This window comes from Phyllostomus discolor, chromosome 13, assembly GCF_004126475.2.
Source record: "Phyllostomus discolor isolate MPI-MPIP mPhyDis1 chromosome 13, mPhyDis1.pri.v3, whole genome shotgun sequence".
Taxonomy (NCBI): domain Eukaryota; kingdom Metazoa; phylum Chordata; class Mammalia; order Chiroptera; family Phyllostomidae; genus Phyllostomus; species Phyllostomus discolor.
In genome coordinates this window covers 60,537,942-60,805,630 of record NC_040915.2, presented here as the reverse complement: position 1 = coordinate 60,805,630, position 267,689 = coordinate 60,537,942, and the positions used below count along the sequence as shown (strand labels likewise).

At 51.0% G+C, this 267,689-nt stretch overlaps 8 protein-coding genes across 16 annotated transcripts in view; 3 read left to right on the top strand and 5 right to left on the bottom strand.

Annotated features, from left to right (window-relative positions):
• GGT1 (gamma-glutamyltransferase 1) overlaps window positions 1–3,716 on the bottom strand; it is a 17,567-nt gene extending 13,851 nt beyond the window's left edge. The window contains exons 1-2 of the mRNA XM_036014962.1: window positions 3,117–3,716; window positions 2,234–2,339 (exon numbers count right to left, since the gene is read on the bottom strand). The gene's annotated coding sequence lies outside the window, so the exon portion shown is untranslated. The remainder of the gene's footprint in view (window positions 1–2,233; window positions 2,340–3,116) is intronic.
• Window positions 3,717–11,779: 8,063 nt separating this feature from the next.
• Window positions 11,780–18,202, top strand: LRRC75B (leucine rich repeat containing 75B). Its single transcript, XM_028528189.2, has 4 exons — window positions 11,780–12,011; window positions 14,356–14,484; window positions 15,870–15,985; window positions 17,419–18,202. Exons 1-4 carry the CDS (start codon window positions 11,835–11,837, stop codon window positions 17,942–17,944), a joined length of 948 nt encoding a protein of 315 aa, XP_028383990.1. The 5' UTR covers window positions 11,780–11,834; the 3' UTR covers window positions 17,945–18,202.
• A 12,111-nt stretch (window positions 18,203–30,313) lies between these two features.
• SNRPD3 (small nuclear ribonucleoprotein D3 polypeptide) lies at window positions 30,314–41,748 on the bottom strand. The gene is made up of 4 exons (XM_028528018.2): window positions 41,617–41,748; window positions 40,242–40,385; window positions 32,626–32,818; window positions 30,314–30,789 (listed from the first exon to the last, which is right to left on the bottom strand). The coding sequence occupies exons 2-4, from the start codon at window positions 40,365–40,367 to the stop codon at window positions 30,728–30,730; spliced, it is 381 nt and encodes a 126-aa protein (XP_028383819.1). The 5' UTR covers window positions 40,368–40,385; window positions 41,617–41,748; the 3' UTR covers window positions 30,314–30,727.
• Window positions 41,749–41,784: 36 nt separating this feature from the next.
• GUCD1 (guanylyl cyclase domain containing 1) lies at window positions 41,785–53,674 on the top strand. Of its 5 annotated transcripts, XM_036014681.1 has the most exons (8): window positions 42,448–42,788; window positions 43,666–43,784; window positions 47,312–47,396; window positions 48,241–48,406; window positions 49,524–49,615; window positions 51,426–51,667; window positions 51,774–51,869; window positions 52,334–53,674. In XM_036014681.1, the coding sequence occupies exons 3-8, from the start codon at window positions 47,386–47,388 to the stop codon at window positions 52,423–52,425; spliced, it is 699 nt and encodes a 232-aa protein (XP_035870574.1). In that variant the 5' UTR covers window positions 42,448–42,788; window positions 43,666–43,784; window positions 47,312–47,385; the 3' UTR covers window positions 52,426–53,674. The 5 variants fall into 5 exon arrangements, with proteins under 5 accessions (XP_035870573.1, XP_035870572.1, XP_035870571.1 ...); XM_036014680.1 differs by lacking the exons at window positions 42,448–42,788; window positions 43,666–43,784 and adding an exon at window positions 41,785–42,066; XM_036014678.1 differs by lacking the exon at window positions 43,666–43,784 and having other exon boundaries at window positions 42,446–42,788.
• LOC118498022 lies at window positions 53,493–54,676 on the top strand. Its single transcript, XM_036014677.1, has 2 exons — window positions 53,493–53,708; window positions 53,755–54,676. Exons 1-2 carry the CDS (start codon window positions 53,518–53,520, stop codon window positions 54,470–54,472), a joined length of 909 nt encoding a protein of 302 aa, XP_035870570.1. The 5' UTR covers window positions 53,493–53,517; the 3' UTR covers window positions 54,473–54,676.
• A 10,215-nt stretch (window positions 54,677–64,891) lies between these two features.
• UPB1 (beta-ureidopropionase 1) lies at window positions 64,892–91,434 on the bottom strand. 2 transcript variants are annotated; one of them, XM_028528391.2, is made up of 10 exons: window positions 91,274–91,433; window positions 87,817–87,988; window positions 85,957–86,044; window positions 78,557–78,651; window positions 76,230–76,391; window positions 74,320–74,489; window positions 69,926–70,007; window positions 68,739–68,781; window positions 67,347–67,501; window positions 64,892–65,824 (listed from the first exon to the last, which is right to left on the bottom strand). In XM_028528391.2, the coding sequence occupies exons 1-10, from the start codon at window positions 91,375–91,377 to the stop codon at window positions 65,741–65,743; spliced, it is 1,155 nt and encodes a 384-aa protein (XP_028384192.1). In that variant the 5' UTR covers window positions 91,378–91,433; the 3' UTR covers window positions 64,892–65,740. The 2 variants fall into 2 exon arrangements, with proteins under 2 accessions (XP_028384192.1, XP_035869650.1); XM_036013757.1 differs by lacking the exon at window positions 68,739–68,781 and having other exon boundaries at window positions 91,274–91,434.
• Window positions 91,435–129,954: 38,520 nt separating this feature from the next.
• Window positions 129,955–146,897, bottom strand: ADORA2A (adenosine A2a receptor). Its single transcript, XM_036013889.1, is given in 4 exon segments — window positions 129,955–131,693; window positions 137,590–137,915; window positions 137,917–138,163; window positions 146,839–146,897. Coding segments are annotated over 3 exon segments (1,293 nt in total). The 5' UTR covers window positions 137,977–138,163; window positions 146,839–146,897; the 3' UTR covers window positions 129,955–130,786.
• A 5,726-nt stretch (window positions 146,898–152,623) lies between these two features.
• On the bottom strand, window positions 152,624–259,760 carry SPECC1L (sperm antigen with calponin homology and coiled-coil domains 1 like). 4 transcript variants are annotated; one of them, XM_028527838.1, is made up of 16 exons: window positions 259,604–259,760; window positions 237,583–237,772; window positions 229,701–229,854; window positions 223,010–224,643; window positions 221,549–221,756; window positions 211,771–211,844; window positions 210,480–210,655; window positions 206,457–206,620; window positions 202,916–203,007; window positions 198,165–198,255; window positions 190,281–190,364; window positions 188,199–188,355; window positions 184,697–184,799; window positions 157,904–158,020; window positions 156,916–156,975; window positions 152,624–155,312 (listed from the first exon to the last, which is right to left on the bottom strand). In XM_028527838.1, exons 2-16 carry the CDS (start codon window positions 237,733–237,735, stop codon window positions 155,223–155,225), a joined length of 3,357 nt encoding a protein of 1,118 aa, XP_028383639.1. In that variant the 5' UTR covers window positions 237,736–237,772; window positions 259,604–259,760; the 3' UTR covers window positions 152,624–155,222. The 4 variants fall into 4 exon arrangements, with proteins under 4 accessions (XP_028383639.1, XP_035870127.1, XP_035870130.1 ...); XM_036014234.1 differs by lacking the exon at window positions 259,604–259,760 and adding an exon at window positions 235,623–236,092 and having other exon boundaries at window positions 237,583–237,682; XM_036014237.1 differs by lacking the exons at window positions 237,583–237,772; window positions 259,604–259,760 and having other exon boundaries at window positions 224,608–224,643; window positions 229,701–229,800.
• Between the last annotated feature and the right edge of the window lie 7,929 nt (window positions 259,761–267,689).

Here is a 267,689-nt window from a genome sequence, read left to right as displayed (position 1 = left end):
GCCACGCCCCCAGCCCCTGCAGAGCGGTTCAGGGGGGCCTTGGAGCTGGGACTGAGGTCCGGGGATGGGCTTCTCCAAGGAGGAGCAGAGGCGGGGTGGGGGAGGGTGGGGACTGGAGGAATTCACACACTCACCTAGTTCCCTAAGGGGTCTAGAGGCCAGCCAGGGGGTGCCCTGCACCCCCATGGGCAGCTGAAGCATTTGAGTAGGGTGGGGCAGGCGGTCCTCTCAGGGATGTCCGGCCTGGCAGGGAGGAAGGTCAAAGGCTGACATACAGCCAGCAAGGAGGCACGGTGACTTGGCCCGTCACCAGGTGACTAAAGTTCACGACGACCTGGAAGGTGCTGGGACGTGAGAGCAGTGCCTCTCGGAGTCCCCATGGCGGTGGCAGCAGGTAAGGGTGTATAACCCGGCGGGGAAGGACAGGTGTGGTGACAGAGGCAGGGGCTCCCTCTCCAGGACTCAGACCCTTCGACCAAGAGCCTCTCTGCAGGGAGCCCTGTCCCTGTGCAGGGTGTGAGGGCCAGGCACAGCGTCCCGAGACGGTTCCCCAGGCAGCACAGCAGGAGCGCCACCCGCGCCAGACCGGGGAGGCCTCGCCACAACCCACAACCCTCAGCTGGATGCCGAGGGTTCCTCTTGAAAACACAGCCTGGGGCCTCGGGTCAGAACCAGTTCCACCGCCTACCCAGCAATACTGCTGCCTCGGGCTCAAGGAACCACCCGAACAGCCCAGAAAGGCAGCTCCCCGTGGAGGGCCAGAGCTGGTCCAAAGTCACACAGCCCAGCAGTGCAGGCCTGGCCACCTCACGCCTGCCCCCAAGCTTCTGCGCATCCCTGACCAGCCCGCCAAGGAGGTCCTCAGTCAGCGTCGGCTCTGGCCCGGCCCGGAGAACCTTGGACACTACTCCGTACTCCCTCAGGCAGTTATCTGTTAAGGGCAAGGACAAGCATCCGCCACTTCCTGAGTCATGGCCCCCACCCAGCTCCCTGGCCACTTGTGTCTGAGCTGCTTGGCAGCCCCCAGAGCCCCGTCTCTCACATTGAATCCGCAGCCACCCTGCAAGGCTGTACCACTGGATAGGCAGGAGATACAGCGGCTGAGCAGATAGTGCCGCTTGCCTTGGACTGTGCAGCCCAAACAGACCTTGTTCTGTCACCTGACGCCCTTAAGCAGGCCAGAGATGCTAGAGCTGAATGGTTTGCCTGGCCACCACCCCGACGCAGACCAGAGGGACTGGGAAAAGGCCCGGGACCTATCCCCAAAGGCTGAACACCAGCCAGGAATGCAGGGGATTTGGCCCTGCCCGAGTGGCTGCATTGCAGGGCAGCCAGCTGAGCCGGGTCTGCAGCGGAGACCACAGGGTTCTGCCCCTACCCTGAGCCGGCTCAGCAGTTTTCTCCCTGCCTGGGGTGGCACGGCACAGCAGCAGCAGCAGCAGCAGCAGGAGGAAAACAAGAACGTCTGAGTGGGCAGAGGATGGCCCAGCCCCCACAGGTAACCCCAACAGGGAAGCCCTGGGCACAGAGAGCTGCCCGCCAGGAGACACAGTCCTCTGTGCCCGGCAGCAGCTGCAGGTGCGAGGGGGGAGGGATGAGAGGGAAGGCGGCTCATCACAGGCCCTGCTAACAGAAGCGTAACGGAACACAGAAGGCCCTTTCTCACACGTCCAGTATGTCACATGCTGTCCTGGTCCGCCTCCCCCACATACAGAGTGGGGCCTGGGGGCAGTGGGTCTGGGGAAACCATGTTATCCCAGGTGAGGCCTCAGGGGCCGGGCGGCAGGTCTCCCCCAGACCTTTTGCCTCCCGTCCTAGGCACAAAAAGTGGTGAGCTCCCCATCCCCGGGGATGTGCAAGTCTCACTCACCCAAAGAAACTAAGTCTGCCACGAGCAGCCCCCCTACAGCCACCACCCCAAGCTGAATCTAGGCTGAGCCAAGCACGTTCCCGGGACACAGCAGACAGGAGCATGAGGAAGAGGAAGACGGAGCAACCAGCTTGGAGTTTCTCTGTTAATCCTCCAGCCCTGACGAATGGTGGTTATGTCTTCCAAACCCCAGAGCCACAGGGTTGAAATTAGGCCACAGCACCAAACCCATTAGCAAACAGGAAACAGAGGCTTAGGTGGATGTAACCTGGCCACGGTCAGATGGCCCCCACAGCCCAGACCCAGACCCGGGACCCACCCTGTTGCCCCACCATAGCCAGCTGGCAGCCGGGAGCCACCTACCTCGGGAACGAGAGAGGACCCGGCTCTCAGCGGCTTCCTGACCCCTGTCCACAGCCCAGGACAGGAAGCTTATCAGAGTTGGGGTCGCTTTCGCCTGCTGCCCACCCTGGTGGGATAAGGCTGAGAATCCGATGAGGGAACCTTCCCCAAGAATCGACAATCACTACCTGCCAGAAACTGGCTGAAATATGCCTGAGGTGGCTGAGGAGTGGTGACCCTGGCACAACCCACCTTGCATCACCCCTGCCGTGGCCACAAACCACAGCCCAGAGGGGCAAGCACAGCTCGAGGACACGTCACCTAACCCCTCCTCCCAGGGACTTCCTCACCCCCGGCCGCCAGATCCTTCCGGGCCTCAGTTTCTCCATGATGCACTCCTCCCTCTGAGTGCCGAGAAGTCTACTTCCTGGGTGCTGTGGCTTCTTCAAAGCCTCTTCAAAGGCTTTGGGGAAGTCAGATGGCTCCACCCAGCCCTCCTCCACCCACACCTGTGGCAGAGTGGGCCGGAAAGCCTGGACAGGCAGTCTCAGCCCCGCTCACCAGACAAGCAATAGACTCCCAGCCCAACCCTGTCAGATAAACAGCCGACCCGTGGACCCCTCTGCCGATCCGTCTGCAGGAGCCCTGCCCCTCCCCCCTGAAGGGCAGCCCACTCCTATCGCGCACAAGCGTGAACTGCAGCCGGGAACAGAAGAGGAGCTGCTCCAGGGCACGGCCAGCACGTGGCAGAGAGGGCTGCAACCCAGACCTCCAGATACTCCCGGGAGGCCCCAAGCCCAAGCTCCCCCCGACCTTCAATGTCCAGCAGCTCAGAGAGGGTGAGCTATGCTTTGGGGCAGCACAGCACTAGGGGACAGCCAGAGCCCATTCCACTGCAGCTCACCTGGCTCCAGGGCTGGTCCTCCCGCTACACTCCAGCACCGGACTGAGTCCCAGGGCCCTGCTGTGGCCCAGCTCCTCCCCTCCTCCCTGTCCTGGCCTGGGGTGGGGGAAGGCTTTAAAGGCACAGGAACCTGTCCAGGTGGGAAGAGGGCTGGCTCCTGGTCCTGTCCCTGTGGCTGTGTGACCCGGGACAGCTGCTGGCCTCTCTGAGCCCAGCGGAGTCCCAAACCCTGAATAACAGGCCTGAGCTTTGGGGCTGAGTGAGTTTGGGTTTCAAGCAGAGGCAGGTCAGACCAAGGGTTTCCTGGGAGGAGGCGAGCTCCTCCCCAGCGCAGGACATCCAGAGAGGGGTCACACGGCATCGGGCACAGCCAGACGCCCGCACCAGTGGGGCTGGGAGTAAAAGGCTGAGCCGCCTGAGCGTCTCACTATAGCTTCGGGGGAGGGCCTGCGCCTCTAAGCGTGCCCTCTCCCTGACCCTCGGGGCTGCAGGTGGAGTGTCTAGAGGCTATCACTCCAAGGACCCTGGCCACTTGGACTGAAGAGAGTCACGTGACCCAGGGGAAGCTTCCCTTATCTTCCAGCTTTTTGGGGTCCACAGCAGGCAGACTGATGGCAACCACGAGGCAGTGGGGGGGGGGTGGGACAGATGGGCCACCATTCATCCCCCCACCTGCTGCTGCCTACTCACCAACAGGGGGCGGGGCCCCCACAGGGCTGGCTGGCCCAAGGCTGACTGTGCCTCTGAGGTCCACGCGTGGCCTGCTGCTGGCCAGAATGGCCACCACGAGTGCAGCCCTGTCTTAAATTCATTCATTCTTCATCCATTTCTCCATCCATCTAATCCTGGCCCATCTAGACTCTTCCCTTGAGGAGCCCCCAGCCAGACTGCGGATGGACTAGTATGGTCAGCCAAGAAGGAGGGAGACCCCAAGGCCCCGAGGGGGAGGCAGAGCTTGCGGGGTGGGGGACCCGGCCACGCTGGGGTCAGCCTGGGGACCACAGGTGGTGAGAGCCAGTGGAGCCCGGAGGCCAGGCGTGGGCACGCCTCCGGGAGCAGTGAGAGCAAGAGGGCGGCTCCCAACCTCCGTGGGCCCTTCCGGAGCCCGGAGGTGTCTGGGCTGGAAAGGGAGGTGGCTGAGCGCAGACCTCGAAGGCGTCTGGAGCCCAAGGAGGCTGGTGAATGTGTCACGGGGCTGGATAACCCATTAACCCCAGCTCACTCATTAAGACACTGGTGGGTGACCATTAGCCCCTCAGCGGCCCTGCGGCGGGCAGGGGCTGTGGAAAAGAGGGAGTGCTGATGGGGGTGTTGGCTGAGGACTAGCCACTGGCAGAGCTGGGCTCTCTGCGTCCTTGTTCTTTGAAGATCTTTCCTGGGCCGAGCTGGCCTCCAGCCAGGGGCAGCTGTCCAGGCCGCATGGGGGACGCCACCCCACTATCCGGGTGCCTTTCACCTTCTAATCATCCTTGCTTGGCTGGCACCAGCAACCAACCTAGAGCGCCTCAGGGGCCTTGGCCACACAGGAGGCTCAGTGGGCACCTGGCCCATCCCCTGCTCCGAGAAATGGGCCCACAGTGGCCTCCAAGGCTGTCCCTGTTCTGCGGGCTTGGATCTGCCTCCCCTCTGTGCCCGGGGAAACCAGGAACTAGGGGAGGAAGAAGGGTGCTCCCAGCACAAGGAAACTGCGGCCCGAGAGGGCAAGGCACTTGCTTAAAGCAGGGCAGCAACCCATGACAGGGGGAAGGCCCCGAGTCCACTTCCTCCTGCGGCCTCTGTCCTGCCGCACCCTGCTGCCAGCCAGGCCCTGGGAGTGGCTGTGCCCGAGTTCCAGGAAGCGCCAGGTGGACCTCCTGCCCCTGGTGGACCCCAGCTGGTAGAGGCATGATCTTCTAAAATGCAATCATGAGCTCAACAGGGAGTGGGCTAGACAGGCAGGTCTGATCAAGACGCAAGCAGGGCCTGCGTCAGCCCCCAGAGCGCTGGGACAGGGTTCAGAGCTTGCCGGGAGCCAGGAGACCGGTATCGCCCAGTACATTCTGTGTCTCCTGGCGTCTGCACCAAGGAGGTGTTTGGAAGACTGGCTGAACAAAGTGGCTGCGAGTCCAAGCATCACAGCATCTTAACTGCAGGACCACAGAATCCCGAGGGCTTAGTCTCGGACCTCCCATCTCCCGCACTTCCTTCCCCCTCTCACTCCTGCCCTGGCGGGGAGTGCGCTGTCCCGAGAAACAGTGAGGCTGGGAGGTTGCTGGGCACGTTCTCCCCGGCGCCAGGCCCCAGTTTGCCTCCTTCCGACGCTTTCTGCAGCTGTTGCGGGTCGGCCTGCTTCAGGCGTGGCCCGCCTCAGGCCACAGGACAGAGAAGTAGGGGCCGCCCTATGGCAGCTCGGCCACCGCCTGCCGGAGTCCTGCAGGCCACGGAAAGGGATGAAGAAAGACTCCAGCCCGGGGAAGGGTGGGGTTGTCCGGTTGTGGCAGGGAGGTGAGCTCGGGCCAGCCGTTGGCACGGTCAGATCCCCGTGCCCTCAGAGCCTGGCCACCACCCACTGGTGCCATTTCCAGCGTTCACCCATCCGGCACCCACCTTTGATGTGAGGATGGAGGCTGGAGCTTGGCCAGATACGTGTGCCTCCAGAGATACCAGCTTGTTAGCACCTGGGAACGGCCAGCGGCGGGGCCAGTCTGGCACTTGGTGGGCCCAGTCCAAGTCCCACACTCAGAGGCCTCAGAGGCGGGACCGCAGCATGACCAAGGGCGTGGGCTCCGCGGTGCCTGGGCTCAGACTCGCCCCTGGCCGCGGATGGCCCTGCGTCTCTTCTTCCTGCCTCGGTTTCCTGGCTGGAGAGCAGGGGTCACTGAAACGGTCGTTGGGGGCATGGGTGGTAGGCAGTTACACAGACAGGCGTGAGCAGGACAGGGATGACGGGCCAGACACAGAAGGTCAGCAGGGTGGCAAACCCTGGGTGCCTGGCAGTGAAACAGGGAACCTTCCTCCCCTGGCATATTGCTGGTCACTCGGGTCAGATCCCCTGACCTTTCCTATCACTGGTCATCCAGTTTGGACCTTCCCCTGACCTCCCCTGCCCTGGCATGTCACTGGTCACACAGCAGGCCCACTCAAGGAGGGACAAGGAGCTGAAGAGTGGCCACTGCGGCGACTCCCAGGCAGGCCCTCGCACGACCACTCCCTTCAGCATTGAGCCCTAGAGATAACATCGAGGCCTCGGCTGTGCTTTTGCTGCAGGCCCAGAAAAGCAGCAAAACCAGACAAGTGAGGCCGTGGCTGACATCAGGATGAGCTGCACTGACAATCAGCCGCCTACCTCCCCCTGCCCTGCCCTGGTGCCCGTGAGCAGGGACCACGGCCCTGAAAGGACACAGCTGAGAAGGTGATGAGCGTTCTGCTGGGATCCTCCCCGGAGGCCTCCAGATAGATGCCCTGGAGAGGAGAACCTGGCGCCAGGCCCTCGCCTTCCCCCACCTTCTCCCCCAGGCATGTTTCCCCTCTCCCCCCCCAAACTTGAGGGCCCTTCCTTCCCCTCTGTAACTTGCTTCCTGAGCCCACTTCTTCTATGGCTCACTTCTTCTAGCTCGGTGACTTTCTAAAAATAAACTTCCTCTTACAGAGTCCCGGCTCTGAATTCTGTCCTAGCCAGAACTCAAGTCCCCGGGTTGCTGAACCAAGGTCCCGTGTGACTTCAGCGGTGTGACCCCTGGCGCTGCTTCGCTACCTGCAGATTCGCTGAGACAGCGCACAGTAAGTACACGCTACCTCCAAGGCTCCGACACCCTCGCCTGCAGCCACCTGCGTCCCTGCCTGACGAACAGCTCAGAGCTTAGAGGTCAAAAGTGCCCCACTCCTGGCCGCCTGGCTCTTGCTGCCCACAGACCCTGCACAGGTAGTGTTTATCACATAACCTTGTCATTATCCGCGGTGTCTGGGACCTGCAGGGGTTGGGGGAGAACGTCTGGGTCCCTTCCACACCCAGGACCCCACCCCTGCTCACAGCCTGGACTCCCTGACAGCCGAGCAATCTCGTCTTCACGGCCACAGCCTCGAGGGTCACACGCCCAAGCCCACTTGTCACCTTGCCCCAGCTCCTACCTCCCCCAACCCCGAGTTTTCCACGCACGCCTGCTCAGCCTGCCTGGACTTCCAGGAGCCCCGTCCCCCCGGGAGACGAAAAAGCAGCCCCATACTAACCCTGACAAGCTCAGGGCAGGTCTGCGTGGGGGACTTACAAACTCGGAGACCTAGAGTGACCACACAGAGCGGTCTGAAATTAACTTTCTAACTGGACTCAAATCGTGGCGGATGGTCATGTCCCAGGCCAGCATCTTTCTCGACAGAGGCCAGTCTTCACCTTAACTGAGTCTGTCCCTGTCTTTTTGCAGCTAGGCTAACACACCTTTGGACCGTCTGAGTGATTTCCTCTTCCCAGACCCTCAGGGCACAATGTCCCAGGAGGGCTGGAGACCACGGAGCCCTCGCAGCCGCTGTGCACTGTTAGCTGCCCCATGCCCACCTGTGTCAAAGAAATACGTGTCTGTTTGTTTTACTTTTTACTCAGCCCCAGAGATTTCCCCCACCCCAGACACCCCCACCCCTGCTTGGCTTTCTCCTGCCTCCTTAATCTACCACCAGCGAACTTCACGTAACCCCTGGTGTCTTCCCCCTTGACTCTGGCGCACAGAAGAAGTGGGCAAACTGCCAAAGTCCCCCCAGATCTTGCTTCCTGGCAATTGTCATCAATTTAGTGAAAATAAAGTCATAAAAATTCTCATAGGTTTGGATATTTCTTATGTTGTTGGCCCCCTTTTTGCCGCACTCTTAGGCTTCTCTCACCTCTGCAAGCTGGACTCGGTTACTCACCAGCTGAGGCCTGATCAAACGCCCTGTCGTCAGGGATTCCAGACGCCTCAGATGGATATGCCTAAGCCTGAGCTAAGCCATTACCCTCCACAAGCCCTCCCACCCCAGCCACTTTAGCCAGAGTCTAGCCTAGAGCGCCCCTACTTCCTCACTCCTCCCATCCAGTGGCCCCTGCCTCTCCATCCACTCAGGGCCATATCTGAGCTTCCCCCCATCTCCCCTCGGACCACTCCCTCCCACCTGGCAGCCCCCCCTCATTTTCCTACTGCAGCTCCAGAGCTCAGCCTGCTTAGCTGAACATGCCCCTCCCCCCGCCCCGAAATCCCTTCAAAGTCCCGCTTTGGTCCAGAATGTATCTGCACCTGGGACTCCACCCCTTCCTCTGTGCGCTGTCCTGCTGGGACTTCACGCCAGCCCTCTTCTCTCACACCCCGGCCTCAGTGTCCGCTCCCACAGGAGCCCTCCTCCATCTCCAGGTCAGGTGCCTTTCTGGGCCGCTGCTGCGTGGAGAAGCTCCCCGCCTCTGTGGGTAGCTGTCGGTGCGACCTGGTGTGTCTGCCTCAGCCTGCGCAGCACCCACGGTCCCCAGTGATTGTCACTGAACGGAGGAGTGAGGGCTTTGGGTGGCCGGGCGGATCCGGGATAGAGCCACGGGAGAGTCATTCGCAAAAAGAGCAGGCGCAGCGACCCAACACCACTGTGTGCCCGACCCGTTTCTCGTTCTGTCTGACCCCGCAACGCCTTTGCCGGGTGGACCTCTTATTTCCCCCATTTTACAGATGAGGAAACTGAGGCTGGCAAAGGTTGAATACTGTCTGCCCTAATCAGTGTCCACCCAGGAGCTTGGAACGTGACTTTATTTAGAAATAGGGCCTCTGTGGATGCCATCACTTAAGGTGACGTCATACTGGATTCCGGTGCAGCTCCAAATGCAATGGTTGGTGAAAAGAGACAGATGCCGAGGGCAGGATGGTGGAGGCAGAGGGGTGCAGGGGCAAGTCGAGGAAAGTCCAGAGCTGCCAGCAAAACAAGAGCAGAGGGATCCTTTCCTGGTGCCTTCAGAGAGAGCTCGGCCCTGCCAATGCCTCGCTTCCAGCCTTCTGGCCTCCAGAACTCTGACAGAACCAGTTTCTGCTGTCGTCAGCCGCCCAGCGTGTGGTCATTTATTTCTGTGGCCACAGAAAACTGACATCGCTACCTACTTGCCCGAGTTTGCAGGCCCCCCAGGTGACAGATCCGGGGCATTGGGACCCGGGTCCGGTGGAAGCCTGACATCCTGGCTAGCCCTGCAGAGCTGGCTCCTGGAGGCACCGCATCCGCCTCTGCAGAGCATCCTTCCTCCTCGAGAGCCCCAACACCCCCCCGCCCCCCGCCGCACTCTTGGCAGGGCCGCCAAGAGACCCAGTGTCATCTGGCTACTTGCTGAAGTACCCTCAACCCCGGGCTTGGGCTATCCCCCATGTGGACAGAGAAGAAGCTCAAAGGTCTAGTTCCAGTCACAGCCACAGCCCGTCGCCCAACCTGCTGAGTCATCTGGACCTTGGTTTCCTGTCATTCCCTCTGGGCTACCACATGGGCGGCCAAGGGCTTGGGAAGCCAAAGGTGTGGCGGCCCCCCACTTACCCTGTGGTTGCCCCAAGAAGGGTTGGGGACTGGCTATTTCCCCTCAACTCTCTGGTTTTCCAGCCTCTGCCTCACCGGCTGTCCAGCGCCCAGGGCGGCCCCTCGAGGCCTGTTCTAAGCCCCTGAACCTCCACATCAGCCCTGGGAGCCAAGAGGGCAAATTCACGACCTCGACCCTGTGGGGTCGCCACAAGCACAGCTCTGCTACCCAGGCTGACTCCAGGGAGTGGGGCCAGCAGCCTTTAGTCAAGGACACATGAGGACTGGCGGGGGAGACGGACACCACTCCTATGTCACAGCTCCGGCTCTGGGGGCTCCTGCCCGAGTCAGGTTAGGTCAGAAAGAGTCCCCAGGAGCCAGGCCAACTTAAGCACCCCCAGTAGAGGGCTGAGCCCCCTCTAGACCAGCCTCCCTCCTTTCCTGGAAAAATGTCCTCTAGGAAGCTCCCAGCCGGGGACGCAGATGGTGGGGTCAGGAGTGAGGGGTAGGCTTCACTGGACTCGAAGCCCGGGGCACTCCCCCCGTGCCACTGCCTGGTTAGCCCCTTCAGGGCACGAGGCGAGGCTTGCCCCTCCTTCCCCTCACCCCGCACCCCACAGCTCCACCTCAGTCTCCTCACTTTTGAGGTGACAATATCCTGGCCTGGCTCAACCTCTGGAAGGATAAGATCAGGATCTGGGAGTCATCCCAGCTCTGGCTCGGCCCTGAGTGTGTGGGGGAGGGAGGGGAGTGTCTTACCAGGCTGCCAGCTCTGGACAGGGCGTCCAAGAGGTCCCTGGGGCTCTGGGGCCGCTGCTTGAGTCTCTGGCCCTGTCACCACCACGTCAGTTTAGAGACGGCGCTGAGGGAAGGCAGTCCGGGAAGTCGTGCAGGTTTGCCAGAGAGGAAACCTGTGGTGCCAAGGTGGCCCCAGGACAGCGCTGGCCATGGAAGCGGGAGCGGAGGCCCCTGGGTCCAGCCAGCAGTTGCCAGGACAGGGGAGAGCCCAGGATAGAGAGGCCCCGGGAACAGGTCCAAGGGGGGGTGTCCAAGGGGCATCCCCTAGTGGGGGTGCCACACTAGGGGAGGAGGTTCAGTGAGTGCTCAGGGGGTAAGGACACTGCCTGTCTCAGGGGCCCAGCCCCGGGGGACCGCACAGCCCAACGCCCAGTCCCTAGACACAGCCTGGGGCAGGCAGTGCTCCATCTAATGCAAGGAGCCTGGCTCTGCCCGCATCTCACCACGTGCCCTTGGATGCTCTCCCCTCACCTCCCCACCACCCTTCCTGCATCTGTGTCCAGACGCACTAACCTCACAGGCTGGACACGGCCTTCTTGCTGTGGCAGTTGGGGGCTGGAGCCTAGTGCCCCAAATGCCTTCTACCCAAGGAATGTGAGAGACCCAGAGCTGGGAACACTGCTTGAGATGGGCAGGTCCCTAGTTCAAGCCTGGTCCTGGAGGAGCCAGGGCTCCCTCTTCTCACACTGCCCACCCACCTCTTATCAGGCAGGAAAACCCGAAGGCAAGAGCAGGTGCGATTGCCTGCCGCCAGCCTGCCCAGAGCAGAGCTGGGCTTAACCATTAACCAGCATTCCTCATCCCGTTTTATCTCCCAGGTCTGAGGTCAGAGGCCTGGGCCAGAGGGGGCCAGCTCCACCCGGCCTGCCCAGCCCGTCCCCAACCAAAACCAAGCAGGGAGGGGCGGTAAATAGTTGTCATTGTAGGGGCGTGCGGGTCAGATACTACAGTTGCCCTCTGCTGGGGTGATTCCCGAAAGCGTGTCCTGGCACTGCCTAAAGCTGGCAAACATTCAGTGGAACCCTTACCCACCCCGCCCCGACTCGAAGTCCAGTGCTCTTTACACCGCCAAAGCCACTGTTCCACAGTCGTCGCTGGGGCCAGAAGGGTTTAGAGGCGCCAAGCGCCACCTCGTCCTGGCTGCGCTCAGCGACTGCCCCGGGCAGAACAGAGCTCCAGAGCCCAGTCTAGCACGGGCGAGGGACTGTCTTCCAGCAAGATCTCCCAAACCAAGTGCTTGGGAGCTCTGGGCTCCGGCAGGACCCCTCATGCCCTCCGTTCCAAGGCTGTGGTCCGGCAGGGATGCGTAGCCTCGGACCCAGCGTTCCCCACCCCGCGCATCTCGGGCCGGGGGCGGGGCCGGAGAGGGCCGAGGGCGGGGGCCGGGGGCGTGGCTCAGGCCGTCTGGCCTTCCGCCCACTGAGCGCCAGCCGCGCCACGGCCATGGGGGCGCGGCTGGGCCGGCGGTGCGGACCCACGGCTGGCTCCGAGACCGGGGCGGCGGCGGGGTGCGGGCCCGCGCCCTATGAGCGCCGGGTGCGCTGGCTCCGCGAGATCCAGTCCACGCTCCGCGAGCAGCGGCCGGAGCGCGCCCGGCAGCTGCTGCGCCTCCTGCGCCAGGCGAGAGAAGGAGAGGGCCCGCTGGAGCTGGAGGCCGGGGAGGGGCCCGGGGCTGCGGGCAGCGGGCCTTGAAGGGACCGGGAGGCAGGCCTGGCCCGGGATGGAAGGGCGCGCTGGCCCGGCGGGATCCGAGGGGAGGGTACCGCTGGCTGCCCGGGTGGGAGTCTGGTCTGTGCGAGAGAGAAGGCGAGGGAGGGAGGGCAGCAGGCTAGAGAGAAGGCCACTGAAGCCTGGAGAACTGTGAGTGTGGAGGGGAGGGCAGCTGCGAGGTTGTGCCTCCAGGGTTTGAGGTCAGTTGTGTGTGGAGGGTACTCCAAGCTGGGAGGTAAGAGCCCGGGTTCAGGCCTTGGCAGGAAAGGTGTGGTTGCTGGGAAGAGTGGCAAGTGTGGGCATCTTGTACTGATGGGCAGTGGGAAGCCCTCTGCTCTCCCTTCCTCCAGGGTGAGGGGAAGCACTGGACCCTGGGGGGCAGCTCACACCCGTTGAGTGCTCACTCCCACTGAGTACACACCCCTGGCATCTGCACATCACACCACATCTGGACAGGCCAGGGCTCCGGTCCCACACACAGCAGGTGTCTGAGTCCCAGATCCCAAGCCCTGGGTTGCAGTACCCCTGGGTCCTGGTTCCAGCATCACCACTAGGCAGGCCACTTGCCTCTCTGCACACACCCCTACCCCCTACCTCATCCTGTGAGATGAAATCAGCCGAGCATGTCTTTGGCCTGCAGGTGGATGATTAGAGATGGGAAGTGAGGCTTGCAGAAAAGTGGTGAGCCGAGGACCACAGAGCAATTTGGGGACCAGCCAAGGCCACAGCCCAACCTCCATTCTCCCAGCCTTGCTTCTGCTGCTGCACTCCTCTCTGGGCTCAGTAGGCTGTAAAGGTGGGGCTGGCCCTTTAAGAGGAGCTGTCCAGACCAGCAGAAAGCAGGCTGTGGTCTGGGGCCCTGTCTAGGTCAGCCTGGGCTCACCAGCCACCCCTCCCTTTTGGATCCTCCCTAGCTGGCATCTGTGACATGAACCCGAATGGGGTTTAAAATGCAAACAGCAGAGCAGCAGTGAATCAGCCGACTACCCAGAGGCACAGATCTCTATCTGGGATGGCATCTGGAGCCCAAGGCACTGGCTGGGCATTGTAGCTGGGAAACCAGCTAAGTTGTACCATTGTGTCCCAGAGGTTGGGGTTCCAGGCCCATTGAGAGGCTGGTCCTGCCCCATGACCCCAGGGACTCTGCAGTCATGGCCTTTGGGCCTTCCTTCCTGGCCTGTCTTCCTGTGCGAAGTGGGGCTTATGCCTCGAACGTGTCACCCTCTGGCTTGGGTTGGGGGAGCCCACGTGGGTTCTGAAGGTCCCTTCTGGCAGTGCTTGCCCCATCAGCTTGCCAGTATATCCTCTAACTGGACCCTCTAAAAGGTGGTTTAATGACACACAGGAACTGTGTGAGCAACGGGAAGTCAAGGACTAAAAGCAGGAAGGCCAGGGGCCCGGCAGTGGGGTCTCTGCAAGGGATGAGAGCTTTGGAGGCTGGACAAGGAGGCTCGTGGGCCAGGGAGGGCAGATGCCAGGCTTCAGAGAGTCCTAAGACTGCAGGCTGTGCAGGTGTGTCATAGAGCCCCTCAGGCAGCCTGAGGGTGGAACTGGGAGGGGGCCGGTCGGCCCGCACCCCAGGAGCAGGCTGTTGGATGAGGTGTGACCCTCCCTGAGCAGAGGGGAGGAAGAGCTGGGCGGAGACGGGTGAGGGAGAGCACAGACTGATTCCTGGCCCCTGGGAGGATGGGGATGGTGACACCTCTGACCGAGGGGGGACACAGGTGGGGCCAGCCTCAGGGCAGGAGAGGAACACACCCAGTCTGAGCTGAGGGAGAGGCCCACCCCCACAGGAGGGGCCTGGACCTGTGGGTAAACCCATCATGGCAGGAGCTGGGGTGGGGGTGGGGGGGCGCTTGGAAATAGGCGGAAGATGCAAAGGGCCCAAATGGAATACAGGAGGACAGTGGCCTTTGAGGGTCCTCAGGGGAGCCCCCAAAGAATCCCCCAAACAAGCCCATCTCCAGAAAGGGCAAGATGGCACCGCATGGTGTTTCAGCTCCAGGGAAGCCGTCTAAGGCTCTGGGACCTGCTTACCACCTCCCTGAGGCCCCTGCTGCACGGACTCTCTCCCCACCTAAAAGATCCACCTGCCCTTGGACAATCGGCCCACTGTTACCTGGGGGGAGACTCTGGCAAATGTAGGCAGAGAGAGGGAGAGGGGGAATGGACGTGAGGGGCTCTGGCTGGCTGGGAGGAGGCCTGGAGAAGGCAGACCTGGCTCTTGGTTCACTCAACTCTTCACCACCCACAGGACCTGGGCCTTGAGGGGACCCTCCTCACTGACATCCTCTACAGGAATGTGGCCTTCCTCAACCTGGTGGACCCCATCTCCCATGACCTGCTTGTGAACTTGGCCCGGGACCTGCAGTGCCCCAAGACGGTGAGGCTAGTAGGCAAGGACCTCGGGCTGGGCAGTTTTGTGGACAGGGGTCATGAGAGCCCAGGGCTGGGGGTGAAGAGCTCGGGTCCCCACTTGGCTTGCTTTGAGGCCTTAGGTGGGTCACTGCCCCTCTCTGGGACCTGCTACCAGTTTCGGTGTATTAGGCTGGCCAGCAACTGGGGCAAGTGTGAGCTGTGCTGGGCGGACCGTTTCCTGAGTGACAGCACTGTGCACCAGGCCCTGAGACCCAGGCAGGAAGTTGTATGGGGACACAGAATGTTCTGACAAATGCACTGGTGGACCCAGACTCCCAGCCTCAGTCCCTGGGCCAGGAGGGAGCTGCCCTCCCCCATCCACACGTCCCCATTTTGTAGGGATACCCTCAGGGACAAGTACTCACTGCTTCCCACAAACAAGTCCCTCCTCGTATGGAGCGGCATCTGCCTCCAGCAGCCTCCACCCTCTTCCCCCCTGTACCCCATCTGCCCGGGACCCCGCTCTGGTGGCACCTGCAGACACTCTCCTGTGAGCACAGCAGGTGCCATGCTCCTGACACAGCCTGCGGCCAGCTCCCAGCCCCCACCCCTTCGTCACAGTGAGCCCGTGTGAAACCAGGGTGCCTGCTACAGGCCCTGCCGGTTCTGGAACCCCCACACCTATGAGCAGTTGTCACCAAGGATCTGACGTGGCCTAGAGCCTTCACAGTGACCGCTGGGGCCTGCTGCCACAGTGTGCGAGCTGTGAACGGGGGCTGGATACAGGACATATGGGTAGCGGAGTATGCTCAGTGCCAGCCTGTGGGAAGCAGGGAGCCCCTGCTTTCTGCCCACACGAGGCCTGTGCACGGGCCCACTGAGGACCAGGAGGGAGCCAGGTGCCGGTGCTGCAACACGCTCACCCCCCAACCCTGGCGGCGCAGACCCAGGCCCCACGGGCGAAGTCCGGATTGGGGAGTGAGAGGAAGAAGAGCGTGCTGACCTGACTGGCTCCTATGCTCTGGGGTGGCGTCAGTGGGGCCGAGGCTCCCTGGGGGACTCGGTCCTGCCTCCCCTGTGGCAAGTCCCGGGGGAGCGCCGAGGGTGGGCAGAGAGCCGGCCGATAGCCTGAGACGCTGGCCCTGGGCCTGAGGACGGGGAACAAGGGCCCATTGTCTGGGCTTCCTCCCGCTGGGCACTGTGGGCCTCAGACCCGCCTGTCCAGCTCCCAGCGGGCAGCCTCTCCTGGCTCTGAGCCAGGCCGTGGCCAGGTGGGGGGTGGGCAGGGGAGACCGGTGGGCAGCTCAGTGGTCCATGATGAATGACTGCTCTACTGCACACTTGGGCCCCCAGGGCCCAGAGGGTGGGCGGGGGGCTCGGCCTCCGCCTGACAGCGCTGTCCCCCAACAGGACCATGAGCTCTGGAAGTCCTCGGACAAAATTTGCCGGCAGCTCATCTACCACCTCACCCCTCACTCCAAGCGGCAGAGAGAGTCCAGCCTGCCCCAGAAGAAGACCCAGAGCCGGTAAGGGGAGCCCAGCCACAGCCCTGTGTCACACCGCGTAGGGTCCCTTCCCGGGCTGATGGGGATGGGCGGGACCAGCCCTAGGGGGGTACCCAGGCTTCTTCCAGAAAGAGGCTGGTGCCTGAAACCCCACCCTGTGGGCCCCTCACCCTCACCCTCGTCTGCATCACGGCCTCAGCCCTGGAGGCCAGCCGGGCCGACGGCAGCAGACCCCCCACCCCAAGCTACAGTGTCTGCCTCCTGCCATCCACTCACGGAGGCCTCAGTCTCTGGCCTGTCATGGGGCCTGGCCCCCTGGACCAAGGTGACCTTTGTAGGTGTCAGGTTGTGAGGGAGACAGATTCGGGGTTATGAGTCCCATGTTACTGGGAAGGGAAATGAGGCTGAGAGGCCAAGTGACAGGCCCAAGGCTGCCCTGTCCTGATTTTCCTGCATCCCTTTGGGAATTCTGTGCCGGGCTGCCTGAAGCTCAGGAGTCCATAGCTGGCCCGACAGTCCACTCTGCCATGGGACCCTCCTGTCCCCGACTCCAGCACAGCCCACAGCCACACACAGCTCAGGAACTGACCACGGGCACTGAGACCCGGAGGCCCAGGGCTCCCCACCTCCCGTCGGGCCTGGTGGCTCATGCTGAGCCTGCAGCTCACAGTGTCGGCCGGTGGCTCGGGGCATGGTCCTACTGTCCTCAGCCCCCAGTCAGGCCAGCCTGCATAGTGGGTCACACTCAGTGACAGGAGAGGCTGCAAGGGGGTCCCAGGTCAGCAGGAACCCTCCCCAGTTTCTAAACTGTCTCTCCAGCTTAGAATACAGAAAGCCCTCCCTCCTCGCTACCCTGGGCCTGTCCCCTCTCTAGCCCCAGGTCTGGGGGACCAGCTCGATACCCTGTCACCCTCATCACTCCCTAAGGAATGTCTGTCCTGACCCTCAAAGCATCGACCTTAGCGGAGGCATGTGAAAAAACCGTGTGGGCTCAGGAGTGGGAGCACCGTGGTCTGGAGACCCAGCTCCCCGCTTGGTGGTGTGTGAGCACAGACGAGACTCATCACCTCTCTGAGCGTCCGTGTGCTCCTGTGTGGAACGCGGTAATCACTTGCCCCGCTGGGTCGGCATAAAAATAAGTGAGCCAAGGTGGCAGTTGGGGCACTGCAGGGACACAGGTTTTTGTAGCAGTGCACGGAGCCTTACCAGGTATGGGTCCGATCCTCACAACAGCCAGGTGCCCTCTCCCCAAAGGGGAACAGGTGTAGAGAGGGTCTGAGCTTCGCCCACAGCCACTCACTCTGAGTGGCAACGTGGTCCCAGCTTGGCTGGGCTGCAGGGCCTGGGCCTCCCCACCCTGCTGGGCTGCCCCAGTGGGTCACTGTCTGTGGCCAGTGGGCCTGCCTGGGCCACGGGCCCTTGCGCAACCCACTTCCTTTGCAACTTCCCCACAGCCTCAAGAGCAGCCTCCAGAAGACTCTGCCGGCAGGGGAGACCGTGAACCTTTCAGGGGTCCCGCTGTCCATGCGAGACGTGGAGCACATAAAGCGCTACCTGGGCGGCCAGGGTGCCGGGCTCACCGTGCTGGACCTGAGCTTCACGGGACTGAGCGACCAGCTGCTGCACCTGCTGCTGCCCAGCCTCTGGGCGCTGCCCCGCCTCTCCCAGCTCCTGCTCAACGGCAACCGGCTGACACGGGCCTCGGCCCGCGAGCTCACCGAGGCCGTCAAGGACAGCACCAAGTTCCCTGCGCTGGCCTGGGTGGACCTGGGCAACAACGAGGACGTGGCCTCCCTGCCCCAGCCCCTGCTGGTCGGCCTGCGCCGGCGGCTGAGCCAGCGCACCTCGCTCCCCACCATCCACGAGGGCCTGGACCTGGAGTCTGAGGGCAGTGCGGCCGGGGCCACCACTGCCGCCTCCACCTGGGGCTCCGCAGCTGCTGGGCCAGGGTCTGAGCTTCAGGCCTGCTGCACCAGGTGACCCGCCCCCTGCCCTGGCTCCTGCTACCTGACTGACAGTGCTCCCAAACACATGGGGAGGGGGCGACAGGGGCTCTGGAGGCCCCCCGGGCCCCCCGAGATCCAATGCTTAGCCAGGGATTAAGGGGATGGACGGAGAATGGGCTCATCAGGGGCTGGAGGGTCTGCTCAGTCAGGGGTCTCAGCCTTTCCTCGGCAGGCAGGGTCCAGCGCCGGCTGAGCAGACCTCACAATAAAGGGCAATGCTCCCGCTGCCTCAGCCTTTCTGCATCGTGGACACTGAGCGCCAGGCCGGCCCTGCTGCTGGGGGCGGGGAGGGAGAAGGGGGAGCCGAGTGCTCACGGACCCTGCCCGCCCTGCCTGTCCGAAAGGGAGGGACCAAGCTCACACTGACCTGCCTTCAGGCGCTCCCTGGGCAGAGACCAAGGTGTAGGGGGCAGGTCCATCTCTGTGCTGGGGAGTTAGAGGAGCCCTCCAGGGACCTGGCCCTCACATCTGGGCAGGGCCTGGTCAGGCTGGGGAGGGGCACGCTGGAAGCCCAGTGAAGGTCAGCACTCGGAATGGGGCCCACAGCAAGCTCATGCCTTGGCCCGGGCTGCTGACCTCCCAACCAGGGCCCCTTGGGCTGGACACGGCATTGCCGACCGGAGGCCAGGCTCATCTCCCCAGAGCACGACAACTGCCCAGCACCCCGTTCCCGCCCCCAGACTGCCTGTACTTGGCGAGTGGGCAACTCCTCGGGGCTAGGGGACTCATCGGACCAGAGATGGAGAGCTTGTATGTCCCTTCCAGGCCCTGGGGGGCCTTGCACACAGTCTTCCCCTGTGGGGACCCCAAGAGAGTGTGCATGGAGTAGAGTGGGCACAGCCAGCAGCAGGGGACTCTGGGCCCAGCCGTCCTCGGGCTGCCCCAAAGAGGTGGCTCGCTCCCAGCAGAGGGCCGTCTCCCTCCCTGCCAGGCTCCAGACCAAAAGCCCAGTGCGTGGCCTCCCCCCGCCCAGCCCTGCGTGGAGCGCTGGAGCTCAGCCCAGCTGGATACCGGGCAGGGCAGAGACAGAAAAGGAATTTAGAGAGATATTGGGGGAAACTGAGCCCCGGAGTGAGGACGCTCCTGTGCAGAACCCAGAGGTCAGGTCTGGACGAGGAGGGATCCAGCGGCAGAGGGAGGCCCCACGGGCCAAGGAGAAGGCGGCGGTCCTGGGCTGTGTACCTCGGCCCAGCAGCTCTGACCGGGGGACTGTGCGTTGGCATGGACCATAGCGTGTCCTCCGGGCCAGCGGGGTGGATAGCAGCCTCTTGGGACAGAGGGAGACAGCCACGGAGGGTGAGGGTGGGACGGTGTTGGTCCCAGGACAAGGCAGCAGGCGGTGAGGAGGAGGAGGAGCTCCCCTTGCAGGCCACCTGCCCCGTCTCAAGCCAGGCCCCACCAGCTGGCACGTTCCCAGGACCCCTGACCCGGAGGTGATGGAAAGGGTGCGAGGGGCACCCTGTAGGCCCAGCTCTGCTCCTGACTTGCTGTGAGACCTGGCCGGGCCTTCCCGTCCCAGGGCCTTGGGTCTCTCCTTCCTCTCTGGGGTCTGACCCCTCCCAGGCTGCCTTGCCTAGTGGCTCAGGAGCCACAGAAGCATCTCCCTGTGCCTCCACCCGGGAACACGGGATTGGGGCTCCCCTGAGAGGCAAAGCAGGGCAGGAGGTGCAAGGGGCCAGTGGAGAGGGGATAATGGGGAAGCTGGCCTTGGGCCCGGCAGGCTGATAAGCCTGTTGTCACTCGCAGGCAACCCTGATCGCCTGTGACTCCTTGCTGGAGAAGTGCCACGCTGCCTCCTGCCCTCAGGCCCTGCAGCTCCCCTCGCTCCCTGCCCACCACTGGTTCCCGTTCAACCCACCAACCTTGAATGTCACCTCTCGGAGAGACTCCCACCAGGACGGTGTGAGGACCTGAGCCGGGTGTTGCCAGGCGAGCTCTGGGAGAATCCAGGCGGCGGCAGCTGGTCTCAATCTCCCCGCCTCTTGGACGGAGACGCTCGAAGCAGCAGCAGAGCCAGAGCGTGAACAGCTCAGGAGAAGAGGGCCGGCCTTGTTGCCAGGCAGGTATCCACGGCCCCTCCGAGGGGCGCTCACACTGGGGCCTCCCACCACCCACGAGGCTGCGGCTCTCCAGGAATCGGGGGGTTTCTGTGACTCACGCAGCCTGGTGGGCAGAGCACCCGCTGGGCTGGCTCCAGCCCAAGCTCCAAGGAAGGAGGCGGCAGGTGGGCTTCACTCGGGCCAGCCCCGATCCAGTCTGTCTCGGAGGCAGACAGGCCATGCCACCCGCTGGCGGCCTGGTCCTCTCCAGGCCTGTCCCCGCGTCTTGGAACCTGGTAAACCAAGCCTTTCATCCTGCTGGATGGAGCGCGGGTGACATAAGGTTTGGAAAGTGCCTGCCGCGTGGGGGGCACAGGGCTCGTCAGTGTCGGGAGGGCCTCCCCGCCGGGATCTCTGGGTGGGAGTGGCGGGAGCCAAGCCTCTGAGAGCAGGCAGGACTGAAGTCATTACTGAACAAGTACTTCCATTGTCCTTCTCTGGGACAGGTACTGCTCAGATGCCTTTGTATTCCTTTAAGTCTCTTTGCACTTGAAGGAGGTGGGTGCTATTATCAATGCCATCTTGTAGATGAGTAAACTGAGACAGGGAGAGGTTAAGTGACCTGCCCAAGGTCAGAGTCTAGGAGCTGGAGGAGCCTGGCTGCGAGCTGGGCTGCCTGGCTTTGGTCTGCGATGCTGACTGCCTGATGTGCCCTCTCCCATGGCTGTCCCGGGAGCCCAGGACTCGCCGGAACTTCTGCGCAAGCCTCTTCCCAGCAGGTGACCGACCACAGGGGTGTCCTGTGGCAGGGCGCAGACCTCCAGCTGTGCTGCCCCTTGGTAAGACCAGTCGGAACCTCCGTGGGCCTCAGTTTCCTTGAGTGCAAAATAAAAATAGGTGGGGGGGTGGGGGGCGAGCAGTGAGGATGCAGGCTCTGCCCTCTTCCGGGACTGAAAGGGACCCACGGGGAGTGCGTTTGGAAGTACTTGGCGGACTGAACAAAGCCCAGCCTTGCGCCCAGGGGTGCGGGATCCACGCTCACTTCCAGTGGTCTGCCTGGGCCAGCTACAGGTGCCTTCACCTCTCCGGACCTTGGCCTCCTCGAGCCTAACCCTGCCCTGCCAAGATATCAAGAGGACCTAAAAGAAACTTGTAGAAAAGTGACCCGTTCCACGTTAAAGCGGACCTACCAATGCTATGAGTTTAGTGTGCAATGTAACACATTTTGCCTCACGTAGACATCTGTGAAACTATCACCACCACAATCAAGACGGTGAACATTTCCTCTCACACCCAGAAGTTCCTCTTTGCTCGGCCTGGTAAGGCCTTGCTCCTCCCCCACCGCCTCATCTGCAAGCAACCCCTGACCTGCTTGCTTTCTGTCCCTACGGATTAGTTTTGCATTTTCTAGAGTTCAGATACAAGGGATCATACAGGCACACTCTCTTCTTTCACTCAGCATCATTTTGAGATTCCCACCAACGCTGCATGTACCAACAGTCCCTTTGTCGTGGCTGGGCAGTATTCGGTTGGATGGGTGTGCTGTGATTTACCCATTCACCTGTTGACGGGCATTTGAGTTTTGTTCTTAGCTGTTGCAAATAAAGTTGCTATGAACATTCACATGCAAGTTTTTGCATGAATATGATTCCTTTTCTCTTGGGTAGTAGTATTTCAATATATATTTTTTTCTTATAATGTCTTTGCCTGCTTTTGGTATCAGGGTAATGCCGGTCTCATAGAATGAGTGGAAATGTATTGTCCTGTCTTCAGTTTTTGGGTGGAGTTTGTGTAGAATTGATATTATTTCTTAAATATTTGGTAGAATTCCTCAGAGAAGGTACACGGGCCTAAAGTTTTCTTTGTGTGAAGATTTTCAACTACAATTCCAATTTTTTTAATAGATATAGGGCTAGTCAGGTTAGGTATTGCTTCTTAAGTGAGAGTTGGTATTTGGGGTCTTTTAAAGAATTTGTCCATTTCGTCTAAGCTTTTGAATTTACTGGCATAAAGTCGTTCAAATATTTCCTTTCCATACCTGTGGAGTCAGTAGTAACCACCTCTTTCCTGATGCTGGTAATTGTGTCTTTTTTTTTTTTTTTCTTTCCTGATCAGTCTGGCTAGATGTTTATCAATATTATTGATTTGTTAAAGAATTATCTTTGGTTTCACTACTTCTCTGTTGCTTTCTATTTTCTATTTCATTGATTTCCACTTTGATCCTTGTTTCCTTTCTTCTGCTTACTTCTGACTTCCCTGGCTCTTCTCTCTAGCTTCTTAAATGAATCATCTTGTACACTATTACTGTAGTTGAGATATGGATCTATTCCCTAATACATATGTATGTTTAATGTTATAAATCACCTCCTCCAAGTTTTGTGTTAGTGGCACCCCCGAATTTTGATATGTTGCCTTTCCATTTTCGAGCTGGTTCAAAACACTAATTTCTCTTTTGGTTTCTTCTTTGATCCATGGGTTACTTAAAGTGTTATTTTGTTTCCAAGTACTTAGAGAGTTTCCAAGAATCCTTCTGTTAATGATTTCTAATTTAATGTTACTGTGGTCAGGCAACATAGTTAACATGGCCTTTGAATCTTGGCAAATGTTCTGTGTGCACTTGAGAAGAATGTGCATTCTGTTGTTTTGAGGTTGGTGTTAATGGAAGTCAGATGGACTTACTGCGGTTCAGGTTTACCATGCCCTTGCTGCTTTACTGCCTACTCGCTCTTTCAGTTATTGAGAGGGGAACTGAAATGTCTGATTGTATTTGCAATTATCTATTGCTTGTTGTTGTTCCATCCATTTTTGCCTTCATGTGTTTTGCTGTTTTATTATTAGGTGCATGAATGTTTAAGATTCTCATGGCTCCTTGATTAACTAATGCTATCACTCTGAAATGACCTTCACCATCCCTGACGTCCTTGCTCTGAAACCCACTTGTCAGATACGAATAGAGCTCCTCCAACTTTCTTCTGATTAGTGTAGGCAGCGGTATTATCTTGTTTCATCCTTTTACTTTTAACCTATTCATATCTTTATATTTAAAGTGTGTTTCTTACAGGTAGCATGTAGTGGGGTCTTGCTTTTTTTAATCCAACCTGACAACCTCGGCTTTTTAATTGGAGTGTTTCTACCACTTACGTTTAACACGATCATCGATGTGATTGGGCTGAAGCCCAGCACCTTGCTCTTTACGTTCTGTTGACCCAGTCTGCCCTTCGTTACCCTCTTCCTCTTTTTCTGCCTTCATTGTGAATATTTATGATTCGGTCATCAATCTCCTTTGTTGGTTTAACTTTCACTGAGGTAAATCCAAATAATATAAAACATAAAGTTCACCATTTTAAAGCGCACAGTTCAGTGGCTTTCAGTACCTTTTCCGTGCCACGAGCCATCGCCGCTATCTGGTTGCAAGAATGTTCTCTTTGCCACGGACGGACAGAAACCCCACCACCGCCACACAGGCCCTGCCTACTCTCCCCTCCCCCCACCTCTGGCAACCTTGAGCCCGCTTTGTCTCTATGAAATCTGCCTGTTCCGGACATTTCGTATAAATGGAATCCTTCAATATGTGGCCCTTTGTTCTGGCTTCTTTCACTTGGCATGTTTTCAAAATTCATCCATGTTGTAGCATGTATCAGCCATTCATTCCTTTTTGTAGCTAAATGATGTTCTGTTACATGGATCACTTCTGTTTCTCTGTTCATCACAAAACAGACATTTGAGCGTCGGCTTAACTCTTTTGTTGTTTTCGTGTTATTTGGGGATTTAATGATATATTTTTGAATTATCACAGTCAACTTCCAAGTAATATACCATTTCTGGTGTAAGAACTTTAAAATAGCATACTTTGCTTCCTCCCCTCTTGACCTTTATGTTAATATTGTCATGCACTTCACTTTTACATGTGTTACAAACCCCATAGTAAGATCTTCACTCTATTGTGTAGACTTATTTGGATTTACTTCTGGTGTAATTTTCCTTTTGCTAGAAAAAATGTCTTTTAACATTTTTAAAGTTTTGTGTAACAGGTCTTCTGGTGATGAATTTTTCCAGCCTGTGGATGTCTGAAAACATCTTTATTTTGCCTTCAAAAATATCTTTGAAATATATTTTCCCAGGTATAAAATTCTAGATTGACGGATTTTTAAATAATTGAAATATGTTGCTTCACTACCTTTGTGCTTGCACTGTTCTCAATGACGTATCTCCCTTACCTGTTCCTTTAACAGGTTTTTTCACTAGCTGCTGCTTTTTTTTTTTTTCCTCCACCAGTGGTTTTGAGTTACATCTGTTTGAAAAAAGGTTTTATTTATTTTATTTTTAGAGAGAGGAAGGGAAGGAGAAAGAGAGGGAACATCAATGTGTGGTTGCCTCTCATGTGCCCCCCACTGGAGATGTGGCCCGCAACCCAGGCATGTGCCCTGATTGGGAATCGAACCAGTGACCCTTTGGTTCACAGGCTAGCGCTCAATCCACCGACACACAACAGCCAGGGCAAGTTTCACATTATGTCTTGGTGTCATTTTATTCATGCTTCTTCTCCTTGGAGTCCATGTAGCTTCTTGTAGCTCCTTGGAGTTCATGTAGGATCTGTGGGGTTTATAGTTTTTATGAAGTTTGTAAAGTTTTGGCCATTATTTCTTCAAATAATTTTTCTGTCTGCTTCATTGTTTCTTTTTTGGGACCCATATTAGGCCACTTGAAATTGTCCCGTAGCTTTTTTTTTTTTTTTTTTTTTTTCAGATTCTCTTCTCTGTTTCATTTTAGTTTCTATAACCATACCTTAAAATTCAATAACCTTTTCTTTTGCAATGTCTGATCTGCTGTTAACCCCACCCAGCTATAAAAGTTGAAGTTCTTCCTTCTCTGCTTTTCTTTTTCCTCCTCCCCTTCCTTTTCAAACGTTCCATCTCAGTACTTAACTTTCTGCATATACAACCTAGTTAAAACGTCTTATCCTTCTCTATGCTCATTTTAAAACTGTTTTCATTTTTCTCATCCTGGGCTGTGCTTTCTTACCTTCTTGCATACTTGGTAGTCTTTGACTGGATGCCAGACATTGTGTAGGACACTGGATACTTTCATATTCTTACAAATCTTTCTGAGCTTTGTTCTAGGACACAGCTAATTGGCTTGGAAAGTTTGTTCAAGTCTTGTTTTTTGTGAGTTGCTAGGCAAGTCCAGAGCATTGCTCAGTCTAGGGCTAGTTATTCCTCATTTATGAAGTCAGAGTTCCCCGAACACTTGATTCACTTTTGTTTGTTTTTCATTTTTATGATGCTTTGCCATCTTGTGCCCTTATTAAAACTGGAGAGACTGCCTCTCCCAGAGTTAGTTAATTCCCAGGTGACGGTAAACCACTCGCACATGAGCGTGACTTCCACGTGCAAATTAACCCGCCCAAAGTCTGCCCCTACCCCCTTCTCTGACTCTCACACACCCAGCCAGCATGTTCCCTGCCCTAAATGCACCTGGGCAATGCACTGGAAAACTAGAGACTACCCCTACAGCCCAGGCCCCTCTGAATTTACTCAAATATCCAATTCTGAACTTGCTCAAAACTGCCTGCCTTGCCGCACCCATTCCTTCTCTGTGGAAACCACAATAAAAGCTCTGGCCATACTATCCCCTCCCCGCTGCTTCACCGGGAGGCCCTAACGGTCTACCCAGTGCCCTGTGGGTTTAGTTCTTGTCTGGCTGGGAAGAAGGGGAGCCACTCCCAGCTCAGTTTGATGCCGGGCACCGTTACACTGGTCTTTGGTGGTTCTCCCCATCTTTGGTTAGTTTCTGTGGACAAAAAAGAGGAGGGCGTGGGGATTCTATGATAAGTAACCCCATGATGTGATCTGATCATAAATTCCTAAAGGGGCAGGTCATGGTGGGTAGCCACACCCCAGGGTTACAATTTCTTCAGTAAAAGGCTTATCTTTGCCTTAAGCAAGCCTGGTCCATTGTTTCTGTGACCTAGGTTAACACACCTCTGTAATGCTTTTTCAAATCGCTTGCAGTACGTGAATGCCCTTTTGGACACCTCCTCCCAAAGCATGAGTCCACAGAACCCTAACTGACCTGTAATCCGATTCCTGCCTCACTTTCTCCCACCTCCACATCAAAGGCAGAGAAGAAACTGCAAGTGTTTTCCAGAGCAGTGGAGATTGTGTTCCCACACACGGCGTCAGCTTGGCTCAGATAAACTCTTACAATAAAAATCCGCTACAGGCTTGAACATTTCTGATGTGGACGCTTCCGTGCACTCGTGCCGGTCAGTATTCTGACCATTTGAGAGGGGCCCTCTGCAGATCTCCTGGTGGTCTGTGCAGCTTTCTTGTCGCTGGTGTTCTGCCCAAGGAACTCCGGCTGCCTTGGCCCCGCTGAACGCTCAGCTCCGGTCAGCCCCGGCATGTGGGCAGGGTCCTCCTGAGTCCCCCCTCCCGGTGCCACAGCCTGCAAACCATCTCAAAGGAGTGAGCCCGCCTTCTCTCCCCCATCCTTGGGGATTACCCTTTCAGTGTCTGAGTCTTGTGGATTTGTTATGAGGGCAAATCTAGGTAAGTACCTCCATGTTGACCAGAAGCAGAAACATCCTATATGCTTTATTTAAAAAAAACAAAAAAGGTTATGGAATACCCAGTAGGTGAGTGTGGAGGCTGACGTATCAGTGAATCAACCAGGTCTAACCCTCCGGCGCAGAGCCCGAAGGCCAGTGGCGTGGAGAGAAGCGGCAGCGCGGGAAGCCGCACCAGCCTGTCTCTCTCCAGTGGTGGTCTGGTCATCTTTTCAGAAGCTCATCCTTTGTTCGAGATCTTCCTTATCTTGTCAAGTTGTCTTCCAATTCAGAGTAAAATATTTTCAAAGAAAACATTTTTTCTAAAAAAAGAGACCTTGCTTAAATATTCAGACCGCCATATGACCTTGAGATTGTCCCTCCACAATCTTGAAAAAGTTGGAACCTTATCCTTTAGTGGGGGCTGGAAGGCTTGTGGAGTAAGAGGCCTTCCCAGAGACCTGGGAGACGGTGAGAATCCGGACACACCAGAACGTGAAGCTCCCCGGCCCTCTCCCCGCACTGAGGTCCCATTCGAGGTAAAGCCTCCTGACAGAAAACATTTTGGAAGTTTTCTCCATGGAACCTGACCAGCCCAAGAGGGAGTCCTAAAGGTGTGGACATTGGGGTTTTACCCCCCAAAGTTCAATCAGATCACCTTACAAACACATATTCTTTTTAATTCCCTAATCTTAAATAGTTATACTACCAATGATAGCAGGCTGCTAAGAAAAGTAGAACACGAAAAAGTGTAAAAAAAAAGGGGGGGGAACATGTCAGGCAGGAAGATGAAAGGCTCAGCACGCATGTGAGGCTCGTCCCCCTCTCAGATACATGCCCATACCCTTTTCCCCGCACAGGCGCGCATGCCCTGAACTCTAAAGGTTCCCACGAGACCCGCACCCCGAGGAACAAGGAGCAGCGGCAGCTCTTCCCAGGCCTATCCCTGGACCCACCCCCAAGGCCGCTTCTCTGACTTCCCAGCGAGCCAAAGCAGCCCCGCCCAGGTGGTCTTGCTTCTGTCCTGAGCCCCTTACCATCCCCAGCTTTAAAAAACATACCCTTAAAAAATAAAAGAAATAAAAACCAAAGCATGTTAATGTCCTCAGAGATAAGATATTGCAACCCTGGTCTAGGGTACTACTAAAAAAGAAGAAAAACAAAAAGGGGCATTCAGAGAATTAGCTTGGGGAAATAAATCTTCTATAAAAAGAGATCAAAAGACAGGAAGATGAGGAGTGCAGGTACAGAAAGGTTAAGAAAAACAGGTAAGTCCAGGAGATCCAACATCTGAGTTAACAGGGAATCCAGGATGAAAAATCAGGAAACTGAAGGAAGAAAATCATTAAAAAAAAATTCAAGATGCCCTGATTGGTGCAGCCTGGGCAATGTCCCCAACAAAGCGAAAAGTCACAGGTGAGACGGCCGGTCAGGGCGTGTGCCTGGGTTGTGGGTTTGATCCCTGGCCAGGGCACAAATGAGGCAACCAACCAATGTTTCCCTCTCACCTCGCTGTTTCTCTCTCTCTTTCTCCATCCCTCCCCCTTTCTCTAAAAATTAAATAAAATTTTAAAAAAATTCAAGAAAGCTTCCCAAAAATAAGAGGTGAGAGCCCATTCTGAAAGGGTTCAAGGGCCTGGCATAATGCACGAAGACAGAACGAAATGCACGAAATGTCAGAACACTGGCAGCAGAAGTGAAAAAGTCACATACAAAGAGTCAGGACTTGGAAGGCCTTCAGGCTTAAAGCAGAGTAAAATGCCAGATGAAAAAGTAACAATGCCTTCAAAATTCTAAAGGAAAATCCCAGCCTAGCATTTCACCACCTCCAATGCACCTCACACAGCAAGACGCGACCAGAATGAGGTAATAAGTCGAGAGGGAGGAGGGGGTTACAAAGAAAACAGGAGATCCACAGAGAAGTGTGGGGCGGGCCCTCAATGACGGCAACGCATCAGGCCCAAGGGACAACCAGTCCAGATTGGTACAGGTCAAGAAGAAATTGATGAGCCCCAAGTAGTGTGGCTCAGTGGATTGGGTCCTGGCCTGCGAACCAAAGGGTTGCTGGTTTGATTCCCAGTCAGGGCACATGCCTGGGTTGCAGGCCAGGTCCCCAGTAGGGAGTGCAGTGAGGCAGTCACACATTGGTGTTTCTCTCCCTCTGTTTCTCCCTCCCTTCCCCATCCTCTAAAAATAAAACAACTTTTAAATAAATAAATAAAACCTTAAAAAAAGTGATCAAATAGGTGATATGTTAATGTCTTAGGTAAGTTTGGGATTGAATTAGTGGCAAGGGGACAGAACTAAGCAAAAATGATTAATTCTAGGGAAAAGGAAGTTTTGTCAGAAAGTCCACTACATGACTCAGTTGTGACTTAAATACGGGCCCTAATAATGCAAACACTGAATACGACCTACACAGAGTCCCAGTAGCAGGGAGACAGGCAGTGGGGCGGGTGTGCCTGGTGGGCAGGAAGACAGGTGAACAGGTAATGCCTAGAAGGAAACATCAAAGAGCCCTGCAAATTTGCTCACAGTAAGTGTGGCAAATACAAACGACGACATCAGTCAGGGAATCGACAGGGGGCTGCCCTGAGGCAGAGAAAGGGGCCCCCCCACCCCAGGCAGGCAGGGTGGGATGGTGCCGTTTTTCACGACAAACCTTGCAGAACTATCTGCTCTTTCAGTGTGGACAACTGATTTTTCTTCTAAAATGCAGGATATAAAACTTTTTATAAAGCTGTGTGTCTCAGGTTAATTTTTATTGTTTCATAAAACTTTTTGGGTTTTTCACTGTGAACATGTCATCAGGAAGAGAACTGTAAGAACCCCCTTCACTTCTCAGGGTCTGGGTGGGGTCGCGCCCAAGCTTCACCGTGTGCAGACGCGCAGCGAGGTGCTCCTGCGTGGCACTGACGTGCCTGTGGTTTCTGACCGACACCGCCAATGCTGGCTCCCGAGTTCTTTATTACAGAAATAGTAAAGGGTTTGTTGCCTCTTGGTAGTGCCATGATTACAAAGCAGCTTGTTTAGAAAACCCCTACTTAATGCCCACTAAGCAGACGTGCTGGATTTTCTTCTTCCATTACTTGAACAATCCGTTCAATGAGCCATGTTCGAAGGGCCGGGAATGGATCCCCTTTCCATGCTTTCTGCTGCAGCTTATGCTATACCGAAGGCCTTGCAAGACCCGTTGTTTGACTTACTCAGAATGCTTTGCCGATTTCTGTTCTTTCCTCAGTATTTCACTTTGCATATCCTGCCCTCTCTGCCTTTGCTACATTAAAAGCTGTAGCTGTGCCAACCAATGCTGAGATGCTCTGACAAATGCACAGGAATCAGTCCCCACATGACTGCTTACAAAGCCAGTACAGGAGCCAGATGCTGGCCACTAGGATCCTCTGAATTACCTTTTAGTATCAGATTACTTGTGCTGAAGGGGGAACCACCAGGCTCAGAGGCAGAGCATTGGACTGCGTCAAGGGCCAGGGGCGCCCATGTTGCATTTTTAAGCTGAACTGATGACATTCCTGTGAAGGTTACCTGAACAAAGCACCGTGCAGTGCCCGCGGCTGGAGATAAATGAGACAGCCTGTGCGTTTGCAGAGTTTTCTAAGGGTTTACCCAGCTGATTGGCCTGGAACAGCCATTTAAATCTTTCTTATAACTGCACGGCTTCAAAGTGCTGGCCCTTTTCCAGGACATCTGCCAGGGCATCAAAGTTTAACCTGCTGCCAAAGCAAACAAAACACCCAACTCCAAAATGAACACACAATCTGTACTTTTTCAAAAACAAAAAATAACCACCATATTTATTGAGTTGGACATAGCCCTCGAGCTAAAGAGAAAGATGTGAGACAAAAACCCATGAGAGCCTGGCCCGCACACTCCGACTGAGCGCCGCCTGGAGAACCGTGGGGCGCGGGTTCGACCATGGCAGGCCCGACGGGCAACTGACCAATGCTTCTCTCTCACATCAAATTCCTATCCCCCTCTCTCTGCCTCCCTTCTCCTTTCTCTAAAGGCAATGGGAAAAGAAAAATCCTTGGGTGAGGATTAGAAAAAAAGAAAGAATACCCAGGACACACTCATAAGCACATACTCCTCCATTTTGATAACTTGAAAGAAAAAAAAAAAACAAAACGGAAAAAGTTCTGCTCAGCAGATAAATTTATCTTCGTTTCTGGAAGATGTTTCCACGTCCCATTCCACGTCCTCTTCCTCTCGCAGCCACTGGAAGGTGGGGAAGAGAGAGGACAAGTCCAGGTCAATACGGTCAGTGAGTGCTCATGCCACAGATCATTTGGAGCTCTGGACCGCGGTGTAGGAAGGAGCCTGAAAGGCCACCTGGCTGCCACCACACCTGTCCCCATCACCAGGGAACATGGAAAGCCAGAGCGAAGCATGGCCTGGTGCCTGGCAGCAGGGCCGGGGCAGGCGCCAGGCTCCTGCCTCCAGCCCAGCACCAGTCTCCACAGAAGCTGGCGGGCAGGGCACTGAGAACCAAGGGTCTGGGGGACAAATCTGGGAGCCACAGCGAAGATGAGTTCCCAGAGCTGGCCCAGCGTGATAAAACGTAATAGGTGCATTCAATTCACACTGAAAATTCTGAAACAGATACAGTTAAATGTCAACCTCTGTTAAATCTAGGTGAGGGGTTTTGTTATTCTTTGACCAATTTTGCATGTATGAAATGTTTTATAATAGCAAAACAAACAAACTCACACAAAAAACCAAAACCCCTCTCTGTACAAAGGGTACAACAAGGGGTCTAGGAGAGGACCAGTGGCTTTCAAGGACAGGTGCAAATATCCCAATGGCTACCTCACCCTTCTCTCCTCTTACAGAGCCTGGAGTTGCCCCAAAGAGGGAGGGAAGTGACCTGAGAACCCAGCACCTGCTGAGAGGACCAGAGCAAGGGGCTGGGAAAGGCACAGATGGCGCAGGCAGAAGCCAGTGGACCTCGGGCAAATTCACTGCCAAATGCCTTCTAGTGCACAGCTACTGGGTTTCACCTTATGCTGGAGAAGATGGTACAGGCACACAGTGACAACGGGGAGAGCCCCTCCCTGAGAAAGCAGAGAGGACAGCAGTTCTGGCAAGAAAGCTGGCATTCCCAAAACCGTTCCTTCTCCAGGACAGAAGGTCCAGAGCTTCTGGTTCTACTCCCCACAACTGCCTCTTGTCTACAAAGGGCAAGAAGACTAACTGATCCGTTTTTTAGCAAGGCATTTTAAAGGATAGCTTTACTGAATCTTTAAACCCAAAAGCTACCTCATATACAAAATACATACAGCAGCTAGGGAGACTGATAGAGAATCCAGAGACCTTCCTACACTGTAAATCTTTTTACCAACATTGAGGCGAGGCAGATTCTAACGAATACACTGGCTTTCTTGGCTAGTCAACATGGCAGAACTTTCTGCAGACCCAAACACAATGCCACCAACTGGGCTAACCCAGAAGAAAGGCCAGACTAAGTCCCTGGGAAACGGCTCGTCTCACTTTCAGAACATGCTGAAGAAAGAATTTACTCTCAAATAGAAGCAGCTTTGAAAGCGAAGCCTGGGCCTGTCATGGACAACGGTGGCTTAAACTTCGCGCTTCTGGTCCGAAAATGGGTCTCTGCCACCAGCCTTTCCCCTGGCTCATGCCGAGGGGCGACTGTGTCCCTGGGCTCTCTGGGAACTGTTACCCCACTGCGTCAGAGGTCAAGCTAACCCACGTAAGAGCAAGCTTCCCCCAGGTCCCTTGGCCATAACTTTAGAAACAAGGGGCTTTTCCTAGAGAAAAGACTAATCTGCTCTTTGCTTAAGGCAGGAGTCTCCATCTTTCTTCTAAAGAGCCCCTCTGGATTTTGTATAAGCCTTAGGAATGCCATCGGGCGAGGCAAGACAGAGAGGGTGGGACAAGGCCAAAGGCCCCAAGAGTTTAGGTCAAAGGGGTGGCAGTGAGTGTGGAGATGGCTAAGTCAGGTCCACCTCCACACCCAGGCAACAGCGGGGCCCCTTCCCGGAAGACACACAGCACACTGCACGCTCCCACCAGTGCACGCACAAGGACACCTACCTTGGGCCTTCAAAATGGCAGCTTTCCCCCGACCAGCCCCGGAGCCTTGGTTTTTATTCTTCATGCTCTTTAACATGGGTGCGTTTTTCAGCATGTCGGGCAAAATCAGGAAGCGGATCTTGCTCCCACGGATGTACACCTGCTCCAGCTGTGCTACTCGGCCATCTCTGTACGTGACTGTGATGTTGGACATCTGGAAGAAAGCCAGCTCATCAGCACGGGACAGCAGGACCAGCGGAGAACAGGGCCCACAGGCGGGGGAGCCTTGGCTGGTGGGAGGAGTCCAGGAATGCACAAACTAACACCATGAAGTAGAGGAACCAGGCAAAGCTGGGGGAAGGCAAGCACCTACTATATGCACCAGGGACTGTGCTAAGTAAGTTACATATAAAAGGGGACCCCAAACTTGGAATTTATAAAAACTGTGTATTTATTCTTCTCTGTTTAAACCTCAGTCCCCTCAAAGTACTCTCCATCTGATCAGCACACCCGCTGAAGCGCCTTCCACCGCTAGGAGCAGCTTTCCAGCTTGTCAGTTTTCATCCCTTTTAGTGCTCCTGCTGGGTTTTTTTTGTTCGTTTCACCTCTTCCACATCAGCAAAACATTTCCATTTGAGGACTTTTTCATCCAGGGCAACAAAACAAATCATTCAGAGCCAGATCCGGTGAACAGGGAAGGTGTGGCCCAGGGGCCAGGCCACTTCCGGTCAAACACCTCTGCACACCCAGCGTGGTGTGGGAGGCGCACTCATAAACCACCCGTCATGAAGCGGGCCAACGTGTTGAAAGAGTCTTCACTGAAGCTGAATGCAGCCTCTCACAACAACACCAGCTGGCACACTGATACAGATGGGTTCCTAGAACAGTCACCCAACAGAAGAGGCCTGTATACAAAGAGCCCACCCTTGTATATAGTCCTCACAGCACCTCCAGAGTGGGTATGAGCTTTCCATTTTTAGAGATTTAAAAAACAAAGACACCTGTCCAAACTCAAACAGCCAGAATGCAGGGGCTCCAGACGCAAGTCCAGGTGGCCTGGCTCCAGAGCTGTAATGTTGCCATACTGCCTGCCTGTCAGCATGTGAAGTGCGCTCAGTGGGGATAAACTCTGAACCTGTGATCCGCCTGTCCAAACAGCACCCTCTCCTAGAGCTGCTGTACACAGCACACAGACTGCAAGGGCACCGTGAAGGTCACAAGCACGCAGGAGGTGTGGTTGCTGTCCCCTCAGAGTGCATACTCGAGAAGTGCCCCTCTGGCTTGGGTGAGCAGGGGCTGAGAGGTGGAGGTGGCAGTGCCCGCACGAAGGGCCGGCTTATTGAAGAGGGTCGAGGCAAGGGCTGGCACAGAGAGAGACAGGACACTCATGCAGGAACCTACAGGATGCAAGGACTAGAGCAGGGAAGTGCGATGAAGGGCAGGGCCATCACCTCAGACGCTGCGGGAGTCACTGAAGCTCATGGGCAGGAGAAGGCCGTACAGGACGAGGGCAGCACTTCGGAAGGACGATTGTGCCAACGGGTAAACTGTGGGATGGAGGAATGGAGGGACGGGGAGCTGAGAGGTGAGATCAGCCAGGAGATTGGCCTGATGTGGGAAGGTGACACAAAACTGCCAGTGCCAATCTCAAAGGGTAGCACACGTACCAGAGAAAGGAGCTTGTTTTATGAATCTTCCGGAGGAAGGAGGACCGAAGTTTACTCAGAGTGGGCCAGGCCCACACCGCAGGGAGCTGTGCTGTCTCCCCGGCTGTCTGCCCTCTTACACCCACTCATGCTTTTCTCTAAGTGCTCACTGACCGACCACCCAGCCTAGGCATGCACACCCAGCGCACTCAGCAGAATTTCAGTTTCTAAGTCCTTGCCACCCTGTTCTTGCCCCGAAGAACATCACAACCACCGGTGCCACACCAGGTGTGGTCACAGACTCCCTGAGAGAGGAACACGGACCTGAACCAGGCTCATAGCCCAGGTGCCCCCATGGCTCCAGAGAAGACAGAACAGACCCAGGACCCCACACATGAGGCCTAGGCCTGCCATTCTCGGGATGGAGCCCTGGCTAAGTCTCCCGGCCCCTGAGTCTCTGTTGCCTCACCTGCACAGTGAGGAAAAACACGCCTAACAAAGCAACACGTAGTGAACCCTTACTAGTGTCCCAGAAGATGTCACGCAGCAAGTTACTTTCCATCATACACTCCTGCAAGAGACGGACTCTCACCACTGCCACCAGAGATGAAGCGGCCTAGCGCGGCAGGGGCAGACCCCCGTCCCCAGAGGGCCAAGCCCGGACCGCTCTCTGTTGCCCTGCCCGAGCTCGCACTGCCCGCGTGGCCTGGAGGCCCAGGCCCACCTGACCACACCCATTCTCACCACCGCTTACTTCCAGAACTGTTAGGGAGGAAACTGAATGGGATGTGTATGTCTAAATGTTGTTCCTATCATCGGGCTTGTGATGGGACCTCAGTAAATGGTGACTCGAAGTGACAGTTAAAAATGTCTATTTTGAGGAAAGCATTTGAGATTTAAAAAAAAAAAGTTTATTTTTGGGGGCTGTGCTGCCGCCAGGCCACTTCTCCAGCACACACCAGCCTCCTCATTCCTTCCTGTCACAGTGTCCCTGGTCTGGTTGGGAAATCTCGGAGAGAGGCTGTTATATAAGAGGGACAGGATGTAAACCAAGTGTCTTCACAAACAGTGCGTGTTCTGGCTGAAGCAGGACGGAGCCAGCAGCACCCTGACTCCCACCCGAGCCCTCAGAACCCGGCCTGCTGTTGCTTTCACGTCCCCCCGCCCCCGCTGCAGGGAAACAACCGCCCTGCGCAGGAAGCCCCCCAGCCCACTGCCCGCCCACGCACACAGCTTGTTTGTAATGAGCCTGAGCTATGTTCCCGTTGCAAGTCAAAGGCAATAACTTGAGTAAGCCAGGTTTTAATGAAGGCAAGAATACCCAGTTTACTCAACTTTCCCAAACACCACAATGAAACACAGATGGCATAAGCAAGCCAAGTGCCCAACCTAAATGCCATCCTGCGGAAGAAACGATTTAGTGCAGCAGTCCCCATGGTTCTCCAAGGCCCAAAAATCTTTGTTAAAGATTTTACTTACTTTTAGAGAGAGGGGAAAGGAGGGAGAAAGAAAGGGAAACATTGATGTGTGAGACACATCAATCAGTTGCCTCTAGTGCGCCCCCCAACTGGAGACCTGGCCCAGAACCCAGGCATGTGCCCTAACGGGGTATTGAGCAAGTGACCCTTTAGTTTGCAGGCTGGCATTCAAGTCACTGAGCCACACCAGTCAGGGCCCATAGTCCCAAAAACATTAAAAGGAAAATTATTCAAAAATAATTCTTAAGTTTTAAACTGCATGGTATTCTGAGTAGCACGATGACGTCCTATGCCATCTGTTTTGTCCCGCTGAGGGCATGAACCACCCCTTTGCTCACTCCGTCCACAGCGCACACGTGCTCACCTCTGAGCCACTTACGGGCCGTCACGGTGATCAGGCCAACTAACTGCCTCAGTGTTCAAGTAATCCTTACTTTCACTCAGTGATGGCCCCACAGCCGTTCACCCAACTTTTACTGCAGCACATTGCTACAGCTGAGGCCAAGACAGATGGCCCCAGCTCCAGGGTGTGGTAAGGCCATGCTGGGTACCGCAGAACCCCCAACCGCAGCGTTCCTGGGCGGGCACATGGCAAGAGCCTTGCCCTACCGTCAGCAGGAGAGCCCCCTTCTGTCCTTCTGACCCCTTCTCCGCATCTTCCTGCCCGAGACCTGACAGAGCGGAGGCTCTGACACAGCCGGAGGCCAGAGGAGCTAACAGGTTTACCCCACGCCTCGTCTTTAGAGACTGGTTAAAACCAGACTTTGGGGCTGCAGACTTGGTTTAGATCCGCTTCTTCCACGCTTGGTCCCTCTGAGCATCCAGCAGTTATGTCCTGAGTCTGGTCTCTACAATCAAAACGGTGTGCATATTTCTATTCATTATTCCTCACCTTAAAGCTCCTTTTATGGTTTTTAATATTTCACCAAATATGTGACTAGAAGAATTCTTTCTTTAAAAAATTTATTTTCTGACTTTGAAGGAAAACCCTGTAGTTCCCCCCTTGACATTTAGCAGAGCCGGGGTGCTTCAAGCCCCTGGTGCCTCTGCATAACCGAGAACAGAAGCTTCCCCACGTGGAGGCCGCTGGTCCTGTCCGCCACACCCAAGCTGGACACGAGACGGGCTTACTCCTTCACCAGACCCCATCTCTGCTACAAACAAAAGTCAGCTGAAGCAGACCCTCGCTTATTACCCCTGGCACACGGGACCCTCAGCAGATACTCAGCGCAGCCACATGTAGACACCCGGACTGTCATCCGGAGCTGACGCCACAGACCGCGGCACTGGCCGCCAGGTTACACTCGCCTTGCAGCTGCGGGGTGCAGGAACGGGAGAGCGAGACTCCCTGCCTTCCCAGCCAGACAAGCCTCAGATGCACAGAAGAGTCTGTACCCTCTGGCCCCACAGGCACCACCCCAGGGACCTCATCTTGGGTTTAACACATGGATACATTACAATTTCAAACGTAAAAAGGGCTATTATAGACGACATTACAAATACCCAAGGAACCCCAAAGGAAGGCCCATTTTGTAGGGGAACATTGTTGGGCACACTAGCTAACATCACCTCCACCAGGTCCCCGGAAAAAAAGTCTGCCATATCCGAGTGCCCCGGGAAAACCACAGTAGTGGTATTTATCTCAAGGACACGGTGCATTTCAGAACTGATCATTTCCCTTTGCCTGCAAGTCCTGCTCTCACACCTGAACGTCCCTTTATTAAACGTGCGGGGATTCCAGTTTATGTTTCTGGATACTGACTACTCCTGGCTTCATTTGTTCAGTTGAGCTTAGTTGTACCTTGACCTACCTGTTACTTTTATCCTACCAATGAGTTTTTGTAAGCCACCTTTAACTCTTTTTGAAAAGGGACAGAGAGTAAGGATTACTTCCTCTGTAATCCTTAAGTTAAGTAATAACAAGTAAAAGTTAAGTAATAAAAACCCAAAACACACCCCGAGGGAGAAAAGTCCATGCCAATTGTGGCTGTTGTAGGAGTCTCTCATTTGTTTTCCCAATCTCTGTGGTGTGTGACCCACCCCGTTTTTACAGTAGAAAATATTATTAAAACCCAACATCAAATGGGAAACGCTAAACTCCAGCTGCCCTTAGCACAGAACCAGCAGAAAAAGTTCTGAGAAGGATGCTCTTATCCCCAAAGCTGCCAACCGGGGCCCACAGGCACTGTCGGAGCCATCAGCCCCCTGGTTCCCAGGACCGTGAGTGAACTGTGCTCAGTGGTCATCACTGCCAGCGTCAGCTCTGCCACAGCCTGCTGGGTTTTATTCGATGTGGCAGATTTAGGTAGGCTCAGTGAAGCCTAGCACCTTGGCATCAGCAGTGTTATGGGCTGAACTATGCCCCCCGCCCGAATTCTTATGTAGAAGTCTTAACCCTTAGTATCTCAGAACATACCTGTATTTAGAAATTGGATCTTTAACAGAGGCAATTTGGCCCTAAAACAATGGCTTGTGTTACTACAAGAACAGATTAAGATAAGGCACACACAGAAAGAAGACCATTTGAAGATACAGGAATAAGCTGACCATCTACAAGTCTTCCTTCACGGCCCTCAGAACAAACCCCGTATGCCTCGATCTCGCCTTCTAGCCTCCAGAACCCCGAGAGAATGCATGTGTGGTTTAGGCCACCCACGGTGGAAATTTGTATGGCAGCCCTAGAAGATTAATGCAGGCTGGAGGCAGGTGGCTGACCCCCATTGATTGACACACATCTGCTTATTTATTCTGCAACTATGTTCTTTAGGCTGAGGTCCTATTTTCACTATTGACTTAGAAAGGAAAGAACAGAGGGCGAGGGAGGTCAAAAGCTCCCTCCAAGCCACACCAGGAGGCAGGCTGCAACCCGATTTCAGGTATGCCTGCCATGGAGTCTGTGCGCTTTACCACACACTGGCTGCCTCTGAGAGGCCACCCGGGGCCCCTGGTCAGACACCCTCAAGTTACAGATGGGCAGTCCGAGGCCCTGAAGCTCAGTAAGCTGTCCAAATAGCTAAATAAACACAGCAAGATTCTCTACACACTGCACCCCCAGCCTTGCATTCTACTCACCAAACTAAAGTACCTGAAAATGAGCAAGGATGCCTTAACCCAGAGGGCTGGATCTTTGTGGCACCTCACAAAGGCCAAGGCGGCCAAGGCCTCCAAGGCCACAGGACCTGCAGAGAGCCCACACCTGCAGTCACTAGATGCCTATCTCCCGATGCCTATCTCCCTGGACACCAGGAAACTGCGCCGGCTGGTCAACTCATTCGGCGGAACAATGCTGCTCAAAGCTACAAAGAAACCACAAAAAAAGGAATGATCCTGGGAAGCAATGAATAGATACCTGACCCACAGTGTGACTTTAGGTAAGTCACTTTATTTTTTTGACCTTCCGTTTTCTCACCTGGGAGACAGTAACAGGTACTCTATGTTGAGTTTATAATGCACAAGGTGCTGAGCTGGCTGCGGCACACACATAACTCATCTGACCTTGGGAATGACCCTGCGGCGTGGGTGTTACCCCTGTGCTGAGACCGTCCTTCACAGGGACCACAGGTTGGATGGAATGTAGGGAGCCAACAACCTCCAGATGCCACCTTTGGGACCCACCACAGCAGTCACCCTGAGGCCACTCTCCCCAGGCCAATCAGCCAGTGGCCGACTACAGCGGAGGTACTAGGGCCAGGCCATTTCTGCCCCACACTAGGCTCTTCAGTCTCGGCATCTATACCACACAGGATCAGAAACAGCACCATCCCATTTCACAGATGAAGAGACTGAGATGATGAACATACCTGAGGTCATTTAAGAATCAAACCAACGTCTGATCACAAAATCTCAGCTTTTAACTGATGGTTAAAGGCCAAGGAAAAAGTATGCCAATACTTTTTAATGCCGTACAAATCCATGTGATTTTAGCAAAAGGCGAAATAGTGCCAAGGGAAGGACACCATCATCAGGAAGCTGCTCCAACATTTATTAGCAGGTGACATTCAGTAGATGAGTCCTTTAATCTTATTCTTCCTATTTTACGGATAATAAAACTTGCACTGAACCCACTCACCTAAAAAGGCAGTTCCTATAATCAAATGAGACTCAGCCCCTGCCCCCAAGAAAAATGGCAAATAAACACAGTAAGTGAACAGAAGATTCTACTAACTACAAAGTATTATGCAAACTCATGGAGACAAATGGATAATGGCCCAAACTTGAAGGATTCTAACGAAGGAAGTAGTACCACTTCTCTTAAACAGGTCCTCCAAATATGGGTGGAAATGGTTATGGAATTAAGAAAACTAAGGACAAGTTAAATATTCCAACATTCCGAATGGCTCTTACTCATGCTCACATCCCTGTACCTGTAACAGTCCCCAGCACGCATCAGGCGCTCCCTAAATAACTGTTCAGTGAGAACAACCTCGGAAAGACCTCTAATCACCACTTTCTGTTCTCCAAGGCAGGGGCACAAGGTTCCCTCACAACATTAGGTGCAGAGCAGGGTACCTACCTGGCAGTTCATGTTGTCTTCCGCCTCGATGAGCTTCCCGCGGTACACCTCGCCGGTGTTCATCTCACACGTCACGATGTGACCTTCGGCTTCGTGCAGGACTTTAATCGGCACACCAATAGACATCTTGGCAGGAAGACAGTTCTACAGTAAGAAAGACAATGGTCAGTTCATCTTTCAGAGCCTGAGGAGGCATGTGGCGGACACCATGCCTCCCTCAAGGCCTGACATGCCATCTCCCTCTCTGGTACCATATGTCCTTTTATCTTCATCAAATAACCCATTTTGTGTGTCAGGGGGAGTGAGAATCGTAATACATGTACCTCTGTCTCTCTCTTCTGGAGAGACAACTGTGGGTTGACAATACCATGTAGACCTGGCTGTCCAACACAGCAGCCACTGTCCATACATAACTATTAAAAGTGAAACAAAATTAAAAAATTCAGTCCCTCAGTGACACTAAACACGGAATTTCAAGTGCTCAACTGCCACATGTGGCTATATTGGACATACATAGAGTATTGACTATTGCTGATATAAACAATGGATCCAGGCAAATCCAGAAGAGGTTGTGCATTTATTTCAACTTCTTCAATGCCCTTTGACCCTCCACTTCACCATCAAGGCTAAAAAGAAAATATCCGAGTGTTCACAAAGTGACAATGTGCCCTAAGTGGGAAATGCTTATCTTGGGAGGAAAAACAAAATCACAGGGCAAGTGCCCTACGATGAATAAAAAAATAGGTGGATTTTTTTTTGTATTCCGAAATGAGCAGAGACTGAAGGTTGGAACCCATCGTGTGTGTTCAAGGGAGGAAAGGAAACATGAGGTTGAGAAAGACAGGCTTCCTTGATGAGAAGTCTTAGACATCCGAGTTTTCTGCTGAAGACTATGGAGAACCACTGCAAGACTATAAGTAAGGAATGATCCAATGAAACGCAACAGCACTTAGAAAACGGATGTAACAGTTTAGAAGCAGGAGAACTTGATAAAACTTCTGGAATAGTGTGGAAAGCACGAGGACGCTAATCCCTGAAAGGGGGATAGAGGCAAAGATGCAAGGAAGTTTTACAGGGATTCCCCAGGTAGCATTCAGGGGATGGAGGCAGCCAGCCAGAAAGGACTTCAGTGGCCTGCGTACTGCCAAAAGCACTGGCCCGGAGACGCATAGAAAGGGAAGAGCGTGTACTTCGGGGTAAAGCTAATGAACTCACTTCCAGGCGCTAGTCAGGCGACTCTGAGGTTTGGGTGGCCCGGGTTTCCCGCTCTTCTCCCTCCCCGAGCCCTGCAGAGCTACACAGCAGTGCGTCCTTCTTCAGCCCCAGGTCCTTTACGAATGCCTCGGCCTACCCTTCCCTGCCCTGGGCCTCTCACCGGCTCCGGCCTCCTCTTCCTTCCCGGTGCGGCGGCAGTGGCAGCAACTCAAGTTACTGCGAGGGCGTGAGACAAGCGAATGGCGGTACCCTTCTCCCAGAGTACCACGCGTTCCCAAAATGCCGCGCGCAGAGCCCGTCCCCTTCCTTTTCTTGGTGGTGAGCGCGGTCTCACCTCCGCTTACTCATCACCCCGCCGGGTGGGAAACGTGGGCTTTGGTGCGATCGTTCCGGCCCCGGAAGAGAGGACTGATAACGGGACCCGGGTGCCGCCGGAAATACGGACCCTCAGGCCGGCAAGCGGAGAGGGGGGGATCGTGTTTCCAAGCACCCCACAGCAGGGACGGGCTGGACCATAAGGCAGGGATCTGAGGCCTGAGCTCTCGGATCGGGGGTAGCAGGCTGCGAGGCCGAAGGCTAGGACCCCACCTTTGGAACCCGGCACCGCCAGGTAAGGGGCGCTCTGAGCAAGGTGAGGCATTTCACTGTACGGATAGGGAAAGTAAGGTATAGAGTTGGGGAAGGGGGTCGTCCCTGAAGGGATTCGGAGTAGGTTTAAATCTTCCGGAGTCCTGGGGTGCCTGAGACCGGGGAAGAGCTTGGACTTCAGGCTGACAAGGAGGCGGGGCCGAACCATAGCTGAGTAGCGAAGGGATAGAGCCTCTGGGAAAGCCAATGGTCGCGAAATCCCAGAGCTTCGGGGCGGGACTCAGAGAGAGGGGCGGGGCTTCCGGGGAAAGGAGGCAAAGAACCCACGAGTCAGCGCGAGGATTGGGACAGGGGTGGGGTCACCAGAAGCCGAGACTGCGAGTTGCCCGGGAGGACCTAGACCTGGAGCCTGGGCCCTATAGGAATAGGAGTCTGGAGAAGGCAAAAAGAGGGGGCTATTTGGAGGCCCAGGGAAGGGGCGGGGCCTAGGGAAGGGGCGGGGTCCCGGGATAGGAGGCCTGGAAGGGCCGGGGCGGGGCTTGGGGCGGTCCAGCAGCGGTCTCCCGTACTCCCCACCGAGGTGGCGGTAGAGGTGGCGGCGGAGGAGCTCGACACTTACCGGCCCCGTTCCCGCCCCTGTCGAAGCCGAAGCTGCAGCCGGTGCCAGGCTGGGGCCATGGGCGCCCCGCGCCGCCCGGGTCATGAGGACGGAGGCGGAGGCAGCGGGGCCGCCGCTCGAGCCCGGTTAGTGCCACCCTGAGGGCCCAGCCCTCATCCTGGGGAACGTGGGGGATCCCGCCCTAGCGCGGGGCAGGGTCTGGCCGCGCGACCTTGGGCCGACCGCCGCCTCCGGAGGAGCTATAGAGTTTCCAGCGAAACCTGGCCAGGTGAAACACAAGCGCCTTGGCCTCCCAACTCCCAGCCTTGGTGTGTTGGGTGTTCCTGACACTCCCAGGGCTGGGATCTCAGTCAGCTCTAATAGAGGTCATGGTAGGAGGGTCCTGGGTTGTGAGGCAGGGGCGCCACCTCCTCTAAAAGCGAAAAGTCCTGCTTGGGAAATGCTGACCCCTGGGGGAACTGAGGCCTAGAAGCACAAGGAACTGCCGAGAGCACAGAGTAGTGGCAGGGCACTTCCTCTGGCCTCCCAGACTGTTTCATCTTGTACAGTTCTTCACCCTCTGGTTCCTTCTGCCGCTTCTGCGTTCCTTTGGTGCAGAAACCAAGACCAACATTCAGTGTCATGATTCTAAGAAGGGAAGGGGAGAAGTAGTGACTTCTCTCTTTAAGGCACAGGGTTGATGAGAAAGTGCTAGTACTAGAAAATTCTGAAGTGGAGAGGTCAAGAGCATGTGGGACCCAGCCACTAAGGCATCAGTGTGACCTTAGTGTCTGCAGCAAGGAGTTGGGCCTGATGCTATCCTGGAGGTTGCATCCGACTCCCCCAACTCTGTGATCTTGGACCAGGAACGTGCTTTTCCTGAACTTCAGTGGGGTAATGGCTCACCTTCACAGGGAGCCCTCTCTGAGCAGGCAGTGTGCTACGTTGTGTACATGCAGTGACTCATGAATCCTCCTAACAACCTGGTGATGAAGGTTACCATTGTTATTTTCACTTTTGCAGACGAGCTGACTGAGGCTGAGAGACATTAAGTATTCAGGGCCAGGGAGCTGCCTTCCTTCCTTGGTGACAGCTGCCACCTGAAGCCAGCCAAGGCCTCCTAGACAGACCCTAGCTCTCAGGTGGGACAGCCCCTCTGCTGCAGGCATCAACAACTAGCAGTGGCTTTGGGCTCGGAAGGCCTCGCCTACCCTTATCATCCCCTGCAGGAGTATCTTGGTCCCTAGGGGCTGACCTGCTGGTGCCAAGACTGGGGATGTGTGTCACTCTGGGGCCTTGGGATTAAGGGACTCCAAGGATCAGGGCAAGAAGAGAAAGGACAGCAGAGTTCAAAGCAGTTGTCCTGTGCCACATTTACAGCTGGGCATAGGGGAAAGCACAGACAGACTCAAAGCCCAGCCGAAGATGGCCCGGCCAGTTGATACCAGAGTCCAGCCCACAGAGTGAGGGGGGTCCATGCACAGAGGGCTGTGTCTGGAAGCCTGAGGGTGGGGGTGCTGGGCATTGCAGTGACAGGTAGGCCCAGGGCATCTCAAGGGATAAGGCCTTTGGAGAAAACCACCTTTCACTCATCAAGCATGTCTGAGGGCCTGCTCTGGGCTGAGGGCTAGGAGGGGGTAAATGCCACCTTGTCCCCAACTGCCAGTGAGGGATTCTCCCCCGTCTAGTGGGGAAGGCAGACCACCTCAAATACTGCATATTGAAGGGCTCAGAGAGGGAGGGGGGCCAGAGCATTTGGATATTCAGAGAAGGGAGACGGCATTCCAGACTAAGGGATATCCAAGAGCAAAGTCTGGGGAGTAAGCAGCCCGTGTAAAGAAAAACAAAAGACAGTTTATGGCCCCAGTGAGTTTTTGGCAAGGGAGGCATGCCACCGTGAGGGGACAACACCCTGTACAGAGCCCTCCTTCCACTCAGTCCACCTGGGGGGAATGATTTCAGAATATGAATAATGGGAGGGCAGGGCCTGGGTCTTAGTCACTGTGAGCCTAGCACACAGTAGGTGCTTAATGTGCTCCTTTTTTCCAACAAATGTTTATTGAGTTGCTGCTAAGCACCAGACACTAGGCACTGGGAGTAACAATGAACAGGTCAGCAAATTCTCTGCCTTCAGGAAGCTTACAGTCTAGTGGGGAGACAGAATAGCTTTATTATTATTATTATTATTATTATTACTATTATTATATTACTTTTGCTAAGTACTGTGAAGAGAAACAAACAGGAAGCGGCAAAGGAGTGCTGTCTTCCCCCAAAGGCATAGTCTGAGGAAGGGACATTGAGCTGGGATCTGAATGACAGTAAGGGGCAGCCTTAAGAACAGCAAGGGGAAGCGTTTCAGGCAGAGGGAGCTACATGTGCAAAGGTCCTGGGGCGGCATGAAGCTTGCTGGGTTTCCAGGGTAACAAGAACAGGGTGAGTGAGGGGTAAGGGCCAAGTGAAGCTGGTGGGGCTCAGGCTGGGCAGGGCCCTACAGACCATGGTAAGGGGTGAGAACTTTATTCAAGAGTAATGGGAAGCTATGGATGAGATCCCCCTGGCTTCTGTGTACAGAGACGGGAGAGGATCTGGGAGTGGAATTTAGGGCAGAGGACAGGTGGGAGTCAGACAGGACGAGGCCCTCAGGACTGAATCCATCGTGGTAGGAAGAAGAGAATGTGCAAAGGCCTTGAATGAAGGGCCAAAGGTACCTGGGGTTGGGGGAAGGAGAGAACAAAGCCTCAGCCCGCCCTGGGCTCAGTGTGCCAGGTCCCACCAAGCTGGATGAAGGGCAGGGTTCGCACCAGCACCCAAAAGTGGCTGTACATACATTCCTGCCTTGAGTGCTCATGACACTTTGCAAGCTGGCCTCTGTGATGGTGCATTTCACAGAGAAGGAAGCAGGCACAGATAGGTCCAGCACCTTGAGGTCACTCAGCCTGAAGGTGGCCTGCACTTGCCCATGCCACCCTGCCTTCCATGCTGCTGCATGCCCTTGGAGAAGGGGAGTTGGGCGAGAAAGGCCAGTGCAATGCAGCAAAGGAGCAGTCACATGACCCTGCCACCTGGGAATGTGCAACAGCACAGAAAGACGCAGACAAACTCCGTGCAATAGTCTCCCCTGTGTGAGGCAGAGCGTGAATTCAGGTCTGGTGGGATTCCAGAGAAAGGAGAGAATGCGGCCTGTCTACGCTCAGGGAAGGCCCCGGAAGGGGTGGCGCCTGTGCTGGGGAGGATTGAGACGCAGAGTAGGAGCTTCAAACCCACTCCAGGCAAGGAACTGCCCAGACGAGGCCGGCAGGTCAGACGGCAGGACAGACCCCGGGGCTAGTGAGTGGCCTTCCTGATTGGTGCTTGCCACAGGAGCCAGGGCTGGCACGGCAGGCAGGTCACTGGGGCAGCTCTGCACAGGCTGCTCTTAGGCCCCAGAGAGACCCTTGAGATGAGGATATAAGGCGGGTTGGGTTTTCGTGTGTGGAATGGGTGTCACCAATGAGCCGAGAGCGGTGGTGACGGCTGGAGGGAGGTCCCTCCTGGCTTGTTAGACTCTGAACTTGGCCCAGACTGATAGAACGCCAGAATGCGAGAGTTCTGTGGGCTGGTGCCAGCTCACCCCCGCCTCAGAGCTTCCACACAGGCTGTCCCCGAGATGCCCTGTGCTTGTTGACGCTGTGCTCTCAGGGTCGTGCCCCCACCACTCCCCTGGCCTCACCCTGTGCTCTTCTCTTTCACGTGCTCTCCTGTACTGTCCACCAGCACGGGGCCTGGCACCAGCCGCCGTATCTGCAGTACACATGCCGGGCACTTGCTAGGTGCTTGGGAAATATTTGTTGACTGAATGACTGGATCAGACCAAAGTCTCCCACTTTAGAGATGGCCAGACCCAGCCCAGCAAGAGGAAGTCAGTTTCTCAGTCCACAGCCAGCCAGTGGCTGAGCCCGGGCGGGGACACCTAGGTCAGGCCCTCTCTGCCCCACCGCACCGCTTGGCAAGGACATGCTGAGAGGCCGCCCAGGGTAGCATCCACATACACAGCGTACATCGCCGTCCCCTGCTCTTAACCATGGTCTTCATACCTTGGTGTCCTTGGGGGCTTCGAAGTCAGACAAACCTCCGGGACCTCGTGAATCCAGCCACGAATACCTGCTCTGCGCCTTTCATGTGCTGGCCTTGTCGCTTCCTCCTCCGAGCTCCCACCGAAAAAGAGGGCCCTGAGCGAGAGAGGCCTGTGGGGCGATGAGCGCACATGGGGCAGGGGCGGGGCTGGGTGGACAGATGTAGCATCATGAAGAAGCAAGAGGAGGTAGCTCGGGCACCGGGGAGGCCAGGAGAGTCCAGGCGGAGGGAGCCGCATGACAGGGAAGCCCTGCCTGCAGGGTAGTCTGGCGAGGACAGGTGGAGGTGAGGCGGCAGAGGCTGCTGGGGGGCAGCCATGGCGGCACTGTCCTAAGAAGCGTGCGGACCAACCACTGGAGGAGGGCTCTGTGTGCAGCTGACCTGCTCTGACTGGGGCCTGGGGAGGTCACCGCTGTTGGAAGGAGAATGGAGCCTTTCCTGGCAATAGGAAAGGCCCCTGCAGATCTGGGCGGGGGCCAATGCCAGGGGTTCCGGTGGGGGCCGCAGTGGCAGGCACTGCACCAAGGATCTGTGACCGCCCCGTGTTTCCACGCAGGGGACTTCGTGCAGCTGCCCGTGCCCGTCATCCAGCAGCTCTACCACTGGGACTGCGGCCTGGCCTGCTCCAGGATGGTGCTGCGGTGAGTGGGTGGGTCGAGGTCCTCGCCATCCACACCATGTGCTCTGGCTGTGGGGAGACACAGGGAGAGACCTGGGTGGGATTCATCACCCACGTGGTCGTCCCTGGTCGGGGCCTGTGGGAGGCCCAGCTTCCATCGAGGCTCACTGCCATCTGCAAAAGCAAAGGGGGTAGGACCAGGCCTTCCAGGGGCCCCCTCTGGGAATGCCTGGGACCCTGGGGATGGCCAGGGAAGTCCTTGGTACCCAGGCCTGGCCCACAGAGTGACCCCATGGCTGGGCCTCAGGCTCCTGGGAGACCGGGTCACTGGGGAACCAGCCACTTAGTTGAGGCTGCACGAACATCACCAGAACTTTGACCCTCAGGGCCTGGAGGACCGTGGCCATCACCTTATGGGAGGAGTTTTCAGGTGGCTGCCTGCCTGGAACCTGGGAGCAGCTTCCCCCTTACCCACTGTACATCCTGGAATTCCGGGCAAGACAGGGTTCAACAAAAGAATTCTCTACCTAAAACTTAGAAAACCACTGATGTGGTACAAGTACCTCATCTTAGAGATGAAGCTGGTGAGGCCAGAGAGGGTGGTGACTTGCCCAAAGTCACACGCCCACAAGAGATGTGAGAGGCGGAATCTGGGCCCTTGACTGCAGGGACGACAGCACGGCACCCAGGCAGCTTCAGGTTGTGCCCGGGCAGTGTGTGGGCAGGACGGAAGGTTTCATGACAAAGGACAGAACCTTCTGTGGAATGGGGGCTCTGCCAGTGGCTCATGGGCCTGCAGGTGGAGTGTGACCCAAACCAGCTTCCCTGCGGGGGCGAGCAGCCCTCAGTGGCCTGTCCGCCCCCAGGTACCTGGGCCAGCTGGACGACGGGGAGTTTGAAAGTGCCCTGCAGGAGCTGCGGCTAACCAGGAGCATCTGGACCATCGACCTGGCCTACCTGATGCGCCACTTTGGTGTGAGGCACCGCTTCTGCACCCAGACCTTGGGTGTGGACAAGGGCTACAAAAACCAGGTGGGTGGCTGGCCACCGGGCCTTCGCCGGGTTCAGTAGCTGGAAGAGGGTGTGGTCAAGGCCTGCACACTTGAGTGGGCACACAGGTGGGCAGAGACCGGGGGCAGCAGCAGACGGGCTGTGGGCAGGAGCCAGTCAGTCCGGGTGACCTTCCCATCACACCCACCCAAAGGACCTGAGCAGCGAGCTGGTTCCTCCCAGCACCCCCGCCCCAGAGCCCCCGCCAGGTGCCCGCGGCGGCACATGCAGGCGTGCAGAGGAGCATCTCAGGCCGCCTCCCACGCCCTTCCCTGCATCCCTCCGCACCCGGCGGGGGCAGGGCCGTGGAGCACAGCACTCGACCTCATCCAGCCACCCTTTGCCCGTTTTCTCCCTCCTTGCGGGAATAGCCAGCTGCAGGCTGGGTCGTTGGTATTCTGGAATAAAACCCCAATACCTCTTTTTTTTCCTTTTAAAAAAGAATGCCGACATCGGCTGGTGGATAACCAGTGCGTTTCCCTCCCCTCCCTGCACAGCTGGAGCCGCTGTGGCCTGCCCCTGAGGCAGCCCTCAGCCCAAGCTCTAAACTTCACAGAGCAGAGTCGCTCCTGGCCATTTGGGCAAGAGGGTTGTTGTGTGGTGGCCAGTCAGCCTGACGGTCCCCTGAACCTCCCCAGCCAGAAAGAAGGCCCTTGCATCTGGTTTCTCGCCGTGGCTGCAAGGCCACGCCCAAGGGCAGGGTCACTTGTGACGGCCCCATGGGGGCTCTGGCCCCCTTGATACCTCTGTACCAAACACAGTGTGCTCCTCGGACCTCACATGGCTATGCCGAGTGGTGGCTGAGCGGTCGTTTTTGCTCACACCCACGAGGAGCACAAGCCCGGGGCTGACCAGCCTTCCCTGGGGAACCAGTCCGAGCCCGGCTGCCCACACATCTCCTGAGCATCCTCTTCCTGCCTGCACAGGGCCCTGCGCACTGCGGCCAGCCACCCTGTTGGCTTGGGACAGAAAGCTTTTTGCCCATGTGCTGCCTGTGCCGTCTCCCCCAGCGGGCCGGGCTCCTCCACGTCCTGCCACCTCTGCCCCCACACGGGGTTTCTTCCAAACAGGGGATGGCAGCCTGCCCTTTTCTCTTCAGTCCTTCTACAGGAAGCACTTTGACACAGAGGAGACTCGGGTGAACCAGCTGTTTGCACAAGCCAAGGCCTGCAAGGTGCTGGTGGAAAAATGGTGAGCCCCCTGCCACCCTTCCTTGGGCACTTGCTCACCCATCGACTTTCAGTGGGGGCAGCCTCAGGATGGAGGGTGAGAAAGGCCAGGGCCTTGGGAGTCAGGCAGAGGTGGGGTTCCCTGCCCAGGCAGCAGTGGGCAATGCCATCCCCCTGAGCCTTGGGTTTTTCGTCCATAACAAGGGGACCTATGGGGCTACAGGTGGATCCTGAGCAGGGGCTGGAGGTACAGGTGAGCAGGACCGACTCCAGCCAGTTCTGGGTGGCATGGGACAGAACACAGTATCCCAGATGAAGGGGGGACGGCCTGGGAACGTGACGGCATGATCACGGAGGGTGACGGGGACCGCCTGGCTGTCTAGGGGGGCCTGGCTCCCAGATCGCCCCACGGTCTCTGTGACCTGACATGGCTCTTCCCTTCTCATCAGTCCGGAGGGGCCGGAGTTAGGCAGACCCTGGGGGTGACTTGCCCAGCTGTGAGCGACTCTTCCCTAGGCTCGCTGTGGGCACCGTGCTCAGGCCTGATGGCTCCCGTCCCCGCCGGACTCTCCTCGACCACGCTTCTCAGCTCTCCCTGCTCTTTCCGGATTTCTGTTTTCATTGTTAACCTAATGTAGCCACACTGTGGGCGATTTGGAAACGGGGAAGTCTCCATGCATCCTTAGACCGCAGGAGCCCATGTTGGAAGGAAAGGCAGCAAACGCTTACTTAGCAGCACTTGGCAGCTACTGTCTTGTTGAGTGGGAAGTCAGTGCTGTCTGCACTCAGGGAGGAAACCGAGGGTGGGAAAAACAGTGTGAACCGCCCACAGGACCCCCCTCCACCCCACCCCCAGCAACTCGGCCAGGACTTGATCCAAACCCGCCACGTCCACGCTGTTGTCTCACGCAGCCCGCTGCCTCTCCTTCCAGCCCAGCCCCTGCTTTTTCTCGTAGCTAAGATCCCACTCCTGTTCCTACCGCTGGGAATTCAGCCAGGTATTTTGTTTCAAAGACCAAATGGGAAAATGACAAGCTCTCGGGACTGAGACAACAAACCCAACTGCCACGTGACTTGGCCATGGGCTGGAGCTGGGCCAGGCCGCTGCTCCCCCGGAGAGTGCAAAGGAAGGAGGGCCAGTGCGGAAGGTGGAGCCCCCAGCCTAGGGGACCCACCCCGGCCTCTTCTCCCCTTCTGGGTTCTGCCTTGTGGGGGGCACCCCACGAGGCAGCTGGCTCTGCTGGCCTGGGGGTCCCCTGGCAGTGCTGCTGACCAGCCCTTCCTGGGCACCCACTTCTGCCACCGAGGAGCCTTAAGGAAAAAGAGAAAAATGGCCCTTGCAGGGAAGCCCTTGACTTTGACACTGGCAAAGCCATGCCTGGCCAGATTTGGGGAATTAAATAGGACCAACCATTTCTAGTGTAAACCACACATGATTCAGGGTAAAGGACCAATGGAGGCACTTGACTAAAATCATTCACTTACCGTCTAGGAGGTGGGGTCCCACGTGCTGCTTCACCAGCCCCGGTGGGGGCTTGTCTGGGCCTGACCTCCTGCCACCCTGGCCTGATGGGGCCAGCTTGTTCCTGATCGCACTCAGAGCCCCCGCCCCCCCCCCCCCCAACACACACACACATTGGTTCTGTGCTTGGCCTTGGACTGAGCCTGGGCCGCAGCAACAAAGCAGGACATTCCCACTTGCAAGGAGCCCGGGGCAGAGGGAAGAGCAGCCATGTCCCCAAGCTGTATGGCACAGGGCGGAACGGGCCCGGCAGGGATGGGAGATGGGGGCTGGGCCTGGGGGGCCTGGCTGACCCCCCTCCCACCCACAGCACAGTGAGCGTGCAGGACATCCAGGCGCACCTGGCACAGGGCCACGTGGCCATCGTGTTGGTGAACTCGGGGGTGCTGCACTGTGACCTCTGCTCCAGCCCCACCAAGTACTGCTGCTTTGCCCCCCGAGGCCACCGCTGCTTCTGCCGCACCCCCGACTACCAGGGCCACTTCATCGTGCTGCGTGGCTACAACCGGGCCACTGGCTCCATCTTCTACAACAACCCAGCGTATGCCGACCGTGAGTGTGGGGGGTGGAAGCGGAGTGCAGGGACCCCCGGACCCCCCAGCTCCTTCCCACTCACCCTGGTAGGGCCAGGGCCTCCCTCACTGCCTTCTCCCCAAAGACCCTGCTCCCCCTGGACCCCTGTCACCTGTGCCATCCCTCTGGCCAGGCAGCAAGCCAGCCACCACTCTCAGGCCGTGCTGGCGTCCACACCCAGGTCATTAGCAGGCCTGGCCATCTGTCCCACACTGCCAGCCACTCACCACCATCTAGGACCCCACCCACTGTCTCATGCTGTTAGACTACAGCTTCCTTCCCTTCCCCGACTGTGTGGCACCCATAGACCTGCTCACAGGATGGTCAGCATGCCCATCAGAAAGCCTGCCCAGCCCCAACCCCTTCTGGGGCCCACACAGGGCTCCCCACTGCCCTGGGCACAGGGAAGGGCTGCCCTGACTCACGCAGACCTGCCCCACATGGCCTCGAGCATGTTTTCTCCCTTCCCTGGGCCCCACTTGCTTCATCCGCTGACTGGGGCGGGCCAGGACCAAGCTGACGGAGGCCACAGCAGGCGAGCAGGGCTTCTGGGGGCAGAAGGCTTGTGTGGCGAGGGGTGGCAAGGCGGGCAGGACGTGTCTTCCCTGGGTACTGGTGAGGCAGCGCTCTCCCACTGCCCTGCAGGGATGTGCAGCACCAGCATCAGTAACTTCGAGGAGGCCAGGACCAGCTATGGCACGGACGAGGACATCCTCTTCGTCTACCTGGACAGCTGACAGCGGGAGCCTGGCGTGCCTAGGCTCTCAGACCCCGCCGTGCCCTGCCCTGGCCTGGCCCACTCAGGCAGCCCTGCCCCGGGCCCAGGGCAGCTGGGGCTTGGATGCACAGCTTCAGCCTCAGCCCGTGCCACAAAAGCCCAGGGAGCTCTGGGGGGCCGCAGCACACCGGACTCGCCCGCCAGCAGTGAGTGCCGTCAGGCCGCCAACCCTCGCACCGCTGGTTGCTGGAAACGTCCCCAGAGCTCCTGGGCAGAGCTACCCCAGGACCCTCGGCCTGACCCCAGCTGAGTCCAGGGGGCCACCCAGCCTCAAGAGTTCCCTTGATGCCTGGGCCCATCACCCCACAGACCTGGGGACCGAGCCTTGACAAGAGATGTTACTTGTCAGGGCAGCATCTGTGTGTTTGGAGACTAGCCGACCCCGGCTGCACGGTGAGCTGTCCTCACCCTTCTCCCTAGGAGTGCTGCAGGGCCCCCAAATCCCCGCGGCTGGTTGCAAGGCCTGTGGCCCCTGCGGAGGGCTGGACCTCAGGCAGAAAGGACTGTGGGGCGCCGCAGCCCTCCTGGGACTCCAGCTCCACAGGTTGTGTGTGGGCAGGAGCCTGCTTTTGCTGGCCCACAGTGCTAGCCGTGCTCAGGGAAGCCTGACCCAGAGGGCCAGAGACAGCTGCTGGGCCCCAAAGATCCCCCTGCCCGCCCCCGACCAGGAGGCTGCCGACACTCACTTAAGTCCCACAGTGGGGCCCATCTGAGCACGGGGAGCCCAAATCTTGCAGGGCTGGGGCGCAGGGCCTGTGCTCCTCAAGCAATGGTCAGGGGCGGCCTGTGGTCTTCCCCCACCCCAGTGTTCATGCCAGGACCTTTTGCACAGGGTGTTGGGTCTCTTCTGTCTGGATGGAGAAGGGTGGCACCTGCCTGGGCCACACAGCACGGCGTGGAGCATGCACTGGGAGTGTTGCCTTCTCTTCTTTCTCTTTTTTTGGGCGAGGGTTGGTTTTTTGAGATTTAAGTTTTCACTTTTGGGGAGAATCACCCTCAAGATAATAATAGTGAGATTGCAGGTACTCTGGAACTGCTGACACCTCTCTTCATGGGGCAGACAGGCGAGTTAAAGTTACCTTACAAAGAGCAGAGGACTCCCAGCTGGCAGGCTCAGTGCCAGGGCCCTCACCTCACAGAGTCCCGCCCAGTCTGGGGGAGTTTGCCCAGGAGTCTGGTGGAGTTGGGTCTCGAACCCAGGTCTGCACGTAAAAAAATAAGGGAAGTGGATCATTCCCAGAGGGACTGGGGACACACACCCACCCATCAGGGGCTGCCCCTGGCAGAGGGGTCCCAATAACCTATCTGCTCCTGTGCCTCTGTGTCTTGGTCTTCCAGTGCCCGTGGCATGGTGTGGTGGCAGCTGCTGCCCCTGCCCCCCCCACCCCCGCAGCTGTCCCCTCTCCATAGCAGCCCTGGGGCAGAGGTGGCCTCTGCCTGCAAAGGCCATCAGACCACCCAGCTGCATTGCTCCTCAACACCAGACGCAGCCACGGCCAGGAGGGAGGCGCTGCAGCTGGGCAGCCACCCTGGTTGCCAGGCTAACGCTGCCTTCACACTGGTCTCCCATCTCTTGCCTTAATGCGGTGTGGCCCCACACCCCAGGGAGCTCTGGCTCCACACCCAGCAGTACTACGTGTGATTGCCATGGGGTTGGGGTGGACTCCAGAGGGGTCTGGGTGAAACTGTGGGGAGGACAGAGGTATCATGGGAAACGGGAAGTGGAGCTCTCAGGGTGGCTGAAAGTGAGGCCCGGTGTGCAAGCTGTCAGGGAGCTCGAACTCCGTAGACAGTGGTCACAGCACCGCTGTCTGTCATGCAACGTGTGGAGACACTCTGTCCTTGGGCTTGGAGGATGGCTTCTCAGGGTGAGCCACAAGTTAGGGGGCAACTGTCTGGAAGAGCGACAGGAAAGCTGCCTGCCCCTGAGATGGTGCCGTCTTCCTGGAGAGGGTTGGGGGGGCGGGATGCAACCCACACTGTCCTGTGCAATGAAGAAATCATGAAAACGGGCCCGAGGAATGGCCCCGTTAGGAACTGCTGCCTACAGAACGTGGTGCCCGTGACCCCTGTCCACAGCCGCAGTGGACAGTTGGCTTGGTTCTCTCCAGCCACATGGGGACAAAAAGAATCATTTGCATTGCAGAGATTTTATACATATATTTTGTTTGTAATGAGCCTTTCTCAATAAATGTTATTCTTCTGCAAAATGGTGGTGGCCTCTGGCTCACCTTCATGGATTCTTGTCTCCTCAGTACGATCATGTGGGAACCATGTCCTTAGCTTGCCACACCGCTTTTAGCTGGGCTGGGGTCCAGTTCTTTGCTTTTGGGGGCCTGCATTGGCCCCTGATGCTTGTGTGAGGCCTAAGTGGGGAATGCTGGGGTGGAAGGGCCTCAGATCTCAGCTGGACAAATTCTTGAAGAGGGCATGGGGGGTGTAAACCCGTGGATAGGAGGAGGGCCAGGGATGGGGAATGTCAAGTGAGGGGGACAGTGGGGTCCACAGGATGGACAAGAGGGGACTCCAGCCCTCCCTGCACCCTCCACTTCAACCAGCAGCTTATCTGCTAGCTATTGGGTCCTTCTAGTATTTTGTTTGATAAGAATTCTCCTTCTGAAACAGGAAGTGTTTGGAAATCTTGCATTATCTGGCACCTTCGGACCTGCTCAGCTCCTACAGGGAGCTGATGGAGTCAGAGCCGGCTCTTTGGGTAGGGTTTCAGGTTTCAGTGTCTGGCCTGTGCTCTCATCCTGACTGATGGCTGCCCTGCCTGTCCCAAGCCTATGCTGTGGAGACACAGAAGCAGTTCTGGCCGAGGTCTTGGACTCTGCTCCAAACTGGAGAGCAGCCCAGCCGCTGTGGTTGCCAGCCAGAGTGCGCTGGGCAGCGTGGCACATGTAGCCGACAGCACGTGGACACTAGTGAGCCTGCCCATCTGTGCTTCCGCGTTAGCCTTCTGCCCACTCAGGGGAAGGGGCCCCACTCCGAACAGGCATATCAGGGGCTGGGACAGGAGTAGGAGTGATTGGTTTGGGGCCTCTGAGTGGCCAGTGAATGCAATTATGGGAGAAAAATGACCGAACGAGGCAGGTGTTGAAGCTGGGGGGAAGGAAGGAGGTAAGCTGGTGAGTCCTGGGTGGACTTGGAGGGTGGGGACAGTGTGGGGAACAGGGTGAGGGCTCCTGGAGGGGTTCCACTGGGGCCAGGCCAAAGCAGACATCTGGGTGCAGCTGAGCTGGTGCCTTTTGCCCAGGGTCTTGGGTAACCACTGGTCTAGTCCAAGGGCAAGACTGTGCCTGAGGTCCTTACTCACTGTGCTCTAGACAGAGCTGGAAGCTCAGAGCAATGACAAGCAATCATTGCTGCTTTTTCACCCGCAGCCCAAGCCAGGTCAGAAGCAACCCTGGCGACCCTGTGAGGGGTGAGCCAGTGCCGGAGAAGCCAGGAAGCGAACTCAGTCCTGGAGCCAGACATGGGGAGGTGCTGGCCTCTGGGGGCCTGCCACCAGGTAGGAGGCCTGGCACATGTCCCCAGTTTCACCGCATACATGTCCGTCTCAAGCACATTTGCCAGAGGAGTGTTCACTGTAAACATTTTCACCCCAGAACTAACCGGCCCTATGGCAGCTTTGCTGTAAAATAAAACAGTGGTTGACAGTTCAGCTTACACTCGGCAGACTTCACGTATTTTGTCAGTTTGGTTTCGTCTCCCCACTGACTCCGTTCTCACGGCACTCCCATGTTCAGATCACATAGCTCTCAGTCCTCACAATGGTCTGGACAGTGACGAGCAGCTGTGGTGGCCTTACAACACTGGATGACAGTGACCACGCAGAAAGCCAGGCTGCGACGTTACACATAAAGCCAGATTGCACACGATACTAGAACATGATCACGTATCAAATGTTTGCAAATCCTTCGGTGACCACGGTCCCTCTCCCACCCATCAAACCCCCAAATCGTACCGAGCTGTGGCGACTATGAAAGGGCTGCGGCTAATTCACAACTGTCTCCAGAGCATTCAATATTGGTTCCTCAGCTGCAAACTGATACCTCTCTTAACAAAGAAAGATATTTTAGCGGAAAAGAAAAAAAGCGCAATGCTGAACAAGAATACGAATCAACAAGCAAAAAAGAATATATCGCTATGAACAAAGGACTTCAAAGTCTTTTTGCAAAATCTCTTTAAAATTTTTGTTACTAATTTTTCACATTCTGTTATGTGCTTTCTAATGTCCCTTATCTTTTTTATTATTTTATTGTTCATGGTGAAATTGCCTTATGGCCAATTAGTTACGTGCCAAAAATGCCCTCAGCAAAGATGCTTGCGGTAGAACCGCCTAGAGCCCCCAGAAAGGCACAGACCCTCCTCTCCTTGCCAACTTGCCCCCACTGACCCGCCCCAGGAACAGGATCCAGGAACACATGTCAGGGCTTGCCCCCTCCCTCCAGCTTCAGAGCAGAATGAGGATTTCAGAAAGATACAGAAACGTCACCCCGCTTAGTTGTTGACCCCAGGGGCTGAGTGATGGGAGTAGTGTGGACTTGACTGTTCGTGGAAAAACTTCAGTGCTAAGAAGTGGAGACTGAGACTCCCACAGCCCAGCACAGTGGCCTCACCCGAGGTTTCTCCATCTTCTCCCCACCCCCACCCCTGCCTCCCTCCTCTTGGCCTCTCCCTGGCTGCAGGTCTGGACGCGCATGCTCAATGCAGGCATACCTTGAAGACACTGTGTGTTCAGTTCCAGACCACCGCAATAAAGTGAGTACCGCATAAAGCAAGTCAGAATCCTTTGGCTGGGGGAGGGTCTCACCTTCAATTTGCTAAAAAAAATCTGTGAAACACAATAAAGCGAAGTGCAATAATTTGAGGTATGTCTGTATTGTTTCCTGAGGCTCTGCCGTAGCTGCTGGTGGAATCCTGGGCTTTGCCCAGCCCTGGAGATCTAGTGAGCCAGTCTTCCCAAGCGTTCAGAGCCCCATAGTTTGCAAAGGCTGATGTCCACATCTCATTCCACCCTCAGAGCGAACAGACCCATGAGGCCATCAAGCTGGCCTCCTCTTGGTACCTCCCACCTGTCTAAGTCCTTCCCTCCCTCAGGGCCTGTTTCCTCCCCCATTGCCCCCTTCAGGGCTCTGCTCAATGGTATCACTTTTAAAGGAGCACCTCCATCCTTTCCCCACACACCCCAGTCACATCATCCTGTCTCCCCTGCTGTAACCCCAATACCTGACACCTAGTAGGCACTTGATAAAGTACAGGAATGAATGGTTGGCACCTATTTTAGTGGCAGGGTGACTGATAAACCCTGACCAAATTCAGGGACTTGGGACCATGTGGTCAGATTCACAATGCTCAGTCTCTCCAACAGTCTAGGAAAATCTGCTACTTCCCCTTTATCCATCCACCACTCCCCAAAAAGGAGGCCTGGCACCTTCTTGGAATCGTTGGGTGTCAGAGTCAGTATTGCCTCCCTTGGGCACCCTACTTGGTCCCTTTGCATCAGCGAACCCACACACCAGCACCCTCTGAGCAGGCCCCAAGGCAACAGACTGTGCTGGAAGCTGCTTGGCAAGCTGTGACCCGCTCTTGGGGGCCCTACAGTCTCAGGACCCCTTTAAGCCACATGAGTCTCTGTGGCTGATGAGTGTGTAAGTTGGAGCCTCCAGCAAAGGCAAGCCGATCGTCCCCAGGAGCACCCTTGGGGTTTTGGACATGACCCTGAAACAGTCACCAGGTTCACCCTTTTGAAAAGCTTAATACTGGGCTCTGGTTGAAACCAGACACCTAACCCACGGAAGTTTCGCTTGAGCACTAAAAATGGCACATTTAAAACCAGCCAGCCTGACCCAAGTGACACCTCATCTTTACATGAAAAAATGGCAGCTAATCCTTTGGGGGAAACTCACATTCCAACTCCACCAAAGCAAAGCCACTGGCTCCGCAGTGAGCTCAAGTTCCTGAAATACCTGGGCCTGGTTCACCAGTGGGTCACCTACGTGGAGAGCTGATGGTGCCTCCCTGGCTGCTGTGCTGCTCACCCTCAGCAGCGCTACCCGGAACTGAAAATGGATGTGACCACTCAGCGGGTCGACCTCAGGGCCAGCCTTGGAGCCCTGGGCCAATCAATACTCCGGCTGGCAAACCTTGGCATGTTTTTACTGACTCTTGGGCTGTTGCCAAAGACACGTTGTTAGGTCTGCCACTTAGAAAACCTCAAACCGGCAGATTAGAGACGCCCCTCTAGGGGGCCATGGGCTGTGGCAATCAGTCCTGGCTGGTCGACTCATGCCGGATGCCCATGGTGGAAGCCTGTGCTCCGGTGAGACCAACGAGGCTAAGACTGCTGATTGCCCCATCTGCCCCATGGCGATTGTTGTGCTGGGCACGGGGACACACGTCCCTGCCCATTGTGGACCGAGCACAAATGAAAAACTGTCCCTGGTGCGGAAGCTCCCACCGCATACCAGGCTTGTGACTGTCTGCCAAGGGCTGGCCGCCGGCACAGAGGGAGGTCGCCTCGCATGCACAGGGCACGCCCAGCCTGCTCACGGCAGATTAACTCCGTCCTGTCTCTGGCACTCCCTTGGGGCTGCTGGTGGCACCTCACCCCTGTGGACACTTTTTCAGGTTATGGAGCTGCTGGTCCAGCCCAATCAGCCAACTCGAGGCACGTCACTGTGGCCCTTGAAATGAATCTGTGTGTTGTCTTCGGCTCCCTGGGCCATTTCCAGCCCGACCAGGGTGCACCTTCTATCACAGAAGCTCCCCAACATGGACAGTGGGCAGTCAAGGTGTTCAGCGGACCCCCCACATTCCCAGCCACCCACCAGCATCTGAAATCATTCAGCCCTGGAGTGTCTCCTCAACAATCAACTCAGAAAGGGTTCTGACTCTGCCTCCCGCGCTCCCCCTCCTGGGCCACACACTTTTGTCAAGCAGTTTGCTCACGGAAGGCAGCTGTCTCTAAAAAGGCCGTTTTTGGGGTGCATTTGGAGGATGTGGTAAGAAGGTCAGAAGGACCTATGTTGAACTTGGAGGATTCAGACTTGACCATTCCTGGGCATGTTGCTCTTTCCCCTTCCCTAAGAGCAGCTCCAGGCCGGCCAGGACAGTATGTCTGTCTTGTGGTGCGGACAGCCCAGCTGAGAGAGCACCTGGAAACTCAAACTGCATTCCGGCGCAGTCCCTTGAATTCTCCTGTTGGGAGGACAGGCCCAGGTCCTGAAGACAATGACCGCTTGAGAGAGTGCGTGGCTTGCTGAGGGCCATGAGGGCAGCAAAGGTGGGGCAAGGTGGGGAACGTGAGGGGTCCCTGAGCATTCTACAAAAACGCCCTTGTTCCCCTTGCAACTGAGCCTTCCAAACGGGAGGTTTGGGTTTGAGAAAGAGATAACTGGGAAAGTTATCTCTAAGGAAGGCAGTGTTGGGCTACTGGGATTCAGTGACACTGCTACCGTGGAGACGGAGCGGCAATGCTGGCACCTAGAAAGGAAACACCTTTGACCCCAGGAGACACGGGGTGGGGGAGCACTTATCGTTAATGATCTTGTTTCCCAATCGCCCCCGGAGCCTTTCTCGTGAACACGCGAGCCCCGGTGCAGCTCCCAAACTCCTGCAACACCTTAGATGTAACGGACTCAGGGTTTGCCTGCATTCTGACCGGATGGCTTTGACCCCAAAGGGATCACCGTCCCCGTGAGCCTTACCTGAAGTCTGCTGGAAAGGTGGGGGACGTCCCGGCTCCTGTATCTTCTAGGGAAAACAGCTGCAACACCACCAGATGTGTCCCCAACCCCCCTTCTGACAGACCCCAGCAGTCCTCTGCGGGGGAGACGAACGCCAGCCAGCTGGCGGCGTGGGCAAACGGGACAGGCTGGACCGACTGCCCTTGGCCGTCCTTCCAAATACAAGGCTCAGATTCAAGTACTCACACTAAACTGGACACCCAAAGGCCTACACCCTGGCCAGGAGGCCACACGGAAGGTGCTGTCAGCCTGGGCCCCAAATGATGGAGGTCCCACTGGGGGGACCCTAGCACTTGTAAGCACTTTCTTTTTAGGGGGACATTTGTCCTGATGACTCTACTTGTGTGAAAGCCAGGCACTAACCTGCCACCCTCCCTGAAACAGTGTCCTGCAACTACGCTGTGACCCTATGAGACCTTCCTATGTTTAAATAAACACCACCCCCCCCCCCCACCCAGACTAGGAGGCCCACAGACAGTGGTGGGGCGTTCACTAAAACGAGGCTAGGCTCACGCAGAGGAGCTGCCAGGACCCATGACGTGCCATCCTGTGCATGCTGTGGCCGGTTATCCCCGAGACGGTCGCCATCTGATCAGAGAAGGCGGGGCGCCCTCTGTCCCTGACTTCAGCCCAGTGACCAGTGGCACCACCTTGGCCCTGGAGGCTTTCAGGGCAGTGTCAGCTCCCTGCCCGGGGTTGGCACAGGTGAGAAATTAGTCTAGACTTCCTCCTCGTGGGCCAAGGCAGAGGCCGGACAGTGTCTAATATTCGCTTTTGTTCCCTATGAACGACCCAGGCCGAGTGGAAAGGTCAGAGTTTGAGAAAGACAGACCTCGACGGTTTCTGGGCTGTGCCCAGCCTGTGGGGCTGGAAAGCCTGAGGGGCAGGACTGAGGGTAACACTGCAGGTGGGGCTCGTCCTGCCCTTGGGAGAGCTGTGGGGGAGACTGCGTGGGTGCTGCCAGGCAAAGTGAGCTCAGCTGGGGCAGCCTCTGCGGGTCGGCTTCATCAGAGTGGCACACGCATGGGGAAGTGGCCACAGGACTCACACGGACCGCTCTGCTTTGGCCTACAGGGACTGCAGCTGGGGACCGGCCACGGGAAGATGCTGGCACTCCGGCCGCCACGACTGCAGCGAACTGTCCTGGTCTCTGCCCCAGCACCGCCTGCCTCTGGTGGCCGCCAAGGAACCGAGGTTGGCTGACTTGTCAGCCTGCAAATAGGGCAGGAATTCAGACCCCCCCCTCCTGTTCTTAATGAAATCTCCATGCTTTTTAACACAGCAAATTCCATTTCTTGAAATCCTAGCCTAAAGAAAACAAGAATAAGACAGTTTAGCCATTAAAATGTTTATCCCAGCGTCATTTGTAATAGCAAGGAATGGATGAATGAACAAATGGACAACTTAATGTCTAATGGAGTGGGATAATTAAATAAATAAGAGCCCATCGACATGTCAAACATTCTGCAACTGGTAAAAAGAGTTTAAAAACATTTTTGTACGGTGAAAGACAATGCTCTCATTATACGATGAGACAAAGGGAAAAGCCACAGAATTATACAGACACCACAGTCCCCATTATTTTAAAACAGGCATATAAAAGACTGAAAAGCAATATGCCAAGTGTTAGCTATTGTTTACACCTGGGATGGAGGACTAGAGATGACTCTTTTCCTCCTCCATATTTTTTTCTTATTTTCTATAAAATACTTGCTCATTCCAACCAGGGGAAAGAGGCTGATCTCTCTTTTGACGGCCATACTCCCTGGAGTTTCCTTCGCCCAGTCCCAGCTGAGCGGACCTGCCTCCTTGTGCTCAGTAGACCTTCCTGGAGGGCCTGATGTGCACCCAGAGCAGGGGGTTCGGGGCTGGTGGGGAGGAACGGGGAGGAGCCTGAGCAGAGGCCCAGCTCTCAGCCTGCACCTCCCAGACACCGCACTCCGGGGGCCCTGGTTGGGCTCTCCAAGGCGGCAGCCCCCAGCACTAGCTGGTGTGGGTGGGGTGGGGGAGGGGAAGCATGGGGCGGAGCTCCAGGGTTGCTGCTCCTGAAGGGAGGGGGCACGGGGAAGACACTAACTTTCTCACCTTGGAGGGTGGGGGACAGGGAGTGGGGGGCAGGGGTGGATGCAAAACCAGTTCTTCAAAGGCCGACTTCCTCAGGTGACTTCCGGGCTGGGTCTCATTCTGGCGAGAAAAGAGCCACCCGGTGCCTTTGCCCTCACACCTTTTAAAACAATTTGGTCAAATCTGCATAACATACAATTTATCATTTTAACCATTGTTAACTGTGCAGTTCAGTGGCATTAAGTACATTCATATTGTTGTTCAACCATCACACCGTCCGTCTCCAGAACTTTGTCATCTCCCCAAACTGCAACTCCGTCCCCAGGAAACAGCAGCTCCCAGTCCCCTCACGGCCCGGCCCCACCCCCAACCACTCTTCTGATTTCTGTCTCTATGCACTTGACCGCTCTAGGGACCTCACGTTAGTGGAATCACACAGTCCTTGCCCTTTTGGGGCTGGCTTCTTTCACTCAGCGCAATATCCTCGAGGTTCATCCACGTCGTAGCACGGGTCAGAATTTCCTTCCTTGTCAAGCCTGAATGATGCTGCATCATTGACTGTATAGACCACTTCTTGTCTATGCCTGTACTTGTGGTGCCCCTGCTTTCAGTGCAGGCGGGCACGCACTAGAAGTAGAACCGCCACACCACGTGGTGATCCTTCGTCTGCTTTGTGGGGAACCGCCAGACTGGCTCCCCAGCACCGGCACCATTTCCCGTTCCCACCAGCAGGGCACAAGGTTCCAATGTTCCTCATCATCACCCACACTTGTCAGTTTCTGGGAGTTTTTCTGTTAAATAACAGCCATCCTAATGAGTGAGAGATGGTATCTCACTGTCATTTTTGATTTGTGTTTCTCTAATGATTGCTGATGTTAAGCATCTTTTCATGTGCTATCGGACATTTATACAGGGGTGGGCAGAAGTGGGTTTGCCATTGTGAGCACACAAAACACGGCTTATTCTTGCATTATTATGTATTAGTTATTGTACTGTTTATTTGCATTACAACTGTAAACCTACTCTGACCGCCCCTGGGTATGTTTGGAGAAATATCTATTCAAGTCTTTTATCCATTTTTCATAGACTGTTTTTTAGTTTTTGAATTTAACCCTTTATCAGATATACGACTTGCAAATACTTTCTTCCATCCTGCTGGCTGTCTTTTTACCTGTTGATAGTAAGCTCTGACATACAAAATTTTTAAGTTTGACAAAGGTTCCAGGGCATCTGTTTTTCCTTTCACTGCTGGTGTTTTGGTGTCACGGCCAAGAAACCGCTGCCAAATCCAATGCCATGGAGGCTTCCCCCTGTACTTCCCTCTAAGAGTGTTGGCTCTTATGTTAGGCCCTTGACCCATTTTAAGCTAACATTTGCATACAGTCAGGCGAGGGCCAAGTTCATTCTTTTGCACACCAGTGTCCGGCTGTCCCCGCACCACTGCTGAAAAGACTGTCCTTTCCCCCACTAGGTGGTCTCGGCACCCTTGTGGGAAATCATTTCACAATGCATGTGCAGGTTTATTTCTAGGTTCTCTGTCCTTTTTATTGGTGTTTGTGTCTATCTTTATGCCAGTACCACACTGTGTTTGTTATCAGAGCTCCGTGTTAAGTTTTGAAATCAGGAAGTATGGGTCCTCCAACTTTGTTGTTGTTCGACTGTTTTGGCTATTGAGGGTCTCTTGAGATGCCATATGGATTTTAGGATGGATTTTTCCATTTCTGGAAGAAATGTCCTTGGCCTGGCTAGTGTAGCTCAGTGGATTGAGCTCGGGCTGCGAACCAAAGCATCACAGGTTCGATTCCCAGTCAGGGCACATGCCTGGGTTGCAGGCCACAGCCCCCAGGAACCGCACATTGATGTTTCTCTCTCTCTCTCTCTATCTCCCTCCCTTCCCTCTCTAAAAATAAATAAATAAAATCTTAAAAAATATATATATAATGCCAACCACATTGTTAAAAAAAAGTCATTGGGACTCTGGTGGGGATCGAACTGAATTGTAAACTACTCAGGGCAGTACTGACATCTTAACAATGTTAAGTCTCCTGATCCATGAACAATTTGGCTGTCTTCCCAGTTATTAACATTTATATCTTACTTGAACTTCTTTCACCAGTGTTTTATAGTTTTCATTGTACAAGTCGTTTGCTTCTCTGGTTAATTCCTAAGTCTTTTATTCTTTTTGAGGCTGTGGTAAAACAAATTGTTTTCTTGCCCTGGCTGGCATAGCTCAGTGGATTGAGCATGGGCTGTGAACCAAGGGGTCGCTGGTTCGATTCCCAGTCAGGGCACATGCCTGGGTTGCAGGCCAGGTCCCCAGTGGGGATCACATGAGAGGCAACCACACATTGATGTTTGCCTCCCTCTCTTTCTCCCTCCTTTCCCTTCTCTCTAGAAATAAATAAATAAAATCTTTGAAAAAAAATAAATAAAAATTGTTTTCTTAATTTCCTTTTCAGATTGTTGATTATTAGTGTATAAGATGCAACAGGTTTTTGTGTGTTGACTTTGCATCCTGCTGCTTTGCAGAATTCACATATTAGTTCTCGTACCACTTGCAGCCCCAGAATCTGTGTCAGTCAGGGTCCAACCAGAGAAGCAGAAACAGTAGAATGTGCATTAAGAGATTTATTGCAAGGAATGGATGGAAATGATTACAGGAGCCGGAGAGACAAGTCTGAGGTCTGTGGAGCAGGCTGCCAGGAAGGGCGCAGTAACTCCCAGGCAGGGCTGAAGCTGCTGTGTCAACCGCAGGCAGAATTTTCTCATCGGTAGGGCCTTCCGGCTGATTAAATCAGGCCTACCAGGATCATCCGGGATAATCTCACTGGCTTAGTTAACTGATTATGGACTTGAATCACATCTACAGAACACCTTCAGAGCCATGCCCAGATTATGGCTGATTAAATACGTGGAGACTGCGGACTAATCGGGGTGACGCATCCAGTGACTTCCCCTCCACCCACGGCTGTCCAGGACTCTGGACCAGCCTCGCCCTCGCCCACTGGCGCCCACACGCCCACGCTTCCCCTTGGGTTGCTCACAGTCCAAACAAGGACGTGAGGGACCTCGGGCTGGGGCATCCCATCTGTCTGACTTCAAATCAACCTGCACAACCACTGCCTGGGTTTTTTTTTTAAAAAATAGAGGTACACCTCACATAACATAAAATGAACTATTTTAAAGAAGACAATTTAGTGGCATTGAGGACATTCACAGTTTTTGTAACCATCACCCCTATCTCGTCCAAACACATTGCATCACCACAGAAGGAAACCTCATACCCACGAAGCAGCCCGTCCTCCTTCCGGCCTCACCGTCTGGGCATTTAAAACTCAGTCTGAACAGCCGCATTTTCAGGGCGTCATCAGGGAGAACTTGGAAGGGCAAAGCCTGTCACACCTGCCGATCTGCTGTGGGCGGGGGTGCCCTCCATGGTGGGCGGGGGCTGAAGGGCAGCTACTCCGTCACGATATTGGGGCGGTAGTTGGGTTTGACAGCTTCTGCGAGCTCCCGGGCATACATCTCATATCTGCCTGTCATCTGAAAGCAAAGCGGGTGCACGTTAGAGGCTCCTGGTTTACAAATGCCCCTCACTTACTCGCCACCACCTCTTGCCACTAGAGGGCAGCCACGGGACAGAAATGCATCAGGAAGGCTGGTCTGCAAGACAATTTCTGACTGTAACACAGAGAAACAACGCCCCCACCCCACCCCCCGCCGCCCTACATGACCTCCCAGCACTGACCCCGGCACCGTGGTGAAGATCACGGATGCCAACATGACTCACACAACCCGGCCCCTCCTGCTGGGAGAACGCTGCGATCTGTCTACCCAGGAGGTGTGGTCTGCACCAAGGCAGGGAGGAGGACCGTCCTGTGGTCCCGCAGCTCCCGGCAAGCAGCCTCCAGCCCAGACAGGGGAGTAAACTGCTCCAGGTCACCGGCCAGGAGTGGGGTCGCCTGGGGTTTGCACCACCGTCTCCTGGCTCTGGGCCTGGAGAGGCTCGGAGAGGCTGGGGGCAGGATTGGAAAGCCCACCCAAAGTGCTCACACCCCAGCATGCCCCCGCCTTCCTTCCCTCCTTCCCAAAGCCTTGACAGGAGCTCATGCCCATCACCACAGCGTAGGAAGTCTTTTGCTTTCAAAAAGTTACTAATGAGAAAACATTCTCTTTATTGGTTCCAACTGTTAATTTGCACTGGGCCTGGAGTCTTAGCCTGGCTGGACCACAGCCCCGGTCCCTCCCGGGCATGCTGGGCAAAGCCAGTGAGTCATGACAATGTGCCCCTATTTGCATGTGTGATCTGCTTATACGTAGGTGCTGCGCTGCTGAAAACATTGCCTGACACCAATGCAGCCATCTCTGTGTGCGCCCATGATGAGATGCCACATTCCGTGGGGTCCCTTGGCTGCTACTCCCCCATTCCAGGAGGGTGGGCACCTACATCCTCTCAGGATTCCTGCTGTCACAGGTCTTAGGTCTCAAAAGCTGCTTGGAATATTCGAGTCAAGCTTCTCACGTTACAAGTGAAAGCACTAAGGCCCAGGAGCAGAAGGGCTTGCTTAAGTTGGCCGAGCGAGGAAGTGGCAGAGCCAGGCCTAGATTCCATTTCTCTGCGTGACCCATTTCCCGCTGTTGTGCAGGCCTAGACGGCGGGGCCTGGCCACAGGCAGAGCCAGACACCCACATCTGTCTTGTGATAAGTGCAAGTGCCTGGAAGGGAAAGAAAGGATCAGAGAAGCTAATTTACTTTATTCTCTGGACAAATGAAATTGAGATTAATTTGTTTGAAGGCGCCCAGAATCTAAATCAGATGAGAGGAGAATTTATTGAGGCCTGCTGCCTGGGCAGCATTTCACCCAGTGGCTCCTCCCCTGCGCAGCAGCCCTGGCTGGGCAGGCCGGGACCTGCAAGGGGGCAGAGACCCAGCCCTCTGCCCAACTCGGAGCCTCACGTGGGCTGTCCCCTAGGGCAAACCCCGTAGCGGTGGTTCCCAGCACTGAGAGCAGGATGGAAGCCCAAGCAGAGGAGCAGAGCAACAGCAGGGGACTCAGGAACCCACCTTGAAGGTCCAGACATCATTCACCTGCCGGCAGAGGTTGAGGTCGAGCTCAGCAACCAGCAGCCCGTCCCGGTTGCGGGAGAGCCCGGGAGTGCGGCTGCTGTCAGGGGCTGCCACGTAGCTGGAGCCGTAAAAGTAGCCGAAGTCCTGGTGAGCTTTGAAGGAGCGAAGGAAAACACCATGAGTTTGCAGGCACACAGTGGGCTCTGCAGGGGGGCAGGAACATTGAGGGACACATAGGACAAAGGGTCCATACCACCCTCCCCAGTGGCTGCCAGATGCTGAGGCCAGAGGACCTGCTTCCCTCCTTAGCCCTGCGGGCCCAGCCAGTTTGCTGCAAAAGTCACCCTCACCGCTCTCACCTCTGCCTCTGGGGACATTTCTAAAGGTCCCTTGTAGAGGTGTTGGTGTTTTTGCTCCACAGACCAAGGGAGTCATGTGTCTCCGTAGGGCTTCCTGTGTGGCCCACCCACGGCCTGGAGCCCCAGGCTGTGAGCTGGAGGCTCTGCCTTCACCTGCCTTGCTAGCCAAGTCGCCTGCACCCTCACTCCCCACCCAGGCCCCCAGCAAAGCAGGGCTAACAGCCACCCCGCAGGCCCGTAAGGAGCAGGTGGGTGTAGCGCAGGGCCCAGCATGGGCCAGGACCTAGCAGGTACCCAGTGGACCTCATTCCCCTGCCTCATCTGCACCTCTGTCTGCAGGGAGGTGACTGGGATTGGAGACGCTGTCGATCTGGGGCCTCAAGTGGGGTTCTCTGGGACCCTCTCAGGAAGTGCTTTTCTCGGACACAAACCTACTCAGCCCCCTCTGGCTTCCCAGGGGACAACCCGAGCTAGTCTAGACTCCTCCTCCGGGAAGGGAGCGGCCCCTCTCTCCCACACTCCTGGCCAGAGAGATGGGACCAGGAGGAGCGGGGTTCCTAGCAGAGGCAAGGTGGCCCTTGCTCTCAGATCAAAGCCAGCTATGGATTCGGGGACCCCAAGGTCACCCATGCTGGTGACCTGCGGCATCCATCCAGCTGAGGCTGGGGAAGGACAGGAGAGGGGGAGTGAGGTCTGCAGGGTGGACGAAGCATCCCTCCTTCAAGGAGCTCACCAGGGACTCCACCATGTCTTCTCAGGCCATCTTCGCACCAGTGCCCGGGGGGGAAGGGGTCCAAGCCAATCCCAGCTGACCCCCACCCAGGGATGAGGAGGTCACGAGCCCAGCGCTGCCTACCCATACCCGGGGCACAGACAGGCCCCCACTCCAGGGGAGACAGCCGAGAGGAGTCGGCCCCTCCGGCGTGCCAGGCTATAGACTCGGGCTGTGGGGAGGACCCTGCCCGGAGGGGGCAGACCAGAGGGAGACCCGCTCCTCAACTGCAGCCACCCCGGAAACTCAGGGACATACCTTTCTTCCCGTCTCCAGAGGTAAACTCGTTCGGGAAGTACTCCTGTGAAATGAGACCAAGGTGAAACGCGCCTATAGGTGGCACTGCCACTACGCTCCTCACAGTCGGGCTGAGGCGGAGTCTGGGAGAAACAGTCAGGGAAGGCGGAATGGCCTGTCCTCACGGGGCAATCAGCAAGTGCTCGTTCAGTGTCCCTGCCGAGTGAGTCCCCAGCACTGGGCAAAAACGCAGGCCAGGCAGCCAGTGGGCAATCTGACAAGCAAGGCGAAGACCCGGATTTTGCCTTTAAGGAGATTATAATCTGCGGGGAGACGTGGCCGGGTTTGCCTGCTGGAGTATCCTGGAGTCTGTGAAGGCAGCAAGGCGGGGGGTCCACACACCATTTGGGGGTCCCCCAAAGCCTAATGGAAACCACACAGCACACTGTAATGGGGGTCACACAGGCTAATTAAAACACCACATTTCTTTATGTTGCCAGAAATTAGACCAACTGAGTGCAGGAACCTTGGTTGTCTCAGGCTGACCAGGCATTCTGATTGGAGTTTGACATCTGATCGGTAAGAATGAAGCGCAGTGTTATGCAGTAAATGCACTGTGTGTGGCAGTCAGGATCGCTCAGCGCAGGGGACCAACGGGAGAAATACAAAACCAGCCCCGGCTGGGGGGCTCTGCTGGTCGGAGCGTTGTCCTGATGCACCGAGATTGCGGGTTCTATCCCCGGTCCAGGTGCGAGAGGTTGCAAGAAGCAACCGATGGATGCATAAGTAACAGAACAGCAAATCGATGCACCTCTCTCTCTCTCTCAACTCAATTTTAAAAAGAAAGGAAGAAAAATATGAAACCAGATACAAAACCAGATACTTAGTAGCGATAGGGTGAGAGCCTTTCACAATGGCTTCAGCTAAAACAACCAGACAAAGGAGAGACGTAGGGATATCTTGAAAAGCAACAGACCGAGACAGTTTCGAGACAGAAGGGGGAACCCTTCTGGGGCCCTCGGGTTTGTGGCAGGCACACAGAGAGGGGACAGCGAGGAGAGGTGTGACATGTCCTCCCCGGGCCAGCCACTGCCTTCCCCGTGGCCTTCGCTGGTCTGAAGAGGGCCCCCTCAGCAGGCCGGTTTCACAGCGGCTCTGTCCCCTCCTCAGGGTACCCGGCTGACCAAGTGGAGGCCTCGGGGACTTACCTTGCCCACGCGGTTGATGGCGCAGGTGAAGCAGTGATTGGCGATGGCGGCGTTCCTGGCCTCGATGGGCCACATGGACTCACTGTGAGGAAAGGAGGAGAGAAACCAGGGTGCTGCCTCCCCAGCCACACTTAGGGATGCTTGCCCCCAGCTGCAGCCTAGCTCCCGGCCTTCGGGCCTTCGGTGGGGACAGCCCGGGAAACATGTGCCTGTGGGAGCCCACAATCCACAAGCAGGCCAGCTTGTCCTCATCTTGTCCCGTACTCAAGCCCAAGGAGCCTCTGGGGAAGGGCCTGCTGCGGGGAGAAGCAGCCCAGGATCAAATCCCCTCCCTGAGCCTCAGTCCCGTCTTTGAAACCCCCTCAAAGGGAGACAGGTAGTCACGGCCGAATGACCACGCAGGTGAGGTTTCTAGAGCCGGCCGCGTGGCAGGAGCTCCACAACCGCTCCTGCTCCTTCCTCCCCTCCTCCCGGCTTGGTGAAGAACCCCCCTTCCAGGCTGGGCAGAACCCCACCTGGGCAGAACCCCACCTGGAGAACGTCAGAAGAGAGCTGGGGCACGTGTACATGGCCCTGCGAAGCCTCCACCCGCCTGCCCCAACTGCACCCTGCTGTGTGGCCTTGGGAGCAGTCTGCACCGGGAGAGGTTGCAGGCCGAAGACAAGAGAGTAGACCTGAACGGAATTTAGGTAATGGGGAAGGGGTAAATTCCACAGCAGGTATCACCTCCCCAAGCTCACCCCCATTTCCCAGCGCCTTTCTGGTTTCCTCTGCTAAACCCTGAGTCTCTAAGCAGGGGCTCCCCGGTTCTCTTAGTGGCCCAGGAAGGAGGCGACCTCCAGGCACAGCTGAGCTGTGGCCTCGCCTCAGCCTGGCACCTGCACAGGGGAAGATGTGACAAGAGACATGGCCCCAACTAGAGACCCCGACCTTCTCCAGCCCACCAACTCAACTAACTGAGCTGTGGAATTCGAGGCATTCTGGTTGGCCACTAATTATCCCTTGTCTGAGGAACAACATCATTAAGATTCTGGACTGAGCCTCAGCTGGTTGAGTGTCATCCCACAAAGTGAAAAGTCGCTGGTTCGATTCCCCATCAGGGCACATGCCTGGGTTACGGGTTCTGTCTCCGGTCAGAGTGCATACAAAAGGCAACCAGTCGATGTTTCTCTCACATTAATGTTTCCCTCCCTCTCTTTCTCCTTCCCTTTCCCTCTCTCTAAAAATAAATGAAGACATTTAAAAAAGAAAAGATTCTGAATCAACAGGCATAAAGCCCACTTGGAACTACGGAGTGACTGGGTGCAAAATGCCCTGGAATCTTCCTTCCTGTCAGCATGCACCTGGTTTAAACAAGAGAGGAGGTGGAGGGGGTGGGTGCTTGTCACAAGCCTAATGCTCAGGAGAATTCATGAGTCTGGAAAAAAAAATCACAGGCTTGATGGAGGGGACTCATTTGCTGCTTTTCCCCCTCAGCTGCTAAGCCAAACTGACAAAACTTTTAAGAAAGGATTTTTACAGAAACACACCCATAAATGACATTTTCAGGAACGAAATAGACAGTTGCAAGGCAAGTGCCATAAAACATCTTTCTCGCCGTTCTCCAGGGAGGATGTGCTGCGTAGGACTCAAACCCACAGCTGGCAATAAACTTAGACTCTCCAAACAAGCGAGGGAAAGGAAGCTGGGGGTTCGTGAGAGCCCAGCACGTGCAGGAATCATGGAGAGCCCACAGGGAGCTGGGGACATCTGCTGTGTTCCCAGCGCGGCTGCACAAGCCCCTAAAAATAGTCAGAGGGGAAGGCAAGACGCAGCGAGGGGATGGGGCAGCAGCTTTCCGATGAACGCACACATGGGGAGAGACCTTCGACCACACAGGCTGCGTGTGGCTGTCAGGGTGCCTCGCTCTGTCGCACAGCGCTTCGACTCCCCTGCGAGCTCACAACTGTGAGACCCCACCGTGGGCGAGGACGCCCTGCCAGCCACCCCGGGCACCCGGGGTGGGGAGAGGTGTCAGAGGTGCGGGTGGACGGCTCTGGAAGCCGGGAGACGATGCGCATGTGCAGCTGGTGGGAATTCGACCAGCACCGTGCTTAAAAACACTCTCCTTCCGTTTCACAAACATCCTTTATCATTTGAAGAAAATCACTCAGAATTCCACCATCCTAATAAAGCATCTGTGGTGATTTTCCCACGTTCCAGGACCACCCCTGGCAGAACAGTGTCCCAGAGCTCTGAGCACAGCCCGCACACATCCATTCGGCTCTCAGGCTCTGTCGTGAGGCTGCGTTGCCTCCACGAGGACCCTTCTCCGTGGCTCTACTACAGCCCCTGGGAGAGACGGGCTGAGACCCGCCTGCTCTTGACCCTTCGCTCCCTCCCAGCTTTTCTCTTCTTACAGAGCTTCTGGCCACATTTCGGGTGTACAACCTTTTCCTACTCTTTTAGATACTTCCTTAGGTAATGTTCTGGGAGTATAATGACCTGATCCAAAGGTGTAAACAGGGCTGCGAGCCAAAGTATCGCAGGTTCAATTCCCAGTCAGGGCACATGCCTGGGTTGCAGGCCACGGCCCCCAGCAACCACACATTGATGTTTCTCTCTCTCTTTCTCTCTCCCTTCCCTCTCTAAAAATAAATAAATAAAATCTTTTTAAAAAATCTTAAAAAAGGTGTAAATATTTTAGTCGTTCATGAAACACACTGCTTTCTAAAAGACCTGCTTGTGTTTTAACTCCCGGCCTCGCCACTCCCTTCACAGGCACGAGTTAGCCGAGGAAGGAAAATCTATCAATTTTAATACGCCTACTAGGTTGCTGAGGATATAAGCAGTTACGGGCATGTTATCTTGGGGTGTTTCTGTTTGCGTCATTTGGGCTAGTAAAGGAAGCAGGGTCAAGGGGCTGGCCGTGTGAGTCTGAGGCCGCAGCTGTGCCTCCCCAGCCGGAGAGCCAGCCCCGGCGCCTGGGGTGCTGGCTTCGGGTTCCCCCAGGGCCCTGCATGGAGATGGAATGTGTGGATGCCTCACGCGTGGCCGGCAGGAGGGGCTGCTCCAGGGGGTGGCCTGGAGGTTCTTCTCAGGCCCCGTGGCTAGAGGGCCAGCAACCACACTCTGTCACAATTTGCCTCAGATGCTGTGTTAGTAACCGAGTTGCCACGAGGCCCCGGGGAGATTCTCTGAGGGGAGATGGAGATGTGGTTTCTCCGCTACCCCTCGGCGCCCCTCCCTGGACATGGACAAAGCCTTCGGGGCACAGCCCTGGCAGCAGCCAACCTGGGGCAGCAGACAGGGTCTGGGGTCTGTCCCTGGAAGGGGCCTGCGGTGCAAATCAGAATGCTGAAGGGATGTCACTCTTGAGAAGGGGACACTGTGCTTAAAAAAAAAAAAGGTAAAGTATTGGTACCTGCTGACATTTAAAAGAAATTCGACTGAAATTTAGTGAAGTGAGGACAAGAGTAACCGTGTGGGCTGCCAGGACCGCCCCTCCCCCGACTGCCCCCCACAGAGGGAGCGGCGGCACCCCCTGCAGCCCTCGCCCTGTGGGGACACTGGCACCCAGGACAACGGAGAGTGCACGCTGGCACCTCCTGGACAGGCGCCCCGCTGTAGAGGAAGTGAGTTGGGGAGAAAGACATTTGCACACAAGTTGTTAGAGCTCTGGTGCTTGTTAATGATGCCACCTGGCAACCACCCAAGTGCTCAGCCACGGGGGAGAGATACTGTGGTGGCGGCCGCAGGGCTGCAGTGAAGCATGGCTCACCTGTCCTTGTTAAATGAGGGACCCGGGGTCCTGCCCAGGGGAGGGGCGTATGGGGGCCGCCCTGATCAGGACACGTCTTAGGTGTTTGAAGAAGACAATTAGCTGCTTAAAAACAAGTTTCAGAGCCACTTGGCTGGTCTGTTCAGGGCCCTCTCAGCTCTGACTCCCTCGTTTGCGCTTTTGTTTGGGTGTCTGCCTTCCACGCACTGGGTGCCACAGGCAGGAGGCTCAGGAACAGGCAGTCCCCGCTCCCCCATGCACCCCCGCCCCGCCCCCAGGAGCACAGCGGCTGTGACGGGCAATAGGGGGCGGGGTGCCAGTGCTGGCCAGACACCTACTGCTCTGGCACTTCAGGAGCTTTTTTGAATCCTGACAACTCTGGGGGTGACGGGGCGGCGGGGGGATGATCATCATCTCATGGTTCAGCATCATAGCCGAGGGCAGCATTTCACAGCAGAGCAGCAATGCAGGGGGATTGTGATTCACTTTTTTTTTCTTTTTTTTACAGAAAAGTTGGCTAAATATACAACACAAACCCCCAAGGCTCGGATTTGTCCGACGTCCTGGTGGCTGTGCTTGCCTGACACCAAAGCCACCCCCTGAGAACCCCCCCAGACCCCGAACGCGCAGGAACCTGAGCGCCCCGATGGTGGCCGAGGGGTTGAAGATGATCTCGGCCCCGTTGATGCTGTACAGCAGCCAGTTGAGGGGGTGGTGCCGCCCGTAGCAGATGTTCACGGCGATCCTCCCGAACGGCGTCTGGAACACGGGGTGGCCCAGGTTGCCCTCCATGTAGTAGGTGGACTGGAAAACAAAGGGCCGTGTCATGAGCGAGGCCCCTGAACTCTTGAAGATTTCCCTTCCCGCAGACTTGGCGGGAAAAAGTGAAGCATCCGTTGCCAGTGCTCCAAACATGACACACTCCCGGGTGTGACTGTACTCGAAGTTCACAATTCCAACACGTTCCAGAACAAACCCAAAATAAAGAAACACAGGGAAACCCCAGACTACAAGCCAACCCAAGGGGAAATTACCGTGGCTTAGGCATTTAGTCACGATTTCTTTTGTGATATAACCAAAAAAAAACACCTTTAAAGCAACTTCCCCACAGTATTTCAAGGGTAAACTTTAGCTTGGTTTCAGTCACGCGGGGGCTGCCAAAGGCTGAGGTTTGGTCAGTGTTAACACGGGTGGTCAATGACCTCACTGGTCCTGTGTTCCTATAAAGACTGTCAGAGCTGAAGGGATCAGAAGCGCATCAGGGGCCGCCCTCGCCTGCCAGTGGAGACCACCAGAGCCCGAGGGGGGCATGTGACCTGCTGGTTCATGAAAGCCAGCCTGACACTAGGACTCACACCCAGAGCGAGGTCTTCTCCACGACGCCCCTGGGTATCCACCCAGGCTAGGGAGGTCCCTGCAGGACAGACAGGTGGGAAACAGTAGTCCCTCCATCACCCCCTTCCCCGCTGCCCCCTCAGGGCGCTGGCCCTGGGACAGTGTCATGGACGGCCCCAGGGGTGGGGTAGAGGGCCGGTTGGGGACCTAAACTGATCCACTCCCAGAGCATTTTGCTTCCTCCCATTAATTTCAAAATGCGCCAGGGTCAGGCAGCAATCAGGATGTGTGCGTGTGGTGGACACCGGAGCGGATCCTGGTGCGCTGAGACAAGCCCTTCACTATCTTCAGGGAGCTAAAGATTAATCCCAGGGTAAACAGGTGAGGGGCATGTCTTCCTGTCCCCACATCCAGCTGTTACTGAGAAACACCGTGTTCTTCTTTCTCCACAGGGAGCCCGGGCCAGCTCTCCGGGCCTTTCTCGTCTGTCTGAACAGCTGAGCATGGCTGGACCCCCACGGTCGGGAGCATAATGATGGGCTGGGGATAGCACGTCCTGAACCGCTGTTCAGACTTCACATCGTAGGTACTAGGTGAGGTTCATCTGCCTCCTTCAGACGTCCACCCCTCCATCCTACCAACTCCAGGAGTGGCCCTAACCAATCAGAACTGCTCCCCTGGCTTAGACCCAGATCACGGGCACAAAAACACGTGTACACAGGTGCCCATGATTGCCCAGTGTCACCCAGCACGTGGAAACGGCTGACTCAGATCCCACGTGGGCCACAGACACGGACCTCCGCCCCCTGCAAGCAGGGGCGAGACCAGGGAGGGCACTGGGCCCGACAGGGGCTGCGGGGATGATTTCACGCTTGTGTATGATTTATTTTGGTTTGATTTCTATACCACGGACTTCGCAGAAGAATTTCAGGAAGCTAAATCAGGTAATTTTACAAAAACAAAACAAAGAAACAAAAAGCCTCTGTGCTAAAGTGTTTTGTTCTCTTCCAGGAGCCCCTCGCCCCCAAATTCTGTCTATTCCTGTGATGCAGGACAATGTGGGAGGTCCCTGAGCCCTGCGGCCACACTGTGCGCCAGCGTCATGTGGTGTCACATGATCCAACACGGAACGTCCCTGATGGAAAGGCCCGCTGGGATCCACGCGTGGGAAGGCGAGACGGCCGGCGGGCCAGCTAAGGGGCGGCTCACCTCGTTGAAGTCGCCCACTCTGGGGATGTGGTTTTTCCTGGTCTTGCCCAGGACCGCCCCAGAATTGGAGATCACCACGGCCGTGTTCCACAGAACGTCCCCGTGCGCTCCGTCCCGCTCCAGGATGGGGGACACTATCACCATGTTGTGCTTCTTTGCCAGCTGGGAAAATAATAAACGGAGCAGAGTCTTACTTTCAAGTCGACCGCCGTAGATTTTTACTGAAGAATTCAGCGGTTCTCCTAATGACTAGCCTCGGTTCAGAGCCACCACTCGCTGTTTGAAAGACTGACAGCCCTCGAGGTCCTGACGCCCACGCCCAGAGAAACAAGAAGCGTCGCTGTCCCTGCACAGCGCTGGTGGAAAAGTACGTAGGCGCAGCCCCGGTGGAAACCACATGGCAGTTCCGCAGACATTAGACACGGAACCACCACGGGGTCCGGCACTTCCACTCCTGGGCACGTGCCCAGAAGAATCGGTCTTGAAGAGACATCTGCACACCACTGCTCGTAGCAGCACCACTCACAAGTGCCAGAAGGTGGAAGCGACCCACGTGTCCACCTGTGGGCGCACAGAGAAACACGTGTAGCGTGTTCACACAGCAGAACACATTCAGTGTCAAAGCGGAAAGACACCCTGTCCCACGAATGTCCTCCTCAATGTGGGTGAACCTCGAGGACACTATTATGCTAAGTGAAAGAAGCCAGTCACAGGAGGACAAACAGGTACCACGTGAGTCCACTCACGTGAAGCATCGAATGGAGCCAGGCTCCGAAACAGAAAGTAAACCGCCGCTCACCAGCGGCTGGGGTGGGGGGAGCTGTTCCTGGTGCAGAGTTTCAGATTCATAAGACAAAAAAGCCCTGGGGACTTGTTTCCCAGCACAGCGAGTGTAAGGGTTGAACTGTGAACTTCAACATGACTAAGATGGTGAATGTTACGTCATCTGGTTTTTGGCACGTTAAAAAAAGAAGTAAAAGAACAATCATCATACTTCATGTACATATAAAAACCTCTCCAACACTGAATTCCTTTGTCACGAATAAGAGCATCAGGACCTGGTGACCGGCAGGATGCACACTCCCAGCCAGTCACTGTCCCCGAGTCTAACCAGCCCGTCGTTACCTCTGGCCTTAGCGACAGGGCAGAAGGACAGGCACTCGGGCGGCAGGCACGCAGCAGTGGCCATCAGCCCTAGGCCCCTCGTGGCGCACACGGGTGTCCCCTGGGACCATTTCTCATTCCCACGCTTCCTTGTCTCTTCCTAGGCTCTGGCTCAGGCGCGACATCCGCCCCCAACCCCGCCCCCCCCACCAGCCCCCTTCCTCTTTTCTTCCACAGCAGGGGGTCCACAGCCTGGGGGTGGGAGATGTCTCCCCCGTGGCCGGAGAGCACCGATGCTCAGAATCACAGCTGAGAATGAACAGAAGAACCACCACGATTACAGTTCCGCTCAGAAACCCCCTACACATGCCGATGAAATCTAAAATGGGATGTGGAGAAACGAGAGGAGTGCTTCTGTCGGAGATGAGACTCAGGGTAAGTCCACTCTTCGTAAGCTCTTGGAATGTTAAGGGTTTTTTTGCGGGGGGGGGGGTGGGTAGCAGTTTTATTAAGATAGAATTCACATGGCATAAAATTCATTCTTTTAAAACACGCCGCGCGGTGGTCTTTAGTTCGTCCACAGCGCTGCGCCGTCATCGCCACGATCCAGTTTTGGAACATCATCATCACCCCCGATGGAACCCCGCTCGGCAGCAGCCACTCTCCGCCCCGCCCTGTCCAGCCTGTGGCAACCGCTAATCTGCTTTCTGCCTCCGTGAGTTTGTTCAGTCTGGACATTTCATATAAATGAGGCCGTACAATACGTATTATGAGGTTTTAATAAAGAAAAATGAAAACCAATTTCTCCATGGATGAAGACAGGCCTGCAGAGCAGCTTACGTAACCTGGGCAAACAGCAGGCAGAGGGGCCGAACCCTGGACAAGGAGCTGACTTTGTCCCTGGTCCCCCAGTGCCAGCTCTGCCACTTACTGCTACAGAACCTACTATGGGGTCACCCAGGCCACCCCCCTCCCTGGCTGTAGTTCCCTCACCCGAAAAAGCCATTAAGGGCCCCCCGCTGGCTCTGAAACTATTATTTTAAGTGAAAGTACACTGAAAAGGGGCAGTAAATAGCCTTATCTAATCTCATCTGGAAAAACAAGCACGGGGCAGGTGCAGGTGCATTTTCCCTGGTGAGAGCCTACACCCCGCAGCTGTGGCCCTGCTCTGTGACATGCACGTGTCCGGCAGGCGCTGCCCGAGGAGCGGCTGAGTGTCCTACCTTCTGACAGAACCTGGTGGTGGGCCCGTCCTCCGCTGACTCGGCGAATTCCGTCCAAGGAAGCTTCTCTCTCGTGCAGAAAGCAAAGGGCATGGCTGTGAAGAGGAGAAAGGCCAGGCTCAAACCCCACGCTCCTGGCCTCTGAGGGGCGCTCTCGGCCTGGCGACAGAGGGTCCACACTAGAGCTTGAGGCCCTGAGTGCCTTGGGCTGCCTTCCAAGTCCCATCCCTGGCTGTGCACGAAGGACAGACCCTGAGCTTTCAGGCTTCAGAGCAAAATAAGGAGCTGGGCCAAATGCCTTACCTATCGTCTTTTAAAACAAATTGTTGCTATTATTTTTTTAATCCTCACCTGAGGATGTGTTTATTGTTTTTAGAGAGAGGAAGGGAGAAAGAGAGAGAGAAACATCGGTGTGAGAGAGAACATCAATCAGTTCCTCCCGCATGCGCCCCCGCCCGGGGACCAAACCTGCAATATTCTGGTGTGCAGGCCAGTGCTCCTACCGACACAGCCACCAGTCCACCAGGCACGGCCACACAGACACGGCCACCAGGCCAGGGCCCCCACTTGCAGTCTGACAAACAACTGCAGCACAGACTTGAACAGACGTTTGCACACTTGTGTTCACAGCAACAGTATTCACAAGAGCAGAAAGATGGAAGTCACCCAAGTGCCCACTGAGGGAGGAACAGATAAACAAAGGGTGGTGTATACACACAACAGAGCATTATTCAGCCTTAAAAAGGCAGGGAATTTTATCACTTGTTACAACACGGATGAACCTTGAGGACATTACATTCCGTGAACTAAGATGGTCACAGGAGGACAGATGCCGTGTGACTCCACTCACATGAGGTGCCCAGAGTAGGCAAACCCACACAGACACAGCGCTGTGAATGCTGGCTGCGGGGGGCTGGGGGAGGGGAGAATGGGAGCTGCTGTTCAGTGGGGACAGAGTTTCAGCTGGGACGACGGGAACTTTCTGAGGACAGATGCTGGTGACGGTTAGATACCGGTGAAAATTTACCTAATGCCACAGAACTGTACACTTAAAAATAGCTCAAGTTGTAAATGTTATGTCTATTTTACCAGTCCATATGTATGTATACTTATACAATTTTGTAAAAGGCATGGCCTTAAACTGCTCCCAACCAGCAGATCCCAAGCTGCTAGCTGACCTGCAGGTTGGTAAGAGAACAGTGAAGACTCCCAGGCGGAAGTATCAGCGGGCCACCGAGGACGGTGCTGCGACCTGCGGAGCATCACCATAGGAATGCTTTTCTCCAGGGGCAGGGAGGTTTCTTCAGGAACAAGAAGAAAATGCACTCACTAAATGACCCCATAGGAAGTTTGGAACCCACCGAATGGGTTGAGCAGCCCCCCAAGTATAAATGCATTATTGTCATGTGCTACTTAATGACGGGGACACACTCTGAGAAATACATCCTTAGGTGACTTTGCTGTGTGAGCATAACGGACAGCATAGTCTGCAACACCCCTAGGCTGTAGGGTGTAGCCTATCCCTCTGAGGCTACAGACCTGCGCAGCACGTTACTGTGCAAAGCGACATGACATCAAATCAGGCATGTGAGAAGACGGTGCAAAGGACGCGGTAAACACGGAATGTGTGAGGCCATTGCCGCCGCAAGGTGGTATGGCGTTTTACAGCCAACTTTGCTCAATAAACAGAAAGAGTACACGCTAAAATACCGATACAAGCACAGAATAGAATATACATGAATCAGGACGATAGCCATCTGTTAGCATTACCAAGCATTATACACTGTGCATACGATATATGCGTGATGCTTTTGTAGGACAGGCAGCTCAGGTTTGTTCCCACCAGCGTCACTCATCACAAGGATGGGACTCAAGTGTCGCACTGTGATGTCATGAGGGCTGTAATGTCATTAGGCAACAGGGACTCTTCAGCTCCATGATGATCTTATGGGACCACTGTCTGTCTACACGCCGTCTGGCATTGGCAGGCATGCCGTTATGAGGCTGCACGCCTGTGATCTCTGGTTAGATACCACTAGGGGGCTAATGCATCAGCAAATTTCATTGAATTCATTGACTTTTGTTTGCTTTTTTTTTTCCAGATAGTGGGTACATGTACATATGTAGTAACAGCTCAAAGAACACTATGCATACCAGGCTCAAAATGGGAGTGTCCTGTGCAGGAGCGGGCAGGGACCGCGATGGGCTGGACACCAGGGACCTTTGGCCATGTGGGTCCCATCCCCTCCCAGCCTCGGCCACACTCTTCAATACCTTCCAGTCTAATGGCACTAAACTTGCCGTGTGGTCCCCGGCCTTCTGGATTCATCCTCTGGGCCAACTGGTTCGTACTCTTTGCCCCCTTCCTACTGAGCTGTTTGTCTTTTTCTCCTTGGAGAATTAAATCCTTTGTTTGGACCAAGTCCATATACTCTTTAGATCTTCCCCCTCCTAATCACCCAAGTTCATTTATTTCAGGGAGACTAGCCTAACAGAAGTTTCCAGATGCTTGCGGTTGTTCCGGCCACCCTCAGGGGAGGGCTCACAGGAAGCTATGTGATGTGAGGGCTTCGTCAGGTCACAGCCTGTTTGCGGGTGTTAACTGCAGCCCACCTTTCCCAAACACGGGCCGTGTGCCCGCCTTATAATAGGCAGCTTGTCCCAGGTGCCCCTGTGAAGTAGGTGCAGCTCTCCTCAGTCCACAGGGGAGAAAGAGAGTCGTTCCCTGCCCCAGGAAGCTTGGGGCTCAGGTGATGTCGGTGTAAAGGGGCCGGGGTGGTGGCCCGTGGAAGTACTTCAGTGGGCACCAGCCTCTGCCAGCAACAGCCCCAGGGGGCCCCGGCACCAGGCTCACGACTCCCCAGGCTCCTCTTCAGAGAAGAGAGATGAACTGTTTTAAGAAAGCCAACGAAAAAGCTGTTGACAACAAAAATGATCCTTAATGACCATTCGTTCTCAGCTTTCAGAGCATTAGGAGAGACCAACTGCCTCAAGAGAATAAAACCTCCCTTTCTGTTTCATTTCAGATTGATAAACTCTCCAAATTTCTCCATTTTCATTTTAATGGCTTCTTTTCCTGTTTACACAACAACTGTAACGTAAACAAACTTTCAAAAGAAGGATGCGGAATGGAGGTTGGGGGAAGCTGGCTGCCAAGTCCCAACGAGGGTTCCAGGCCAGAGGGGAGGGGGTTCCCCACTCACTGAACCCACACTCCCAGAGTCAGGCTGGAAACCTAGACCTGGCCGTGGCCTCAGGGGCTGCCGGCCCGGACAGAGGAACTCAGTTACAGTCCCGCATGGCTGCATGACACCACAGAACGCTCGGTTCTATATAGAGGGAGCCCCGGGGCCCCTGAAAGGAGGCGGTGCCCGTGCTGGGCCCTGATGGAGGAGCGGGAGCTGTCCGGATCCAAAGAAGGAGGCAGTTGGTTGAACCATCCAGTATCTTTCAGTGTCTGTCCTATACCAAGGATTGTTCAAGCCACTAAAGATAAAACAGGGTGGGGGGGATGACTAACTAAAATGCGGTATATCGTACAATAAAATAGTATGCAGCCACAAAAAGGAATGGAATTCCCAAACACGCAACAACATGGATAGGCCTTGAAAACATTAGATTAAGTGAAATAAGCCAGACGCAAAAGAACAAAGACTATGTGATTCCACTTAAGCGAGGTACCCAGAGTGGTCAAGTTCATAGGCAGAGAAAATGGGATAGAGGTTATCAGAGGTAAGGGAAGGGGTAGAGTTTCAGAGTTCTTGTTGGAGATGATGAAAAGTTTTGGGAGTAATAGTGGTGATGTTATACAACTTTGTGAAGGTATTAAATGTCACTGAATCATACACTTATCAGTGGTTAAAGCAATCAATTTTATGTTGTGTATGTTATATTACAATGAAAATTTTTAATGTTAAACAACAGGGGTGGAGATTAAGATGGGGACAATAAATGAATAACACCCAGACTGGCCTCATGGAGCTTACAGTCTCCTGGAAGAGGCGGATACACCCAAAGTGACATGGAACAAGAAATGTGAAACATGAGAGGAGCTTCTGGGTACAGGTGGCAGCCTGGACTCGCACCTTTGCTCTTTCCTGAACCCCCCTCCCCCCGGGCAGCAGCTCAGTAAAGGGATTTTCATGTAAAGGAAAAACCCATTGAGGATGGGGCACCGAGAGAGGGGCAAGGGCAACAACACACAGGAGGCCGGAGAGCTGAGGGACATGGGTAGGTACCCTAGAGGACCGAGGGAACAGAATCCCCCCCAGCAATACAGGAGGCCAGGAGGCCCCCCACTCTTCATCACAGACCCCTCAAAAGCTCAGGAGCCAGGAGCGCTACGCAGCTCTGAAGGTGGGGAAGCAGAGAGGGGTGCCGAACAAGAAGGGGGGGTTGAGAGTCTGTTCGGGGAGCAGTTAGAAGCCCAGATTCTAGCTCTACTGTAAGAGGTCGGGATGTGCCCCCCCATCACCCTGTCCCCCCACCGCAGAAGGTTGCAGGCCCATTCATCAGAGACAGTCAAACAGAACGTCTCCGGCCTTGGGAAAACCAGGACAAATAAAGGCAAGTAGTGTCCAAAACAGAGGGATTAAGTAAACACCAGCATTTTGGATCCTTGCTCTTTGTCTGTCTTCTTGGCAGCAGATTAGAATAATCTTCTCTGGAGAAGCTAACCAGTCTGAAGAAAATGACCCAAAGACAGTACCGTGGGGGATTACACAGCAGATAGCTAAACTGGGTCACCCTATCACGAAGCCCAGAGGGAGAGTCCTTCCCACAAATTTAGAGATTGCAATCAGCTTTTGAACCCCTCAATTCTTAAAATACAATCCATCAGGGGAAAAAAGACCAATTGGAATGAGTAGGGCCTATGCAGGGAGAAAAAAAAAATATTACTTAATATTTTCAGAGATGAGAAGATACTGCAACTGTTAAATAAAAACAGGATGTGATAAAAACAGGAACTTTCAGACCGAAAGCACTTCAAAAAGTTCAAAATAGGAGAGCAGAAACCAAAGACTGAGTGACGAATTAGATAAAAATCTACCAGGAAATTGAGAAAAGACAAAGCAATGAAAATAGAAGGAAATACATTTTAAAAACTAGGGATTTGGCCCAGGTTTCAACATCCTAATAGTTGGATATCAAGAAGAAAGGAGAGAGAGAAAGAGGGGAGAAAATCACTAATGAAACAATATAAGAAAATGTCCTAGATTTGAAGGACCCAAATTTCTAGCCTGAAAGAACCCACGGAGTGCTGAGCATAACAGATTAAGGTAGAGACACCTGACGGCACATCATATGAAATTTCAAAGTATTGGAGAAAAAGAGAATCTCCCACAACCTTCCAGAGAAAAACGCCCGAAGCCAGAAGACAATGGAGCAAGGTGTTTAAACGTCTGAAAGAAAAGTCTTTCTAACCTAGAATTCTATACCCAGCCAAACTAGCAACTAAGTTGTAGGCAGGACGTATTTTCAGACATGCAAGGTCCCCAAAAGGTCATCTCCTCTGTGTTCTTTCTCGGGGAACCATTAGCTGACCTGGAAAACACAGGGGTTAGGGGCACCGAGACCTCAGCAGCTGGAAATCTGTGTATAACGTTGGACTTCCCCCAAACTTAACTACTAGTAGCCTATTGCTGACCAGAAGCCTTACTGATAACATAAGCAGTCAGTTAACACATATTTTGTATGTTATATGTACTACCTACTATATGCTTACGATAAAGTAAGCTGGAGAAAAGAAAATATTACTAACACAAGAGAAGAAAGAGAAAATATATTCACAGTACTGTACTGTGCTGGTTGGACAGGAGTGATACTGTAAGTTTGGGTGGTCTGTTTGCAAGATGAAACACCTCCATGCATAAGCGAACCCACACTGTTCTAACGCATGTTATTCACGGGTTAACTGCATTCAACCCAAATGAGGGAGGGAACCCAGAAAGAGGAAGACGTGGGACGGGAGAACTCAAGGGCACGGCAGAGAGGCTCGCCGGGAAGTCCCAGGAAGGCCTCCCTCTGTGCGGCCCCCACAGGGTACGGCTGGTCCAGGCCTGCGCGGTGAGAAGGCTGTGAGATGCATTCCTCCGGGGAGGTGACCCCCACGGGCTGCTCCATGTGCCTGAACCTCTTGAGGGGCTCTGGAGCACTGGCAGAAAGCTGGGGTAGAGTTTGTGATAAGTATACGGAAACCAAGCAAACTCCAGGGAAAAGAGAAAGCTGTTCAGGGAAAGCAATCAAGCTTTCTAAAAGGGCTTGGTGGAGAATAGGAGGGGGACAGGCCAGGAAGGTCCCCATGCATCAAGGGGGCAGAAGGAGGGAACAGACTCACACTGTCTCCCCTACAGTGAGAGGTCAGCAGATAACGCAGAGCTGGACGATTAGGAAGCAGCAACGCAAACGAAGGTAAATTCCAAAGGGACCAGCAGAGAGTTGGAAGGAGATGCCTCTGGGGGAAAGGATAGCGATTTTTTTTTTTTTTGGAATAGACCCTGTAGGACCCATTTGACTCTAAACCATGAGCACACACCACCTTGATAAAAATAAAAATGAAATAAAGAAAAGGTCCCTGGTGCCATGAATATATAACAGGGGCACAATTTGAGGTAGGGAGGCGGGCTCTGAGCTGAGAGTTGAAAAGCTGAGCAGGGGCAATGAGGGGAGAGGAGGGGACTGCCCACGCAACGGCCTGGAAGGGAGGAGGGGTGCCTCAGGAGAGCGAACGGTCAGCAAGGTCAGGGCAGAGCCCTGCAGAGGGGAGGGAAGAAGCCTACTATGCAGTGCAGTCACGTTTTGAAAAGATCTTTTCTAGAAGGTATGGAGAGCCAGTTAGAAGGGGCCAGAGTGGAGGGCACAAGGAGACCAGCTGGATTCCAGAAGTCATCGTGAGAGCTCTTGGTGCCCTGGGCCCGGGCAGTGGTAAGAAGGTGGGGAGGAAGAGGTACAGAGGGATTCAGGACGATCTGGGAGGAGGAACTGATAGGACCAGCTGACAGACTGGGGTGTATGAGACAGAGGGAGGCTGCGGTTCCTGGGTTTCTGGTGTTGTTAACGAAGAATCTTTCTATGAATGAGAAGAGAAAGGAGATTTTTAAAAAATCGGGTAGCATGCCCTGGATGGTGTGGCTCAGTGGACTGAGTGCTGGCCTACAAACCGCAGGGTCGCCAGTTTGATTCCTGGCAGGGCACACATCTGGGTTGTGGGCCAGGTGCCCAGTAGGGGGTGTGCAAGAGGCAAACACATATTGATGTTTCTCTCCCTCTCTTTCTCCCTCACTCCCTCTCTCTCTAAAAGTAAAAATTAAAAAAAAATTGGGTGGCAGACACTCTTATCAACACGGAGATAACGCAGCATTGTTTGGGACAGCAGAGAAAGCACCCCAAGGGAGACTTACTCCATGCTTCCTGGAAACAGACGATATTGACTCCGCACATTGCAGCCACCTCCACAATGGCCTCTATGCGTCTGTGAAGGGCAGAGACCTGGCGATTAAAAACCAAGGATTAGAACGCGTTAGTTCTATTGGTTGAGACCATTTTACAACTCATCCCAACGCCCATGGAAAAACAACCCCCACCGGCCAGCTGCCAGAGGATGAGCAGGGTGGGGAGGGTCTAGTATCTCATCCCATCATCATCATTCATCTGCATGAAAAGGGGGAGCTGCAGAAGCTCTGGGGTCCCCCACACCCTCAGTACTGCCTTTCCCAGCCTCAGTTTCCTTGACTGGAGAATGGGGAGAACACCACCAGCCCCGCGGGGGTGCTAAGGGGGTGCATTGCTGCAAGGATGCTGCTTACTGAGGGAGGGCCCACACCCAGCCGGCCTACCACACACCAGGGCCATCCCCTGGGTCCCCTGCTTCCTCGCTTCAGGACACAGACCGCTTTCCATCGTCCCGCCTTCAAGGCTTCAGGGGTGCCCTGTCCTGCCACTTCTGTTTCCCCGAGTGCGTCTTATCATTGAGTGGCTTGCCTTTCTCAGCCGTGCCCTCGGCCAGGAACGTGCTTCCTTCCTCCACCCAACCCTTCCTTGGTGTGTTATCCATGCCACATATCACCCACAGAGGGGAGCCTTTCCTGGGAGCATTGAGGTGCCTCTGTGCTCCCAGACTAATGTGCCCCTGCTGTGGGGCTGTTCCCATTGTGCTGTCACATTCCCCTGCTCCCTGTCACTCTCCTGACCCCAGGAGCACCTTGGGGGCAAGGGGAAAGTGTCCTCATCTTCTCTGTGTTCTTAGCAGCATGCATAGCTGGCTCCCAGGAGACCCTCAGAAGTGCTTATTCCAAAAAAAAAAACAGGGGAACCAGGCTAAACACCCAGAGAGCATAAACTCTTTACAACATTCCATCTCTCCCCTGCAGGACTGTGCACACCAGGCTCCACGGGCGTTTGCAGGGGGCTGGCGGTGTGCAAAGCGTGCTTCTGGTTGCTGTGGGGATGAGAACAGCGTCCCTGCCCTGGCTGACCTGACTATCTGAGACGGTCAAGAGCACACCGTCACAATCAACTAATCTGAAAACCAGAAGTCCTTTAGTTCAACAAAAGCAGAGAAAAGACTGAAGTGAAAGACAATGCAGAACTCGACCTGGAATCCAACTGGCCTTAGGTTTCTCAAGAATCCCTGAGAATTCTCGAGCCTGCCGTGTCTGGAGGACGCCTCTGCAGAGGCTGAGCAGCTGGAGGAAAGATGTGGAGAAGTGTACACAACAAACCACCTGTGTCAGTGATAACACGCTTCTTTAAGGATATCCAAAATGCCGTCACACTGATATTACTTGTAAGGTCATAAGCAAATGCCTATCATATTCCTGCAACTCTGCAGGCACCATCAGCTGACAGACATCTGGGTAAAGTGAGTCCCGCCCGTAGGAGCAGGGCAGAGGAACGCAGGGGCGAGCAGGCGGGTCCTGTGTGCTGGCAGAGCTCCGTGGGGAGAGTGTGAGCCAGCCAAAAGGGCACCGTCCCAGTGGGCTAATGGAACAATGGATCAATCGCAGAAGAGGAAGCAGAGGGGTAGGTGGAAAGAACAGGGAGGAGTGAGAAGGCAGAGAAAGGGTAGGAGCCAGAAGGAAAAGAAGAGGCAGAGACACAGGAAGGAGGGAAAGGGGGCCAGGGCAGAAGTGTCTCAGGGACCATTTAACCACTAGAGTATCTGCCAGCCCAGATCGAGAAGCCAGCAGGGGACCGTGGATGCGCCCTAAACTTCAAGTGGGCCACGGCCCATTTCTGTACTTAGGGTCAAACAGTCGCACCTGTTCGGCCACAGGGGCATCCGCTGGTAGGGGGATTCTGTTCTGAACCAGCCCCACACGCACTGTCCGAGGTCTCCTCAGCTGCTCTGCTGCAGCCTCGAAGGCGTATCCCTGTAGCTCAAAGTCTGCTGCAGAGGCGACTTCAAAAGCCCTGCTGGGCAGGTCAAGCTTCCTAAGAGGGCAGAAAAGAAGAAGGGAGATGATTTGCACGAGGTGTGCCGAATTTAAAATTCCCCCAACCCCAGCCCTGGCTGGCGTAGCTCAGTGGATTGAGCGCGGGCTGGGAACCAAAGTGTCCCAGGTTCGATTCCCAGCCAGGGTACATTCCTGGGTTGCAGGCCATAACCCCCAGCAACCGCACATTGATGTCTCTCTCTCTCTCCCTTCCCTCTCTAAAAATAAATAAATAAAATATTTTTTAAAAATTAAAAAATAAAAAAAAATAAAATTCCCCCAACCCCACCGTCATTCCTCAAGTGGAGAAGAGGTCCTGCACGCTGGCGAGAAGGCAGGGAGAGCAGTCTGATGCCAGCACACACGCATGGGGAGTCGGAGAGGGCCCTGGAGGAGGGAGGGGGCCTGGATGGCTGGGAACGGATACCACACTGAGTGTGGACTTAACCTGATGGTCGCTGGGGAAATTTCTGCAGGTAGGCCACAGTGGTCAGGCCTGGCCAAAGGAGGCAGCCGGGTGGGGGATGGGGGCAGCAGGGTGACCAGTCAGGGGTTGATGTTTTAAGAGTTTCTGATATCAGGGTGGGGATTAAAGTCTCAGCAATCAGCATAGAAGTGAGGGAATGGATTCCCAAAGATATCTGTGGACTAGAACCAGAGGGCTCTGCGGAGCCCGGGGGATAAGACAGAGGCAGTGTGGAGAGCCAGGCTCAGGAGATGGCTGGGTGGAGGGGCCAGGACTGATAGCATGACAGAAGGCCCTGTGGCTCTTCACCACCAGGGGTAACAAGTCTCCAGTGACCCCCCCATTCTGCCTGCTGCTGCTCCCACTGGGGGAGGGGCGACGGTTCCACACTCGGTGCTGCGGAGGCTTGGTGAGGGCCCAAGTGTCCAGATCAAAGGCCCAAGTGCTCTCCTGACATGTGGTTCATTAGCGAAGGCAAGTGGATTATTCATTCATAAAGCCTGCCCCTGAAGTGACCGCTGGCCAAAAGGCAAACGCCTGCTGATGCCTGTGGCATGCTCCATGCGCAGGGGAGACCCGCGGGGGCAGGAGGCTTGGCCTCTGGCCCGGAAGGCCTTACCATCTAGGGACAAGGTGGTTATGAAACACCCAGAGAACACATCAAAAACCAACCTGACAGGCACTATCTAATAATAATATTTCCCTCCTACTTTAAGTCACTTTCTTAAAGATGTTTCTTTCAAAATCATAGCCCTGTCAGCCCAAGCCCCTGTCGCCACCCCCTGCCAGGCAGTTTCGATATGACAGCCTTGACAGCTCATGAGATGGGTTCCGCCCCTGACAATCAGCCTGCTTTTCAATTATAGTCAGGGTTCCGTTCGCTTCAGCAGGTTAGAAAGAACAGCGGTGCCCACACCTCTCCTCCCTGCGCCGTGATTGCCTCAGACACAGTCCTCCTGCCCTCAGGTGGACGGCCCCCTCCCCGGCAGGCCCCAGCCCCAGGACAAGGCACATGGCAGACAGGAGAAGAAGGAGAAGGGTGTTCCTTTTTCCCTTAGGCCCATGGCCAGGGAGTTGGACCACCCTTTGGGAGAGGTCCTGGCAGCCCCGTCCTCGGCCTGTGGTCTCGCATCAGGAAAATATCAGGCGGATGACGTCTTGTCTCAGGTTTGCAAGCCTGGCTATAACCATCACCCGGATGATGCCCCTCAGCCTCTGGCCATCTCGCCCCATCCACTGACCACAGCTGTCTGCTCTCGCCATCTTTCCACCACCACTAGCCCCGTTATTCCCCCACAACCTTCCCGCCTCCTCGCCATCTATGCTGGGTGCTGCTTCCATCCCTCCACCTCTCAAATCCCTGCAGACACTCTTTCTCCTGGGCCTGGGGCAATGCAGGCCAGGCCCCTCCACTCTGGGGGCTCTGCCTCTCCTCCACACCCCTTAGAGCCAATCACCTGTGTGGAAGACTTATTTCTTTTTTTCTAAGACTCATGTTTTTCCTCTCCCTGATGCTCCCAAGCTCTCTCCATCTTTTTCCCAGGAGGACTTGCCCACTTCACGCTTACAACAAACCTATTCTCACCTCTAGAACAGCAGCCTGAGCCATCCCTTGCTTTAAGACACCATGACACCTTTTTTGGGAGTCCTCAACTCAAAGAGGCCTCTCCCGTGATGAGCCTGGACAGGTTTGGTGGAAGGTGGCATTCTGACGCGAGCACACTAGTGGGGCCTTGAAGGTCATTCGGTCCTGGTACTCCTTTGGGTGTGGAGAGCCCTTTTTGACAAAGTTCTGTACCGATCCTGGCCCCAAAAGCAGGTGTTCTACCTTTATCATCCACTAGCTGTGAAAACACCTTTGGGTTTGAGGTCTGACCTTGCTGCAGTTACTCCACAGTCTGGTTAGCTGGGAACCACAATCAATACCCTCGAGTTTCTGGTGAGTTGATCAGGTTCTTGCCTTAAGATCACTGCCAAGGTCGGAGGGCCCACCAATTGGCAAGGAAGTGGAAGGACATTTAGTCAGAAGCTCCATGGGGTCAAAGTCTGGATTTCACTCTAAGGGTCATGGAAATGAATCCCTTACCGACTTTTAAGCAAAGGACCAACAGAAAATGATTTACATTTTCTGGTTGCTTTGAGAAAAGTGTACTGAAGAGAAATCAGATTGGAAGGGGAAGTCTCTTCCAGCTTCGTATACCCAGAGTCCAGCAGTACACTGCCCTCAGAAAGCCCTGACAGTGCACGGGACTGGCTGACAGTGGGAAAACATTTGCACCCAGTGCAGGAACTAACTTCTTCCGCTTGCCAAGTGGGAAACCAGTTTCGGTAGGCCAAAACCACCACGGGATGGCCTGAGGCCGAATCACTTACAAGAAGGAAGGGTTGGGGCTGGACAATCAGTTAACAGGCAAGGGAGCTCTGGCTGGAGGCACTGACCAGAACAGACACCAAGGGTACAGGAATCAGGGGAGGGTCTTGATCACTGGAAGCCAGGGAGGAGAGTTAGGTGGCCACAGAGAAAGCCTCGGGGAGTAAAAACACCCATCCGTCCTTTCCTTTCCGGCTCCAGGCAACTGGGGGAGAAGTGCCTTGTAAAGGTTGGGCCAGCGTTGTTGGACCCCTGAGTGCCTCAGAGCCGTCACATCTAGATTTCTCATGGTCTCCGCTAGCCCTCTCAGGACTTCATCACCGCGACCCCCACCCCACCCCCGCCCCAGAGCCCTTAAGATCCTGAAGCATTCTCCCTGGTCCTCCGGACCCACACTCGCTGGTTCCAAGGTAGAGCCCCCCATCCCAAGCCTCTGAGCCCCAGACCTGGTCTCCTTGCCATAGAGAATGCGTTTCACCTCCCGCAAGTCTGCGGGTGGCAGGTGCTTCTCTAAGCACTGTTCCAGCGACTGCCATTCAGGCCCCGCCATAGCTGAAGACCGCAAGCACCGACGTCCACACCAAAACTGCCTGCCCTTTACCCCCACAGGGAGGAAAGGGAAGATGGCCAAGCCTGCAGACGCGCCTTCCCCTCTACGCTCTGCCCCGCTGCCCCGGGAGGGCTCGCTGAGGACACGCCCCTCCCCAAGCCAACCAGCGCTCCCGGGCTTTGCGGGTGGCCCCGCCCCTTGCCCTCCGCACCTCCTCCGGCACGGACACGCCCCCTCCACTGTAGGACCTTTCGGAGCCCTCGCTCCTTGGCAGGGGGCCTTCAGTCGCCCTCCAACTCTTGCTGGCCTTCAGGTTTCACCTCTCACCTGCCCCAAGGTGTCGGGTGGGACCGAGAAGCTGGAGAGGTGGTGAGGGAGGCTACGGCGCGGGTCAGAGGTGATGGGCGAGCCCACCACAGCGCCCGCTTCTGCCCTCTCAGCTGGCGGGGCCGGCGGGGCGGGTTTCCGCGCCAGCCCGCGGGCAGGGCTAAGGGCAGGAGGCTGCCCCTCCGTTTCCCAGTGCCCCTTATTTCCAAGAATTTATAATCTCCGAGGGTCCAGGCTCTCAGTCCTGGCCGCTGCCTGGCCGCGCGCCCCTCCCCCCACCAGGCTTCAGCTTGGAACCCCAGGAGGTGCCTACATAGCTTGAGTGTGAAGGTCAAATGCTTAATACTGCAAAATGCTGGGTCCCTGCACAGTGGCTCACTTTCTGGACCCTTGGGTCCCTTTCAGTTCTCCTGTCTGCAGTGGGTGTGCCCACATGGGCACCTTCCTGGGAGGGGGAGCTTGAGACAGTCACCGAGATAGGCCTGAGGCCCCCTTGCAGTTGTCTCTGAGCCAGAGGGTGCTGCCCCCTGGGGAGCCGCAGAAGGCCCTCTTTCCAGCCCCGCTGAGAACTGGAACAGGAAAACCAGCCTAACTGGCAGGCAGCGTGGTGAGGGAACAAGTTGGCCCAAATCCTGGTTTAGCCACTTGCCAACTTTGTGGCCCTGGGAAAGTTATTCAGACACTGGGGGCTTGTGTTGCTCTCTCTGTAAAACTGGAATACAGCTGTCTTGCAGGGCTGTTTGAAAGTGGGATGCAAAGTTGTAGGTAGGGCTAGATACTTCAGATATTTTATATGGGCCACTGACTCAACTTTTGGTCACTGCTTTGATCCATGTGAACTGACAGGTTCCAACACCCGATAGAACGCAAACTTCGATGGAAGGCTTTTGCCTATAAGGCGCTGAGATAAGGACAAGACACAGATGATCAAGACCTGGTACATTTTCTCCATGATTTAAGGTAGGAGCATACTTGTAAATATGGCAGATTTAAATAATTTTATATGAAAAAGGTATACAGTATGCTATGGAGCTCAGAGGAAGGGGTGATTTCTGGTGTAGACTGTTTAAAGCCTCATGGAAGAGGCCTCACAGTTGATTCAAAGTGTTCTTATCTCCCGTATGGTATTTTCTATTTTAGTTAGTGGCCTCACTGCCCACTCACCTGCCACGCCTTTGGAAGTCATTCCAACTCCTTATGTTCTTTTCCCCCTCCATACAGGTGAGCATCGGGTTCTGCTAAATTTATCTCCTGAATTTTGTTAGAATCCTGCCCCCTCCCACCTCATGCCTGCAATGATGTCATCATTTGCTTGAATTATTACCAGCCTTTTCACTTACCCCTTGATGTATGCCCTTGGTTGTCTTTCCAAAGCTACTATCTTACCACCCTATGTACCCTCTCATTCCGTGTGTCTCTACTTGGGACGACCTTCCATCTTCTGTTCTGTGAATTCCTATTCGTCCTCAAGATGCAGGTCAAATATCACCTCCTCTGGAAAGTCTGCACCAATTGCTCCAGGAGAGGCTGGACTCCACTAACCCTTTATGGATATCTCCGAGCATTTATCTAACTCTACTGTGTATTGTATTCTATCTGAGCCCCGGGCAGGAACTGGATCTGATCTGCTTTTGTACCTATAGGGCTTTGGCACTCAATATAGGATTGTTGAAGGAATTAATTCTGATGGGATCAAAGACAGATTCATTAAGGTGGTGACATTTCAGCGGTACCTTGAAGCAGAAGTAGAAACCATTATTACTAGTCAAATTGCTTAATTCATCTTTCCCTGTCGTTAGGTGACAGGCCATTCACACGAGGCCATTATAAACCAGGGTTTCACAAGTAGGAAACACTAACTTGAGAAGGATTTCAAAGGATTTAAGTTGTATTAAAATTTGTTGTATTTGCCCAATTTATTGTTCACTTTAAATAATAAGACACTTCACGAAATTCTTCTGTGGCAATCATTTTAAAAACCCTAGTTTCTTTTTGAAATAGCCAGCCAAGCCCCGAAGGTTTGAACTGAAGGTAAGCATACTAGAGTGAGAGACTCTTCCTTTTCATGAAGACCATGCTTTCTGTGGCCACATGGTGTGGTTCGGGAGATGTAATTATTTGGTAAGCGTACACAAACATGAACAGAAGGGTGGGGTACACCACAACTGTAATATGGGGGTTGTCTGGGGAAGGTGGAAGGGAAATGGATAGAGGAATGGGAATCACGTGCTGATATATAACATTTTAATTTGGTTTTTCAAAAAGATTCTAAGCATATGATATTAACATCTATGCCCTGGCTGGTGTGGCTCAGTGGATTGAGCGCTGGCTTGCAAAGCAAAAGGTTGTTGGTTCGGTTCCCAGTCAGGGCACATGCCTGGGTTATGGGCCAGGTCCCCAGTTGGAGGCATGTGCAAGGCAACAAATTGATGTTTCTCTCCCTTTCTCCCTCCCTGCCCCTCTCTCCAAAAATAAATAAGTAAGTAAATAAATAAATAAATAAATAAACAAACACAAATCTGGGTGTTTGTTATTTTACCTTTTTATGTTTGAAATATTTTATTTATTTTTTTAAAAAAGAGCCTTAAACCATGATTCAAGAAATCTGCAGTTTAGCCTGGGTCCTACCCTTCCTGTTTTCCTCTTGTAAGAAAGGCGGGGGAGAGGAGGAAGTTGGGAGGACAGTCTTTAGAGATGACCTGAGTCTTTCCTAATTCTAATAAAATGTGATTCTAATAATCTAGTCATATATAAATTCCTCCGCTTACATGCTTATTTGTAACAAGAATTTCATGATAGAGGCTGGTTTTATAGAAAGAGCTCATTTGTTAAAAACTGTGTCACTGTATTTTTAGGTGTTACTTTTGAATTCACAATGTGCATTCATTTTCATCCTTGGGGACACATTTAAGGTGCTGTGGGCTCTGCTCATCAACATTTGAAGGTCTGAAATGTTATGGTCGCCGGTGAGCAATGCTTGCAGGGGCCATAACTCAGAGATCTCATCTGTCTTCTGTTGTCCTAGGAGCCAGAGGGGCTGCTAATGCCCTCGTTTAGCATTTTATAATGCACCAAAGCTTTTGTCTCTTTTTGTCCCATTTAATCCTCCCAGTAATACTGTGAACTATGGGGTAGAGGTTCTTAGTGTTTGTCATGTTTCCAAGTTAAACATGACACTTACTGGAAATGAAAATACAGGAGCCAATACAGTCAAGGGGGAAAAGATCTGAGGTGACCCGACTTCTAAGTCACTTCCTAAAGGCCCATCCCCTGGATTAACCAGAAGTCACCGTTCTTGCTTTGCTAGGGTTTATTATTATTATTATTATTATTATTACTATTATATAAACTTAGATGCCTCACACGGAAGAGTCTGGGAATAATGAACCCAAGCTGACTGAAAATGGATACCGTGGCAGAGCAGGGCCAGCCCAGCCAAAGTGGTAGCACATGAAGTTTCTTTGTCGCCCTTTCAACAGCGTGAACTTTTTGTCCTTTGTCTTTGCTTTGGGTCCCTTGCTTTCCCCTCATGACTAGCCCTGCTCATCCTTGCAAGGTCTTTACACCCAGTAAATTTTCGTAACTCTTTTCCCCCAACAATCCATCTCATTGTTGGCTGACCAGCAGTACAATGCACTGATCAACTCAGTTTTAGGAGGGAACTCTCAAAGTCCCTACAGAAGGAACTTCTGTTGGTAGGTATCATTTGTTCAATAGCCTAATTTTTGTTCTGGAATATGACCTGTCTGATGCATCTCGTACATTCCTTGGAAAGGCTCTCATTACATCTTAGATTGCTTCCACCAACTCACAGTCTTCTTGCCTCCCAGCTTCAGATCCCCCTTGGCCTTGGTTCCCAGGGTGATCTGTTCTTCGGTGGCACTCCAAGGTAGTCAGGGCACAAGGCTCTCTCGGCCTCATCTCCTGCGGGAATTCTCCCCTGACATTCTTTGGGCTCCCGCGTTGGCACACCGCTTCGAGCTGCACACACGCTCCGCACCACGCAGCGCCTCTGCCTCTGCCCCGCCCCTCCTTCACCTGCACAACTCTCACCCAGACCTTCAGTTCAGCCCAAGTGTCTCCTCTTCAGTAAAAACTTTCCTGGCTCCTTCAGGTTTGCTTAAGGTCCCACTTCTGTGCTGACCTTAATATTGAATCCGTTAAGTTTTTTGAGGATAGAGATATGCTGTATCTTTGAATCGACAGCATTGGCCTATAACTGGTGCTCAGTAAATGATGAACCAAATGAGCACCATATTAACATGTACGGGTGTTTATATAGTCATTTACCAAGCCTTTTTTTACCTGTGTTATCTCGGTAGTTGCTATTTAGCCTGCTTTTTTTAAAAGGCCAACCTAGGCTTCATCACCCTCTCCTTTCAGCAAGACTGTCAGCTGTCTTTGTGTCCTGGTCACCTCGGACACAGGTAGTCCCATTCCTTGAGTAACTCCGAAAATGGTATCCATTGGTGGAGGGAGTCTACCCTCAGGGCCTACTTCACAGAGCACAGTGCTGTTTACAGGGAAGCTGCCGGGTCCGAAAGTCACAGTGCACCCCTCTCTCCTGACCGGAGCCTCCAGGCCCGTGCTCCCGTGGATTAGGAGTTCGGTGAGATCCTTGGCCACGACATTCTCGAGTTATAGATAATACATATCAGACCCCGTTTTCAGAAATGTCCTAGCTGTGACATGCTGCCTACTTGTACTTTGAGAAATAATAGTACAGTCTAACAGAAAAAAAAAAAACATTGAATCGGGTATATAAATAGGTCTTAATCCTGGTTTTGCTATTAGGTAATGGCAGCTTTAGCTATACCTGATACAGCTTCCTAATCTCTAAAGTTAAAGGTATGGGACTAATTCTCATAAATTCTATGATTTCACGATTGCTAGAGTTTGATATCCCTTAAGTGTTATAATAACTATTTTTATTGAGATCCCTTTTTAAACATCCGAATGGCAAGGACAGTGGAACATGTTGCCTAATGCTGAGAGGACTCCCTGAATATTGGTGCCTTAAGGCCCGGCTGGGCCACCCGTGTGCCGGAGTGCCGCAGGTTCAGCGAGAGCTACACTGGGCTGGAAACCAAGGACTCGGGGTTCAGCCCTGTCTCTCCCCCTTTTTACCCATGTGACCACAGACAAATCATGAACTTCCTGAGTTTCAGTTTCTTTATCTGTAAATGAGGATAATAAAATCCATTCCACTTTCTTTGATTTGAAAGAAGCAAATAAGCCAAGGCAAAATATCTTAGAAAAATCTATAGTGTTATCTCTATAAGATGTTATTTTTAATTGAGAAAAGGTGTTTCAATATAATGTTCCCACAGGAAGTCATAAATATACCATTCTTAACAGACTAGATACTTCATCGTCGAGGCATTCCTCCAGTGGTAACGATGCTCTGCACTGAATCATTTGTACTCTTTCCACCAGTTCTTCTGGTGATTCACAGTGTACCTTTGAGAGATGAGTAAATTTGAAGAAGGCTACAGTCTGAAGCCATTGAAAGGAGCAAAGCTGGCTAGTATGAACCCTGAGAAGAAAAAAAATGTTTAAAGGACACCTACTAACAAGGGCTCATAGCAGCTAACAGCTAACGGGGCTCAAATTTAAAAACAAAAAACAAAAACAAAACAGTGCCTAACAGCCATTTAGGCATGGGGGCCTCTCGCCCAAACTGCCCTTCCTGGAGGAGCGTCTGTGCTGCTAACCTGCCTGCTAAACTGCCGGCCCCTGTAAAGGTTTCCTAGAGTCCTATTCCAGTGAGCTTCCCTATCAATCAGAGTGGTTCTATTCTGATCAAGTGGCACCTTTGGACCAATCAAACTGTGAGGATTCGGCATCCTTATTTACATAAGGACAGACCAACCAGAGACCAAGGGTGGGGACTTCTGGGTATATAAGCCAGCTTTCCTCTGGCTCGTGGAGTGCATTTTCTCCTGAAGACTTTGTTTGCTGAGCTGGACTAGAGCAAGAGAGCTGGCTAGCCCCAGGGCTACCTGGCCGTTGGCCCTGCTGTTTTCACCACTGCACTGTAGCACTATGGAGCTTTTCCACAACAGTGCTGTTTGCACAGCCACGCTGTATTGTGGTTGAGCTGTTTACACCAAATAAAGTTTCCTTTCTCGCCACACCCTGAGTTGGAGATCCTTGTTGGTGTTGAATTGGCGCGAAGGACCATTGGTTGGCAATAGCCTAAGCTGAAATCTAGTTCATGACCCGTGACTAGTTTGTCTAATAATTTGGCTAGCAAACTAAAAAACCAAAATACTATGAGATTAAGAGACTGAGCAAGTACATGGCTGTACACAGCCTAAAGGTGAAACAAGTATACAGAAATAGATTATTTGTTAAGTTTCATTCAGAATGCAACATCCCAGGCTGAATTTTTGGGACCCACATTTCATGAAGCATCAACGTGGTAAATAAACCTTTTCTCTCCGTAAAACAATTGCATATACGTTAGCAGCAATGCATGTGGCATTCAGAGGTGTTTAGCTGTCTACAACCTCAGTGTGAGTCAACGGTGAGCTGACTGCCAAAAAAGCTGGTACAGTCTTTGGTGGCATTAGAAGGAGCATGGTGTCCAGGACGCATGCGAAGTGACTGCCTCGCTGTTCTCTGCTGACCAGAGAACAGCTAACATTTATCTAGCTCTGGGCTGTATAGGAGGCATACAGATCATCTTTAATATGTCCAAAAAAGAGGTTATGTTGGTGAGAGCATTTATTAACAGCAACAAATAGTTGAGAGCATTGAGAATATGTATCCAGCAAAACAAAGCACGCAAACTCAGGAAGAATGCTGCCAGTTCATTAAGATCGCTGACGGGGCCGTGTATAAGAGGTTTGTATTTGCTCCATAGGGCCCTAGGGAGAGGGGCTGGATGGAGTCAATGGATTGAAACTCAGGCACATTTTAGCCCCAAACGCTTGTTTCCAACAGGCGATCCGAAGACGAAATAGGCTGCCTCTGCCGGCGGCGAGTTCTCAGTCAACCTGGGTGTTCAAGCGCTGTCCAAATGACCACTTGGTGGGAGTGTTGGAGAAGGAAGTCAGCCATTGGATGGACAGTTGAACCAGTATAGCTGCTTTAACGTGAACCAAAAAAACAGGGATAGTAAGTCCAAAGAATCATAAATAGGCCATAGAATGATATAAAACAGAGTTTGGCATATAAAGAAATGAAAATCAAGAAGTGTGATCTTACTGAAAAACCAGGCAATAGGAAGACTTCCTATTATTAATAGTAGCAGTGGTGGTGGTGGTGGTGTATTTGTTTGGCTTTAAAAGAAATGGACCACTTTTATTGCTAGTGTGTGTGGGCTCAGATTCTGACAGGAGTCCTGAGCCCAGCATCAGAGGATGAAACAACTATCTTATTCTTGTAAAGAGCGATTTCAACTTGGAAATGGTCATGTCTGGGGCTCAGTGAGGGGAAGAGGAAGGACTGTATGGGGATTGAGGGATCAAGCAGGTACACAGCTGTAACAGGGCGAAACAAGTGTGTAGAAAGAATTAGATATTTCAGCCAGGCCAAACAGCCTTGTGTTCTGGACCTTCCCCTCTCTAGATACTGGCATCTTGAAATCCCTAACACTAAAGCAAAGGAGATTTTGTGTTCTGAGAGGCTGCATAGTATGCTAATTATCCCTTGTGGAGGGCTTGCAGCATCGTCATAACATACCAGGTTTCCTGCCCCACCAACCACCTTACCGCTGGCAAACCCTGCCCTCGGTCCCGGATCCCAGTCGGTCCTTGCTGAGCCAGAACGGGACCTTGCTGCTGGCCCTGCCCCAGCTGATGCCCCCATCGAACAACCAGTCTGCCGTGTTCGAGGCATTGAGCCCCCTTGCGCTCCAGGTCAGTGACCGACACTGTGTTTTGCTCCCTTAAACCCAAGTCTCTCTCTGGCATCCTGGTGCACGGCTTCCTTTTTTAATTAATTAATTATTTTTTAAATACTCACGCAAGAATATGTTTATTGATTTTAGGGAGAGGAAAGGGGCGAGAGAGAAACATTGATGGGAGAGAGAAACATCAGCTGGTTGCCTCCTGTGTGAGCCCCAACCAGGGGTGGAACCCGCAACCCCTTGGTGTTTGGGATCATGCTCCAACCGACTGCCAGGGCCACTGCCCCCTTTTAAGCTTAGCACTGCTGAAGACTTGAGTCTGGATTTTGAGTCTCACTCTCTTTGCTGGGCCCTGCTGGCTATTCCCAGGTCTAACACAGACCAGTTTCTGGGCTGCTGCTGCTAAGGCTCAGGGCCCAGAGCCCCATGTTTGGGACTCTGTGGGCACTGCAGGTATAGGCTTCAGTTCTCCAGAAAGCACATCCCCTTTAGCATCTGGAGCCTTTCCTACCATTCCAAGTTTCCCCCTGATCAAGAGAGTTAGTCTGACCATGCCAGTAGCACCTAGGGAGCCAGACTAATATTGGCCTTTGCTCAGAGCAATCCACAGAAGGCCAGCTCCCACTCTGCCTCTGTAGCTACTAGCCAACAAAACCTTCCAGAACCTGTCCTGGCTGGTGTGGCTCAGTGGATTGAGTGCTGGCTTGTGAACCAAAGGGTCGCCAGTTCTATTCCCAGGGAGGGCACATGCCTGGTTTGTGGGCCAGGTCCCCAGTGGGGGGCGTGCAAAAGGCAACAAATTGATGTTTGTCTCCCTCTCTTTCTCCCTCCCTTCTCCTCTCCCAAATAAATAAATAAATAAATAAATAAAATCTTAAAAAAAAAAACAAAAACCCCTTCCTAAACCTGGTAGCACATGCTCTGCTGGACTTCCAAGCCACGCTTCTGGGCTCCCAGCCCCATCTCTGTTAACTGGGCTCTGTTTCCTGCGCAGACTCTGAAGAGTTAGGTTCAGTAGTCCGTGGCAGGCCGTACAGCTTTCTTCGTGCAGCCATTTAATATTTGTTCTCTTCATTGGTTAGCTTTACGAAGACGTGTTGTGCCAGACACTGTGCCAGGCACTTGGGGTCAACCATGAATAAGTCATACCGTGCTTGTTCTCACAATCACAGCAATAATGGCTCCTATCTCCTGAGCACCTGCTGTGTGTCGGGCACTGTGCCAGGCTTGTCGGTGACAGATTTTATAGGGGGCAGAGGAGGTGTGCTGTGAAGGGGTGGGGGGGAGCTGGGAGGTTTGTATTACATATATAAGGCTGCAGACACGGCACACGGTTCATGCTGAATAAGCAGTAGCTGTATTTACAAAGTCAGGCGATAACATTACCAAAAGTGCCCCCCGGGGCCAGAGGTTGTAGAACAAGCTTCTGAACGAGCAGGATGCTCGAAGCACGCAGGAAGGTCAGTCCAAGAAGGAGGAGAAGCGAGACAGCACGTGGGAAAAGGTGGCCGTTGCAGGGTAACCAGTCTATCTGGAACACCCGTGCAGGCAGAGGGTTGCGCGGCACCAATGCACGAAGGTACCTGGAGAGTTGTAGAGACTCGTGTGCTGACCGATGCTCCAGCTGTGAAGCCCTTTGCCGTAGTCACAGGAGAAAAATGATCGTGTGAAGTGGTAAAGACAGGGAGGATTAGACAAGCCTGAAAACTATCCAATTAAAGGGAGCAAGCCTGCAGACTGCTTAGTCACCTGAAGACAGAGAGTGGGCCTTACGAAATGAGGCGAGAAGATGACATCACCTAAGTGAGCATCGATCAACGTGTTTGGCAGGATGAGTGGAAATGTTTTTCCCTTAAATAATTCAAGGCTGCAGGCTTCCAACTGAGTTTAAGATAGTATAAATGTCTGCTATATATAAATGTGTATGGTGTTCCGGTGGTGAATGAGTAGCATTTAAAGGAAGAATAAGTAAAACTGTCTGTATTTAACCACGAGTGATTAATAAAGCTCCTGATGGCAGCTATACACAATAGCCTTCAGTTGAGCCCCTTGCATAAGGAGAAGGAAATACTATTTGCTTGGTGACCTGGTGTATAACATACTTACAGCATATTATAACATTATAATCAGAGGGAGTCAGGCCTGATGACTTAGAGACATTTTTGCTTCTAACATTCTATATTTCTATAAGGTAGGCTTAATTCAAAATCTATGACAAATTTTCATGGCTGGTTGTTCATCTTTTCCTCAATATTTTCCTGAATTAATACAGAAAGTGGTGAAGAAACAAGTGAAATTTAAAGAGCATGAAAGTTATGACCATATGCAACAGGATGAGATAGTCATGACCCTGTTTAATAACTTTCTCAGCCAGTGGGAAGCAGTGTGCTTATTTTATCAGAAGCAGCACAGTAGTTAAATCGTCAGTTTTTAAAAAGCTCAGCTTGCTGTGTGTTAGTTTTATAACCCTGAGCAAGTTACTTTAACTTTTGTGGATGTCCTTCTACTCTTCTTTAGCATAAATGATAGTACAGGACTTGCTTGCAAAGCTGCTTCAGGGTTAAATGAAAAGCAGGGCCGTGGAACAGTTAGCAGTGGTGTGACGCCCGCTCTAGGTAGGAGCGCCCCTCCCCCGCACAGATGTTGCCACTCCTGAGCATTTGGAAAGTTTCCCTCGAAGACGCTTGCAAGCCTGTGGCACGACCTCTGCAACGATCTTAGTGATGGTGCTCAAGAAACCTAACGGGTTTGTTTTTAGGGTAGGTTTTAGGTTTGAAAAGAACAGGAAGAGTTCACTGAGCGCTGAGTTAATGGGTGATCAGACTGGCATTGCTAACAACGCGTGACGATGCGGTTAGGATCACAGATCCACTCTGCGGGCGACTCCAGCAGAGAAGTTCCTGGAAAGTGCTGAGCAAAAGCAGCATTTTTGGAGTCAGCTTTGGTACGATAAGTCCTTGTATGTTTAAACTACGGCTTTGTTGCCTTGTACTCACACCTCATTCCCGTGGAAACGGTGATGCAGAACACAGTTGTCAGCGGAGACGAGCTGGCCGTGAGGAGCAAACGAGGCAACAGTGAGTGCGGGGAGACCACATTGCTGCCACAGTAGCGTTAAATAAATATTTAATTAGAGTGAACTCAATAGAGTTAATTAAAATATTTAAAAATTCTTTATAAACAACGCAAGCTTGGCTACTAACAAGTTAGAAAGTCTCATTTCTAAATCTTGCTATATTAGGGCCTGTGACATTCTCCCAGAACAGAGCAGTCCTACTTTGTCCTTAACTCAGTATATATCTTCAGATGGATGTACCTTCCTCCTGTTAACATCCTTTATGAAGTTTCCCAGACTTAAAAGCCTGTCTGATTCTTTGTCTTACATTAAATCGCTGCTTTAGAAACACCTTACATTCTGACCCCTTTCTGGTCTTAACTGCATCCACCATCACCACCTTCCCCACTGGATCTTGCCCAGATCACTGTGTTATCCAGGCAGCTAATTGTTCTGATTTCAGTGTTTTTGTCTTCCATAGAGCCCTTTTAGATTAGTACTATTATACTGATTTTCACGAAGTAACATTTTCACCTGTGCGTATTTTCGTTACAATACTTAACACATTGATTTATTGTTTATGATCGTGTGCATACCTGTCTTTTTGAGATCTCTGGAAGCAGGAACTCTCCTGTTTATCTGTACCAGTAGTGCTTAGCACGGGGAGATTTAGATGCCCATGGGACCTCCAGAGAGATCCCCGTGAACAGGTGGGGCCTAAAGGTTGGAATTTGGACAGGGGAGAGCCAGAGTGTAAAATCTTAGCAAACAGTGACGGCTGAGCCCCTGAAACTGAAAGGTCACCAGAGACAGGATGCAGAGGCTGAGAGGTAGAGAGCCACCGAGACAGAAATGTTCGGAGAAATTAGAGGACGTGCGAAAGTGAGCAGGCCGCGCAGGGTCGGGGTGCCGGGCAGCAGTCAATGCTGCATCGGGCTCAATTCACTAGCAAGTACTGAACTCAGAGTTCAGGAGAGCACTGAAATGCACTAAGCTGGTCCTTGGTGGGAGCCGATATATAGAGGCCAAATGAATTAAACTGTGAAAAGGAGAGCTAATAACGAAGATAACTTTGAATAAGCTCGGAATGACAGGAAGGAGAAAGAATAGTTCACTGTTTGAGAATAGGATAGGGCTTTTTTAAAAAATGAAGCTTTTGGTTAGGACTGGTTAGCTCAGTTGATTAGAGCGTTGTCACAATACACCAAGGTTGTGGGTTCGATCCCCAGTCAGGCACATACAAGAAACAACCAATGAATGCATAAATAAATGGAACAACAGAGCAATGTGTCTCTCTCAAGTCAAACAATTTTAAAAAAATGAAGCTCTTTGAACACTTTTGTGAAAAGAGGGAAGAAGCCGGAAGAGAGAAGGCAGTGTCTGCTTTGTGCCAGGCGATGTCCTGATGCTCTGCACAACCTTCCCTTCCATTCTCATCACCAGCTGGCAGGGGGGTCCCCCATGCACTTGACTCGGCATGGTGAACAGACTTGACCAGAGGAGCGAAGAGCTCTTTAACTACGAAGGTCAGTCTCTCTCTGCCACATGTTACTGATCCCATGCTTTTCCCAACTTCTCTACATCTGTTGGTTTGGATGTAGAGGAGGGTGGGAAGGAATGGGGCCAAGGCCACTCACCGTGTAGACTCCTTGGGGAGAAATAAGGACACTCTCTTCACGACAGAAGGCAGGGTGTGAGGAGCGGCCTGTAGAGAGTAAGGCCTGAAGATGGACACGCAGGAGCTGATGGACGCACTGAGCCTTGGTTGGTCCTCTCCTAAGAGGGAGAGGCAGAGGAGGGTAGCGTGAGATTAAAAACACCAATTCAATGATTGACAATTAGAAATCATAGCTAAATAGCAGTGTTAGTAAAAAGACAGGAAACGTTGGTTAAAAGACTTTTAATATTTTTTTGATCTTATCTGGAACTGCTTTCACTTTCTTGGTATTTAAAAAAAAGGGAGAAGTCATAAAAAAGCCAAGTTAAAACAAAAAACAACCTTACAATGGAGTAGGAGGAATGGGGAGATCAGTATATTGCAGAAAAACTACATGAAACTTTTATGTTTATATAAATTTAAGTTCCATGCCTAAGGAACAAAGGATAAAGCATCAGAGGGCTCCAGACTCCCAAGGCGATGTGGAGAACCCGAGACCGCCCCAAATTCTGGCTCAGTCACTAGGCAGTTCCCACCAGCTCACTGGGTCTGTTTTCTCAGCTGCAAGACCTGGGGGCTGAACTGTGATAGCTGAAGTGCCTTTGAGCTCAGAATATCTGCGCTGGTGTTTGAATCGGGGTAACGCGGTAGTTAGCAGCACAGACTCTGGAATCGGGATGCTCACGTTAATTCTCAGCACGTCACGTCCAAGCCGTGTGCCTGTGGGCAAGCTGTTAGCCTCTCTGGGCTCCGTTTTCTCATCCATAAACTGGGGACACTAATAGTGAAACTCCACTGGCTGGTTATGGAGATTCACGGAAGAAAACCCTTTCATAAAAAAGCGCCTGATGGCAGTAAGTACTAGACGAATATAAGCGATGGCAATTACAGACGTGGGTGCTGTTACTCCGATACCCTCTGCCACTGCCGAAGGTGCACAACGCTGCACCTACCTGTAACTGCCACAGAGGTAAATGGAATTAAACAATTGGAGTTTGCCAGGTTCCCCTTTTGGGAAAGGAATGCAAGGAATCTTCAAAGATCTGAGTGGTCAGGACCTCTGGGTTATGATTCAGCTGCAGTCAACTGTCAAATTTTCCCACAGCTCAGTGGAAAGTCACTGGAGGCTCCGCCGCAACAGTACCGCCCCCTTCGGTGTTTCTCTGCTAGGACACGCCGCTGACTCGGGAGGTCTGACCGTATCTGTCTGTGTGCCAGCAGGGACAGGATCTAAGCAGGCTTCATAAATTCACCAAACCAGGCCCTGGCTGGGCAGCTCAGTTGGCTGGAGCGTTGTCCTGTTTATGTCAAGGTGGTAGGTTCGATCCCCAGTCAAGCACATACAAGAATCAGCCAATGAAGGCATCAGTAAATGGAACGACAAATTGATGTCTCACTCTCTCTCAAATCATTCAATAAAAAAATTAAAAAAGAAAAAAATTACCAGCCCAGTTACTAAGTGTCTGCATGTGCTTCTGTGCCAGCGGTGCCGTGGGGCTGAAGCCTGAGAGTGTGTTGTCCACCCAGCGGTGGGACGGCGAAGAAGAAGGGTCTGGATTGTTTTTCCAGGCAGGAACGATGGTACAGCGACTATCAGAGGTTATTTCAGAACCCAGATAGCAAGCCCCCACCCCCATGCCTTTCTCTGTGGGCAAAGTTAGGGTTACGGACGCCTCCTCGAGAGCAGCACGCATCGGTGACTTTCAGCACAGTTTTTCAGTTTTCTCAAACTACCCCAGCAGAAGCTCCGTCTGTTAATGTGCCTGGCCACAGTTTGAACAAAAGTGGAAACACCCACACAAACTATTTGCTTATAGTTCTAATAGAGTTTGAAATCTTCATGCGTCACTTTTCCAAACTCGAACTCAAGGTCCCTTCTATTGACCTCACTTGTCCTGCTTCCAGCCTGGCAGGGAGACTCGCGGCCGGCCCAACGCCGTGATGCTCAGCTGACCGTGGGTGATCTGGGCCAGGCTCCCTTCGCTCCTTGTTCCCTTTCAGGAGCAGGAGCAGACGCGAGATGGTCCAAAGCTGGTCTGGATCCGCCCGCCCCCCCCCACCCCCCTCCCCCCGGCATGGGAGTCTTTCATGTGATGCAACTCACGTGACCTGCATTACAGGAACAGACTTCACAACCCAGCCCTCTTGTTCAGCTGCAAACTCCCTTAGAGCCAAACCCAGAACGAGATCCAGCACAACACACCTTCTAATAGCAGTGTAGTGGTTCCGGCATCTCCACTCTGCACATTTCTGCCCCCGGCCTCACTCCTCCGCTGTGTGCTCTTCTGTCTTTAGGTGGATCGATGAGGTCCCTGCCCTCTGCAGAGTAATCTGCTCCTCGACACTTGAAATACAAGATGATATACTGCATTTTTGTGGGTAAAGAAGTGGAGGCCCAGAAAGGGTTGCCCAAGTCCTTACGAGCACTCGCTAGCAGAGGTCGAGCCCAGAATGCCAAGGTCTCTGACTCCTGCCCCTGCTCTGTTACACTAGTGAGCATCTTCTTCTAAAGGAAGGGTTAGAATGAGTGGGTGGAATGAGACTGTCTCATGAGTGGGTGGAATGAGGCTAGGGCTGCAGGGAGGTTAAAACCCAGGCAGGGAGGGGACGCTGTGGAGGCAGAAGGTGCAGGGAAGCAGTGCGTGCCTGGTGGTGGACAGAGAGGGAAGGTGCCACAGGGTGAGGAGAGGACACAGGGAGAGAGAGTTGAGGGACCACCGCCACCACAAACTCGGCTTACTTGAGAATCTCGCTGAGCCAAACAGATATCAGAGCCCCTCTAGAGCTGATTATTTCTACAGCTGTGATTTAACTTCTGCTTATCTTTTCTCCGGGAGATTCCTTGGAAGGAAACTGATGGGAGATCAGGGTTTGGGAGAGTCTCATCGGAGCAGATGGGCCCGCAGCCGCCAGAAAGCTTGTTGCCTTTGGCCGAGAGCAGCATCCTGGATCTGAACGTCTTGTGAGCAGGCCCCAGCAGGCTCAACCTCGGGCTGCAGAGAGGCTGGCCTGCTTCCCCCGAAGAACCTCGTGTACTCCCCATCTCCCCTCCCCTCTTGCTCATGCTGAAGATCACACTCTCGGGGAGGGCTCTTCAATGTAAAACCATGCTGCCCCTTAACAACCCTGGGAGGATGGCTTCTTAGTGGTTCTGGTCCCTCGGCATATCTGGAAGAACTCTGCCCGGAGGGTCAGGAGGCCTGGGTTCTGGTTCTTCCCAACCACCAATTTTCCTCGGGACCTGAGGAAACCTGTTCCTCCCTGGGCCACAGTTTGCTCAGCTGCAAGGTAGTATCTAGTAATAATAACGGTCATTTACAAAGTGCTCACTAGTATGTACCAGACATAATTTCATTGCATTCTTCCAATAGTCCTATGAGGTAGGTACTGCTATTATCCTATTTTATCTGTAAGGACAAGGAAGCTGAGAATTCTCATATCCTAAACACCCTATTTAAATCACCAGCCCCCACCCCAATCACCATTCCTTTCTCTGCTTTCTTTTAGTCATAGCTAAATAAATACTACATATTTGCTTTTTTGTTTGTCCTCTCCCCTTACCAGACTGTAAGTTCCATTAGTGAATGGATTTTGTCTTTTTGTTGTTACTTTTTGCTGTTTATTTGCTGAGTTCTTGGGGCCTAGAATACTGCCTGGCACATGGTAGGCATTCAAATACTGGTTAAATGAAAAAAAAATGAATTCTTGGTAGGAGTATAAATTGGTATAGACTGTAGAGAAGTCAATTTAGCTATGTTAATATTTAATACACATTGACCTCTTGATCCTGCAATACCAGAACCAGTTTACCCTACAGATCGTATGTTCATGTGTATGCCTAAAGCCGTAATGTGAGGGTGTTTCCTGCCACCCTGTTTGCTAAAAGACTAGAAACAGCGGAGATGCGCACCGGTTAGGGAGCCCACTACATGAGCTGTGATGGGTTCCCACGGTGGAGTTCTACGCAGGCGCAGAGACCAATGGCGGCGTGGATCTGCACGTGCGGACGTGCAGCTGCGTGTGATGTGTTGCTACGTGAGATGAAGCAGCCCCGCGCAGAACAGCACCTCCTGCATTCGTATTCAAAGAAAAACACATGGCACATTTTAAAGTATACTAGTTTGTGCCTGGGCCGTTTCTAGAAGGAGAAATGAGAAACAAATTGTTGCCTCCGGGAAAAGGGATTGGGGTAGAGAGTATACTCTTTATGGCATACTCTTTTTTTTTTAAGGTTTTTCCCCAGCAATTTATTGAGATGCAATTCACATAACATATGATTTTCTCATTTAAAGTATACCATTCAGGTTTGTCCTTTACTATGCTGTTTTTTTTAAATTGTGATAAAATGTATATAACATAAGATTTACTATTTTAACCATTAAAATTTTTAAAAATATGTTTATTGATTTTAGAGAGAGAGAGAGTGTGTGTGTGGGAGAGAGAGACATTCATATGAGAAAAAAACATTGATTGGTTGTCTCCCATATGTACCCCAACCAGGGATCAAACTTGCAACCTTGGTATGTGCCCTAACCAGGAATTGAACACCCAGCCTTTTGGTCTACAAGAGTCAACACTCCAACCAACAGAGCCGCACTGGCCAGGGCCATTTTAACCATTTTTAAGCATATAATTCAGTGGCATTAATTACATTCTCAATGTTACACAACCATCACCATTATCTATTTCCAAACTTCTTTATCTCCCAAACAGAAATTCCACAACCATTATAGTAGTCTTTTGTAACACTTGACTGTTAAAATCATGTACATGTATTACTTTTTTATTCTGAAACCAGAAAAGAAAGTAAATCAGGTTGAGAAAACTAAGCAACTTGCCTGAGATCCCACAGCTTACACTCCATGGCAGTAACCGTGAGTTTTATTATAGCAGGATACAAACTCCTTAAAAGTTTCAGATTTCAGTCATCTTTCTGGGTGCCATAAGGGATGTTGGGTATCATCCAAGCCCTTCGTTTTACAAATGAAGCGACAGACTCACAGAGGGGACATGGCCAGCCGGTCAGGAAGTCCAGCAGAAGCAAGCCTCCCAATCCAAAGGGCAGGGTCAGAGTCAGCCACAGAAGAGGTCTCAGACGCCTCTTGGTAAAAGTGGGGCTTGACTCCCTCCAGCCCCAAAGGGGATTTGGGAGCCTCCCACCTTAGATCTCTCTGGAATGTCCTGTGGACCTGTACTGTCTAGTACTAAAGAAGGGGGCCATTGCATCCCGGCACCGTAATTTCTGTTTATCTGAAACTACGCAGCAAACCTCCAGCTCCTGTCCCAATTCCCACTTCTAAGACAATGTCTCTGATCGCTGTAGCACATCCCACCCCCCACTTGATTCTTAACGCTTATAAACACTATTTAAAGTACATAATCGGCCATCCGAGAATGGTGTGAGACACTCTGTAGCGCTGTCCATTTATGAGTCCGTTCTGCCCGCTAGTGTAAGCTCCAGGGAGACAGGAAGTGGGTGGTTGATTTCTTGCAGTAGGTGCCCAGTAGATGGCTGTTGGCTGATTGGGTCAGTTGAGCTGACAAAAGACTGTGGTGTGAGATGTGCGTGCTTCCAGGGGGGTCTCTGTGACCCCCAGAGAGGGGTGCCTACTGGACCACAGGACACTGAAACTGATGGGAGTTGCGACTACTCCTCTGTCACCAAGAACCAACTGTGATCCTTTCTCTGTCGTGCTTTTCTTGGCATGAGTGACCCTCATCTGTGTGACTGATGACAGTTCGCCTTCTCCTCCTTCCCCCCACCCCTGGCAGACTGGAAGCTCCTTGAGAACACAGGCCACGTCTATGGCCTCATCATCCTATCTCCAGCATCAAGATGGGCACATAGTAGGTACTCAAGAAATATCTCTCTGAAGCCATGGATGGATGGATATATCACTTTGTCCTACACATGAGGAAGCAGAGGCCCGAAGAGGTTTGGCTTCTTAGTGAAGACGCTGAGACCAGAAGTCAGTGCTCCTGGTCCCCAGGCCAGTCGGCGCTCTTTCTGTTCTCCTCTGTGCTCGCTCAGCATCAGAGTGGGACCGTCTTGGAGTCGAGTCCCACCCTCTCGTTTCACAGCCAGACAACACAGGTCTAGAGAAGGGAGGGACTCGCTTAGGTCACAAAACAAGACACTGGCAGAGCCAGGCCTAGAACCCCGATCTCTGACTCCCAAGCCGGTGCTCTGGGTAAGAAACAAGCAAATGCCAGGCGGGCTGGGCTTGCCTCCAGGGCCCTGTGGGAGGTCACAGAGCCGAGCGGCTCTCAGAGTTCCTTGTCTATTCTTAGCCTGAACTTTTAGTGACTCTGGTCTTCAGCAGCCCTCTCCCCCACTCTTTCCTTTGCGTTTGGTTTTTTGTGTATATGTGGTGTGTGTTTTCAATAAATGGTGCTACGTGTAGGAAGTGGCTTCGGCACAGTCCTGCTGCAGAGGCCCTGAAAGGAATAAATGTGAGGGGGCCCTGAGAAAACAATTGGCTTCCCTCCTCCCAAGTGACCCCGGTGCCCTGAGCCGCCCTTTCTCTGTCACCTCTCACAGCTATCAACAAAAGGCTAAGCTCCTCACAATAAGAAGGAAATCGCCAGGAGTTTAGAAGGAGAACTGGCCCTTAGTCTTGACTGCTCACACCTCATTTTGATGAAGACCAGAAGTTAGCTCGTCCTGAGCTGTGGTCCCGTTCCAGCTTCCACTTCCCTCAGCCACCGAGCATGGACTGAAAGCCCTTCTGACATAAAATCTACCTCCTCAAAACCTCTTTCTCTGCTTTGCCAAATACTTGCCTGAACAGGGGCACAGGCCGTGGAAGCAGCTGCTGGTCTGGGCTTACTTGGAAAGGACCAGAAACACAGAGGGTAGAAGGTAACTGATGTTGTCAAAGTGTAAGTGACCAATGAGAAGGATAGGTCTACGTCAAGGTCAAAGGAGGCAGAAGTTGCTCCGGGCCAGGCCAGGTAAGAGAAAACTCAAGGGAGCAATCTGAACCAGGTCTTTTGCGTTGGTTATCTGCTGCTATAACAAATTATCCCACCTGGTGTATTAGTTGTCCATTGCTATGTCATAAATTCCCTCAAACGTTAGTGATTTAGCCGTGGCCAGCGTGGCTCAGTCAGTTGGAGCATCAGCCTGTGCACTGAAAGTTCATGGGTTTGATTCCCTCCCAATCAGGGCACATACCTAAGTTGTGGGTTTGGTCCCAGGTCACTCCCCAATTGGGGCATGTGCAGGAGACAACAGATTGATGTTTCTCTCTTACATGCTTCTCTCACTCTCTCTCCCCCACCCCTCTCTCTCTAAAATCAACAAACATATCCTTGAGTGAGGATTCAAAAAAATAAATTTAAAAAATTAGTGGTTTAAATCAATAAACATTTATCACCTCACATTTTCCGTGTGTTAAGAAGCCAGGTGCAGCTTAGCTGAGCCCCTCGGGCTCAAGGTCTCTCACGAGGCTGCAGTCAAGATCCCCGCCTGCAGGCTCACTGGGGAGGGAAGGGGAATCCGATCCCAGGCCCACCGGAGCGGCTGCAGTCCAGCGTGACACAGGCCTGTCCACGAGCTGCGTCAGCACCGGTGTTGGCTGCCCACAGCATGAAAGATGTGCGAGAGAGCGAGAGTGACCGAGATGGAAGTCACAGTGCTTCTGTGACCTAGTCCCAGAAGTGATAACCTGTCACCCTTGCCATTCCTTTTCTTCAGACACAAGCCACTGGGTTCAACCCACAAGTGAGGGTGCGGGCACCAAGAGGCAGAGATCACCGGGGGCCATCTTGGAGGCTGCCCGCCACGCCTTGCTGGGTGGCTAGGATTTAAGTGCGGTGCAGAAAACGTTCTGGGGAGAGAATGAAGTGTGAAAACACAGACGTTGGAACGCTTCGACTGCGATGGCTTGGTTGGAACGAGGCATTCGAGTACGAGTCTGGAGGGTAACCGCAGAGGCTGGCTGGGTCCAGATCGAACTGGGTTTTCAACTCCAGGCTGAAGGGCTTTATTTTTATCCTCAGGCTCTTGCCTATATCCCCCACTGTACCGTAAGCTCTATAAATATGGGAACTATGTCTATTTCATTCTTATTATAGCTCTATGGTTTATAATAATAGTTGGCATGTAGTAGGTACTCAAGAAAGTTTGACTAAAGCTATGATGTTACTGTGTAAGGGGTAATGTAGAGTTGTCAGATTTTTTTAAAGATTTTATTTATTTATTTTTAGAGAGGGAAGGGAGGGAGAAAGAGAGAGAGAGAGAGAGAGAGAGAGAGAGAGAGAGAGAGAGAAACATCAATGTGCAGTTGCTGGGGGCTGTGGCCTGCAACCCAGACATGTGCCCTGACTGGGAATCAAACCTGCGATGCTTTGGTTCGCAGCCCAAGTTTAATCCACTGAGCTATGCCAGCCAGGGCTACATTTGTCTTTTTAATTCTGACTGAATTCAACCCCAAAAGAAGCCCACGGAATTACTTCTGGAACTCCCAATGAAGAGTTAAGCAATGTCCCCTATGTCTAAGGAACCATTATTCAAACTACTCAGCACATAACAGAGGAAATATGAACTTGAGTCACAGGCCAACATTCATCCCTTAGACTAAAAACTCTGTAAACACTTATTATTATTATTGTTATTCTGCTGAGCCTCAGAATCTTGGTACGTATATAGGCAAAAGAAGGCAAACTTGGTCTCTAAGCACAGCCAGCTGGTGTCCACTCACTTGCTAAGTCAGGGAACTGTCCACCCACTCACAATTAGACCGGCGAGCGCCTCACACCCGGTCCTGACTGCACCGCCTCCCCCACCGAGCTGGCCAGCCAGGATGCCTTGAGGGACCGTGTCTGTGCACAAGCCTTCAGTACGAAGGGAGCACCTGCTCCGGGGAGAGAGCAGAGGAAGCAGAACTGTCAGGCAGGCGTATCTGTTTGCGAGGGCTGCCACAACAAAATTCCACAGGCTGGGAGTTGAATAAGAGAAACTTGTTTCTGCCAGTCTCGGAGGCTGGGCAGCTAAGATCAAAGTGTCGGCAGGTTTGGTTTCTCCCGAGGCCTCTCCCCTCGGCTTGCCGGTGGCTGCCTTCCCACTGTGCCCTCCCGGGGCCTGCTCTCGAGTCAGACATCCCTGGTGTCTCTCCCTCGTTTCATAAGGACACCGTCCTACTGGGTCATGCTGACCTCGTTTAACCTTTAATGACCTCTTTAAAGGCCGTTATCTCTAAATATGATCACATTGGGGGTTGGGGCTTTATCACAGAATTGAGGGTAGGGGTGAATGGGTGGACACAATTCTATCCAAAACAGTGGGCAAGGGTTATTATACGCGTGCCTCCTATCACCCATGCTCTTCTGAAGGAATGATGATCCCCCACTTGCAGAGATGGTGACCGATAGTTCTTCAAAAGTCTTCCTGTCCACCAGTTCTCATGACATTACAGCCGCCAAGTGAGCAGGGGTGGTGTTCTCTCTCCTTGGCAGATGAGACCAACCAGGGGGCTCACAGGTCCCCCTAGTCACAGAGCCCAGCACCCGGTTTCTGGTTCCCGGACTGGCCTTCTCTGGGGTGTTGTCTGTCTTCGTGTTGTCCGCTCTTGAGCACTCAGGACCCACCCCTGTCGTAGCCTCACCTCCACTGTAGCTGCCCACCTCTCCGTTACGCCATACTCCATCCAAACTCACCCACCCTTCACGGTCCCCTCCATTGGTATTTCAGAGTGACACTCGGCTGGCTGGGAAAGAAGCCATCATTAACAATCCATGTTGATCTGCTGGTGAAGGAGAAATTACTCAGGAGGGATCCTGGCCAAACAGATTAACAATCTATATGATATTCTACAGCTTGCAAAATATTTTCTCCACATTCCACAGCTAACTTATTTTATTTTTAAAAAAGATTTTGTTTACTTACTTAGGGGGGAAATGAGGGAGAAAGAGAGGGAGAGAAACATCAATCCGTTGCCTCTTGCACAACCCCAACCAGGAACCAGGCCTGCAACCCAGGCATGTGCCCTGACCAGGAATCGAACCGGGGACCTTTCGTTCTGCAGCACAACACCCAACAAACTGAGCCACACCAGTCAGGGCTAACTTATTTTAAGTTTGGTAAATATTCTCTAAAATAGGTGCTATTATTGTCCCCGCTTTTTAGACAAGGAAACGGACTCAGAGATGAGGTGGCTTAGCCCCAAGTCACACAGTTAAGTGGCACCACTGGGACTTCATCCCCACACTGCGCACTCCTGTTGTTCCAGCCTGCTCTGCTGCCAGACTTTACGAGTTAGTCAGAACATTTTCTACACTGATGTTTTCCTCTCAGTATTCAGAGACGCGGCTCCTTCCCTTCCGGCTAGCCTGTCCTCTCGTGAGCTCCCACGGGGCTGGGGCTTGAGTCCCAGCTCCACTCCTACTTAGCTGGGGCGACCACAAACTCATTTTCCCTCCTCGCTAGGCTTTCGTTTCTTCCTCCTTGATGAATATCATTGACTGGGCTCATTTTTTCATTTTAAGAGTCTAATACACTGATTGGCTTTTACCTTTATCTTCCATTTTATTCATTCAACAAATGGTTATTGAATACCTGCTACGTGCCAAGCACTGTGGTACCCCTCCCCCCCCTTTTTAAAAAATACAGTCATTGGGTGCATCCTGCCAAGAGAAAACAACAACAGAAAAGAAAACACAAAAGAATGAAAAATAAGAAAGGGAAAGAAAGCTCCCACAAAAGGTTCTTACACTTTCTCCCCCCACCATGCAAACGTGCATGCAGAGGGACCGCAGCGGGCCTGCAGAGTGCAGTGTGCCACCCACGTGACCAGGACAGACATCGTCCTCGCCCTCGGGGGGTTTACTTCCGTACCTGCCAGGAACGGACCCTGGAAAGCATCCAGTCTAGTCCTCCTATAGAAGGCGGGTCATCAGGGTGAATGACTTACCCAGGGTCACGAACAAGAATTAAGAGAGAGGGGATCTGGAAGCTGAGTCTTTTCGCTCCTCATTTCAGGTGCTTTCCTTCCACACTGCACCTTGTCTTGTGGTTCCCCCGAAACAGGGTTTGCCCCAGCTTGCCACTGAGAGTGCAGTGCCTCCACGTGGGTGTTTGCGCCCGAGATCCAGCCCTGCACAGTGCTGACTGCAGGTAGCGGGCTACAGGACTCAGTCTCAGAAACCACCCTCCTGCAATGGCCATCTCAATGTCCTGGGGCAGAAACTCCCAGTGTCCACTGAAATTTAAGGCATGAGTATCCACGAATCAGTCTGGCACACAGGGCACGGGCCAACCCACAAGCTGGGCATGCTCGTTTTTTCAGGCTGCTGGGGCTGCAGTCTGTTTGCCGCTAGCAGACCCCATGCCCTACCCCAGGTCTTCTACCCTAGCTCTTCTCCAGATTCGTGGAAGCAGCTGGCTATAGATCTAGGCTCTGCCCACTTAGTATTCTATAGACATTTGCTCACAAAATTTTCAACACTCCTTAGATCTGGCTTCTCAAGGTGAGACCCTGAGATTTAGGCTAAGTCACTGACAGAGGAGGCAGCAAGCACGGGTGTGGGGTCAGCCCCACGTGACTCACCAAACGGAGGCACTCTCGCACGTGGGTGTGTTTTATAAGACACCTGGCGCCAGCAGGTGGGTCCCTGTACATGGAACACCTGTTCACATGTCGGTTAATTTCACCGCCCTTTCATCATACTCATTTTTAAATCATTATTTTACATTCTCTCCAAGTCGTACAGGCACCTAATTTGAAAAGTCAACTCGTACAGCTCTGCAAGATTTATTAAGACTAAGTATAGTCCTCAGCCTCCCTCCACCTACCCACCCCCACTCCATTTCCCCTTCCCTCAGGAGACTATTTTCAACTTGTTTAACTAATTCTTTTACCTATCTAAAAATAACATGTTTGTATTGCTGCTTCCTGGTTTTTCAGTTCAGGCATTATCTGTTAACTTCCCATCGTGGGAGATGAGAGTTCGGCGCCCTTGCCCTTTCCTCGCTCGCCCCTCCACGCAAACGCACCCTCCCAAACCCCCTTCTGCCCAGCGCAGCCGTTGCGTGATCTCGGGCGGATCAATATGGGTGCGCTTGTTATTCTAACGATGTCAGGGCCACTTACACCTAAGCCATAGAGTCCACTCCGACTGCTTTTTCCGTTCCAACATCTTTGTTTTGATTATCTTGTTTTTTCAAACACTTAGGTTTCTAAGATCTTATCACTAATTCACCCTAGACTCTGCCAGCTGTCCAGATCTCCGCCCAGCGTGTTCCTGGGAAAGTCTCTGGGAGCCGTCTCTCCCGCTGTGTGGGGGCCCGGCTGCGGTCCGGACCCCCTTCTACCAGCTCCCAGGAGTTCAGTCCTGTGTCGGCTCGGCCCGTTCCCGGGGCCCGAGTCTTCTCATGTCTCCGTTTCTTCCTTCTTTCTGATGACACGTATTTTAGAATTTTCTGAGAGTGAGGGAAATTTTTTGAAACCTTGTGTGTCTGAAAATGTAACTCTTGATTGACTGTGTGGAATTCTTGATAAGAAGTCATTTTGCTTCAGAACTTTGATAGTGTGGCTTTATCGTTTTCTAGCTTCTAGGGCTGCTTTTGAGGCCAAAGCCTTCTTTATGTGTGACCTTGTAGGCTTTCTTTGTCCCCACTGTCGGGAAACTTTACAGTGACATGCATGCTGTGCCGGCCCCTCAGTGGTCTTTTCCACCTCCAGTCTTTCTGCTTTGATTCTCGAGTGTTTTTTTGAATTATTTTGTATTCTTTTTTATGTTTCTAAAACTCCTGCTATTCAGTTATTGGGATGAATTTCTCCTCTGTTCTCTCCTACTTTTCTGTCTCTGTTTACTCTGCTTTCTGGGAAATTTCCTCATCTGTCTTCTAATCCTTCCATCAAGTTTTTTATTTCTGGGGTCATGTTTTTTTCTCTCTAACAGCCTGCATTGGGGACTTTACCGGTGGGGGCGGGGGAAGCCTTTTTAGTGGAGTTTTACATGTAGTGAAATTAGATACATGTGTTTAATCCACTATTTTCATCCAGCATCTCGATTTACATTGGTTTCATAATAATTCCTGCTTTATAGGTGCATCAGACCCTTTGCGATTTCATAATGGTTTCCTGCCAGTGAACATAGTTGCCCCCAGCAGCCTAGACTGAGATATCTGGGTAGCAGCTTAGGACGGCCTGTGCATCTCCATCACCGTAAGGAGAAAAGCCCTGATTCCCAGGGAAATGATGCAGCCCTACCGGAAACACCGTACCTGCCGGAACTCACCAGGGCATGTGAGAGGGGTCATCCAGCAGGCACATGCAGCTTTTTTTTTTTTTTTACTCTTTTCCAAAAAGTGTTTATTGAGATACAGCTGACACATAATAAATAAACTGCATGTCTTTAAAATGTACAATTTGATAAGTTTCGACCCATATACACTTTCTGAAACTCTCATCAGAATCAAGATGCCCATCCCCGCCCCAAAGCTGCCCCACGCACCTCTGTCATTCCTCCCTCCCGCCTCCCCCGGCCCTGCCCAGGCAACCGCTGCTCTGCCTTCTGTCACCACAGATTCATCTGCATTTGCTAGATTTATACGGAATCATAAAGTGCGATTTTTTTTGGTCTGCCTTGTTTTACATATAGTTTCTGTGGGCACTTCGGAGTCCATACCCAGCTGTGCAGGTGGAAAGGCTTCATTAGCTCCACCCCCCACCCCCGTATCCTTCCTCTTCTACCTGCTTCGCAGCCTCCAGCCTCCGAGGCTGCCGCTGGCAGCGTTCTAGTCTCCTCTCCGCCTGAGCCGCCTCTGAGGAAATGACCAATTTATTCTGTTCATACCGAGGTGAATGGTCCGATTTCACATGTGACTTGTACTCTCGCACGGAAGACAAAAACCCACACCTGGCTTGTGCCAAAGAAACAGTAAAGCTCTGGTGATGGATGGGTTTCCAAGCAGCAGGAAGTACATTTGGAAGAGGTTTCTGCACAGGGGCCTCCCCTGAGCTCCCCAGAGCACACCCCGCGTGAGAGAGTCCTCCTGTAAGGCTGCGCTTGCCTGCAGACAGGTGGGAGGCGTCGAAACCCCCCTTGGTCCCATTCAGGATTTGGTTTCCTGAAGTGTCAGCCATGTGGGAGCTAAGAAAAGAACTAATATCTAATTGGCTTTCCTTCCTTTTGGTCTATTTGGCAGAGGAACAATCCTGTGTAGATAAAAGGTCACTCAGGAGGGCAGGGCTTCCCGTACTCCAGGCTCGAGGAGGCCGCCTCTGTGGCCCCAGGCAGCCGGACCGAAGTCCACGCCGGCAGCGGCCCAGGGGTCACAGGCGGGAGAGCCTGGCACACCGGCCTGGCTCCGGAGATGCCTTGCCTGGCTCACTCCTCTCCCTGCTCATTTTCACATTTACTCTGTAATTCCTCGCTAATTAATTCACACTGAATTCTTACAGCACGGTGAAGCAGGAAAGTGGGACATATTCCTCCATTCTGACGACGAGAAAAGAAAGGCAGCGTGCATAGCCCACCCACATCTAAAGCCTTTCCCGGTGCCAGGGCTCCTGGCTGCTGTCCTTCATCTCACTTGTAGCCCAACGGGTCTTAATGATTGATGTCCTTTAAAGTCGGCCTTTTAAAAGGACATCCGTGGGTCTTTTTGATCCTGACGTTACAGTTAGAAAACTAAGACCTGAAAATGTCGAGTTGTGCCGAGGCCACACTGCAGTAGACAGAAGTAGAATGGGAACCTGGTTTTCCGACTCCATGCACCTGGTAAGGCGACAGGCAGTCTCAGAGAATGAGAGACCCGGAATTTGTCCCACCTCCCAGTCTGGGCGCTCTGTCCCTCATCCCTGGTCAGCGCTAGTCTCGGCTGCCGTAGCCCTTTGGCTGGTAGAGTGCTTAGGTCTGGCTTTGTCACGAAGTCTCTGCGTGACTCAACTCAGTAAGTCAAAAGCTCTGTGCCTCGGTTTCCTCATCCGCTCGATGCCAATCATCTCTGCCTAGCTGTGGCATGAGCTCATTGATAGAATCAAGTGAGGTAAAGGGCAAGAAACTACAAATGTATAAAATAAGTGAGATGTTTATTAACTTTTTATTGTTCTCAGAATGCAGAAATGCCTACTCGCTACAAGGATCACCGGAAGCCCAGTTAGTAAAGAAATAGCCACAGAAATTTAACTTGGAGTGCAGAGCGCTCACTTTCTGAGTTCATTCATTTTGTCTTCTGTTCGATAGTTCCTTGGAGAAACCCGCCACGATTTATATGAACCCCAACCTTCTAACCACAGACTCGGGCCCTACCTGCACTTTGCAAATTGTTGCCAGTTGGCTGACTATGAATAGCTGCAAAATGTATTTTAATTTGCCTTTTTATAATTACTAATGAGACTGAACTTCTTTTTGTTTGTTTGTTTTTAAGATTTTTATCGACTACATTTGGTGCGTAACATTGTGTGAGTGTGAGGCACAGAGCGTGTTGCTCTGCTCCCAGCCTTGCTCTCCCATCCCGTCTGCTGGTAACTGCCATTTTACTCTTTCTTTTTTTTTTCTTTTTATAGGCTTGGCTTTTTTAGATTCCACACATAAGTGATGTCATACAGCACTTAATCTGACTTATCTCACTTTGCATAATGTGTTCAAAGTCCATCCAGGTTGCAAATGGCAGGATGTCCTCCTTTCTCGTAGCTGAATGCTATCCCATTTGTGAAGACGCACCGCAGCTTTCTGGTCCACCCATCTGCCGATGGGCATTCGGGGTGTTCCCAGGCCTGGGCTGTGGTGGAGAATGCTGTGATAAACACGGGTACCTACCTCTTGTTGGAATCCTGCTTTCTTTTCCTCTGGGTATATCCACTGAAGTGGAATTGCTGGGTTGTATGGTAGCTCGATTTTTAATTTTTGAGAGACTTCCATATTGTTTCCCATAGTGGTTGGACTAATTTGCATTCCTACCAGCAATGTATGAGGGGACTGAGCTTCTTTTCACAGGTTTATTGACCATTTAGATTTCATCTTTTAAATTGTCTGGTCATCGTTTCACCCATTTATCTGCTAGGTTGTCAACTTTCATCAGAGGTGTACATTATGAACACTAATCTCTATTGATTGTACGCAATGCAGATGGCTTCTCCTGGTCTGTGGTTTTCCTTTGCGCTTCACGTTGTTCGGCTGAAAAGAAAGTTTTCAATTTTTTTAGTCCATTTGGCAGTGTTTTCCTTTATAGCTTTAGCTTTTGTGTTTTGAGAAATCCGTCTTTGCTCCGAGATCATGTATTTTTTAATATTTGCTTTTAAAAGACTTAAAACATTTTCCGCCTTTGTTTTCAGTTTTACTTCTCTACATAGAAACTCCACTCTGTTGAAACCAGTTAGTGAGCGCTCCATTCTCTCTCTGAGATCTGTCGTCTGCCCTCCCCCGCATCGCACCTTCCCGCAGCGGGCAGAGGGCGCCTCTGACCTCCACATCCCCTTCCCTTTGCCCGTTGCCTGTCCGGCCCCTCACTGGTGCACGATTTGGGCTTTAGGCTTTAGACACCTGCTAGGGCAAATCCTCACCTTCTTCAAAAGGAAGAAAAGTGTTGCTCTTCTTGACCCTTCTTCTTTTTACATGATTTTGGATCAAAATTGTCAGATTTCATGGAAAACCCTATTGGGATTTTCAAGGGAGTCGTGCGGGGTCTCCAGATCGGAGATGGTTGTTGATTTCACAGTCTGACTCTTTCCCATCCACGAACGTGACGCAGCTCTTCTGCGTCTGACGCAAACGTCCGTTTGCGTCTTCTTTCCTGTGCGTATGTATGAGACTTATTCCCAGGTACCTTCTAGTTTTTGTTGGCATAGTAAATGATGTTTAAAAAATTACTTCTTATAGTATTTTTCGCTACTCTATAGAAATGCTATTGATTTCTTATGTTGGTTTTATGTCCAACAGTCTTGATGAAATCTCATTACTTCCAACTTCAAAAAAAGTTTTTAAATTTTTTCTACACAGGCAGTCACTTCAACTGCAAATAATACCACTTTGTTTCTTTCCCCGTCTTGTGTCTCCTCTGTGCCGTGTTGCATTGTGACGTCTCGGACCATCAGCGCAACACTGGGTAGAAGAGCGGGTTTGGTCTTTGATAGCGACAGAAGGCTCCTGCTGTTGTACCGTGGAGTACATTCACTTCAGGTTTTTGAAAAATACCCTTTATGGAGTTAAGAAAACACCTTTATATTTCTAGTTTACTAGGAGTTTTTACTATGAATGGATATTGTTTTTTTTTTTTTTAAATCTTCACCTGAGGACATTTTTTCACTGCTTTTAGAGAAAGAGGAAGGGAGAGAGAAACATCGCTCAATGGCCTCCCAGACATTCCTGGACCAGGGGTTGAACCTGCAACCTAGGTGTGTGCCCTGACCGAAATCAAACCCGCAACCTATTGGTTATGAGCCAACACTCCAACCAACTAAGACACCTTCGCCGGGGCTGGATATTGTTTTTTTAATCAAAAACATTTTCTACGTCTATTGAGATGTTTCTATAATATTTTCTAATGTATTAATATGAATAACATTGATTGATTATCTAATGTTAAGCCATCCTTGCATTCCTGGGATGAGTCCTAATGGGTCATGATTTATGTTATTTTTATACATTGCTGAATGTGGTTTCTAACATTGAGTGTTTTATATCTGTATTCATAAATAATATTAGCCTTAATTTTTTCTTTCTCATACTTTCCTTATACTATATACAAATGTAAATATACTATTTTTATTAAGAATTAGAATCATTGAAATCAGAAGGGGAAATAAGGAGCATGCAGTTTGGTCTCATCACCGGCTGTCCTGGGGAAAACGAATTCAGGGAAAGCAAACAGCCTCTCTAAATCACGCAGAGCTAGAAACAGAGTTGGGAGTAAGTGCTTGGCAGAGCACTCATTTCAAATCACTTTCCCATCCATGAGGTCATTTTTTCTCTACAGCAGCCCTGCGGGAGGGTATTGCATATCACCCCTCCACTTACTGATGGTGAACTGAGGTCCGGAGAGATAGCATCGTAAATGATGTGACCCAGCAGGGCTGGGACTAGAAGCCAGGCTTTTCTGACTCCTAGACCAGAGCCCCCTCCCCAATTTCTTTTGTCCTATTCCCAACCCCAGCAACAAACCATTTGTTAGCCTGAACTGAAGGGAACCCTGAGACCTGCATCAGAAATCATTATTTGACAATGGTCCAGCAATAGTTTCACAGGCATGTCATACAGAGGCCCATCTGCAGGTAACCCCAATGGGAGGGGATGAGGCCTTGATGGTCCCTAAGGGTCATCTTGGCAGAGGGATGCACTCAAGGCCAGGGTTTCCCAGAACGTCCCCTGATGCAGAAATGGGTCCAAGGCCCTTAAAAATGGAATCTTAGTTACGGGGGCCCTAGGGACCTGTCTTCAACACCCACACAGAGTGGGGGTGGGGGCTCCAGTTTCTCTTCCTTTCTCTTCCTCACCCTCTGGCCACCACCGCCCCTCCCCCACATTTCTCAGCAAGCTGCTTCCTGCACCAGCGCCCTTGTTTTGCTTGAGCTATTTGTGTCTGCTTCCAACAGCTGGCCCCTGCCTGGCAGCCCCTAGCTCTGAGGATTATCCAATTATCCCATTAGCCCAGCATGTCCTTCCTTCCTCCAGATCTATTAGTTCCCCATCTCCCTTTTCCTCTCTCCCTCCAACGGCTGCTCCATAGCCTTCCTCGCTCCTTCCTTAGCCAGGCCCGGGGCTGGGTCAGTCCCCAGTCATATAGACTCAGTGAATACCAGAGCTGGAAGGGATGTTTCCATCCACCCATCTGCTTCGTCATTTTGCAGGAAAAGAAATTTACCCACAGTACCAAAGGCACATGACCCATTCATACCGGCAAAGAACTAAAACCCAGGTCCACAAACGTCACGCCATGATCTTTCCTACCACATCTGGTCAGTACGCCTCATCTCGTGCTCACTGCGCTTACCCTGGAATGAAGGAGGCGCTATGCCCACTCCACTCTCTGGGACCCTGTGGCTGAGATTAGAATCTACAGTCTAAGTAGGGAGCTGGCCTGCACACTCGTGAGAACCAGCACATGCTCCAGGAGTAAGTCATACCTTAGCAGAGAAAGAGATGTTACCAGAAGTAGGCGACAGAGGACAGGCACTGAGTGCTAAAGGAACTCAGAAGAGGAGAAGAGGCCTTCCGGAAGGTTCAGGAAGGCCTCCTGGAGAAGGTTCTTCAGGGGTCTCTGAGCAGTGGAGACTCAGAGGAACAGCATTCAGGCAGAGACCGGAAGGGAAAGGTGGGGGTGGGGACGGTAAGAGGACTGTAGTGTTCAGTTTGACTCAATGAGGGGATCAAGGAGGGAAGTGGGTGGGCAGGGTCAAGGCTGGAGAGCAAAACTGTAGCCCTGAATGCCACACCAATGAGTGAGGCTTAATCTGACACATGTTCGGGGCCACTGAATGGCTAGAGCGGGGAGGGACAAGACTGGAGGTGTGTTTGTGAAGATGAATCTGATTGTGTGGTCTAAATGGATCACGACAAAAAGAGATCGATGTAGAGAGGCCAGTTTGGGGATTATCCAGGTGGGTGAGAGGTGATGAGGCCTCAGCTAACACCATGACTTTTGGGGGGCTCCTGGGGCTGGCATGGGAGAAACAGAGTCAGAAGACCTTTGAAAAGAAGAATTAGCAGAATGCAACAGATTGAATTTTGGAATAAGGAAAGGAACCCCCATTAGGGGGGAAGTAAGGGAAGTTAGGGAAGTAAGGGGTGGCCATGGAAAGCATGGGGTAGAAAGGAGGAGGGGGGTGAGGACCCTCTCATCCTTTGCCCTCACTGGGCAGAGCACTCCATAGAGGTGGCAGAGTTTGCTTAATATGTCACATGAGGCTTTCTCTACCCATCCCCCGGCCTCTCCTGCTTCTCCACCAGATGTCCCGGTGCCAACCTGCTGTATCACATGCTACACCCCTGTCCCGCCCCAGACGGCAGTGCCCTCCTGCCTGGCGTCGCTGCTGTCTCCTCGGATGGCCCTGGCGGGGTTGGGGGGGAATCTCAGACCTCGGGGGTGTTGTGCTGATACTGGGCACCGGGCCTGTTCAATTCCTTACAGATAGCACCGGGGAATTGCCTCCCACCTTGATCCAGGTGATGACTATTTTTTTTTATACTTTCTTATCCCCTCCTCCCAATCACCTGTCTTACCCTTCATACCTCCTTTGGGTTCCCGGGATCCTAAAAGTGACAATTCTGGCCAAGGAAGGTGAGCCATCCTTATCCGGCCTCGAGCCCTTGTGACTGAAGGGAGGCTCCGTTAGGGCCCACAAGGGGGCCAGGCCCCTTCTGGCCGGTGAGTGCCCATGCACCTACGGAGTGCATTGAAGAGCAGACTTTAAATCAGCGTAGCCTGAGGGCCTCAAACACGGACTAGTTATTCCACCAGAACTTCTGCGAACACTGCAGCTCTCGTGGGTTGTCCCACTGAGCCTCGCCGTGCCCTTCAGAGCAGCTCAGGGCAAGGCAGTCCCCCCTCTGGTCTGCTCGCCTGCGGCCTTAACGGGGGTCCCTGAGCATCTCTGGCTGCACTTCTTCCAACCTCTTTCAGTGTCCAGTTTCCGGTTCCCAGACCCTCCCAGTCTCGATCGCCTTCCTCCAGCCACTTGCTAATTCGGCCAGGTGTGACTGAGGGACCACCGTCTTGGGGCGGGCACCTCCGCACAGGGGACTTCGGTTTGCCACCGAGCGGCTGTGGCGTGGAGAACTGAGCTCCTCCAGCCTGGGGCTGCTGTGAACTCTGACGCGCTTCTTTCTCGGCAGCTCCCCCAGAGTCAGCCAGAGCCGAACTCGGCCGCCCAAGTGTCCGCGCCGCTGGAACCGCACGGCACGAACTGCTGCCTTCTGCCTGTGCGTTTACTCTGTGAGCCTCCGTGCGGACCCCCCGCTGCTCCGTGCTCCGTGTTGTCTGTCTAGCCCCCTGAGGTCGTTTCGAGTCCTGGTCCTGTCAGTGGCGCAGACAGTCACTAAATCCTTCTCTGTTCGAATCCTTGATAAACCTCAGCTCCTCTGGATCTGAGACTTGAATAAACACGTGGGACAGGATGGGGCCGAAGTCAGCAAGGGACCCATAGCCAGTGTCCCTGCCTGAGCCACCTGCCGGCCCCCACACCCACCACCTGGGCCCCCCAGACATTGCGGGCCTCCAAGCGCCTGCTTCACACTCACAGCGTTTCTCCTGTTGGCGAAGGCTGGGCAGCGTCAGCGAGGAGCACCCGGTGGCAACGGGGATGTGCCTGCTTCCCCTTCCCCTTCCGCCTCTCTCCCCCGCCGACCTCCTTCCACTCTCTGACAGTGAGGACACCAAGGCCATGACCGCTAGCCATCCTGCATTTTCTGAATTGAGACCGGATTCGTTATGGTCCTGACGGTCATCCGGGGCTCTTATGTTACAGAACCTTCCGAGACGCTCTCACCTTGGCCCTGTTTTTTCTAAAAGCAGGTCGGAGAATGACTTGCCCACATTGGGAGGAGTCAGGGCAGAGGCCGGGGTTTGAGCCTGGTGCTGCCTCCCACCCGGAGCCCAGGGAAACGGTGGTGGGTGGTTGGGGGCAGTGAGAGGAGGGATTACTGTGTCTCCCTGGCTGGGGCACATCGAGGAGTCGAGCTGAAACCCCGAGACACTCCGGGGTAACTGCGGAGTGCCTGGCCCGGCCTTGAAAAGTCCTACAGCATACGGAGTGGTTGTGGCACTGGGCTGTGGGCCTGGATTTTCTGACGGGAAAACCAGGTAATTTTTTTAAAATCCTGTCTAACTTTAACAATTCTGAAAGTCTCTGACTCTAAACCAGGCTGTATCCCCCAGTTCCCCTTTCCACCCTAACTAGAAAATGTGGGAGGATGTGCAGAAAAGAGAGATCAAAACGGTGACAGCCCTCTGACAACATTTTAACTTGGAAATTGCCTGTAAATGGAGGCATAATTCCGTGTAGGCAGGTGTAGATCAAGCGCAGAGCATTCACCGAACTCCTCCTCCATCTCCCAACAAACCCCTTGAAAACACGGCCCGGAAAGGTTAACTCAGCTTCAGCCTGCCTGATTCCCGAGTTGGATGTGACCCGTTTGTCCCCTGAGCTCCCAAAGCCTGGGAGCTCATGGCCATCGCCTCCTGCTGCCGGGGCCAGCTGCAGCTGGCTCGTTTTCCTCAGTGGGTTGGTGGCTCCCGGGGCACGACCACCACTCCGGGCCTCCCAGGCTCGGCATTCAAATCAGGGGCTCCTTAAGCAGCTGAGCGAGGAGCAGAGAGAGGGTCAGGAGACCGGCTCCAGTTCCAGCCCCCGCTGTCCTCACCGAGCCTTCCCTGGGGCTTGCTGGTCTGCAGGTGCCAGTGCAGACGGCCGAATCTGCAAAGCCACACAGCCGCGCCCGAACACTTCCCTGGGCAGGGCAAAGAGATGTGGATGGTTCCACGCAGAGGGCTTTCCCTTCGCAGGGGTGTCCAACCTGAGGCCCGTGGGCCCAGAATGGCTATGAACGTGGCCCGACACAAAATCATACATTTACTTAAAATATTATGAGATTTTTTTGTTTTTGTTAGTGTTTGTGTATTTAATGTGTGTCCCAAGACAACTCTTCTCCTTCCAGTGTGGCCCAGAGATGCCAACAGTTTGGACGCCCCTGCGTGGTCCCCCTCAGAGGGCCCCCAGCCCCAGCCCAGCCTCCAGTTTGCGGCGCCCGGCCCGGTCTTTCCCGGCGCTCGGTCCTCCAGAGCCGCTCTCTCTCCTCCAGCAGAAGAAAGGGCCCAGCTGGAGCTTCTGGAAAGGGGCCCCCCACACTGAGCCCTGTGCTCTGCGTCCATCCCTCTTCTCTGAGGCGAAGTCTGACGTTCTCCCACCCCTTCCCCGGCTGGGAGCCTGACAGGGGTGTTCCAGCAGTGACACTGCAGAGGACGAGTGAGTGACAGCTGTAGGGAGGGATGCCTAAGGACAGAGGAGGGGGAGGTGCAGCGAGGAGGGAGAGGGGGCAGCCTGACACTTCCCACTTCTCAGAGATGAGGGCTGGCAGGGAGTGACCCACCTCACAGCAGACCTTGGGTCTTCTCCCCGCCCTGGAGCTCAACTGCCTCGCCAGCAGAGGCCTGTCGCCCAGGGTGCCAGGCAGCTCTTGGGCCCAGCACCGGGACTCAGGGCAGGGGCTCAGGGTGCAAGTGGCTGCCGTGGGGAGAACTGCAGGAGGTGCCATGCCAGGGGGCTGCACGGCCTGACAGGGAGGGAGCAGGGTCTCGGCGCCAGTGCCACAGAGGCCCGCAGGCCTCTCTGTGGGCCCCAGACATGGGTGAAGCTGCCCAGAACCCCAGAACCGGTCCCAGTCCCTGGGCCTGCGGGTGCCTGTTTCCCCGGCAGCATCGAAGAGAAGGCCGGGGTCCCAGCTCAGGGAGGCTCAGCCCAATGGGCCCAGGGGCATCAACAGCATCTCACCTCCTCTTGCTCTCAGGCTGCCCCTCACCCCTCCCTGCGTGCCCCTGGGCAGCGTGCCTAGGACTGAGGCCTCACACCGCTCCCCGAGCAGGTTCCCAGGAGCCTAGAGTATTTCCCGTGAGGCCCCCAGAGGGAGAGACAGTAACACAAGGGGGAGAGCCGCAAAGGTAGGGGTGCAAGATGGGCGGTGAGTGGGGGAGGGGAAAGGGGAGCCTTCCAGGTGTCTGTCCCTCATGGGCGTCAATGATGGGCCGGACCGAGCTTGAGCCTGGCCTCCATTCACAGGCCTCCCTGCGAGCCCCGGCCACATTTGCCACAGAGTGAGGCTGGGGCCACCTCTAGGACAGGGTTCTATGATGGAGCCCTTGTCCTCAGGACAGGCCTGAATGAAGCATGTCTGCCCTTGGCCCTTCGGAAAGAGTCGGGAGAGGCAGAGGGGCCCTTGGACAGAGACACAGGGCTTGGGGCGGCCCAGTAGTGCCCCAGGCGGCCGGGCCCACAGCGGACATATGTCTGCACCCCACAGGGCTGGGCCAGGGTTCTCATCTCCCCGATACTATCGCTGTGGGCACCTACCCGTGTTGAGCTGAGCTTTGCCCTGCTCAGATACCTTCAAGTGTACACACCTGTGTGTTCTTAAGGTCAGGGAGTGGCACATGCGTCCGCTCGTGTCTGGGCTTGCACCGGAGACCTGGCTCACAGTGGGAGCCCTCGGCGGCGGGGGCGTGGGGGGTGGTGTGTGGAGATAGGACCCTGGGCGACCTGGGGACCCAAAGAGGCACGGTCACACTGGCTTGGGCTCCAGAGCCAAGCTATGGGCTGGCCCCGAGAAGGCTCGAGGCTCCAGGGTACTTGGAGGCCTTTCCTGAGCCCCTCGCTGGGTCCTTGCCCCATCCCAAAGACGGCACCTGTGCAAGGAGCCTCAGAAAAGGCTGGAAAGACCATGCCTCTTCCTTCTCTACCTTTGTGGTGCTCTTTCTGGCCTCGCTCCACCAACAGGCCGTGAGGACCAGCAGTGTCCACGCTCACGGCCTCCACAGGCACGGCCCAGGCCTCTGCCCAGCCCGTAGCCCCCAGCCCGCACAGACCAGGGTGTGGCGGAGGGAGGATGCCAGCAGGGCCAGGGCCAAGCTGTGCAATGTCAGTGGTTCAGTGGTCGGGGGCCTGGCCCTGCACTCACAGCAGCGGGGGGATAACTGCTGCCTGGGCCCGCCCGGTGCCTCTGGCTTTGGTGCTTTTCAAAGCCCACACAGGGTCTCTTCTGCAAAGCCAGCCTAGAGGACCTCTTCCCAATGCAATAGTGAGAGAAAGCCAAGACCGGTCTGCGTCGGCTTGGGGGCACTCACATCAGCCCCTGTCTAGTGAAAGCATCGAGATGTGCAACGGAGGGAATGAACCCAGGGCAGCGGTTGTGTCCCGGTTGTTTCTGGGGGCAGGGAGCAGGGTAAGGACACGGGGAGGGGTCGGACGCTCCGCTGCAGCTACAGTGTTTCGTTTTTTAAGCAGAGTGGCGGGGACATGTTATTATTTTATACTTTATGATTTGGTTAAAATAAGTTAATGAGGAAGAAGGAAGCATGATTTTTGCAGTCAGACAGACCGAGGTTTAAGTTCACTTCTGCCTCTTCCTAGATGTTCTTCTCCACCGTTCTGTTCAGGAGGGGCAGCGGCATCTCCGAGGCTCAGCCATCTGCGAGGCGAAGCCGCAGGGACCGCCCGGGAGCGCTGACACTCCTCCCCGGGCTACAGGTTTCTTCACTGGGAGCGGGAGGGGCGACTCCAGGGGAAGGCAGCTGAGCTCCAGCCCAGGTCTCTCTGCGGGTCCCTCTGCAGCCTCTCGGTTGAGGGGTGGAGGTGGGCATGCAAGGCCACAGGACAGAAGTAATAGAGATCTTAAACAACTTTGGGAAGGTAATGAGGGAGGGAGGAGCCTACCCCACCCCGAGGCTGTGCCTGCGGCTGTCTGCGGGGTCAGCAGTGTCTGGAAGGACAGGTGTGAGTGTAAAAGCCCCTGCGGGATCCCACAGCCCCTCTGCCTCAGGGACTCTGGTCCTGGGGCTGCGCGTGGGTGTTTGGATCCTGGTGTACCGGGCAGTCTGTCCACTCTGGGGATGAGAGCCGGGCAGGCCCCGGGCAGGCAGGGTGTCCGTCTGCACATGCGCACTGTCTCACCCACGCACCATGCACGAATGGACCGTGCCAGGCCTGGCTGCGGGACCGGGGCCGGAACTCGGACACCATTCTCATTGGACAAGCTTAAAACACAACATGGCTCGATTTTTATTTTATCTCAGAAAAAAGAAACATTCCCTTCAGAAAGAAAGGCAGTTAGGTAGGGCCCCTGTCTGGGCAGCTCTGAGCCACCCAGGCTCACCTTCTGGCGGGCTGGCCCGGACCCCCTCCCGGGAACCCACCTTCCCATGCCGCTCGCTCACCACTCTGCCCCCGCAAGCCCAGCCCTGCTGCCCTAGGAGACGCCCAGAACTGGAGGGGTAAGAAGTACACAGAGTGGGACGGCTGCCTGGGTTCCCTGGGCCGACTCCTGGGGCTGGCAGGGGACCCACATCAGCCCCTGTGGCCAGGGAGGGACAGCAGTAGAAAGGACATCCTCAAGCTTACAATTTCTCCTGGAAAATACATCAAATGCTACCTCCAGGCGAAGCAGCTCCTGAACCCTGGGAGAGTCGGGGGAGGGCGGTGTGAGTGTGGCGGGGGCCTGCTGGAGCCTCCCCACAGCCTCGGGGCCGGCCAGCCTGCTCCGCCTCAGCTGCTCTGCAGAAGACAAGGTGGCACTTCTGGATGTTTCTCCAGTGGGGACCGGGCCTTGCCCAGCCAAGATGCTCTGGTGCCGTGGCCCTGGCCAGACACAGGTCTCCCAGCCCGGAACGTCTGCTTCCTCGGACTCCAACGCCTCCCGGCTGGGCCTCATGCTATGCCAGCCGGGGCTCCCTCCTCAGTCCAAAGTGGGAACCAGCCACGAGCAGGGTCTCCCGGCACTTTCACTCTTGCTCCCACCGAGGCTGGTTCCTCCAACCAGAGACAGAAAGACTTCTTCCCTTTGGAAGGGGCAAGCTCATGGCTCATCAGGATACTCCCGCTCCATCCCGGGCCAGCGGGCCCTCGAGGCCGGGGGACTCTGGGCATGCTCCCCTGAGCTCGTGGCTGAGGAGCTGCATGTCTGGGCGGCCCGTGTCCCCCTGGAACTCGCAGGAGCCCCCTCCACTCACCAGCCCCAGGGCGCAGCCATTGGGCTGCCGCTCGGGGCGTGGGGCGCTCCCGTTGGCCAGCGCCCCGGGAGGGTGGCCGTTGAGGCGGAGGCTGATCTGCTCCCCGTCGCTGCCGTGAGCCGCCAAGGCCCGGGCACTGGTGCCGCCCGCCTTGAAGGGCTCCCGCTGCCTCAGGATGTGGCTGCGAATGATCTTCCGGAAGGTCTGGCGGAACTCACGGATGCGGTAGGCGTAAATGAAGGGGTTCACGACGGAGTTGGAGTGGGAGAGGATGATGGCCAGGTACATGAGCCAGGGCGGCGCGTGGCTGCACTGCAGGCAGAAGAAGGTGAAGCAGTTGATGATGTGCAGGGGCAGCCAGCAGAGGGCGAAGAGCCCCACGATGATGGCCAGCGACTTGGCCGCATGGACCTCCTTCTGCAGCGTGGACCGGGTCCGCTCCCCCGGCAGGGGCTGGCTCTCCATCTGCTTCAGCTGCCGCCGGGCCGCCAGGAAGATGCGCAGGTAGATGCCCAGCATGAGCAGCAGGGGCACCAGCACGCACGCGAAGAAGTTGTAGTACACCATGTAGTTCATGGGCACCACGTCCTCGAAGAGGCAGGCCACCTGGCCCTCCCGGCAGCCCTCCGAGTGGTTTCTGTCCTCCTTCGGCTGGCTGCAGTTGTTCCAGCCCAGCATGGGTGTCAGGCCGATGGCAAAGGACAGCACCCAGCAGACGGCAATGATGCCCTTGGCCCGTGCACCGGTCACCAAGCCGTTGTACCTGGGGAGAGGACACCAGCGTCAGAGGCCTGAGACACCAGGGCTAGGCAGAGCCGAGTGTTGGAACCGAGTGCTGCTCCCTCCCTCCCAGGCCCAGTGTCCCCTTCCATCCAGGGGCGGGCCGCACCTTGCCCCAGACCTCACAGGAGGTGCGGAGAGCAGGCACCCTGGATGGGAAATCATCACACGGACGCTCAGGTGGTCACTGAACAGTATTACAGGTAGCCCTGTTTTGAGGGCATTACTGTGATGATTGGGGTGGGGGGGAGACGTTATCACTCCCTTGTTGAAGCTAGCACAGGTTTCCCTGCAGCGTGGCTACAGGTCAGGAGGGTGGGCCCGCCAGCCAGGGGCAGAACCAGCCAGACCAGACCTGGCGGTGATTCCCACCTCTTGTACTCCATGCTCTTCCTTCCTGCTTGACTTAGGGTCTCTAGAAGCCCCCAGGGAGAGGTGGCACAAGAGATAAAGGAGGGGTGGGGGTCCCAGGCCAAATGAGATACCCTCTTTCCCCTCCAAATTCAGATACTGCCTGTTTCAGAAACTCTTGCAGCACACCGGCTGAAAAGCACTGCCCTAGAGAGCCGGGCTCCGCCCCACACTCGGGGTGTGGCCTGCGGGCCGGGAAGCTGACCCCAGGTCCACAGGAGAAGTGGCACAGCTTTTACTAAAAGCACCAAAAAATCCTACTTGAGGAAGGCGACCTCAGTGGTCTCTGCGGTTTGACCTTCTGTCGCCAAGGCTCTGGTCCCAGCAACACCAGATTGCCCTCCCCTGCACCCGGTAAACCCCACTGGTTCTTCAAGGGTCAGGCTAGTTATGTTCTCCGAGAAGTTTCCTGCTGGACCACGACTAGTCCTGACCCCACGGGGCCCCCACAGCTGGGGCCAGGGGCTGGGCTTTCCTGCACCCATCTCCACGTCTCCATCGTCTCCATCGTGGAGACAGGGGCACAGCAGGTGCTGAGGAGAATGGGCTGCACTGAACTCCGGAACCGGAAGCACCCACAGAAGCAGTCTAGTCCTCAGGAGGCAAACACCGGGGCCCACGGGTAACACGCGTGCGAGGCGGGCTGCAGCGCGTCCACTCTGTGTGCAGGAGGCAGTGGCACCCTCGGCCCCTCGCTGCCTTGCAAACTGCATCTCAGGAGGGGCTGCGGGGCTGGTTTTCTGGATACAGACTCCCCAGGTTTAAATTCTGTCAACTAATCCACATTAAGAAAACAACAACAAAAGCCTGGTGGCCTCGGACCTCTTATCTGGCCCTCACTTCATGGGTGGGGAAACTGAGGCCCAAGCAGAGGAGTGGACTTGCTGTGGCTCTTCCAGGATCCCAGAGGCAGCTCAGGCCAAGGTGAGTCTGTCGATCCCGGGACTTTCTGAATGCAAACAGTAACCGGGCTGGGGGTCCCTGCAGCTCCAGGGCCCCGCCCAGTGGGGGCGTGGTGCCCACAGCCAGGCTGTGCGGGAGGAGGGCCGTGACCCTGCTCGTTTCCACCAAGGGCTCTCGTCCTCTGGAGCCTCAAATGCAGAGTCACAGGCTTTCTGCTCTTTCTTTTTTCTGTTCTTTTTCATTTTACATAGCACTTGCTCTGTGCCAGGCAGTCCTTTCTGATACTCTTTTCTGAATCTGAATTTATATACTCTCATTCAACAGAGGCGAGAATCCCTCCCTGGCGTTTCTGTCATTCTGCCTCTCAGAGCCTCAGTTTCCTCATTTGTTAAAAAGGACTGAGAATTCAGGGCCTGTGGGCACTGGCCCACAGGGCAGAGCGCAGAATTAGTGGGTGGGAATTACAGGCAGGCCGGTTACAGCGAGGCTCGGGTAAGCTCCTCAGCTGAGCTGTTCCCAGGAGAAACAAGCTGCCTCAGGCAGTAGTGAACTGCCCGTCATGTGAGGCAATCAAGCAGAAAGAACGGTTATGGGGACAGTGCAGAGGACCCTGGAGGCCACCTGCTGTGGGGATTTTCAAACTGTCCTCAGCAGCAGCGCTTCCAGCCCGTGTCCCAAAGCAATTGCAGAGGCAGAGCTGCTGGGGGAGTGGAGGTTCCCCCAGCAGTAACAGGTAGTAACAGGTAGCTGACTGAGGACCAGCGGGGGCGCCAGGGCCTGGCCGGAGGCTTCTGGGGACATGGTCTGAAATCTGTCGTCTGTCCGGTTGTCGAGGGACAGCCTGCCACTGAGTTCTCAGAAAACACCCCCTGTGGGGACAGAAACAAACAGGCATCAGCAGCACCTGCACAGGCGTGTGAAGAATGGCTCTGGAACGGCTCCGAGACTGCCCTGCGGAGAGGGGCCCCGAGGGGCGGCAGTGGCGAGGGGGCAATCTTTCACCATGTACCCTCTGGTTATCTTTTGATGGTTTAGTACTCACAGATATTATTTATGTTTAAAAACACCAAACAGATTTGCTTTGTGCAAAAGAAAGTGCTCAGGCCTAAGGCCCTGGACCCGGGCCACTGAGGGGCGGGGACAGCCTGAGCGCCAAGACGGAATGCTGGCAGAGCCACGGCCTGACCCAGCAGCCGCCCCTGGGCTGCGTCTGCGACTAAAGCGGTCACATCTTGGCCTCCTGGGCCCAGCCGTGGACTGTCCGGGGGAAGGGGTGACGTGGCCATCTGGCATATTTCAGGGAGCCCAGAGGCGACATAGGGGGCCCTGTCCACATAGGGAGGTACCACGGCCTCCCTGGGTCTCCCAGCTCACAGGCTGCCCCATCCTGGGGGCTCCCGTCACCCAGGGCAGGCTCACTCCGAGACCCGAGCACCCCCTACAACTGTGGGGGGCTTCACGTGCACCTGCCCTGCACTGAGAAGGGAGCGTCCCGAGGTCGTTCAAATGAGCCAGGGATCCAAGGTCGAAGAGTCGCTGACCAAACACCATCCTGGGCCCCGGCAGGCCTGAGCCAGCCTCACACGTCCCTGCCCGACTGTGCTTCTGTCTCCACCTCCTCTGCCTGGCCCCAGGCCACAGGCTCACTCCTTCCTGGGGGCTCTGCCCAGGCCTGGACCCCTCCTGTTGCACCCACCCCCCATCTCCACCCCCATCCCTCAAGACCTATCAGCATCACCTCCTCCGGGGAGCCCTCTCTCCTGATCCTGCCCTCCTTGCCCAAAAGCCAGGGCACACAGACTTTGTCCCCATGGGCTGATTCCCCACATAAAACTTCAGGCCTACTGCCCGTACTCGCCCACACCCTGAGGAGAGAGACCGAGCACGGGGGGCTGACGGGAGAGACAGGAGCCGATGGTCACAAGAGTTCCCTGGGCACCGAGAGCCCTTGCCTCCTGCCCTGGCCTCTCGTCCTCTGGCTCCCATCTCGGCTTCTGACTGGGCTTCTTTCTCACCCATTGCCTGACTAGACCCTGCCCTAGCCCACCAGGGTCCCTGGAAGGAGCACATAGAGTTTTCTGCAACTGAATTCTAGAAGGAAAGAAAGGAAGAAAAGGAAAGAAAGGAAGAGGAAGGAGGGGAGGAGGGAGGGAGGCAAAGAGCGGTGCAGGCCCGGGGCCAGGCACCCAGGGCAGGGGTCCGCGGCTGGACCTCAGAGGAGCCATGCGGGTGAGTGGAGGAGAATGCCCCTGGGGAGGACTGGGTTCCCAGCTGGAAGCGGACAGAGGAGGGAGGGCAGGAAGGGCAGCCCAGCCGGGCAGTGGCTCCAGGGCTGCACGGAGCCCAGGTTCCAATGCGCCTCCCTCTAGGACCCCCCAGGCCCAGCTCGCCCGCAGGAGCCCCCGCAAAGACATCTTCATGGGCCTTGCCCTCCCCGGGCAGCCGCACGGGCCCAGGACCCTTGAGGAACGGGAAGGTGGAGGGAGGGACCCGGGAGAGCCTGGACAGCGTGCAGGACCCTGCAGGGGCCTGTGTCAGGAGACCCTCTCCTCCTCCTGCTCTGGTCTCTTCTTGAGGAACAGGAGGGTCACAGTGCCAGCCCCCTGCCACAATGCCCGAGTGAGATCAAAGGAGTCGCTGCTGCACTAACATCCTCCAGCAACTGTGGAGGGGAAGGCTGAGCAGCATCCTCTTCCTCGTCTCTGTCAGCCTCCAGATCCAAGAGGCCCGGGCCGGGCCTTCCAGAGTGCAGCTCTGACGCCGAGGTCGGGGTGGAACCGGGTCCTGTTCCAGGAGACCCGGGAGTTGGGGATGGGGGTGGGGCAGGTTCACGGCTCCACCCAGGGGCTCGGCTCCGGACCTCCAGCAGCTCGGGAAAGAGCTACCCTGCACCCACCCGCCCGCCGACCCTCCTTCGGGCCTCATCGGTCTCACCCACTCACTGGACCCTCGAGACACCTCAGTGAGCTCAGAGAGGCCCGTCCCTCCCACGAGGAGGAAACGGACCCGGAGGGGCACAGCAGACTTTCCACAGTCACACCCCATCCTCCCACATCGGGGAGTCATTCTTTTGATTCTCGGAAAACAGAAATAAGAAAAAGAAGCCAAGGCCCTTTCCTCCGAGACGAGCAGCCTCACTCTCTCCCTAGAACAGTGCTGCCCTTTAGGGCGGGGAGAAAGTGAAAGTGAGGCCTCTGCCTTCCCGTCGGCTGGCACAGCCCCAGCCCACGCTCAGCCTGCCCTGCGCTGGACGCCAGTCCTGGCTCTCCAGTCCCCCTGGGGGCCTGCGGACGCGCCTCCATGCTCGGAGCCCGGACTCCAGATTCTGCTCTGCCCCCGAGGCTGGCCCTTGGTTCTGACACGGGTCCCCGGCTCTCCCGAGACAGGGGGCGTCCTGGGCCGCCTGGGGCCAGCTCCTGCCCTCATCTGAGCAGAGCCAGGGGGCAGGACGGGCCCTCTGGCGCAGGTTCTGGGAGACCAGGGGCAGCCTGTGGCTGGCTCCCCGAAGACTGAAGGCACAGTGGGTGGCGGCCACGGTTCTTCCCAGGCCCAGCCGTGCTACCAACTCATTGTGTGGCCCCGAGGGCTGGCCCCCTTCTCTGGGCCTCCTTTTTCCGTCCAGAAAGGGAGAGGAAATGACCTCTGAGGGCCCCTTTGGGTTCGACGCTAAATTTCCATTTGCTCACTGCGCCTGCCTTCCCCTCCCACCGAGGCTCCCTCTGCGGCTGCTCTGTAGGTAGACGCCCCGCCTCTTGGGGAGACTTCCCCACGGGGAAGGGGTGACCTCCTGGGGGACCTCCCTGAGAGCTTGCAGCCACCCAGGCTGTCTCGAGGATGGAGGGGCAAGGAGGTGGGGCAGGAGGCCCCGGGGTGCCCCCCGGGAGGGACACTTCCTAGCCTGGTCCTTGGCCGGGTAGGTGGAGGCCACACGAAGTAAACTTGGCCCCAGGGAAAGACTTCACTTACACAATCTGTGGCTGAAGTCACTTCAGAAAAGATTCATCGTGAAAAACCCCTCAACCGCTGCACAGGCTGGTGACCTCAGGAGCACAGAATTTGCATATAGGTTCAAATGACTCACTGTGGCACTGGGCCAGCTCACTTCCCCTCTCTGGGCTGTCCTCCTAACGTGCAAACTCTGAGGCTGCCCAGAGAAGTCGGAGGAGGGCAGGCGGGCTTCTGGATCGGAGATCCCGTGGTTTCCCGTGGTGCACGGCCCGCCCCAGCATCACGCCGCGTGGAGAGCAGCCCAGACACGCTGCCCAGGCCTGGGCCACACACCTCTGCCCACCGCCGGAGCAGGGCAGCCTCCGTTTTGGCCGGGGAGGGCCAGGGTGCCCTTCGCCCACGGCAATCAGCTAGATCCGCACGACTGCCGGCAGCGTGCCGGCCAAGGCCCCGGCAGCCCCAGGCTGTACTCCGCGGCCCTGTCACCTCAGCACACTGCCACCACAGACCCGACCCTGACCCGGGGCTCACCGTGGCCACAGCACAGACCAGACCCTGAACCTGGCAGCGGGCATGCCCGGGAACAGAGCGGGGCAGCCCACCCGGCCCTCACTCACCGGAGCGGGATGCGGATGGCGATGTAGCGGTCAATGGCGATGGCCAGGAGGCTGAAGATGGAGCTCTGCGTGAGGACCAGGACGAAGCAGGCAAAGAAGAGGCAGCTGTGGCAGGCGGCGCAGAACCCTATGCTGATGGTGATAGCGAAGGGGATGGCGAGGACCCCCACGGCGATGTCGGCGGCTGCCAGGGACACCACAAAGAAGTTGGTGACGTTCTGCAGGTTGCTGTTCAGCCACACGGCCCAGCACACGAGCACGTTGCCCAGGACGGCCAGCACGGCGATGGCCAGCTCCACCACGATGTACACCGAGGAGCCCATGGTGGGCATGGCCATGGATGAGCGGAGTCAGTGAGGGCGCGGGCCGGGCCAGCTCACGGTCCATAGCTGCAGTGCAGCCGGCCCGTCCAGGCCCCTGCGCCCCTGCCCCCAGGAGCCAAGAGCGTGCCTGCTGGTGAGGGGGGCTCCCTAAGGGCTTTCGCACGGCTGACTCGGAGTCTCCAGAAACCAGGCCCCCTCCGGAGGTTCTGGTGGCATCTTGGCTCGGCTCAGCTTCCGAGTTCCCGGGGCACCTGCAGAAGGAGAAACCGAGTAAGGAGCAGGACCCCGCAGCGCGGGCACAGCCGACAATTCCCTTCCCAGCAGCGGCCCTCAGCCCGGGCTCTGTCTTTGTCTAGAGCAGCTGGGAGTCTTTCAAAGGCACTCACTCACGTTAGTGCCCCACACTCGGCTTCTCAAGCCTCCTGGTCCCTGAGCTCGCTGCCACCGTGACCCTCTTGGAAAGGGCCCCTTGCCTCCTGGGCTCCCCCAGGCCCACCCTCCTTCCCCTTCAGCCAGCCTCAGTCAGTGCCATTCCCTGAGAGCTCTGCCTGGGAACTACCAGCTCCTCCCTACACTGTCCCAGTCCGGGGCAGCCTTGGGGACTCCTGGAGCTCCCATCTGAAAGGACCTGGGAGGCCGTTGGTCCTGTCTCCCACCGCCAGCAGATAAGCCCTCTAGCCTCACCAAGGGGTGCTGCGCAGGGTGGTGGAGCAGGCACAGAAGGAGCCCGCCCCTCGGCAGCCCCCGCACTGACTGTGCGTCTGGGCGGGGCAGCAGCCTCCCCGCTCCCCCCCCCCCCGCCCACCGACGCCTGCTCCCCAGCCCTCCCCGCCTGCCTGCACCAGAACGGGCTGAGTTCAGTCCGGGGGCCGGGCAGAGAGCGGGGCCCTCAGCCGGGACTTGCTGGGGGACTGTGTCTAGGAATGTTTTTCCTTTCTGGGCCTCAGTTTCCCCATTGATCTCTGAGGAGGCTGGACCCCACACAGCCTCTGAGAGCCACTGCAGCTCTCTCCCATGAGTCTGCGAGAAGGAAATAAACAGTTTTGAGTGAAAAGGCTTCCGCAGAATCAAAGTGCCATGGAAATGTATGGAATCATTGGCACCCCGAGCAGAAGAAGAAACAGAGGTCTCGGTCTCCTCAGCCCAAACCCAGTACTGCCTTGAGCTTGTGAGAGGGTCTCCATCCCTCCGCCAGCCCCCGGGTCTCTTTCCACTGCCCCTGTCCCAGCCTGTCACACTCACACGTGCTCATGCCAAAGCCACCCCTCCCCACACCCCGCCAGGGCTCTCGTGGGGCCCTGGGTGTGCATGGGCAGCAGCCGCTGTCTGCCCGGGGACAAGAACCCCACAGCCTTTACCTGCACAGGGGCTCTGGGGGCTGCACTCTCCCGCCCTCCTCCAGGAACCCAGGGACCAAGTGTAACTGTGACCTTGGAAGAAGGTCCCTTGCCGTGTTCCAAGGGCCAGGCCACCCCCACCCTGTCTGGCAGGTGACAGAGGACTTGCATAGATGAGCCCCAAGTTTCCTGCTGACTTCGCTGTGCCTCAGGTGGCCGGAGCCCGAGGGGGCATCCCCCATGCCCACCAGGAAGCTGGAGGGGGAACACCCAACCCTGGGGAGCAGCGGGAGAGGAGGCAAGGGGCCTGAGGATCCCAGGGGTTCCCACAGCCTGTGGCTTCTCCCAGACGTGGCCCCAAGGGTCATAAACCAGTGCCACTGAGCTCCTGCTCTGCACAGGGCACCCGTCAGCCAGCTGCTCACAAGGTGAGTCCTGTGCAGAGGTCGGCCAGACCAAGTCTCCCGGCGCCATCCCTGGCCACACCGAGTCCCTCAGTGTTCCCAGCCCACGGCCAGAGCAGCATTCATCAGGGCTCCAGCTGCAGGGGCTGTGTGTCCAGGGCGCCATCCCTGTTCTGCAGAAGGGAGGCGACAGGCCAGGCCTCCGCCCGGCTGCAGCCTCCCCAACATGGCAGCAGGCCACTGTCTCACCAGCCCGGCCAGGCCCAGGGAGCCCCCACCACCAGGGAGATGCCTGCCTCCCCCCTGGGCTCCTCATTTGCCGCCTGCCGTCCTTCTGACCGCAGCGGGGCCCGTCTGGGAGAATCTGCACCAAGAGGTGTCACGCCCTCTGCCAACGCAACCGGCCCAGGCTAGAGACCTCCCTTGGGCCTGGAACATCGTGTGGAGTCAGAGGGCCCTGCCAAAAGGCCGATGAGGCGGGGCCATCGACGACCCACCTGACCAGAATATATACCGCATTTTTCTGGAGCTGAGTCACACCCTCGACACCTGCCCCGGACGCCGGGCTGACCCCGTGGGAGCCAGGGAGCCCCACGCGGAAGGCCTTCCACGGGCCCAACCTGGCCCTCTGCTCTGCGGAGCTCCCCAGTAGCCCCCTCACCTGCCCGAGTGCCCCCAGCCCCCAGGACCACCTTCTGCACTCTGGGCTCCTGCGTTGAGCAGTGCCTGGTAGCAACACGCCTCCTGACTAACGGAAACTACCTTCCTGCTGCCCACCAGGCCTGGGACGCCCCCCACCCGACCCCCAAGTCTTCCTGGTGGCAACAGATCTTCCTGCCGCCCCAGGTCAGCCTCGCAAGGAACTAAAAACACACCTAACGCCCCTGCTGGCCAGGTCCTAAAAGGCTCCCCGGCTGCCCTGCCTCCAGCAGATCTGCAGGCTGTTCCAGATGCTGCCAGGACATCCCAGGGGAGGCTGACCCAGCCCCACGGGCAACCTGGGCATCTGCTGGACCAGAATCCCCCGGCCCCGCGCAGCACACCCCGGTGGAGGCTGAGGCACCGTGGGGCAGGCCGGGCGGGGAAGAGACCAGGGCTCTGTGGGAGGTCAGAAACGTCCCAGCCTTAGGCCGGCAAACCGGCCAGGGGGTAGGGGCGCCATGGCCTGTGGCCTTTGCCAGACTCTTGTGGTATAAGCTTCCCCTCGTGGCCAGTTTCAAGATGGTAACATCTCGCTGACAGGAGTTAGGAATCACTGCACACAACCAGCCAGTCTGAGCCCAGTGCCCAGCCTCTGCGGAGCCCCCACAGCCTGTGTCTCCCCCGGGCTGGGGCTGGGGCTGGGGCTGGGACACACGGGCTGCACTCCTGACGCTCCGAACTTGCTTGTGCGGCCTGACAGGGCGTGGGGGCCCCTGTGCCCACGCACCTCCTGTTACAGCTGAGGGAGCTAAGCCCCCAAGGAAGTCAATGACCTTGACCAGCCCTTCTGGGAACATAAAGGGTGGACTTGAGCTGGGGAAATGCCCACGGAAAACACAGCAGCAGGCGGGTTTCTTGGGGCCTCCCGGGCCCTCCCTGCCTCCCTCCCCTCGGAGGCCTCTGAGAGCTACGGGAAGGTCGGGGCCCACGTGGAGGGGTTGGGGGTGGGTCCAGGACCTGGCAATTTCCTAATCTTCTCTGTTGGTTCTGTCCAGCTAATTAATCCTCGAGTCTTCTGTTGCTAGCCAGGAGGGGAAATTAAATATTAATCACGTACTATTTCCCTGTCATTGTCCCTTGCTGGGGACAGGGCAGAGGTCAGAAGCTGTCCGGACAAACTGGAGACGCGTGCCGGGGACCGTGCGTGAGCAGCCCCGAAAGGACGACCCCGCACGGCTCCGAGCACCGCCGCTTCCCGCCCTCCTCCTCCTCCTCGCCCTCACTGGCCTGGCCGCTTTGGTTGCAACCCCATTTCACCAGAACCCACATATTTCCTGGCCCAGTTCTGGCTCCCTGTATTCCAGACCAGCGAGCTCTCTGTGCGCGTGCACAGACGGCGGCTGTGCCCCGCCCCCCCACCCGGAGGGACGGAGGTGCCCGCCAGCTTCCAGGCAGGACCCCACACATCTGCTCTTGGGTGCGGCCAAAGGCAGCACGCCAAACCCAACGCGTGAATCAGGCTGTTGCTGCCACCCTGGGCCCATTCCGGGCCCCAGGACCCCGGCCTCAGGATCCCCACTACTCTCTCATGACAGACGTGCCCCGAATACCTGCGTCGTGCCAGGCAGCCGCTGGACCGCAGGGAGCTCCGCCTGCCGCCTGTTGCGGAGCCTGGTCCCCGCAGGGCCCTGAGCCGACAGCAGGGGGCCTTACAGAAGGGTGTGTCCTCTGAGACCGTCCTGAGAGCCAGCCGCTCCCCAGGTGGTTTTCAAGACTTTAGGATCTTCAAAGAGATAAAGAAAGGAATAGCACGCATAAACGAGAATGAGAACTTATGGATCGACTGGCAGAAACGAAACAAGGACCAATATCTAGTCAATAAATCATATCAGAAAGGAAAACAGAGGGACTGAGACAGAATACAATCGCCCTGACGCGCTTCGGGGCTGCAGCTGTGGACCTGAGACCACGCGGAGATTCTCACAAAACGCCACAGAGTGACACCCTGTGAGCAGCGAGCTGAGCGACGCGGAAGGCAGATGGGGATCACCGGCATCTGCTCCTGGGAGCTCAGTCTCTGCGTGGAGAGCACCACGAGTGGGGAACACAGTGGGACCGGCGGCTCGGCTCCTGCTCCCAACGCAAGCCTGCAGCGGGCTCTGCCATGGCCGGCCTTCGGTGGGCCCAGGCCTGGGCACCAGCCTCCCGGAAGTCCAGGGCCCAGGGACCCCAAGTCCCTCTTGTCTTGGCAGGTGTTTTCCTGTGCTGCCTGGAGGGGACCAGCCACCAAGTACCAGCAGCCTCTTTCCTCCCGCCCTCCCTGCAGGGCTGCTGGCAGCTCCAACTTCAGGAACTTGGTGCAGCCTGTGCCCCCTCCCCCACAGCCCCTTGGGTGTGTGGCTGCCACTTTCAGCCCCTGGGAGCAGGATGTGGGCAGGAACAGGGTAGAGAGCCGGCTGCCTGCTCTAAGCCAGGCCCCCCAGCAGACTCCACGACACCAGCCCCCGGGGCTGCAGGGCCTGCCCCGGCTCGCTTCTCCCCACTGGATGCCCACAAGTCCATCCCCACAAGTCCAGGCCAGATGCCAGAGAGGCTGTGGGCCCCCCTTGTCCCAGCCTGAGGTGGCCACCTCACCTAACACCCTCCACCCAGGGGTCACACCTCAACACAAAGTGCTGGGTGCCCGCGCTCAGGCGGAGGAGCCCAGATGGCCGCAGCCCCGCCCCATCCAACACTCCCTGAGACCCCGAGTAAGAGGCCTCCACCTCCGTGTGGAGGCTCCTCGCGTGTGTACAGCCACCACGGGGAGTGAGGTGCACCCCGACCTCCGTCAGGAGAACCCTCCAGTATCAAGGGGACAGGTACTGTGATGTCTGAAGAGGGGACGTGGTGGGGGCAGGGGCTTCCAGATGGCCCTGAGAGCAGCCTCTGTGGCTTGGGGCAGGGTCCTGTTAAAGGGCAGGGCCGCAGCGGCTGCTGGGAGGGGGCTACACTGAGGACAGGAGGGAGGCAGAGCACTCCGGGGACCCTGGGGGCGTGGTGATGCGGCCTTGCAGGCTGAAGGGACAGGCTGCGAGGGTCAGCCAGGCCAGCCGAAGCGGTGTCTGTGGCCGGGCCGCGTGCCGCTCGGCCCCACCCCTGCTCCTTGGCCCACTCAGACCCCACTCACAGTCTGCACAGGCCACTTTGGGGCCAGATGTGAAGGCCCCTGTGACAGAAGGGCAGAAAGGTGCCAGCCCCGGGGGCGGGGGGCTCTGGGCAGGGACCACCAGCCCAGACAGCAGGGGCGGCACCAGCACGGTGCCGCCGAGGCGGCCCTTCCCCTGGGCGACCGCTGGGCTGACTGGAGCAGCAGCGGAGGTGGCGCCACGGAGGACAGCGCTCGCCCCTGCCCAGCAGTTTCAGAAGCAGAAGCGGGTGTGGGCCCAAAGGCATCTGCAAGTCTCCTCAGAGGAGGGGCCGTGTGGGCTGGACTGGGGGGACGGGGAAGTGAGAGGAGAGACAGGGACAGATTCCAGGCAAAGACAACCGGAGGCGCCCTGGAGAGCCGGAGCGGCTTCCCTCCCTGGGTGTCGCCTCCCTGGGCTGGAGTGAGGGGCAGTGGTGCTTCCCCGAGTCCAGACCCTCCATCCCCACAGCATCCCACGGCTTCCACGCCCCGGGGGCCCCTTCTGTGACTCTGTGGGCTGAGGAGGGGTCTCTGTCTGTAAACTGCCCCGTCTCTCCACCCAGAGCTCCCAGGCACTGCCTGGGAGGACAGCAATCTCCTGGGCATTTCTCTCTGCATCTCAGCTCTGAGCTCCTGCCCATTCCCCACTCCCCTTCTGCCGTCTGGGCCCATTCCAGGGACTGGCCCTCAGTGCTGCTCCCCACTGACCAGTCAACACTGCCCTTCAGTGGCCACCAGCGCTTCCCTGGGCCCAGACCCCTACCGGGGGGCTAGGACTCATCGCCTGTGTTATAATCCTCACCCAAGGATATGTTTACTGATTTGAGAGAGAAAGAGAGAGAGAAACGTCGGACCGGTTGCCGCTGGTACATGCCCTGAGCATGGAACTTGAAACCTTTTGGTGCGTGGGACAATGCTCCAACCCACTCGGCCACCTGACCCGGGTTGGGACTCATCCCTTTTACCAGCTCAGCAACTCGACACACACACTACACCCCCTCCCACCCGCCCTGCACACCTGCGCTTTCGGTCTGGTCCTTGGGTCCTTCCCCCGGCTCCCGTGCGCACTTCTTCAGCGCCCGGCTGGGGTGGTGGCAGGCAAGTCAGAGGCCATAAGACGGTTGGGGTGGCATTTCAGCTCATCCAGGGGGAGGTGGCTCAGGAATCGAGCAAGTTAGATGGCAGTAAGCGCTACCCGGGGGTCGCTGTGGAGAGCCACCAGGGGGCTTTGTCCTACTCGGCAGGCACTGCCCACATCCACCCAGAGACCCTGAATTTTCCAGGGTGTGATGCCCCGAAGCCAGATGTCTGCTCCGATCCAACTACAGTCCACACATCCCTCTGCTAACAGCAACTCTTGTGGTGTCTCCAGCCCCACGAGACGAGCAAGCCCCTCCACGGCTCCCCAGCTCAAGCACAGACCCAGCCTGTCCTCTGCTCGCCCGGCCTCCTCCTGCCCCCACATCCAGTGCCCGTCTCCGGTCACTCTTTGCACAGCAAGCGCTGCTCTTGGGAAGACGGTTCCGGGGGCGTCACTTGCTCAAGACCGCCCAGGGCTCGAGTCAAGATCGGAACCCAAGGTCTGGGAAGCGAGATCTCCAGCCCATGGGGTCATCCACGGAGCCAGGCTCTGCCCTCTTACGCTGTGGCTCCTGGGGTGCAAGACCAGGGTGTGGTCAGGGACCTGCATGTCACAGGCCAACATGAGGGGGGCAACATGCAAGCCCCCAAAGGCCACCCAGTACCAGCCTGGCCCAAGGACTATCCCCTGCCAGCCACCGGGGCTGCTCGCAGCCTCCCCAAGGCCATGAGCAGGGGAGCCAGATAGGCCAAGAACCTGATGATCGTGAGGGCAGGGGGATAAAGGGGCCCTGGTCTGAGGGACACTAAGACCTGGGAGAGCCAGGGAAGCCTTAAGGGGCAAGGATGTGTTGCCACCACTGCCAGTGGACAGTCCTCAGTGGGGAGCTCCGCCATGGGCCTGCCAAGACCTGGGATGAAGGGCTGTCCTAGAAGGCAGAGCCTTCGCAGCCACCCTGGGCTTCCAGGACCAGCCACAGCAGCACCCGAACCCACAGCGTCCTTCCCGGACCACTGCTCCTAAGAGCTTCCTATGATGGACCTCAGGGCCAGGACACCCAGGGACAGCTCTGGGGGACAGGGGGAGGATGGCGGGGACACAATCTTCTGGAGGGTGCAGAGGCTGGGAGTCCACAGGCGCTGGGCAATAGAGGCGAGGGGAGGGCGGCCTGGACATCGGGTCGGAGGAGTCACAGGCCCTGTGCGCAGAAGCGCAGCCTGTGATGGGGAGGGAGAGCTGACTACAGAGGGCAGGCAGCCTCGTCCTCCCCCAGGAACCAGCCAGGCCTCCAGCGCTGGGGAAAAGAGGGTGGGGAGACTCGCCTTCCGGCTTCTCCCCACAACCCCTGGAGCTCCCATGGTACAGTCAGGAAAGTTAAAGCCTAAAGCGGGGTGGCGGTGCCAGAACGCAGAGCTGTCTGCTCCACCGTCCGCTCGCGGCCCCTCCGTGATCCCTGTCCCGCACCGATCCCTGGGGAGCCACCACCATTCCCGCCATTCCTACCTTCCTGCCCTGCTCAGGGCAGCCCGGCGGCCGGCGAGGACCAGTCCGAGGAGCGCAGCCACCGCCGCCCGTCCTCTCGCCTCTTCGGGGTTCCCTAAGTCCGGTTCCCGCCACCACGGTTTAGGGGACCTGCCCGCGCTCACCCAGCCGTCCCGACTCCCGTTCTCGTCGCGCCCCGGGCGTGCGGGATGCTGAGCGTGTGCGCACCCCGCCTTCTCCGACACCGGCCCCGCCCCGGGATGCGCCACCTAGGGAAGCCCCCTCTGGTTCCCGCCTGCTCTCAGGCCGCGCCTCTGCGCCCCCAAGCCCTGCCCAGCCCCGGCCTGGCGCCCCGGTTCCCCGAGCGCCCTGGGGCCGGCCCGCGGCGCCCAGACGGACCAACGGACGGCCTCCGCCGGCCACCTGCGGGTTTGGACGTCTGCCTCTCCACCCCGCGCCACTGGGGCCGCTGCTCTTTCGCGCCTTCTCCCCGCCTACCCCTGCGCACCTTCCGGGCCAGTTCGGGGGTGGCCGCGAGGGTCCACATGCTGTCCAGGGCCCGGCTTAGCATGTGCGACCGCGCCGGAGCCGCCCAGCACCAGCGGTTCCGGCCGCCGCCGCCGGGCAGCACTCGGACCCCAGCCCTGCGAACTCCCGCCCGGGCGGCGGGTAGAGAGGGTCGGAGCGGCGGGCACCCTTAGTGGGAGGGGACTCGAGCCGTCCGGCCCTTACCCCTGCCTGACAGCTTCCGACGGCCCCGCGCCCCCTGAGACCCTAGGAATCCGTACCCCGTACCGGGACCCCGGCTGACCTGCAGCTCGCGCGCCGGCTCCTGCTGTCTCCGCTGCCGCTCGGGCCCCGGCTCCAGCCGAGCCGCTCACGGGCGCCCCCTGCAGGCGGCTCCAAGACCCACGCTGTCTCCGCCCCGCCCCGCCGCTAGGGGAAACCGAGGCCCCAAGTGCAGCCGCCCGGGAGGCCGCGTGTAACCGGTGTAGCCGGCCTGAGAGTCTGGCGATGCCCACGGTAGGGCCCCGGGCTGCGCCGCAGTCCCTGCCTGCAGCCCCAGCTGGCTCTCCTAGGCTCCGTCGGTTCCTACACCTCCTCCAGCACCACACCCCCTCCCCTAAGATGAACCTAGGGCCCCAGGAGCCCCTTCTCTGCCCCGTGAAGCGCGTTGGGCCGGGACCACACTCCCTTCCCTCCGAGAAGCGCCCAGGTCTGTCCCTGCCCCTCTGGTCCTCCCTAAGTTCTGCTGTCCCTAATCGTCAGAGCTGGGCTGGGTCTCATCAGAGCCCTGTGTCATCTCCTCCCCAATGTTCAGCTGTAACTTGGGAAGCGCCCTGTGCCCACCCCTCTGCAAATCCTTCCATGGTCTCCAGCTTCTTTACCAAAACTCAGGGTCCTCAGGGGCGCGCCCTGCCTGATGCCCAGCTTTCCCTACTCCCTGACTGTTGCTTTGTGCCAGTGGTGGTTGGGGAGAGGGAGGGTTGGCCCTTTAGCTCAAGGGATGGATGCCTCTAAGAAGCTGGCCCTACTTTTCAGTCCCATCCCCCCCCCCCCCCCCCACCTCTTCCAGCCTAGATTTTGGGCCAAGGCCCCTCCTGGTCTTATAGCCTGTGGTGTGAAGTCAGCCCCTGTGGCCCCTCCCACCCTTCTCTGAACTAAGGGAGGAGTGTCACAGACTAACCTGGAATCTCAGACCCTTGGGCCAGAAGTCATCCTCCCCCCAAGCCCAGGCTCATGTTCTGGAGACTTCAAAACTGGAAAAGACCTCACATCAGGCCCCAACCCAGCCATACATGGGGATCACCTTTTGACCCTTGCATCTGGGCAGAGTTGGCGTAACTTCAGTTCTGCACACAGGATGAGCTGCATCAGCCTGCCAGGGCCTTGGTGGACAAAGGTGTGCAGGAACCCTTGCATTCTTGAGCTTCCTGGGGCTGGTGGGTTTTAGGAAGAGACCTGGGGCAGAGGGACTTGCCCAGGGCCAGGCTGGGCCCTGGGGCTGAGGCCAGGGCAGGAGGGCAATGTCTCCTGTACAGAAGGCCTGGAGGAGCCAGCAGGTGGGAAGTGGGAGCGCAGGTGCTTGGCCAGCGTGTCCCAAGAGCCAGAGCCCTCAGCTGTGCCCATCACTGGTCCTGACTCGATCGCCCTGCAGCCTCCCTGGTTTATTGCCAGGGCCAAAGCCTGAGCTCCTGCTTGGCTCCCCGGGCCCCCCTCTCCCTTAATGTACAGTGGGGCCCTCTGAGGCAGGTGGGGGAGTGCAGCGGAGGGCAAGCTAGGAGAGGTCAGGACTGTGACACAACTGGAGATAAACTAAGATCTCAGGGGGTTAAGGCAAGCCTGACGCTAGAAGAGGGAACATCCCTCTGTCCCAGATGCCTTCAAAACCTCCAACCCAGCCCCGTCCCACCCCCTCCCAAAAGTCCAGGCCTTTGTGGAGCCTCAGCTGGCTATGCTATCCACTCCACCCCTCAACACACTCACCTCCATTTCGGGAGAATGGGGGAACCAAAGGAGCCCACCCCCATCTACCCAGGCCCTTGTTTACCTTAGTGAAGGAGCTCCCCGCCAGGGGGACACAGCCCCGGGCCTGCCAGCTGGGTTGCCCTGGTGCTACGGCTTCCCCAAGGGCCTTGTCTCACCTGTAAACTGGGCCTGTCTTGTTTCTGCCCTGCTGAGCCAGTCAGACCATGAGGTAGCAGCTGGAGGCACTGCCCAGCCAGAGGCCCCTCCCCCCAGTCCCTCTGCTTTCTATAGTTGCTTCTGGGCCTCCGGACTCCTGGGGTGTGTGAGGGGTGGATGAGGGGTGAGGAGAGCAAGACCCCCTGCTTCCACCTGTTGGGCCCATGTTCACGCAAGTCCTCACTCAACAAATGCATAAAGCACAGTTCATCTTGAGTTACCTGGGGCCCAGAAGGGACAGTGGGGATTCATGGGGCAGAGACCAACCCTCGGCCAATCGCAGGTCACTCTTGTTCCCTACTGCCCAGCGTGGGCCCCAATGATTCTCTCCCTTGCATTTTCCTTCTGGGGCCTAGCACCCTTCCCACCCAGACTTCCCCACGTGTGATCAGGCCACACTATCACACACGGTTTCCCACGCTCAGGGACTAGAGGGTCCATTTTTGCAGCTGGTCCTCAGAGCCTGATTGCCAGAGCCCTCAGAGTTCACCCCTGGGGCCCAGTGGGCAGCCCCCCTACACTCAGTGTGGGTGCCCCAGGCCTGGGGTAGCTGTGTCCTCAAGCCAGGGTGGTCAGGTAGGACCTGGCTCCCCCGAAGTCCCAGGGCCAGCTCCTCAGGCCCCCAGAACCTGCCTGCCCCAGAGTTAGAGCCAGGTCCCCAGTCTTCCCAGCAGCAGAGTCTGTCAGTGAAGGGCGCTGCTGCAATGGTCCTGGGTCACCTGTCATATGCCATTGCCCAGAGGCAGCACATGGCGAGGACCCTCCAGCTCAGCAATGGCAGGGAGCGGACATGTGGAAGGGCTGTTCACAAACATCGCCGCCCTCCCTGCCCAGTGGGGCAGACATGTTTACGGTTGACTCACATCCTCTCCAGGCTTTCCTGGGGACCCTCTGCTGTTGTACCCCCATCGTGAGGGGCCTGCACCCTGGCACCAGGAGCCATAAGGCCATTCCCATGGTCTGGCCTTGCTATGCTCTCACCAGCCCTGTCCTCCTCAGTCCTGAGAGGTTGCCGCTTCACCTGGGACAGGCTTCCGGGCCCAAGGGAGCTCCTAGGGCAGGGGGCACAGGGATGCCCTGCCAGGCCCCATCTTCTACCTCTGGGCCTTGCTGTCCCTGCCCTGCTGCAGGCCAGGCTTTGAAGGCTGTGGGCACCCGCCCTTCCTTTGGTGCAGGCCCAGGCTTCTGGGGCCAGCTGGGCTCTCCTGCTCCAGAATTCCGTTCTCAGACTCCTCACCCCCTCCCAGCCCGCTGGTTCTTTGTTCCTGTCCAGGATGCACCTGGGTGGCCTCTGGTCCCTGATTGTTTGCTGTGGGGCCAGCTGGGCCACATCAGGGAGAAAGAAATGCCAGACCCAGGACAAAGCACCAGTGGGTGCTAGGGCGGTATCATAGGGAGCCAACCAGGCAACCCTGAGGTACTTGCCAACTTCTCCTCCGGAAGGGAGGGGCACCAAACACTTCCTGGGGCTCCGGCATTGAGGGGGGGCACCTCATGGGGCTCCAGGTTATTTTCAGACTCAGGCAGCCCCGAGAAGGGAGCTCCCACACTGCTCACCACAGGGGCAACCCCATCCTCTAGCCCAATCCCGGGAAGATGCTTCAACCCATATTGACTTCTGGGGTCAAACAGCAACCCCACTAGGAGCCCCGTGCCTCCGAGCTGATCTGGGTACAGCAGGGAAGACGTGGAAACTGGAGCCCAGGTGGGCATGGGCCTAGTCCTGGGCTGGCCGGCGGGTGGGCAGCCCTGTGCATGCCAGTGCTTGCCATTCAGCACCCTGAGAATGGCCCTAAGCCGAGCCCAGACACAGCTTGCAGCAGCGGCTGGAACATGGAACCGCCCAGCCGCTCCCCACTCTCCCGCCCCAGGGGTCGCCCTACCCCACTTCAGAGAGTAGAGTGCCTGGCACCAGAGTCCAGGAGGGGCCCCTTGTTGGGATCACCATATTGCAGAGATGGGAACAGTCCTGACCTGTCCCAAATGTTGGTGGCAGACCTGTGCATGGGGGTGTGGGGAGGGATGACAACCTGGGTGTCCAGACTCTTGATCGGAGCAGCCTGCTTCCTGCTGGATGGGTGCTGGCGACCTGACATGCTCATCCCGCACTCTTCCCTGGGCCTTCTGATTCTGCCCCTCCTATAACCACAGATCCACCTCAGAACCTGGACCCACACACACCTGACGCTGGAGGCCTCCCCTGCAGGCTCCTGCGGCCTTCCCTTGCTCAGGGTGGCCTGGTGCAGGTCAGGTAGCATGGACATCAGGCTGTGCCCTGTCACTCTCCACCCTCGACCCTCCCTCCTGACCCCCACCTGCCTCCTGCACAGGCTCAGCCCAGGAGTCCCGAATGGCAGAGGTCGGAGCTCTCCCAGCTGCCGGGGCCTGACTAGAACCCACCCCTCACCCACATCCTGGAGAGCACGGTCCCTGTCCTCCACCTGAGGGCCGACAGACAGGCCCAGGCCGACTGAGGCTGTGTTAAGTGCAGACCTGAGTCGACGGGAAGGGTGTGGGGTCCTTTCTGGATCTCTCCTCCCTGAGGATCCCGTTTCCCTGTTTCTGCCTATCAAACCCCTGGCCCCAAAAGATTCTAGAACCTTCTCTAAGTCAAGGTGAAAACAATGCCCTTCCCACAGGTGCTGCCCTGGGACAGGCAGATCAAGTGTCAAGCTGAAGGCAGCAGAGCCCTCGGCTGCCCTACCACGAACCAAGTGTCCCCAGTCATCGAGGCCCAGCAGAGCGGAGAAGCCCCCTTGGGCCCCACGGCCTCTCGGGTCACAAAGTCTCACTACAAAAGGACCCCTCGGAGCCTGCTCCTGCGGCAGCTGGCATGTGTGGGCAGGGCAGCCCCACACCTGAGGGGCGTCAGCTAGGACATCCAGTGCTGCCCTCACTGCTCAGGGGTCCAGGCGGAGGTCTCCCTTCTACCTCTGCAACCAGTGTCCACTCCATGCACGGCCCATGCCACAGCCTTGCACTGACCACAGCAGGACAAGCTCCGCACACCACAGTGGAAGATGGGAGTGCAGGTTCTCAATGACAGCCCCAGGCCCCGGCAGGTGAGTGGGGAGGAGCAGGAGCCACGGCACTGTGCTCTGGAAGCCAGGACACACTGGGAGCCCACAGGCATCAGCACCCTCTCAGGGCGGGTGGGGGAGGGGTGCCCAGATCAACAGCACTCACAATTGACACACCCTAACTGAGGGGGTGGGCTCTGGGCCTCAGGAGCAAGTCAATTACTGGGTGGACCTTTGACCCTGGGAACAGGGTTGCAGGCCCAGGAAGGGCTCCCCTGGTCACACAGTGCAGAGCATGAGGTAGCCCCACAGGCTCTGCTGCGTGTGACGTGTGCCTCTCGGTGAGCTGCAGTGCTGCTGCGGCCGTGCTCACGGGCCCCAGTGACTCCACGTGGATGTGCAGGAGGAGGGGCCTGGACTGGCTGGTTGCCTCTGAGTAGTAACATTATCCATTTTTTAAAATTTCTCTGTAATTTTACATACCCTGAAAATTATCTCCAAGAAGATGCATTTCTAAAGAAACCTGCGAACATCAGGGCACTGCCCCCACCCCGAAAAAGCACGTGTTTGGGCTGCAACAGGGAACGTCAGGACCTCCCACCCCTCTAGGGCAGTTCAGTGCCGCTGTGGGGGTTCTCCGCACCTGGGGTCGCAGAACCGCCGGCCTGACCTGTGCCAGACCATCTGGGGCCCAGGCACCCAGCCCAGGCCAGAGCTGTGCACTGCAGCCCCGGGTGGGGTCTTTCCTGCCCCACCCTCCATGAGCCAGAGTGGGTGGCGACTGGCTTCGTGTGTTCTCCCCGACACGGCCAGTCCTGGGAGGCGGCCCCAGTCCCATCCACGCAAGGTCGGAAAGGCAGCAGTAGGTTGTGAACTAGGAAAGTCCAAGCCTTATGTGTTTCGGCAATTTTAATACATTCAAGAATATTTAATAGAACAAAATTAAAAAGTATCATCAGCAGAAGCCCGTGGGCAAGAGAAATAGAAATGTTAACTGGCCCTTTTGCAGTAATGCTTATGCTCGAAAGGAGGAAAAGTGACTTTCTGGAAGCTTCAAGTCACCTCACAATCACCTCAAGAGTATCATTTTCAGGTATATGTGACCATCTAGAACCATCCTATAAAGCCAAGTGTTGTAAGGATCCTATTAGAAAAGGCAAAAAGTCACACTTCCATAGTCTTCTCACCTGTGGTCCCACATGCAAATGTGGGCAGCCCAGCCAGGTACCACTGCAGGGCCTGTTGGCAGGGAGACAGATTGGTCCCCAGACAGGCTGAGTCCAGGCCAGTCCCTCCCCTCGACCACCCTCTGCCCTGTCACAGGCCCCAGGGCACCGTGCTGGACAACGCCAGCCCATCAGCAGTGGCCACCTTCCTCCAGGAGACACCGGAGACCCCTGACAGCAGGAGCAGCCAGGGTTGGCTCACCTGGCTAGAAAGGGACAAAGGTGTGAACTGCAGACCCAAGAAAGCCGCCCTTTTCAGGACAACTCCCCACCCCGCCAACATAATAAATAAACAAAAACCATGGCTGCAGATCAGACACACTGGTCCAGACCGGGGCACAGGCCTTTGTGAGGGCAAATGGGGGCAAGGGGCTGGGGCGCCAAGGGCCAGCTGTGGAGAGACACCAGTCGCTCTCACCAGAGCAGCCCCTCGGTGGACAGCACCTGTCAACAGAGCAAGAACAGAAGCAGAGCCCAGGCCTGGAGGATGGGACAGGCGTCCACTGAGGTCTGTCCGTGTGCTTGGAGGCTGGGTGCTGCTCACCAGTCTCTCCTCCCTTAGCCAAAAGCGGGCATTTCACAAAAAGCCCTCCATCGAGGCAGCAGCAGGAGCAGCCAGGTTAGGACATCTGGACGAGGCGGAAAGGCCTTCACCAGCTACCCGGTGACTGTGGCCAGCAGGCAGCACACACACGCACAGCCCGTCTCATCACGGCCATCACCTCCTTTTCTAGGCTACAGACGCGCTGAACTCCCGGCCTAGAATGTCAGGCTTGAATGAAGAGGCCTCATCCCACACTGGCCGGCGTCCTCCTGCAAGTCCCCTCCTTGCACCTGCCGCTGGGGCAGCGACCCTACTTCTCCTGGTGGCAGCTCTTCCTCATGCTCCTTTCCCGGTGCTAAACATAGCTGTATTCTGGAAGCAACAGGTCTTGGCATCATTCAAACCAAAAGCTACCGCGTCAGGAGCACAAGAGACTCGGGCCCAGTTTCCGAGGAGGGCCAGGCCCCAGTCCGAGGCCACTCCCAGGGAACGCCTTGGAAGATGCGGCTCTGGTCCCAGCCGTGCAGAGGGGGCTGTGGTGCGGCTTCCTGACGCTTGGAAGGTGGCCAGGGTGGCAGGGCTGGGGACCAGCTCCACCCCGGGCTGCGGTGGCACCCGAGACCCTCTGCGTGGTGGCTGCCCTTGCAAGGAGAGTTAAGGCACTTCCTTAAATTCTGGCCTAGGAGGATTACATCTAGGCAACTCAGAGTGACTTGAAATTACACTGTCTGTGTTCCCTCGAGTTGATTCGTCTTTTTCTCCTGCAACTGCCAACTCTGTTCCTGGCTTTCGCCATGCTCACGTCCAGGTTTGGATTTTATCTCTAGGCTTACTAAAGCAATTCACCTGTGGTGCTAATACAACAGGAGCTACTGTCCCTCGGTATTGCTCTTGAGGAAAAAAAGTTTTTAAACTAGAGAATTCCTAATGATCAAGTCTCTTTTCCAGAACCCTAAAGCCAGAGCTGGGTTTCCCAGATGCGTCGAGGCTGGAGGACAGGTCGGCTGAGCAGCGGCAAGGGGCCCCCGGCCCGTCTCCCGTCCACACGGGCCCAGCCCCGTGACCATGACCGGGGCAGTGGCAGCGGGGGGCCCGGACTGCGAGTCTTCATCACCCTCGAGCTGGGTCTGAAACCATCTAACTCGAGTCGGCTGTCACAACCCTCCACACGGAAGGGGTCGCTGCCCCACTGCTGTGGTGACGCACTCCTTCGAACAAAGCCCAAGTGGAGAGCTGAGGCCCTGCCTGGGCTGGGGAGCAGGAACCTCTGGCGGGCCCCGGGCTCCCTGCTCGGCCTGCAGGGCGGCGGCGGCGCCTGCCCTGGCAAGCAGCCGGGAGTGCCGTGGCTGAAGCTTTCACTACGCCCCTGTGAGCTGCCCACGTCATTTAACCCCCTTCCCCAAGTTCAGCTGCACAGGAGCCTCATTTTAAAGACCCCGCAGCACCGACACAGTCAGTATTCTCTTCGGAAGGGAAGCCGCAGTGGCACATCAGCGTGGCCGCAGGGTGCTGAGTCCACGCTGGCCTCTGACTGGACAGGTCATGTGGAAGATGCCCGGCTGAGTTGTGGGCCACACAGGCCCAAGTTCTCCCAACTTGGAGGTCCTGGGCTGACAGCTCACACGCTTGGGGGCAGCCCACAGAGTTGCTGAAAGCTTTGCGGGGCGCGCAGCTAATGGCGGTGGTGTCGCCTGGTGGCCGGGGAGGCCTCCGGGCGCGCTCAGGTCTCGAAGTACTTGTAGATTGCCGTCACGTACAGCATCACGTTCTGCCAGTCGGGCCGCTCCGTCCGCACCATCTCATTGATGTCCTGGCGGGGGAGGAAGAGGCCTGGTTAGAACTCCACGTTAGTGCCTCGCCCATCTCCACAGCTGCCCTGCCACAGCAGTGCGGGCTCCTGGCGCTGGGCAGGGCGTCTGAGGCCCTGGTCTAAGCCTGATCATACATGCCAAGGGCCTGGCCAAGATGCCTGCTCCCTGCGTGTCCGTGTCTCCCCCAAGCTGCCCAGCCCTGCTCAAGTCCCACACCGGGGTGACCTCCCTGCTTCCCAAGGCTGGGAGGGTTTCATCTCCTGGAACCCCCTCCCCTGCCTGCCTCTCTTCTCAAACCCTCCCCGTGTCACTTCTTAGGGGCCCCCCCAACCAGTCACCGTCCTGGGAAGGCCTGTGCAGGGAGGGCTCCAGGACTCGGCATTCTGATGCCCTTCCCGACAGCGGGCGTCTCAGACCGCCAGAGGGACTGTTCTCTAACTGCCCTCTGCAGGATACCCGTGACCTGTGAGCTGCTAACTGATGTGGGCGTGTGAGTGTACTCGGGCAACCCCGGGCGCTGCTGCGTGACCGGGGGTCTCCCAAGGAGACCCGCCGAAGCCAAAGACACCTGTGACTTTCCCAGGGAGACCACCGGTCTCCACTGCACGGCTCTGCATGGCCCCCCGGGCAGGGTGGAAAGGCTGCCCACTGGTGACGTGGTGCAGAACCGCCCACTTTTCATCTATTAGCACTTTACGTGTAAGAACGTAGAATATCCTGATGAGGGACTCTGGGACTCCAGGAGCCGTGTTTATGCAGTGCTACACGGGCGCGCTTGCAGTGTGAATACTTCCTCAGGGCGGGGTGACAGGTGCCCCCGGGGCGGAGAGACAGCACCCGAGGGAGAGCTCGGGGTCCCTGCCCTGGCCCCACGGGTTCTTCACTCTGTGGAAGCCCCCGAGTTGCGCCCTGACAACCCTGTAGACGGCGCCTCAGCACACAGCTCCCCTCATGACGGTTCCTGGGTGCGGAGGGACCGGCTCGGCACTGGGGGCAGCCTCCCCTCCCAGCGCCTCGGAGCCAGTGACAAGGAAAAGCCCGACAGAAGCACGTCTTGCACGAGCTGCTGCAGGTGCCAAGCAGAGGCCTCAACAAGACCCCGAGACACGCGGGTTTTCTACAGCCCATTTCCCGCTCCGTGAGGGGCAGTTTCCATGACCCTCGTGGAGTGCGGAAGCCACTTGTTTGGCTTCTAAAGCCACCTTCTGGGACTCGGCACTCGCCCTCTCCCTCTGGTTCGGCAAACTAAGACAGACTGTTGGAACGTGCCTCTGACGGTGACATCTGTGAACTTGCTAGCACTTTCCTTCTGACCGAGGACGCGGTGATGGAGGAAGGCGACTAAGGAAGCCTGGCTCAAGGTCGCTGGGGCTGTAATGGAGGCCACCCTCCCAACTTGCGGCACTTCCTGTGAGGCGTGAAGTGCCCACGGGCAGGGTGGAACCCCGACTTCGCCTGCACCGGCTTGCCCAGCTGGGGCGGGGCCTGCGCAGCCTCCTCCTCAGGCCGCCACACCACCCAGGCACCTCCCTGAACACAAGGCGAGCGCGTCCTGACGAAAAGAAGAGCCTGGCAGCGACTCCGCAGGGGAGACGGACTCACCAGTGTGGACTTGATGCCGACGCTCTCAGCCGCCTGGAAGGCCAGGGTGAAGTTCCTCCGCTGTAAAAGAAACCGTGTGACTGGGGCAGACAAGCAAGGCCAGGAGCAAGGCGACCGGACTACACACGATGTCAGGGAGAGACAGACGCACACCCCCTCTTGGCACACCCCCGAGGACCACCGGAGAGCCCTCAGCGCTCCCGACCGACCACAGGGGCCCAGCACCACGCTCGCCACCCTCCGCAGGGCCCCGCCGGCTCCACTTGTTCCAGCTGTGGAGTGGTCCCCAAACCCTCGTTCCTTCTCCACTATAGAAAAGGGTCGCTTCCAACACATCAGCCCACAGCCACGTGAACCCCCAAAGCTAACACGAAATAAGAAACACCTGTTAGGAGGGCTTCCTCACTGGGAGAACCTCCGAGGGCTGTCTGAAGGGCACGAGGGGCTGATGTTGGGGTACACAGGAGACTGGAGGAGAGCTTGAGCCTGGGTCCTCTCCCAGTACCCATCTGGGCAGGGGCTGTTCCCTGACCCTGCCCCGAAGCAGCTCCCTGAGTGGGACATCTCAGAGCACAGCCGGGCCTGCATGGAGCTGTGCTTTCAGCCAGCCCTGGGCCCAGAGGCGGCGGGAGGCTGGGCTGCTGTGGTTGGCGCTGCCTCGATCGGCCGTCCTCGGCTACTTCTCGGTGAAGCCCTGATTGTTAATATTGTCACTGCAAGGACTGACAGCTCCTACTAGGAGTGTCATTACTCGTGTACCAGGCAAATGTCCCACACAAGGCGGGTGAGGGACTGGCTGCCTCAGCACAAGTAACCTGGACCCAGCATAAGAGCAAGCCAGAACGGGGCCACCCTGAGCCAGCACTGTGGCGTGTGCAGTGCCAACAGTGCGGCCCCATCGGTGGAGGGCGCCGCCTCCATGCCTCACTCCCCGCCCCCTCTCTGCGAGGAGGGTGCCTGGAGCTGGGCTGCCCGCAGCCCGCCTCACCTTGTCCTGGCTGTTCAGTTCCTGGTACGGGATGTGGGCCGGGAGGTAGGTGTGCAGAAGCGCGCAGAAGGCCAGCCCGTCGTTCCAGCTGCTGCTGAAGTTTGTAATGTCGATATTCTGAAGATGTAAAACAAACAAAAAACACATAAGCAACACAGACTGATCTTCCCAGAACCGCTGAGGAGGGTGAAGGGGTCTGAGATGCCGCAGGCCATCAAACCCTGAGCAGGGCATGCCTCTGGGGAAAGCCCAGCGTGCTGGGGGCTGGGTCTGGAGACCCACCTGGTGTCAATGACTGGCCCCTTCACCCATTCCCCCACGCCGGCCCACCCACTGCCCCTCCCCCGAAGAACCCTGGGCATGCGGCCCACAGCTCTGCAGTCTCACGGGGCACTGGGGAATAGACGGTCTAAGTTAAGAAAAGTTCCGGTTTAGCCTGACCTCCCCTGTTAGGGACTCAAGGCAAATATTTACAGAGTTAGGGGCTCTGCATTCTGAAGCCACCAACAGCCGCCATCCTGCGTCAGGAAACACGTGGAGCCAAGTGACACGGTGGCTGTGAGCTGCTCCGAGAGCCACCTCGACGTGGAAGAGGCACCTCACTCCACACTCCCGTTAACTGACCTGCTACTAACGAAGTAACCTGCCATTCAGAATATTTTATTATATGATGGTGCAGTTCAGCTAGGAGGTCGCCTTTATCCTTATTTGCAAAAATCCTTTTGAAGATAAAACTCCACAATGAAATTCTGGAAATTCTCACACTTTATGTAAATGCCACAAAATAAAAACGAGAGCACTCCCCACACCCTTCTTGTTTTCTGTCTCACTGCTGATTTCCTGCCACCTCCAGCCACCAAGAGTTCGCCCCTCCAGTGACGGAGAAAGACCACACTGTACTACTGAGGGCGGCCACCTGCTCCCAGGAACCAGCGATGCCAGAACAACACTAACGCTATTCCTATTTGTGCAGATACAGAGGCTTACGAAGTCTGCCACCCTGACCCCTTCTCACAGACTGCTGGGTCCTGACACCAAGCGGGGGACCCGCAGCTCTCGGACGAGGGGCAGGAGGGGAGGGTGGGAACCAGGCCCAGTGACAGCCCTCTGGCGGGCAACCTTCCATAAGTTTTGTCTTCAAACGACCGGCCCCTAACGGCAAGCACCCAGGACGCTGCCCTCTGGGGTCTTCCACTCAAACGCAAGCCGTCCAAAGGGCGGCAGCTCCGTGGGCGATTACTTCGGAGGTCACTCGGCTCGTAACCGCAGACCTGACCTGGTCGGGAGGCACTGCTCATCAACTGCTCTGCAGGGTCGCCAGGTCACAGCACAAAGGGCTGCAAGCACCGCAGGAAAAGGTCGCAGTGAGTGTGCAGCCAACCAGTGACACCAAACGAAGGGGTCCGGGAAGACCCCCCCTCGGTGCTGCGGTCAGCGCTCAGGCTTCCTGGCCTTGTAGACACAGCCCGCCCTCCATGGGGCCTCTGCGCCGCCGATGGCAACCGCAGTCTCTGGGGCGGGCAGCTACCGGCGCTGACAGGTGCTGCCAGTAACTGCCCACCACTCCCCTTTCATCCAGCCAGGGCGTCAGCTCCACCCAGGGGACCAGGACCACGGAAGGAAGTGACCTGTCCAAGGTGCTAGGCTGGCAGCAGGGGGACAGGGATGGGAACCCTTGTCTCAAACGTCCTATAGGCATTTCTCACAACACCCAGGAGCGTTTAAGGGGGCGGTGGGGGGGGGGGGCTCAGAGAGGCCCAGGTCACATGGCTGACCTGGGTGATCAGACTCAGGTCTAAGTCCCGAGTCCGACTGCGCTTTCCCTGTTCCCATGACCAAGGCCCCTAATGAAAGAGTCAGGGATACTGGGTGTCACTGCATGGACCGCAAGGCAAGGAGCTTCTTACTGATGCGTCCCAGCTCTGTGCAAGGCCCGCGGCAGCACGTGCCGCCCAGGACTCCCTGCCCCTGCCCCAGAGGTCACGTTCACTGCTGGAGGAAAACAAACCCCCACTTCCTGCCGCTGCGGCCCCTTCTCCGGCTCCCTGAAAGGCAGGCGTCTCTGGCAGAGTCGCCTACGTGCCTGGTGTCACCGTGCCTCACGGCGGAGGCTCCTGCAGGAGAGGAAACCACTGCGCCCCAGCTCCCCAGCTGTGGGAACCCTGGCTTCTCCGGCTTCCTCAAGACAAACCCAACCCCAAACCTGGAATCTTTAGTCAGAGCGGCAACTTCATTTACAAAACATGCCACACAATTTAAAGAAAGCGGAAACAATGGTTTCTTGAGTTCCAGGATAGAGGGAGTTAACTTTCAAGTACCTGACAACCAGACTTCCAAATCAAAACAACTCAAGCCCAAACCCAGGCCGGCTGGCCAGGGTGACCACCTCCCTTACACTAGGGGAGGCTGGACGGAAGCCAGACCAGGCATCCCAACCAACAGGCACAAAACCCGGGTGGGGTCCTGGGGCGCTCCCCTCACCACTCCACCCCCAACCTGGTCCAGAGAAACCCTGGGGGATGAGCCAGGCCTGAAACTGAGGTGCTCCAAAGGAAGTGGGGAACGCCCTCCGTCTAAGGGAGCAGGCCGGCACCCTCTGCTCCCCATCTCACTATTTACTTGTGTTTAATGTTTAAGGCTAGAAAAGAAAACAAACTACTACAAAGTTTTGCAGACATAATATGGAAGTGTACAAAAAACATCTGGTTCTTCGGGGGTGAAAAGCACAGTGAATACAGGGGAGCCCCCCTGGCCTTCTCTCTGGAGCTCTCAATTCCACAGCCGTCAGTCCATCAGTACAATGACGGAGTTCGCAGAAACGAAAACGTATGTACGAGAGGCACAGCACTACTGAACAGCTAGAGGAACGGCTGCCCCCACAGGAGCCAGCTCCCTTCCCACTCTGTGCAGTCCATTCACCCCACAGCCAGGGCCAGGGTCCGGCAACGCCCCTGCTTGCACACCTTTCCTCCTGGCACCGCCGCACACATGTGGAGCCCGAGCCAGGCCCAAGAGTGGGCCCCAGACTTCTAGGGCAGAGCAGTGACAGAGCAGTGACCCCAGGGCCCTTGCTGGGTTTCCTTGGTGATGGAGGCCACAGGGGCCGGCCTGCTTACCGGCTGCCATTAGATCCGGCCTCTCGCCACCTCCCCTCCTCACTCCCCTGCCCCCTGCCCAGATTCCAAAAAAGGCTGCGTGAGTGCGGCCTGGGGCTATACCTTCCCTTGCTGCTTTCTGTGGAGGGCAGCAACAGAACAGGGAGTTCGTTCTGCCTGTCACTTCCTGGTGCCTGCAATTCATGATAGCTTCACCTGCCCACCAGGGCCAGGTGAACAGTGCTGACTCTGGATTTTGCTGGCGTCCAATCTCCCAGGAAGAAGCTCTCACCTACCAAGTGGACGTACAAACCCCAGCCCAGGTAAGATGGTGAGTTGTTATCACTGTGGAACTGTAAGGTGATTTACACATGTGAGGTTTTTTACGGTTTTGTTTACGTGTTGCAGAGGAGATAGAAAGACACTTTGTAGAGAGGGCACCGATCCCACTCTCGGACAACAAGAGGCAAGAGAGAATCCCTGGCGAGGTCCCCAGGCTACTCTTCCCTCACTGAAGCCCCTGCTCTTGGCTACATGGTTACGACTCTGCTGGCCCTCGCTGTACTAACGCAGCTGGGAAACCTCCACCGCCCCCTGGGGCTGCCATGTAGACGGAGCAACCTCCACGATGTCTGGAGCGGGGGAGGGGCAGGAAGGAGGCCTCGGCAAGCCTCCCGGAATTTGCTCATGTACAAACCGTGCAGAGGGGAAGCAGCCTCCACTCGGACACGCGGGGCAGCCAGAACGGTGGGGGGGGGAAGCCAGAAGCCAAAGGCAGAGAGAGTTAAAATGGTCAATAGCATTAGCGCTGCTGAGAGGACAAGAAGACTTGAAAAATGTCTCAAATTAACATCTGGGTTGCCATTCATCATGGTGAGCAATGGCAAATTATTATGGGAAGAACACTTACAAAGCTTTTAAAAAACCACCTAAGTGATATGTAATAGTTTTACAACTTTCACAGACTTTCTACATGTTTATTTCTCAAAGGGTGTCAAAAATAGAATTCCTATTTTCAAAACTGGCATTTTCAGGGTGTGAGGAAAGGCACTGATTTTAAAACGCACCCTCCAATACACCTCCCTCTAGGCAGAAGGTTTATGCTCCTCGGATTAACCTCGGGGCTGGCGGCAGGGTCGAGGGCCTTACTCCCTGCACATGCCCTGAATCTGTTACCGACAGCTTCTGGAGCAGGCCAGCTGGTCCCTTTAAAAGAAACTATTCTTACAGCCCAAAAACTCGCTGTTTTGAGGAGAACATGCCCACTCACGGGGGGACTGTCTGCTGTTCACAGGCGATGGCACCAAGCTCTCTAAGGACAAGATTTTCTTCTAAACTAGAGACACACAGGGGTTACAGTGAAAGTTTCTAATCAATGAGCTCGGATTCTGCATTCAGTCTCCAGGCTGCTGCAGGGCTCTTCTGCTGTAGGAGACAGGTCTGTGCTGGGCTGAGGGCAAGCACGGACGAGAGGGTTAGGATGTGGGCCAGAACACAAGTCCGAAAAGCCCCAAGCAGAGACCCCAGGGAGCGCCCCGCCCCACCTTCTCCTAACAGCATGTGCCCTTCCGTCCAGGAAACGTGGCCCAGCGAGCTGATGGGGCAGACGTGCACGGCCTGTCTCACAGGTCCGTCTGCCATCCTGTTCACACTCACATAAACTCAGACGTGTAAAACCGCCGGACGCCCTCATGGCCCCTGCAGAACTGGCGGGGCATTTCCTACTCGCTGCTTCTTGAGCTGGGACAGAGCCCTCTCCTGCTCTTGGGACTTCAGAGATGACACTGTCCTCTGTCCGTGGCCTTCAGGTGGGCCCCACTTCCGTGTGCCTTTTATGCACTGAGCATTGGGGGTGGGGTATGAAAGCCAAGAAATCACACAAATCTCCACCAAAAAAAAGGTCATACAACATCTTAAAATGTTTTAATTTGTCTGAAGTTTAGTTAAGGGCCATAAAATACACCCCCAAATACCGCATGTTCTTTAAATAGTTATCAAAGTTTTGATCTATTTAAGGAAATGCCACTTTTATGGGCACAGGGCCAGATGCCAGAAACCATGATTCATCCCTCTCTGACACATACACCCTGACTTCCTCATGTCTGTCCACAGGGCCGACACAAGCAGGTGCGGGTCCTTCCCAGGGCTGATTACTGGGGTGTCACAAGCTGAGGGTTGGAGCCCCGCCTTCAGGAGGCAGGAGTGAATTACAAACAAACCCCTCACCCACGGTGTCTCAGCTGCCTCAGCCCCAGAAAGTGAGCAGGGTTTGGAGGGGTGTTTGGGAATCACAGTGAAGCAGGTGGGGCGCACCTTTTTCTGGTATGGAGGTGGATGTAATGTTGAAAAGGGAGGAAAATACTCATCAAGAGACAGTTTTCACCACTGCCAGTAGTGACCGTTAAGTGCGGAGAGCCCCAGAAGGCCCTGGAAGTCACACGCAGAAGCCCAGGGATGCTGTGGTGTACACTGGCAGACCTGCTCTGGCTACAGATCCACGGGCGTCTAGGGGGAGCTGGGCCAAGCCCCGTTCCAGGTCAGGGAAGGGGGGTGGCACGTGTCCAGGGAGGGGAGTCTGGGGCTTGCTCATCAGGTGGTCCAAGTGTTACAGGAGGAGGAAGGAAGGAAGCCAAGGCAGGCGGCCCAGGGGGAGCCATCAACCCTGAAGACAGAGTCCTGCTTCTTCTGTCCCAGAGGTGGGAAGGGTGGGAGGAAGGTTCCGTAAGGACCCTCCATCCTCACTGGGTATCGGAATCCCCTGCCAAGCCTTTCCAAGGTGACGTATGCTTGGCTCTGCTCTAGGGAGGCTGGTCCCACGGACACGGGCGTCATTTTCTTTACAGGTCCCCTGAGGACTCAAGTGTGCAGTCAAGAGGCAGGACCACACTCTAAAACTAAAGGTGACTGGAAGTACAACAGACGGGAGCATCTGAAAAGTCAAATCCCTGAGTTCACAATGATGGTCCTAGAAGTGCGCTGGCCCAGCCCGGAGATCACTCAGGAACCTGAATGCTGGCGAACCAGGGGAGGGGGAGCATTGGGTGAAACTTTCCCGACCACCCTGGCCAGCGGGACAAGCGAACAGCCAGTGGAGCGTCTCTACAAAGGGGGATTCTAACGAACGGGCACCGTTTGGCAACAATGACTCCAACGGCAGTGATACCACAGAGAGAGAGTAGGGCCTACATGACGCTCCCCGGAGACACATAGCCCCATCGTGCAGGCCTCTCTGAGACCACCCTGAACTGCAGGCATCTAACCTCTAGCTCTGTCTGCAGTCTCCCCCTGGGACAGCGCCACGGGCTGTGGTCGGCGGCACCTAAAGGGAGAAGCTCCGTGGGACACACCACCCACATCCTTCCAAAGGGCAAACTGAAAGGGAAAAAAAGCGGGGAGTCGGGGCCAGCAGATTTAAGATCAAAACATTTAAAAGGGGCATATTGTCCAAATGCAATTCGTGAACCTTACTTGTGTATTAATTCAAGCAAATCAACTGTGAAACTTATTTAATCAGGAAGCCAGAGCTCCGTCTAAGAGTGTGACGACACTGAGCAGCCAGGGTTTACGTGTTCTGCAGTATCCAGGTGGGGATGGGAGCAGGAGAGGGCCGGGTGCGCATGACCGGTGGCTGGGCTGTGTGTACAGGGGGCGCATCTTACTATTCTCCTATTAATACATATTTGAACATTTCTATGAAAAACGAACCTACGACGCAACACCAGAAAGACAAACAACCCAACTGTCAAATGTAAAGATAGGCAAAGGACCAGAATAAACATTTCTCCCATGTAGAAATAAACATTTCTAAGATGACAGACAGACCAGTAGCACTTGAGAAGATACTCTCTGTTAGTCATATCAGGGGAATGTGAGTCAAAACTATGAGTTACCACTCCGTACCAACTAGGAAGCATATTATTTAGAAAAAGTGGAAAACCAAGTGCCAGAGAAGGTGTGGAGAAATTAGAACCCTTGTACCACGCGCACCGCCGGCAGGAGTGAAAAATGATGCAGACGCCAGAAAAGTCTCGGAATTATCATGTGACCTCGCAATGCTACCCCCAGACCCAGTGCCCCTGAAAGAACCGAAAACGAGTGCTGAAGTAAACACCCACACACGAGTGTTCGCAGCTGCCACAGCCAAAGGCAGAAACAGCCCACTGTCTCCCGCAGGAGAAACGGACACACAAAATGCGTTATCCACACAACGGAGCATTTCTGAGCCACAAAAAGAAATGAAGTACTGACTCATGCTACACCGTGGACGAATCTTGAAGTGTTAACGGCTAAGTGAAAGCTATTTACAAAGGTCACATATATTATTCCATTTACACAAAATATCCAAAGTAGCAAAGTCCAGAGAGAGAAGGCAGGCTGGCGGTAGTCAGGGGCTGGGGATTGGGCAATGGGGGTGACCCCTAACGGCATGGGGGTGTCCAACTGGGGTGATGGCAAGTTCTGGAACTCGACAGTGGTGGTGGACACACAGTACTGTGAATACACTTAATGTCTTTGGATTGTGGACTTAAGAATGACTAAAGCAGTGCATTTGTCACGTGTCTTTTCATACCCCCACCACGAAAACTGGCAGACGTGCTGAAGCAGCTCCTGCCCAACAGCACTCCCCACCAGGCAGACCTCAGAAGCCATGACTTTATCCTAGAATGTTTCCTGAGAAGCGACACGCTTCAACATAATGATTCATGAGTGGGTTTTATGGGAATTTGTTAAGGTCACGCTTAATTTTTTTTTAATTTCCTAAAAACAAACACAGCAGCTACAGGTAGGAGGCAGGGCATCAATCTGCTCCCTGGGGCACTGGGATAAACTGAGCAGCTCTGGTAAATCCAAAGGAGCCTGGTACACCGTCCTCTGTGACCGGCTGTTCCCGAGTCCAGGGGGAGCTGCCTGTGACTCCGGGAGAGAAGCGGCCCCGTTTCACCGTCGAGATGCTGCCCAATGGGCTCAAAGCGGGAGCACACTTCAGGACACAGCTCCAACCAAATGAACGCTTCATGAAAACTCAACCTACGGCATGCTAATCCACTGGGGTTTAATACGCTGTAACTTTTTCAGGTCCAATGAACCTATTTAGAGGGGACAGTTCAGAATAAGCCAGCAAACATCACCCTAAGAGACAGGATTAGTGTCCCCACATGTCCCCCTAAAGGAGACTTCTGTGGGAGCGCACACAGGAACCATGACGGCGGCTGCTTTCTGAAAACCCATGACATTGTCCGTGGGAATGACAGCCGGTGAGCGCCGCTGACCACACCACAGCTGATTCACGACCCTCGGGTGGGCTGTGGGTACTTGTATTAGTGGCTCAGGAATTAGCTCTGCCTTGTCTGGATGTAATTCCGCTTTGGCAGGGACTGTCACTCACTAAGGTGCAATTTCGACCACAGGAGACGATCACAGTGACCCTCAAGCAACACGCACCCTGTGCGCACTGCCGGGCAAAGGCAGAGGGGAGGAAGCTGTGTCTCGTCGCCCCACTCTCCAAGTGCCTCCCGAGAACAGGTGTGCTTGAGGAGAAGGAAGTTAAGCATTCCGACAACTGTGGGACAAAAATCGCCAATTCTGTACCAAGGCTCTGAAACAGACGGACGCAGTGCAGCTGGGCGGTGGGGGTCTTGAAGGCTGCCCAGAGTGAGCTGCCACAACACACAGGGAAACCTGGTTCAAACGCCTTCATTAAGAAAAGGCTCTTCAGGCTCTGCTGGAACCTTCTGGTGACAGGAAGGAGGGCCTTCACCTCAGAAGGCTGACTTCTCCTCCACTTTAAGTTTAGGAAATTCTTCACACCGATTTGAAAGCCACATCCCTACAGATGATTATTTGAGAAGTACAGGGGACAGATGGCTGAGGGATCATGGGTTTTAGAGTCCCCTGGCCCTGGGCCTTGAATGTTGGGGCCACTTCCCCTAGCTACAGAGCTGGCCACACAGCGTAACCGGGAAGAGTCACAGTTTTCTCACACGCAAAGTGGGAAAAATACCCAAGTACGAGGATTTAACCCTGCAGAGTCTGTGAAGGGCACCAAGCAGCATCTCTGGCGGGAATGCGGCATGTACCACCCCTTCCCTCATCCCCCCGCCCCCCCCACCGAGACAGTGCTGACTCCGCCCTCGACAGCACTCGTGAGTGTGAAATGGGGATGCTCCTCACGCCCAGGAAAGAGCTTGGGGCACCAGAGGCCAGTCACACTGGCTCCGCGTCCCTTCAGGACACCTGCCACTGGGCCAGGAAGGAAGGTGCGATGTCTCTGAGAGTGGTCACAGAGACCTCTGCTGGGGTCCCACCGTGCCTGCTGCAATGCACAGCACTGGGAGGACCTGGTTCTCTCTCCCGGGCTGGTTCTTCACCAAGCGCTGAACAGAAAACCCGGCACCCTCTGCGGGCACTGGGCAAAAGTTTGGTGAGTAACGTGCAGTTTAGAAAAACACGGAGGGAAAGTAGGGAAAATCCAGAGGATGTGAAAGCTTCAGTATAGAGAAAGGATTACACAAAGGAAAAAAAGCCCCAGCTTCTAAAAATGAGGGCTGCTAGTAGGTGAAAGGATAGACACAGTTATCTCTGGACTCATTCGCATATCCTTCGATTTTTAAACATATAATTTATGCAGAAAGGGGACCACTCCACGGAGACGCCAGCACGCTATCCAGTGGGTGTGGAGAGAAGACTAAGACTGCAGCGCCGGCCGCGAGCCCCGCACAGGGAAGACGCCTGTCCGGGCGCATCGTTACCCTCCTGCACTCACGTTTCACAGGGAGGCCAGGCCGACTGCCGGCCCCTTGGAACACTTTCTGAAGCGTGTCCAGACAGAGTGTGAGCCCGGAAGGACCACTGGTCTTCCCTGGCCAGCACTTCCCACTTCCAAAATCACAGGTAAATGCATTTGATCTGACTCAGGGCAACAACATACAAGGCGGACTGGACGAGGGGTGGCCTGCGGTCATGTAGTAGCTCGGGAAGGAAGTGACTACAGGAAAGAGATGCTCAATATAGTGTCCTCAACTTAAGATGAACTCATTGTATTGCCTGCAGCGTGAACTGAAGTGTTCTTTTAAATCTGCCAGTGCACTAGTTTCTACACCTACAAGGTACCATTTTGGCCGAGGGAAAATGGCAAAACATCTAAAAAATACAATATACCTGTGGTACCACCCACTCTCTCATACCTGTCTCCAGAGCCCCAAACTCAATGGCTAACTCACCTTTCCTGCAGTGCAACAGGCAAAGAGAAACGGGAAGACGCTTTCCCTCGGACGGGTGCAACCAGGCCCACGCAGCGGGAGAGCTGCCGGCGAGGGGGCGCCTGTGCTCTCCCGGGGCCCACGTGGGGCACTTCCTCCTGCCCCCACACTCACTCGTTCTGGTTTCATTTCACACACACGGTGGTTATGAGCCCTTTCTGTTCGTTTCTTTGTATAAAACCCACTAGAATGCGGCCACAGAGTGGGGGGGTTGAGGCCCGAAAGGAGGGTTATGATGGCCGTTGAGAGAAATATAAAAGCCCCTCAAAACTGGATTATATACATCACAGCAGCGAAAGTCTGTACTTATGAGTCATGAAAACGTTAAACTATGTCCAGAAAAAGGTTATGACTTTAAAAGGCCTAGAAACAGTATGTTCCAGAAATAATTTTGAAAGTTCCTTGAAGGCAAAGGTCATCCTCTGGACTGTATCATACCCCTCCTTGTATTTAATGACCTCTCTGTGTACACCAAGTGTTCGAGTTAATGATTAATTCAGAGCCAAAAATTTTAAATGAAAATTTCCGCCAGTTTAGATGCTTGAGGAGCGAGTTTGCATTCCAAAGATACGTCTACAAGGAGCCTCACCTCTCGGCAGGCACAACTCTCAGGAATCACCGTCACTCTGTCACCGTGGCCAAGACAGGAACCTCGCCAACCCAGCACCGTCCGGTCCGGTCTGATACCCAGCTCAGCAAGGCCACACCCTGCGCCTCCCCCAGTCGCCCTCCTCTCCAGGGAGCCTGGTGAACAGCACGGCGCACTCTCCCGACAGGAATCCAGAGTTGGTCCGCCCGCAATCTATCCAAGTGCCTCCTCAATGAAACTACTGCTCTTGTTTCTCCCCGCTTGGCAACATCCTTCCCTTGGAGGACAGGCCTGCCCTCTCCCTTTCACCTCTGGTGCCATGGGGCAGCTCTTAATGCTGTCACTCTGTTACAGGCCATCCTTCCCAGCTTAGAGTGCACGCGGGGAAACATGAACCTCACTCACGGCTTCCACAGAAACTAACCCAGGATGGATCACAGGCCGATGTATAACCTAAAACTATAAAACTTCCGGGAAAAAGCAGAAAAAAAAATCTTTGGAATCTTAGCTTGGGCAAAAGTCTCTCACAAAGCATGTATGCTCCATAAAAAAAAATAAATGTGTAAATTAGATGGCATCAAAGCAAGAACTTCCATGCTCTGGAAGACACTTTTAAGAGACTGGAACACCAAGCTGCAGACTGGGAGAAAGTATTTCAAATCATGTATTTATAAAGAACTTGTACCCAGAATATTTGAAAGAAATCTGAAAACTCAAGAAAACAAACAACATGATAAGAAATTGGGCAAAAATCTGAATGGACACTTCACCGAAGAAGACACGTGGAGGGCAGACGAGCACAGCACACGGAAGGACGCCCAAAACCACGGACTCACAGGCAGCTGCAGGAGGAAGCCACGATGAGTGGTCATCACACACCTGCTGGACGGCCAGAGGCCAACCACGCCAGCCCTCGGCCAGAAGGGGAAGCGGCCGGACACTCGCACACCACAGGAGGGAATGCAAAAACGGCACAGTCACTTTGGAAGACAGTTTAGCAGCTTCTTAAAAAGCAAATGTACACCTGCCACACGATCCAGCCAATCTACCTGTCAGATGTCCACACAAACATGGTGTTCACAGAAGCTTCACTTAAAAAACTAACCACTAGAAAGAACCCAAATGTCCATCAACAGCTGAATGGGTACATCAGTCGTGGATATTCATAAACTGGACTGCTACTCACAGAGAAAAGGGAAATGAACTGTTGATACATGCCACCATGTGAATGAATCTTCAAATAATTACGCTGAGTGTAAAAAGCCAGAATTCCGCCCCCCCCCCCAAATTATACATGTTGTGATTGCATTTATACAAAACTATAAATAAAAGCAAATACTGTATAGTCTCAGCAGATCAGTGGTCGCTGGGGATGGTGGTGGGTGGGGAGGGGAGACAGGACAAACGGAGCATAAGGGGCTTGAGGAAACTTTGTGGCGATAAATTGTTCATCTGTGTTAAGGACAGTTCCACAGGCGTCTGTAGAGTTTAAACATTTGTGGTTTACTCTGGGTCAATTCTACATGAATACATCTGTTTAAAACAAACAAGCAAACCCCAAGAAATCCCAGAGCCACACCCACATTTAGGCACCATCCAGGCTCCCTCGGCTTTTAAGCTTTCTACTTATTCCTGGTGTTTCCAAGTTCGCAAAGGAGTGAAATACAGGGTTGAACTGTGGCAGAACCCGATGCAGGCCACGTACAGTCAAAGAAACCCTGAAGGGAAGGTCCTGCGTGACGGAAGACACCTGGGTAGACTCTGAAAGGCAGAGGGTCATGTCCTTGGGTTTTCAGACACAAGCTGAGCCTAGATGATCTGCTGCCACAGACCTGCAGAGGCGAACACATCCAGCACGCATAAGGCAGAATTCTCTACCACATGGTCACTAATGTACCCTGGTTCCTTTTCATTTGTGAGGCAATGTTTTTAAAAAAAAAACAAAACTGTTACAAGGTTCTGCCAAAGTTAGTGTCGCATTATTCGCTTCTCTACTTAAATCAAAGACAGCAGGCTCTGTGGCAGACTGGAGTTTTCAAAATGGCCATAGCAACAGACGCTGGCTGTGCCCATCGAGAGACGGTGCCCACCTCCCACCCCTTGTGGTGAGCAGGCCTCTGTGACCGCCTTGACAAGTGGAATGTGGCAGGAGAGATGCCGCATGACTTCCAAGGCTGGGTCATAAAAGGCGAGGGGCTTCTGCCTGCCTCTCTCTCGGGACGTGTGCCCTGGAATGCAGCCAGCACCCTGTGAGGAAGTCCAGGCCGCACAGAGAGGCTGCATGTGGGTTTCTGGTCACAGCCCAGTGAAAGTCCCAGCCAAGAGCCACCATCAAACACCAGACACGTGAGGGCAGGAGCCCAAAATGATTTAGTGCCTATGAACTGAGGGGAGTAGAGAGGAGCTGTCACCACCAGGTCCCCACTCAAACCGTAGATTTACGAGTTCAATGCCATCATTATTTTAAGGCATTAACATCTGAGGTGGTGCTTGCTACAGAACAGTAGATAACCAGACCAGCCTTCTTTCTCCTGAATCTGAAGAGCCGGTTTGGAAAGGAAACTACAGTTGAGCCTTGAACAACAACTCCTCTCCAGGAGGGCAACCCCCAACAGTCAAAAACCTAGATTGACTCTCAAAAAAGTTAACAACTCTTGGTATCCATGGGAAATTGGCTCCAGAACACCCTGAGGACACCAAAATCCACAGAGGCTCAAGTCCCCTATTTAAATGGTGTATGTCAATGCATACCGTCAGCCTTGTGCACTTACTGGAAAAAGTCTGCACATACATGAACCCACAGTTTAAATCTGTGTTGTTCAAGGGTTAACTGTAGCTCCTCCCCCCTCTTTCCTACGTTATCTAATGGTTAATTACCCTTTCCATAATGATGTATCAAGACAGCAATAGAGCATCTTTACAAATAACCTGCAGAGAGGTCACCCTAAATTTCCGGAATGACCTCAGGCTAAATTCATTTGTGAAAAGCCAGAGCATCGTGTATAAAATGAATCAGCCTGTCAAATTTCAAGTTGGCTGTAGATTTCACATTATATTGGTATCCCATCCACAGTGGATGAAGCACAAGGGAAAAAAAGAGATTCCTCGTGATGTATGGAATAAAGGACTGCATGCTATCTGGGACAACACACATATAAAGATTACCTGACAGAGACGATTAAGTGATTCTGCTTTTAGCGAAATAATTAAGCAGAACTTAAAAGTGCCCCTTATCTGATTTCTCTGCTTCTCAGCATCACCCACAGTAGAAACACCGACCTACTGGGAACTTCCTGAAGAGTCCGCAACACCGCTGGGGAGGCGGGCGGCTCAGTGAAAGGACCCAGAGCTAAGTATCCGGAGACCCAATTGTATGATCTCAGGCATGCATGCCACTTTTTTAAAATAATTTTATTGAGGTATAATTTACGCACACAACTACTTCTAGTGGAGTGTCCAACTGAATGCATTTGGGACAATGCATACCCCCAGGGAATTATGGCTACAATCAAGATACACGCCGTTTCTATCAACTCTGAAAGCTGCCCTTCCATCCTTTTCCCTGAGAGAACCACTATGAATGAGTTTGCATTTTCTAACATTATATATAAATGAAAACATAATATATACTCTTTTGTTCCTGGCTTATTTCACTCAGAATAATTATTCAGAGATTCATTAATGCTACACGTAGTCTGTTCTTTTTCATTGCCGAATAGCACTCCATTGCACCAGAGAGGGGAGTGGGCGTTTCCACTTTTTGGCCATCGCGGATGGAGCTAGGTATGGCGTGGCTGGGCCACACGGTAGATGAGGACTTAACCTGATGAGAAACTGCCACACTGTTTTCCAAAACAGCTGTGTCATTTCGTGTTCTCACCACTACCTGTGCATGAGAATTTGGTTGCTGCATGTCCTCGCCGGTCCTCGGTCATCATGCCACCTTTCCGATCTGCAATTCCCTCACCAGGGGAGTGAAAGCCACAGTTCTGCATGGTTCCAGGGACCCTCTCAAGTTGGACTTTTTCCCACTCTGAGAATGGAATTTTGGGTGCTGAGTCAGGTGAAATACTTTAAATGTCATTTAAGCAGCCCTGGCCAGTGTGGCTCGGTTGGTTGGAGCGTCATCCTACAGACTGTTCAATTCCTGGTCAGGGCACACACCCAGGTTGCAAGTTTGAGCCCTGGTCTTTGGGTGTGTACAGCCAATCAAGATCTCTCTCTGTCTCTGTCTCTCTTTCTCTCTGTCTCTTCCCTGCCTTCTCTCTCTAAAGGCAGTGAAAAAATGTCCTTGGGTGAGGATTAAAAAAAATTTTTTTTTACCTAAGTAAATGAACTCCTGAGACAATTATGTCAACCCTGAGCGAGAGCACCGGCAACCACACCAGTTCACCACTCTCAGCAGGCCGGTCCCCATGTTGTAAGTGGGAGCTGGGCAGGGAAAGCACGAAGGGAAGAGGAACAGGACCCTGAGTCGAGGAGAGCAACAGGCCCCTGTGATTTCGTTCTACGCCTCAGGGCCCTCCCACCTCCTGCACCTCAACAAGCCCATTCTGCTGAGGAAGTCACAACGGGCACATCTGAGAGAAGCTATTGCTGTGTCCAGTCCACGCCTCTGCCAGGCAGCTGTGAGGGCACCATTTCTGAGTATCTTTCTAAATCTGGGGGCCCTGAGGGTAGCTCTGAAAGGTGATCACCATGAGAAAGGTGAAAACTAGGAGTTAGGAACTGGTGTTTTATGTAATCCCTCCACTCTTTCACCTGTTACAGGAAAATCTAACTGGTGTCAGCCGCAGGGGTAAAAAACTTGACTGAACAGTGTGTCTGTCCACACACTAAAGCAGTGAATGCATTAATTAATGGTACCCGTGCTACACAATTACAGCTGACCCCTGAATACCACGAGTTGGCGCCCACTGTCCGCACGGTCGGAATCGGCGTGTCACTAAGTTGGTCCTCCACACGCTCGGATTCCCCAACCGCCAGTTGGCCCTTGGACAAGGCAGGCTTGGGTTGCGTGGGACAATCGAAAACACCCATGTGTAAGTGGGCCTGCATAATCCAACCTGCGTTGTTTAACGGTCAACTATAATTGAAAAAATTACAGCCCTGACATTTCTGGAAACAGACGTTAATAGTTGCTGTCACATCATGTTTAAACAAAATGTAAGAAGAACACTGTGATTCTGGGAAAACTTGATTTCCCAGCTGCTGTGTTTGGCATTCAAAGGAATCCCCTGGAAACAGGAAACAATTCTTTTGCTCCGCTGTGGCCGTCAGACCCCACTTGCACAAAAAGGACACAAGACCAGGAAGGGCCCACGATGGGAACTCTTTCTGTTCCCTGGTGGCTCCTTGCAGACACGTGAGCGTTTGCTCAGCTGCTGTGAGCTTTCTGGATGACGACATCATGGCGTCAGGACAGAGACTGATCAGACCACACGGTGCTGGTCGCTTCACTGAAGAGAACCGAGAGTGTGTGTAAGTCCACATAAACAATGGGTAGGACTAAAAATCTGGCCATTCTTTTTCCCTTTGTTCAAGTATTTTTAAGTCCTGGAACAAACTGGTATTTACAAACAATAAGATCTTTCTGTATGGAACTTAGTTTCCATGCAAAGTGACAATATAAAATGATTAAAAAATGGACTTTCAACCTAGATTTGATTACAATGAAAACCCTTATCTCCTGCTTGCACTTTAAAAAAAATTGTTTTAGCTCTGGGAAGCCATTCCTGTGACCTGAGATTCCGGTCAGAGAAGAGGAAATTAAACCAACTAAGTAGGCTTACTTCACTATCAGGAATTCTGAATGCACTATTTTAACTGCACTCTGTCTACTGGCAGAACTCCCAGCTTTCCTAACCTTTCCCATTCCACCCTTCCCCATCTCAGTTCTAACCTGAATCACAAAGATAGGATGTCAGGATAGGGGAGAAAGGAAGGGAAGGACTGGGAAGTGGCGCTCCATAATGTTTTCCCAAAGGAAATTGAAGACCTCTTTGAAAGAGGAAGGACAGGTATCAATAGAAATAAGCATTCCTAGCCCTGGCTGGCGTAACTCAGTGGATTGAGCGCGGGCTTCGAACTAAAATGTCACAGGTTCGATTCCCAGTCAGGGTACATGCCTGGATTGCAAGCCATGACCCCACAGCAACCGCACATTGATGTTTCTCTCTCTCCCTCTTTCTCCCTCCCTTCTCTTTAAAAAAAATAAATAATTTTTAAAAAGATAAAACACATAAACTATATATTAAAAAAAAAGAAATAAGCATTCCAGCTTCAGTATTGGACAGACAAGGGGAAGAAGGGCCATGTATCCAGAGGATGCTTTTCTTTCTCTGGCCCCTCCCCCAGGGACCTTTCAGGTTTTGGGATGATGCCCGACCCACGGAGCCACACTGCCAGTGTTCACGTTTCCTTTCTCTCCACAATTCTGTCTCCTGCCGAATGTGTCCTGGCTGCCTTGGTTAATCCCCAATGCTTTCAAGGTTTGTTTGGTATTTTAAGTCCATACTGAATTTTAATTATTAATGTGTTTAATTTTACTCAGTAGTCCAGGGCTTCCTGAGAATATTAACTACCTTTTTATATCCTTATTTCTGTTTCAACATCCAGCACATTACCTGGCATAAAACTTAATATACAGGGTCCAACACAAAAAAACGCCCCTTTTTAATTACCAAATCTTTCATTACAAAATCATAACATGTAAATCTGTAACATAACAATATCACACTCAAGCACACCATGTAATATTTTAGGTGAAATGTTCTAATTAAAACTATAAATTATTACACTCGTATTATTACCATACCAAACACACTCAAGCTGGTGTTACTTCTGCCGGACCCTGTATATTTGATAAGTTAATTTTCATATTAGGAAAAACTGATAAAATGCAAGTAAAGCATAGCATTTCTCAATCATTCACGCCCACCAATTCTTCTGATTCTACTTATCTCCACAATCTTTTCTTCCTCAGCCCAAGCACTAATGAGTAAATCTCTCACTAAAACTGAACGTTTTCCATGTCTATTTGAGATTATATTACCTCAGGCAGTACTAAAAGCTTTTGTTCATTTATTAAAACTATTTTGTACTAGAGTAACAATATTTTTCTGATAGGTCATCTTGGACAAGGGAAACAAAAGAAAAGATAAAGAAATGTGACTATATCAAACTAAACAGTTTTTCCACAGCAAAGGAAATCATCAACAAAATGAAAAGACAACCCACTGAATGGGAGAACATATTCACCAATGATACATCTGATAAGGGGGTTCATATCTAAAGTTTATAAAGAATTTATAAACTCAACACCAAAAAGATGATCCAACTAAAAAATGGGCAAAGGACCTGAAGAGATGTTTCTCCAGAGAGGACATACAGATGGCCAACAGACATACGAAAAGGTGCCCATCGTTACTAAATCATCAGAGAAATGCAAACTAAAACCACAATGAGATGTCACCTCAGAACTGCAGGATGGCTGTCATCAGTAAATTAACAAACAAGTGCAGGCAAGGATGTGGAGAAAAGGGAACCTGCCGTACACTGTTGGTGGGAATGCAGACTGGTGCAGCCACTGTGAAAAACAGTATGGAGTTACAGCAAAAAATTAAAAACACATGAACAAAACCAAGTAGGGGGTGGAAGCAGGGGAGGCAGGTGGGGATGGCTGGGGTAAGGGGGATTGGTGGGGAGGGTAAATGCAGACAACTGTACTTGAACAATAAAATAATTTTAAAAAATTAAAAATGTAATTGTTTTATGCCACAGCAATCCCACCTCTGGGAATACATATGAAGAAATCTGAAACACTAATTTGAAAGACCTCATGCACACCTATGTTCACTGCAGCATTATTTGCAATAGCCAAGATCTGGAAGCAGCCCAGGGTCCACTGGTGGATGAATGGATAAAAATGCTGTGGTCCATTCACACAATGCAATGCTATTTGGCTATAAAAAAGAAGGAAATCTTACCCTTTGCAAGAGCATGGAAGAACCTGAATGCCATTATGCTACGTGAAATAAGCCACTCAGAGGAAGACATGTACCACATGATTTCATTCACACATGAAATCTAATGAACAAAATAAACTAACAAACAAAATGGAAAAAGACTTACAGATAGTAAAGAGACTATCATGAGGGGAGGGAGTTTGAGGGGCTGGGTGAAAAAGGCCAAGGGATTAAGCCAACCCCACCCAACAACAAAAAACCCCCACCTACATATACAAAAACCCCTCAGAGACAACAGACAACAGTATTGTGATTATAAGAGGGGAAGGGGGTGGGGGCAGCTAGAAGAGGGTAGAGGGGGGATAAATGGTGATGGAAGGAGACTTGACTTGGGGTGGTGAACACACAATACAACATACAGATGATGTGTTATAGAATTGTACACCAAAACCTATATAATTTTATTAACCAATGTCACCCCAATAAATTCAATAAAAAATAAATTAAAATATAATTTAAAAAACTGTTTTGCACTAGATTAGGTGATTTCATTATCCTTTGTACTAACTCATCCATTTAAATGTCTGGCTTATCAGAAAACAAGGATATTTTTCATCCAATAGTAAAGCTCTCTTTTAAATGAACTTTTAGAGGCTACAAGAGAAGTTGTTAAATATGAAATAACCCCCCCCCCCGCCAAAAAGTTTACTGAAACTATAAACTGCTTTCTTCTATTACCTGGTTACTTTTGTGTGATCAACCTTGTAGCGTCACTCCCTAAAGAACCAGCTGAAGAACTGGAAGGAGCTGCCTCTGGGGAGCAGAAATGACGAAGGTGACAGAACAGGGCAGTGGGTTATCACTTTTTTTAAAAAAGCACTTAAAAATTATTAGAGTTAGCTGCATACTCCAATGTTTATTTAAGAACATAACTGTGTACAAACTGGAGTACTGATTTTAAAATAAAGGGAAGACACAACCCTCACAGCAGCAGTTCTGAAGGTTGTTTATACAATGCCATGAACTCATTATATGGCCTTGAGGAGGTAATTTGTCCCTGTGGGGATTTCAGTGCCACATTTGTAAACCTGACAGCAAATAAGAACGCCAAGGCCCTTTCAACAGTAAAATTCTAATATTCTAAAACATCAGTGAAGAGTAAGTGGCAGGGCACAATTTAGGAGAGAAAAATGTATTTGTTAGATAAAAGGCCAACTCACAAAGGCTTGTTCTGTAATGGGTGGTTAATGAAATTACAGTGATTAGTACAATTATTTTAGGATGACTCTTAAGAGAGTTAAAGGAAGACGATCCGGGTATTAGGGAATCTATCTCCGTCAATTAGACAGCTCCTAGACATAAAGCACGCACGGTCCAAGCATTAGTGATGCATTTGGGGCCAGAGAGAACGGTGCGTGCTAATTGTCACGTAAGAGCTCCTGCTCCAGCGAGCTCGTCAAGTGTCACGACCTGCCCTTCCCTGCAGACTGCGAGCAGGCAGAGGCCAAACGGCTGGTCCTGAACCACGGGCTCCAGAGGATGGGCGTGCTCACCCACGTTTATAACTAGATAAGAAGCAGGCTCTGGCCCTTCTTACACAGCTCTTGACAAATTAAGAGCTCTATCTGATACCTCTTTCAGTTTGAAACGGTTTTACGTTTAGAATATCCAATTTTAACTCACAGACCTTGAAATAAAAGAACCAGCATCCCATCTACTTTTACACGCGGCAAGAACAGACATCTGTCTTTCAGGAAACAAAAGCCAGACAAACAAAAAAGCCACACATCTAATGTCGTTACAGAAGTGACCACAGAAAGTGAGGAAGGGGCTGGAGGGGCCTGGGGGTTGGTAGCATAAGACTGCTTAGCGTACCAAAGGTTCTTCTCTATATATGTTAATTATTCTGTTTTACATTGTATTTCCTCCTGCATAGTACATACCCAGTACATTTAAAAACTTAAAATTATGTATTGAATTTCTTAAGTAACTGATTTGTGTGTATATTTTTTAACCTAACAAAATTTACCTTAAAATCATACAATCAGAGAATTCATGTGGAAATGAACCAAGAAACATTAGTTAAATCATTGATTTAATGTTCGAATTATCTCAATCAACCTATTTAATTATTTAATTTACTAAATGGTTGGCAAAGTTCCATAATAAAAGGAGGTATTTTATAATGATCAAAAATGACTAAATTTAAGTAGTATTCTAAGAAAATTTCTGTTAGAACACCCCATAATACAAAATAAAATAATGTTAAAACTATTAAACACATGGTATATGCTGGAAAATGTACTCGACTGCCTCAGTTCCTCCTCCATTTTATAGAGGAGGAAATGAGGCTCAGAGAGGCTAAGTAGTTTGCATAAGGTCACGCAGTAACGGGCACAGCTGACATTCAAAGCTTATCTGACACTCAAGTCCAAGACCTTAATCACTTACTCTACGTGTGATTATCACTGCTTGGTCTACGAGTCACCTGAAGTGCTTATAAAATGCAGATCCCAGGTTTTCACTTTATACCTTTTGAATTATGCATCTTCAGGGAGGGTCTCAAGCATCTGTACTTTTTCACAATCTTCACAGATCTGTACATACAACTTTGAGAACCACCATCCCCAAAACGAACATCCAATGTATCCCATTACATTAATGTATAGGTTTAGACAGTTACTGAGATCCACTGTGTGCTGAGCCTTACACTAGAAATGCTCAAAGGAGGCCCAGACAGGCACTTCTTTTAAAAACTATTTTTTTACTTTTGACTTTAGAGAGAGGAGAAGGGAGGGAGAAAGAGAGGGAGAGAAACATAGATGTGAAAAAGAAACATTGATCGGTTGTGTTCCATACACACCCTGACCAGTGACCAAACCTGCAATCCAAGCATGTGCCCTGAGGGGGATCGAACTGGCACCCTTTTGGTTTTCAGGATGACACCCAACTGAGCAACACCAGCTGGGACAAGACAGGCCCTTCCTGTCCACTGATATGTGTGGACAAAAGCTCACAGTCTAGAAAAAGAGACAGACATGCAAACTGACAACTTCAATTCCCTTTTACATACCCTGTGGAATTTGGGAACACAGGGAAAATGAGTCACAGATGCAAGACCCCCAAAGAATATACCCTGAGGTATAGAAAACACTCTGTCTGGGTCAGGTTCAAGTGGAGGAAGAACTTGGCTCCGTGGGCTCTCTGAGGAGGGAGTTGGGGAAGCGGCATGTGTGAGGGATGCACCCTCAACAGGGAAGACGTGGAGCAAAACCAGTTTTGCAAAGATGCTGACTTCTAAACCCACGGAGCAGACGCTCTCCAGACGGAAGGGGCGGAGTGAGAGGACGGGCGGCATTTGGGGCCAAGGTGGAAATGGGGATTTCCCAAGAACCAGGAGCCAATAAGAAGCCTACACAGGTTCTAGATCAATCATCAGGGCTCCTGTTCTCCATGCCAAGGATCTTGGACTTCAGCCAAATGACCACGAGGAAGCAGCTTAAAGAGAAATAAGCGGATCACAATTTCAAACCATTCTGGCAGCAGAGTACAAGATGGTCAAGAGGGTGAGCAAATTACTTAGGTCTATGTGAAAAAACTTGCACACCACATTCACTGCAACACTGTAGCCAAAACAACCCAAATGTCCATTAACAGACGAATGAATAACAAACTGTCGTACATCCGTACAATGGAGTATTATTCAGCCATACAAAGGTGTGAACACAGAGCAACCTTGAAAACATGCTAAACAAAAGAAGTGAGTCACAAAAAAACCACATATTATGTAATTCCACTCACATAAAGTGTCAGAATAGGCAAATCTATAAAGACAGAAAGTAAATCAATGGTTGCTTAAGCAAATGGGGAGTAACTGCTCATGGGCACGGGATATTTTTTGGATTAATGAAAACATTCTAAAGTTAGCCACAGTGATGACTGTGCAACTCTGTGAATGCACTAAAAACCAACCAAACGTGCACTCTAAATGGGTGAATTCACTCTTACATGAAGCGAATTTCAATGATTTATGCTTGGTGTTTCAGTTCTGGATAAAATTTTTAGCCACCACCATTAATGTTCTTGCTGCTAAGCAAGGCTGAGACTATCATACCAGGTTTACACCTGCCTTCAGGTCTGGAGTATCAAAATCCTTTAGGCTGGATTTTTATGTTTGGCTTCTTCACACAGCGTATTTTCAAGGTTTATCCTATGTCAAACTTCCTAATTCATGAACAAGGGATGTCTGCATTTACCTAGATTTTCTGTAATTTCTTCCAGCAACTTCTTATAGTTTCCAGTATATAAGCCTTATGCTTCACTTGCTTAAATTTATTTCCAGGTATTCTTTTTGATGCTTTTAAAAATGGAAGCGTCAGCCCTGGCTGGCATAGCTCAGTGGATTGAGCATGGGCTGGAACCAAAGTGTCACAGGTTCGATTCCCAGCCAGGGTACATGCCTGGGTTGCAGGCCGTGACCCCCAGCAACTGCACATTGATGTTTCTCTCCCTCCCTCCCTCCCTCCCTCCCTTCCCTCTCTAAAAATAAATAAATAAAATCTTTAAAAAAATGGAAGTGTCTTCATTTTATTTTCAGAGTTTTCATTGCTGGTGTACAGAAAGGCAAGTGACTTTTACTCTGACCTTATGTCCTACAACTTTGCGAATTTACCAGCTCTAATGGTTTTTGTGTGGGCCCTTTAAGGTTTTCTAGGTATCAATCATGTCATCTGCAAATAGATATAATTTTATTCTTCCTTTTCAATGTCTTTTATTTTTTTCTCTTGCCTAACTGCCCTCGCTAGAATGATCAGGAAAAAGCTGAACAGAAGTGGTAAAAGCAGGCGTCCTTTCCTGTTCCTGATCTGGGGTGGAAAGCACCCAGTCTTTTCACAAGTGTAATGTCAGCTGTGGGTTTTCATAGATGCCCCCTAACGGACTGAAAAAGTTCCCTTCCATTCCTAGTTTAAATACTTTCTAAAAGTTTTTAGAGAGACTTTTAAAGAGAGGAGAAGGGAGGATTTAGAAAGAGAGGGAGAGAAGTATCAATGTGCGAGAGATGTGTCTGGTCAGGTGCCTCTCATGTACCCCAAACCAGGGGCCTGGCCCACAACCCAGGCATGTGCCCTGACTGGGAATCGAAGTGGTGGCCTTTTGGTTCATAGGCCGGCACACAATCCACTGAGCCACACCAGCCAGGGCTTAAATGCGTTTTTGCAAAAATTATGAATGGGTTTTGAACTTTGTCAAATATCTTTTCTGCATCTACTGAGATTATTTTAGGGTTCTTTTCCCCCTTTACTCTTTGATATGATGTATTACACTAAGTTTCATATGTCAAACCAACTTTGCACTCCTGGTCATGATGCATAATTCTTTATATGTACTGCTACTTTGTATCTGTGTTTTACTGAGGATTCTTGTGTTGTAGTCTTCTTTACTTGTAATTATCTTTTTCTGACTTTGTTATCAGGGTAATAACACTGGCCTCACACAGAATGAGTTAGGAAGTGTTCTCTCTTCTATGTTGGGAAGAGATTGAGAAAGACTAATGTTATTTTTTTAAACACTTGGTAGAATTCACCAGTGAAGCCGGGTAGCCCTGGGCTTTTCTTTGTTGGAGGTTTTTGGTTACTAACTCACTCTCTTTCACTGTTACAGGTCTATTCAGATTTTCTTTCTTCTTGAGTCAATTTTGATAGTTTGCATAATTCTAGGAATTTGTCCATTTCATCTAGGTAATTTTCCAGCATGCAATTATTCACTGTATTCCCTTTTAATCCTTTTTTCCTGTAAAATTATTAGTCACATCTCCTCTATTATTCCTGATTTTAGTAATTTTAGTCTTTTCTTTTTTCCTATGTCAACATAGCCAAACATTTGTCCATCTACTATCTTTTCAAAGAATCAAGTTTTAGTTTCATTTTAGTTTCTCTGATTTTCTATTTCCTTTACTTCTGCTCTAGTCTCTGTCATTTCCTTCTTTCTGCTTGCTGACTTTAGTTTGCTGTCTTTTCCTACTTTCTTAAGGTGGAAGCTTAGGTTATTGATTTGAGATCTTTCTTCACTTTAAGATAGGTGTTTACAGTTACCAACTTCCCTCTGGGAGCTCCTTTCAACACCCCCCAAAGTTTCAGTCTGTTGTGAATTTTCCTGCTGTTACTGATTTCTACTTTCATTCTGCTGTGGTCGGAAAAGATACTTTGTATAACTTTAATCTTGTAAAATTCACTGAGACTGGTTTCATAACTCAACATATAGCCTATGCTGGAATACTCTTTGTGCACCTGAGAAGAATGTATGCTGTGCTGTTTTGGGGTAGAGTGTATCCTAGGTATCTTATAGATCTAGTTAGTATATAGTTTATATACGTAGTATATAGTTCAAGTCTTCTATATCCTTGCTGATTTTCCATCTAGTTGTCTTCCAATCATTTACTTTTTTTGCTAAATAATTTTTTATTGTGGTGAAGTACACATAAACACAGCATTTATCACTTTAACCATAGGTAAGTGCACAGTCCAGGGGCATTAAGTACACCTAACACTGTTGCGCGACCAGCACCACAGCCCACCCCGAGGATACTTTTCATCTTGTGTGAATAGAAACTCTGTCCTCTCCGGACACAGCTCCTCACTGGCCCCTGCCCCAGCCCCTGGCCCATGCTACTCTCTGTCTCTCTGAATGTGACTACTCATATAAGAGGACTCATAAATATCTGTCCTTTTGAGTATGGTTTATTTCATTTAGTATAGTGTCTTTAAGGTTCACCGTCTGTAGCATGTGTTAGAAGTTCTTCCCTTTTCAAAGACGAATAATATTCCACTGTATATGTGAATGGTGTTTTGTTTATCCATCCACTGGACACTGGGGTTGCTGCTACCTTTCGGCTACTGTGGAGAGTGCTGCTGTGGACTGGGGTGTATCAACTGCCTCATCCAGTCCGTGTTTTCAGTTCCTGTGGGTAGGTATACACACAACAGAAGTGGGACTGCTGGGTCATACAGTAGTTCTGTGTTTAATGTTTTGAGTAACCACCATACTTTTTTCTCCAGCCACTGCAGTGCACAAGCGTTCCAGCTTCTCCACATCCTTGCCAACACTACCAGTCTCCTTTGTACCTAATGGAAGCTGGAGACATGTGGACACTTAGCAAACCCTCATTGATTAGTATGACTTTCCGAGAACTGCAAGTTCATTCTCATGTTTTATTTCTGTGTGGTTGCACCAAAATATGAAATGGCAATTGAGAACACTGGCTGCAGGCTGGGGAGAGTCTCTGTAACTAAAACCATATGCGAGGACACTGGAACTCTGAACTATACTTTTTAGCAGTGTAATGAACATATTTTGGAGGTTTCCATTGTGTATAGAATGAGAATTTCCTCTCCAAAGACCACAGTTAGCATCACTTAAGATAAAATGCCGAAAGGGGAGAGACAGACAGACAGACAAACAGGAACAGGGGAGGAAGGCCGGCTAGTAACACGGCCCAGATGTGAAAGGATCAGGGCACGACCCAGCACAGCAGGAAGGGGGAAACGCCACGGAAAACAACTTAGCTGAAAGAAAACTTCAAACATAATAATTAAAATATTAAAGTAAAATGAACATATTTTCATTCTTAGTCCAGATGAGGAGACCTCAACAAAAGCATTTAAGCAGGACTTGCATAAGAAAGTGCTCTAGTAGCTGAGTTAGAGTACTACAAAGATCAGCTACTCTGGGAAGATAAGAAACTTATTTAAGGTAGATTTTCAGTGGGTAAAAAGTACTGAAAGTCAGTACAGGACCCATCATTTCCAATGTGAGATGTGTAACAAATAGGACCCTCCAGCGCCGCTCTGGCAATTGCTCACGCAGGACACAGGAACCATGGTTACCTGGTAGCCTTCTGTTTTCTTCTGACACCACTTCAGCAGGGCGTTCCTCTTTGACCCTCCATATTCTCTTGCCAATGCCGAGAGAGGGTCCTTCCTTTCTTCCCTGGTAAATGAAAATAAGAAACTTGAAGTTGAAGCATTTTTTGTCTGAGCACCACCATAAGCCAGAAATCCAACAAACAGAAAGGGCCGGTGTTAGTCTGCATTCTTAAACAGGACAAGTGCACATACTAAGGCGTCCAAAGGCGACCTGTGTCTTTTCATTCATTTGCTTTTACCCATGAACTTTTACAGGGTCCCCGAGACCCATGGCTGTCGGGACTTTCTGCTGTCCACAGAGAGGCAGGCGCTCTATCCGTCACCCACACGGACACGGGAGAGGGCTCAGGACAGCAGGCACTCGCAGCTAAGGGAAGGCGCCCCAGGATGCCCAGGAGGGGAAACGAGCCGACGCTGGCAGCACCCGGAAACCGGCACGGCCGCCGTTCACTCCAAACCCTGCCCTTCCACAGCCTTCACGCTCTGGTTTTATTCCACTCACTTTTGTTCCAACCCTTATACCTATAATCATTTCACCTTTATAAATGTCAGTTATTGTAAATACAAAGGACAAGGTTATGCACGGAGAAGAATTATAGGCATGATTCTCTGCCTTCTAGGTGCTTACTCTCAGGAGAAGCAAGTAAGACAAAAGATGGCAATGAACCTTAAAACATCTATAAAATACCTCAGACGTGTTTACTGCTGAGCTGTACACTCTTTGTAGGTAATCAGACATGTACCTTGCATAGAAAATGGAATTTTTCTGTAAACGTGCTCATCCAACACCCGGCTCCTGAGCTGTGCCAGGCGAGGTGCCACTGCTGGGCAAGGGACCGCGGACGACGCAGCAGCCCTGCCCCCTCGAAGAACTTCAGAGTTCACTACAGGATGGGCATACTACAAAAGCCTGAACAACCAATGCAACTCATTTTTTAAATTATATGGAGGACACTTGAGAGCACTGTTAATTGACTTGGACGCAGAATAAACATCCTGCCCCAGACCAGACACTGAATCAAAAGAAGATTTGGGGACGGAGCAGGGGAAGCACACACCCTGCCTGTCCAACACCGAGTCCCCGTCCAGCTGCGGCGTCGGAAGGAGGACGGAGCATTGCGAAATTCCTGGGGGAGAGAGTGTGCTTTGTAAAATAACCTGCTCGCTGACAAATGGCAGAGACATAAAAACTTGGTCTATTTGTCAATGCTTACTTTATAAAGCAGAGACTCTAGTCCCAAGTCCCATAAACTTAGCCCGATTAAGTGCCCTAGAGGTTACTACATTACAAATGGCTTAGTATTCTTCAGCACTTTAATTTCTGTTTGTATTTACCCTTCAGGGTATGTGAGGAAATCAAAGAATACACGTTTAGAACTGAAGCTTTTCCAATAGAGAGGTACACTGAAATAGCACCAATTTTTACTTATCTTAGAACCAAAAGTAAAACATAAACATATTTCAACATGCAGTTAAGACTGCTGCCTTGAAGAAATACACTTTTATGTTCCTGTACCAGCCTGCCAGAACCCTGCGCTGGTTTAAAGGGTTCAAAGAAGTTTGTCCTAAGACTGTTGAACACAGAAAAAGAGAATGAAAAAGAAAGACAAAAAATTTCGGGTCCATAAATGAATACAAGCGTCCCCCACCCCCCAAAAAAATCCCCATCATGCTTAAAATTAACTACTATAATCAACGTGAAAGGTTCACTCTGGCTCACGCCAGGTCGGTTTTATTACAGAAACAGTATAAAAAGCATCAAAAAGGAGTAAACTCTATGGACACAGTAAGAAGCCGCAGAAAAGAGCCTCCTAGAGTTGGAGGGTTCTCTCTTAAAACTTCTTCACTGAAAGATGAGGAAACTAAGACCAGGACACAGCTTCTCAGTGGGGGAGCCAGGAATAGTGAGGGCCCATCCCAAGGGCACAGAGACCAGTACGAACAGCACCCTGTGTCAGCCAGGGCTGAGTGCAACTAATCCTCATTATGGCACCCCTCCTTGTTCCAGAGGTGCACTGCTTACGGGACCATAATTCTAAGAGGTTGGTCTCCTAGACATCGGGCTTTACTTTAAAAGTACTGTATAGCCCTGGCTGGTGTGGCTCAGTGGACTGAGTGCTGAACTGCGAAACCAAAAGGTCGCTGGTTTGATTCCCAGTCAGGGCACATGCCTGGTTGTGGGCCAGGTCCCCGGTTGGGGGTATGCGAGAGGCAGGCAAAAAGATGTATCTCTCACCGTCCCTCCCCTCCCCTTTCTCTTAATCAATAAATAAAAATCTTTAAAAAACGAAGTAAGTTTATAATTTGAGTCTGAGAGGCCAAATATCCATTTTGTCCTTAAACCTGTGAGTTACTGTATCACTACATTTCTGAAACCCATCCCTACCCCACCTCCGATTCCTACTACGATCTAATTGTTCTGCATTCCCCTTTACAATGAATTCTTCCTGTGAGTTTTTCCTCGTCCTATAAACAGTGTATGCTAATTCTTTGAGATCTACTGTTTCCTTCTAAATTATAAATACTTCTTAGTCCCAAGTAAGTTCTGATATAAGAAAAATAGGAATAAAATATGATATTACATTTTCATGTATTATTTCTCAATTATTAACATAGCCTCATGTTCTAAGCGTCCAATCTAAACAATTAGGGCCACTTTGATAGTTCTCATTCTTTTATTCCTTTTTTAATTAATTGTATTTCCCTTTGAAAAACCTCCAGAGTCCAGCCCTCCCTTCACCATTTCCACTGCTGCCACCCAGGTCCAGAGTGGATAAACACCCTTTAGCTGCTTTCCCCGACTTTGGTTGGTTCGGGGTGGAACGATCCTTGCAACATCTTCTCACACTGATTTATTTTCCCCACTTTACAGCTGCCACCACATCAAAGTGATTCAATTTGACTTCAAAGAGGTTCCACTGCTCAGCCACGGCCCACCCGTCAATCTTTCCCCACTGCCCGGGATACGCAGGCGCACACCTTCCCTGGGTTTCCTGGGCCCGTCCTCTCTGTGGGCTTCGTCCCCTCCCAGCTCACTCATCCTTAGGGTGCATTCGCTCAGTCACTGTCCTTGACGATAATGTCCACCCTCCCTCCCCGCCCACCACCCTCAGGCCCCCCTCAAATTCCACTTTTCTAATCTTCCCTAGCGTCCCACCCTCAGCTCCAGTATTTGAATTTCACAATACCTACTTTTGTATTCAACCATTCTCTAATTCAAAAACCAACAACAGAAACAGAAACACCAGCTGCTTGGGGAAAGGAACGCTCTCTTTAACTCTGTTTTACTTCTATACCATCGTACTCAATTCTGGGCCCAGAAGAGATCAGGAAATACTTAATAACACACAAATAAAAAAAAATCAGTGCGTGAATGCATCACTTTATAACTTAACCGTTCACTCTTCAAGAAAGGCCAGGAAAGGCGTATGCACAAAATACGCCAGTGCCGACTGCTCTCTACCTGATCCGGCTGCGGGCGGTGGGCGTCACGGAGGCCGTGGGCGAGGAGGAGAGGGACAGCTGTGGTGACGTGGTGCCCATGGCCATGAGAGAGGCCGGCGATGCTCCCTCGGGTGCCGAGATGTCTCGCTTCATCTCTTCGCTACTTCGTCGAGACACTGTGGAAGTAACCATTGTGCATTTCATAGCAAAAATATTTTAAATTGAGTCATTCTTGAGACATTTCTCCAGTAGTTTCCAAACAGAATATAAATTACCGCACAAGAGGAAAAGCTAAAATTTTTTTTATCTTACTGATAAGTTGAAAGAATTTCTTATTTGTTCATTAAAAAAACTATAAGAAAGGGACAGGAGTTGAAATACCCATTAACCCCACATGCCCTGACAGTAAGCGGCGTGTCTAATCTTCCCTCGTGTCCCACCCACACGTGTCACCCACCCCATGACACTCAGGGCACCGACGCAGCACACGGGAAGCACTCTGTACAAAGACTCGTCCAATCACAAAGGCCACTGGAGCCAAAGGCAGTACCTGAAAACCACTCATTCTCCACTCAAATCAGCCTGACTCTTCTACTCAGCCAAACACACATCAAAGGGACATGGAAGAGATAACACTCAATTCTGGGCCAGGCCATGTTTTTAAAAACACAGCCATGAATCAATGAGACAGAAAACCAAAGGTGTCAAGTCAGCTACTGAGAAAAACAAAAAAGCCCTACTTTGAAAGTCTGGCACAGTAAGACGATGTATCTTGTTGGAATCATAGAAAGCGCTGAGAACTGCTGGGTGGGAAGCAGCCACTTCAGCTGCTAAGAACAGAACCACAGTGAAAGCGGCTTTCTAGCGAGGACATGCTGAGTACCAGCAGGTGCTTATAACGCTGGGCTGAGCGGAGTGAGAAGTGAGATATGAGACAAAGTCCCTGACTCCAGACAAATTCTCTCACCTCAGAAGATGCTGGATATGAGGCAGCCATTAACTGTGTCACCTCTGGGCTGGTTGTAATGCAATCGATGTTATACATCAATAATTTCCCCCCATCAGTGAAACTGCCTCCCTTTCATTGGTTAAAATTCTCCTGATGATTTCAGGATAACCACAAGCCGAATACAGCACTGCCTTAGAAAAGTGATGTCTTTAAAGATCCAGGAGACAGATGCTTTCTCCTATTACAGGATCTTATTAGAATAAATATGCACTTACATATTCTGACATAATTTTATAATTAGTTTTTTTCTTTCAATGTCAGATCTCTCTCTGCCTCGAATCAGCAGCATCTTTTCATGGTATGCTAGGAAACTGAAAAAGAATTCCTTTCACAGTTTTATATAAAACAGAAAAAACAGACTGAGAAAGAACAGGAAGCACTCTGTTACAGGAAAAGGCTCTGGAACCTGGCCTAAGCGATGATCATTTTGGCCGGACTCCCCACTGATCTGGAGACGCAGCGATGACATGTAGCAACTGCCTGACTGAACTCCACGTACAAGTGGGACGTGAACAGCAGGGGAGGGAATACAGGAATTTCTCCTTTCGTAGTCCAATTTCTATTAGTTGAGCTACTAAAAGTTAAGAAAAGACCGCAAAAGGAAAACAACATGAAGAGCTGATAAACTCAAGCGTTACCTCCAGGAGACAAATGAAGTAAGCCTGGCAAATTCATTGTTATAGAATGGCTTACCACCCTGGAAAAATCTGGCTTCCAGAGAATTTTGGGTGTGCTCTGAAATAACTTTTCAAAAACAATCACAGCACACCAAGGGATAAATTTTAATCTTTCACAACTACATCCAGTTTGTAGTATGCTTCATTTTCAGCACATCATCTAACTCACCCTAGGCATCTAATAAATACTTTTTAAATGAATGGAACAATTTAGTTTTTGTTTTTTTAAATCAGAGCCATATAATTTCTACAGAATCTGAAAGATATAATAGGGGACATTCGGAGTGAAAAATAATCAACTCAAGAGCTCAAGAGGCAAGTAAAGTTAACTAAGTCTAATGAGAAAGTATTCAACATCATTACTAAAACTGCTGGAAGAGTCTTTTTAAAGGAAATTTCAAATGAAAGTCATTACCTGAGATGGTCTTGGCACTTTCCATGGCAGGTACTCTTGGCAGAGAAGCAGGTCGGCTGGTTGAAGATGTTCTTAACAGATGCTCTGCACAAAGTGGAAAAGGTCACAATAAAGAGATCTGACCCTGAACACTGACGCAACAACGGCAGCAAGAAGGTGAGTTTCACTCCTCTCACCCGCGAAGCTCATCTCCTTTCCCAGTCAAGGGCGCTTCAACAAGTCCCCACAGAGTCTAGTTGCACGAAACGACTTCCGTAGACAAGGACATGGGAAAACATTCTGTTCAATGTTTTATTCTAGAGATGAGACATTTGACACAGATGAAAATGCTTCTAAATCACCAACTGCTCCTTACCTTTTTGATGCAATTCAACCAAAATTCACAGATCCCCCATTGCATCTAGGTCTAAAAAGTACAAGCTAAATGAAAGCCTTGCCCTGTGCCTACATGTAGTTAGTGGGGAAGCCATACACACCCACACACCCACACACACACCAGAGAAGTCAGGATGGAATTAATTAGAATACTAGAATGATAAGGAGCTATCAAACCACAGAGAGAGAAGCCATTCACTTTGATTTCAGGAAGCAGGGAAGGCTTCAAATCCACACTGTAGTGACGAGCTGGGCTTGACTAGTAGAGAAGAGGGGTGGGTAACAGCATTTCAGCCAGACAACACCCAGAGCAAAAGGCGTAAGGACATTCAAGCTGAAGGATAATAAAATCCTAGCATGGCTGAAACGTGGGCACATGGAAGAGAGAGAAGGCAGCAAGAAAAGGGGCTTCAGAGGGTGGACTGATGAGAACCTTCGCTACCTGGCGTGTGGACTTTGGTCTAAGGGCAACAAGGAAGCACAGACATTTCTGAGCGTTCAGGGAAGGACACAGCCAGACACAGCCCCAGCCGCCTGTGTGTCTGCGGCCTCACCTCGTCCTACTCTTCCCTTGCTCTCTAAACACGAGCTGTCTAGGGAGTTTCTTGAGTCCCTTGGACACAGGCACAAGCTGTCCCCATGTCCCCGTACTCCTCCTACTTTCCCTCCCATGGGAAAGTTTCCATACGGCCTCCTCAGGGCCTGCTGCCTGTGGCGGGAGTCCCCTAACACAGACCGGCACACTTTGTGCCGAAGGCGACAAGCCCAACGTGGCTGTCGTCGGGCCAGGCTGCCAAGCACGAGGCCAGAGTGGACGTGTTCTGCCTGGTCGGGTCTATTAGGGATGTGTGGTTAGGATGAAGGGGAACACCACCTCTTACACTTAATGAAGACTGTTAGTCTCACTGACCAAGAAAGTCCCTACGGCTAACATTTTTTAAAAAGGGGAAAGGCAAGATTTACTGCTATTCAAAGAGCTTATTCATCACCTCTTTTTAAGAACCAATAATTTAAAATACACTTCCTCTTGTTACGTCATGGTGTCAAAAGTAACAGCATATGACATTATCTTTCAGGGACAGCACGTCTTTTATTTTAAAATTAATTTTCTAAGCAAACGAGGAACATTTGGTTGTAGTTACAAACTACTTGGAGGGAAAGGGAGTAGGAAAGACGAACTCACTTTCTTAATGCATATAGGATTTATGTAGCCTAGTCATCACATCTTTCTGGTCAAAAACAAACTTCACCTCTGCGCAAAAAACCTACAGAGCAAGCATCAATCAGAATTCTAAACCCTGTCAGCACCTGGCGTTCATCCTCCCAGGAAGAGTATTTTATGCACAAAGTCTCACAGATAAAACAAAGTTAGCAGCACTCGGAAATAGTAGGAAACAGAAATCGACATTTTCAGCCTCAGGTGATGTGGCTCAGTGGATTGAGTGCCAGCCTGTGAACCAAGGGGGTCACCGGTTCAATTCCCAGTCAGGGCACATGCCCGGGTTGCGGGCCAGGTGGGGGGCACAGAAGTAACCACACACTGATGTTTCTTTCCCTCTCTTTCTCCCTCCCTTCCCCTCTGTCTAAAAATAAACAAAATCTTAAAAAGAAAATCAACATTTTCATTTTAATTAAATTTTCTATTTTACAATTATAAAACTGCTCATTTCCCTAAATCTTAATCTCCCACAAAACACAGTGCATGAAGAACACTGAAAACAAAGGCTATAAAGACCCACGAATCAGAACTAGTGCTGGCTAAGACGCGAGCCTTGTCCAGCCCCACGGGGACGGCAGCTCCGAGCTGCCGTCTTCCCTCCTCGTTCACACAGCACACTCGGGGCACACTCGGGCACACTCGGGGCACACGACGGAAACAACAGCTCCTGCAGAACAGTGCTGATTCGGCTGCCCAAACCGGGTTAAGACCTTTTCTCACTTCATGTCTAAGGGCTAAGTCTGTTTCAACTTGGCAGACACTTTCTGAAAACATACAAAATATTACATATTTCATGACCCTCATTTAAATAGCCCCAATAGGTTATTCTTTTCAAAATCATTTGTGGTAACTTTCAACTGGGACAACACAGCCTGCTCCCATTTCACAAAGCGTTTTCAGTGGGAATCAAACAGGCGCCCAGAGGCACTTGTTACAGTAAGAATACGTGCCCACCCACCACTGTAGCAGGCCAGCTGGGTTCCATCCTCCTGTCAAACTGCTGGTTATCCCTACTCCGGAAATAAGATTAGTGCAGTGCGGCACACAGAGAGATTGTATTTTACAGTAACAGAGTCCATCTACGGTCACAGGGAGCTATTCCTGTCTTTAATCCATTTATGAAACAAAAATCACTTGAGTGCCCACTACTTGCTAGGCACTAGGCTTGGTACAAAGGTCAGAGAAAGGAAGACAGGAGGCAGGAAACTTGCCTTCATGGAACTCGGGGTCTAGAGCAGAAGCCAGACCTTTAAAAAACCATCACAAGTGAAGGAGGTTGGGGCAGAACAAATACGGGGCTCTGGGAACACAGCAGGGAGGTGACCTGCTCTTCACAGGAGATCTGGAAAGGCCTGCGCAGGAAATGACTTCTCAGTCAAGACTAGAAGGGTAATGAGTAGCTTTTGCACGGGCACAGGAGAGTCTGGAGAGGAGTACGCAGCACACGCCAGAGGAAATCCAGGGGCGCGGGGAGGAGAGCAGTGGGCGAGGCTGCGGGCAGGCGAGGAGGCCGGACAGGGCGAAGTGTGCAGGTGAGGCGGGCCAAGGGAGGCACCTTCCTAGCTGCTTATCACAAATCAAATTTATATTTATTTTCTCAAAATTTAGTATTTTGAAAAAAATTTATATCTCTAAACCTCAAGTAATATAATCTGGACAGATAACAGTACTAATTTCTTTACAGAACATGACTACACTTAACTTTCTCACATCTCCATGTGTCTGAGCTGGTGGCACACACATGGCAGTCACAAGGCCACGCTGACACGCGGCACCCCAGGCTCTCCAGTCACCTGAGCCGTCAGCTGAGGTCTTCATATAACGCTCTACACCTTTTAAGATCACTGTGCAAACGGGGACAGTTAAGAACTTCTCGACCACCTGTATCCACGTGCCTGGTAACAGACCCAGCCTTTCCTCCTTTGGCCACAAACGCTAATTCACGTCTGTCTGTAAAGACTCACCAAGGTGACACCAATCACGGCTTTGGCCATTTAGCTCAACTGCTGACATTAATAACAAAAGAGCATTTGATTAGTCCATTTATAATAAGATTTCCCTGCTCTGAAACATTCTCCTGCAACTGACATACAAGCATGATACTAAAAGAGAACAAAAAACCCACCTCTATTATACGAAACTGGAAAAACAACAACAACAAACTAATTTGAGTGTAGCAGAACAAGAGGAAGAACCTTTTTAAATTTCAGTAATGACGCCACCCAAACTTTCGAAATGAAAATTATAGACTTTTTTTGATTCATGCCAAGATAAAAGAGACAATCAAGAAAGAAAACCATCTTAAGACAGAATTCGGAAATTCTACTCCTACTGATTTTGTAAGTGGTTTCTTTGTCTAGTGACTGCGTAAGATAAGATCACACTACCAACAAATTCTAAGATAAAAATTCACCGAAGTGTGTTTCCCTCGGTCTCCTGTATTCGCACTGCTTCCACGGAGCCCCATTAAGGCACTGTAACAGACGAAGTGGAGAATCAATCAGACTGGCATTAACTCGGATGGACTGCACACACCCTGTGCCCAATGGCACTCTCAGCTGATACATTACCAGATAATAAAATGAGGAAAGCCAAAAAAAGATTTGATTCCGCAGGTCTCCGAGATACAACACATTTAGTCTCTGTCTTCAATAACCTTGGCTCACAGTCCTTCCACTCCCCAGCCCCTACCCACGATAGAAAAAATGAAACAATAACCCTTGCCTAATTTCCCAAATTTATTCTTTCCAGAAAAACACTTGGGGTCCTTGTGAAAAGGAAGTTTCGAAACCCCCTTTCCTGGACAGTCCATGTCAACAGATCTCAGATAATGCATAGGACTCCCTATTTTGCCAAGTGGCTCAGGTATGTCTTACCAATAGGTAAGGTTGAGAAACACTGCTGGTGCTGGCTTTCCTCGGCCAACTGGGACCTGCTGTGAGCCAATTACGATGGGTCTGGAGGGTAGCCGTGGAAAGGGGAGAGGGCCCCGAGGGCTGGCTTCAGCCTGGCTTCTGGGGGTTTGGACAGGCCCGGAGCCATTTCTCACTGGAGCACCCTTGCCCTCCTCCGGGGCCGATGGGGGCCGGGGGACTCAGTATTCTTTGGTGTCCCAGGACCACCTTGATGCTCCCCAGAGAGGGGCTGCTCCCACAGGGTTGTCACCAGCCCAGCATTATACACATTCTCAAAGGCTGTGGCATCCTGGCTCCTGGCTCCAACTGTACTTGACTGTGACTGCAGATCAAAAGGCTGACAGTATGGACAGAACGGGGGCACACGGAATGGGCAGAGGGGTAGGTCTGCTCCCGAACGCTTGGCTTCAATCTTTCTCCTCAATGCAGGCAGCTCTTCCAAGATGCCCAAAACATAGCGTGTATTGATGCTATGTTTCTCACAGCCACTAGTGGGCAGCTAAGCAAAACCCTGCAGAACTCGCTTGCTTTGCAATGACCTAAAACCTTTTACTAGTGGACAATTAAGAGCCATCATTCTCAGCCACATGTACTACTAAGAAAGAGTTCACAAACTAATCAAATTTAAGTGAACATTTACTATGGGCTAAAATTTGTGCTCAGCATTTTATATGCCTGAACTCTCTATTTCATTCACTCATCTCACAGGTTTTCATCAAGAGCCCAACAGTACTACAGGTGCTCAGGATGCCCTGACCTGTGGACTTCACGACCTAGGGGAATGGGAGAAAACCATTAAAAGTTACAGATAAGTAAACCATATAGTATGTTAGAAGGGATAAATGCTAAATTTAAAAAAGAGAGATTGGAGAAAGGTGCATGGAGAACAGAGTGGATTACAATGACAAAACACGGCACTTGGGACCTCACCCAGGTGAAATCTGAGCAAAGCCTTCAGGAGTCAGCCCTCCTCTCGGACGAGCGTTCCAGCAGAGGAAGAGCCAGTAGAGGGCTGCTGAGTCAGCAGCGCGGCTGAGTACCCCAGGACGGCAGGGAAGCCCGTGTGGCTGGGCAGAGTGAGCAAGAGAAAGGTGGTTTGGCCAGAGAGGCGACATGAGACCAGGCCAGGAGGGTCCGGAGGCCGCTGAAGGAACGCTGGTTCTTCTGAAAGCAACGGAACCCGTTGAGGGTTCTGAGCAAAGCGACATGTTCCAATTTCCACCTTTCAGGATTACACTGGCTGTAGGGTTATGAACAGACTGGGAGAGGGATCAGAAAATCCCTTGCCAGAATCCAAGTGAGAGATGGTGGTGGTTTTGACTGAGAAGGTGGTAGTGGAGGGGAGAGCAAAGCTCCGGTTCTGGCTGTATTCTGAAAGCAGAGCCGGGGGGGTTCCTAAGAATTGAACAGGTCTCAGGTATGGAGCCTAAGACAAGACTCCAATTGGGAGTAAGAATGATTCCACAGTTTCTGAAAAACAGAACTGCCATTAATGGAGGTAGAGAAGGCAGATGACAGGCTGAACATGTTTGAAAACTGCAGGAACCCCGTCCTGGACAACCTCAGTCTAAGAGTACTCAACATCAAAATGGCATGTCAAATTAACAACTGGATGTGTGAGTCTGGAGTCCAGAGGAGAGGAACAGGTGGAGACAGAACCTGGCAATTCTCAGAACAAAAGCAGCAGTTAAAAGCAGAGAGAGACAGGAGGCAGGAACAGTGAGAGGACGGACAGAGAGAAGGCAGGCCTAGGGACTGAGCTCTGGGGCAGACCACCACTCCCTGGTCAGGGAGGAGGGCAAGCCCAGCCAAGCAGGAAAGGACAGACGCGAGAGCGTGGCACCCTGGAAACCAAAAGGAGCGTCCTGAAAAGGGAGTGCTCAGCAGAGCCCAAAGCAGCTGACAGCTCACAGCAGATCGGGACCGGGGGACCGGGGGACCGGGACTGAGAGATGCCTGGGCTGGTGACACAGCATGACTGGCAACCTCGACAAAAACGGAGTGAGGGAGGGGGGAGGGGAGGATGGAGCCTGGCCACAGGGTCTACGAGAGCCGGGAAGAGAGGGACTTAAGGGTCCCAGGAGCTAGGTATTTGTGGTTACCCCCAATTTACAGACAAGGAAACAGCACTGAACAGGTCAGCAGCAGGCAGCTCGTGGGAGGCTGATGATCTGCACGGCACACACACAGAATCCCTGATGGATCCGCCTGGGAGGGGCCGGTGGGAGCAGGGTTAAGGTACAAAGAGAGAGGTTAAAGCTTCCACTATTTGTTCCTGTAGCAAGAGGACCTTCTATGGGGAGAAAAGGTCAGAAGCCAAGGAGCAGGGATAGAAGGCAGGTCTTTGTGCAGAGAAAGCAGCAGCAGCAGCAGCACCATCTTCCATTGTCACATCAGTGCACGTGCAACCAGCTTATGGGAACACTCAGGACTGGCAGGCACAGGGCCAGTCCCGTCACCAAACAAACTGGACTCTCCCTGCACCGGAGGCACGAGGAGCCCAGGCAGCCAGGCCCCTGGGTTCTTCAGTGGAAGTACTCTCACAAGTCCACGTGCTCCTCCCCCCACCTGTCAAACCTCGGAGTCTTACCCGTAAAGCCTAACACCTAGCTTCTACAAGGAAGAAGGCGCGTGCGCGAAAGCGCACACACACACACACACACACACGGAGACCCGCCTGCTTCAGCCAAGGGAAGCCCTAGGCTCCTGAGTGACGTGCACCCCAGCCGAGCACCGCTACACCGATCCCATATGGAGTGCTGCTCTCACAGCACCGTCCCGTGCCACAAGCCGTCTTCCAGCGTGGGAAAGAGAAGGAGCCCTGACCTCTGAAGGGAAGAGACTCGGGTTCTGGGGCTGGCTCTACCATGAAGGGCTGCGTGAAAACGGGGAAGCCCGTTCACAAGTGCAGAAAAGAACTGCTGGGCTTCACCTCCCAGAGTTTCTGCTTCTTCTTATGAACGACAACAGACAGCACAGATTTAAAAACGGCGTTGGAGTCAGGCCGCCCAGGTCTACCATTCAGTAACTATGCTGACCTACATTAAGACACTTTGTGAAGCCTCAGTTTTAGTTCCTGTGACGCAGGGATAACAGCCCGTACAACATGAAAAACTATGAAAACACAGGGCCCAGCGGGAGCAACTCCACTACCTGTCACGGTGCTATGAGAGAGTTGGCTTCCAAGATGCGCTTAATAACTAACCTCTGCATGTGTAATTAAGACATATCCTTAGTAAACTTCTGATAAGGACGTATACCCAACTGGTTTCAATAACGTCAATAACAAAGAAAACAATTTAGTTATCCAAAAAAGGGTCAGAATTTAAAAATGAGTAACAAAAGTAAAATAATGAAACATATGAGATAGTGTACCTTGAACAGGGATTTCCCCGTAGTTTGGTCTCTTATCTGACAGGGATGTCAGGGGTTTGGATGTAGAAATTGGTCCACTTATGGAATGTCTCTGAAACCACAAAATAAACAGTATCAAAGTTGGGTTAAATCTAGAGCTGGGACTCACAAGGAAAGCTACAGAGAGTAAATATTTAGTTACGGACTTGCATAATCCCTTCCAAACTGTTACAAGGCTGACACTAATTCTCATTCACATTCTCTCTCTGTCTCATAACATGATCAATACACCACTTTAAAAAGAAAGATCCCATGTGTCCTCCACTCAGTTTTCCTCAAAGATAACATTTTTTAATTCTCTAGTATAACATCACAGCCGAGACGCTGGTCCAGACAGTGTTTTATCACCACCAGGGCTCCTCCTATGGCCCTCTAACAGTTACACCGTCCCTCCCTGCTCCCTGAACCCGCATCGCGGGGCCCTGCAACCACTGATATCCTGATGGTATCTGAATATGGTATCATTATTTTGCTTAAAGAGAATTCTTAAATATCACATACTAATTACAGAAATAGATGTGCCCCTATTGCACTTTTATTGGCCATTCAATTCATGTCCTGGTTCTAAACAGATCTCAGTTCTGTCACCTACCCTCTAGCTCCTCTGCTACACAACCTGCCACCGGCTTTGTCGCCAGCGTCCTCAATCCAGTCTCATACACACACCCCTCTGCATGCAGCCAGAGGTGCTTGCCAAATACTTAAAACCTCTCATTGCTTCTGCTTCATCTCCTGCCCCACTACATGATGCTCAAACAGCACCAAGCTGCTTATTTCCACACAGACTGTGCTGTTTACCATCTGTGTGCTCTTTCTCGGGCGTATTTCCCCAGCTCTTTCGTATCTAGCTAATTTCTAGCCACACATTTTGTGTTCCCGGCAGAAATGTGCAAGAGGTTCGGCTTCTCCACATCCTTGCCAGCCCTCAATACGGTTTTTTCCCTTTAGCCATCCTACAGGTATGTATGGCCCTCGTTGTGGGTTTAATTTTCATTTCCCCACTGACTCCTGACACTGAGCATTTTTATGTGCTTCTTGGCCATTTTTATATCTTCTTTTGGGAAGGGACTTTTGTTTATTATTTACTAGATTGTCTTCAACTAAGACAACAAACGAGTCCTCTTTAAACACAAGGTTTTTGAAGGGTAACTGCATTATGAATATATTCTCCCCAGTCTATAAAGTATCTTTTTGTTTTTTCAATGTCTTTCAGAAAAGTTTTAAATTTTGATGCCCAATTTATTCATTTTTGCATGGCTCATTCTTTTTTGTGTCCTAAATAAGAAATTGTTGCCTTCTTGAAAATCATGAAGATTTTCTCTAATGTTTTCATCTAGAATTTTTGTAGTTTAAGCTATTACATTTAGGTCTACAATCAGTTTCCATTTTTCTAAATGCCAGAAGGTAAGGTTGTGGTTCCTGTTTTTCCCATAGGGATATTTACTTGTCCCAGAATGCTTTGCGGGAAAGGCTAACCCTCTCCCACCGAATTGCTCTGGCAACCTTGGTTGAAAATTAAGTGACCTATTTATGGATTTCTATCCAGTCTACTGATCTGATGTCCGCACTTAAACTTACATCAGGACCGCACTGCCTGCACCACTCTACGTGCTAAAACCAGGCAGTGTGAGTCCTCCAGACATGTTTCCCTCCCCCACACCCACCAATGTTTTAAATATTCAGGGTCCTTTAAATTTCCATCTAAATTGAAAATTACAGTACCAATTTCTACAAAGAGCATGCTGAGACTGTAACTGGGACTGTGTTGAATTGGCAGATTAATGTGAGGGAGAACTGTGAGATGTGAACAATACTGAGCCTTCCAATCCAAGAATATAATTTATCCTTCCATTTATTACTTCATTAGTTTCTCTGAGCAGTATTCTACAGTTTTCATCGCATAAGTCTTATGTAACATTTTATTAAATTTATTGCTAAGTATTTCAATTTCTAATTGTTCACAGGAATGACCAGATCTAACAGTAAGCAAAAGGAGTTCTCAAGACAGAAGCTGATCTTTTCATAACCACATCTGGTGAGTGACACCCCGTCACTCCTGCCGTACTCCATTTGCCCGAGGCTGGTCGTGGAGCACAGCCACGCTCCATGCAGCGCCTGCGTGGAGCGCGCACACCGGGGGCACAGGTCATGGTGAAGCATTTTAGAGGCTGCTCACGGTTACTTCTGGATCTCCTTGGTCCTGCTGAGGCTTATTTTTAAGGTCACTTAGGGCAGGTCTAGAACTGTGTTTACACTAGGACTATTTATTTCCAGTTTACATTGTAGCTCTTGGGGGTTTCCAATGAACACTCCGAGTATTCAGAGTGGTTTTCCCACAGTGGCTGGTGGGAACTCAAACGATCACCTGCCCTGTGTGAACTACGGCAAACTGTGGGAAGCGTCTGTTCACAGTTCCCTGGTAAATGCTCCCTCCTGGAGTTGTTCTTGCACAGCCTGCTAGGGTTCACACCACACGTGCTGACTGACATTCAGACAAAGACTCTGCCTAGTTCTAGACCCCTTTTCTGTGCAGCTTCTCCTTCCCAGGTATAAGACCTTGCACAAGGTCTTATAAGACTGTTACAAGAGTCTTATACAGACAATAGTTACAAGGATAACAGTAACAAGAGTCTCAGTTGCGAGAGTCTGTGTAAGACTGCCCACGAATTCTAGCACACACATTCTTCCCAGCACTGAAGTGTGTGTCTCCTCAGATCCAGCTGGTTTCTCCTTTCCCGCTCCACCTGGGCTCATCTTCCCTGTACCACCATCTGGGAACCGCCAACAGGAGAAGTGTGGGCCACAGCAGGATTTAACTTTTCTTCGTGGATCACAGACTCATGCTGCCTGCTGCACAAGGTCTGAATATAACTGCTTCCTGTTATTCTGTCCGGCCTTCTAGTTGTTTGTGGTGGCAGAATAATCAAGCCTGTGACTCCCTCACAGTCAGAGGTGGAATTCCTACCCAGGGAGTTTTGAAAAACTGACAGTCCCAATCTTAGGCCGTACTCCCCAGAGATTCCCATTTACTGGGATAAAGCCTGGGAACCTATGTGTTTAAAAACTCTCTACGTGTACAATTAGGTTTGAGAAGACCTGTGCTAACTAATCAAGTACTAAAAAGCTACTGAATATGGCTTGTAGGTATTAGTTTTCTCAAGTAAAAATGAGCTTTTTCACCTCTTATCTTTATAAAGATTTACAAAGTGATGCCTTGTCCATTAAACTTCGACTAACAGTTTATTATATTATGCACATTTACTTGGCTTTTATGTATATCTTCAGGTCTTTAGAAGTTTGTTTAATAGAGCACATAAAAAGCTCATTAGAGATGAAATATGGAAAGCCCTTTGCCTTCCTCCTAAATTTTGAGTTCTACATAAATGTACATGCAAAGCCACTAACTTGAAACGTTACAAAGGCAGAGGGAGCACACTTTAACTCTAAACTTCACAAAGAAAAAAGTTAAAGAATTCACTTACAAAATACATAGCCAGTAGTTAAACAAGCACAAAAGGCTCCACTCAAAGAAAATGCTCCCAATTTTTTGTTTTTTTGTGGGTGGTTTTTTTTGTGTTTTAAGGAAAGAGGTACATCAAGGCCACCCTCTATCACAGGGTAACAGATTCCAGGCCATTTTTCTTTTGGCTGCTCCAACTTATGTGGAAAACCTCCACTTCAGCCACTCTTTCCAAAAGTGGCTTATACTAGCAAGGACATACCGAGAGGGCCACTGGAGCCCCACAGGGTGACCACCATCTGCCCTGTTTTTGGTTTGCACTTCCAGAGCGGCATGGAAGGGCACCTTCTGAAACTTGTCTGTAACGGGTCGGCAATGCCCTCGTGCTAGACGGCTACAAAAGAGCCCACAACGAACCACACTTCTCTGGGTCCCTGCCCTGTGCAGACCCTGCCACCCTGAATCTGGGGTGGCCTTATTACTTAGACCAAACGAATGGGACAGAGGTAACATGGTCCAAATTCCAAGCCTAGGTCTGCACAGGCTTTGCTAACTTTCACGTTGACTCTCTAGGAGCCTGAGACACCACACCGTGAAGGAGTGGGAGGGAAAGGCCGCATGGAGAGCACAGCCCAGCCGTGGCTGCTGAGCCCAGGCCCCAGCACCGCCCCCCCACTAGGTGCAGCTGCTGAGGTGAGCCCAGGCAGAGCCAACAGAGAACTGCCCAGTCAGCCCAGAGAAATGTGAGAAACAATAAAATGGCTGTTTTAAGCCGCTAAGTTTTACAGTAATTTGTTATCAAGTAGAGGCCGAGACATGCCAACTACACATTCAACCTAGGGAAGTACTTTAGTATAGTGGGTAAAAGCATGGTCTCGGGAGCCGCACTACCCAGGTTAAAATTCCAGCTCTACTACTTCTTAGTTGTGTGACCCTCAGTAATGTGCTCACCCTTCTGGGCCTCAGTTTCTACATGCGGAAACTAGGGATAAGAACAGCATCCAACACCCAACAGAGCTGTCGTGAGAATTAAATGTGTTAACACTATGAAGCACCTGGAACAGTATAAAACATACAGTAAGTGTTCAATACCTACTAGTTATTACTATTAGTTATCAATATTAGTTATCACTATATTCCTCAAATGATGGTCACTAGCCTCCCCTGCTCCTGATGTAAGTGTAAATGACTTTGGAGGACCACCTTTCAAACGCTGAGACTCCAGAGCCTCTCTGCAGTCGCGGTCACTTACCTGCATAGGGGAGACAGCCGCCGCAGGGGGGGTTTTCATGGGGCTTGGACTGAGAGGCGTTCTCGGAATTGCAGCTGCAGCAGGGGTTGGTACTAGAAAACCAACAAACAAACAAGTACATAATAAATGTACCATGGTGCAGTACAAGCTTTTGTAACTGGTCCCCCCTCACGGGCTCGTCAGATTAGCCAATGGTCTCTGCTGTCCCGAAGACTGCCCAGACTGACGCTCACCTCCGAGGAGCACGCTCAGCTGCGCCCAGCGGCTGGTGCCTCTCCCGCCACCAGGCGGGTTTTTTGTTCCCTAGAGTACTTGTGTTTATCTCCAGCCCTGGTTTTGCCAGTTGTTTCATTTTTGCTCATTAGTTAATTAATTAAAGGTTAAAGTGCTCCACAAATCAATGAAATCCAAGTATAAAAAAACCCCAAGAGGAGTATTTCTGTGACCACGTGAGGTGAGAGGCCTGAATGTAGGGCATGTGCACTACCTGCATTAAAGAAGCGGAAGCTGGGCTCCCGCTCATCTCTGCTCCCCTCCCCAGGCGGATTATCACCTCGCATGTGTTTTCCGGTTTGCACTTATGCACGGGGGCTTGATTACATGCTCATGTGTCAGTCTTCCTCTCTCAACCAAACTGTTCAAAAGTAGGATCCATAATTTACTCACTTCCAGGTACTTGGACTTAGCACAGAGTCTAGTAGAGGGTGCATAAAAATGGTTACTCATTTGAAGCCACATTAAAATCAAAACGGGACGCACCAATGCAATCAGACACTCCGCACGGGGCAAGACAAAGTAGATCACTGCAGACCTGTTTATGCAGCTAGCTACGTACAGCTGGAACTGTTATTTTTAGAGGTATTTTTATTAAGATAAAATCCCCATGATTTAACATTAACCATTTTTAAAGGTGCAGCCCAATGGCATTTGGGACATAATTAGCAACTGTAACTATCCCTACCTAGTTCCAAAACATTCCATCGCCCCAGAAGGAACTGCATGCCTGTTAAGCAGTCACTCCTCATCTACTTCTCCCCTCGTTCCCGGCGACCACCAAACTGTTTTCTGTCTCTACGGAGTCATCTATTTTGCATACTTCACATAAATGGAATCTTATAACATGTGGCCTTTTGTGTTGGACTTAGCATACTTTCAAGATTTATCCACATGGTATTGTGCATCAGCGTTTCATTCCCTCCTACTACTAAGTAATATTCCATCATATGGCTAAACCACATTCTGTTTATCTATCCATCAGGGGATGGACGTCTGAGTTGTTTCCACGTTTGCCTGAATATTTATTTATGCTCACTTCTTTCCAGTATATAACTAGGAGTGAAACTGCTAGGTCATTCAAATGTATTTTATTATAAAATATTTTTTCAAAAAAGGTCAGTACAGAAGCAGATTATCTTTTTGCGTTAAAGCCCATTTTATTAATATTTTCAATAATTGCATGATTTTAATTTAGTGTAGAGGTTCCATTGTCATTTTATTTCAGAATATACATTTTCAAAGTCCTCTGTCATCTTACCCCATCATATTACACAGAGGCAGACACTAAGAGCAACACCGAGTGTATCTTTTTTACATTTCCAATGAAAATATCTGTGTACTTTAAAACCATAAAATGAGCCCTCACTGGTGTGTCTCCATGGGTTGGGCATCATCTCACAAACTGAAGGGTCGCCAGTCTGATTCCCGGTCAGGGCCAGGCCTGGGTTGCAGGCCAGGGCCCCAGTTGGGGGCGTACAAGAGGCAGCTGTTCGATGTTTCTCTCCCTCTCTTTCTCCCTCTTTCCCCCGCTCTCTAAAAATAAATAAATAAAATATCTTTAAAGGATTGCAGACACATTTTAATATCAGTGCTTTGAGATCTACCACCCTTATTAAAGGATGCATAGTATTCTAGTGTGTTAATGGGCCATAACTAACAACCATTTTAGTGGGCCGTTAAGCAATTTCCAGGTTTTCCATTTTTTTTAATACTATACTGAAAATGTGTGTGTGTGCATGCGTGTTCCAGTATCATATATAAGAACTTCGGGGTCTGTGAATATGGCATTTTAAATTAGAAGGTATTGATACTCCCTTATTGTACTCCAGAATATCTGTACCAAAGTTTAAGTGTATACAAGCGACTTTTGCTCTGATTTTAAGTTAAAGAAAACTAACTTTGTGTATAATCAAAGAATACAGATTCTAGAAATTCTATCATTCTTGGAGTGAATTAGCATAAAGCCTATCATGACATTTAAAGAGTTTCTAACCCTGGCTGACACAGCTCAGTGGATTGAGCACGGGCTGCGAACCAAAGCATCACAGGTTTAATTCCCAGTCAGGGCACATGCCTGGGTTGCAGGCCAGGTCCCCAGTGGGGGCCGCATGAGAGGCAACCACACACTGATGTTTCCCTCCCTCTCTTTCTCCTTCCCTTCCCCTCCCTAAAAATAAATAAATAAAATCTTAAAAAAACCCCACGAAACCAAGACATTTCAACTAAAAAAAAAAAAGGAATTTCTAGATAAAAATTTAAGCTTTAGGACACACAGTACAATTAGTAGTTTTAAAAAACTTCATCCCTTTCCCTGCCTCAGAGCTGAGGAGGTTAGAGGGAGGAAAAGGAGCCAATCACTTGAAGGTGGGCAGGGCAGGCTTCTGGGCAGAACAGAGCTCATCCGATACAGGGCCTGGCTGGTTTCAGTCCCTGGGGGCAGTGCAGCTGGCGTGCAGAGGGAGGAGGATGAGTGGTTCACTCGAGGTAAGAAGATGTGAGGGTCAAACGTTGTAGGCATCTGGGAAGCTGAATTTCATTCTAACTCTAATAAAGCAAGTGAAGAATCTTAAAAATAAAAGACCTACCGTGACGTAAGACAAGGAGACTAATTAGGAGGTTACTGAAATTACCAGCGGATGGTGGCCTGAACTGGCAGCTCTCTGTGCCCCTGGAGAAGCAGAGGAGCAGACAAGGTAGAGACACGCACGTTGAAGGCTGGATCACCAGGACCCGCTAACGGGTTAGATGTGGAGGTGAGGAAGCAGGGTTTAAAGAAGGAGGACAATCCCTAAATTTTTGGCTGAAGTAACTGGGTGGAATGGTGCTGCCACTAACACAGAGAACAGAACGAGGTGGAGGGGCAAGATTCCGTTTCGGACACGATGAGGTGTCTAGGAAACACCTGAACGCCAGTGTCAGCAGGCATTTGTGTACACAGGCCTGAAAAAGCTCAGAGGAAGGGAAAGGGCTGAAGTCACACATCTGGAAGTTTTTCAGCACAGAGAACGTTCTCAAAGGCACGGGCACGTGTGAAAAGACATCTCTGCATGAGGTAAGGCACCACGTCTGAGACCAAGATCTCTGAAGCTGAAAAATTCCCAAATCTGCTGTCAAGAACCGCCTTCTGGTGAGACTAACTCATTAACAGTGTATGAAATTTCTGGAGACTCGGAGAGTACGAGTGTCAAGAATATCAAACTAGACCACAGAACACAGGGTGAGTGAGTGTGGCTGCCTGCCCGCGGCACAGGGGATGAGAAACTACCTTGAGACGCACTGTCGAAGGACTTGATGAGGGTTTTCACCGTAGGGGTTGGCTCAGAAGAGGTTGAGGATCTTCTGCTCAGTCCCATCCCCTGCCTCAGGGCGGCCAAGTCTCTCTCAACAGCATTCATATAGTTATACACCCGGCCTCGCTCCTCTTCTTGCCTGAAAACAGTATTGAAATCAGGGCATTTTTTACATATATACACGTCTTTCCCTCCCAACCAAAAAGCGTTAAAAGTATCGGTATAAAATAAAAATTACTACCCGTTGAACTGCGTAAATTACTTGGTCTAACATTCTCATTTGCTTGGTAAATTCCAGAAAATGATACTAAAATTTTTATATCAGATTTTCCTAAGTAGGTTGAATAACCATCAGTTTCCATTTTCATCTGAGTTGAGTTGTCAGGTGAGGATACCAGCAACTGATTAGCAGTAAAAGGGGAGGCAGACTGGCTAAGATTCTGACTCAGAACTGGGGATCACAAGGTTCTGAGCTGCTGAGAAGGCCTGGCCCCTCTCAGGAGAGTCTGGGAACTCACCAGTACACACAGATAATCTGTACTGGCTCCACCAAATATGCCGCGCGCACACATGGAAATACAAAGAAACGAAATCAAAGCCCATACTTTTAAGGGGTGGGGGATGATGGTGGGAGGAGTGGTACAGGAGGGGAATAAAGGGGAGAAAAAATGGGACAACTGTAATAGCATAATCAATATATATTTTTAAAAACCCCGTACTTTTAAAATAGGATTTTAAAAAACTGCTGTAGTCTCCAAATAGAATTTCTAAAAGAAAAAAAAAGGACTGAGCCCATATTAGTAACACAAGTCACAGATGCTCATAAGTCGCCATAATGGATCATAAGTCATCTAAAAAAATCAACTGCGACCTGGCTGGTGTGGCACAGGGGATTGAGTGCTGACCTGCAAACCCAAGGGTCTCTAGTTCGATTCCCAGGCAGGGCACATGCCTGAGTTTCAGGCCAGGTGCCCAGTAGGGGGTGCACAAGAGGCAACCACACATTGATGTTTCTCTCCCTCTCTTCTCCCTCCCTTCCCCTCTAAAAATAAATAAAATCTTTAAAAAAAATCAACTGCACTTCATTTCTGGCCAGCTCTAATTCACTGAGCTAACATAAACGTTTTCATCAAGAAAGAAATTTCAGCTGCAGAGTTTGTACATGTAACTATCAAGTAAGTTCATAGGTGTACAAAAATTAAGCCAGTCTTTAGGAAAATGTGTCATTTTGACTCTTTTGACAGTTTTCTTGCCTCAAGATATAAAATCAAAAGTTTTAATAAAGAATGTACAACAGTAATCATCAAACTTTTTGGTCTTAGAGCTCATTTCCGTTCTTAAAAATTAATGAGGATCCCAAAGAGCTTTTCTTCATGTAGGTTATGTCTACTGATATTTACCATATTAGAAAGTAAACCTAAGAAGTATTTACAATATTTAATCTAAAAATAAAGCCAGGCCTTTATGAAAATTGTTTATATTTTTAAAAACCAAAAGAGTATTAGTAAGAACAGTGGTGTTTGTATGTTTCTGCATATCGCTTTAACGTCTGGCTTGACAGAGCACTGTTGGTGCGCACTCCTTGTGCGCTCCGCCTACTGCGACGAGAGAAAAGGCGGGCTCTGCACAGGCGTGCGGCTGAAAAAGGAAGAAAATCTCAGTGATACTCAAACACATGCCTGGGGTTTTCCAGATAACTGTGGCTATTCTTCCTCGATATTACACCAAAATGCAACAAAAGGTATTTCTTAAAAGTTAGTTGCACTGTGGAATCTGAAACCATACCCATTAGCTCCCCCCGACCCCAGTCTGTCTTGCACTCAGAATGCGTCTCCTACCTGTACGTGACTGTGTTACATCATGCACTGCTCACACGGAAACATTGGTTCACTGAGTTATACGAAGTTTCCAAATGTTGGCGCCTGTCAGTATACCATTTATTTTTTAAAAGGCCCATTTGTTAATATCACCAATGATCTCATCAGGAAACTCTTTAAATATGGAAAGCTGCCAAGCTCGCAATGGGACATAAAAGGTTTCTAAAATCCTAACTTTCACTTGAAAGCCCACATTTTATCACTGGTACAAAACACTGTCAGTTGTTTCCCTTGAAGTGAAAGGCTCTCTTAATCATTTTCAAGAAACAGCCACCAAATACCAAAGTCTGAACATCCATAGTTAGTGCATCACTCAGTCTCAGGTAATAATGGAGTTAAATGGATTTTAAAAAGAAAAAAGAAAAACCACTTAAACTAAAATAATCACACATACTATCCTCCAGACAACCTCATACTTGGGTACATGCAGAAGTACTTTTTTATTTTTATTTTTTTAAAGATTTTATTTATTCACTTTTAGAGAGAGGGGAAGAGAAGAAGAAAGACACCAATGTGTGGTTGCTTCTTGCACGCTCCCCACTGGGGACCTGGCCTGCAACCCAGGCACGTGCCCTGACTAGGAATCCAACTGGCAACCCCCCCCACCCCAGTTCGCACCCATGCTCAATCCACTGAGCTACACCAGCCAGAACCAGAAGTACTTTTTATAAACTTCCCATTTCATCACACAGAATCTTAAAAAGAATATACTCGAGGATGGAGATTTAATAATACGAATAACTTACTGCTCTCATCACGGACATATTTAAGTGAAACGCACACTTTTTAAAACGCCACGTGTGTGCTGGTGAAGAGCACAATGACTGTGAATATAATCTGGTGCCCAGGCCTTGATTTATCAACAATTTACATGTGCTTTTCACAACCGGTGCAAAAGTCGACAGAGCGAAAAGGGTAAACAGCATGTCAGAATCACTATGAAAAGTGTTCCGGCTCGCAGGCCTCCCTGTGAGAACTGCACCCCACCTGACGCTGCCGCTCTCAGAACACACTTCCTTCCTTCCAACATGTGTCTCAAAGACTGAGAAGCTTTCGGTATCCGACGGAATGACTCTTTACGTGCAGAATTTCAGTCATTCAAGCTAACTTAAGAACGGAGCATTTCTGATACAAAATCCATTTCATAGTACATAGGGAAAAAAAGGTAATGTAATACGAGTTTTAAACCAGTGGGAAAACAGTAATCTTCTACCTCATTCCCTTTCTGCTTAGGGAAACCAACGAAAAGTCTTTGAGCAATACTATCCACTAGAATTAGGGAACAATAAAATATGACAGCTTTTCAAAGATAGTCTGTTAAATATTTTTTAAATTTTTTTTCCTATGCCTACTTGGGAATTACTCAAAGTAATGAATAACCAAATTCTTAATATTAACCTCAAACACATAAAGCTACTCTCCCCTATTCGCAGATAAGAGTCTCAATGAAAAACTCTGAGCATGTCACATATGTCTTCTCGTCAAACACTTTTTATGGGCTTCCTGCGACCTCCCTGTCAGATGAGGAAAAACTACTGCTGTGGAGATTCATGTAGTTGTAAGTATGAAACAAGTGGAAACTCCTGAGGTGAGTGATGGGGAGAAACTCACTTTGCATTCCGTACTGGGGTCTCTAAAGATACTAGCTAAAGAATACGTATCATGGTCCTGCAGACATAGCTTGTCTAAGCTTTGCGAACAGCACTGTAGAACAAGCAGAGCGCCTTGGTTTTAGAGATGAACAACCTGAGGTCCCCGACCAAGATCATACAGCTGGCGAGAGGCTGGGCTGCACAGAGACAAGCCTGTCTGCCTCCAGAGTCTGCACCCTCAGTGGCAAGGCTGAAGCCTAAAGAAGAGCCAGCCACAGGGCGGGAAGGCGGCCCCTCTGGAGATGCTATGGTGATGGGCACCGACAACTCTGGAGGATCCACACAGACTGTGCCATTTCAAAAGTGTCATAAAATGAGGCCAGAGAAGTTAAGTCTCCCCCAGCAGATCCAACTCAGTCATACCAGTGCCAAACCCCAAGTTCTTTCCAGAATGTGTACACATGACAAAACTGGGACCTAAGTGTGCTCCACTGACACACACGTACATGACTGGCTTCTCAAAACATACTTGCGTGACTTTATTTCTTCCAATTCTTTTGTGAGTTTCTCATTTTTTTCCTGAGCCTCATGTAACCGGCGCTTCAGGTCACCAATCTCCTCTTGGGCTTCCGATTTAATGTCATTTGCAATGACCACCGCGGTCTGGAGATCAGCCTGAAACTGCCGCCATTCTGCAGATTCTTCCTATATTAAAAAACTAAATTTTTATTTCCAAAAGAGAGCAATAAAGACTTATTTAAAAACAATAAAATGTGTTTATGATTAAGCTGCTGTAATGCACTGTCCCAAATGATGATACATTTCTTTTAAATCCCAGAGAAGTGCTATTACCTATAACTAACAGGTAATGCAATTATTATTATTGAACTTGTTCTCAATGAGGAAAAGATTTTCTAGCTGTCTACTGAGGCATCAGCATCCAAAAAGTGCTCAGTAAATGTTAATGATGGTAATGTCAAGCCTTCCTTCCTCATTCAAGTTTCGAAGTCAGTGTTATGAAAATAAATGTCATCTGAAATCACAGCGCTTTACTTCTGAAAAGCTCAAGAAGTTAGATGATGATGTACAACCCATACTGAAAGATCTTACAGCGAACCACTACAAATATCCTGCCATCAAAAACTAACAGGAAAAAAAAATCAAAATTAAAGGAAAAGGAAAAGGAAGCCAGAAGAAAAACACTGAACTTAATCTAGGCAGACAAACCCATAGAGACAAAGAGAGAAGCTAAGGAACTGTATGGTCTACTGCTTCCCACCGATAGGGAGGGTGCGGGCATGGCTGGGTGGGAAAACCACCCCGGGGCACCGCCTCCACCGCAACCACAGCTGCCCTCTCCCAAGCCCAGCACTCAGCACCCAGCACCCCAAAGCAGGGCTCTGACGCTGTGAAGGCAGCCTGAGCAACCGTGGCATGACCTGGACTATGAAGCTCCCCGCCCTCTGCATCAGAGCAGCACTGCTGCTGGCAGGCTGGCCAAGTCCACGAAAGACTGCAAACAGCTCGGTTTGGAACACTTTATAATCCAGAGCTAGTAAACTTTCTTCTCAAAGTGTAACACTTTCTTCTTAAACCCGTCTTTCTAAAATTACCGGTCACAAATTACTAGCACATTCTTCTACCCAGAATCTAGTACCAGTCCCAATTTGAAATGGCAGTTGCTTTCTAACCAAAGCCTGGTGGGGTCAGTATTACAGCTGTGTGTGAGGCCTGCATGGACGGAGACACGGTCAGTGACCGCCCTGTGTACCCTGCAAACCCGCAATCCCCGGAGAGACACGCATGAAGACCTATCCTACCCGAAGCCTCCGGTGCAGTGTCTTGATCTCTCTCTCCATGTCGTGCTTCTGGTCCTGCAGTTTTTTCACTGTGTCTGAAAAAATCACGCAAGTGTAAGTATTTATTCCTCGAGCCATATTCAAAAGGAATAATATAAAGGGAGGGGGTAATTAAATGCAACATTCAAAAAAAGTCATCCTGCCCAAAGACTTTTTATTTTTAATATAAAAGTTAAAAAAAAAGTTCATTCCAAGTGTTAACCAATTACTTTCTAAAGAAAAAGACAAGTTTAAATGACAATTCCTAGATTACTCCTTCCTCACTGTCTTAATTCTAAAACAAAATGTTAAGTAAAATCAGTTGTTAGAAACACACATATTGTTGGCTCACAATCAGTCAAAACAGTACTGACTGCTATCACAACGTGAGCTTTTAATCACAAGGGTTACCAGCCTAAAGTATTTGTACAAGCACGACTTACTTTATACACTGGAATAAATTGCAGAGAAGTCAGAAGTTAATGAAAGTTTTATAAACTTAATTATCTAATACCCTTGGGAGCTGCTACTTACATTAATTCTAGGGGAAGTCTTTTTACAATCAAAATAAATTTATAAAGTAAATCAATACTCAAGTTATTTCTTGCATAATAAGAATTTTCTGCAGAGAACTTCGTTCACTGGGAACATGTAATGAGCACTACAGCGCGGGGATGCAAAGATGACGGTGCAGCAAGGCCAGTGCCCCCGGAACCAGGCATGTGTGGGGAAGTCACGTTCCAGGCACAGGTTCTGCTCTAAAATCCACGCCGAAGGAAAAACGCCATCGGAGGGTGGCCTGCTGGTTCCTGCTGCCCAGTAAATCCACACAGCCGGTTACTCCAGCAGCTCAGGAACAGGTGACAACTCTGGCTCAGGACCAGAGAATGCACATCTGGTGACAAACACTCCGACTTCACCACCTGCCCCCACCCCAGTAGATCCCTGTCCTTTCTGGGTTCCAGCTCTGCCTGTACGGCCTCGCAGTGGTGCTGCCAACACTACGACGTTTCTTCACACGTCTGTCTCCACCACAGGCCTGAGAACACTTCAAAGGCGGGAGCCACGTGGTGACCTCGCAGCCCCAGAACCTGGCACACGGTCAGACTGGGAAACATGCACATGGAAGTGGAAAACATGTATAAAGCAAGGCCATAGGAGTAGTGAGATAAAGTGACACTACAATCATTGCCTAGGGTTGCTTTTTAAATATTCCACTGACAGGACTTAACTATTTCTTATCAGGGACATCACAGCTATAGACACGCTGTTTCTGAGTTCCTTACACTTGCGGCAGGAACCCAGGCACAGTGAACACCTGCGTGCAATGGCACGTGCAAGTAGAAAGTCTTCCTTCAGCTAACAAATGATTAGCTTTTAATCGAGCCCCTAACGGGTGAGTGTGCTGGTCTTTTTTCCTACACTGCTCATTGTCTTCCTCCTCCCAGTTCCGTCAGGAACCAGCTCTTGCTGAACCTTCTGTGACAGTACACTTTTAATTCAATGTTGGTCATTTGAATTAATGGCATGAATTCATTTCAGTAACAACAAAAAGCCTAGAATATTTAACAATTATATGTGTAATCATTATTATAAACATATAATAACGATACATTCTTACAAGCTGGATTTAAAAAAATGATATAGAGTATGGTGGGTTGCGGGGGGACTGGCCAGTTTTGGCCACCTATAGTAAACTTCCTCCCATTCTGCACCCCAAAACTTGTTCAACAAAGTTAGGGTCCACAAAAGAAAAGGATTCAAAATTTACTCATTAACTCAACAAGTCTCAGAAGTATCTGCTTCGTACCAAGGAAGCTGGTACACTGTACCAGGCTTTTTTCCAGGTGCTGAAGGTGTAAGGGGAAGGAGAAAAGATACAGCCCCCGCCCTCTTAGAGACAGAAAGACCAGGCTTATGTCCAGCTAGCAAAATGGATGTTTTCATGTAAACATTTCTTTCATTTAAAAGTCCGTCTCTATGCTAGCTACTTCAGACCTAAGTTACCCTGGAAACTAAGGGGCAACTGGTCACCCAATTTGTTTAGTGGACACCAAAGTGAGTGAGCGAGTCCAACACCATTATCTGTATCTCCAGAGGCAAGGATTACTCTGGAACCTGCAGGGTAACTTGGCTTTCTTTGTATGAGGACAAACTGCGGGTCTTCATGGTATCTTCCCACCCAGATTAAGGAGTAAAGACAGAGGCTGAAATATTTCTAGTGCTGAAAACACTAGGGGCTATACTGTTCATCTACACTACATCCACTTATGCAAGAAATAATTTTATAATTAAAACAAACAAACAAGTGTGATTTCTCCTCTATTAAAACAGTTTTCCTTTTCTTCTAGTCACAAGGACACATCTCCCTTTCTTTAGACAACTCACACGAAACAGACAACAGCAAATCTTACTACACTCATTTTTACATCTACTGTCTTGGCTCTCGGATGACAGTTTAAGCCACTTGGTGATCTGAGACTGAGCACAGTAGCCAATTTCATTCACTTCATCCTTTTCTCTTTATCAGTCTACATTCACATGGCACAGAATTCCTATGATCACACTGTTCTTACGAGGACCTTCTTCTGTACCCAACACTCCGTATTTATTATTGCCACGTCTTCTATTCCTTTTAAGGAAAAGAGAAACTGGCAGCCAGCGGACATACAACGTGGGGCACAAGTCGGTTTACAGTTGTTAGTACCCGGAACACAGTTTATTGTCACATTATTACTTATTAGTTACTGTTCTATTTCCCATGCAAACAACTGTAAGCCTCCTTTTGCCCCACCCTACATTTGGGAAGAAGAAAGTGCACAAGAGTGTCTCTAGGGAAAGTGATTTAAATTTTATAAGTCATAACTGTATTTTCACTTTGTAACAAAGTTTTAAAAATGACAATAGGCTTTTTCCTCCTTGGAAACAAAGGAGTCTGTGCTTAAGTTCTGGTCTTGAAAATCAGCTCGGCTACGTCTTCATCTCAGAGCCTCTGAACGCAGTTTCCTTCTTGGGTTTCCTGGTGTGAGGGACACTGCCACCTACTGTCTTCAACGCAAAAGCGGCATCAAACTCAAAGAATAGAAGTACTACTATGATCTCATTTTTAAATTACAACTTGTAACTCAATTTTACAGTGCTATTTTTATTCTAGAAGTTAGGTAAATTGCTATTCTCACTGTTATTAGACCAATTGTGCTCTGAACAATTCTGGGCACTGGCCTGCCTACTTAACAGCATTGTTTGTAACCCTTTCACCACCGCGACCTACCATCCCTGACGAATCCAGATCAACCACCCAGGTTTCTGCTCCAGCCCCAGTTCCCTGCCATCGCTCCCATAGACGTTACTAGACAGCTGCTGTGGGCACAGACCAACCTGTGACCCTGGGACGTGTGAAGTGGTGAAAGTTCACAAGCAACCTTTTATGCTCTCCAAATTCGAGAAAACCATCCGGGTGCTGATACCCAGTGCTCAGTCAGACTCTCACATCTGGTCAAGTGCCTCCAACAGACATCAGGTGCAATTTTTAGAAGAAGGAAAAGGACAAGAGTAACCAACCAGTTAAACCACACCTCGAGGGCAGAGGAGAGAGGCGGGGGCAGCATCCAGCCATTGGGTCACAGCTTTGTCCCCAAACCAGAATTCCTGGTGTGTGGAAGAGGACACAGATGAGCTTTAAATGAACCATTTACTACTTTTATTTTTCTGTATTTTTTAATTTTAATTTTATTCGTTTTTACTTTTCTGGAAAAAAAAGTGGCTATAACTTCCCCCCCTTGATCCTGAAAGTAATACATGCTCACAATAAAAAGCCTTGAAAGCAGGAAAAGGTAACAAAAATAGACTGCCCACAATTTGCATTTGGCATATATCCTTCCAGACTTCCCATGAGTTTGCATTTTTTTTTTAAAGAAAAAGAGGATCATACTATTACACTGCTTCAAAAGCCTTCCTACCAAACAGCAGATTATGGACACCTTACCAATGAACACAGAGTGCAGCACCGTTGTGATGGCCATGTTAGTATTCCATCAACCGGATATACAGTGACTTGTTTTAGCAACTTCCTATTGACAAACTTAGAATGGTTCCAATTTTTGTTATTAACATCGAGACAGCCTTTACACAATTGTTCAGACATTACTTGAAGATACATTTCTAGAAGTGGAGAAGTGATGAAGGACCATTCGAAACTATCAACGAGATCCAAGTCAATCCATTAGAAGGTGTCTAGCTCAAGAATGCAGAATTTTCTTGAGAAGTCACCAAGGTATAGAATTTACTGTACAGAATCCAGTGAAACCAGTATTTAAGAAACACCATTTTGCCTCGCTACCTTTTCAGTGTGATGTCACATTCAAAGCACTCGTGGTTTTTCACTCCATAAGTAACACGCGTGGCCCATGCCACACTGTCCTGTGACTGCCTTTTTCATCTGGGACATTCCTCTGTGCCTGTGTGCACAGACTGCCAGCCTCGCCTCACTGGTGAAAACGGCAGCCACAGCGGGGACACACTGCGCACAAGGGTTACTGCCCAGATCTCCGCTTCTGAAAGGACAGGCAGTCTCCGAGTGACTGTGGTGACCAGCCACGCTGCAACGGGCATCCGCATCTACGTACGCATTCATTCGCAAACTTGTAAGAATGCTTCTGAGGAGCAGATTTCTGGAAGTGGATTTCTAAACCACCTTTAAATTTTTGATCAATACTCCAAAAAGCTGCAGCAATCTATACTCCTTCCAAAAGTATGAGAACACCCATTTTTCCTGTCTTACCCATTATTAATCTTTTTAATTTGTCATACCTGCTAAGTAAAAAAAAAATGGTATCTTGTTTTATTTCGAGTTTCTTTGCTTTTAGTAAAGTCAAGCACCTATTTTAAAAAACACCCTCACCCAAGGACATGCTTACTGATTTTAGTGAAAGGGGAAGGAAGGACAGGGGAGGAGGGAGGGAGGGAGGAAAGAGGGTGGGGAAGAAACGTCCATGTGACAGAGAAGCATCAACCAGCTGCAGTTGCATCTAGAATGCGCCTTGGCTGGGAATCAAACCCGCAACCTAGGTATGTGTCCTAACTGAGAATCGCCCACAGCCTTTTGGTTTATGAGACAATGCTCCAACCAAGTAACCCTACCAGTCAAGGCTCAAGGCATCTTTTTTGAGTCTTTTTCTGATTTATCTGTTCATACAGTTTAATTAGCTAATGGATTAGCCTAACCTTATTGAGGTAAGGAATCTCTATTATATATTTGATTATGTTACAAAATTTCTCCCAATGTCATTTATTTATGGTACTTCTGCTAAATTAAAAATTTCAATTATACATAATCAAATATGAGACTTTCTTCCTTTACAGCTTCCCAGTATTCTGCCTTTAAGGCTTCTCCCACCACAGAATCACACAACTCTGTTTCCTTCTGCTACCTCTCTAATCCCCAGTCACCTTTGCTCACCACTGTCACTAGTGTTTCAATAAAAGTGCAAGAGGTGCACACTACGGATATGCTGTCCGTAACTGCAGGCGCGCACAAACCATTACTACACGCACAGGCAGTGGCTGAAGAAGCCGCTGTCACTGACAGGCTGCCCGAGCCAGACCCCAGGCCTCGTCAGTGCCACTACTCTTAAGGCCAATCAGCTCTGGTTTGCTGGATTGGTAGCGAAGTCATTAACTTTATTTTTTTGGCTCAATGGAGCTGCTTCTTTCTCCTACTTCTCTTTTAAGCTTTTCAAAGATATTTACATGTCTGATAAGTCCTGGTTGGTCTTTCTTACTTGTAAAGAACAAGAATAATACTCGTGACTCCTGCATATTTCTCAACACCATGGGAGTCACCGTTCCAGGCCCAGGCCTCCCTCTCAGTACGAAGGCTGGTTAAAGGCTCAGCTGGTGACACAGGCCTGCAGGGGGCTCCCCTCTGGACACCCAGGAGGGCATGCACAGCTTTAACCAGGTGACAGGTGTGTGCACCTGTGCATCTGTTTCACTGCTGGGACAAACTGCCTTTCCCTCTGCGAGGTCTTCTCTTCAAGAGCACTCAGCATCCTCTGCTCGCTTTCCATGCGCCTTCACTTCTCTTTCCAATACTAAAGTCGTGCTAGGAGCCCCTGGAGCCACACTCTCCTCGTTCAGGAAAGAGTGCAAGCTAAGCAGCAGCCGGGGGCAAACACCAGAGCCAGCCCCCTACAGAGCAGAGGGTGGTACAACGCTGTCATTCACACCAGAGCCCAGAACTGCTGCAGGTGCCAGTCCCCACAATCTTGAGGTGAAGGTTTTAGTCCCACCAGCCCCCAAAGTCTCTCGGGGAACAGTCTACTCAGAGATTCAGTGTTTTCCTGGACCTCAGGTTTTTCTATTGTTTGATCTCTCCAGATCCCAAATTCCATCTGCTTTATATATCAGAAATTACTCAAAATCGTTGGTCTATTAATGGGACCTTTCCCATTTTTCTCCCTCCCTGCCTCCCTCCCTTCCTTCTTCATTGCTTTTAGAGGCAGCGAGAGAAAGCGGGGAGAGAAACATTGACCACTTGTCTCTTGTAAGCACTCCAACCAGGGATCGAACTGTCAAATGAGTATATACCCTGACCAAGAATCGAACCCACAACCTTTTGGTCTAAGGGACAACACTCCAACCAACTGAGCCACAACAGCCAGGGCAGAACTTTCCCATTTCCTATCTTTGCTTTAGGTTCATTGTAATTTTTATACTTCTCCTGCTTAGGACTTTGGGAAGTAGTGGAAATACTCATACATATGTAAACTCAGGTCACTGTCTTGAACTAAAGTTTTAACAGCATTTATTAAGTTTTTACATCAGATCTTTCTAGCTTAGGTGCTGAATCCAAGCAAGCACTGGTGAAAACCACTGCAGGCCAGGCCTAAGCAGTGTGGCCCTGAGCCACCTGGGTGGCGACCTGGGGCTCCAACCACACAGACCACTGATGCTCTACTCAGTTTTCTTATTCGATTTTTTTCTCTCTGCCCTTCAGAATGAATAGTGTCTACTGACTGACCTTCAAGTTCACTGGCTCTGCTATATCTCTAATGGGCTGTTTAAGTGATTCAATAAATCTTTCAGTTCTAGAATACCTACTAGGGTTTTTTTTTTTTACAGGTTTTACTTCTGTGCTGAGATTTACTCATTACAAGCACATTTTCCTCTATGTCCTGAGCGCAGTTCTAACAGGTGGACACTGCTGCCTAAGTCAGGATCACTCTGAAATACATGAGGAGGGACTGCTAACAGACAGGGTTTCTCTGGGGGGTGGCGAAAGGCTTCTACCCTTGACTACGGTGTTGGCTGCTGAAGCATCTGATGGACGATCTCAGTCTCTCAGTAACAGTGTTCCTTGTCACCAAGTCCCGTATACCACGTGCTGACCTGGCATCAATCCCAACACTAGAATTCTCTAGGAAAAATAAGTAACTCCCCCAAAACTACGGAGACATAACAACTAAATGCAATACATAAAACTCGTTACGATACTGCTTCTTATTAAAAAAAAATAAGGGTTTTAACATGGGGTATTAATTGTTACGCCTGGGCGATGGGTGCAAACTGTACCATTCTTGCAGTATTTCTGCATATTTGAACTTTTTATTTGAAAAAATTGGGGAGAAAAGCTATATGGCTAAAAATTTATTCAGAGTTTCCAACCATTTTATAATTAAAATCCACATAAAGTTATTGTAATTTTATTTTGGCAATGATTTATAACATTTCCACCCAGGATCCCTTATCATCTAACTTTTTTAGCAATTACCACAAGGGGTCACTCTTTCCACATTCAGATCAAAAGTTTCAGGAGGGAAAAAGCTATATATTATCCGTACTAAATCCAAAAACACACTGAGCTTCCAAGTTAACTGAAAAACTTTAGAACCTCTTACATTTAGAAAGTAAAATTAGATATATCCTCTCAGCTGAGAGATAATGAAATAAAAACTAGATATGTTACAATAAAAGTTTTTTAAAACTTTAGAGAAAGGTTATCTCTATGATTATCACTCTCTCCAAGAAACACAGTCCCAGTCAGCTGACTTAGCGTCCAGATACTTCAGAATGTTCCGAATAAGCCTGGGGTCAATCTGCACATGCTGGGCCGACTAGCTAGAGCTCAGAACTGCCACAAGGCGTGTGTGGGGCTCCTGAAGACGGCCCACTTTCTCCTGGTTAGTTTAAACCCTCTGCATTCATACCACGTGAGATCTGGCTCAGCGATACATCTGCCTACTACTCTCTGTCAAGGTTAGAGCTCAAAGGAGCAGTATCATGAACCAGAAGTTTAAAAAGCTTTAACCAATGCATTCCCCCAAAACGTTACTCCCATTCTCCTTGTCCCCACCTGGGCATCATTAAAGTGTATTACAACTTAAAATTTGTTCACATTTGAGGAATCTGAATGAAGAGTACATATCTTAAATACATGATTTGGAAATTATTCCAAACTTGCAAAAATAGTGCAAAGAACACCCATATACCCCTTTATTCAGATTTGTCTACTGTTAAGTTTACCCATTTGTTTGATCATCTGCTATCTTCTCTTGCTATCTGTATCTATCTATCTATCAGCTCTACCTATCCCTAATGTTTTTCTGACCCCTTTAAGGATATATTATACATCATGGCCCTTTACCTCTGAACATTTAGTGTGTGGTTCCCCAGAGTAAGGACGTCCTCTTACATAAGCACAGTGCAGCTACCAACTTCATCAACTTATACTGATGTATGAGAGTCTACCAACCCCATTCCAATCCTGTCATACTACCCATTATAGCATTTCCCCCCTACAGCCTGGGCCCAGCCTAGGCAAAGGTGCTGCATTTAACTGTCCTGTCTCCTTAGCCTCCTTTAATCTAGAACTTTTCCACAGTCTTTGTCTTTTATGATATCGGCAACTGTTAGCAATATGGCACCACCCACTCCTGTGTTTTTAGCAGAATATGTCTCATTTTTTTTGTCCGTTTAATGTTTCTTTATGATTAATTCAAGTCACACCTCAGCCAGAATTCGGCCGAGCTGATGCCGTGGCCAATACCTATGTGCCTCTGTTACTTCCACGATCACTCTGTCGAACTGGGGCCCAATGTTCCCACTGCATTGTTTTTTTTTTCCTCACTTGCAATGTGATCAACAGTCTGTGGGAAGGCATTTTAAGATCATGCAAATTTCTGTTCCTCATTAAATTTTCTCACAGAAGTGCTCTGTATAATTTTTGCAAATTTTTTATAAATCTGATATAACTACAAAATACTTTTTAAAAACTTTTACTTTAAAAAGCAAAGCAACTGAAAATCTGAGTCTGAATTCCACCAGACTATAAAATCTCTAACACAGGGAGGAAAATCAGACAAACAAACAAATAAAAACCTGTGCCTTAGGCACAAGATTATGAAGGATCAATACTTTTTTTCTCAGTATACTTGCAAATACTAGAAGTAGATAATAAATGGCTCTTCCTAAGATCTAGAAAATAATAACCCCATTAGCTTTGCACTTAAATAATTTTCCATAATTAAGCAATTTTAAAATAATGCTCCCAGTTATCAGTCCTTCAGGACACAAACGCAGCAGTCTGAAGACTAGCACCCGTGTGGATTACACTTGACCACATGTGTACTGCTGGCCTCTGCCTTTGAACTGCTGCAGTCAGATTCAGTAATTTTCATTTTGTTACTGAATGTAAACTACTTCCACATGTTAAAATGGGTGGGACAAAAAAGGGAGGAAGTGTCTCCCCAGTGTCACTTACTCTCTAAATCAGAAATAATGAGGTTGTCATGAAGTTTCACGGCTCGATGCTGCTCCACTTCATCTTCAAGTTCAAAAATGGTTTCTTTCATGTCGCTCCTTTCCGTCTCTTTTTCCTCCAGCTCTGATCTCAGTTTTTCCAATGTCATGTTCAAATCTTCTATTTGCTTTTTAGCTTCTTCTTGGAAGGCTCTGTACTCATCTTCTACCTACACGAAATGGATGGTGGGGATGAGAAAAGTTAGAGTTGCTTTAAGATAAATTCTAGAACTGAGGTTTCAAACTGAAGCTAAGTGTGAGTTGCTCTTCATGAACTAAAATAACCTGCATAATAATTGTTTAAAAGTATGAAAAAGCACCCTAAAGTAGAACTTTATGTAATATACCAGCATAATTTGTCACTACATCAATGACTGAACTTATATTGATGAACCATTGAATTTAACTAGATTATTTAGGAGGAAATTTCGGAAATTTTCCCTCCTCTAAAGTTTGGACTGAAGGCACGCATTTGATTAATGATTAACATGCTCTCCCGTAAAAACAATGTCCCATTTGTGACAGTTTCATTACCGAATTAATACTGGAAACAAAAAAAATCTCAAATATTTTCATTCCAAAAGTACTGGCTCACAGTGCCCCTAACATACACATGTATTCTCAATAATTAATACATCTAAACTGTATATCTAAAAGTCATCACTAAAAAAAGTAAGGTCTCTGTTAATCAAATTTTGCCCAAAGACATACTAATATCTCTTACTTAAACAAAATCATTGCACTAAAAAAGGAAACAAAACTCGAGACAGCTCAGTTAGACAACTCATGCAAATAAACACGACATCAGCAGCCACACGGGGCGCAGAGTCCTGGCCAGGCTGCCGGCAACTCGGGGTAGCAGTTCCAAGTCCTCACAGTTACGCTGCATGTGAAACAAGGGGGCTGGACTAATGATCTCAAAGGTTCCCACCTGTAACAACCCATAAGCTGCTAAGAAAAAACCATAGTCTCCATACTCCAAAAATATTTGTTTAACTCACAACAGAGTTCTATTTGAAAACCTACAATCACAAGAGTGGGAAAGTGGCAGACACTGCCTGGAATAATGGGTCTCCATCCTTGTTAAACCAAAACACATTAGAAATAAGGGTGTAAAATTGCATGACATGCTCCCCTGGGTGCACCCAGAACCAGGGACAAATTCTGCTGTTAGTTTAGACTCCAGCCCCATCCTCTCACAGGCAGGAAAATAGCAATAACAAAATGCGGGCGAGTGAAAGTCACATTGTAAGAATACTTTTCACTCTACCCCAATAAAGGAAAACCATCTTCGAGCTTTAAAAATATCAGCTTATAAAAAAGCTAATGACACCCCTACAAGTGACGCTGGCTCTCAGTAAGCATGCTGGGTACCACAGCTGCATGATGCTGATCCAGAACATTCTATCTACTTAAACAGTACCTTTGCAATGGCGTCCTGCAAGCGATTGGCATCGTTTCGGGTATGAGCCAGGTCTTCCTGAAGGCTGCTTGCCAAAGTCTCTGCTTTTTCTTTGTCCAGCCTGACACTCTCCAGGAGGTCCTGAATATCAGATTTGTCTCCGGAGTTATGGATGGAATAAAGCTCTGCCACTTTCTGCTTTTCATTCTCTAGCTGGGCCTTCAGGCGGTTCATCTCAATCTGGTCGCTGGCCACCGTGGCTTTGTACTCCTCCAACGTGGCCGCCAAGGCCGCTTTACCCTTCTGCTCAGACTCAATAATTCGCTCCATGTGGTGATTCCGTTCTTTGAGCGCCCCTATCATTTCTTGAGCTTCCTTGTTGTCCTGTTCTGCCATCTTCAAAGTATTGCTTAGATGCTGCTGGACACCAAGGAGCTGCTCTCGCTCAAAACGGGCATTCTCAGCGAGATCCATGTAGCGTTGTTCTAACTCCATGTAGCGGCCACTTTTCACATCTTCATCTATGACGTACGAAATGTGGTGCTCATCTAGAAGGGAGCGGAAATACTCGATTTGTCGGCTAAAGTGTTCCAACTTATCACTTTGCTGACATAAAGACTCCATGAGAATGACCTTCTCCTCTCCAAGCCTTTCATTTTCACTGTTCAGCTCCTGGGTAATCTGTTGGAGATCGGCTAGCTCTTGCAGAGTCGCCTGCAGTTCCTCACTTGTGCTGTGTTGGTTCTCTTCCATCTGGTGTATCCGTTCCGTCAAGCAAGCGACAGACACCTCGCTGGCATTCCCGCTGCTCCCCTTCCGGGAGCGCTCTGTGCTCGGAACACCTTCCGACTCCGAGGACGACGGTGCATCGAGGGCGTCATCGCTCGACGTGAGGGGCTGGTACACCTCACTGCACTCGCTGTCTAAGTTGTCCATCGAGTTACTGTGCTGATGGTCCATCAGGGTGTTTTCATCCTGGCTCAGAAGATCCTCCACTGACCCAGGGGCAGAGCCCTCCACTGAGGAAGTCAGAGTCCCTCCTCCGTCACTCTGGTTACCAGGGGTGATTTCTGGGCTCAGGGACTGGTAGCCAAACAGTTTTTCAGAATTGTCTAACCTCTGCTCTAGGGAAAAGCCCAATGCATTCAACCTGTCCTTTAACATTCTGTTTTCATTTTTCAGCTGGTTGAGTTCTTCACGGATGGCAGTGTTCTGTTCCTGTAGCTGCAACAAAGTGGACTCAACGTCAGTGGGCTGGTGAGCAATAATGGCTTCCTTCTCCTCAGATTTTTCATCCCCCTCGGAATGATCCTCATTAATGCCCAGTTGAGCACGCATGTCTCGAAGTTCATTTCTCAAATGTAAAATCTCCACGTCTTTGGTTCTGGCCAGCGTGAGAAGATCTTTCACTTTGGCTTCCAGAGCAGCCTTGTCACTGATCTGATTGTCTGACTTAGACTTGCTCATGCGCACGTCACATTCCGCAGCAGTGCGGCTGCGGGAACGCTTGGCCAGTGCCACATCGTTAGCTCCCTGACCTGCAGAAGGCAGTTTTTTGCTCTGGTTTAGCCGGGTACGTTCACGCAATCTTTCTCTAGTGGAACTGGATTCTTTATTACCTGTGGAAGTGCTCCGCTTGGTTGAAGAACTTGTGCCTACGTGTTTAAAACAAAGAATTTAAAGCAAAAATATTAGTAAAAAAAAAAAAAAGCATACATGCCCAGGTCTAATGAGATAAAATCTAGAGATCTACATTGACTTTATCCTACATTAATTTTGCCTTAGAGTCTGGTTACCGTGAAATTCGGCTCCCTCAGAACCAGATCATTCATCTTTTAACTACCAATGAAGAAGAAGTTATACACTGAATTGTACACTTTAAAAGGGTGAATTTTATGAATGTGAATTAGGTATCTCAATTTAGCTGTTAAATTAAAAGAAAAAGTTATATACGCTAATTTGAATCCTAAACAGGCTTTTCTTTTTAAAGATTTTATTTATCTAATTTTAGAGAGGAAAGGGAGAGAAACAGCAATGTGTGGTTGCCTCTTGTGCATCCCCTACTGGGGACCTGGCCCGCAACCCAGGCACGTGCCTTTAGTGGGAATTGAACCAGCAATGCTTTGGTTCACAGGCTGGCACTCAGTCCGCTGAGTCACACCAGCCAGAGCTGAATCCTACACAGACTTTAAACAGGTGGCCAGATACACAACATCCTAGAGCAAGTTGGATAAAGATGACCCTAGCATTAGCCAGTCGGGTGGCAAATTAACTGTAGAGACAGATGGGAGAGAAAGATCACAGAAGAGCAAAAAGGGAAAGGCAGCCTCCAGAAAAACCCAAACATCTAAGCTACCTACAGTAAACACAAAAAATGTGATCAAAATAAATGCAAAAAATGTTCACATTACCCTGGCTGATGTGGCTCAGTGGATTGAGTGCTGGCCTGCAAACCAAAGGGTCGCAGGTTCAATAAGCAGTGGGAGCACATGCCTAGGCTGCAGGCTAGGTCCCCAGTAGGGGCTGCATGACAGGCAACCACACATTAATGTTTCTCTCCCTCTTTCTCCCTCCCTTCCCGTCTGTCACAAAGTAAAATATATAAAATCTTTAAAAAAATGTTCACATTAGAAAATGCCACATAAATAATAATAATAATAATAATAATAGTTAACACATAGTTAGTGATTACACATACACATGCGTGCATCAACCCTACACATAAATTTACAGTAGCCTCAAAAAACTCTAAGGTAGGTATTATATCTATATCATCTTGTTTTACAGATGAAGAAGCTCACAAAGATGTGAATAATTTGCCAGCATCCCACAGGTAATAAACAGGTAAGGCAACATTCAAACCCAGGCAATCTGGCTCCAGCATCTGTGACTTAACCAGTATGCTCTACTGCAGGGATCCCCACCCCCCTGGGCAGTGCACCCACGCCAGTCCTGTCCTGTTAGTAACTGGGCCACACAGCAGGAGGTGAGTGGTAAGCTTTGCTGGCATTACCACCTGAGCTCCGTCTCCTGTCTCCCCTCAAACCTATACCCAGTCTGTGGAAAAACTGTCTTCCATAAAACCAGTCCCTGGTGCCAAAAACGCTGGGGACTGCTGTTCTGCTGTGTCTCTGAATGTTAGAAAACAATGATGCATTAATGCTCAATAATGATGACACATTAATCAAATTACACTGGTACTCAGCTGCTAAAATTTTAAACCTGTGAAAACAATTGACATGATCCATTGTTTAATCTAAAAGTAACAGGAATATGTTTAAATGCCCATAAACACAAAACAATTAGAGTATTATTTACTTTGAAAAATAATATCTAGACCTAATCAATGAGTATTTTTAAAGAACCTATTGGTTCTTTATGTGGCAGGCACCAGGCTGCAGAAGTAGCAAGGAACAGAAGATCTACATGATATAAGAAGATAATTGTGCCAGGTCTCAGGTGTAGTGGAGGGAAGGGAATTATGGCTGGCCACAAGACAGGTGGAGGGGTGGGCAGGCAGAAGTGAGTGTGGCACATAAAAAGGTAAAGTAAGGCCACACACTTAACAAAAGGAGCAGGAGGTTTCTTTTCTACAGGTTCTGGCAGAAGTAACACCTGCTTGAGTGTGGTTGGTAGGGTAATAACATGGGTGTAGTAATTTATTTTAGTTTTAATTCATATACTTCACATAAAATGTCATGGTGTGCTTATGTGTGATATTGTTGTTACAGAATTACATGCTTATGGTTTTGTAATAAAAGAGTTTATAATTTAAAAAAGGGGGGCATTACTTGTGCCAGACCTTGTATACAGCTTTGTCATGGAGAATTCAGTGACAGATGTCGACAAATATTCCTGAGCAGGGAAGAAACACAAGGAAAGAGTCTTTTTACGGAAATTAATCCAGAGGATGCTAAGTGGAACACACGAGGAGGAGGGAAGAGCAGTGAAGGAGGACTGCAGCAGGCAGTGCGGTGAAAATCAAGGCCTACAGGCAGGGGGTGCGATCTAGATCTTCACCCAAACAGAAGAGACGACAAATCGGCAACAGATGGCAAAGGTGCAAGCACCAGGACTGGGAGCAACAACAGCGAACGGAGGCCAGGGAGGACAAGGACCGGTGTGACGTCTGCCCCAATACTGATGCCCCTCGTTTCTGTAACTCATACCATCGTCCTTACTAAACCAAAAGCTACTCTGAGAAAGGTAAGATCTGTGTGTGAACAAGAGGCAGCGAGGAACACGCCAGTAATGAGGAAAAGAACCGATAACGTACCCAAAGGAAGGGAGATGTAAAGAAATGAGGAGAGGAGACGGAATGTGGAAGAAGAAAAGCCCCCCCCCGTCTGGGACGACTGTGACAAGTAAGTGGATGAAGAATCCGAGGCACAGACAAGCGCACGGCCCTTGGGGAACTCATCAGGAGTAAGAAAACACAGTGCAGGTGGACCGAAGAATTATGGGTGTCATTATGAGATGCACTGTGTCCCCCAAATTCACAAGGTGAAGCCCTCACCCCCAGTACCTCACACTGTGACTGCACTTGGAGACAGAGTGATTCACTTGAAGAGGTAATTAAGTTCATTAACATAGGGCTGTTAGGGTGAACCCTAATACAATATGACTGGTGTCCTTATAAGATGAAGCAATGCGGACACAGATGCAGACCGATGACCATGCAAGGACACAGTGAGAAGGCGGCCACCTGCAAGCCAGGGAAGAAGGCTTCAGAAGAAATCAAATCTGCTGACACCTTGATCGAAGACTTCCGGCCTTCAGAATAGTGAGCAGCTAAATTTCTGTTGGTTAAGCCACCCTGTGACATTTTGTTGTGGCAGCCCCAACAACCGAATACTGGCTCAGGGGCGTTATAACCGAGTTCAGCCTTCTTAGGGCAGGTGGCACTGGTCAGCAGGCAGCCACGTGCGCAAATACATGGGATCTCTCTCAACAAATTCTAAAAGCTGAAAACAGGAGGGGATGCAGATAGTATTAGAGTATTCAATTTCCTTTTAACCACACAACAGAGTATTTCATTTTCTTCTTACCACACAAACTGGAACGTTAAATGTGGTGGTAACCCCAGACTGGAGAATAAAAGATCTCAGGTTCAGTTCTTACCCCACCACCAGCTTTGTGGCCTGGTACAAAAGAGGCACCCAATATTAACTGAGCAAATGAATGCATGGCCTTGGGATGGATACTTGAGCTTTCTACGCATAACTTCCTAATCTCTAAAATGAGGACAGCCCTGGCTGGTGTGGCTTAGTTGGTTGGAGCATCATCCTATAAATTGAAAGGTTGAGGGTTTGATTCCCGGTCAGGGCACATACCTAGGTTTTGGGTTTGATTCCTAGTGCACATGGGAGGCAACCCATTTGTTTCTGCCTCTCTCTCCCTCTCCCCCTCCTCCCTCTCTAAAAGCAATGAAAAAGTATCCTTAGGTGAGAATTTTAAAAAATGAGGATAATAACAGCCTCTCCCTCGCAGGGCTACAGTAAGGATAAAACAGAACACTGCCTGGGGAGCACAAAGTAAAACATGTCTCCTCGCGGTAATCACACCGCACCGCTCTCACAGTCGACAGTGGGGCACGGCCGGGGAGAAAGGGGAATACTCGGAGGGTGGGAGCAGGAGAGAGGGCAGCAGGGCAGCCCCGGCTAGAAAAGGCTAATGCACACAAGAAGGGCAAACAGCCTTAATGATGATGACAGAAGGTCTGACACAGTTTTTGCCAATTTTCTTTCAAAGCTTTCTTACAAACACACGATCTTCTGTCTTTTAGAAGTGTTAGGTTTTTTCCTGTAAGTTTAAAGGTAAAATATACAACATTACTCTTTGGACTATAGGATGAGTTAATTTATGGACTCCATCATATTTCAACACAAACTGTACTTATGAACGAAAAAAGAACGGTAGCATTGGAATGAACGGACCCAGGCACTGATCGTCAAAAGCTGCTAACACCATGGAGAGAGAGACGGCCAGAAACGATGCGCCTCCTGCAGAGAGACAGCCACCGCCTGTGAGGAGCCCTGGGGAAAAAGGACCTGCACGGGTCCCATCAGGGCTCTGGGTTCAGTGACATTTAAAGTGAAGAGAGGGAACAGAGGAACGCAGTCCCGGGCATCGTGAGGATACGACCAAATCTAGGGCTCAGAAAACTCTCCAGTCAAATGAGCAGCTTCTACAGAAATTAAATTGAAAGGAAAGAAGTGAGCAAGCACATACATTAAAAAAAAAAAAAGACTTAAGAAAAACACATCCCCAATTATTATACATGGATCTTAAGTAAATCCTGACTCAAACAAATAGACAGTAAAAATATATATCCACAATACTTATTAGATGGAAATTTAAACTTACTGAATAATTTACAATTAAAGGAATGATTACTTTAAGGACTGACAATGGTATTGTGATTATATATATTTTTTCAATCCTTGTATTTCAAAGACAAGGAAATACCTGTGGATGAAATTTAGGACACCCGGTACTTACTCTGAAATAATAAAGGACAGCAGGTGGGTGTCGAGGAGCCAAGGCCGGCCAGACATTAACAGGACTGACGAGCACATGGGCTGAAATGCCGATCGGGTCACTTTTGTACAAGTTTGAACATATCTTTCATTCGATGGAATTCCCTATACTCTGCCCTCTGCTCAGTCCGACAAAAAGGCAGGTTAACTCCCAGAGCAAAGGCCGCGCGTACCTGTGCTAAGTTTGGACTTGCTCTCCACGGTGCTCATGGCAGGGGCGGACGCTGAGGACGCTGCGGAAGGGCAGGTGCTCTTCTTTCCCTTAACACCATTCGTCACCGCCGCCCCTCCCGCCATTCCGGCTAGAAGGTCATCACTGCTCTTGGTCTGAAAGCAAGAAAATCAAAATAAATTGACCAGATGAAGCAAGATTAAATAATATTTTGAGAATAAACAAAGCTCTGGACTTACAGTGAGTTCAAGAGTTCACAAAGGCTTTCTTACATGTGGCAAGCAGTGCAGCACACTGTGCTACAGAAACGGAACTTCGCAACTAGTTTATGAACAGTCGCCCTTCTTTCCAATACACAGAAATCACATATGTGATCAAAAGTTTTATGGAGGCCTGCCGTGTTCCCACCTGGGCCAGATGCACTGCGGACGAGAGAGAGTACAGACGTCCTCCCTGTTCCTCTTTCACAGGACCTGACTTACGCACAGAGACATCTGGGCGATGCCCACGGGCTATCTCAGGAAAGCCCCGCTGTGCCACAGGAAACGCCACCTCGCAATTTCTAGACAGAAACATCACTGAGAATCAGAAATAATCTGCACTGCTCTAAAATGATTCAATGATGGAACCAATACCTAAAAAAAATTCTCCACTTTTTTCTTACCTCATCTAATTTTTCAGTAGTCTAATTTAAGCCAAAATTGAAAGATTTTTTAAAGGCTTAGGTAATGTATAATAAAAATTAGATATATTATTATTAGAGTGAGGGTTAGTCAACCTAAATTTTCACACTACTTGAGGAAGACCATTTGTAATATTTATTTATATTTTATAAAGATGAGTAAAAAAGTATGAGCATTCACAAAGAAAACAACAAGCACTCTAGCCCTGGCCAGTGTGGCTCAGTTTGTTGGAGAGTTTTCCTGCAAGCAAATTGAAAGGTCACAGGTTCAAAACCCAGTCAGGTCACATGCCTAGGCTGCAGGTTCAGGCCCTGACAGGGCCATGCAGGAGAGGCAGCTGACTGGTGTTTCTCACCCACATCAGGGTTTCCCTCTCACATCACTATTTCGCTCCTTCTCCCTTCTCCTCTCTCTAAAACCAATAACCATGTCCTTGGGTGAGGAATCAAAATAAAAAAGAGAAAGAAAAAGAAAACAAGCACTCTGAAGAAACCTGTTTTTACTTCTCCTAGAAATGAGAGAGAACACGGAGAGTTAAAGATCTATTGGAAAAAAAAAACTAATCTTCAATAAAAAAACAAAATGTTCTGTATCACTAACGTAAAGGTACAAGTTAGTCAACTAATTTATGTTGTTTTCTATCTGGAACCTTTCTTATCCTTAGACAATCATAATGAATTCACTTCCATAAATTAAAATGGTTCATAAATAAAAACAGTTTCTAAAATCTCTCCTATTTCTAAATGTCAGTGGTCCTATATGCAGTACATTCTGTTCTTATCATTCAATTATGAAAATTATTATATAGTAGTATCATTAGGTAGGTCAATCTGTCTTACTAAAAAGAGGCAGAAAAAGGATTACTATTTTAAACAAATTAAACAGAAATAAGCTTTGACAATTTAGAGTTGTCACGGTATGAAAACCTAGGTTATAAACAATAATAAGGAAGGAGGATATATATTAGTTATTAAGGATTACTCATATTATTTAGTAATAGTTTCTGTTCATAAAATTGGTCATTACCTGTGATGCTCAAAAAACTGTAAATCCAAAGTTACACTTCCTTCCTGCCAACTTGTCCCTCACTTGTCAGTCAGTGAATAAACTCACCATACTCTCACATTTTCATATCATCTTTTATACTGTTAATAAAAGTTAAAATGACCTCTGAACCAATTTTTCTTCCTCCCAAGTCAAATATTCTTTTTTTTATTTAATCCTCACCAGAGTATATACTTATCAATTTTTTTTAGAGAGAGAGGAAAGGGTAAAAGGGGGGGGAGAGAGAAATATCAATGTGAGAGAGAGATGTCAAGAGGTTGCCTCCCTACACGCCCCGGCCAGGGACCAAACCCAGGGACGCGCCCTGACGGGATGGAATCGGCACCCTTTCGGTGCACGTGACGACGCTCCAACCAACTGAGCCAAGCAGCCAGGGCAAAGTTACATAGTCTCTACTTTCATAATACTCACATCTAAAAACCACCCTACAGAGTCATGTGAAGAGTGGCTTGTCACACTCCTCGGGGTGCGTTCAGTCTTTGGGTAATGGCAGAGTCAGACATAAATCAGAGGACCACAGAAACTCTGACAGGTATCAAAACAACTAACAAAGCACAGCACTGGCATATGAATAAGCTAGTGGAACAGAATTGAATCCAGGAAGGAACTGCATAGATACTTGGTTTATGACCAAAGAAGCAAGATAGAAAAATAAATAGGTTTTTCACTAAGTAGTGCTAAGTTGTATATTCACAAAGAAAAATAGAAATAAGCCTTATTTCATCCCGTATCAAAAGTAAATCCCATCCTGGATGGGTAGCTCATTTGTTAAGAGTATCATCCTGATACGCCAAGGTTGAGGGTTCGATCCCCAGTCAGGGCACATACAAGAATCAACCAATGAATTTATCAAGAAGTGGAACAACAAATTGATGTCTCTCTCTGTCATGAATAATTTTTTTTAAAAATCCCAAGGGCTAGGATTCAAAAGTCTCAATCATAAAACAAAAAACTGATGAATTTGATTACATGAAAATTAAAATCTAAAACAGAATTTTTTCACTTTTGCATGGCCAAAAAAATCATCATAAGCAAAGTAAAACATTATACATATATATGCATTATACAGAAAGAGAAACAGAGAGAGACACAAAGAGAAACTGGGAGAAGTGTATGTGCACTATCTCACAGATAAAGGGCTAAGACCCCAAGTACACAAAGAACTCTTAAAAATCACAGGGAAAAAAAAAGACCAAAAACCACACAGAAAAGTGAACAAAATAGACAACATGTAATCAATTCATACACACACACACAAAGATGATCAGTCTAATTAACAACAGGAGAAAGGTAAACTAAACATTAAGATACCACTTCTGACCTAACAGACTTACAAAAATGGAAAAGTATAACATATTCATTCCTTTGAGAAGAATATGGGGAAGTAGACACCCTCCAAATAAAAATTCCTTTGAGAAGAATATGGCTGCAAGTTGCTGGTAAGAGTGCAACTTGACATAAATAAGCTTTATCTTTGGGAATCTGGCAATATCTAACATAGCTACACATGCACTTACCTTTTACCCAGCAATCCCACTTCCAGGAACTTACCCTGAAGGCACACCTCCATTAATACAAAAATACGTATGCGTGAGGTTACTTACTGCAGTATTGTTTGTGACTGCAAAATACTGTACTGTAAAATGCTTTTGCATATGAAAGTAGCCGAATCAACTATAGCACATCCATACAATCAAGTATTAAGCACCTATATAAAAAAGAATGTCACCCCAATAAAAAAATCTATAAATAAAAGAATGAGAAAGGCTGCTATAAACTGGTATGGAAACACTTCTAGAACACTTTTTTTAAGTGAAAAAAAGCAAAGTGCGAAAGTATATCTAATTCTGTCAACTTTTATGTTAGAACAAGGAAATAAAAGATATACATGTATCTGCTCATTTACACAAAAAGAAACATAGGGAAAATAAAGAGTAGAGGGTACGGAAAGAGTAAGAACTAGAGGTGGGGGGAGAAAGGCACTTCTCTGAACACACCTCCTCGTATGGTTCTGACACACAGAACCACGTAAGGTTCACATGCTCTAAACAGATAAACAAACAGAATAAGCAAGGGAAGGGAACCCTAAAATTAAACACACAGGAGCAAATGAACCCAACTGCATTTCAAATGCTTGACAAAACCGTCATGGGGTGTGGGGCCCCAAAACACCTTTTGGAACAGAGAATACTGACCATAAATTCCCAAACTCTCAAGCTAAAGACAAAGAAAGTGTAAATATTGAACTCTAGATGGTAGATTTGTTTTTTGCAGTGGTGTGGGTGAACAACTCTCTACCTTCTATACACACTAAGACTGAGAAAATAGGTAAATGTACCACAGATAATGAGAGCCAGGCTTTGGAAGAGATTACTATGAGCCTTGTGTGTTAACGGGAATTGAAAGCATCAGTGGGAACTCGGAGGTTTTAATATCTATGGAAAGAAACAGATACAAAAGGTGATTTAGTTATACAAGTATGCACATTATCAGTGTGTGTGTGTGTGTGTGTGTGTGTGTGTTTCCTATCTCTGTCCACCGAGAGGGCTCAGAAATAGTACACTCAACAGCAACGAGTGTGCCTAGCTTCCAGATGGTTTACATTCTCTCCTTCACTAAAGGAACAAGGCCACTGGGGTGCAGGTTTGCTCTGCTCTTGCTAGAACTCTGTGGCTGCAGAGTACGTGCCCTCTACGGTGATTCACGAAGCTCAACGCAGATGCTCTGTGAACTGTGCTGGATATATATTATGCTTCAACAAAAAAGTGAAAACAAAACAAAAACAATTCTGTACTTCCAACCTGGCTTTACATGAAACTACCTGCAAGCTTATAGAAATTTGTCCCTATTTCTTTTAATGTTTTACCATTCTATAAATACATGTGAATCCCCACAGGTAAATATCCTCCATCAGTAGCAGTCCAGAAAAATGAAACTGATGAAGGAATAGACTTTTAGCTACTTTTTAATAACATACGTAAAATACAGATCATTTGGTAAAAACATTCCAGACACAAATAATGAAATACTACAACCAAGGTATACATGCTTCTCAAGGTAAAATTCAAGTTTCATAGTCTGCATCTTCATCTCAAAATGTAAGATTGGTTTTAAATTTCACCTTTCGAGTTTCACAAATGGATTACTCAATCATAATGTTAACTCGTTTTATACTGAAAAGGCACGATTACAAACTGTCAAAACTCATCAATTATTTAGATAGATTCTAACTGAAGTAACTGAAGCTTATGAATTCCCATCAATCAATTTTTAGAAAAAAGTAGTCTCATCACTACAGTGACTGAGAGTTTAATGCTTCCACCAGAATGAACACAAATACCAAGCAGAGTATGAGACCTGCAACATGCAGGCATGTAGGAAACCATTTCTGCACGGAAAATAATCTTTTCTCCTGTCTGTGACAACAAAGAACTAAGCACACACAGGCCCCAAGGCAGTTATCACTGCTACTGACCAGAGTGGGAACAACTCCCCAAAGCACAACGTAAATGGAAGTAGGGCTTCGTTTGACCACTTGTAAAGCCCCAGTCAGCAGCGAGGCACTCTGGGTCAGAGGACCCTTTCCAGAACACTCAACTAGATCCCACCTCTAACAATAATTGAAATGAGAGCAGTTAAAAAAAGGGCACATCCCCGTACCCTGCCACTACATGAAAAGTGTCACGAGAACCCTGCACGGCAACAGACACGTATGTGCATGCAGGCGTCGCCATGAGAGGACGAGTGTGTGTGCATTGTGTTTAAATAATTAAATTAAAAGCCAAACGCTTCATTCACCTGGTTGAACCATCAGTGAGTGCTCCGTCAGTTACAGGAGTTCAAGTTGTGGGCGGGTGCCTGCATGCTAGAGAACCACAGTGAAATATGAAAACTTAGAAAAATAAAATAACACTTAAGTGTGTGGGCCTCCAAGTCTTTTTAGTTTTTTCCAATTTTTCTGTTATCAGTTTCCTTCTTTGCTCTGTGTCTTCTTACTTCAACCTCTGTTCAAGGGTCTTTTCTCCTAAGCTTCCCCTCCTCTGTGACCCTCCCCCCACTACACACACCCAGAGAACTTCGACCAACCCACCCAGCAGCGCCAATGCCACGGAGAGCTGGTGTGTGCTGGCACACAGCGTGTGCACAGTTCTGCTTTACGACGGAGGAGTACTCACTGTTCAAGACCAAACTACTAGCAACTCCGAATCCCAGCCGCAGAAGATCCGACACGCCTCCTGCGCACACTCCATTCCAACCCTTCAGAGACAAAGCCTGCCAGTGAGTGACAAGGAGACAACAGCAGGCAGGCAGGAGTGCAAGTCCAGAGCCAGTGTTTCAACCTGTTCTTCCAGTCACGTAAATAACAGGTCACGCAGGGACTCCACTCCAAAGACAGCCCCAGAAACCGAGTAACCAGTTAGGTCAGAAAACGCCAGCTATCTCACATGAAAGAGTGGCAGCTCTGCCACGAAGGAAATAATTCGTGGTGTTGATGCAGACTAACGGGAGCAAGGCAAAGGTCTACTCCTGGTACCGTCCCTTAGGCCACAGGATGACACCAGCTGCTCATCATGGCAGCAGGAAGGGGAAAATCTGGGGGCATCTCCAAGCCCACAGAGTAAGTCTGGGTCCAGTTTTGACAACCCTGTAATAGAAAAACCAGCATTTCCTGCTAGATCTTTCAACATATACAAGGAAGTCCCTCACCAGCTGTTCCTGGGAGGTACTTCTAAAAATAATTAAGCCTCAATCTATCAAAGCCCTGCATGGACAAAAGGCTTTTAAATGGATCGTGTTTCAGGCAGTGCTTGGGTTCTCCCTAACAGAAACACTCTCCAGGTTTTCTTCATTAAGTCAGAATATCCACCCGAACACCACACATCCCTAAAACAAACAAGCAAAGAACAAACAAATGAATTCTGGGCTGAGAAAGGCTGGAAGAAGAAGAACACATGAGTCTCTGTGCAATGACATTACACTTGACCTGGAGCCATCCGAACCAACACAGGCTCTGAGACCACCCAGGAAGATTAACTTTCAGGAGTCAATCCTGGGCTAGAGAGAAGTTTCTAGAGTGAACCAACAAAACTGCTACAAACGCTAACTACTTTCATACATTCCCCTCATTTCCTCCTGACCGTGGCCCCACGGAGCACATGGGAAACCCATGCCTGCCTGCTAGCTCCTAAGCCCATGACCTCACGGAGCAACTTTCAATCTTGTTCATCTCGTGGCCCACAAAAACTAATTACTAAAATTCTGTGGCACACCAAAAAATATACTTGTTTGCCAATCTGACAAAAATACATATAACTTTGATTCATTCACACTGGACGGCTATTGTTGCACTGGCTGTTCTCTCTCTCTCTCTCTTTTTAAATTTGACAATCTAAGGGAAGGGGTCAGTGCCCCAAACTAAATAGTCGGGTATTGCATGTTTTAAAAATTCTCACAGCACACCAGTGCGTCTCTTGCAGCACAGCAAACCAGCTGAAAACCACTGATCTAATGAATCGCAGTCCTATACTGACAAGAACTATGCCAGCCTTTAAAGGAGTGTAAAGAAAATTAGTGTCACCCAATTTTAACTAGAATTAATACTGGATCAGTTGTCAGAAAAAGAGTAACAGTTATGGCATGTGAAGGGGTGGGGGGGGAGATAAAATCCCCCATCTACAGGTCTCAGGAATATTATCGCTGGTCACCCTTTAAGATCCACCATCGACCTTCTGGCTAGAAACAGTATCTTCCTCCTTGAAAATGCTTACACTGTTTTTCTGCTCTCCCAGGGCATCTGGTTTTTTCACGTGTATTTTAGTTTTTCTGCATGTGACTCACCTCCATCCATTATTCCCCAAACTCCTTGAAGGCAGACCCTTCCTCCAGCTCATACCAGCACAGAGCCTTGCACAAGGTGGCCACTCAATGATTCTGTTTCACGAACAAGCTTACTGTTTGGTTTCACTCATAAAGAGAGACCACACACACCAGTTATGACCTCCCATCACAGACTATGTGCTCCTAGCACCAGAAGAGGGCACACCCTAAGTAATGCATATTTAATAAACCAAACATCGTATTAAGATCCCCGCCTTCTAAAAATCCACCATATATTCAAACGTCGCCCATTAATACCTTTGACAATGATGCTGCTGTTCCAGGTTTTACAAGTTTGCCTCCTGCAGATGCTGAAGAACTGTTTTCAGGTTTAGTTTTGTCTACTGTTTGCGTTTTGCTTATCCCAGACACTTTAGGCACTAAGCCAACACTCCTGCTTGCTTTCTTCATTCTGGGCTGCCTCTTCGTGATACATTTACAAGCAAATCTGTGGAAAGAAATGGGATGCTGAGAACAAAGCTCAAAGAAAGCTCCTGAGAAATCTGCTTTTGAAGAATTTTACCATGTGATGAGTAAAAATGTTCGAAAGCTAAATGCAGTTACGGAAAATAAAAGTTGAAAAATTATTAGAGTTTTTAATGTACACTATTGGCAAGGCTTTTCCTTTTCAAGTATTAATTATTTTGTGCATTCTAATCCAGTCAGTAAAAAGAATATCCTAGATGACGAGTGGAACTGGCTACATATAACAGTGTTCATTATCTTTAGCATTTAATAAAGCAATAATCATCCTTGCACCTGAGAACTAGCCGTTCTGCAGGTATCAAGGGAAGACTGTACCTTCCAATTTATCCAGCACAGTCCTCACTACAAATATTTGCTGTAATATCCCCACACAAGCCAGCAGAATATCCCTAAAATTCCAACATTCGAGATCCAAATATATTTCCCAGAGTATCTTTCTTTCTTTCTTTTTTTTTTTTCAAGACAGCACCAAAATTCTTTATTAGAACATTTGTCTCAACTTTTTGGCTCAGGAAGAAAAAGAAATTCTATACACCTATAAGGAATATGCAAATCTTACACCCAAGTGGTACATAGGACAGCAGGTCCTCAAATAATGTCATTTCATTATAACATTAATAGAAACTTAACTCGTTATATCAATTAGCCTATGGTAAAACTGGTTTTGTTAAACATCATTTCGCTGCAGTTACAACAACCTACTGACAATGTTAAGTAAGGACTTACTGAACTCGATTTCCTGGCTAAGAGGACTTGGAATAACACTGGCAGCACACAGAGATCCAGCTGAACAAACCCTTAAATGTACTTTTATTACCTGAGCTAGACAAGCAGTATCTACGCTAATATCATGTTTAGAAAGACAAACCATGCACTGTTTTGGGCAGAGTGATACAACTGACAAAAATGAAAGCCTATTTTGAATGCAAAGAGGTTTATGTATGATGAATCTGAGAAACAAAAAAACAGCTTAGTCTTTTAATGACGATGTCTACACACTAATACAAATAAAAAGAAACTCCTTTTTGAAAAGAAGAGGCTCGTTCCAACAGCCTTAACGAATATTTCACCTAGACTGCACTCTAACACTCCAGATCTATCTCGCCCTGACATAATACAAACTGTACCAATTGGTTTGGTGGCAGGAACGGTGGAACAGCACAGGGGCTCTGCTCTACCCTCAAAGCGGTAAGGCCGTGCAGCAAAAATACACTGTAAAATACAGCAAAGCCTCAGAGACTCTCTGCTCCAGCCTCCCTCCGACTTCCTGGTCACTCCTTATAGAAAATGCTCTGTACAACAGTGGTGGTCAAATTAGCCAGCCACTCTTAACTCTTTTGCTTCCTACCTTCCTCTTCTATACGGGTTAATCTGCCGACACAAGTGCTTCCTCTAGCTCAGCTCTGCCATCTGTTTCTCCCACTTTCTCAGAGCACACTGAAAACGACCAAGATAGAGTCAAGCAGCTTCCCACAACAGGTCTGATGGACAATGCACTGCTCCCTGACAGCCAGCAGTTCTGTGCTTTTCTAACCTATAAAATGAAGGAATTAGACTGAATCCATCACCAAATCAAGGTACTAGAGAAAAACCAAATTCCTAAGAACCTTTTCTTCAACTTCTCACTTTCCTTTTTATTCACTTTCTCTTTTTTCATACCGTGTAAATGGCTCCTCAAAGTTTCCCTCTGCTCTTGTCCAAACCCCATGCCCGCGTTCATTTCTGTAGCGCCACTGAGACCTCTACTGTTCTCTGCCTGCTCTTCTGCCCACCGTCGGATTAACTCCTTCCACACCAGCACTCTCCACCAGAACTCACTGCAGTGACAGAATATTTTACATGGATACCTGCTGTCCAATACAGTGGCCAATAGGCACTTGTAGCTATTGAGCAACTGAACTGTGGCTAGTGTGACGGAGGAACTAATCTTCAAATTTTATTTAATTTTAATTTATTTAAATTTAAAGTTACATGACTGCTACATACCGTACAATGTAATAGACTGTCCCTTTCCTGCTTCCGTCTCACTCCCAGAGTAAAACCTAATGAACCACCACTCCTCACCCACTAGAATGACTATTAAAAAAGAGACAGCAACAAATGTTGGAAAGGAAGTGGAGTGATGGGAACCCTCAGACGCTGCTGCTGGTAGGAACACAAAATGGTGAGGCCACTGTGGGAAGGTCTGGCACTTCCTCAAACGGTTAAACAGAGTTGCCATAATGGTCCAGCAACCCCACTCCCATATTCCTATATATATATATGCTTAAAAGAAATTGAAACGTTTGTCCACACAAACACTTATGTCTATATGTCCACAGAAGCATTATTTATAATAACAAAAAAAAAAGGAAACAACCAAAACAACCTCATAATGTTCTCCCAATTAAACTACCACAGAATTCTGTTGGAATTTAAATTATTTTTTTACTTACTAGCATATATTTGTTACTTATTGGATATATATTATCTTATAGTTCTGTTTATATGCTTTCTGCATACAAAATAACTTTTTGTTTCAATTCTAAATACCTATCAGTTGATGAATGGATAAACAAAATGTGGTAAACCCATTCAATGGAATATTATTTGGACATAAAAAAGGAACAAAATACTGATACATGATATAACATAGATGAACCTTGAAAACATTATACCAGATGAAAAAAGCCAGACACAAAGGAACAAGTATTATATGATTCCATTTACACAAGTTGTTTGGGACAGGCAAATCCATAAAAATAGAAAGTAGATTTGAGGTTGGCTGCTGGAGGCCAAAGGAAGGGACATAGATACAGACTGTTAATGGATACAGGTTTCTTTTGCGGATGAAACATTCTAAAACTAGATTGTGATGACGGTTCTACAATCCTGTGAATGTACTAAAAATCATTGAATTTATACTTTAAATGGGTGAACTGTATAGAATACAGACTATATCCCAATAAAGCTGTTATTTAAAAAAAACAAACAATGAACAACATCAAAACAGGACTCCTGGAAAGTAGATCCCAACACTGTAAAATACCCAGTTAGATAAAAAGGACCACGGCTTCAGAGACCTGGGAGGAAAAAGCAGCATGGCCACACATTTTAAAGATGCTGAGACGCAGACTGGTGCAGGAAACCGGCAGTTCAGATCCCGGGCGCTCTCTCAGGCCAGTGGTTCTCATCCACACTGAGCACAAACCCCCTTTCTCTAACAAACTTGAAAATATACCTTTACTCTGAAATGAAATCCACAAATAACCTATTATATAAATACTTTTTAAGTATATTTTACTGATTATGCTATTACAGTTGTCCCATTTTTTTCTCCTCTTTATCCCCCTCTCCCTTCAGCATTCCCTCACCCTTAGTTCATACCCACGGGTCATATACTTAAGTTTTTTGGCTTCTCCATTTCCTGTGCTATTCTTAACTTCCCCCTGTCTGTTTTGTGCTTACCATTTATGCTTCTTACTCCCTGTACCTTTTCCCCATTCTCCCCCCACCCCCTCCCCACTGATATCCCTCCATGTGATCTCCACTTCTGTGATTCTATTCTTGTTCCAGTTGTTTGCTTAGTTTTTTCTTTTTTTAGGTTCAGTTGTTGATAGTTGTGCATTTGTTGTCATTTCACTGTTCACAGTTTTGATCTTCTATTTCTTAGGTAAGCCCCTTTAACATTTCATAGAATAAGGGCTTGATGATGATGGACTCCTTTAACTTTACCTTATCTGGGAAGCACTTTATCTGCCCTTCCATTCTAAAGGATAGCTTTGTTGGATAGAGTAATCTTGGATGTAGGTCCTTGCTTTTTGTGACTTTGAATACTTCTATGAGCCCCTTCTCGGCCTGTAAAGTTTCTTTTGAGAAATCAGCTGATAGGCTTAAGGGAACCCCTTTGTAGATAACTGTCTCCTTTTTTCTTGCTGCTTTTAAGATTCTCTCCTCTTTAACCTTAAGGTAATGTAATTATGATGTGTCTTGGTGTATTTCTCCTTGGATCCAACTTCTTTGGGACTCTCTCAGCTTTCTGGACTTGGATGCCTAGTTCCTTCACCAGGTTGGGGAATTTTTCCTTCATTATTTTTTCAAATAAGTTTTCCACTTCTTGCTCTTCCTCCTCTCCTTCTGGCACCCCTATGATTTGGATGTTGGAATGTTTAAAGTTGTCCCAGAGGTTCCTCAGCCTCTTCTCTTTCATCTTTTGGAATTCCTGTTTCTTCATCCTGTTTCAGATGAAGGTTTATTTCTTCCTTCTGCTCCAAATCATTGATTTGAGTCTCAGTTTCCTTCCCTTCACTGTTGGTTCCCTGTATACTTTTCTTTATTTCATTTTGCATAGCCTTTACTTCTTCTTTTATCTTGCAACCATACTCAGTCATTTCTGTGAGCATCCTGATTACCAGTGTTTTGAACTCTGCATCTGATAGGTTGGCTATCTCCTCATTGCTTAGTTCTTTTTCTGGAGTTCTGATCTGTTCTCTCATTTGAGCCATATTTCTTTGTCTCAGCACACCTGTTACATTATAAGGGGAGGAACCTTAGGTATTTGACAGTGTGGGGCAACCCACGTTGCAGCATTGTGACGCTACATGTGCAGGAGGGGTCCGAGAGGGAACAATACCACTTACTAGGCCCTTGCTGTGCTCTCAGTCACTTCCCCCATTTCCCACAAGCGAATTGTGCCCTTCCAGGCTGCACTGGTGCCGATTCCCAGATGGGTGGGCTTGTGTACATTCTAGGATCCCATGGGCCCCTCTGACAGACTCTCCTGAGAGACTGGCAGTTTCTTCTGCCTCTGCAACTCCCACAGATTTTTACAGCCAGAGGTTCTGAGGCTTTCTTTTCAGGTGTTGGAACCCTGGGTTGCGCAGTCTGTCTCACTCCCCCGTTGTTCCTCCATTTATTTGCACACGAATGTGGGACCACCTGGTCCACCAGCTGCTACCTTGTGCCATGCATCCTTTCTGCCCCTCCTACCCGTCTGCATGAATGTTCTTCTTTAACTCCTTGGTTGTCGGACTTCCATAGCTTGACTTTCTGGCAGTTCTGGTTGCTTTTGTTTTTAAATTGGTTGTTATTCTTCTTTTGGTTGTGCGAGGAGCAAAACATTATCTGCCTACGACTCCATCTTGGTTTTTCTAGAAGAGAGAATCTTAAAAGTAGCAAGAAAAAAGAAGTTAGATACCTACAGAGGAGTTCCCATAAGACTGTTGGCTGATTCTCAAAAGAAACTTTGCAGGCCAGAAGGGATTGGCAAGAAATATTCAAAGTCATGAAAAGCAATGACCTCAGTCAAGATAAAGAACTTCCCAGACAAGAAAAAACTAAAGGAGTTTATCATCACCAAACCATTTTTATATGAAATGTTAAAGGGACTTATTTAAGAAAAAGAAGAGTAAAACTATGAACAATAAAATGGCAAAAAATGCAAATCTACCAACAGTTGACTCTAAAAAACAAACTAAGCAAACAAGAACAGAGACAGTTTCATGGATACAGAGAGCATTTTGATGGTTGCCAGATGGGAGGGGGGCATATGGGGGAAGAGGTGAGGGGATTAAGAAGTATAAACAGGCAGTTACAGAACAGCCGTGGGGATGTAGAGTACAGTATAGGAAAGACAAAGAACTTACATGTATGACCCATGGGCATGAACAATGGTGGGGGGATTGCCTGAGGGGGTGAGGTGTGCTGGGTGAAAGAGGAGCAAAGAGAAAAAATCAACTGTAACAGCATAGTCAACAGAATACAATTAAAAAAAAAGACACCCCTTACCTTCCATATATGGTACATAAAGAATATTTAAATATCAAACCATAGACACTTAAAAATGGAAAATATCTTGGGGGCCATTTATAGAAAATCTCATATGCAACATCACTGACAAAAAAATCTTCTAGTGACTAAAAAGTTATGAAGTAAATCATTTAGTCAACGTTTACTGAACACTTATTTTGTGCCATGGCCAGCTAAATACCAATTCTCTGGGAGGCTAGTCACATAAGACATAAATAAATACATGGACATATAAAGATGATTAATAGAAAACATCTATTTTCAAGGAACTCACAGTCTAGTGGAACAATGATGCATACATGAAAACAATTTCTACTGAAAAACACGTAAGTGCAGTTGACCACTGAACAGCCCGAGGGTCAGGGGCACCAACACAATCCCCCCACACTTGGAAGCCTGAGTAAATTACAGTCAGTCCTCCACATCTGCGGATTCCCACCTGCAGACGGACAATACAGCTGACCCTCGAAGTAAACACTGAGCTTCTCTGAACTCAACCTAAGAAAGAACCTTGCTTTTCTAGAAGCTATCAAAGGCTCATATCAAGTTTATAGTTACCTAATACTTGCAAGTATTTTTTATGCAAACTGCTGACAAACTGCTTTTCTATTTTTCCCTGAATGTTATGAAAATTTTCAAACATACAGAAATGTTGATGAAGTTATACAGTAAACACCTCCACTTTTCTCCTTGTCATGGTTTTGTAATTTATATTCTGAATAAACTTATACCTGTATCTGTTAAATTTTTCATTTGGTGAGATGCAGCTCAAGTTCTCGGCTTTGGTTATTTTAAAATTCTGACTTGGACTTGAAATCCTTAGACCTCCCTCTAACAAGCATTGTGTTTAGTCTAAGTCACTCGTCCACTCAGGGTCCTCACCTACAATAAAAGGAGGCTGGATTCTGAGGATTTTCCAAAGTACCTTGTAACTCTGAAACTCTTCTGATTTAGTACACACTCCATGTGACGGACAGCGCCGTCGGGTGCACTGGACGAAGCATTGAGGCTCTGGGGCACCACCGGGACCTCCCTCCTGGCTCAGGGCAGCAGCAGGGCGCTCAGCCTAAAGTCAGGAGAGCTGGGCTCAAGCTCTAGCTTTGACGTGCAAACTGTGTGACCGTGAGCAAATCATTCAAATCACTTCATCACCTCCTGTCTTTGCAACTCTGTTTCCTCTCCTATAAAGTGGAGTTGATAAAACCTAATCTAAAGAGTTTTTCTACAAAATAAGTAAACCAAGAAAAAGAACAGAAATCCTGACGTACTCATTCCAGAAGGAGTTACTGCACCAGGCTCAACTGTCAAATAAATGGTGCAGCAATCCAAGAATCCAAGCCCAGGATGGCAATTTATTTCAGTGACTCAGAAACTCCACCCTCCCAAACCATCTACCCATGAACACATACCAATCGAGTTTCAGAAATAATGCCAAAAAACCCTTAAGAATTTACCTTAACTGTCATTATATTGGATCGAGAAGGATCCACCCTGAGTGGAGAACATAATTTGTCCAGGAACCACAAGGGAGCCATCCCTCTCAGAGAAGCACCTTCAGCCCCAGCACAGTCTGGGACAGGAACCCCTGATGGCACAGCAGGGGTCACCCCAATCCTCCCTCCTGTGGTCTCACCAGGATCTTGACTGTTGTCACTACCTTTTCCTTTGAATTCCTTCTATTCACCATGTCCCCCCTGTTATATAAAATGTATTGCTATTTAAAACTATTTAAAGGTAACTGCTATTTAATTCATACTTTTAAATCCACTGTGCTTTTTTTTTAATTATTTTCTTTTATTGAGTCTAGAGAGAGGGGAAGGAAGGAAGAAAGGGAGAGAAACATTGATGTGAGAGAGAAACATTGACTGGTGGCCTCCTGCACACGCCCCACCTAGGGACCAAACCCGTGACTTTTAGGACAATGTCCATGCAACGGAGCTACATCAGCCAGGGCCCACCATGCTTACTTAAAGACCCCATATCTGGGAGACTGCCCACCATGTCTGATCAAATCTGTACTCCAGGGCAAGTGACCTAACCTCTTGGAAATCTCTGTTTCATAAGTAAAACTGCCTGATAATGATACCACCTACCTTAAAAGAATATTGAGAGAATTAAATGAAATAATAAACCTAAAGTGCATAGTAGGGTGGCTGCCACAGTAAAGGCAGTTTAAATGCAAGCTACCATAATTTATAGAACACACACTACATGCCCAAGTATGACTAATACCTTACAAAATAAAAGCAGCAACTCAAAAGACACTTTGGAAGAGAAACGATGTAATAAGAAATGACTAAGGATTGTTTTTACTTACTACTTATATTAAATTATATATTGCAGTTCACAGATGTCAACAAACAAAGCTTGCTTCTGGTTCTTTCCCACTGAAAATTATATACGAGGAAATACTGAAAATATACGGTAGGGAGTAAATCTGGACAATAATCAAGAGACTGAATTGTGGTCACAGGCCTGATGTCTGCATGACCTTGAGTGAGTCATGCTAATTCTGAGCCTTGTTTCCAAGGTGAGAAAAGATACACTAGGCTTTCTTTCAGAAGCTCAAAAATTCAGTTTTATGGCCCTGACCGGGTAGCTCAGTTGGTTAGAATGCCATCCCAACACACCAAGGTTGCGGGCTCCACCCCTGGTCGGGGCACACAGAAGAACCAACAAATGAACGCACAACTACGCGGAACAACAAATCAATATTTCTCTCTCTCTCAAGTCAATAAATAAAATGTTTAAAAAACTCTGTTTTACAGTATGTGCCTCAGAACCAAGAATCAAAACTTTTTAATTGAATTTATTGGGGTGGCATTGGTTAATAAAATGATACAGGTTTCAGAGGTAAAATTCTACACAAAACTTTTTTAAAAAGGAAATTGCTTATTAGTTATGGTTTTTTTATGCCTATCAATATCCCATTAAAAATCCAAAAAGGACCCTGGCTGGCGTAGCTCAGTGGATTGAGTGCAGGCTGCAAACCAAAGCATCGCAGGTTCGATTCCCAGTCAGGGAACATGCCTGGGTTGCAGGCTACAGCCCCCAGCAACCGCACATTGATGTTTCTCTTTCTCTGTCTTTCTCCCTCCCTTCTCTCTCTAAAAATAAATAAATAAAATCTTTTAAAAAAATCCAAAAAGCAATCTAAATATAAGCAATCTAAATATATTTTTCTCTTTTATTTCACAAACTCCATATTTAAAGTGTAGGGATCATGTTAAGATTATAAACTAAGAACAGACTTAAAACACTGAGGAAGAGGAATCACACAGTCAAGGAAAAACTAAAATCTAGCAAATTAGCTATATGGGGTAAGTAAACATTGCTAAATGAATCAAAACCAATAACCAATCTGATAAAAACATGTATACTACAAAAACCAAACAAAACGTTGAAAAGATTGAAAAATGCTTTAAATAAATCATAATGCATTAGACTAATCTTATATTGAATGTCTTATCCTATACATGTTTTAACCTTACTTATCGTGAATTATAACACAGAATCAGAAAAGACGCATTAAAATGTATACATTTTCAAGACAGACTTGGAGTGGGATTCGAGGCTCACTCAGAGGAAAAGCCTGAGCCTCGTCATGTTAAAAAACCCCCCACAAAACTGCACAGGTGCAAGCGGGCATGTACTCAAGGTGCAAAAACAGAGACAAGAAGGTGAGGGAAGCCCAGAGAGATGCCTTCAGGTGTGTCCGAATCCACATGCAAATGTCCATGTCTGCTCAAAATACTTCAATTCTTACTGAACATTTTAAGTGCTTATTTCTATTATAACATGGCATTTTCTCATTTTTAAGACAGATTTCCTTTTATGCCTAAAACTAAGCATGAAAATTAGGGTGTGATTATCAGCTAGTATGCACATGTAATATGGTAGTTCTGTTTCCAGAAGTCAGTAACACAAATGACGTACTGGGGAAAGATGGCGCTTAGATCCACCTCTCCTCCACTTCCACCTCCAGCCCTGCGAAGGCAGGCACTCCACCCGAGTCCTCTCCTTCATCCGAGTGCACACTCCCCTAACCACGTTCACGGGCTCAAAAGGAGCAAAAAGAAGTTCCTCCATGATTTCAACCCTCTTTCCCTCACAGCTGCCTCCTTCATGCCTGGCCACACTCTGCAAAACGACACCTGAAAGGCCGAGCTCTTCAACCACGCCCATGTGGCTCCAAAGTCAGAGACAAGGAGGTGCTGGCAAACCAGGCCACGCAGCTCTAAGCGGAGGCACGGAGACCAGATCAGACTGCCCTGGAATGGGAAGAAAAGTTGAGTAGGAGATGAAGGATAAGAACTTTCCAAATATTTGCCTTTGTGAAAGAGAACAAGTCAGAGAGTAATGAGGAGGCTGAGACACTCTGCCCATGTTGCTGTTGTTTAAATACCAGAGCAAGCTGCCCGGAGACCGCCAGCTGGCCAGCAGGGAGGCCCATGCTGCACCAGCCCTAGCGCATTTGATTCTCATAATCGTCCTACGTGGCTGGAAAGGAGGAAGAAACTCAGGTTGGCAGCTTGCCCAAAGTCTGAGCTCTTTCTTTAAACTATGACTATGATAATAGGATGCTAAAAAAAAGAAGTTAATTATCAGCAACAAAAATTCAAAAGCACAACTCCATTTCCACTGGTGCTGGCCACAGAATAGCCCACTCATACTAATTTACAGGTTTTCTCTATTATTTGACATGATTTAACACAAGAAAATATTTAGAAACAACTAGAAGCTCCTTGGATTTTTCAAACTTAGAACCGTAAGCTGTCTTCTTACTGCTTTCCAAAGAATAAAACAAAAAAATCTAATCTCATACCAAGATCTCTTCAGATCCAGTCCTAGAGATCTCTCTTTGTAACACAAGCTGCTAAGAGGCCGTTAAACTGACGATACTTAACATTCCAGGCCAGTGACAAGGCTGGAAAAGGGCAGCCTAAAAGAATTTCTGGCTGCAGTACACAAATGATTTTTCCAAATACAATCCAAAACAAATTGGTTCCCAAAATTCAAAATCCAAGATTGCAAGAAATTCTGAGTCTCCTCTGGCGACTTCCTCCTCAGCCAAGATTTCTGAATACTTATAAGAAGAAAATGTTAATTCATGATTTCTGCAAACCATGGCTTTATGCTCAGATTTTTGGCAGGCAGTTATAAACTTGCAAAATACCGTATTCATAAAATTAACGGTCGGCCATATTATAATTTAAAACATCAATTTGATATATTTGTATATTTATAACACTGACCTGAAATACAAAATGAAACATCTTTTGTATTTCACTAGTCTCTGAAGTGTATCACTAAAAATCCTTTAAAAAGAATAAGCTAAAATTTTATTTTATTTTTTTAGTCCTTACAGTGGGGTCTGGCAGAGGGAGGGAGAAAGAGGGAGAGAGAGAGACTGATTGGCTGGCTGCCTTCCGCATGCACACCAACCAGGGATGTGACCCGCAGCCCGGGGATGCACCCTCACTGGAAATCAAACCCGAGACGTGTCTGTCCAGGGGACACCATCGCTCTGACAACAGAGCCACGTCAGGCAGGACTGAGCTTCAAATTTTAGATGAGAACTTCTTTTCCAGCGGCACAAAGAAAGTCTTTCTAAACCAAACACTCAATCCCCCTATATCTAAGGAGGTGGGCAGGACCGTCAGGTCCACTGGGAAAAGGGGGACCGGCGGCAAACACTCGAGCGCAGCCTGAAGAGGTCGCTACCCCACGCCATTCCCCCACAGCTCGCTAGCACCCTTGGCAAACTTCCTTCATCTCAAAGGGTGGCTACAAAGGGCTGTTGCGGTGCTCTGTCTTCAGAGACATTTCAAAACGATGGAGACGAGTCTTGGACACCGAGGGAAGGTTTTGCACTTATGGCAGTCCCCGTCTGTCCCCCCCACCCCTGTGGGCCCTGCTCAGCCTCTCTCTGTGGCAGGGAGGAAGGAAGCTCAGCTGGGTCAGTACAGAGCGGCCCGAAGCGCCCCCCACCTTCCTTCAGCCCTCCTGCACCACAACGGCCTTCCCTCCACCCCACCACCCCACCCTCGCCTGTTGTGCCGCACGAAGCCCACCCTGCCAGTCCCCGGTCATGTCTCAGGGCCCACAGGCTGCCCCAGGCCTGGCTCCCACCCGCTCTCCCCTCCTAGTTTCCTGTTTCACACACAAATATAGTTGGTTCTTTCAAATGCGCGCACTTCTGCTCCTAGAGGTCCCCATCCCTGAAAGCCCCTGACCATCGTCTTGGCTGACAACTAACATGTCACATCCTGTCAAGATTCAGCTCCAATGCCGCCACCTCAGTCTCTGACTCTTCCAGGGTCAGCCCCTGGTCAGCCCCAGGGTCAGCCCCTCCGCTCTGGCACTTGCACACAGACTCACCTCCCAGCAGTTTATCCAGGCAACATCTGGGGCATCTCAGACTAGAAAAGTACTCACTATTTATCTGAAATTCTAACGTGATCGGCGTCCCGTATTTCACCCGGCAACCCCAGACCTGGCGCACAGATCCTCTAACTGGGAGGAAAAGAAAGGCCATGGAAGACAAGGAATAATACACAAAGTAAACCATGACCAAAAAGAAGGGAAGGAGTCTTGGGCCAGCAGGAATATTAAGCCTGATTCCCTTGCTTGACAGTCAGTCCTCCACAAAACAGCCTGACCTATGATTCAGACACCACTCTGGGGCCCCCCCCCAAAGAGCCTAAGTTTAAAGCAGCAGGTCTGGGTCTCGTTGGTGAGACTAGCCACCCTGTGCCAGTCACTCCACCTGGTTCATGAAGCTCATCCCAACTGGCATACTATGCCCCTACCTCCAAAGCCCACTCACTGGAAACTCCCTCTTCCTCCGGAGCCAATTCCAGAGCACAGGCACAGCTCCAGTCCCTGGGAAGCCCCCCCAGCGCCCATATTCACACCGTCGCCCCTACTCATAAAGCCCCCAGCACTCAGACCCAACTCTTCCAGCACTATCAGCACACCCTCGGAGGGCCGAGTGTGCAGACTTCTCCCACGGGTCTCACTCGGCATGCAAATGCTGTGTGTGTGAGGCAAGGCAGGGCCAGTGCCTTAACGTGTCATTCAATGATTATGTAGGGGATGGCGCCAAACACTAGAGAAACAGACGAAATCAGGATGCGAACAGCCCAAATCACTGCTGAAAAGGACATGAGTGTCAGAAGGAAATCTTAGTAACGGTTAATCACCCGTTAGACAGTTCGTTAGACAGTTCATAGCCTGTTTTAAGACAACCTGTAACAAAGTGGAGGATTTCTATTCACTCATTACTGGTAGCATGAGGATGTAAGAGGTAAAGAGAGGAAAACAGTAGAAAGCGCTTCCTTCCGAGTTCAAAATGTCATGGTCCACACTTCCCTATTAAAATGCTGAGACACACCATATACTCAATTACACGGATACTGCTGTTATCAATTTAGGATCAGCCTGTTTGTCTTTACTTAATGAGTAATGTATTACAAGTTCAAACAGTAAAGCTCAATTTCACGTCAGAATCTCAATATAACATAACTAATCAGGTATTAATAAAACACGTAAAAGAAACGTTTCCTTCTAATGCTTCATTCCAATTTTTTTAAAAGGACAATTTCCCCAAAAAGTAGAATTTCAGAACAATACGAGATGAGGTTAAAAGCTCTGAATTTCAGGAACAGGTCACTACCACAGCAGGTGTTAAAAATAACAGACTACTATACAAATGTTGCAGCAGCTTATCCCCGACTCAGCAGATGGCAGTCTCAAGGCTGTGTTCGACGTGCAACGCATCACCAAATCCTATGCACATCCTGTGTGTCTCTGAGCACACTGCCTATCCAATCTGACTCACCGCGTAAATGAGCACGAGCGTGCCTTGGAGATACCGCAGGTCTGGCTCCAGACCACCGCAATACAGTGAATGTCACGACAGAGTGAGCCACGTGAACTTTTCAGTTTCCCAGTGCACACAGGTCATGTTTACACTATGCCACAGTCTATTAAGTGTGCACACTATGTCTGAAGTAAATACACATACCTGAAGAAACGCTGTATTGCTAGAACTGCTGAACACCACCTGAGCCCTCAGCTAGTCATGCTCTTTTTGCTGCTGGAGGGTGCTGCCTTGATGTTCATGGGTGCTCAGTGACCAGGGTGGTAGTTGCTGAAGGTGGGGTGGCAGTGGCAATTTCTTAATATAAGGAAACAAAGTTTGCGGTATCAATTGACTCTTCCTTTCACAAATGGTTTCTCTGTGGGAGGCAATGCCGTTTTATGGTGCTTTACCCACAGCAGAACTTTCAAAACTAGAGTCCATCCTCTCAAACCCTGCTGCTGCTTCGTCAGATAAGTTTATGTAATATTTTAAACCCTTTGTTGTCGTTTCAACAATCTCCACAGCATCTTCACCAGGAGTAGATTCCATCTCAATAAGCCACTTCCTTTGTGCATACATAAGAAGCAACTCCTCATCTGTTAAAGCTTTATCAGGATATAGTAGCAATTCAACCACATTTTCAGGCTCCGTTTCTAACTCTATTTCTGTTGCTACCTCCACCACATCTGCAGTCAGTTCCTCCTGCAGTTAGTGACTCCTTCGAGGGGTTAGTCCCGAACCCCTCGAAGTCATCCCTGAGGGCTGGAGTCAACTTCTTCCCAAGGCCTTTTAATGTTAGTATCTTGACCACTTCCCGTGAATCATGAATGCTCTGAATGGCATCTAGAATGGTGAATTATTTCCAGAAGGTTTTCAATTTACTCCGCCAAGATACATCAGAGGAGTCTCTATATATGGCAGCTATAGCCTTATAAAATGTACTTCTGAAATAATAAAACTTGAAAATTGAAATGACTCCTTGATCCACGGGATGCAGAGTGGGCGTTGTGTTGGCAGGCATGAAAACATTAATCTCATCGTACAGCTCCACTGGAACTGCCGGGTGACCAGGTGTACTGTCAGTGGGCAATAATATTATGAAAGGAATTTTTTTTCCAAGCAGCAGGTCTCGACAGTGGCTTAAAATATTCAGTGAGCCATGCTGTAAGCAGGTGTGCTGCCATCCAGGCTCTGTCATTCCATGTGTAGAGCACAGGCAGAGGAATTTAGTATAATCCTTTAGGAACCTTGGACTTTTGAAATGGTAAATGAGCACCGGCTTCAACTTCAAGTTACCAGCTGCATCAGCACCCGACAAGAGAGTCAGTCTGTCCTTTGAAGCTGGCACTGACTTCTCTCCAGCCGTGCAAGTCCTAGATGGCATCTTCTTCAATATAAGGCGGTTTCATCTACATTGCAAATCTGTTGCATTAAGTGTAGCCACCTTCATTGATTACCTTAGCTACATCTTTTGGATAGTGCTGCAACTTCTACATAAGCACGTACTGATGAGACACTAGCAGGGAAGGGGCAGGCCCCCTTCACTGAGAGGAAGGCCTAAGAAGGGTGGGGGGGGCACAGCAAAGGTGCAACGGGAACAACTCGGCTCTCCAGAGGTCGTGACTTCTTGGAGTTGACACACTGAACAAGGTGGTGAACCTGGTGGGCCTAAAACCCAGGGGTCACTGCCATCTTTGCATGTCACTGGGAAAAAGTAAGAACAATGGACTGTATACCTGCAACTTGAGGTCTGTCTAGGAAACCCTGACCTTCTATAGACTCAATTATTTCACCTCTGATTTTTTTTCAGCTTTACTGACATACAATTGACAAAATTACAAAATATTTAAAGTGTACATTATGGTAATCAACATACATATGCATTCTGAAAAAAATCCCACCATCTAGTTAATTTACACATCCATCACCTATTTATTTATTTATGAGAGCATCTCCGATTTAAATTCAACCCAAAAGAAGCAGATTTTGGAAGGGTGCCGGTACTGTCAAAGGTCAGAGTTTGATCTTATTGTCCACAAGTTCCCAGTGCAGGAAAACTGTGGAAGAAGGTCTCTGGAAGGCTTGCTTCCGTGAAGCGATGTGGGAGTCTCGGCTGACAATGAGCTCACTGAGCCCCACAGACAGCACGGCAGGGCTGCTCCATGGGTCTGAACGCAGCCGATTTGCACAGTCTGGGTCCAGGAGCACAGTAACCCCAGTTAGCCCTGTGCTCCTCAGAGGGCCCGTGCAGTGCTACATGCAGTTCTAAAACAATGCCATAAGGAGACTCTAAAACCCAGCCTATCTCCAGTCCAGTCCAGAAGGCTCTAGAAACAACTCAAAGGGAGACTTTCAAACTCAGCAAGTGGCAACAGCGGTTTTCAAATTTGAGATCCGAGAGGCAGCAACGGGACTAGTGAAAGTTACCGAGAGACAGACGCCAGGGCAGCTCATCAGACAGATGCCAGGGCAGCTCATCAGAGACGCAGCACAGAGAAGGAGCAGGAGCGACCTTGCAGAGCAGTCACACCCGCCCCTCGCTCACAAAGGCATCCCTCCTGTGGGGCCGGGAGGCCTGCTGCAGTGTCGGACACGGGACTTCCCGGCGCTGACCTTTCTCGGCTACTTCGATACTCACGAGGGCTCATCTCCAATGGCTCCAAACAACGGCAGTATAACTTCAGTTATTTTAAAAAGCTTCACACTGTACTTAAGGGGGAGAATTCTCCCGGCTCACTTTCTCCCTTGCCTATTTCTTACCTAAAGGCAACCTCTTTTTCAGTTCAGCTACCCCCATCATTTTAAATCTCCCAACCTCCCTTCTGACTCAGCATGGCACAGAGACTTGATCACTGAATAAGTATCTAAGTGCTGGGTTCTGACAATTTTTTAATAAAGATCCTTTCTCAGACGTCACTCTCGGACATCGGCGCAGAACCTGCCACCGCTGACCACCCTCTCCTCCCATTTGCAGATACAGCTTCCTCTGGCCACACAAATGCAACACTTAGGCAGCTTTCTGTGTTTTGCACAATCGAGTGTACCTAGAAACAAAATATGATAATAACCTTGGATGGTTATCTCTGAAAATAATAAGCCTCAGGTGAGAAAGTAAATACTGCATTAGCCTTTCAGCAGAAAGTCTCACACTTCTTGAGTGAATCCTCCCCTTAGCCTACCATCACGACATGCACTCTTCAATTTTTATTTAGTTTTTTAAAACTCCCTAGGAATAGTATAAGAAAAAAATATGAATTCTACTTTCACACTTCACTGTCACTTGGTTTACAATAATATGGAAGGAGTAAGGACACACTCCTTACTCCAAATGAGACAAAAATGAACCAAACAAGTTATCGTTAAATATTATTGAGGCCACCGCATTTATATGTGCAAGCAGAAAATTCAATAGCTCCTACTGAAGAATCCTCAGGCCTGGTGGGCAGACGCAAAACATGACAAGGAGAAGCCTCCAAGGAAAGGAGAGAGCGGGACTCAGGACGGTGGTGCCTCCTCAGTGAGAGAAAGGGGCATCTCTTGGGGTAAAGTGTCCAACTGCCACTGTTCTGGAAAAAAGCAGCCCCAACAGATGGCCTTGGGAATTCCTGCTGGAAGAGGTGCCACTGGAAAATGGGTGAATTGGGGTTTTTCTCTAGAACATGAGCAGAGAGAAAGGAGAAAAGAGACAATTTTAATTTTTAACAGTCATGGCTTGACAAATCTTGACACTGCTGCCTGTTTCTCTGCATGCCTCTTTCTTGAGCTTAAACGAGGTCTTTTTATTTTCTGTGTAAGCTCGGTTCTTTTGAAAAGAAGTATAATATGGGACTTTTTAAAAAAAGAGACACAGTGCTTTCCCCTGTAACTTTTTTTGTTTTCCCTAGGCTATATGCACAATAAACTTGAAATCTATTATCTTAACCATGTTTATTGTCCAATGCATCAAATTTAAAAAAAAAAAACAAAATAAACTCAAGGTGGAAGGCACACAAGGGGAAAGGGGAAACAAAACGTGTATTGCTTCTAGAGCTGGACACAAGGACAATACTCATCTGGTTTCCAGATGACACGGCAGACATTAGAGACAGTCTTCTTCGGGAAGTAAGATTTTAATTAGACACTAAGATACAATTAAATGGACTCTGCAAGCTGATCTGCACGGCTGGGAGGAGTCTCAAGGCTGGAAAAGTCAAGTGCACCTGCAGTGAGACGCTCCTTCAGGGCAGGAACTAGGTCGTCCACCAACACGTCCAGCACACACAGCACCCAGCAGGTGCAACGACGTTGCCTCGAGCCATACGGTCTGCTGTGCACTGTGGTGTCACTGGCTGGTGGCGGGAGCAAGAAAACCCAGAGTGCCAAATCCTAACTAGCAGGACGCAGGACAAGTCTGCAGGACACAGGATAAGGGATGTCTCCCCAGCGAGGTAGCATCTGAGCTGAGTTTTGAAGGTGATAAACAGATGGATTGAGAGAAGAACATTCCAGCAGAGGAAGACAAGGAGAATGGAGAGAGTTCAAAGGACCAAGAGTTGTTCAGCAAAGCTCCATGAGGCACCTAAACAGCGATAGGGAAGGATGAGAGTGGAGGCCGGAGCCCTGTGATGGAGTGTCCTGGACACCACACTACGGGCTGGTAGGCCTGGCTATAAACACAGTGGGAGCCACAGAAGGACTTTAAATTGCGGAGATGCAAGTGAGGGGCTGGGGAACTGTGAACAGACTACTATTCTGGAAAGACAGAGGCAGGAACGAGCCTCAGGATTTAACTAAGAGCAAAGAACAATGAAGATGTGGAGAAAGGTCAGGAAAAACACTGTTAACACATCTGTACCCTCTCCTCTCATGGACAAATTTCCTTTAAGGGGTTACCACCTTATCCTTTGAAAATGGAGGACTCATAGCAGTCAGTCCTCTAAATGTAGAAAGGAGTATTATGAAGAATTAGAGACTATAATATTAATATTAATCTGAGACATTTTAAAAATGTATGTTTGACACATTTTGATACACAGTAGTCTTGTGAGTACAAAAGAAAAGATTTGTAACTCTAAATCTTCTATTAACAGCAGACCAGGATCAATTTTAATGACTTCACAAACAAAAAAATCATCTGTTACATTCACTTTGGAACAGACCACAGCCACTTTTGCCCCTCAGTGTATCTGAAATACAATCTGTAAGCCTAATTTCTCGATGGTCATGTTGTTCCATAGTGGAAGATGCAGGCCACAACACTAAAAGATGTTTGTCCCCTGTCAGGACCCCCATAGGAGTTCTTGAACTTCACAGCTGGTCCATTCAGCACAAACAATCCCAACCACCAGGAGGAATTTCCTAGGCTCATTTTGTTGGCGTAAGCACACATGAAAAAAATCCTGGCATTTTATATTCAGTAGGAAAAAAATGATCAGAAATAAGAACATCTTGAATACCAAGCAAATTTAACAGAGCTTTCTTGGTTCCTGGAGGATTGTGACTAATGACCACAAATGCAAATTTACTCTTTAAAAATAATCTATATTTTAATCTTTTCAGCAGCAAAAGTCTTGGGAACTTTTTCCTAAACTCCTTAACAACAAAGCAATAGATTCTAGACTCTCTTTTAAATTTAAAAAATTTTTTGATTAGCCCTGGCTGGTGCAGCTCAGTGGACTGAGTGCAGGCTGTGATCCAAAACGTTGCCAGTTTGATTCCCAGTCAGGGCACATGCCTGGGTTGTGAGCCAGGTCCCCAGTGGGGGCCACGTCAGAGGCAACCACACATTGATGTTTCTTTCCCTCTCTTTCTCCCTCCCTTCCCCTCTCTCTAAAAATAAATTAATAAAGTCTTAACAATTTTTTAGACTAAAAATTATTTTTCAATTACAGTTTACATTCCATATTATTTTGTATTAGTTTCAAGTGTACAACATAGTGGTTAGATCCTTATTTCTGAAAATATCTTATTCTGATAAGAAAACCAATCTTATATTTGCCATTTACAATCACCATGATTTCATAAAAGAGGCCTAATTTTAACACCAGAAAATGACAAATATTTTTAGAGAGGCCAGTCCTTTAATTGAATAAATTTAGTTTTATGGAAAAAAATACTGTTCTTGTTTTTCTCAATAAGCCAAGGCCCATTCAACATTCCATTTGAGGGGCCAAGAGTCTTTCAAAATGTTTTCTCACCAACTCACGATGCCTCCTCTCCCCATCCTTGAGGAGGGACCACTAACGATGTCAATGGAGCTGGTGAGAAGACCACTGTCCCCCTACCTGGAGGGTTCCCCCTAGCTGAAGAGGACTCAGTAAGCAAGAATCCATTAAATGTTAAAACTGGCAATGCAAGGTCCTCTCATCCCCGCTCAACCCCACACTTCACACATGGGGAAACGAAGGTCCAGAAAGGAATACAGACTTGCTCAAAGCCGTAAGGCCAAGAGAACTTCTCTAGCCTATTGACATCCTATCACCACTCCTCTACTGAGCCAGACAGTCTGCCTAACACCATGTACAAGTTAGCCACGTGACTTAAATATGTACACGGCTCTAGAGCAGCTCTTACAGATTATGGAAACTCAACCCTGACAGTAATTTTGAACTGAAGCAATACTATCATCTGAGTCACCTGAAATATAAAATGTATTGATCAGTCAGTTACAAGGAGCACCTCTGCTCCAGAGAAATCCCATCTCAAGATGACATACTGCACTGCAGATATACATACTAGAAGTCCAAGTTTAAAATGGAAGTTTTGATACAAACTCCACCTTAATCACCACCCCTGTGATTACTATTCATTCACTCTGATACTGCACTTGATTGACACCAAGATATCTGGACTATTACCAAGGCCCAGCGAGAAAGCTTTCCTATGGCACAATATTCACTTTCTTACTGAAAATGTCAAGAAAATCCCACGAACCTGGACTACAATGGCAATTAAGTAGCATTCTCCAGCTATCAAAGCTGCTGAGTCTGAAAGACTCCGCTTGGTGCATGGTAGATCAGAGGGGAAAAGACACTACAGACAAATTCTTGAATCAGTCATTTCTTTATGGAAACAATTTCATCCAGATCAATACTCCATTTCTCCTGTCACACCGCACATCCTTCAGCGCTGATGTGGCCACTTTATATCCTGTGTGTATTATGCTGATGTCTAAGAGCACAGTTCTGATTTCATCTCAAGATGCATCCTCCTGGGTACCAGCAAAACGCAGTTAGACTCTGCAACATTTTTTAGTTTTTTGAATCTGTTGTAAGCTCGGGAAAACATTATCAATAGCTTGAGATACTCTTTTTACAACACACGTTTCCTGTAATCAAAATAGGACAGCGAATTTATGGGAATTTTTCCTGGGCCCTCCCGTGCTCGCCGGCAAATTATTAAAGGCACTAACAAAAGAAGGTTCTCTGCATTTGAATGATGACAGTAATTCTTATTTGGTAAACAGGCTGGAACTAAGTGGAAAGTGATTTCTTTTTCCAGATGTCTCCATGGGAGCTGCCCAAGAATGAACTAGAGTGTCTTAAACACAACCGCTTAAAGTACACAATTACCGGATTCCGGGAAATGCCAATTTTCCCTTATTAAAACGTATCCCACCTGATGCAACTAACCAGGTCTCAAGGAAAAAGGACAGTTCGCTTGCTTGGGGCTGAGCCCCCATGCGGAGCAGGACCAGGATGGGTGGAGGCGCAAGTCCGTGCGGAAGCTAAGCCCGCAGGAGGCCCGGAGTCCGCCGCCCGCATTCTTGGAGCCCCGGAGCAGCGCTTCCCCGCAGGGGACAAGGGACCACAGCGGTGAGGCGGCTGCTCCGGCATAGAGAAAGCAAAATGCGAGCGTCGCGCTCGGCGCGTCGGCTCAGACGGTACCAGCGGTTAGAGGGACAAATACCAGGCCCCAACAACAGCCAGGGGCAGCCCACAGACCCAGGGTCCAAGGTTCCAAGGTACTGGCAGCGAGTCCTCCCGGGAGCCCAGGGGGGGTACGGCGCAAGCGCGGGACAGGCTGAGGGGGTCCGGGAGGGGGACGGCGCAAGCGCGGGCCCGCTGGGGTCTGCGGGGCCGCCGGGGCCTGGCCGCGCAGGCAGCGCTGAGACGGACTGGCCCTCCCGGGCTAACTGAGGGACCAGGACCTGGCTCTTACCGCGCGGCGCCGCCTCGCTCGCTTGCTGGCTCCGGGCTTGGGCCGGGCGGCGAGGTCGCCCGATGGCGCGGCCCGAATCCGTCGAGCCCGGCCTCAGCGTAGCAGCCAACCCCACGGCGCCCTTCGCCAGGCCCGCCCTGCCTCCCTCCCGGCCCCCCGCCTTCGGCCCGCCCCTTGCCAGCCCCACAGAACCTTCACCGACTGAGCAGGCGCCGTTCAGGCCCCGCCCATATTCCCGGTGCAACGCCGGCTCCTACGGAGCCCCACCTCGCGTTTCTCCTAGTTTTGGGTCTTGCAGGCGCCCTTCCACCCGAGCGGTCGGGAAAGGGGCTCGGGCAGCCAGTGCGCACGCGTTAGGCCTCGCCCTGGAGGTCTAACTAGTGAATTGTCTTGGAGGTGTCCCTGGACTCGAACAGGTGATAGGTGTAGAGCTCCCTCGTCCCAAAGGTTTAACTCAGCTCAGAGGTCCACCATTTCGTATTTACAATGTGCCAACGTGAGCCAGATAGTGGTGAAGCAAACATGCAAGCGCTGCCTTTGTGGCGCTCCTGATGAATCAGGGAACACTGACCATAAAAGGGAGCCACACCCCCAAAATAAGGCTGAATATAATTTATCAACTTAGGGAAGTTCAGTCAAGTCACAGTTGTACAGGTATTTTTCCTTTGATAGTTTGAAATACATTAGTGTTTATTACATCATCTTAGTTTCCTAGAAAAGGGACAACTTGCTTGGTCTTGATATATTTTTAATACATTGCTAGACTATTTGCTAATATTTTATGTAGCACTTTTACCTATTTGTCCATAAGTGAGACTGTGTTATACTTTTGCTTTCTTTTTTTAAAAAATTTTATTTATTTATTTTTAGAGAGGAAAGGGAGGGAGAGAGAGAGAGAGAGAGAGGGAGGGAGAGAGAGAGAGAGAGAGAGAAACATCAATGTGCGGTTGCTGGGGGTTATGGCCTGCAACCCAGGCATGTACCCTGGCTGGGAATTGAACCTGGGACACTTTGGTTCCCAGCCCACGCTGAATCCACTGAGCTACGCCAGTCAGGGCTTGCTTTCTTGTACTGTCCATGTATGCTTTAGGATTACACTTGTAATAAATACACAGTAAGTTGATGCTTTCTTTATCTGGATGATTGTATATAAGATCAGAATTTTCTGTTCTTGTTCATGTTTACTGAACTTGTCCGTGAAATCATCCAGGCTTGGTGTTTTTCATTGGTTTTGTTGGTTGTGAGGTCTTTGAAGGGATAGGATGCAGATTTTTAAAAAAGCGTTTCATTCATTCTTTATTGCTTCTGGGTCTAGACAGCATTTCTGGTTTTCTCTGTCATTTTTACTGTTAGATTTTTTGCAGGAAAGTGTCTGTTTTATTGATGTTTTGACAGTCATTTGCATAAAGTTGATAATGTAATTCCTTTATGGCTTTTGTTTTAATTTTATTTATTTTTTATTTCTTTCTGAACACATTTCAAGTACATTTACGTATTTCAAAATTCAGAAAGCATCTACTCCTGTAGTTCCTCTTCCCTATATTTAATTTCTTGATACCCTTCTAGAGATACTTTATGAATATTAATAAGTATCCAATAAAGACAGGTATTTTCATCTGCTTCTCTCTTTTTTTTACACACAAATGGTAGTCTATTATATATTCTGATCTGTACCTTTTTTTTAAAAACCAGAATAGCCATGATGTTTTAATGCTTTGAAAATAATCATTCAACCCTAGTGTAGGTCTTAGACCTTGGTCCTTACAACCAAACAGCCTGGGGTTGAATCCCAGCTCTACCATCTAGTAACTTTCTGTCCTTGTGTCTCGGTTTTTCACAGAATGGGTGCTGTGATGGACTGCTGTGGGAATTAAGTGGGATAATGCACGCAGAGGGCTTAGCGTGATGTCCGGCACCCAGCACATGCCTGGGAAATGTGAGGTGCGTTAACGGTGCATCTGTTCAGGTATTCACAGTTCAAAAGGGACTCAGCATATATCAGGTCCTTGTGCCCACCCTGTAAGAACTGTACAGAGGACAGACGTGAGGCTCAAATAGGTTTCACTTACCCAAGGGCAGCCGGTCAGGAAGTGGCAGGAACCGAGCAGAACTCTGGTCCCAGGCACTTGCCATCACCCCTTGGTACTCACAAGCCACACACACTGTTAAAGGATACTTTTTTATTTTAAAGGGCACAAAATAAATGTACACCTCAATGAGGCATCAAAAAGTGAAAGTGAAGGAAAAGAACTTTAGTAGTTTTCCCTGCAAATACATCCTCCTCAAACATAACCATTCTGACATCTAACTCGGGATTAATATGGACTGATTTTGAAATTTTTAAATTTTTATTTTTTATTGACTTTAGAGAGAGAGAGCGAAACAATGATTTATTGTTGCACTTATTTATGCATTCATTGGTTGGTTCTTTTATGTGCCCTGACCAGGGAATTGAACTCACAACCTTGGTGTATCGGGACAACACTCTATACCACAACACCATAACCAGCTGAGCTATCTGCACAGGCCTGATTTTGAATTTTTTAAAAAAGATTTTGTGAGAGAGGGGAAAGGAGGGAGAGAAACATCAATGTGCAAGAGAAACATCGATTGGTTGCCTTTCGCACATCCCCAGCCATGGACCTGGCCTACAACCCAGGCCTGTGCCCTGACCAGGAACCAAACCAGTGACCTTTCAGTCCACAGGCCAGCACTCAGTCCACTGAGCCACACTAGCCATGGCTGATTTTGAACTTTAAATACATGGATTCATATTGTGTTGGTTTCCCAGGGCCTCTGTAGCAAATGACTACAACATTGGTGGCTTAAAACAACAGAAATGTGTATTGTCTCATTGTTCTGGAGGCTGGAAGTTTGACATTGAGGTGTCAGCAACTCCAAACTTCCTCTAAAGGCCCTAGGACGGAATCCATTCCGCACCTCTTCTACCATGTGCCAGCTGCCTGAATTCCTTGGTAGTCTTTCACTTGTGGCTGCATCACCCCAATCTCTGTCTCCGTCTATGGCTTCTCTGTGTGTGTGCGTGCGTGCGTGCGTGCGTGCCCCTGTGTGAAATCGCCCTCTGGTTCTTTCTCATAAGGACACTTGTGATGGCATTTAGGCCTATCTGGATAATCCAGGATAAGCCCCCAGCACAATATCCTTAATTTATCACATCTGCAAATGCCTTTTTCCAAATAAGGCAACATTTACAGGTTCCGGGGTAGGACCTGATATCTTTAGGAGTCATTAATTCAGCCTACCACAAGTGTGTATTCATTTTTTTCTTTTTTAAAAAAATTAATTATAGAGAGAGAAAGGGAGAGAAATAGAAACATTGACTTGTTGTTCCACTCATTTATGCGTTCATTGGTCGATTCTTGTATGTGTCCTGACCCCAGTCATTGAACCTGCAACCTTCACTCATCAGGACAATGCTCCAGCCAACTTAGCTACTTGTCTAGGGTCACGTATATACTCTTTTGTGTCTGCCTTCTTTCACTCAAACATTAGGTCTGGAAGGTCCATCCATCTTGTCGCATTATCTGTGGCATGCACAGTGAGCATTATTTTGGCTGCTGTGTAGTATTCCATTGCAAGAGTTTAGTATATCATGGTCTATCCATTCTCCTATGGATGGACATTTGGATTGTCTCCAGTTGTAAGCCATCAGTGGAAGGAAAATTGGATTAAGCAAAAGGGATTCATGGTGTCTCCAATGGAAAGCTATGCATCCTTGGAAAACATCCTTCTGGGTTATCGGATCCTGATTCTGTGGGGCCTCTGGGCCTTTTCTAGTCTTTGAGCTCTTTGACAGCCCTGTGCATTGTAGAGAACCGCTGTCAGTGTAAATGATTCTCGTCTAGGGGCATGCCAATAACTCCTGTCTAAGGATGGTGGAGACACCGTTTTGCCTCCATTCGCAAGTTTATTTCAATGTTTTTGATCTATAAACATACCTGACTTCTGAATTCTCCTTTGAACTGATGGTAACATTTTACTGGCTCCCTCATTTAATTAAGGAGTTAAGTGAACTTTATACTTATATAAAATAAGCATGTATTTATTCAATACTTGTATGAAATAAACTTGTATAAGAGTCATGATTTTACTTTTCTTTTTAAATCACCTTTGAACATTAGGCGTAAAGTTACCGTGATCATTCTCGTACATGGCAGAGTACTTTTCATGAACTGAATCCGCTGAACTTGATGTCCCACCACCTAAATCCCAAAGCCAATGAGCCAGTTCCCACCACGCAGGAGGCTGCTGAGGTTTCCTGAGCAGCAACCAGACCTGCGGGACCTGACCCTGTGCCCAGGGCTGGGGAGCGGGCAGAGATGGCCTCAACGAGGTCCCCAGCCTCTAAGAGCCTTTTCTGGCTGAGGCAGCAGTGTGGCCTGGCTCTCGATCAGGTGAGGTGCTGCTAAGGTGGCGTGGAGGAATCAGCAGATTCTCGAAGGAGGAGGCATTGCAGGAGGGTTTCCACAAGGAGAAGGCACTTCAGGGGCAGTGGACAGCAGGAGAAGGCACTTCAGGGGCAGTGGACAGCAGGAGAAGGAGCAAGGAAGCGAGGGCAAGCAGGGCCTTCTCAGGGAGCAAAGACTAAAGGTCTTTGTAGGGCACATGGCTGGCCGTGCCTGTGGAGCGGGGTGGGGGGCGGAGCAGGGAGAGCCTGCCCCACCCCAGGCCTGGAACTCCAGTGCTGCAGTGTGGGCAGGAGCCGGTCACTGCGGCTTTGGGGCAGGGCAGTGAGATGCTGTGAGACTGTCATTAGGAAGACTGGCCTGGTGGCATGCACAGGATGGGGATGGTGACCCTAGCAGTCAGAAGACCATGGTTCTGGGGACAGGCATGTCAGGGAGGTCTGGAATGGTGATGGGCTCAGAGGGAGGAGACAGATCTGAGGGCAGGGCACACAGAACCATCTGGACTTCAGCCTACAGCTGGGCCTCAGCACCGGCATCGGGCGGTCCCATCAGCCTCACGCACGCCTTGTCCCCTGTCCTTGATCATCCCCTTTGCCTTCCTGGAGACGCAAGTGGAGCAACTCCTGGCCTGGAGCCAGAAGGGACCTGGGGATGCAGGCAGCTGACGGCTGCCAGACGGAGGCCATCTGTCAGTGTGTGAGTTCCTCTCAGGGCCCAGCCTCCACCTCGCAACGGCCACCAAGGGGCAGGTTTTGGGACACCTCCATTCATGCTGGCTCTGCCATGCTGGGGTCTCGTCACCACTGAGATGGCTGAGCTCCCACAGCCCTGAACCCCCTTGAGCTCCACACCTCTGGTTTCCCGCTGATCTGCTCAGCTCTCCCTTACGCCCGAGTCACTGACTACCTCTCGGGCCCAGCTGCTGTGTCCGCACCACAGCCAGGGGAGTCAGACTGATGGGGGCTACAGGCCAAGTTCTCATCGGAAAACTGTTTCCAACAGTTAGCAGGCCGTCAGCTCTGAGTGCCGGGACGTCGAGCTGGGATTCCTGGCACACCTCCCTCGGAGCCGGGGAGCACTGGGTCCCGGAAAATGCGCAACTGTCACACGATCGATGAAGTGTCTGCAGGCAGAGAGAGGCTGTCGGCCCTCCACAGCCATGCAGCTCCCGTTAGGAGGGGCCCGTGTGCCTGGCAACCAGAGCTGAAGCCCTAGCAGTGTGCCTCCCAGTTGGAGGGCTGGGATCTCGTCTTACTAGCTCAGTGTGCTGTCTTACGGTCAGACCTCAGCTCTGGAACGTCTCCCATCTCAAACCATTCAGTTCCCAACCAGGTTGTTCACGGAAAAAATGTCTCAGTTATCAAGAAAACTTCAGTTCTCGACCCTACAACCCTTTCATCCTGACACTGTATTTCTCTCTTTTTTTTTTTAAAGATTTTATTTATTTATGTTCAGAGAAGGGAAGGGAGGAAGAGAGAGAGAGAGGTTGCCTCTCCCACAGCGTCACCACCCCCCCGCCCCAACTGGGGACCTAGTCAGCAACCCAGGCACGTATGCTGACTGGGAATTGAACCAGCGACCCTTTGGTTCTCAGGCTCGCACTCGACCCACACCAGGCAGGGCTGACACTGTATTTCTAATGGGAAAGGATTCAGCTTTTCGAACAAATCACTTCTCAAACAGCCTTCCGGAATGAATTAAGTTCAAGAAGCAAGGTTCTGCTGCGGTTCCTGAGGCTGCCACCACACCTGACCACCAGCTGGGCGGCTCGGAACAAAAGCAGTGGGTTCTCTCACGGTTCTGAAGGCCGAAGTCCAAAATCCACATGTCACCAGGGTGGGTTCCTTCCAGAGGTTCTCAGGGAGGGTCGGTTCCTTGCCTCTCTCCCGGCTGCTGGAGGGTGCCTGCCATCTTTGGTGACCGTGGGCTGGTGGGCCCATCACCCACCTCAGCCTTCATCTTCACCGGGCTGTCTCCTGCGTGCCTCTGTGTCTTCCCTCCTTTCCTGTCTCCTACGAGGATCCTCTATTACTGGCTTTAGGGCCCATGCTACTCCGGAATTATCTCAACTCAAGATCCCTCCCTTACCAATTTCTACAAAGACCTTTTTCTCAACCTGTGTCACCTTATCAGGGTTCCAAGTAGATGTGTCTTTGTGAGGGGCACCCTTCACCCAGAACAGGAACCGTGGGAGAAGCACTTCCCTTTTCAAAAGCCTTGAATTGCCTGAGCATTGGGGTGCTCTCACGAGGAGAATAAGAGGGAATGATGAGCCAGCTCAAGGGACCACTCGTTCTGGCTGCAACAGGCACATGGCCGCAGTTCTGAACTTCTGAGAGCAGTGGCCTCGCAGCACTGGGGCCAACGGCTGCAGCGTGAGCCTCCAGCAGCCGCCCTCCTCCCGAGTGGGAGACCGCTCCGTGATGGGCTGAGAAACCCTCGGTGCTCCGAGGCCTCCTGCCTCGGATCGGTTTTTGGATCGGTGTTGCCCAACCTCTCAGACACTGCTGCTCCTCACACTCTCAGCCCAGGACCCTGAGTTGGGACCTCAGAGATCTGGAAGACGCAACTTTGAGACTGAGTAGCTGAGGGAGTGAGGAGAGGCTGCTCAGGGGCTTTGGGTCCCCAAAAGTGACATTGCCTGGGCAACCGCTACAGCAAAGCAAGCAAGCTTGTGGGCTGAAGCATGGGGTGACCCGGGACATGCCACGCCCAGACAGTGGCTCTTGTTAGGTCACCTAGGGGACCCCCCCAGGGGGACTGTGAATTGGGCGAGTTTTGAGTTGGCCGAGGAGAAGGCCACATGGAATGTGTTTGCTGAGAGACTCATGACACAGCCTGGACAGGGGAGGTGACGATGCCCGGCCCCCTGTGTGGTCAGTCAACACCTCGGGCCCCTCTAAGAGCGCATCGAACAGGGAGGGGCACAGGGACCACTCAGGTTCCAAGCTCGGTTCCACATTCAGGGGCGGGATGGCCAGAGGCCACTGTATTAGTCAGCACGGGCTGCCGTAATGAAATTCCATGCCACAGGGGCCTGGAACAACACGTACTTATTTTCTCACAGTTCTGGAGGCTAGAAGTCCAAGGTCAAGGAGCCACCAGGGTCGGTTCCTCCTGAGGCCTCTCTCCCTGGCTTGCAGATGGCCGCCTTCTCCCTGTGTGTGCACCAGACAGAGAGAGAGACCCATGGAGTTTCTTCCCATCCTTATAAGGACGCCAGTCCGGCCAGATTAGACCTCGGTTTAACCTCAGCCATCTCTGAATACTTGATCTCTGAATACAGTCACATCGGCGGGTAGGGCTTCGACATTCGAATTTGGGAGGCGGGTACACAATTCAGTTCATCACAACCATGAAGTGGTGGAGTCTGGAAAACTCCAGAGCAGCCAGTTAGGGTGATGCCAGCTGCTGAACGCTGGCACCCAGGGCAGCATCGCCAGGGGGTGGGCTGAGCACCAGGTGGGCTGAGGCTCACACAGAGGCCCCAGCCGGCCCGCTGGAGAGGATCGGATTCCGGCAGCAGCCACCCCCTGACCTGAAGCCCCAGGTGTCTTTTCCTCACTGTCACCAGATGACAGGCTGCTTGAAGCCGCAGCTCCCTCCGGAGTGACTATCTAAGGAGAACACAAAGGTCACAGACGCCTTAGCTGTTT

Coding starts and splice junctions, on each gene's coding strand:
- UPB1 (XM_028528391.2), bottom strand. CDS start 91,377: ATGGCGGGGCCTGAATGGCAGTCGCTGGAACAGTGCTTAGAGAAGCAC. Junction 78,652..85,956: donor CTGTTTCCAGGAAGCATGGA/GTAAGTCTCCCT, acceptor TCCTCTTCACAG/CCATGCCCTTTGCTTTCTGC. Junction 68,782..69,925: donor CCATCAACCGCGTGGGCAAG/GTAAGTCCCCGA, acceptor CTCATTTCACAG/GAGTACTTCCCGAACGAGTT.
- LRRC75B (XM_028528189.2), top strand. CDS start 11,835: ATGGGGGCGCGGCTGGGCCGGCGGTGCGGACCCACGGCTGGCTCCGAG. Junction 12,012..14,355: donor TGCTGCGCCTCCTGCGCCAG/GCGAGAGAAGGA, acceptor CACCACCCACAG/GACCTGGGCCTTGAGGGGAC. Junction 14,485..15,869: donor ACCTGCAGTGCCCCAAGACG/GTGAGGCTAGTA, acceptor GTCCCCCAACAG/GACCATGAGCTCTGGAAGTC.
- LOC118498022 (XM_036014677.1), top strand. CDS start 53,518: ATGGGGCAGACAGGCGAGTTAAAGTTACCTTACAAAGAGCAGAGGACT. Junction 53,709..53,754: donor GAAGTGGATCATTCCCAGAG/GGACTGGGGACA, acceptor CCCCTGGCAGAG/GGGTCCCAATAACCTATCTG.
- SNRPD3 (XM_028528018.2), bottom strand. CDS start 40,367: ATGTCTATTGGTGTGCCGATTAAAGTCCTGCACGAAGCCGAAGGTCAC. Junction 32,819..40,241: donor AAGACAACATGAACTGCCAG/GTAGGTACCCTG, acceptor GCTTTCTTCCAG/ATGTCCAACATCACAGTCAC. Junction 30,790..32,625: donor TGCCATTTTGAAGGCCCAAG/GTAGGTGTCCTT, acceptor CCCACCTTCCAG/TGGCTGCGAGAGGAAGAGGA.
- SPECC1L (XM_028527838.1), bottom strand. CDS start 237,735: ATGAAGAAAGCAAGCAGGAGTGTTGGCTTAGTGCCTAAAGTGTCTGGG. Junction 221,757..223,009: donor TGCAGGACGCCATTGCAAAG/GTACTGTTTAAG, acceptor CATTTCGTGTAG/GTAGAAGATGAGTACAGAGC. Junction 155,313..156,915: donor TCGGCATCAAGTCCACACTG/GTGAGTCCGTCT, acceptor CTCCCCCGCCAG/GACATCAATGAGATGGTGCG.
- GUCD1 (XM_036014678.1), top strand. CDS start 42,746: ATGAGGACGGAGGCGGAGGCAGCGGGGCCGCCGCTCGAGCCCG. Junction 42,789..47,311: donor GGGGCCGCCGCTCGAGCCCG/GTTAGTGCCACC, acceptor GTTTCCACGCAG/GGGACTTCGTGCAGCTGCCC. Junction 51,668..51,773: donor CAACCCAGCGTATGCCGACC/GTGAGTGTGGGG, acceptor TTCTCCCCAAAG/ACCCTGCTCCCCCTGGACCC.